Source organism: Molossus molossus, unplaced genomic scaffold (assembly GCF_014108415.1).
Source record: "Molossus molossus isolate mMolMol1 unplaced genomic scaffold, mMolMol1.p scaffold_m16_p_8, whole genome shotgun sequence".
Lineage (NCBI taxonomy): Eukaryota > Metazoa > Chordata > Mammalia > Chiroptera > Molossidae > Molossus > Molossus molossus.
The window spans coordinates 76136712-76425069 of NW_023425402.1; the positions used below are offsets into that span (position 1 = coordinate 76136712).

The 288358-nt window shown below is 36.2% G+C and overlaps 1 protein-coding gene and 1 pseudogene across 12 annotated transcripts; both read right to left on the bottom strand.

Moving 5' to 3' along the window:
* Positions 1-38295: 38295 nt before the first annotated feature.
* TBC1D32 (TBC1 domain family member 32) lies at positions 38296-229520 on the bottom strand. Of its 12 annotated transcripts, none has more exons than XM_036248320.1 (34): positions 213874-214002; positions 201506-201683; positions 200777-200845; positions 198365-198490; positions 190722-190800; positions 190470-190573; positions 190313-190374; positions 189601-189745; positions 187105-187164; positions 176929-177019; positions 173567-173707; positions 170545-170637; positions 168488-168630; positions 153162-153289; positions 144855-145056; positions 144192-144274; positions 140509-140647; positions 136717-136804; positions 134432-134550; positions 132153-132269; positions 122055-122143; positions 114680-114802; positions 112141-112249; positions 110969-111062; positions 100435-100440; positions 92947-93072; positions 89321-89404; positions 75054-75123; positions 73254-73369; positions 72272-72426; positions 59174-59314; positions 49017-49205; positions 38528-38551; positions 38296-38390 (listed from the first exon to the last, which is right to left on the bottom strand). In XM_036248320.1, the coding sequence occupies exons 1-34, from the start codon at positions 213981-213983 to the stop codon at positions 38355-38357; spliced, it is 3639 nt and encodes a 1212-aa protein (XP_036104213.1). In that variant the 5' UTR covers positions 213984-214002; the 3' UTR covers positions 38296-38354. The 12 variants fall into 12 exon arrangements, with proteins under 12 accessions (XP_036104213.1, XP_036104223.1, XP_036104215.1 ...); XM_036248330.1 differs by lacking the exons at positions 38296-38390; positions 100435-100440 and adding exons at positions 229028-229183; positions 229360-229520 and having other exon boundaries at positions 38405-38551; positions 213874-214035; XM_036248322.1 differs by lacking the exon at positions 38296-38390 and having other exon boundaries at positions 38405-38551; positions 213938-214007.
* Positions 100665-100772, bottom strand: LOC118622119 (annotated as a pseudogene).
* Positions 229521-288358: the final 58838 nt, after the last annotated feature.

Sequence of the window (288358 nt, forward strand, 5' to 3'; positions counted from 1 at the left end):
AGACATTTTAAATAAGTATCTTATAAAATAAGATACAATTTATACATTTCTAAGGAAGTTTTAATATTGTAAAAAATCACCTGCATAGTAATGTGCAATTTTGAAGGTACTTTTAAATGATTATCATATTTAATGTATTTTTAAGTAATTGGAAATTTATAATTTTAATTTATTTAAAAAACATATTCAACCTAATGTGCATTTAACTTTTAGAAGCTTAGTAGGAACAAAATAAAGATAAATGCATTTAGTTTTTCAGTTCATATGTAAATGAGAATTATATTTGGTAAATGTGTTTTGCTTTTGATGTATATTAATCATTTTGGCTTCTTTCATTTAAAAATACAGGAACTAGTGGTACTGAAGTAATTGTATTACAATTGAGTCTTTGACTAAAATGTGAAGATATAAAGAAGAGTTAATGTCTTATTTAAATTTGTATCACCAGTGCCTAGCAAAGTGTTTGGCATATACTAGGCATGGAATTGACTGTTGTATGCATGTCTGCCAATAGCAAATAAAGAGAAATACATAATTTTTCCACTACCAATGGAACAGTGAACATGCTAACTTAAGAACAAGGCTTAGTCCAAAATGGATTGGATTTACGAAAAATATGGTGCAAACTTAGTACAAAAAATAATGGTCAGAACGTAAATTAGACCCTAGCTTTTGGTAAAAATTTTAGAGTTTAGCTTAAAAAATGATAACGTACACCCTGGCCGGTTTGGTTCAGCGGTTAGAGCGTCGGCCTGCGGTCCTGAGAGAGCGTCGGCCTGCGGTCCTGAGAGACCTGGGTTCGGCTCCCGCTAAGGGCACGTACTTTGGTTGCAGTTTGTCCCCGGCCCTGGTCGGTTGTGCGGGTGGCAGCTGCTCGATGTGTTCCTTTCACATCGATGTTTCTCTCTCTCTCTCTGTTCCTCTCTCTCCCTCCCACTCTACCTGAACAAAAAAATGGAAAAATGTCCTTGGGCGAGGATAAAAAAAAAATGATAACGTATGAAATTTCTATAGTGTTTTATAATTTAGTAAACAATTTCACATTATCTTATTTACTCCTCTCTCCTGGGATTTGGATATTAATATTTAATTTTACCTACTTTATTTAATTGAAGAATAGCAGAGATACAGAAGAGTGTATAAAGAACTCTTGTCTTAAGTGTACAGCATATTTTTTGCATATATATAGGCCTCTGTAAATCACACTAATATCAAGATCTAAAACATTTCCAGAACCCCATAAGCTTTCCAATATTCTTTCTCTATTATCATAGATTAATTGCACCTGTTTTGTACTTCATACAGGTGGAATCATAGAATAAAAATGACTTGGTGTGTGAGTACGATCTATAACATCTATAAGTTTCATCCATATTGCAGCATGTACCAGAGTTGGCAATTTTTAATGCTTCACAGATTCCATTGTATGAACATACCAATATTTACCCATTCTCCTTCTGATGTTTTTTGCAGTTCTGTGTTATAATTAATAAAACTGTGAACATTTGGTATATATACTTTTGTTGACATATGCACTCATTTGTTTTTTATTGTAACTAGGAGTGAAATTACTTGACAATGGGTTACACATATGCAAAGAAGATGCTGAACAACTTTTCAAAGTAGTTATACGATTTTATATTCCTATCAGCAACAACATATGTTTCATTTCCTCCAGATGCTTGCCACTCTTCATATTGTCAGTCTTTTTTAATTTTAATAATCAGGTGAGTATTTATTAATGTTTTATTGTAGATTATCCTCATATCAAATATAAAAAAAAACTAAATTTAGAGCAATTACATGGCTTTTCTATAATTTCATATATAGTAGAAGTGATGACCCCTTTCTTGCTTTCCTGATTCTATGTTTATTGCTTTGCTTTTTTCATTTCACAATGGCAATGTTTTTTCTTTCGTCTCCCCTTTCCTTCTGTCTTTTCTTTTCTTTGTAATTTTCGTTACAAACATGCACAAAGTAGAGAGCTGTGTAAGAAATACCCACATACCCATAACTTAGATTTAACAATTATTTATACTTTGCCATATTTATGTATATTTTGCTAAAAATTTAAAAGTATATATACCATGACATTTCACTCTTAACTATTTCATTATGCACTTCTAAAATTGATGCCAATTGCATGCCATTATTAAATAAAAGAACCAGGAATGTTTTTTTAAGTCTAAATATTATAGAGCATGGCTTAGCTAGACATTTTCTTATGTATTTAACATTTATTAAAACTCTACAATGTATTTAGACACTGAGTACAATGCAAGACAGTGAATACTACACCAAGATACCAAAAACTTCATCTTAAAAAATACAAATACTCCAGAGAGGAGGAGCTCACCTATATATATTTTTTCCATATATGTAGATTGAGGGGGGAAAAGTAAATTAAAGAACTCATCTTGGTCTTTGTTCTTTGAAAGAATTACTATATACTATACAGTCTTTTTCACATATAATTTCCATTCTCAGTGGGAATTAATTAACCTTTTATTGCTACTATTATTACTAATGGGTGGAACACCAGATGAAAGGAATCTGCGCTCATTCTGAATAGAAAATCAAATGAAGCACACACACTGTTCTCAGTGCAAAACTGCATGAGATTTTTCTTGTTGTTCCAATTAAAATTTGAGTTTGTTTAAATATTCATGGCATAAGTAGAGCAAATATGTGCAATAAAAGTTTACTGTATTTTTTTGGTATCTATTTCCTGTAAAAGTTAGGGCCACTGAGTGTGGATTTCACAGGGCCCAGTATTACCACAATCACACAGAGCTGACAGCTTGTTTGAGATTGATGCCATTTTTCCCCCCTGAGTCTTAAAACTATTAACTACCACATATTACTGCTCAGTGACTTTTGGGTTATTTAGAGTTGCACAGCCATTACTTTCGAAAGGAACCAAACAAACAAAAACAAGGATTCCTTCCGGCTGGATAGGTTTCTTCTGAATAGAAGAGAAAAATGAAAACGATTTCTTCTTCAGAAGGAATTGCTCATGGACATTTGGGCCTCCTCATGATTACACATCTGCCAGCTATTTCTGTAAAGTATCACCACTCTCAGTTTCCTCAACATCTGCTGTTTCGAAAGGCTGTAGCAGGAGCAGAACAGTGTCCACCTTGCCAACCAGAGGAAATGAGCTCAGCGGAAGGTCATGAGGTGAATACACATAATGCCAGTCAGACCCATGCTGGGAATTGTTTCCAGAGCTGAAGACAAGTCCAGAAAGCAATTGTTTTGCTTACTTAAATGAGTCAATGATTCTCTTGGGTCTTCAGCATATGGGTCAGAGTTACGGTTCTTTAGTTGGATTGGTGGGGGGAGGGGGGCCAAGGTGTCAGAACATGATCTTCAATGGAAATAAAGTCTGAACAAAAACAAATGTTTGTAAGGATGACTTCTACATCATAACTAAAATCCAGAGTTAAAATACTTTTTCAATCAAAACATACCACGTCAGAATCAATAGCTACTTTGAAGCCCCAGTAACACAAAATATGTTTGCTTCAAATGCATAAATTTGGTTGGTTGAAAAGCTAATTTCACTTTTAACTTCCTCTAATAGAATTAAAAAACAAAACAAAAAACCCAACAACAAGTCATGCAGTCCACTGAAGAACCTTTGCACAGCCGTTAGAATATTTGGAGACCCAAGGCAACAGGAATCCCGGCATCTTTTGATAGTCTCCTACTTCTTCCCACAGAGTTTTGAGAGTGTGTGAATTATACCCACAGCAACCATTGTTGTCCAGGTGACAGTCCTATTCTTCCTCTCCAGGTGCCGTGAAGTGTGAGGAGGGGCATTGCCTCAAGGGATAGCTTTTAGCGGCTTTCCCTCGGGCGAGCCCCTCCTGGGCTAGGACCCAGGACGCCCACTGGGATGCACTTGGCAGTCGCACCTGCACTGCTGCAGCTGGACCTCCCACATGTGCCGGGTCCTGGAGCGCAGGTCTTCAAAGGACTGTGCGCTGTCTCAGCGAGGAAGCCACGCGGTCTTGGCCTCCAAGAGTCCTTCCCAGTCTCATCGCCCTCATTTCTCCTTCTGCTGAAATTCAGACAAGCTTGGCAGAGAAGTGTTCCTCAAACACAGGACAGATCCCAGTGGCCCCGCTGCTGGGCTATTCACTCCTGCCTGCTTCTCCTTTTCACCAGCACTACGTTTTCTTGGGAGAAAAAGAAGCAGACTCTCCCAAAAAGTTATGAGTAGCTGAATCAGAGATTTGAGTCATTTTTATAGAGGCTCTATTTTTCCTTTCTCCAGTGATAATATTTTTACTTATGAAGTTACTGTTATGTTCCCACAAATTATAGAATGTGTGTCAAATATAAGTGCAAGGCTTTAGTTTTTGCCAAAACGTTTAAAGTAAGCACTGGATGCTGGATCTTTTTGGAAAAATCTGTAGAGAACCCACAGCAGAAAACAAGACATCTAGAAATGGCGGATCGGGGATCCACGAAAAATCTTTAGAGATGAAAGTGGGTTCAACTTCTAGGTGTGCGAGTTTGACTCGTGGCACATGGAGAAAATAGATTAGAGACACGCCTTTAAGCTTAACTTTCGCCTCTTCCTATTAGTTTAGAAGTATGCCTACATTCTCACTCCAGGAGTAAGAGAGAATGATCAAGTGTTGGTGAAGGTGTCCATGACAATATGAGGGCTGTGCAAAAATTCTACTCGGGTGAGACTTTGATTACATCCGTTGGAACTGACAGTCTGGGCACTCAACTTTTCTGTCCCTTTATCTGTAAACTCCTGGGGCTCTTAGGTGACAAACTAGAAGGACAACCTCTTCCCAATGCCATCTAATCCAAAGAAAAGCCCTCACCTAAGGAGATGCTTAGTGGAAAGATAAATGGCAAAGATTACTCATTATCTTGGGGAACCCAGGGCTTTTGTCCGAAGGCTTCTCACCTCCTTTATCCTGGATTTCACAGGGGAAAAGCACTTTCAGAGTCTGGCCTTTGCACTGCCCTACTACATTTCACCATACACGGAAGCCGGGATCTCCACGCAGATATGCGTGCACAGGCCAAAACTGTACCTAGTGCAATTATGTTAAATATTACAATCTGAAAAACACACTATCTGAATAGAACTAGTAGAACAGATGGACTAAGTGACTTAAATCAACTTCCTCAGAAACAGAACCTGAGATGAAGATTCTCACCCAAATTGTTCCTAGAAGAAACTAGTAAAAAAAAGCTGGTAGTTCAGTCCGATCCTTTCAAAGTCACCACCCCTCAGAGCTCTCCTGACTCAAAGCAAAGTCGCAGAAGCTTTAAACTCATCCTTCACGGGGAAGAGGAGAGGGAAGACCGTCTGCAGCTCTCTCGCTCTCCAGGGCCGGAGCCTCTGTATCTGACAGCCGGCCTCTGACAAAGAGCAGTGGGTACTCTACTCACTGTGGGAAATGAAAACCCCCCGAATTCTGGGGAATCTGAGCAGAGCACTGACATTAGTCACTTTAATCCACATCCTATACCATTCAGATACACTTTCATCTTACATTAAATTTACTCCATCCTGTTATGGATTGAATTATTTGGGGTCAACCACTTAGTAATTTGAATAGAGCAATATAAAGAAATGCTTATTATAATAGGGAATTTGGATATCAAAGGAGTGGCTAGTAGGAAGCAAAGAAAACTAATAATACAGGAATGCCAAAAATAAGGAAGAGCCACTACCCCTAAGGCTGAGATAGTGCCCCAAGGGAAATCTTACTTAATATAAATCCCTGAGCATCTGGGAGAATATAAGGAAGTATTAGACACATTTAGAAAATGTTAATGTTATTGCTTTGTTAAAAGAAATATAAGTATTAATTTTTTAAATAGACAGGAAAGTAGAAAAGCAAACATGGGAAGAATGGGACAAATAAAATTATGAGATTAAAAATAGGCAAATATATAATTATTATAAATTTACATTGATTTAAAGTTTAAAAGCTCCAGGTGTCAAACTGTAATTTTTTAAAAATATGGCTATATGCTCTTTACAAAAAATACATCTAAAACATAGAAAATGCAAAACTTGAAATTAAAGAATGGAAAATGTATATCAGGAAAAACCAAGCTGAATGATATCACTCTGCTGGCATCAGACAAATAACTTTAAGTCAAAAACTTCATTAATGTCTCTAAATAACAGTAAAATGTTTAATTCAACAAGAAGATATGAAACTATCCCAAACATGCAAGCATAAAATAAAATAAAATGCCCTCAAGATATACAAAGCAAAATTGAATTATAGGGAGAAATGAACACATCTACCACCATGGCAGGTGATTTCAACACAGGCTTAAATCATAGAAGACATATAAGGAAATTAAAAATACATTTATAAACTACTAACAAGCATTATTTTATACACAAACAGGTGCAGATTACATTTCTTAATGACAACAATTAAAATGGCAGTTAATAAGTTTTCAAAAATCTTTATATATTTTAAAGATCATAAACACTTTTAAAGAACTAAATAATCAAACTACCATAATGTCAATGTAAAGATCCATAAAAGCAAATGGTGGTAAAATGCTAACATACCAAGTCTTTAAAAATGCAGTGAAAGCAGATCTGCATGAAAAATTTTAGCCATTACATTTTAAATAAGATATTCTGAAAAGTAATAAATTAAATGATTCACTTGGAACTTAATACAATAAAAAGAGAAAAAATATCAATAAAAAAGAAGAAAATAAGTAATACAGCTAAGAGAAAAAAATTAATAAAAAATAAAGACAAATAGGGATGATCAACAAAGTCAAAACTTAGTTCTTTGAAAAGAGTAATACGATGAACAACATCTGGTAAAATCTCACAAAAAAAGAGGAGAGAAGGCACAGGGCGATAGTATTTGAATGCAAAATGCTGGTGAGGTTGTCCAGGGGAATGAAGCCTGTGCAAAAATATAGACATAACCATAGAAACAAGAAAAAAAAATACTAACTTTATTCCAATATACTTAATAAAATAGATATATTTCTTTAAAATATAACTTACCAACTTACAAAAGAAATAATAGCCTGAGAAGTTCTGTAAATGTTTTTTTAAATTAAAACAGTTATTTAAAAATTTCCTACAAAGAAAACACCTGACAGTTTTAGAGGCAAATTCCATTAAGTCTTCAGGGAAAAAATCATTTCAATTTTGTACACACTTTTCTGAAAAACAGATAAAAATAAAACGGTTTCATTTATTTGATGAATCTAGAATAATCTTCATACAAAACTGAAAAGGTACATTAAAAGAATGCAAAAGTCCTGACCAAACATTTACTTTATACAATCATTTGCTCATATAAACTAATTCAAAATCATAAAAATATATTGGCAAATATTGAAATAATATGTGTTGGGATTTACTGAATCCTACTGCCATAAAAAGTGGGATTTATTCCAGGAATTTAAGAATTATTTAATATTAAAGATATATCAATGCAATTCACCGGATTTGTAGAATTAGGGGGGAAATTATAACTATATCAATTGATGAGGAAGAATTTGATTAAAATTAAACACACAATCCTGATTTTTTTAAAAATTGCAATCTAGGGGGAAAATAAACTTTAATCTGAAAAAAATTTATTTATAACATTACATTATAAAAATTATACTCAGGAAAATTTAAAAGATTTTCTTTTGTGAATTAAGCAAGACAAGAATCTCCACTGTTGTACGTTTTATTCAACATTATACTGGATATTCTAACACATATTACCAGACAACCTAGCTAAAGTATAAGAAGAAAATAAAAAGTAAGTTTGAAAAGCTAAAACTGAAATTTCAGCTCTAATCATACCAAAGGTGATGTGTATAAAGGAAATCCAAAAGAACACACAGATAAGTTATTAGAATAAATTGCTGGATAATAGATTGATGCACAAATCATTTGCATTTCAACGTACCAGCAGCAAGCAGTAAATTAAACTTAAAAAAAAAAAAAATGTTTTAAGGGAGGTGGAAGAGGTAGGAGGGGGTTAATGGGGCAAAAATGGGGAACATCCATTTTTATCTTTTTTTTTTTTTTTAATCCTTACCATTTTTGCATATATCTTCAGATAGAGCAGGAAGGAGAGAGGAAGGAAGAGAGAGAGAGAAACATCAACGCGAGAGAGACACATCGAGTGGCTGCCACCCACATGACCTCAACCGGGGCAGTGACAAACTACAACCGAGGCACATGTCCTTAGTGAGAACCAAACCAGGACTCTCTGGTCCACGGGCCCATGCTCTAACCGCTGAGCCAAACCAGCCAGGGTGGGACATCCATTATTATACTTTCAACAATAATGATTTAAAAAAATTTTACTGAATTTATTGGGGTGAGATTAATACAATTATATAGGTTTCAGGTATTCAATTCTACAATACATTATCTGTATATTGAATTGTGTGTTTGCCACCCCAAGTAAATTAAAACTTAAAAAATACTTTAGGTAGCATGAAAATATCACATACTTAGGCCCAGTTGGTTGTGGCTCATTGGATTGAGCATTGTTCCATGGACTTCGAGGTCCCAGTTTAATTTCTGGTCAGAACACATGCCCAGGTTGCTGGCTCAATCGCCAATAGGGGGTGTACAGGAGGCAGCAGATCGATGTTTATCTCTCATCCATGTTTCTATCTCTCTCTCTCTAAAAAAATCAATAAAAGATAAAAGATATATATTGTATATAATATTGTTACATTATATATATAACTATAGTCATATATGTATATGTTGTGTGTGTGTGAGTGTGTGTGTGTGTGTGTGTATATAGTGGAGATAAACCATAAAAAACATTCAATTAACCAAAAGGCAGAAAAAGAGATGTTAGAACAAAGAACAGGGAAAAAAAAAAAAACTACCAAGATGGTAGATTTTCATCAAATTATATCAATAATTACATTAAATATGAAAGATATAAAACACCAATGAAAGAAAGATTGGATCAAAAGCAATTGATCTAATGACTAATTGATGGAAAGATTGGCTATAAAGCAAGACTCACCTACAAATTGTCTATAAGAAACCCATATTAAATAAAGAAGTAGATAGATTAAAAATAAAATGATAGTATGAGATATACTATGCAAATACTAATCAGAAGGGAGTTGGTATATCTGTATTAATAATTGAGAACAAAGAATGTTACCAGGGATAGGTAATGTGGACATTACATACACATAATGGGATGAATTCACGAAGGAGACCTGCAAACCTAAATGTGTATGTGTCTAACAACAGAGCTTCAAAATGCATGAAGCAAAACTGATAGAATTAAAGGCAAAAATAGACAATCTATGAATATAATTGTAGATTTTATCACTCTGTCTCAGTAATTTATAGAAAAAGTAGACAGCAAACAGTTAGTATATAGACCTGAACAAGAATATGAACCAACTTGACCTAATTAATATGTATAGGATACTTCACCCAGAAACATCATAATATATACAGTCTTAAATGTACAAAACAATCCAAATAATCTATATATTAGGTCTTAAGAAAGGCTTAACCTATTTTAAATAACTAGTATCATGTCAAAGCTGTTCTCTGATCACAAGGAATTAAACTAGAAATTAATAACTAATATATCTAGAAAATACCCAAATATTTAGAAATTAAATACAATACTTTTACTTAACTCAAGGGTCAAAGAGGAAGTAAAAAAGAAATTAGAATATATTAATTCTATTGCTTGAGCTGGGTATAGTTATATGGAGTTTTACTTTGTGAAAATTCACAAGCTGTGCATTTTGTTTTATGCTCTTTTATCTATGTGTGTTATATTTCTTAACAAAATAAAATAAAGATGGGATGGGCAAATTCCTAGGAATATATAATTGAGCAAAACAGAGCCATGAAGAGAGAAGAAAAGGGAAGTTGAAACAAGACTATAGCTGCAGTGAACAGCCTAGATGGGTCAATTCCACACCCCCCTCCCCCCAAAAATTAAAGTTAGATAGCAAAGGAAAAAATCCAGACAAAAGTACAACTAAATGACATGTTATCACCATAAACTTCAAAATCAAACAAGACATGTGGTATCAGAGTGTCCAACAAGGAGCAAGGGTAAAGCTAAAAACCTTTGAGGATCCCAGAAACTGAAATGTCAGCAGGCATTCACCCTAAAGCAGAGCTCCTACTCAGCAGGCCAGTCTGAGAAGGGTGGAGAAATCTGTGACAGGGCTCACTGTACGAAAGAGCAAGAGGAACACAACTTCAGATGGTACTGGGGCAATGTGGGCTTAGGAACTTTTGAAACTAGCCAACCAAAGCTCTCGTTCAGGACAAAGCCCCATCAAAGAGAAGGATTTACACTGAATCCAAACTGAGCACGACAGGGACAAAGTGACTAAGAAAAGTGATGATACGGATAAAAATGGGAAGGCCATATTTTGAACACTTCAGAACATTCACAGAAGAGGGAGCCCTAGAGCCATGAAACTAGAAGTTGCTACTGAGTTCAGGAAAATCAATCTTTCTTATATTTGAGCAACAGAAAAGGCAGTCCAATCCTGAACAAAGTTCGGTAATAAAGCTATGTTAAAGTCTTCCTTTTTAAGAAGACTAGGAAAATCTTTATTAAACCAGGGCATTTTATATGTAGTAACAATTTATTGTATTATAAAATCATATGACACATAACAAACTAAGATGACATGTGTGGAGCTTATTAGCATCCATTGTTCTGAAGTCTTGACCAAAAAATAGCTGATAGATAGATAGATAGATAGATAGATAGATAGATAGATAGATAGATAGATAGAACTACCATAATATACATAAAACTCAGAGAGGTAGAAATTTTGCTTAGTGTTTTCTCATAATTAAAATAAATTGCTGGGTCAATAAAATATTTTTAAATATTTTTTAAGGAAATTTTTGGTAATAGTAGATAGCAGATGTTGGCATGGTGATGAATGACAACATAAACCGAGCTCTATTAAACTCAGGAGCCTGCATCATTAATGTCAGTAATTATTTCAAGCAATGACTTCCCAGAGGAAAGGTGGTCTGTGCCGCTACAGAAAACAATGTAACAATACCTTCTGGCCATTGTACAGGTTTATAACTCTGCAGAAGCTCATTAGTTTGGACTTTTCTGTTCTTTCTTGAAACACCTGGAGTGAGCACAAGAAACTGGACTAGATAACCAGAAGAAATAGGTGCTTTTACAAGTGTCATTTGTAAGAAGAGTTCAGATTCTGATTGAATATGAAGCCTTGGACTCTGCTTTCAGCTGGGCCCTGATTCAGGGACCATTTTTTCAGGCTCAAGTTATAAAATTTTTCAGCTCACTTTTTGCTTTCCTTTTCAATTTTGTTGGTTTAGAGCATCTTTATTGAAACAAAAATGTATTTCTTTCTGTTAATTGTACAAAGATGACTCTGTCTGGTGTGATTGAAAGCTCTTATGTAACAGCCAAAGAAAATCCTGTCAAAATAGATGTCTGAGATAACTATATAAATTCAGAAATTAAAAATAGATTTAAAATATTTAATATGTTATTAAAAGTATAACATCAGGAGTAATATTTCATTTGAAAAGGACAGATAACACCATTAAAAATGATAAATCCAACAATAAAAATTCTTAATTGAAGACTCCCCTAAGTTTTGGTAAATTATTAAATTACTTTTTTTTAACTGTTTTACTTTTTCTTTTTTTTTTGGTACATGCCCCTAGCGGGAACCAAACCCGGGACTCTCTGGTCCGCAGGCCGATGGCCGATGCTCCAACTTCTGAGCCAAACCGGCCAGGACTACTGTTTTACTTTTTCCATTCTAATTTCCTTTGAGATGTTAAAATTAAAACTCTTATTTCAAAAACAAAAAACATACAAGCAAAAGCTTTGACTTGGACCATTGAAGTACCCTCACCCATCTCCTCACCTCTGCTTCTGCCTCTCTTCTACCCTTGACCACCATCGGTTCAGTTTATTAGTATATCTTCCTGTCACATTTATCATGTCTCCTTCCAAAATCCTATCAAAATAATAGCAAATAGGTAAAAAATATTTAATCCATTACAGCTTTGCAGATTGGAGTTGGGACTAAAAAAACCAAAGACCATGATGATTTCTGCAAGATGGAAAGAAGAGACTATACAGGGTGGGGCAAAAGTAGGCTTACAGTTATTCATATGGAAAATAATACATTAATAAACAATCATACAAAAATAAACTCTGTTTTGCATACTCACAAATGTCAACCTACTTTTGGTCCACCCTGTATTGAAAAATAAGCCCAGCCCTGGCCAGTTTGGCTCAGCAGTTAGAGCGTCCGCCTGTGGTCCGGAGAGGCCCGGGTTCGGTTCCCGCTAAGGGCATGTACCTCTGTTGCAGTTTGTCCCTGGCCCTGGTTGGTCGTGCGGGTGGCAGCCACTTGATGTGTCCCTTTCACATCAATGTTTCCCCCTCTCTCTCTTCCTCTCTCTCCCTCCCACTCTGTCTGTACAAAAAATGGAAAAATGTCCTCGGATGAGGATTAAAAAAAAAAGAAAAATAAGCCCAGGTTGGAGGTAAATCTTAAACAGACATAGAGAAAAATGGATCCAACACAAAAGCTATTCCAGGTTAGGAAACCAAGGCAGAAATCAAAGTTGAGTGCTCTCTTAATACATGAAGCACACTACATAGAAAGAGCTAGGGCTCCTGTTTGGGGATCAACCTGTTTGGTTCATATATGCTCAAAGTAAAATTGACCAGTGGAGGAGCTTAGTGCATACTTGTTGAGCAAGTTAATAAATTAATACAGAAAAATTATACCTCTCATACACCATTCTGAGGAAAATCAGTGGCCTGAATTGTAGTCTTGGAAGACCTCAGTCCAAACCCACAGTTAGAGAAAGTTCAATTCCACCCACTCCTCAAATGAAACTGGAAAAATCAGGTGAAAATTGCCCTGGCTGGTTTAGCTCAGCGGTTAGAGCGTCAGCCTGTGGTCCAGAGAGACCCGGGTTTGGTTCCCGCTAAGGGCATGTACCTCAGTTGCAGTTTGTCCCTGGCCCTGATTGGGTCGTGCAGGTGGCAGCCACTCAATGTGTCCCTTTCACGTCAATGTTTCTCTCTCTCTTTCTTCCTCCCACTCTATCTGAACAAAAAATAAAAAAATGTCCTCGGGAGAGGATAAAATAAATAAATAAATCAGGTGAAAATCCCCAGTGACAACCTATTCCAAGGGGCTCACATTATCTCAATTCCCAGCATCAATTCACTGATGCACCTAACTTTCTCCTCTCCAGCCTCAGCTATTACTGCAATAGTAGTTTATCACTCCTCTCCAGTTACTCCCAATAATTCAGTGTTGTAGAGGTTACTATCCACTATAGCTCCTTCCACCCCAGCAGAATAAATTCTGTGTGACACTGATTTCAGTTACTTAGATAATTGAATTTCTAAGTGTTGAATCTTTTGTTTCATTCAAAGTACCTATATTCTTTTAGGAATTTATGTCCACAATCCTCAAGAACCAGGCTGGGGTATTTGTGTGACACACCCCTGTTTTCCATATTTAGACTTAATAACAATTACCATGTCTTGAGAAACCACAGGTCCTTGGGAGTCTACTGAAAATTGAGCTGCATAGAGTACTCTGCCCTGGTCTTGGCCAAATGTTATTACCCAAGACCTTAATATTTGCACACATGATCCTCAGTTTTAGTATTTTCTTCAATCTGCCCAGGAAATCTTATGGACAAAGAACTCCACTGGCTTGCTAAAATGACCCAGATTTCCTGAAATAAATGGCTTTCTAAGGTCAATAGTCATTATTACCATTGTCTGCTCAAGCTCTTTAAAAGTTTCCCATTTGAGTAGCATTCTAACTATACTATTTTATTAATCATTAGAACTTTTTTGCATCACAGTTTTTTTATTCTTGTAAAACAAGTATGTTATGAGTATAAAGTTATTAGACTGCCTCATTCACATTAACATATCACTCCCCTTTCTTTTCAGTCATCCCATGCTATTTTGACCTCAATCCCCTCATTGCCTTCATTTACCTCACTTATTTCATTTTTTCACCACATTTCAAAGGCTAAGGTTTTTCAAGCCAAGCTGACCTTCTGACAGTTCTTAGTGGTTAAATATTGGTTAGTCAAAACAGGGACTTTCACAGTTTAGGAAGTTGCAAGAATTTCTGTGATAGAGAAATTTGAGCCAAATAATAATAATAATAAGTTGATGCTATGAGTTGTGTTTCTTGCCTTTATCTATTCCACTGCTAAATTTTATTATTTATTTTTCATCATCTATTTTTTATTTTTCATTTATTTTTTTTAAAATATTTCCTTCCATGCGTATCGGAATCCCTGCACTACCCACCACATTCATGCGAACAAACTAGTTTGTGCTTCACCATATTTTCCTTTGTACTCATGTAGCAATGTACTCTCTGTCTCACGCACACATACATATATACACATACGGCCTTTGTTTAACAAAAAATAGGCTCATACACGTTTTTGTGTCTTGATTTTTGTATTCAAGAATATTTCATGGATATCCATCAGGTTAGCTGACGGAGCTCTGGATGGCCCATGATTTAGTCAGCACGTTTCCTGTTAACGGGCATGGGCTTTGTTTCCAGTTTTCATCATTAGGAGCAATGCAGCCATTCGTACCTTTGTACCAAAGTCTTTCACATACGTACCTTTATTTCTGTGGGGATCAACTCCTAGAAGAGGGATTGCCGGGTCAAAAGGCATATGTATTTTTAATTTTAATAGATGTTTCCAGATTGCTTTCCAACACTTTGTCTCCCTGCCAACTATTCATAAAAGTATTGTTCTAGAGGTTTCCCTTTACTTAAGTACAAAACAAGCATGTTATGAGTATAAAGTTATTAGACTGCCTCATTCACATTAACATATCACTCCCCTTTCTTTTCAGACATACCATGCTATTTTAAATTTTAAATTTCTATATCAATATTTTTCAACTATCAATATTTTAAAAGGATGACTTAATACTGATAATATTGCTTTTCATTAAACACTGTTTAATACAAATTTTATGACTCTAAGTATGATAGTTTCTCTTAATTTTCCAGCCTTTCCTGTACTAACAACTTTGTCATCAAAAAGTAAAAAAAAAATAACCTAAACAGAGGGCTTTTCCTACTATATTCCTGGACACTTAATATCCTTAAAACTCAATTTGAAAACTATAATGTTCTCAAATCTCGCCTTACAGCATTCAAGTAAAGCATTAGCTCTCCTATATATCTCTATGCTAAAAATGGTTTTACTGTTGATTAGGGATTTTATCTGAGCTGAAACTAAAGACAATGGGAATAAGATGAATCTACATAATATCTAAGTCATAATAGATTCTCAATACGTATACAGGATTCTAAGAGGCAGCAGTTTTTCACTGTTTTCTATATAAAAAGGAAAATTATTTTAAGATAGCGTTTTCTGATTAATACTTGAGTATCATTTTTGAGGTCTCAAAAAACCATTAAGTACTTGTTAATTATGATTATAAACCAGATTCAAAAAGGGGTCAGGCCTTGGCCGGTTTGGCTCAGCGGTTGGAGCGTCAGCCTGCGGTCCGGAGAGACCCAGGTTCGGTTCCTGCTAGGGGCACGTACCTCGGTTGCAGTTTGTCCCCGGCCCTGGTTGGTCGTGCGGGTGGCAGCCACTCGATGTGTCCCTTCACGTCGATGTTTCTTTCTCTCTCTCTTCCTCTCTCTCCCTCCCACTCTATCTGAACAAAAAATGTCCTCGGGTGAGGATTAAAAAAAAAAAAAAAAAGGGTCAGAATTATTTTACTGATATATCTGTAGAAAAAGAGCATTTCAGGACTACCATATTCTCTCAAATTAACTTAAAATAACATTTTATTTTAGTATATGTGCTCCTGAATCGAGCACAAAAATAATGTTTTATTTAAACAAAAATGTATGTGTGTTTATACAATAGGCTAAGTTTCCCCTGACTACAATAAGTGTAACTTTGTGCAATCTAACTGACTTACAAATGTTACCATGAGTCCTTTTAATGAGAAATATGTATTTTAGTGCCTGGTATACCTACAGCACTTGCTGTTTTATAATCTCGTGTAACAAGTTTGTTTTGAAAATGTCAGTGGAATCTGGGAAGGGGATCACCTAACTCTACCTGCCTTCTGTGCCTCACTGTGAATTAAACGTCAGTAACACGGCACAGAATATCAGAGCCAAACGTCAGTCTAGGATAACCCCAAGGGGTCCTCTCAGTCAGCACTGTTGTTCGACACCAGGAGAAATGAGGCCGGAACCATGCAGGTGCTGAGGTGACGTGGTTGGCTGCTCACAGTACAGAGACTAGAATATATGCTTTTTGACATTCAGCCCTAGTGTTCTTCACTGCACTATGCAATATGATAAAATTTAAAGAGATTAAAGTTAGGTAAAGCTCTAGACTGTGGAATAGAGAACAGGGATGTCTTGGAAAGAGAACAGAATGGATCAAAGCAATTGGTTCCCTAAGGAGAACTAATGCAAATAAAGAGGTGGGCAGATGATGAAGTCCTACTAACAAATTTCCTAAGCAACAGCATTATCCAGGGCCAATGCTGTAGCCATACAGCATTTTATTTTATTTTTGTAAATATGTTTTTGTTGATTTTTTTAGAGAGAGAGGAAGGGAAAGACAGATAGAAACAGTGATGTTAGAGAGAAACATCGATCAGCTGCCTCATGCACAGCCCCTACTGGGGATTGAGACCGCAACCCAGGCATGTGCCCTCACCAGGAATCAAACCTGGACCTCTCAGTCGATGGGAAAACACTCAATTTACTGGGCCACACTGACCAGCATAGCCACACAACATTTTAAAACAGTATTAAACCTATTGTCAAGACCTTCTCACAAAGTAAAAACACTACATAGTGCCCTTTCAAGGTTACATCTTTCACGTACTCTGTATGGTTGTTTTACACAGCCAAGAAGATTCTAAACAGTGCTTTATTTTAGCTTTGCTCTCATTAAGTTCTCTAAACTTAATTACTTAATATTCCTTAAGAAACACAGCTTGAAATAATTACTTCATTAGAAAAAGTTAGCAGTGTTCATTCGCTCTTGAATAGATTCTTGTTCTAAGGTTGCTGAATGTTTTAATTGTCCTTTTATTATGAGAAACATGTTTTATAATGATTTGCACATCAGATGAGATGTGCATACAGGTACTTTGTAAACAACAAATCACTGTACAAAAAAAAAGAGTATTTCTGATCATTTCCCTTGGAGTTATTTTGTTTTCTCAGTGATGATAGTAGGATAGTCTGTGTACTCAGCGAGACCTGTCACTTCTATTTCCTCTCTATTTTTTTGTTTTAGTTGTTTTTTTGCACTTAGCTCTCTAGGGAGAACTGGGCTTTCTGACATCCTGGTGAGCCCAGAGCTGAGATAGTTGTAATGTATGTCTGAGCCCCAATTAAGCTCTCTTCCCCAAGATGGGGATGCAACCCCAATATGAAGTTTGGGTCAAGGACCAGAAGGACCAAAGTTTGTAAACATTTCTTCAACCAGAGGAACATAAATAGTTTGAACCACCTCCTTCTGAATAATGATATAAGCTCAAAACATAAAATAATAGGAACAAAAGAAACAGATTTTTTTCATCTAAACTTCACTTTGCAGATTCCCTGGCAGGGAAGCTTCCCTTATTACTGACTTTTGGGCCAGGAGAACCTACCCTCAATATGCTGCATCTACTCCTGTTCAGTGTGGCCTCCTCACCCCTGACGACTTTCTACATCCTGGGCTAAATCTATCAGGAACATAATCGAGCCTTATCTTACGTGTGTGTGTGTTTGCATTAGTGTAGTCTTCCTGCTAATCCTGAGACCGACTAAATACCCTTCCATTGCATACTCAAGTGCCTTTTTCTGATTCTTGTTAATTTTCCAATCAGTGGTAGTTTTACGTTCATTGTAGACAATAAATCCTGGGAATATGTTCAGTGTACAAATGACTCAAGTGTCAAAATGAGGAAAGTGGAACTAGTTTACCTATGCTAAAAATTATCATACAGGACAATATTCAAAATACATATGAGTGATCAAATTTAAGTTCACTGATAAGATTGATACTCTAATAGCTCTCTTTGGATGTTCTAGCCTTCATTTACGGAAACAAAACTTCCTTATTGGTACACATATCTGCTAGTAAAATGGTATCTATTATGTCTACAAAACTATTTGCTAATTGGTAAAAATATCAGTGAAGAATACAAAGAAACTTTCTTAATTGTGATTATTAAATGATACACTTAGATTCTCAACATGAAATCTAATAAAACACTCTGAAGTTAAGACATGCCCATCTGGATACATTAAAATGTATTCAAAAAGTGAGAGCAGGAATGGGGAGACTCAAAGAAGCTGACAGGTTATTTGGTGCTACATACAACAATAAACCATCAAATGATTTCAGTCACGTAATGCAAGATTGATTTCTTCCTCAGGTCACTGTCCAATGTAGATTGGTAGGAAATTTTGTTCTTTACAAATTCAAGCATCCAGGCTCCAGAGACACCAAGAAAGAGAAGCACAGGCTTGTAGAGAACGCACACCTGCTGTTATGCTTTGGTCTGCTCATTTGGTTGAGCTGGCCAAATGCCCTACAGTATACTTAGCCCAGGAAGAGGAAACTGATGGGTGAGCACCATCAGTCTCTGCCATACCCGTCCTCCATTCTACCGAATACATTTTCAAGTCAAAATAATTTCATGATATTAAGCAAAATATTAATTTGAAAATTTTGCTCTGAGGGAAATTAAAAGTGTAGGCAGTTATGAACATTATATGGAGGTCATTTGATCAAAAAAAGTATTTAGTTTTCCATTATCTGATGATGTCCAATGAAACTATAGTTAATTATATTTGATGTTGTAAAAGTGCTATATTTTAGAGGTGCTCTATTAGAAATAAACTTATTCAGCAAAGAGCAAAATAAAAATGTGCTATTCAATAAACAATAGCAGACACATATTCTGATAGCAACAGTTCAACACTTAAATCCTAGATTAGATTATCAAACTTTAATAGCTAACACTTTAATAACTGTCTTCCCCTATGAATCTCAAATGCACTCTATTAGAAAACAGGACAGTCCAATACTTTCCATGGTGCTTAGCATGTCATGGTGGCCTACTGCCAACAGAAGATGGGAAACATGCCAAAGAAGTTAACTGATTTTAAAAGCTAAAGTATTGCTAGTGCTGAAAATTTAGGGTTTGTATGAAGCTAACTGCCTTGACCCCGTTTAAACTCATCAGATGTAAATTCATTGGCACTGACTTAAGTAATAACTCTTCTATTATCCTGATGAAAAAAAGTAGATGTCCATTTTCCTACAAAGAATATGTTAGTAAAATTTTATGTCACATAAAAGCAAATATTACTTCATCACTTGAAAATGTAAAAAAAATAAAAAATACACCGATAATCCATTATTCATTGATCTGGTCTACATCACTAAATCTAGAATATGGAAAATTGACTTTTTGAAAATAGAAAGAAGATAAAGATAAATTGGATAAACTACAAAAATATGTCTAACATTGGACTGTATGGGACTTTTATTTTTTTTCTGTGATTTTATAACTAGTAAGGAAAACATATGTAGAAAAATATAACTTGTTACATCCAGAAAAATATGAATCTAATTTCTGAGGAAAAAGATTAGAACCATAGGTAACTGAGTGCCTGATCCATGGAAGGAACTTAATAAAGGTACATTGAGTGACTGAATAAATAAATAAACAAACAAACAAATAAAACAGTTGAAAAAGGATTGAACTTGAAGGTTCCAGGCCACCAACAAGCCACACACTGGCAAATAATAATAGATATAATGTATTGAATGGTTACTAAAGAGCTATTATAAATGCATATATTATATCATAACCCTGCAAGGTAGATACTACTGTTATGTTCATTTTACAAACAAGTAAACTGGGCACAGAGCAATTAAAACACTTCATGATGATAGAGATGGGATCTAAATTCATTCTGCCTCCTGAGCTCTCATTTTACCTACTGCATCATATTTCCCCTCTACATGACCTTGGGACACCACTCTTCACTTTCTGAGTCATAGCTTCATCACTGGTGAAATAAAGGTTTTGGATGAGTTGTCCTATAGTGTCCTTCTGTATTTCTAAAAAGCTTATCTTACTAAAGTGAATTTGGATTTATATATGTAATTCATACTCTAAAGCAGAATTGGCAAATGTTTCTTATAAAGGGCAAAATAATAAACATTTTAGGTTTTGAAGGTCACAACTATTTAACTCTGCCATTGTAGCACAAAAGCAATAGACAATATGTAGACAAATGAGAATTGTGTTCCAATAAAACTTCACTTACAAAAAAAGGCTGTAGTTTGTCAGCCCATGTCTAAATTATCATATATAATAAAGTGATGGAAGGCTACATTTAGCAAGAATGAATCTGGAAATACTAAATATCATTTTTCTAGGCGAGATCTTGACACATCAGATGTTCCAAGTTGTCTGCTTTTAAAACTACATTATGTAGGACATATGACTGTCTTCCTGAGTGTTTCTAGGAAGAGAGACTCTGTAGATTCAAACAAGAAATTGATCTATCAGTTTTTAAAAATACAAGACAAGCACACATTTGCACACATGATATATTTTAAAAAGATGTATCTGGTTTTCAAATCATGGTTAGATTTCCAGGCTAGGTCACTCAAGCCTACTAGATGAATGTTATAGTCAAAATAATGTTTATAAGCAATAATACAACCCCATACACCAAGAACATGTGCCCATGGGAAGGAAACTCTTACACATACGTATTTTAGCTACACTATTGCTAAACAGAATTTAGTGAACTCTTACTTCTATTAAAAATACATTCCACAGTAAACAGAAAATATATTTGTACCAAAAAAACATGTTATTTCATCCCTGCTGAGGGGAAAATTTGGTGTAATGTTCCAAACTTTGATCTTTCTGTATCAATGTGATATTTCATTCAGCAAACAGTGTGATACTCTGCTCTGTGCCTAGCAATAGGCTAGAATTTCTGAGAGACAGGAATTAATCAACTTTGCCTCTGTCTTCAAGAAGCTTATATTTAATTTTGGGGAGATAACATTCACAAGAAAATTGTTTACTGATGATGGATTGGTGGAATAATAATAATGGCATTAAATAATAATGAAATTTAAAAAGCAATTCCAAATAGTAATATAAGGGATAGCATGTAAGACTACAGATAGATAAATAGATGATTGATAGATGATAGATAGATAGATAGATGATAGATATAGAGATACAGATATAGATGTACAGACACAGAAATCTTTTATAATTTAAGAGAAAGGAAAGAACCTTTTGGATTAGAGTGATGCAATAAAGTTTTGGGGATTATAGATTATAAGGTTCTTATATAAAACATGAAATAATGTAATATTACTTGATGGAATAATGGGATAACTAAAAATGTATAACATAAAACTGAAAGAAAGAGTAACACAAAAAAGAAAAAAATACATGCAATAAACAAATGAAGGAAATAATATGGAATCAACTAAAACATACAGTAATCCAAAGTAAGGCAAATAAAAACCTTTATAACAAAGAGAAAACAAACACAAATAGTAAATATAAAATGTAAACCCAAACATATCAACAATTCCATAAAATATACATGGTCTAAACACCCTAAATAGAAGGAAGGATTTGCCAAACTGAGAGGATGGGGAGTTAGACAAATTCTATTCTGCTGATAGTAAAATCACTTTAAATATAAAAATACTTAAGGGTAAAAGTAAAATAATGGGAAAAAATTATGCAAATTCTAAACAAAATCCAAAAACCTAGAATGGCCATAATAATATTAAACATAGACTTCAGAAAAAAATATATTACTAGGGATAAACAGTCATTTCATATGGATAAAAGTCAATTCATTGAAAGAATATGACATTCATAAAAATTCATAACCCTAATATAACTAAACTTCAGAATTCATGAAGCAAAGACTGATAGAACAGAAAAGAGAAACAGGTAAATAAAAAATTACAGTTAATTTCAACATTGCTGTCACAATAATTGCTAAAACATGTAGCTAGAAAGATTAGTAAAGATATATAAGACAAACACCAATATCAAACAATTTGATCTAGCTGAGATTAACAGACCACTTCACACAAAAATAGTAAAATATATATTCGTTTTAAGTGTACATGGAATATTTACAAGGTAGATAGTATTCTGGGACATAAACCAAATTTCAATAAAATTAAAAAATGGAAATTATATGAAGGATGTTCAGACCACAATGAGATTACACTAGAAATTTATAAAAGAAGTATACCTGAAAATCTCAAAATATTTGGAAAATAAATTAGACACTTTTAAATAACCCATGGATGAAACAGAAAATACAAAGGTAAATTACAAAGTATTCCTAACTAAAGAAAAATGTATGAACAGGACATCAGAGGAGTGGAGGTGTGAGAGGTCCCCTAGGTCTCTCTTCCCTTGAAGTTTCAGCAATTGAAACAGCTATAATTCAACAAATAATTCCCTGTCAATGCACAAACATGTCTGATCTGTGCATTGAAACATCTAAATGTAAGCAGATAGGAGCAAACCTAAGAAGTGGAAAGGGAGAAGAGCTAAAATGGTGCTAGAGATATGCAACACAGAGCTTGCAGCCTGAAGCTCACTGCTGGTCTTAACCCAGAAAGGGGAGAAATCAGGTTGCTACTGACATTCACTTCATCTGGGAGGAGTAAAGAGACACAGTGAGTATTCCTACAGGAGTGATAAATATGAGCTGTGGCTGAGCACAGAGATGTGGGCAGGGACAAAGCACAGGGGTATGACCAAAGATATCTAGCAATCAGCATTCCAGACAGACACAAAACCACAGAGCCTGACAGCTTGCCCTCATCCCCCCCACCCCCAGAGCTTGCCTACCCTCACCATTCCCAAGCTGGCAATAGGTCCCAGTAGAAGCTGTAGCAGTGAGGGTTGAGGTGCAGAGCACAGTATCTGTGAACGCAAGAACTGCTACTACAAACATATTGTCCCCAAGTGAGAGGCCCACTGCAACTAATCCCAGGGCTGGGTGGAGACACAGAGTAAGCCACAGGGGTCTTCCAGTCACCATTTCTGGGAGAGAAAAGCAATAAAGGCAGCAGCCAGCTACCACCAGCTCATCCTATCCTCAAATATCACAACTGCACTGCCACCGGTGTCTAGCTGCAGAGGACAGCACTGGGATTTCACATATTTGGAATCCAATCACCCACCGCATTCACCCATGGAATAGGTCCTTTGACCAAGGCAATGTGATCATCGAGGAGACACCCACCTTCCCAAGGAACACAGGACATCTCCATCACTCCGCAGAGGTCAGAAAAGACAAAGATGTGAAAGAAAATTAAAAACAAAAACAAAACACTTTGTGATTAAGCACCATCTACTAGAATATGATAGAAAGACTTCTTCTTATCAATCTACTAGAGAAGTACCCAGATTCATAGAGAAAGAAGAAATCCACTAAATACCAAAAATAACCAAGGGAAGAAGGCAGCTCAGGAAAAAAAAAAAAAAGGTCCCCCAAAAAATAAAGTGAGGACATGAAAATATGCAATTTAAATGACAGAGAATTTAAGACTACACTTTTAAAAACTCAGTGAGTTGCCAAAAAACACACATATACAGTCTAATGAGCTCATAAACAAGCAACACAAGTGCTTTATCAAAGACAGTGAAACTTTAAAAAAAGAACCAAGCCCTGGCCAGTTTGGCTCAGCAGTTAGAGCGTCGGCCTGCGGTCCGGAGAGACCCGGGTTCGGTTCCCGCTAAGGGCACGTACTTCGGTTGCAGTTTGTCCCCGGCCCTGGTTGGTCGTGCGGGTGGCAGCCACTCGATGTGTCCCTTCATGTCGATGTTTCTCTCTCTCTCTCCCTTCCTCTCTCTCCCTCCCACTCTATCTGTACAAAAAATGGAAAAATATCCTCGGGTGAGGATAAAAAAAAAAAAAAGAACCAAAAAATTCTGAAAATAAAGAATTCAATAAAAGAGGTAAAGAATTAACTAGTGAGCATAGAAAATAGAGTGGATCAGATGGAGAAAAAAATTCATGTTATCAAAGGTATAAATCTTGAAATGACGCAGAGGGAAGAACAGAGACTTGAGTATAAAAAATATTTGTGAAAGAACTCTACGAGAACTGCATGATTCCATCAGAAAAGTAATATAAGAATAATAGGCTTACCAGCAGAAAAAGAAAGAGAGAAAGGAACAAGGAGCCTATTCAAGCAAATAGTTGATAAGAACTTCTCAAACCTATAAAAAGAGCTAGATCCTGGAATCCAAAAGCAAACAGAACACCTAATTACCTCAATCCAAAAAGCACACTTTATTAAAAGTGTCAAAAAGTAATGACAAAGAAAGAATTCTCAAGGTAGCCAGGGAAAGGAAGGCAGTAACCTATAAAGAAAAGTCCATTAGATTATCATCAGACTTCTCAGCAGAAATCCTACAAGCTAGAAGACAGTAGAATTATATACTCAAATTACTAAAAGAATAAAATTACCAATCAAGAATAATATATCCAGAAAAGCTATCCTTTGGATATGAAAGAGAAAAAAGACTTTCTCAGACATACAGAAGCTGAGGGAATTTACCAACAGAAGACCTCCAATGCAAGAAATACTCAAGGGGTCTACTCTACCTGAAACAAATAACAAAAGGTCACAAAACTACAAGTAAGATCATTAATGAACTCACAGCATGAGTTCAACAAAAACATAAAGAGGGCAAGGGTAAAAGTATAAATTTGCAAAGGAAAATAGAGATCAATGCATTTAAAGAAAAAAAATGAGTACTGTATATAGGAAACCATCTTTTACATATACCTAATGGTAATCACACACAAAAAGAACACAATACTGAGACACATACAATAAAAAAAGGAAACAGAAGGGTATAGCATAAATTACCACCAAACAAAAACAATAGACATAAACACAAAGGAAAAGAATCAATGGGGCACAGAGCTACCAGAAAACAAAAAATAAAATGGCTACAGGAAATCCTCATATATCAATAATTACCCTAAATGTCTATGGATTGTATGTACCAATAAAAAATAAAACCCAACCACATGCTGCTTTCAGGAGACACATCTAAGCTGCAAATACAAAGATAGACTCAAAGTAAAAGAGTGGAAAATGATACTCCAAGCACATAGAATCCACAGAAAAACAGGAGTAGCTATATTCATATCTAATAAAATAGATTTCTAGCTCAGGTGGTAAAGTAGAGAACTGTAGGCTACATCTGTGCAAAATACATTTCAAGATAACAAAGGTAACAAAAGACAAAGATGAACATTTTATAAAGATAAAGGGGACACTACACCAAGAAGACATAACACTTCTCAATATATATGCACCCAATCAGAGAGCACTGACATATATAAAGCAACTACTCACAGAACTAAAGGGAGAAATAGACAAAAATACAATCATAGTAGGGGACATAAATACTGCACTGACAGCTCTGGACAGATCATCAAAACAGAAAATCAATTAAAAAATATAGGCCTTGCCCTGGCCGGTTTGGCTCAGCGGTTAGAGCGTCCGCCTGCGGTCCGGAGAGACCCGGGTTCGGTTCCTGCTAAGGGCATGTACCTCGGTTGCAGTTTGTCCCCGGCCCTGGTTGGTCGTGCGGGTGGCAGCCACTCGATGTGTCCCTTTCACATCGATGTTTCCCTCTCTCTCTCTTCCTCTCTCTCCCTCCCACTCTGTCTGTACAAAAAAATGGAAAAATGTCCTCGGATGAGGATTAAAAAAAAAAAAAAAAAAATATAGGCCTTAAATGACACATTAGATCAATTGGACATAATTGTCATTCCAGAGCCTTCCATCCCAGACCATCAGATTATACATTCTCCTCCAGTACACATAAAACATATTCAAGGATAGTCCATATGTGGTGTCACAAAACGAGCCTCAACATATTTAAAAAGATGAAGCCATACCAAGAATATTCTCTGAGCACAATGGTTTATAATTAGAAATCAACTGCAAAAGAGAAGTAAAAATCCTGACAAATATGTGGAGATTAAACAATATGCTACTAAAAAATGACAGGCTCAAAGAAGAAATAAAAGGTGAGATCAAAAGATATATAGAAATAAACAAGAATGACAATACAATATATCAAAACTTTTGGGATGCAGCAAAAGAGGTAATAAGGAGGTTTATATCACTGTAGGCCTATCTCAAGAAACAAGAAAAATTCCAAGTAAATAACCTAACACTACATCTTAAAGAACTAGAAAAAGAAGGACGAAAGCAGCCCAAAATCAACAGAAGAAAGAAAATAATATAAATTAGTGCAGATTGAATGAAAAAAAGAACAAAAAAACTATACAGAAAATTAATGCAACAAAGAGCTGGTCTAATAAAATTGACAAACCCTTGGCTACACTCACTAAGAAAAAAAAAATAATAACTCAAATAAAACAATATCAGAAACAAAAGAAAAGTTAACCACAGACATCACAGAAACACAAGAAATCACATAAGAATACTATTAAATACTCTATGCAACCAAATTCAATAACTTAGAAGAATGGATAAATTCCTAGAAATATATAACCTTCCAAGATTAAATCACAAAGAACCACAAAATCTAAACAGACTTATTAACCATGAAGAAATTGAAACAACCATCAAAAACCTTCCAAAAGATTCCAAAATGGTGGCAGAGTGAATGGAAGATACACATTATATCTCCCAGGACCAAACTGGAATTACAATGAGAAAAAAGACAAATTGTTGGAAAAAAGCAACAGAAAAGCAGCTGGAGAGGTCACATATAACCATGTACAGGAAAAAGGACACTGAATTGAGCCTGGTAGGAATTGTGGAGGCACAATAGGGGGGGATGGGAGCCCACGGACAGCAGCTATCTTAGCTGTGAGCTGCTCCCTCGGGGTTAAAATCCCGAGCCAGCTCAACAGTGCAGAGGGCCAGGACAGAGCATAAAATTAGCTACAGCCACTCACCTTGGGCTCAGGCAGAGGAAGGGTGGACTGGACTGGAACTGTGTGGAAACTCTGGAGCTGAGAGAGGTGAGAGAGCAATGGGAGTTTTTTGCTTAATCACTCCCTCACAGGACGGTAGAAAAATTACTCTAAGAGCCCCTTCCAAGAGCCCTATGGAGAAGCAACAGCCCCTCCATCAGAAATTTAACACCACCTGGCCAGACCAGAGAAATTCAAGTTGCAGATTATTAACAGCATCTGTCCCACCCTCTGAAAATCCTCTTACCCCAAAAACCTGAGGGAGTTTTTCATTTAGTTGAGGGCTACAACCCAAGGCTCATCAAGTAACTGATACTAACAGCCTCCAGGCAAAAAGCTAAAGGATAACTGAACCTTTCCTGGGCTTGAAATTTTGCCAGAAAAGTAAGACTTGACAGTGGTGTTTAATGTGGGTCCTCCCATACTCATCCAAACCCAGTAGAAGAAACCACAATCAGTGGGACACCAACACCCACAGAAAAAAATCGGCAGTCTCCAAACCCTACTGAGACAGCCAAAATGATGAAACAAAGCAACAAATCCCAAAAAGGAATAAGAAAACTCTACCAAAGAAGAGATAAATGAAAGGCAGTTAAGCAAGTTATCAGAGGTACAGTTTAGAGCAATGATAATAAGGAAGCTCAACAGCAGGAGTAAAGAGCTCTACAACATAAGTAAAGATACAGAAACACCAAAAACCTACCAATTGGAAACGAAGAATGACATAGCTGAAATAAAGAACACATAGGAAGGAATAATAAGCAGAGTAGAGGAAGCCAAGGATCAGATCAGCAAATTAGAAGACAGGGTAGAAGAATCGACAATCAGAAAACCAAAAAGAAAAAACTATTAAAAAACAGAAAGATAGCTTAAGAGAACTGTGGGACATCTTGAAACATAACAGCATCTATATCACAGGAGTTCCAGAAGAAGAAGAAAATGAGCAAGGGTTAGAAAATATATTTGAAGGAATAGTGACAGAAAACTTCCCTAACTTGGTGAAGGAAAAAGGCATTCAAGTTCAAGAAGCACAGAGAGCCCCCATTAAGAAGAACCAAAACAAGCACACATCAAGACACATAATAATTAAAATGCCAGAAATTGAAGACAAAGAGAGAGTTCTAAAGTCAACAAGAGATAAGCAACAAGTTATCTACAAAGGAAACCTCATAAGGCTCTTAGCTGACTTCTCACAGAAATACTACAGGCAGAAGGAAATGGCATAAAGTAATCGAGGTAATGAAAACAAGATTCTGAATCCAAGACTATCTATTCAGAAAGGCTATCATTCAGAATACAAGGTGAAATAAAGAGCTTTCCAGACCAAAAAAGGCTAAGGGAATATATTAGCACCAAACCAGCACTGCAAGAAATGTTAAAAAAGACTGCTGTAATTAGTAGCAGAAATAGAAAGAAAAATATAACCGCAACAAAAAATGGCAATGAATAAGTACATATCAATAATACTTTAAATGTAAATGGATTGAATGCTCTCATCCATAGACACAGAGTAGCCAATTAGATAAGAAAGCATGAGTCATATATGTTGTTTACAAGAGACCCACCTCACAACAAAAGACTCACATAGGTTGAAAGTGAGGGAATAAAAAAAATCTTCAAAGCAAACAAAAAGTAAAAAAAAAGCTGGTATAGCAATACTCACATTCAATAAAATAGACTTCAAAATGAAGGCTATAACTAGAGACAAAGAAGGACACTACATAATATTGAAAGGATCTATCCAATAGGAAGATATAACTTTGATAAATATATATGCACCCAACATAAGAGCACCAAAATATATTTAAAAACTTTTGGAGGACTTTAAAGGAGAAATTGACAGCAAAACAATCATAGCAGGGGACTTCAACACTCCACTGATATCACTGGATAGATCCTCTAGACAAAAAAAAAAAAACTAATAAGGATACAGAGACTCTAAATGATGCACTAGATCAAATAGATTTAATAGTTATCAACAGAGAATTACACCCCAAAACTTCAGAATTCTCATTCTTCTCAAGTGCACATGGGACATTCTCAAAGATAGACCACATGCTAAGGCACAAACTAAGTCTCTACAAGTTCAAGAAGATTTAAATCATATCAAGCATCTTCTCAGATCACAATGGCATGAAACTAGAAATCAATTGCAAGAAGAACATGCAAAGACATTTCAAAACACAGACACTAAATAGCATGTTATTAAACAATGAATGGGTTACCAAAGAGATCAAGTAAAAAATTAAAAAATTCCTGGAAGCCAATGAAAATGAACACACAACAACACAAAATTTATGAGATGCAGAGAAAGCAATCCTGAAAGGGAAGATCATAGCAATACAAACCTACCTCAAAAACAAGAAAAATTTTTGACTATCTAACTTCACAACTTAAGGAACTGGGAAGCAAACAAACAACAACAACAAAAAAACCAAAGCAAGTAGAAGAAATAGTAAAGATCAGAGAGGAAATAAACAACATACAGACCAAAATAAAACAATTCAAAAGATCAATGAAACAAAGAGCTGGTTCTTTGAAAAGATAAACAAGATAGATGTACCCTTAGCTAGACTCACCAAGAAACAAAGAGAGAGGACTCAAATAAACAAAATCAGAAATAAAAGAGAAGTAACAACTGACACCACAGAAATACAAAGGATGGTTAACAAATACTATGAACAATTATATGGCAAAAAATTGGACAATCTAAGCATTTCTGGAAACACATAGTCTCCCAAAATGGAAGCAGGAAGAGATAGAAAACTTGAACAGACCAATAACAGCATAGAAAATTGAAGATGTAATCAGGGATCTCCCAGCAAACAAAAGCCTGGGCCTGGATTTTTATCGATCATTCAAAGAACAACTAACACCCTTTCTCCTCAAACTAATCCAAAAAGTTCAAGACAAAGGAAGCCTTCCAAACTCATTTTATGAGGCCAGCATAATTCTAATTCCAAAACCATATAAAGACACTACAACAAAAGAAGACTACAGGCCATTATCCCTGATGAACATAGATACCAAAATCCTTAACAAAATATTAGCAAAACAGATCCAGCAATACATTAAAAAAAATTATTCATGATGACCAAGTGGTATTCATCCCAAGGATGCAAGGCTGGTACAATATTCACAAATCAATAAATATGATACACCACATAAACAAAATGAAAGATAAAACCACATGATCATATCAATAGATGCTGAAAAAGCATTCAACAAAATCCAGCACCCATTTCTGATAAAAATGGTCAGCAATGTGGGAATAGAGGGATCATTTCTCAACATAATAAAGGCCATATATGAAAATCCTACATCCAACACCATGCTCTATGGGTGAAGACTAAAAGTATTTCCCTTAAGAACAAGAACAAGGCAAGGATGCCCACTTTCGCCACTCTTATTTAACATAGTACTGGAAGTCTTAGCCACAGCAATCAGACAGGAAGAAAAAGTAAAAGGGATCCAAACTGAAAAGGAAGAAGTGAAACTGTCACTACTTGCGGATGACATGATATTGTACATAGAAAACCCTAAAGACTCTATCAAAAATCTACTAGAACTAATAAATGAATTTGGCAAAGTAGCAGGATACAAAATTAACATAAAAAATCAACGGCATTCTTATACACCAATAATGAACTCACAGGAAGAGAAACTAAAAAAAAAAAAAAAACAGTCCCATTTACCATTGTGGCAAAAATATTACAATACCTAGAAATAAACTTAACCAAAGAAGTAAAGGACCTATTTGCAGAAAACTAAAGGACATTGAAAAAAGAAATAGAGGAAGCTATAAAACAGTGGAAGCGCATATCTTTTTTATGGATTAGAATTAACATCATTAAAATGTCCATACTACCCAAAGCAATCTACAGATTAAATGCAATCCCCATCAAAATACCAACCACATATTTCACAGAACTAGAACAAATACTTCAAAACTTTATATGGAACCAAAAAAGACCCTGAGTAGCCACAGCAATCTTGAAAAAGAAGAACAAAGTAGGAGAGATCACAATACTGGATATCAGGTTATACGGTAAAGCCATTGTAATCAAAACAACCTGGAACTAGCACAAGAACAGGCATATAGACCAATGGAACAGAACATAGAAACCAGAAATTGACCCAAAACTTTATGCTCAATTAATATTTGACAAAGGTGACAAGAGCATACAGTGGAGTAAAGACAGACTCTTTAATAAATGGTATCGGGAAAACTGGACAGCTACAGCAAAAAAATGAAACTAGACCACCAACTTACACCATACACAAGAATAATCTCAAAATGGATTAAAGTCTTAAATGTGACTGATGAATCCATAAAAATCCTAGAAGAAAATGTAGGCAACAAATTTCAAACATCATACACAGCAGAATGTTCATGATACAACAGCAAAGGCAATACAAACAAAGGAAAAAATGAACATATACAACTACATCAAAATAAAAAGCTTCTGCACAGCAAAAGAAATAATCATCAAAATGGAAAGGCAACCCACTGTATGGGAGAACATCATTGCCAATGATACATCAGATAAGGGGTTAATTTCCAATATATATAGAGTACTCATACAACTCAACAAAAGTAAGACAATGAACCCAATTTGAAAATGTGCAGAGGAGCTGAATAGACACCTCTCCAAACAGGACATACAAATGGCCAAGAGACATATGAAGAAATGCTCAACATCACTAATCATCAGAGAGATGCAAATTAAAACAACAATGAGGTATCACCTCACACCTGTCAGAATGGCTGCCATCAACAAATCATCAAACAACAAGTGTTGGCGAGGGTGTGGAGAAAAGGGGACTCTAATACACTGCTGGTGGGAATGCAGACTGGTGCAGTCACTATGGAAAACAATATGGTGTTACCTCAAAAAATTAAAAATTGAACTTCCATTTGACCCAGTGATCCCGCTTCTAGGAATGTACCCTAAGAAGCCTGAAACACCAATCAGAAAGAATATTTGTACCCCCATGTTTGTAGCAGCACTATTTACAAAAGCTAAGATCTGGAAACAGCTCAAGTGTCCATCAGTAGACGAATGGATAAAAGAGCAGTGGTACATATACACAATGGAGTACTATGAAGCTGTAAGAAAGAAAGATCTCTCATCCTTTGAGATGACATGGAGGGACCTGGAAAGTATTATCCTAAGTGAAACAAGCCAAGCAGAAAAAGACAAATACCACATGATCTCACTTATATATGGAATATAATGAATATAACAATCTGAGGAATAGGGTAGACCCAGAAACAGGGAAGTAGGGTACAGACTGACAACCCTCAGAAGTGAGGGTGGTGGGGGTGGAAAGATATAAACCACAGGACTTATATGCATGTACGCATAACCAATGGACATGGACAACAAAGCCGGGGACAGGGCGGGGGAGATGGAGAGGAGGGTGCCAATGGGGTAAAAAAGGAGAAAGATCTGTAACAAAAATAAAATAAAATAATTTAAAAAAAAAAGAGTTGTAGTACATATACAGAATGGAAACTATGCAGCTGTAAGAAAGAGAGATCTCTTATCTTTGAGATGACATGGAGGGACCTGGAGAGTATTATGCTAAGTGAAATAAGCCAATCAGAAAAGACAAATACCAAATGGTCTCACTTATTTGTGGAATATATTGAACAAAATAAGCTGATGAACAAAATATATCCAGAGGCATAGAAAGGAGTAAGGTTCAGATTGACAAAACTCAGAGGAGGGGAGTGGGTGGGGAGAGATGAGATAAACCAAAGAACTTATATGCATGTATGTATAACCAATGGATATAGACAACAATGCTGGGGGGTGGGGTTGGGAGGAGGGTGTCTATGGAGGAAAAGGAGAAACATGTGTAACAAAAATAAATTAATAAAAATTGCAAAAAAAAAAACAAAAACCCAAAAGCAAGAATGAATAAAAGCCAGCCTTAGACTCTAAAAAAAAAAAGAGTAGTTACATCACTACAATGTCAATACATATTAAAAAGGGTAATAGAGTACTATTATGAATATCTTGATACTAATACATTTAAAAATTTGATGAAATGGACAAATTACTTGAAAGAAACAAACTACCAAAGCTCACTTAAAAATAAATAGATCATTTGAATAGCCATGTAGTAGAGAAATTAATTTTTTTTGTTACTAATCTTATCACAATGAAAATTCCAGACTTCACTGGAAAATTCTAACAAATATTTAAAGGAAAAATTACCATTTACACAAAAACTTTTTAGAGCATAGAAGATAAACATCTTAACTCATTTTATGAAGCCAGCATTACCCTGGTATCAAAATTAGAAAAAGAAAATTACAGATCAATATTCCTCATGAACATAGATATATATGTATTAAAAAAAAAAAAAAAAAAAAAAAAAAAAAACCTCAAAATTTTAACAAATCAGACAATGTAAAAATAATCAAATATTATGACCAAGTAGAGTTAATCTTAGGACTGCATGGTTGGCTTAACATTTGAAAATGTTGGTAAGTAATCATATAAACAGAGCCGCCCCCCAAAAATAAATAACAAAAAACCTCATATAAAGCATTTGTTAAAAGCAATTTCTAACTGAAATTCTATCCCTGGAACTCTCACTCTAACAGGAATAGAAAGGATCTTTCTCAACCTGATTAAAGTATCAATAAATAACTTACAGCTAACATAATTGCTAATGCTGAAACTTTTCCATTATAATTGATATGTGAATGTCTCTTTGTGATATTTATCCTTTTTTGACAAAGTCAGCTTTATTGAGGTAAAATTTACATACAATAAAATCCACCCATTTAAACCATTCTTTCAAAGTTATTTTCCAAAATATAGTTTTGTATCCACTACATGATGTGCCCTCTGCTTCTGTGCAGAAAATCCCCTTCCTTCACACCCATCTCTTACCCCAGTCCCTGGAAACCACTAATATTCTGTCACTACAGATATGCCTTGTCTAGAATTTCATATAAATACACTCCTACAGCATGAAGTTTTTTGTGACTGTCTCATCTGAATTAGTATAATGCTTTTCAGATTCATCCATGATTTGATGTGTATCAGGAGGTGGCTACTTTTTATGCTGAATTGTTTCATTTTATGGCTAAACCACATTTGTTTATCCATTCATCAGTTGAGGTTTGGGTTGTTTCCAGTATATGGTTATTATGAATAAAGTTATAATCATTATTCATGTGTCTTTGTATGGTCACATATTTTATTTCTTTTGGGGAAATACCTGGGGGGGGGAGGGCATTGCTGAGCCACCAAATTGTGTTTAAAAAAAAAAAGGTTGTTGCATCTTTCATTTCTAAAAAGTGTACAACTCCCAATCACTCTACTTCCTTGCCAACACTTGCAACCAGGTATTTGTTTTGTTTGTGTATGTACTTTAGTTTTAGCCATTTAATTAGTATCTCCTGTGGTTTTAATTTGCATTTTGGGCAAAGTTGTAATTTATATCTTCTTTTTTTTTTGTATGTGGCCCTAGCAGGAACTGAACCTGGGATTCTCTGGTCCGCAGGCCGATGCTCCGACCACTGGACCAAACTGGCCAGGGCAAATACCGTTTTTTTTTTATCCTCACCCAAGGACATTTTTCGATATTTTGCTCAGATAGAGTGGGAGGGAGAGAAAGAAAGAGAAACATCGACGGGAAAGGGACACTTCGAGTGGTTGCCACCCACAAGACCCAACGGGGGCCGGGGACAAACCGCACCCAAGGCATGCACCCTTAGAGGGAACCGAACCCAGGTCTCTCTGGACCGCAGGCCGATGCTCTAACCGCTGAGAGGCTACTATTTTTCTTTTCTTTTTTTTTGTGGTATGTGCCCCTAGCAGGAACAGAATCTGCGACTTTCTGGTTCGCAGGCCAACTCTCAACCGCTGAGCCAAACTGACCAGGGCTGTATCTTCTTTGATGAAGATTTTGTTCAGATATTTTGCCTTATTATTAGGTTATTGTTCTCTTATTATTGAGTGGTTAAACATACATTTTATAATGTGAATACAAGATCTTTTACTAGATGCATGTTTTGAAAATCTATTCACCTAGTCTGTGGCTTATCTTTTCATTTATTTGAATATCTTCTAAAGAGTTTTCCTTTCCTTTTTAAATTTTGAAGAAGTCTATAAAAATTATCATTTTTTTTCTTCTATTATTTGTGCTTTATGTGTGGTAAGAAATGCTTGTCCAATTTATTACCTACTCCTTCCTATGCCTTCACAGTGAAATGTGGCTGGAGAAAAACATAAAACTTTGCTAACTCATCTCAGTTACTAAATCACAATTATATTTTCCTAGTCCATTCAATCTCCCACTTTCCCTGATAATTATTTCACTTATTCTCATCTCTTAAAACGTACCAAAGTTTTTGCCATTCCAAATCTTACCCGATTACCTTCCTATATCACTGAATAAGCAGTAACTTCAGAAATGCCCATCATGTATCTTTGCCCATGTATAGTCTCCTCTTCTGCTATTTGAAGTGTCCCTGCTTCAGGCAAAGGCTAATTCTAAAATTTATATACTAGATCTCTTTCCTCAACCATCTATAACTTACGACATTCACGCCAGCATTTCTCTCTTCAGCATCATCAGTTTTTTCTTCTTTACTGAATCATCTCCACCCACATATACACACATTCAATTCCCATCTTAATAGTCTTGATTCCATGTCTCCTTTAGCTACCATCCACCTATATTCTTTCCCTGTGCAGCAATACTCCTAGAGAGAGCAGTTTCCAAAATCTTTCCTCTCAGCATCTTTAAACCTGCGCCAAACTTTTGCCCTCACTAATCCATCAAAATTGCTCTTATTAAAATCACCAAATCCAAAGGCCAATTCTCATCTGCCATCCTCATAACTAACTGTATTTTCTTTTCTTTTTTTAATCCTCACCCGAGGACATTTTTCCATTTATCTTTAGATAAAGTGGGAGGGGGAGAGAGAGAGAGAGAAACATCTATGTGAAAGAGACACATCGACCAGTTGCCTCCCACACAACTCCGACCAGGGCCGGGGACCAAACTGCAACCAGGGTATGTGCCCTTGACCGGAATTGAACCCATGACTTTTTGGTCTGTGGGCTGATGCTCTAACCGTTGAGCCAAACCAGCCAGGGCTACTAACAGTATTTTTATAGTTTTAAAGTTCACTTCCCCTGAACACTGCAGACTCTTTGAGTGGAGATGTTGTATCTCAATTATCCTATCCTGAATCTTACAAATATTTCATTATATGTGTAACCCTCAAAGCATGCCTGTTTAATGAAATGACCAAATAAATTTATTTAGTATCTTGGAATTGAAAGATCATATTAGATAGAGCACACCATAATTTAATACTCATAAATTTCATCAATTCTTTTGGAAAGTTTACCTGAATTCTGAGACTTACTTTACCACCACATATTCTTTAGATACTTATATAGCATGAGAAGGCATAACTACAATGATTAAATTTTGAAAACAGATACTCAAAGATTTATATATGTGCACATAAATTTTTCACAAATTTGTCTATATTGTATCATAAAATATAGTTTACTATAATAAATCCTGTAAAATGTATGAGGTCCCTTCACAAATTAAATTTGTCCTATGGACTTATACTTTAAATAATTAAAAACAAAACTCAGAGGCAAGACAGGATTGCATTTATTTCTATTCTAAAGAGTTTTCTTAAAATAAAAATAGGTACAAAAATAATTCACAGTGTTAGCAAAACAATAGCTAACATGTTAATACCTATATTTTACATTTTATTTCACCATATTGCTTATTGTTTATGTTACTGTTCATAAGACATTTATCAAATGAAAACCCAAGCCTTCTAGCTCCAGCTGAAGTCACTTTTCCAAAATGTAATTGTTATTATCTAGATCTTACTTCAGTTTCCAGTCAAAATCACCAATGGATATTACAAAATCAAGTTATAGTTTCTTCTCCATTCGTATTTCCAATGACCATGTAAGAGATTTTAAAAGAAAATAAAGCTGTAGGTTTCCTAGGACCAATAATAATAACTTGGGAACAGAATGGAAAGAAATGAATCCATAAACATGCACCACAGGTTCTGTGGAACAGCTTTTTCAAAATTAAGTTTGAAAGTACACTAAGCTTGGTGTTTTGGGTCACCTAGGACTCTCTTACTTAACTCATATCAGCCAGACATAAAAAGTGAGCAACATGTCAAATTAACTTCCTCAATTTTCTTTTTCAATGCCCTTTAGGTACACCATTACTGAGAAGCTATTGTTGGCATTTACAGCATAAAACCTGATTTTGGAAGGTTGACATTGCAATAGCCTAAATACCACAAAATTGAAAACTATACAGTACCAGTGGTTTCATTGTACTAAAAGAAAAAATGAGTTTGTGGATGAGCTACTTTTGGTTGAAAAGGAAAAAAAGCTTCAGAATGGTTTTAATGGTTGACTTAAAATTTGTTGAAATTGCTGATTGAAAATTAACAATTTAATATTTTTATGTATTGTATTTCATATATTATATGTGACAAATATAAGAAAATAGACCCTAACATACTGTATTAATCTCATGGAAGCAATGACTTCTATTTAAATAAAACACAGTGTTAGTAATTTAAAATAATTTAGAAATCTATTCTCCTTAATGTTTTTAATTCAGTACAAATCAAATATATCACCAAGAAAAATGCATGACTAATGAGAGTCAAATGCTTATCAGTATGAAATAGCTAATCTATTTTTTAAATGAACCATGTAGATACTACATTTCATATAGAAGATTATAAACTGATATAGGTATCAAAAGCAATTCCTTGAAAAGCAATTATGTCTGAGGATGACATTTTCCCTACAGCTTGCCATGATAAATATCATTTGTCCCTGCACATGTCAAATAAGCAGTTGTGGTTTTGTCTGGGTCTCCTTGTTTGTGCAGACAAACAAAATAAAGAAAAACAACTGTCGTTTCCTTGTCTCTATGGACTCTTTCTGGTTAGCCAAACAATTATTTTCAATATTGCTGCTTCTTTCCAAACTCATTGGAAAAAAAATATTTTAATCATCTTGTGAAGGAGAAGATCTATATAGGAAATACCTCTTAAATATCAAAAACCATAAGTTAGTTAGATCTGATTGTAAAACAACCATATAAAAAGCAATCTTATAAAAACGAATTCATTTCATATCAAAAATTAAGCTAATACCTACTTGAATATATTATATTATTAAACTCTCAGCATTTATTTATACGTGCATTCACAAAGTACATGTTGTTTATGGACACAGGATACAATCTAGTCCGTTTGTTTCCTTTTAAAATAAATAAAACATTAAATTGTATGTTTCATGATCTGTATGCTTTACACTCTAATGTTCTGCATGTCTCTCAGCAACACTGGTCGGTAGTTTTGTTCCAAAATTTTCATGTACTCAAAGTAATCACTCACTCGAAACCCATGCAGTGCTTCTTCCTGTCAAAATATATAAAGGGAACAGTTCATTCGCTTGGGTAAAGACATATAATTCTAAGTTAAGAAATTTTAAATAGTGGATGTATCACTTTTTTAAGCTATCGACATGGAGTTTCATATTGCTAGTAAATGTGTAGTTATTTTTTATTTAGTAGGCTGTGTATGTATACGATAGTAAGAAATCATGTTCCTATGAAACAAGTTTGTTTTTAAAATCAAAAATGCTTTACAGCTAACAAAAAATAAAACAAATTCTTAGGTAATGAAATCTTCCTAATATTTTAGGTATAATAAAGTTTCAATGATAGAATGATTGTTCACATTTGTAATTAGTACAGACACCAAAACTTTTCCATCGAAGGATACTATAATACTGCAAGATATCTGTTTACAACAATTGTTCATAAAACCTTCAATAGTCTGCAATTCATAATGCTGGTACTATGCATGTCTATACCAATTTTAAATTTAATGGTTAGTGTTCCAAATGAGGCACTCAAAAGTAAAAACACTAGGGACCTCCATTTAGAATCACAGCAACTGTTAGGGAATTTTATGACTATTCCTTTTAACATCCAAATACTAGCTATGCAGTACCTACCATCAAAGTAACAACAACAACAAATTTGCAGAAGGAAGAACAGGCTTGACTCAATGCTAAAAAGCACTATGTTAGAGTTTTGGAGGTTATAAAAAGTTTGAATAATTCATGCCTTTCTGGAGATTATAGTTCAAAGGCAAAAGTCACTAACAAAAAAACAGGAGCAATTCAAAAGAATAAAATATATTATCATAAACCAGACATTATAGTAGAGACAATCAGTTTATAGATGAAAGACATCAATGTAAACAAGAAAATATACAATTCTCAGTAAGAATGGAAGTTTCTGAAGGCCTCAGATGTCACTGGTCACTTATAATTACTAACAGTTCACAGCTTGCAAATAACTTGGGAGAATATTACACTTATTTTACCATGTATCACCTAAAATCTGGGTAATTTGGGGGAAGAGTTAGTTGGTACTTTAAAAAAAAGTATTACTGATCTACAAGGCTGATATGATAACTAATGAAACTAAATGATGTTGAGTTATATGCATAACATTATACCATTAAGACTAGAGCTAATTCTACTCTTAATTTTAAAATAATGTGATGTGTTACCATTCTTCTATTGCTTCATTCATTAACTCATTTTTTTCTCTTATTGTATATTAGGTTCTTGGTTAAAAGCTGAAGTAACAAAGGTGAATGAGACAGGTCCTATCCTAAGACATTAACAGCTGAGGTATCTGTATTGTCTCCAGTTTTACATATAAGTAACTGAATCAAAGGGAAGATAATCATCTCATGAACAACATAAATATTATTGTTGTTTTTTTAATTTCTCTTCTATAAAAAATGTATTGCTTTGTTCTTTGTGGGAAAACAAATCTTCCTGTTCAATAATTCACTTCAAACAGTTACTGTTGTAGGCACGGAACTATTATAAATTTATCCATTCTCTTTATTCAAATTATGTGATTTGACATTGTTCACCTCTTCACTAAAACTATACCTAAGTTGGAGAGGAATTATGTTTTAAAAAATGTGTTATTTTAACCAGATAATAAAAACTCAATGCTGGAAAAAGTATTTTAATACATATTCATGATATTTTTAAAAAAGAATGCTTGTTGTTCATTAAATGTGAATTACAATGAGAGATGACCGCATTTGAATAATAGTTCTAATTCTTTTCTGGGAAGAAATAAGTATAATCTATTTTAATGTATTTTAATTATTGTCCCACTTTAAAAATAAAAACTATCTATGGAGAGCTATAGCTTTATTTGATTTAAATGTATTTTTTCCTTAGAAAGTATTTTTTGAAATTATGGCTTCTACTTTGGACATTAATTTTTAAATAAGAAATGCCCTGACAACTATATTGAAGACACATCCATAAAAATGGCAAATAAATATTAAACATTTGTTTTAAAAGGAACATTTTAAAAATGATATATAGTTAATTATTTAAAATACACAGGCAACTTTAGCTCTAAATAACATTTCAAAATCTCTGAATTCCACTTTCTGTCTTCAAGTAAAAACTTCTCATTTTATCCCAAATATTCTCTACTATCATTTCCATTAGATAACTTTCTTCGTAATTATGACCATTTAGACTGCTCAGCTTCTCATTCAAGTTATTATACACCATTTCTTCTGAATACTGTTTTAATATTATTTCATTTATAGATCTAAGTATATTGGACTCTGTATAAAAGTATGAATTCTCTTATTCTTTAAGTAGGCAGACAGAATTATATAAGGGAACACTATCCCATTTTATACAAACAGTGCACCATTTGTTCAAGAAGTTCCCCTTTAACAAGTTACTACTGGAGTAGTTTGTGTATGGTTAGAATGCTCATTTTCACACTACATTTTTTGGTAACTAGTGTTTCTACAATGAGTGTGCCTTTGGTGATTTGCTATCTTCATTGATTCTGAGTTTCAAATGTTGAATCATCAAAAAGCATTAAAAATGACCATTCTAAAGCACAATGTCATATGTGTATTTAATATTATATAATATGGTACATACACAGCTTCCCTCTCACCTCTGTATACAGAATCCAGTTTCAAATATGCATCCACTGGGTTTTCTATTGCTATTGAGAACATTTCATTAGAGGGCCACTGGATTTAGGATCATATATATTTTTAAAGGTATGTCTGTGACTAGTCAATGAAAGACAATTTGACACACTAGAAGGAGCATCGGATTTGGATTCAGACCAGAAGAGGGTTCAAACTTCCCCATGTTAGTTACTAGATGTGTGAACCTAGGAAAGTTGACTGGCTCCATAAGCCTCCATTTCTCATGAGTAAAATGTGAGCTATAACAGCACAAGGGGTTTCGGTCTGACTCCTTACCATGAACTGTAAAGCCTTAGATGATTTGGCTCCTGCCTTACCTGTTATGGTTCTTACTCCCTCACCTTTCTCTGTTCCCAGTTTTCATCAACACTTTCTAAAAGGGCCAAGCTCATTCCTACCTCTGAATTTTGCACTTGCCTTTCTTCCCATTTAGATATATTTTGCTCAGAAGTCTATGCATTGTTTTTTCCTTTGCTTCAATCAGCTCTCTACTTAACCTCCTGAAAGTGTAGCTTTTACTGAAATCTTCCTATAAATAGCACCTCTGACTCATTCCTTGACTCCCTTACCGTGTTTGAAGTCCTTATAATGAGACCTATCCAAAACGAATATTATATAAGTATTCACATACTATTTATCTATTAGCAGAATGCGAGATCACTGTGGGCAGGCACATGGCCTGTCTTATGACTACAACAGTGCCTGGGAAATAGGTGTTGCACAATAGTTGATGAAGTCGATGAATGAATGCCTAATACCTGTAAACTCCTTTGCCCAGTGCCTGGTATTCATTAAGTACTGAAGGTGTTAATGCTGGTCATAAGAAGAACATATTTTAAATCAACTAATGGTCTCTAAACTGCTAGAGCTAATTTTCTTGATCACACTGCCCATCTATAACATAAGCATGATGAGCTCATCAAAGAGCATTGAGTCCAGGGTCTGTTCTTCGATTCATTATCAAAACTACAAGGAATCCATTCATCTAAAATATTAAGATATTTAGATATATTGGTATTTTCTTACAAATTCTCAGGAATATGCCTGCTTTGGAAATCAAGCTATACCTACACCTTCAAGCATTATTTGTATCAGTTAAGTTTTCAAAAATAATTTCTAGCAGAAATGTTTTAGAGCTATTGCAAGCTCTATAAATTTGGAATTTGAATTGAATAGGTGGCCTTTCAGGGTAGTAAATAAATACAAATAACAAAAAGATCAAGTGTGCTAACATGACATACCTTGGTTTTTATGATTTAAGGATGAAGTTTACATATTTTCTGATAGGCTCTTTTTCCAAATATTTAATTATTAATGCATTTGAAAGGTGATTTAAAAAAAAAAAGATGCAATAGCTCTTTTCTTTAAAAAAAAAAAAGGATGGAGGAGAGTGACATCAGAGGATGGTGGTGTGACAGACACCCTTGGTCTCTTCACCAACTAGAACAGCTATAATCCAACAAAGGATTCCCTGCTCAATGCACAAACACGTCTGAAAGATCCACACCTTGAAACATCTAAAGACGGACAATGGGAGTAAACCAGTAAGGTGAGAAGGGAGAAGAGCTGAGATGAGCCACAAAGACAGCCTTGCAGCTGGGAGCTCATGATGGGACTCAACCTGGAGAGGCAGGGGTCAGGTTGTGGCTGGGACTCCCTTCAGGAGGGGCAAAGATTTTAGTGAGCATTTCTGCAAGAATGGGTAGTACGAGCTGTGGCTGAGCCCAGCTACCTGGGTAGGGACAAAGCACCGGGGTGCAGCCTCAGTTGTCTAACAGTCAACTTTCCAGACAAAGAAACAAAGCCATTGAGCTTTGCTGCCTCTTAACTTCCCCCACAGCTCACCTCCCTCCACCCTTCAAGTCGGATTACAGAGCACATTATCTGCAAACCCAACGCCGGGTACTACAGAATTACTTTTTCCTTGAGTGGAGGGAGCACCCTGTGAAGAAATAGGCCTTGATCCAGTACAATGTAAATGGATGTTTCTGGTGTAGAACTAAAGGTTATGTCAATGCCAGGTATTAATATGATATGATACACTAAGACATCTTGGGGCTGGAGGAAAAAAAAATGGGAGCAAAGATATATAGTGTAGGTATGAACTCAGTAGAAAACCCTGTTTCTTTTCTTAAATAAGAACAAGAGAGAGATGGGAGAGGCATGGAACAGGAATGTAGAAACTCAAGTAAGTTTTTTTAAGAACTTGCAATGTGTCAGATAATGTTTCAGAAGTACTTTACAGATAGCGTATCGTTTCATTTCTCAACAACCTTATGTAATAGGTATTATTTCATGTCCAACTATACAGCTGAAGAAACTGAGCCACAGAGAGGTTAAGCAACATGCCCCAGTTTGCACAGTTGATGACAAAGCCAGAATTTTAATTCAGGTGACTTCAAGTGATATAAGGACAATGCAGAAAACATCTATAAAACACAGTTGACATAATACTAAACGTGTTTTATCTATTCCCTCAGATAGTGAATTGTTTTTCATGTTATGTATACTTTTGTCTTTTAAAGCTTAGCATTCAATTGGTTTTTCTCAGTCTAATCTCTATTTCTTACACAGTCAACATGTTCTGGAGCAACAGCTGCAATAGCAACACACACACAAAAACCCTCTTGACAATTAACTGATTGGGATAAAATTAATCTGATTTTTCATCATTTTAAATTGATTTTTCCGTAATATGCAGGATTTAGTTGAAGCATGTTAATTAAGTATTTTGAGCCTCACAGCCTGATTTTCACTGGAAGACAATCTTTTCTTAGCCTGGCATTTCAACAACGTTTGTCCCCAGGTTGAATTCACAAACTAAAATCAAGATCACTGCCAGCCAATTAGTATGCTAGACAGAAATGCAAAACAGACAGTTGTCTAAAACAGAGTGTCTTCTAAAGTACTATTAAACTAACTCGTAATAAACATGTCCTGTGTGTGTGCATGTGTGTGTGTGTGCGTGTGTGTGTGTGTGTGTGGTTGAGAGAGAGAGAGAGAGAGAGAGAGAGAGGATGACTGCATTACAAAAGAACTTCACACTTTCAAGGCTGCTGAAATATTTGAGACTATTTGGTGGATGATGTTTTTCTCTCTGGAAGTTTGATGTCTCCAGATTTTTAGAACCATCATCTGTCACAGACACAAATGTTCAGAACCCCACATGCAAGGACTAAGCTCCTTAGCATGCCTTCCGAAGTTGCTATCCAGCCCAGCATTCATCTATTAATCACTATAGTGTGGGAATAATGCACTAAGCTGATCTGCTTTCCAACCCACATTTCTGTTGTATTGGCAAGAATATTGTAAAAAGACAATACCTTGCTGTATAAACTTATATTCATAATATTCATCAAATCTAACATTTAGTGGTTTATTCAAAAGAGGAAAAATGAACAAGTTTTTTGTTTCATTGTTTCATTTTTTAGTAAACCTGGGCTGCCTATTAATAGTGTACACCGCCTTCTGGTCTAAGAAATTCCAAGTAGTCTTTGAAATATATTGACTGATCATGAAGAACTATTCAGTAGTCTATTACATATGTAGGCATGGAGTCTAGACTCTTAATTACTGATTTAAAATTGTGAGCTGAAACCAAAATGAATACAAATGAGTTGATATTTTCTTTATTATTCTGTCATGTCACTTTCTATCATTACGTGAAACTTAAACCAGGAAAAGAATTGCATATTTTCAATCTTCTGGAACCATCCCATTATCTGACATTGCTCAGGATAACTAATAGTAGAAAACATGAGACGTTTGTGGTTTTTCAATATTTTGAAAAGTAATCAATTGGGCCTGATTTTTTAAAACATTTTTACAATAGATATTTGTTTTATGTACTTTTATATAACGATTCAATTTCCTTTATTTTTTTAAATTTTTTATTTTATCTTTTTTAATCCTCACCTGAGGACATTTTTCCATTTTTTGTTCAGATAGAGTGGGGGGCGGGGAGAGAGAGAGAAACATCAATGTGAAAGGGACACATCGAGTGGCTGCCACCCTCACGACCCAACCATGGCCGGGGACAAACTGCAACCAAGGTACATGCCCTTAGTGGGAACCGAACCTGGGTCTCCCTGGACCACAGGCCGATGCTCTAACCGCTGAGCCAAACCGGCTAGGGCACCTTTAAAAAAGTAGTTTTATTATAAAAGAGGTAGGAGGCCATTCTTTGAAAATAAAAATGTCCACATATTTACATACAAATATATATAATAAAAAGTAAAAGCCTCCTATTCTACTTCAGCTCCTTTACTCTCAGAAGCAATCATTACTAAATATGTAGAGTCAGAAAATAACATGTATTTTAAAAGAATATTATTATGACTGTGACAAGTACTAACATAGAGAATTGTTAACATTTTTCCCTCCCTTGGTACAGGGCTGAGATTTTAGATCAGAAAGTATAAAGCATGATTTCCAAGGTTTAATCCCTATAAATATAGTTAAATGAGGAATTTTTTAATCATATACTATTCTTGACTTAAGGGATCTGTTGAGGGATATATAAAAATCACTTTATTAGGAGAAACATCTGTAACAAAAATTAATTAATAGCACTATTTACAATCGCTAAGATCTGGAAACAGCCCAAGTGTCCATCAGTAGACGAATGGATCAAAAAGCTGTGGTACATACAGTGATACCTCGGTTCTCGAACATAATTCGTTCCAGGAGGACGGTCGAGAACCGAATTGTTCGAGAACCGAAGCAATGAAACCCAATAGGAAAGCGTGACTCCACAAAGCGTGACTCTCTCTCTGCACTCACACTGAGGACGCAAGCAAGGCGCGCTGGGCCGAATGAACGCCATTCAGCTCAACTCGGCTCATCTCGGAAGTTCGAGTTCCAAATATTTGTTCGGATTCCGAGACAAAAGTTTCTCGAATCTCCATTTGGTCGAAAACCGAGGCGTTCGAGAACCAAGGTATCACTGTATACACAATGGAGTACTACACAGCGGTAAGAAAGAAAGATCTCTTATCCTTTGAGACTACATGGAGGGACCTTAAAAGTATCATCCTAAGTGAAACAAGCCAAACAGAGAAAGACAAGTTTCATATGATCTCATTTATTTGTGGAATATAATGAACATAACAGTTTGAGGAATGGGGTAGTCCCAGAGACGTGGAAGCGGGGTACAGACTGACAATCCCCTAAAGAGGGGGGAGGTGGGGGAGGGATGAACCACAGAACTTATATGCATATATGCATGAACAGTGGACATGGACAACAATCTGGGGAAGGGGCAGGGAGGGAGGGGGAGGGGGGAATCAGTGGGGGAAAAAGGAGAAACATCTGTAACAAAAATTAATCAATAAAAAAATAAAAAATCAATAAAAACATATTTAAAATTAAAAAAAAATCTAGGCCACCTATGAAATTGGAAAAAAATAAAAAATAAAAGTAAAATAAAATAAAAATCACTTTATTAATCAAAATTTCATTATTAGTTAATATGTCAGTAAGTAAAAAACAGTGTACATAAGTTTATGTACTTTGCAAACAAAAGACAAGATTTCATATAGTAGTAAAGGGGTATATAAACTCATATTTAAATAAACTACACTGGAATTTGTCTCACAAGAAAAATAACTGCCCACCAAAAGATCAGTGAAGTTGAGACCTACTTGCTGAAAATAAAACAAAAATTAAAGTAAAATCAGTATTCAATGGGCATTTTTTCTAATCCCTCAGATGACTGCAAATAGCAGGATAAGAAGTAAGGTTCGTTCCAGGACAAGTACTAACAGTTAATTCTTTGCCAGCGTGTCCTTAATTTGGATTTAAACCAATTCAATTAAAATTTTAGTAATTTAAATACGACTTAGCTAGTAAAGATAATGTTTCCCCTCATTTAAAAATTCTTTAGTTTTAAATTGATAGCATTATGCACAGAGCACAACAGAGTCTTGGGACACATTTAAAGAGGTCACCATTTGCAAAACCTATTACAATTTTCCCGGCAGTAGTCAAGAAAGAGATGAAACTGCAATGATCACCACCATTAATCAGGTTTAAAGATGATGAGATATAAAGACACACTTCTGGTAGAAAGATAAGTGACAATCATTTGAAGAATTTAGTAACATTTGTTATTCAATGTGAATAAAACTATGTTCATTCATCCTATTTATCTACAATATTTGTTTATTCTATCAGTGAGTGTTTATTGAGCACCTACTATGTGCTGGGCACTGTCCGAAGCAGCAAAAACATATTAGTAAACAATACAGACAATATAAAAGTTCCTGTGGAGCTTGCCCATTTTACTGGGGAAGACTGACAAAAATATATATAAAATAATTTCAGGTAGTGACAAACACTCTAAGAAAAACTAAAGTATGATAAGAGGATAGAGAATTATAGCTAAGGGATACACAAATACAAGAGTTCTGGAAATTTTCAGACTCTGAAGCCCCTCTAACTGACTATGTAGGTGACAAAAATATCCCTTACCGAAAATAAATTCACATTTTGTCCTCAACATAATTCCCATTTGCTTAACCACCCCTGTACTCCAATTACCTCTTGTAGGTCATCTTATTCTTTTTCTACCTAAGTTTTCTTCCTATATGTACAATCATTGTCTTGATATATTTTTTCATTAAGAATATTTCTAGGGCCCAGCCAGTGTGGCTCAGTGGTTGAGCGTCGACCCATGTACCAAGAGGTCACTGGTTTGATTCCTGGTTAGGGAATATGGCCCAGATCCCCAGTGGGGAGCATGTAGGAAGCGGCCAATCGATGTTCTCTCTCATCAATGTTTCTCTCTCTCTCTCCCTCTCCCTTCTCTCTCTAAAACCAGTAAAGAAAAAAAATAATTTTTAAAAAAAGAATGTTTCTAGGATCATAATTCTAGTAATATATGTAGGAAATCTGAGACCTTTTGAATTCAGTACTTATAAAATAAAAATACCTGACAGTCTGGCAATCTTAAATGATCAATGACATTTATAGAAAATCATCATTAAATGGAAAATTGCTCAGATAAGTATGTAATGATAAAAAATAAAGATAAAATTAATTTACATAGAAATTGGTCATTGACCTAGAGAAAAACTAGCAAATGATAAATATTGGTTTTGGTGTATGTGTGTCTGCATGCCTGTGGGTTGGGGAGGGTAATAGGTGGAGGGAAACATACTTTAAATCCAAGGAAAGATTTTAACTTAAATTATAGAGTTGGACTGCTATCAACAATTGCACACAGGGATATATTTATATATTATGTATTTCCTAAAGTCCAGAGCTACAAAAGTCACATTATTGTGAATGAGAAAGTAAGCAGCTATGTCTTGTTTTAAAGTCTTAACTTATATATGGTATGACTTTTTAAAAAGTGTTATAATAGAATAATCTTTCAAGAAAATCTTTTATTAAAAAATAGTTGGAAGTTTAGAAAAATATATAATATTAAGGCATAAGAAATTATATTAAGTTTTTTAAAGTATCAAACCTCTGTATTAACATAATAACTTAAACTTTAATTGACTAAATAAGATAGATAAATATAAAAACAACATGTCTTTTGGTATGGCACACTAGTTAAAAGCAAAGTTTTAAACCTAAACAGCTTAAATTCACATCCCAGCTCTGTAAGTCTCTACCTGTATAATTCGGGGCAATTTACTTAATTCCATGCCTCGGTTTTCTCATCTCTAAAGTGAGGATGATAATAACACTTACCTATAAAGGTTGTTTTTTGGATTAGATGAAAGACTAGAATAGTATCTGACATTAAGCACCCCATCAAAGTTAGCTATTAAATCTTAACCATTTTCCCTTTAGATATAAAGACACTTACTTTTAGGAAAACCTGCAGATCTTGAGTCTGAGTGTGCTTCAGAATGTCTTGTTGTAGATGTTTGAATATAGCTATACAGATATACACTTGGTAATCAGGACCAAGGAAAATACAAGTAGTGATATAATGACAGACTTCTAACCAATCTAAATAATTCCAAAAACACTGAGTTATCCACTGCAGACAAATCTAGAAAAAGAGAAATCATTTCATTAGAAAGTTTGTAAGATCATACTGACTTTCAAAAAGCAATAACCAATAACTCACATAAAACTAATGAAGAGTTTAGCATTTAACCAAAATAGAAAGACATTCTGCACATAAGCCTAACGACTCTGTTTTACGTATTTGCTAAATGCATGAGAAAACTTTCATGGCCTTTGGGACTCAGGACTTGGGGGGCAACGAATAGTGTCCACACTGCTCAGATGCCTATGCTAAATGCCTCTGTACTCATACTTCCCTCCTCTTATCCATAACACCAGTCTGGGCTCTACAGATCACAAATGCTGAGAGACTACTTTAATTCAAGGATGAAAGTTTTTTCTATCCTACCTCTAATCACAGATGTATAATTATGTAGATAACAGATTGATAAATGTTACATTAATGCAAATGGACTCTTGCTGAACTAGAAAACAATTTAAACCAAACAGAATTATATAACATGAAAACTGAGAGCTAATGCACAGAATAATTTAAAACATCATTTCCCTTACTTTTTGAATAACATTTGTTCAGATTTTCACTATGGAAAAACAGAAGTTTAAGAAAAAATAACAATTACACAGAGATTAATACTGCTAACATTTTGGTACATTAATGTTATGGATAGAATTGTGTATTCCCACAAAAAGCATGTCAGAGTCCAGACCCCAGTGCCCGTGAAGGTGATGTTATTTGGAAACAAGGTCTTCATAGAAGTGATCAAGTTAAAATAAAGTCATAGGGTAAACCCTATTCCAATATGACCGGCATCCATATAAAGAGGGGAACTTTGAACAAAGACACAGAGAGGGAAGAGGTTGGAAGGTCACACAAAGAAAATGTCACACGTGAAGACAGATGATTGATGCATCTACAAGCCAGGAAACATCTGAGGCTACTAGAAGCTGGGAAAGAAGCACCAACAGTTCTTCCCCTACTTATGTTCAGAGGGAACATAGCCTTGCCAACACTTTGATTTCTGGTCTCCTAAATTGTGAGACAATATATTTCTGTTGTTTTAAGTAGCCCAGTTTATAATACTTTGATACTGCAATCTTGGGAAATTAAGACAATGAGTTACTTTTCAATATTTTATTTTTCATTAATGTTCAACAAATTACCACTGAGGAAAGAGTTCCTGTAGAGAACCTATCTTCTCCTCTAGTTTTATGTCTTAGGGGGCACAGGAGGAGGAAATGGGAACAGATATGGTGGCTTATCTCAAGTTATCATAGACACAAAAGATACAGAGACACAAATTTTCTTTTGCTCTATCATTTTGTTCTTTTAAAAATAGTTTCTAAAATTTGTTTTTATACCCCTGATTCAATTTGGGGGGATATTGAGTCCGCTTTTAACCGCCTTTAATGTATTATATTAGTTTACTAGATCTGCCATAATAAAATACAAGAGCCTGGGTGACACACAACAGAAATTTATCTTCTCACAATTTTGGAGAAGTCCAAAACCAAGGTGTTGGCAGAGTTGGTTTCTTCCAAAGCCAATCTCTTTGGCTTGTAGATAGCAGCCTTTTCTCATATTCACATGGTCTTCCCTCTGTACATGTCTATGTCCAAATTTGCTATTCTTATAAGGACACCACTCATACTGAGTGGTTTACCCTAATGACCTCATTTTAATGTAATTACCACCTTTAAAGATCTTATCTCTATATAGTCACGTACTGAGATACTGGTTGTTAGAACTTCAACATATGAATTAGGGGGACACAATTCAGCCCATACCAGATGATATCATTGAAATTTTGTCTTCCATATATTATTATTCATGTCAGCAATTAACCTTTAAATTCCAGCCATTATGGGCATATCTTTTTATCTCATCTTCTAGTCATATTGCCTATTTTGTTATTGATAATGCCAACTGCATGTGACCAAATATTTCCTTCTGGCTTTTTTATTGTAATTCTGTTCTCAGGTATAAATTTTGTCCTTATAAATATTAAGTTCCCTTCTATTATGCTCCAAAATCTTTTCATAGAACTTATGAGTTAACTCAACATTGAATTAGAATATGTCTATAAATATCTAATATTTATCAGTAGGCAGAATATATTTAATTTCCTTTGTACTACATTTACTGTGCACTTGACATTGATAGGATTCTTCTCCGAGACCTTGACCTGCTTCTACCTAACTAGGTAGGCTGAAGCATTCAGTTATTCTCTGACTAGAAGCAATACTTTTAATTCCTTTAAAGCACTGTTGCCAGGGTCCTCTCTCTCTTCTTTGCTACAGATACTAATGCCAATCAATGTATGACCTGGCTGTGTTAATCTGAAGATGAGAATCTCTGGATGAATGAAGAAGAAACAACTGAAGAGTGGAAATTAATACAAATAATTCCTGCAGCCAGAGAAAGCAGCTCCTGTTCAGTTGTAAACAGAGATGACTAGCAAGTTAGACAAAGATGAGACAGGTAACAGATTCTGGCCTTACTTTTCTACAGGTTGAATGGTATGAAACTGCTGATCAATAGCTCATTTTAGTCTTTAAACCTACCAACTTTACATGTTCCAACAAATATATCTGAACTTAAAATGTATATATGTAGAGAGGTATTTATCCATATACCTTTATCCAGATTGTTTAAAAGAAAGTCACCCTAAAATCTGCAATTAGCTTTTATTATATCGCTTCTAATGCCATTACAGTTTTCTGGCATTTACATACATTCAAACACTGTTTTCTGTACACTGTCTATTTTTATTCCATTTACTAGAGATATTAATACCTGTCTTTTTTATGCATGGGAAATTTAGGAGAGGAAAACGAGAGATAACTGAAAGCACTTTGAAAATACATATGCTATGTATATGTTATTTTATAACAACAGTACAGATGTCTAGTATTCATTTAACAAATATTTATCGAATACCTAATATACAAACTTATAATTTTTAAGTGAACAAAAGACATTAAGTTCATGTTTTCATAGACCATACACTTAAAGGGGAGATGTGCACTTTTTAAAATTATGGCCCTGTTGAACTGGCAGAAATTATATTTAGTATTGTTATTATATATACAAGATACTCCAGAATTATTAAATTGTACTATATTTCTGAAACACTTTTTCCCTGGTAGAGTACTGCACTATGAGTCACAGATTTTAATCCTTGAACAAATAATTTCTCCATCTTTATAAAATACAAGGGTCTGCAAACCAGCTGACAGTCTGTGACTCTAATAAGACAAAGGAAGTAGTATGTGTCCAAATAGGCATGATAGACTTTTTGTTTAACATTTTTTAAATTATGTAATTGTATAGGAACCAGATTTAACACAGCTTCAAAATTTTGATTAGTTGACATGTTCTATATCCATTTTCCTCCATAGGTTCCTCTTCTTTAAGATGTTTAGGATAAAATACATCTTAAGTTGCTATAGGTTTTGTCTGTGATTATTTTAAAACACTGAAAATCTCAGTTATCAGTGGCATCAACATAATTTTCATGTCATTTACCACACAAGAAAAAAAAAATCTCTGAATAATAATACCAACACTACCACAAGCAATATAACTACTGAAAACATATTATTTTTGCTGTTCTCTTTATCTTTAGATGACATATCCCTAGACATGTATGTATAGTCAAATGATGGTGTTTTAAAGTGCTTCTCATGAGTTTATACCATCAAGTGGGTATTATTAGGTTCATTTGATTCAGTCTGACTTTATATTCTTAGGCAGAGAATGCATTTATTTATTTAGTTAGTTTGTGATATGTATTTATATTTACTATATGAAGTATTGAAATGATTTGGAAGTAAAAATACAAAGCAAGGTATATTCCCTGGCTCTTCAACTTAGTCCTTCCCTATCATAAAAGCAATTGTTTAAAAATTAAGGAACGTTTTGAGTTTATTCTTGTGTATGGTGTAAGTTGATGGTATAGTTTCATTTTTTTGCATGTAGCTTCCCAATTTTCCCAACACCATTTATTACAGAGGCTGTCTTTACTCCACTGTATGCTCTTGCCACCTTTGTCAAATATTAATTAAGCATATTGCCTTGGGTCCATTTCTGGGTTCTCTGTTCTGTTCCACTAGTCTATATGCCTGTTCTTGTGCTAGTACCAGGCTGTTTTGATTACAGTGGCTTTGTAGTATAATCTGAAATCTGATAATGTGATCCCTCCTACTTTGTTCTTCTTTTTCAAGATTGCTGTGGCTATTCGAGATCTTTTTTGGTTCCATGTGAACTTTTGAAGTATTTGTTCTAGTTCAGTGAAGTATGTCATTGGTATTTTGATGGGTATTGCATTTAATCTGTAGATTTCTTTGGGTAGTATGGACATTTTAATTATGTTAATTCTTCCAATCCATGACAGGGAATGTGCTTCCACTTTTTTATATCTTCCTCTATTTCTTTTTTCAATGTTCTGTAGTTTTCTGCAAATAGGTCCTTTATTTCTTTGGTTAAATTTACAGAAACAAAGGAGAAAATGAACACATGGGACTACATCAAACTAAAAAGCTTCTGCACAGCCAAAGATACAATCATCAAAACAGAAAGGCTACCCACTGTATGGGAGAGCATAATTGTCAATGATATATCAGATATGGGTTTAATCTCCAATATATATAGAGTGCTCATACAAGTCAACAAAAGGAAGACAAAGAACCCAATTAAAAAATGGGCAGAAGAACTAAATAGACACCTCTCCAAACAGGACACAGAAATGGCTAAGAGACATATGAAGAAATGCTCAACATCACTAATCATCAGAGAGATGCAAATTAAAACAACAATGAGATATCACCTCACACCTGTCAGAATGGCCGCCATCAACAAATTATCAAACAACAAGTGTTGGCGAGGGTGTGGAGAAAAGGGGACTCTAGTACACTGCTGATGGGAATGCAGACTGGTGCAGCCACTATGGAAAACACTATGGTGTTACCTCAAAAAATTAAAAATTGAATTTCCATTTGACCCAGTGATCCCACTTGTAGGAATATACCCTAAGAAGCCTGAAACACCAATCAGAAAGAATATATGTACCCCCATGTTTGTAGCTGCAATATTTACAAAAGCTAAGATCTGGAAACAACCCAAGTGTCCATCAGTAGACAAATGGATAAAAAAGCTGTGGTACATATACACCATGGAGTACTATGCAGCTGTAAGAAAGAAAGATCTCTTATCCTTTGAGATGACATGGAGGGACCTGGAAAGTATCATTCTAAATAAAACAAGCCAAACAGAGAAAGACAAGTATCATATGATCTCACTTATTTGTGGAATATAATGAACATAACAGTCTGAGGAATGAAGTAGTCCCAGAGATGTGGGGTACAGACTGACAATCCCCAAAAGAGGGGGTGGTGGGGGAGAGATAAACCACAGAACTTATATGCACGTGTGCATGAACAATGGGCATGGACAACAAAGCTGAGGACAGGGTAGGGGGGGAGGGGGAATCAGTGGGGGTAAAAGGAGAAACATCTGTAACAAAAATAAATTAATTAATTAAACTTAAAAAAATAAAAATTAAGGTAGAGTCATTCATTCTTTTTTTTTAATCCTCATCCGAGGACATTTTTCCATTTTTTGTACAGAGTGGGAGGGAGAGAGAGGAAGAGAGAGAGAGGGAAACATCGATGTGGAAGGGACACATCGAGTGGCTGCCACCCGCATGACCAACCAGGGCCGGGACAAACTGCAACCGAGGTACATGCCCTTAGCGGGAACCGAACCCGGGTCTCTCCAGACCGCAGGCGGACGCTCTAACCACTGAGCCAAACCGGCCAGGGCCATATTTTTAATATAAGCACACCTGTATATGTATTTGTATCCCCACCCTTTCTTATATATAGTAACTTACTAAATACATTTTCTCCACCTTTTTCTCACTTAAAAAAAACGATCCCATATATCATTCCATGGCAATATACAAGTATATTTTTCACTCATTTTTATAACTGCATGGTACTACACTGTGGATAAAGCATTATTTATTCAACCAAATCCCTATAGACATCTGCATTGTTTCTAGTCATTTGTTACTATAAATAGTGCTATAAAAACATATTTGTATACATGTATTTTCAAAATTTTCTCAATGTATCTCTGGGATAGAATTCTATAAACAACACTGCTGGGTTAATGGGTAAATGCACATGTAATTTTACTAGAATATGCCAAGTTCCCTCTTATAAGTCTTATAAATGTACTATATTTTTTTTAAAAAAACCGTTGAGCCCTGGCCAGTTTGGCTCTGCAGTTAAAGCATTGGTCTGTAGACCAAAGTGTCACGGTTCAATTCCCAGTCAAGGGCATATGATCCCTGGCCCTGGTATGGGTCATGTGAGAGGCAAACAATCCATGTGTCTCTCTCACGTCAATGTTTCTCTCTCTCTCTCTCTCCCTCCCTTGCACTCTATCTAAAAAAGTCAATGGGAAAAAAAATCCTTGGGTGAGGATTTTTTTAAAAAGCATTTGAGTCCCGCCAGTGTGGCTCAGTGGTTGGGCATCAACCCATGCACGATGAGATGGCTGGTTTGATTCCCAGTCAGGACACATGCCCAGTATGTGGGACCGATCCCCAGTGGGGAGCATGCAGGAGGCGGCCAATCGATGTTCTCTCTCATCGATGTTTCTATCTCTCTCTGCCTCGCACTTCCTCTTTCTCTAAAGTCAATAAAGAAAAACAAATTTTTTTAAAAAAGCATTTAAGTCCTCATAATCATTTAAAAAAGTATTATTAGTAGTTTATAAAATAGTTTACAAAGAAAGTGAAACAAATGAATTATGTTTGTGTTTATATTAAACCAGTGTTCTTTAGACCTAATTTAACTTTAAAACATTTAAATGGCTTTTTAGGTTTTCTATAATTCTGATTTCATGGTAGTGGTGGTGGTAGAGACCCAACAGAAGAGAATAACAAGAGGGTTTTCTAGAGTATATTCAGAGGATTATCATAAGGAAGAAAAATCACTTGCATAATATGTACCATAGCCTTCCTAGGAAATGTTTCCCTTCAACCATATTTAAGCTTATGCAAAAAGACATTAAGATGCCATATTAAGATAAACATAATTATTTTACCTGAGGTTAATTATTCTCATGTGTATCTAGATTTAACAGTCTTTACAGAATTCCATAAGAATTAAGTTTTAAAAAAAAGTTTAGTTAAGAAAAATTACTTATAAATACCTGATTAAGCCCAAATAAGTATGATCTAAATGATCACATTTTATGATCCCAAGACATTATTTTTAACAACTAGTCGGGCCTTATTTTATTTGCTCTTATTTTTGAAAGAATATTAGCAAAGTAAAAAACTAATACTAATTTCAAAATCAAATTTGTAGTTTTAAGTGAAGTTTGGGGTAACTTAAGCAAGTCGATTCATTTCATTGATCCTGCATTCTCCACCTGTTATATGAAAAAGTTATAATTTTGAAAGAAATAATGTCTGAAAACACACTTCTTATACCGCAGGGTTGCTATAAATAAAAGATAGTGTTTTGTTGCACTTCTAGGCAAAACAACGTGTCAGACACTCAAATGACTTTAAGGTAAGTCAAGCACACATATCTTTAAGAAACTTCAACCAGTAAGAGAGGGGTAAAGGATACAAAGAACTATTCCACAAAGCAAGATATATTTATTTTGACTAGAAAAGAGGTATAGAAGCATTATACAAACTGAAAGCAAAGCATAATCATGTATTTGTAGGTGATCCAAAAGTTCTATCTGGACAGACATTCAAAGATAAATACCTGGCAAGTAAAGATGGTACACAGGAAGGGAGAAGGTATCATTTCAAGTAGCAACATGAGGTACATGAGGAGAGGTAAAGTCTGGGACACATTTGTAAGTATGACTCTGAGCAAGGGGCACTCCCAACATTCTGCTTTGCATTTGTATAATTTTACATTTTCAAAAAGCACTGTCACAAAATATGAAATGATAAAATAGTTTTCTATAATTCTGATTTCATGGTAGTGGTGGTGGTAGAGACCCAACAGAAGAGAATAACAAGAGGGTTTTCTAGAGTATATTCAGAGGATTATCCATGTTAGCCCACCTGCGGAAATAGTACAGCATAATAATGAAGGATATGCCAAGTGATGTGCCAAAGGAATTACAAGAGCTAAAGCATTAAAGATATGTTATACTGAAGCCAGGAAAGTTAATGAAATTCAATGAGGAAAGTTTTTTAACAAAAGTAAAATTGGTCAAAAAGTTAATTAGAACATATGATTTTCTGTTCATTTAAAAGGAAAGAATATATATTTGAATTTCTATTTCCTTTCCAATCTGTTACTCTTAAAAGAAACTCTAATCAATAGTTATACATTTCTAACTATATTTATTTTTTTTGTATTCTAGTTGAGCTTATCACTTTTACTCTAGAGAGCTACATATTTTATTTAGCAACTTTCTCACAAATCTTTCATTAATCAACCAATCCTAATCCCTTAGTGTCTGTAAATTAACAACTTGAAAATCACTGCTTTTAATTAGGTCAAAATAAATAATCTTTTAAATACAAAATTTGTATCCAAATAACTATTTAACCATATATACCCATTTAGTTAAAAGTGGTTTTCATATTTTATATTAGCAATAAAATAAATACTATCAACAAACCAATGATATATATACTTTAGCTCACAAAGGGAGCCATTAGAAAGGATTTTTACATTAGATAATTTAAGAAGCAATATTACTGCTGAGAAATAATGCAGTGATTTTTATTAGATAAATCTTCTTGCTACATGTAAGTACTTTCAAATTGATAAATATATATCAAATTGATAAAGAGATACCAAACTGATAAAGAGATGCCAAAATGATAGATACCAAATGACACAGTCAGGCTCGAGGTACTGCAAGTTTTCCCATAGTCTATCACAGTCTATTTGTATTAAAAGATATATGTTAGGAACTAATAAATGACTAGACGTATTAGACAATACACATTGTATTAATCAAGACTAGAATGGCGCAAAGGAACTCTCAGGAACCTATTGCTCCTTGGCTTGGATTTTCAGAAGAATTGAAAAAAATGGATTATTGAGCTTATAGTAACTATTTCCAGCCAGAATTAAACATTTTGTGACTCAAAATTTCCAGGCTGTTCTAGGTGTACCCACAGTAAGAGCTAGAATCGGCTGAGGAAGAGCATTCCTTTCCACTACATACAATTCCTGGCTATATTTAGACTTCCTATTAATTCCAAGAAATATAAACTCAACAGGTGGAGTAACTTGATGGAAGTAAATGTAATAAATGATATAAGGGCTCTTCAAAATAAGTATAAAAGCACATGCCAAGTTAAGAAAATTATTGTCTAATTAAGAGGAAAGATTTCCAGTAGGACAAATATAAGGAAATGAAGAATAGTTTACTATTAAGATATCTATCAAATATGTTACATAAACAGGTCAAAAAAGCTCCAAGATCAAGATAATCTTAGCCATAAAACACCTGTGGCTACTGTCATGTGAGCACATGCACAATTCCAGGCCCTAGAAAAATCACTAAAACTTCTCTGATCCCAGCAGCAGAAACACAGCTCTAGGCTTTCTTATTAGGTAAGATATAGTATCTCACATCCCAGATACTCAGTGTTAATGAGAGTTATTACCATCAGTTACTTAATTCTTAAACGAGCCTTCTAAAGCGATATTATCTCCATTAAAAAGACCTGATGTCACAGACTTTTAGAATGTCTATACCTTAGAACAGCTGAACTTGAACTCGAATTCTGTGAATGCCAGATATCTACTATAAAGTAAACCTATATATTATAACAGATCCAAGAAGAAGAAGCCAGTTTAGGGATTCAAACACAAAGGTATAAATACTTACAAAAATACTTTTATTAATTTAAGTGTTATTTCCTATACCTTATAATAATGTGATTTTCTCTAAAGGCATTGAAGTCTCAGAGTTGAAGAAATGCAGATTACCTGTGATGGTGCAAAATCAGACATGTGGAAAGCTGAAAACACAAGGGGCAGCTCCGTCTTCAGTAGCATTTCAATATAGTGAGTGCTGCAGAAATATACTGGATGGATTCCAGATTCTATAGTGTCAACAGGTAGGTACCTCTGCATAAAAGAAAGAAATTAAGAATTAATGTATATGCAGCTAATTTAAAAAAATCAAACATCTAATTCTTTTGCTTTGAATTGCTACTTCAGAATTAAGTAGTGGTGGCATAACAAGTTATGCAAATATTATAGTTACATAACTTTAACAGTCAGAATGTTAAACTCTTTAAAATGCATAAATCTCAATAAAGGCAATGTGATATACTTTCCAAGACACAGGGATAAACTTGACACTTTGTAATTTTGGCAACTTCAGTCCTTTGTGGAATGATGAAGGTGAGTGTTGTATGAAAGAATAAATGTAGGGGTAATGAAGGCTTTACTTTTTAATACCAAGGATATTTCAATATACTTACTATCCTTGGTTTTGGCTAATGATTCCGTAATGTTAAAAAGTTTTAGTTTGTTAGCTCTTAGAGATTGCCTAATCCCTTTTTTCTAAGAAGTTAATGTTAACCCAAATACACTGTGTTACTAATAACTGAAATTAGGTAGTTCATAAGAAATTCATCTCTAAAACTGGGAAAAAAACACAAAATGTATTTATATCAAAGTTCTCAGTTCAACTAGTACATATATAATTTATGTTTATTTTTATATTTTACATGTATATCTCCATACACTATATATATATATATATATGTGTGTATATATAAACAAACTTGTAGTTTTCAGCAATATCTTCATAAAGTTGGTTATTTTTTATATTTGGCTTTTAGATATAATTTAGTATCAGCAATGTTCTATAATGTTTTAGTGAGTTTTACTACAAACCCAACATTTAAACACAATAGCTTCTTTTAAGAACAAATAATAAACTTGAAGATAAAAGTTCATGTCAAAAAAAACTCTTAGACTAGCAATTATATCCTATAGACTTACAATAAAAATTGATACTTAAATTAGATCTGACACATAATAAAATGTCAGAAAGGCATTTTATGTCCTTGCTTTTACTGGACAACTTATTTTAAAATCATTTTAAGAACATTAATAATTTTAAAATAAAACAAATCAGTTACATAAAACAATTACATAAGAGTTAATATAAGGAGGATTTCCTTTCAACTTTATTACTAAGCTGCTTTTGAGAATTTAGGTTTGAGTAATACACATATATAAAATTTTTGAAATCAGTGAGTTAATTTATTGGTGGTTATCCTGTTTTATCATTCATCATCATAGATGATGATTTACCATTTCAGATACAGAAATATATATTTGTAGACAAATATATGTTGTAGAAAAATATAGGCTGTAGAAAAACATATTTCATGACAGGTTCTTAGGAAGATACCTCACAGTACACATGAAAGAACATTAATTCTCTATTTTGATAAGACACACAGAGCATTATTAAATGGACATCTTGTAGTTAATTACAGGTAAATGTCTAGGACAAATAAATAACCTTTTTATTGAGTAAATAAAAATAATAATATGAACTGTATGAGAATTAGTATCCTTTATTTTCTTTTGTGAAATACACAATGTATTTCACCATTAAGTACTTGTAGAGTAAAACTAATGAATATAAAACATATATAAAGCAAAAGTCAACTTATACATACAAAATATTTTAATTTTCAATATAAACTTGGGTAACACCTTTCTGAATATATGTATGATAGTGTAAAAATTGTACGTATAAGAAATAATTCTTGCCCAGCCTTTGTGGCTCAGTGGATTGAGTGTCGCCCCACACACTGAGAGGTTGCAGGTTCGATTTCCAGTCAGGGCACATGCCTAGGTTGTGGGCTCAATCCCCAGTGTAGGGCATGCAGGAGGCAGCCAATTGATGTTTCTCTCATCAATGTTTCTATCTCTCCCCTCCTCTCTTCTTCTCTATCTAAAAAAAAAAACCCAAAAAAAAACCGTATTTTTAAAAAAAGGAATAATTCTTATAAAATATATTTATGTTGTATTATAAACAACATATTTAGAGCTGGTGACAATAGACTAATTAACTACATTTGCAAAGAAAATAAGCCATTATTATATAATGGATTCCCAAAGATAATACAAGAGTTTTTCTACTGTTCTGATAGAAGAAATATGCCGTATTTTTTGGTAACCAAAATAAGCTCCTAGCACCAAACCTTGCATAGAACAGCTACTCAACAAATTATTGACTGAATGACAAGAAAATATTCTAATAACTGCACATAATAATGACATTATTATAATTATAATCACAAAATTATAATTTTACTAACTGATCTATTGTCATTTCATAACTCTAATTTATAGTAAATAGTGTTCATAAAGCCAGATCAATGATAGCTCTTAGCCACAAGAATACAACAGAGTATTCTGAATCATCACATTATAAATTATGTTTATTATATGTTTAGTGTTTTAATGTATTTTGCTCAGTCATAATGAAAGGACAGTAACTATTATTAAAGGTAACTCTAAGTAAAATCCAGAATATCAGATTAAGCAGAAGACATGTAGGATTACAATAGCATTTATTATAGCATCTAAGCAACATATAAACTGATATATAAACTAAGCTAAAATCGTGGAAAATACTATCAGTAAAAACTACTGGCTTGGAATATACTAGAACGTGGCATAATATGAAACAAGAACTTTATACAATAATGACCACTGAGTATTTTACCATAGAAATTATAAATAGATTATTCCAAAATGGCGGCGGAGTGAACTGAAGCTACACAGACCGTCTCCCATAACCAAACTGGAATTACAACTATAACACAGACAAATCGACGGGAAAAACAACAGAAAAGCAGCTTGCGAGGACCATATAACGAGGGACACTGACTCCATCCCGGTAGGCTTGCGAAGGCGCGAGACGGGGCTGGGAGCCCACGGTCGGCAGCTCGGCAGCGGCCTCAGCTGGGAGCAGCGCCCTCGGGTTACACTTCCAGGCGGCTCCACAGCGCAGCCGGGACAGAGGCTAAAACAGCCACAGCCACTCACCTTGGGCTCCGGCAGAGGGAGGGCAGACTGGACTGGAACTGTGTGGGGACACTCGGGATTTGGAGGGCGATCAGAGCTTTTGCTGAGTTGCGGCCACGCAGGACGCTGGCCATCTTGCTCCTTCCCAGAGCCTTGGGGGGAGGCAGCAGCCCCTCCCTCGGAGATCCAGCCCCACCCTGTGGGCCATTGAAGTGCTAACTGAAGCTCATTAACAACCAGCATCTGCCCCACCCTCATGAAATCTGCTTATGCTGAGCACCTGAGGGAGTTTTTCAATCAACTGACAACCCAAAACTCTTCAAGTAACTTGAACTGCTAGCCTCCAGGCAAAAAGCTAGAGGATAACAGTACCTTTCCTGGACTAGCAACTTTAACCAGGAAAGTAAAACTTGACAGTGGTGTTTAATGTGGATCCTCCCTCGCTCATCTAAACCCAGGATAGGGAGCCACAAACAACAGAACACCAACACCCACAGGGAAAACTTGACAGGCTCCAAGGCCCACTGTGATAGCCAAAATGGTGAAACACAGAAACAGAAGCCAAATGAAAGAGCAAGACACCTCCACTGAAGATGAGATCAATGTGGAGCAATTAGGCATGTTAAGGGAGCCAGAATTCCGAGCCATGATCTTGAGGAAACTCAACAGCATGAGTAAGGACATAGAGACGCTGAAAATAAGCCAATTGGAAAATAAAAACCATCAAGAAGAGATAAAAAAATGACATACTGGAAATGAAAAACACATTGGAAGGTTTAAAAAGCAGACTAGAGGAAGCGGAGGACGGGATCAGTGAATTGGAAGACAGGGTAGAAAAAAACAACCAATCAAAAAACAAAAAAGGAAAAAACGATTAAAAAACAGGAAGACAGCTTAAGAGAACTGTGGGACAACTGGAAACATAATAATATTCGCATCATAGGAGTCGCCAAAGAACAAGAAAATGAGCAAGGTATAGAGAATATATTCAAAGAAGTAGTGACAGAAAACTTCCCTAATTTGGTGAAGGAAGAAGGCATTCAAGTTCAAGAAGCACAGAGAATCCCAAGTAAGAAGAACCCAAACAGGCCCACACCAAGACACATAGTAATTAAAATGCCAAAAATTAAAGAAAAAGAAAGAATCCTAAAAGCAGCAAGAGATAAACAACAGGTTACCTACAAAGAAAACCCCATAAGGCTCTCAGCTGACTTCTCACAAGAAACACTACAGGCCAGAAGGGAATGGCGTGAAGTAATCAAGGTCATGAAAAGCAAGAATCTAAATCCAAGACTATTCTACCCAGCAAGGCTGTCATTCAAATTAGAAGGTCAAATAAAGAGCTTCCCAGACAAAAAATGGCTAAGGGAATACATTAGCACCAAACCAGCACTGCAAGAAATCTTAAAAGGACTGCTGTAATTAGCAGGAGAAATGGAAGAAAAATAGAACCACACTAACCAAAAATGGCAATAAATAAGTACATATCAATAATCACCTTAAATGTAAATGGACTGAATGCTCCCATAAAAAGACACAGAGTAGCTGATTGGATAAGAAAGCATGACTCATCTATATGTTGTTTACAAGAGCCCACCTCACAACAAAAGACTCACATAGGTTGAAAGTGAAGGGATAGAAAAAAATTTTCCAAGCAAATGGAAAGCAAAAAAAAACTGGGGTAGCAATACTCATATCTGATAAAAGAGATTTCAAAATGAAGGCCATAACTAGAGACAAAGAAGGCCACTACATAATATTGAAAGGATCTATCCAACAGGAAGATATAACCTTGATAAACATATATGCACCCAATATAGGAGCAACAAAATATATTAAAAATCTTACGGAGGACTTCAAAGGAGAAATCAACAGCAATACAGTCATAGCAGGGGACTTCAACACCCCGTTGACAGCACTGGATAGGTCCTCTAGACAAAAAATTAGCAAGGAAACAGAGACTCTAAATGAAGCACTAGGCCAAATGGATTGAATAGATATCTACAGAGAATGGCACCCCAAAACTACAGAATACACATTCTTCTCAAGTGCACATGGGACATTCTCAAAGACAGACCATATGATAGGACACAAAATAAATCTCTACAAGTTCAAGAAGATTGAAATCATATCAAGCATCTTCTAAGATCACAATGGCACGAAACTAGAAATCAATTGCAAAAAGAACATGCAAATAAATTTCAACATCTGGAGGCTAAATAGCATGTTATTAAACAATGAATGGGTTACCGAGAAGATCAAAGAAGAAATTAAAAACTTCCTGGAAACCAATGAAAATGAACACACAACACAAAACATATGGGAAGCAGCAAAAGCAGTTCTGACAGGGAAGTTCATAGCACTACAGGCCTACCTCAAGAAACAAGAAAAATTTCTAATTGACTGTCTAACCTCACAACTTAAAGAATTAGAAAGCAAACAAAAAGAAAACCACAGAGCAAGTAGAAGGAAGGAAATAGTAAAGATCAGAGCAGAAATAAATGACATAGAGACCAAAAAAACAATTCAAAGAACAATGAAACAAAGAGCTGGTTTTTCGAAAAGATAAAATCGAAAGACCCTTGGCTCGACTCACCAAGAAACGAAGAGAGAGAACCCAAATACACAAAATCAGAAATGAAAGACAAGAAGTAACAACGAACACCACAGAAATACAGAAGGTCGTTAACAGCTACTATGAACAACTACAACTATATGGCAACAAATTCGACAACCTAAGCAAAATGGACAAATTTCTAGAAACACACAATCTCCCAACACTGGACCGGGAAGAGATAGAAAACTTGAACAGACCAGTAACAACTAAGAAAATTGAAGAGGTAATCAAGACTCTCCCAGCAAACAAAAGCACAGGCCCAGATGGCTTCACAGGGGAGTTTCACCGAACATTCCAAAAAGAACTAACACCCATTCTCCTCAAACTATTTCAAAAAATTCAAGAAGAAGGAAGACTTCCATACACGTTCTATGAGGCCAGCATAATTCTAACTCCAAAACCAGAAAAAGACACTACAAAGAAAGAAAACTACAGGCCAATATTCCTGATGAACACAGACGCCAAAATCCTGAACAAAATACTAGCAAATTGGATCCAGCAATACATCAAAATATTATCCACCATGACCAAGTGGGATTCATTCCAGGGATGCAAGGCTGGTACAATATTCACAAATCAATAAATGTGATACACCACATAAACAAAATGATGAATAAAAACCACATGATCCTATCAATAGATGCTGAAAAAGCATTCGACAAAATCCAGCATCCATTTCTGCTAAAAACACTCAGCAATGTGGGAATAGAGGGATCATATCTTGACATTATAAAGGCCATATGTGAAAGACCTGCAGCTAACATCATACTCAATGGGCAGAAACTAAAAACATTTCCATTAAGAACAGGAACAAGACAGGGATGTCCACTTTCGCCACTCTTATTTAACATTGTACTGGAAGTCTTAGCCACAGCAATCAGACATGAGGAAAAAATAAAAGGGATCCAAACTAGATAGGAGGAAGTGAAACTGTCATTATTTGCAGATGACATGATACTATACATAGAAAACCCTAAAGACTCCATCAAAAATCTACTAGACTTAATAAATGAATTTGGCAAAGTAGCAGGATACAAAATTAATGTCAAGAAATCAACGGCATTCTTGTACACCAATGATGAACCCACAGAAAGAGAAACTGAAAAAACAATCCCATTTACCATCGCTCCAAAAAAATTACGATACCTAGGAATAAACTTAACCAAAGAAGTAAAGGACCTATTTGCAGAAAACTACAGGACATTGAAAAAAGAAATAGAGGAAGATATAAAAAAGTGGAAGCACATACCCTGTTCATGAATTGGAAGAATTAACATCATTAAAATGTCCATACTACCCAAAGTAATCTATAGATTCAATGCAATCCCCATCAAAATACCAAAACATATTTCACTGAACTAGAACAAATACTTCAAAAGTTCATATGGAACCAAAGAAGTCCCCGAATAGCCACAGCAATTTTGAAAAAGAAGGACAAAGTAGGTGGGATCACAATACCAGATATCAGGTTATACTACAAAGCGACTGTAATCAAAACAGCCTGGTACTGGCACAAGAACAGGCATATAGACCAGTGGAACAGAACAGAGAACCCAGAAATGGACCCAAGGCAATATGCTCAATTAATATTTGACAAAGGTGGCAAGAGCATACAGTGGAGTAAAGACAGCCTCTTTAATAAATGGTGTTGGGAAAATTGGACAGCTACATGTAAAAAAATGAAACTAAACCATCAACTTACACCATACACAAAAATAAACTCAAAATGGATAAAAGACTTAAATGTGACCCGTGAATCCATAAAAATTCTAGAAGAAAATGTAGGCAACAAAATTTCGGACATCATACGCAGCAGAATTTTCACTGATACATCACCTAAGGCAACAGAAACAAAGGAGAAAATGAACACATGGGATTACATCAAACTAAAAACCTTCTGCACAGCAAAAGAAACAATCATCAAAATGGAAAGGCAACCCACTGTGGGAGAACATCATTGCCAATGATATATCAGATAAGGGGTTAATTTCCAATATATATAGAGTGCTCACACAACTCCACAAAAGGAAGACAAAGAACCCAATTAAAAAATGGGCAGAGGAGCTGAATAGACACCTCTCCAAACAGGACATACAAATGGCCAAGAGACATATGAAGAAATGCTTAACATCACTAATCATCAAAGAGATGCAAATTAAAACAACAATGAGGTATCACCTCACACCTGTCAGAATGGCCACCATCAACAAATCATCAAACAACAAGTGTTGGCGCGGGTGTGGAGAAAAGGGGACTCTAATACACTGCTGGTGGGAATGCAGACTGGTGCAGCCACTTTAGAAAACAATATGGTGTTACCTCAAAAAATTAAAAATTGTACTTCCATTTGACACAGTGATCCCGCTTCTAGGAATATACCTAAGAAGCCTGAAACACCAATCAGGAAGAATATATGTACCCCCATGTTCATAGCAGTACTATTTACAATAGCTAAGATCTGGAAACAGCCCAAGTGTCCATCAGTAGACGAATGGATAAAAGAGCAGTGGTACATATACACAATGGAGTACTATGCAGCGGTAAGAAAGATCTCTTATCCTTTGAGATGACATGGAGGAACCTGGAAAGTATTATCCTAAGTGAAATAAGCCAAGCAGAAAAAGACAAATACCACATGATCTCACTTATATACGGAATATAATGAACAGTCTGAGGAATACGGTAGACCCAGAAATATGGAAGTAGGGCACAAAATGACATCCCTCAGAAGAGGGGGTGGGGAGGTTGGAAGAGATAAACCACAGAAATTATATGCATGAATGCATGACCAATGGACATGGACAACTAAGCCAGGAATGGGGCGGGGATGGGGTGGGGAGGGGGGTGCCAATGGGGTAAAAAAAAAAAAAAAGAGAAAAATCTTTAACAACGAAATAAATAAATAAATAAATAAATAGAAATTATAAATAAAAGACAGGTGTTTTTAAAAAATGAAACATAGTAAGCAGTTAGTTTTTTTCTTCCTCTATAAGTAGCTCTGATGGGTCATTTTATTCCTGATACTAAGAAAAATTTAGTTCTATGCAGCCGTGGAAAGACTCAGTTAGAAGACAAGGCTCCAAACCAATCCAAAGGGATCCAACCCAGTCCATCCAGGCCAGCGCCACTTGGGTCTGTGGGCAGAGGAGCAGCCGTGCTTTGCCAGCAACGTCGTCATGCAGAAGCAGAAAGACAAAGCGCTTCAGATATATTATTTTTAAATTTTGAGTCTATAACTCTATAAAACATAAATCTCTCTTCTCAGGGAAAATAAAACACATGAGAAAATAGAATCTTCAAATATAAATGTGATTTAAAGTCACATATAAGAAAGGGAAGGGGTTTTGACTTTGGTCCTCTTTCCTACAAGTGTTTACATGACTTACTATTGCTAACGCCCTGCAAGAGGGTTATAAGTGTGCCATGACATGCTGATTGTTGTAAAATTTAAACCTAAATGTATAGGTGACAACAGCAACACAACTCTGGCAACTGCAGAAAGACTTTGCAGGCCTGAAAAAGCTGAATCTTAAGTTAATAATAGAGAAAGCTGAGAATCAACCAAATTTGCCCTGAAGAATCCTCAAAAGCCTCAGAAATTGATAGCCAGGAATCTCTGGAAGTGGGAATAATGAGGAAGGGGCTAAAATGAGAAGGATTACATGAACTGTTGAGAACCTGACCTTTCCTGTTACCTGGGTAGAAGTCTAAACTTTTATTTTCTGGAGTGGATAAGCCAGAGGATCTTGCTGCCAGGCTAAAAAGGCACCAAGACATCGTTAAGGACAGTGGTACTGTACAAAAAAGTAAAAAAAATCTAAGTGTGTATTTAAATTCTATTAGAATTTTTTACTTAAACTTCCTGTGTTGGATAATTATTATCTTACGAGGATTAAGACAGAACTGTGTGTGTGTGTGTATGTATGTGTGTGTGTATGTACGTGTGTGTGTGTGTGTGTGTAACCATCCTATGACCTTCCTGTTGAACTACACCAGTTCATTTGAGTGTTACTTTAGCCTGATTTTTTCATCAATGAATTTTTGTGTGTATATGAATATAAAATACTTTAGTTTTTAATCTCAATTTAATTTGTTCTCCTTTTCATGTTTTACTAACAGAGAAAGCATATATGATTGTCACTTTTGTTACAATTATTATTTGGGATTAGGTATTTCTATAGAAAAAACTAATTTAATTTTTTGTTTTATTAACAGTTTTGATATTAACAATTAGCCAAAATCTGATTCCTAATGAAATTCCATGAAGAATGATTTTTGAGAACTTCAAATTAATATTTCTTTTTTCCTACACTGCTTATCATTGGCTACAATTTTAAACCGTTTTTAATGCAATTTGTTCACAACATTTTTAAGAATACAAGGATCCAATATCTTTTATATACACTTTATAAAGTAACATCAGCCTATTGTCCCTTACATATGTCTAGTTAAATATTAATTCACACATTCAACACCTGTTTATTAATATGAGCCATAATTTGTGACAGTGGAAATTTTTTCAGTGGAAAAAAACAGAAAACCTTGCCTTCACAGAGCTTAATTTCTGTATTTCTGTATTTCTGTATTTATTTATTTATTTATTATTAATACACTTGAATTTATAATAAGTAAATGCACAAATTAAGCAATACATTAGGAATTCATATAGGTTATGGGACAAAAGGACAAAACACAACAGAATAATGAGGTTGGGGAATACGAGACTCAGGAACAGGTTGAAGCTTTTTTGAGATTGATTACAATAATGTGAGATGGAGCTAAAGAAGGTGGACAAGTCTGTGCTATTAATAGCTGAAGTTAAAGTGCCTCACTACACTGCAGACTTGCTTATTTTATCAACCTGCATAAAAACTGTCAGTATAACGTTTGAAACCAATGGATCAAACAAAATAGAAAACAAACCATTTTTAAATAATATATTAAGACTTACCAAATGCATTAACAAGTCAAGTGGCATAGAAAAAACACCAATCCGAAAGATTAGTACAGTACATCAAAAAATTTATGTGGTGGATTGGTGAGTGTACAGACTAGTAACTACACTTAGCTAACAGTTCTAGACAGAATCCCTGAAGAAGAATCTTAGCAGAATGTTGTTTTATTGATAAGCACTAAAACAAACTACTGATAACAAAATATTCAACTTATTATATTTGTACTTATATGTGGAATCTAATGAACAAAATGAACTGATGAACAAAATAGACATGAATACATGGAACAGACTGACAGTTGTCAGAGAAGAGGGGGCTAGGGGGCTGGATAAAAGAATTAGGTAAAAAAATATATATATATATACATACATACATACATACACACACACACATTTATATAAACACATAGACAAAGACAACAGTGATAGTGATAGAGGGAAAGGGGATGGGGTAGGTGGAGGTGGACAAAGGGGTGATAAATGGGGTTGGAAAGAGACAGCTTTGGGTGGTGGGTGCACGATACAGCGTGCAGATGTTTTGTTGAGTTGTACACTTGAAACCTGTATGGTTTAGTGAACCAATGTCCCCTCCCAATAAATTCAATTGTAAAAAATCCTCAAGATGAAGGACCCAGTGTGGGCTCTCCCTCTTGGGAACACATCGGTGCTTTTCCCTTCCCCCAGTTATGTTACCTTTGCCTTTCTCTCTCTTAAGCTCCAAGGGCCCTTCTGCCTCTGTATCTTGTTTCCTGAACCTATACTGCCCAGCTGGCTCATTTCAATTATGTCTATAACTTTAAAAATAACCTTTCTCTTATAAAAGGAAGGAAGGAAGGAAGGAAGGAAGGAAGGAAGGAAGGAAGGAAGGAAGGAAGGAAGGAAGGAAGGGGAGGGGAGGGGAGGGGAGGGGAGGGGAGGGGAGGGGAGGGGAGGGGAGGAAAGAGGAGAGGAGGGGAGGGGAGGGGAGGGGAGGGGAGGGGAGGGGAGGAGAGGGAGGGGAGAAAGAATGGACGCTAGGAAAGGAACTGCATAAGTTTTCACCACTGTTACAGCTGCACCAGCTGACAGAAGTCAAGGCCTTTACAACAAAAGTTTATTCTAAAACCCTGAGTTATGTGTCACTCTCTTCCATTCACAGGTCTATATTCCATATTAAATGATGGTATCAAAATGATAAATCTAATAAAAATCTGAGCTGCTAGAGTTGTGCCCAGTTTCAGTTTTATAAGAAGAAATGGTATTAGAACACAACATAACTGCTATTATGTTAAAAATAAAATAATGTATCATGAAAAGTTTCTGGATTCAAAGCAGAAATATAAAAAATTACAGTTAAAACAGTTCATTGGTGATGTTTGGCAGTGTCACAATCAGAACATTAAACTGGAATAGTTAAGCCTAGTGGAATGCAGGTATTGTTTAAGAATACCTGATATGAAAAATGTGTGAATGTACTCAAAACCCATACTTATCAAAATCATTTTCAACATTATATTTGTAAATGGAAGAGTGAAAAATCTGTGAGATTTAAAAAGTGTTTATGTATAATTTAAGAAATTGTTCGAATTCTGGTTATCAGTAGGAAAATAGTTTCATTGATTGGGAAGTCTTAGTCGGGAATTGCACATAGCTACTTTAAGAATAAAATCATAAAATTTCAATAATCAATGTATTCCCTGAGGCTTTGCATTTATTTTTCTTATAACTACTATATATTGGCAAAACATATGTTAGATAATTTCATTTAATTTCACATATAGATACTCTCCAGTGCCCTTAACTTATCCTTGAGTGTCACATGATTCCATTGTCCATGTGCAACATGTTATGGAAAAGGTTTGGGAAGAATCAGAATAGTCCATTAGCAGTTTCCCAAGTTGGAGATCTTAAATGGCAGTCAGTATATAAGTAAAAGAAAATACAGAAACATTACTTGAGGGATACATTTACCTCTACACTACCCTCCCTCAGATCTTAGGGGACTAGTAAAATATCTGAAAATATGCTATAATACCTTGATCAAAACTCATAGATTTTGAAAATGTATTTAAAAAGTATGTTTTTTTGCTATAGAATATGGTTACAATTTCAACTTAATAAATGTTTTATTATACTGTAATTTCACCAATAAATTCTTTTTTACAACGTAACAAAAATATTCATTCAATAGTTCTCTTTTTATGTATAAAATTTTATAATTTACCAAATATGTTTAAAATTTAATAATATATCTATTATCATTAATCATTTATTCAGATACCATTAGGTAAGATATCAAATATTTGAGAAAGTGTTATATCTGTATCTTTGAAGAGAATTAGTCAAAAGCATTCATGTAGAAAGTGAACAATAATTAATAGAGCCCTCTACAAATAAAATAAGACCCCAATGAATTTAAATAGGATTTGCCTTAAAATGTAAAATACTCCTTTAAAAACAGGCTAAAAAATCTTACAGAAATATGCAGTCTTGGCAACCAAAGGAAAGCAGAGGTCAGAAGCCTGGAGAACTGCTGAAGAAACTGGAACGTTTTCTCCTTGTCCCCCAACATTATCATGAACAAAGAGGATACAAACCAGTCATAGCCAGTATAACTCCCCTGCAGGCAGACTGAAAAGCAGAGTTAAGGAACTGTTATAATATTTTATCTTATAAAATGAAATATAACAACTCCATAATATTCATTTCCAGGATCTCTATGAGGAAAGATATATTAATGACACTTAGTCCTCATTTTGTCTTTAACCAATTTATAGATATTGTTATAAAATTAAATTTTATTAATAAAAATTTACTCACACAGTAACTATTACAATGTACTAGTCACTTAAACGTCTAGTGGAGGCCAATGGCACAAGCAAGTGGAAGAAAAATTATCTGCTTTGTAGAAACACACTTTTCAAGTCATGAACACAACAGTACCATCCTTTCTTTAGTTTGGGCCATCTGCTAAATTACTAGCATAAGCAGGTATTTGAAAAACCCACACACTTGTAGATTCAGTAATACAAACAATTTGTACATATTATTTTATTCAAGTCAACTCTTATTTCTGAAATAAAGTAATAAATGGATTTTTATTAAATAGGTTCAAATAAAATAATAAATGGATTTATTATTATTATTCTAGATTTACTCAATCTAGAATATTTTTCTAGATTAACTAAATCTATTTTGAAAACTTTTATGTCTGAAAATATATTCTAATAATTTTCACTGGAATAGCTGCAGATTGAATAAGATTGAATTTAAAATCACTACTTAATAAAATGCATGTCTAAAATACAGAATAAAATACTAAAAAACATATCATAACAAATAAATCACTCATATAAGTTAAAGTATTATTTTACTATAAAAGTATTAAGGCACCCCATAAAAAATTATAAAAAAATATATGAAGAAAGTTGAACTGTAAATCCACTCAGAAAGGATATGAAGAGAAGATTTGACACGGGCTTGTTGCTGTTTCAGAAATCTCTCACAGTGCTTTAATACCCAGGTCAGATCATTTTCTGCACCATCTTTTAACAGGTGGAGGAACTTGCCATATCTACATTAAAAACCCACAAAATATACAAAATGATAAAAGTCAGGCCCTGTATTGTAAATTCACTTGTGGAAATCTATCCAAGTGTAGTCCTCTTGAAATCTCAAGGCTTCAAGTTTTCAAATTTCTGCTTTTGCCATAATATGCTATACAAAACACTTAGGAAAGATTAACACATAATATGTTACTGAAAATTATGATGTATTTGTATTATCAGTATTCATCTGGTAAATATTGGTAACTTCTTTAAAAAAAATAAAACAATAATGAGAGATAAAAATGTAGATACAGCAGATTTACAAGTAGAAAATAAGCATTTTTTCCTGAACTTAATCTAACACGAAATATTGACAGATTAGTATGTTAAATCTAAGATGGAATTTTAGAGTTCATCTATTCCAGCGATTCTAAATGGGAGTGGCACTTCCTCCAGCGGCCACTTTGGAAACTTATGGGGGCATTTTTTATTGTCCTAGTGACTGGGGGCACTACTGGTAGTCAGTGAGTGAGGGCTAGCAGGGTAGGCATGGGACAGCATGATAACAACTTGCCAATGCCTTCCTTGCTATTTGCATGAAGCTAATTGTTTTGCATAAAATCATAAAATATTTTTCCTATAGTTTTTACATATTCTTAATGCATGTGTAAATTAGGGAAAGATAGTACTTTATTTTATTTGAAGCCTTACTGAGCCTTGTTCCCCATTTTGGAAAGATACTTTGCCAGTGGCAACTCTCTTGCAGTATTTGAAGCACCAAAATAAAACCAGTCTCTGTAGCTGCCAGCATCACGATGATTTTATGAGTGCCAGCTATGTCTTGCACTGTAGTTCTATGCAAACATTTTGTTATAAATCATTTTCTATTTTTTTCTTATCTAAAACATATTATTGAATTTTTAAAATATGTGACTAGCCTGCTTATATTATCTACGGATTTCATTTTACAGCTTATATTATCTATGGATTTCATTTTATAGCAGAAATAGGGTACTTAAAATAAAAAGCAGGTTGCAAAACATAATCGATGTGTTATATGCCCTATGTAATAAGGGTGAGTGAAGTAGTGTTAGTACCATAGGTTTCATTATAATGCCATTTTTCACATATATCTTTCTAAAACTTGATTCTGATCCTTCAGAATGGGACAATCAAGAACCCCATTTAATAAGCAAGAATGGGGGTGGGGGTGGCCAAGGACTTAGTCCTTAACTCCCATCTGCTGTTTAGCTTGTCCATTTCCTTTGAAAATTACAATTTGAATACTGAAAATTCCGATGACTATAACTGGTTTATTTATTTTAACTTCAGCATCTATCCTCAAGGTACTTTTGTACTCATCACCACAGCTTGATAATTTAAAGTAATCATATTTTAGAAAATGTCATGATTGTACTACCAATGTGCTGATTTTTACGATGTTATTTTTGGAAAAAAAACTGATAGTCATAGAGGAGTTAACACACTGGAGTTAAACTCTTAAATAATAATGAATCATAACATATTTATCTACAGAGGTAATTTAATCATGTGCCAATATCCACGAAATAAAGTTATTTTCTGAATGATAAATTCTGCATTTAAATATACAAGGGTTGGTTGTTAAATTAAATACTATTAAGCAAATATCAGGTAGATAAAAAAAAAAATTCTAGAAATACACAAGGGAGATATTTCCCTGTAATATACCTGACAGTCATTTTAATGCCAAGCTGCTGCACGGATGAAAGACTTTCATTCTTCACATTTGCGTCAGTAGCTAAAAACAATAGAAAACTGGGTTATAAAAATGTATAAAAGTCTGTATAATATTCACATTTTAATTGAAAAATGATAAAAGCAAAATTTTTACATATTTTAATGTGAATTTTAAAAACACTGATGAATTTGTTCTTTCAAGGACTGTCAGTTATAGTTTCAAAGAAATTAACAGAAAACTTTTTACAAATAACTTTTATCCTATAAAAAGCATTGTTGAAAGCATATTAAATACAAAACAACTAATCATAGTTTTAAATCAATCTATTTTTACTTGGTTCTCAGAACACAAAAGCTATTAACCCTCAAACAGTCTAGAATATTGCACTTTCATTAAGCAATGCATATATATATTCAACATTCTGAATTACAAATCATATATATATATATCTGTTTACTGCTTAAAGATTTAAACATGCGTGTCAGGAAGGAATAATCAGTATTGTACTTATAATGTACAACAATGTATGAGGGTGGAATCAACAAGTTTCTTCCTGCAGGAGAATCCTCTGTGAAGTAGGAATTGTGATCCTCTACCAAAAGTGAAGAAGGGGTTCCTTTGTCTCCCTATCCTTACCAACACTTGTTGTTTGTTGAATTATGATGATATAAAAGTGAATAAGCCAGTCAGAGAAAGGCAAATACCATATGATTTCATTTATATGTGGAATCTAATGAACAAAATAAATGAACAAAATAGAAACAGACTCATAGATACAGAGAACAGACTGACAGCTGTCAAAGGGGAGGGAGGCTGGGTGAAAAGGATAAAGGAATTAAGCAAAAAAAAATAAAAGAAGAAGAAGAAGCAACTTCATAGACAACAGTATGATGATTACCAGATTACCACACAGAAAGGGGGGGGCAGGGTAGGAGAGGGTAAAGAGGGGATGAATGGGGATAGAAGGAGACTTGACTTACATTAGTGAACATACAATATACAGGTGATGTATTATAGAACTGTATCCCTGAAACTAATATAATTTTATTGTCACCCCAATAAATTCAATTAAAAAAAGCACCTGAAAAGATTTACCTATTAATAAAAGTATGAAGACATATTTTAAAAAGTGAAGAAGGGGTTGTTCAGTGCAGAAAGGTTGTAGGAAAGGTTGAAAGTTAAGATTAGTCCTTGAGAACACTGGATTACCAAGCTAACAATGAACACTGAAAAACATTATTAGATAGCACTGAAAGTCTAGTTGAAACTTTCAGTTTTGGGCTGAAGAAATGGTAGTGTGCATACACACAAACACATAATATTAAGGAAATTATCCAAGACAACATATTATCTACTGGTAGAGAGGACCAAAGGTTAGGTTTTCTGAAATCTCATATCACAAGTTTTCCTTCCCTCTTATTACATATTGGTGCATGGCATACTATCAATATAATCTCCTTCACTCATGGACTCATTCATTCCTTGTATAAAATTCTGATAAAGTAAGTGTAGCACATGCTAGAAGATATGGGGGAGAAAAGATAAATAATATATCATGTCTTAAAAGATTTTCCATGTAGTGTCAGAGATAATATTTGTATATAGATAGCTCTCATTTTTTAAAGTGCTAAGAGGAATAAGAATGGTACAGATAAAAATGTTATGTGGATTCAGAAGAGGGCAAGGTTAGGAAAACATGGCGTTTAAGCTGAACCTTAAAATATGGGTAGACTTGAGATCTGCAGAGATAGGGAAGAACATATTAAGCATCACTGTTATCAAACATGTACTCTTTGGACCAGCGGTAATTCATCTTTTAGCACTCCTAGAGTTAAGATAACCTACTTATCCTAGTTTACCTAGGATGTTCATGGTTTTAGCACTGAAAGTCTCATGCCCAGGAATTCCTCACAGGAACAGGCAACTAGACTGGTTGGTCACCTACCTAGAGTGATTATTTTCTTAAAGAAAAAATATAGTTAGACAGATAGATATAAATAAATGCCAGTTAATTTCTAGATAAACTACATATTGTTATATTTTGCCTATAATGACAACAGTTAAGCTGTATTGTATTTAGCTTAGAATTCCTTGCTTTTTATGACTTTTACTGTGCTAACAGATATACCTTCTATCCCTAGGGGAGAATAAAACTAGTACTGCACCACTAGCCACAGGTTAAGCAAGGGTGACTCCTCAATGACTTCCCCAGATTTTTCAAACTGAAGTGAAGCAGGAAATTTCCCCCCTATTAATCCCAGGGCTATGAGGTGCCCTAGGTCTCCAGAAGAGAGGAATAAATCCAACATTCAAGGAGAGGCAAAGACAGAGGAAGGAGACAAATTGCTGAGGACAGCTTTATCCCATTTTTATGAACCAATGATTCTGCCTCATTTTCTGCTTAGACAAAAATTAAATAAATAAATAAATAAATAAATAAATAAATAAATAAATAAATAAATAAAAGTTTGATTTGATTTTCCATCGCTTGGTACCAAAAATATGTATGTCACAAATTATTCTCTCTCACAAAATGATGGCCAGTTTCTAAAACTATTCATCAACATTCATATGTTCACCACAATTTCAAGTTCTTAGTCTTATCAACAGCATTTTTTTTTTTTATTCAGCCATAATTTAAACACAGTTTTTGTCAATGACCACTACAATCCAATCAGGTGAAATTCATTTGAGTAATGACCAGGAAGTTCTTTTTGTCTCAGTACCTGTATCTGTTCCTGGTGGCCCTACATTTTATGATTAATTATATTTTAGTATCCCAAGTTTAAATATGTAAAACTTTAGGCTATAATGTTGATGACACTAGCTAATTTTGCAAAATTTAAACAATTCCAATAAGATAAACACTCTGACTTTATATATTCCTATAACGATGGTATAGACCTACCTTTTATCATGTGATATGATGAAAAGATTGATTTTTATAAACCAGAATAATTTTATGTTAAGTTATATAATATTTAGAACTCTAATACATATAAAATGAGATTATTAAGCATGAAAAATATTTATCTTTATTAAGATATAGACCTGTGTACTTGTAATAATACTAATAATACTAAACTTGAGTGAATGAATGAGATGAATAAATGAATAAACAAACATCCACTGAATAACAACAAAATAAAATGTGTTTTATATATCAAACTAGAAGCAAGGTGGAGATGAGAATAGATTTTGACTTAAAATTATTTTCTATATATTAAAATCAACTGACAATTGAATACTATAACTCCCTAATCCCTGGAGACACTATAAAAAGCTTAACAAAATAAGTTGTTGAAAAAAAGTCAAACAACCAATGTAACAGCTGTGGTGTCCTTCTCACCTAGTTACTTAACAAAGTCTATTCAATCTCAGCATTAATATTCAATCAACTACTTCAAATAACCAGTCATTTTAATTATAATTATAATAGTCTCAGAATAAAATGAGTAGAAACCATTTACTCAATATTAACAGAATCATTCCCTCTGGTCATGCATTCTGTTCTGTTTTTTGGTTTGCAGAGCCAGCACATAGAGTGGTGGTAGAAGAAATCAAATCTATTCTGCCTGGCATTTAGCTAATGGTGTGGAAAAAAATAAAATTTCAGAAGAGTAAAGAACGTCTTCACTCATGGTTGAAGAAGCAGTGACTGCTCAACTGTTTACTGACTCTCCTGAAGGCTTGCTATATCTGCTTCAAAGTGAGAGAACTCTCAATCACCCAAAGATATTAACCATTCAGTACACACCCTCCTACATGCTTCCTTCCCCAAAGTCAGTCTGCACATTCTGTTGCTTCTTTTTCAACATGTGGTTGTATCTACCATTTTATTCAATAATTAATGACTTAAAATTCAATTCCTGGTGACAAAGCTACTGTAAGAGTCTGTCTCTTAACTGGCATAGTCAGTGTTATTTGGTAAAAAGCATTTCTCTTTCCATGTCTTTGATCATGCAATTACCCTTGTCTGCAAGAGTCTTCCCCTCTCCTATTCATCCGTAATAGCCCAGAAGGCAGTACCAGTGCCATTCCTTCTGCTTTGTGATCACTTCTTCCTCTTATCTTCCATGATGGCGTGAGTCAATCTTAATCACTCTTTCTAACTAAACACCTGTGGCACTCAATCAAAACCCATCATTTGATAATAACCAAATGCAAACAGGATACTTAAAGGCTCTAAGCAGACTGCTTGAAACAAAGTAACTGGCTAAAAACAATCAGTTTTTCCTCATTTCTTTATTTTCTATATGCTTCAATTTACTTAATTTATCATATTAGGTGAATGCTCTATCTTCCTTTCTTGAAGAGAGGAACATTCATATTATATACCTACTTGCAATTATAGACATACTCAGAAACATGCTCCACAAATGTAAGATAAAAAAGAGCATTATTTGCTGAACACCCAAAGAAAGTATAAAAGGTGTTTAACTGTACATATTAAGTTTAAAAATATTTTAGTAGTTAAATGACAAAACTGCAATTTTTAAAGTATTTTCAGTCTTTTGATTAATAACATAAAGAGAAAAAAAATACAATTAAATATTTACTACCCTGAAAGGACTACTTAATTTATCATTAAAAATCCCCAACTTGTTCCATAGAACGGAGCCAATAAAATGTTAATGTCTATTAAGATTTGGAAGGATACCTGATGGATTTACAAACTGCAAATGTGCAGAACTTTCTGTTTGTTTTTTCCTTTCTTCAAGGGGATAAACAGCCAAACTAATTTGATTTTTTCAGATTTGCAAATTTTATAATAGATTAAAATCCCGAGGGAGCTAACAACAGATGGATGACTGTGCTAGTCTAATTTCAGCTACCTTAGGGTTAGCAAGCTGTCATTTTGAAAAAGACAATCAATTTCTCATTTCCAGAAACATGAAAAAACACTGAATATATCTATGCATTTACTTTGAAACTTCCTTTACATCAAAATAATTTTACAATAGCAAATCATTGTTCCACCAACCAAAAAAATAAATGATAAAAGATGAGGATAGCTAAAACCATGGGAAGAAAACAATACAGTCGGCCCTCGTTTATCATGGTTATCACTTTCAGACTGTATCGCGATAAATGAATTTCCGTGAAGTAGGATTCTGTATTTAGGAATCGAATATTTTCACAGTTAGACCATAGAAAACCTGTTTACGACCTTCTAAATACGTTTTTTAACATTATTTGAGCCCTCTAGACATAATACCTTTTAATCGCCATTACACTTGTATTACCCAATACATTAGACAAAATAAGAGAAAATAAGACATATTTGATGTTACAAATATCATATTATTATTGTACATTGAATTACACACACACAGTTCTTACACACAACCATTAAGCTATGAAAATAGTGCAACTTGTTCAATGATGAAGCGATGAAGATGAAGAGATGTACTGCACAGCAAAGAAAAACAAGGTTACTACTCCTCTGAAGGTATGACCTCAGTAGGAGAGTCTTCAGGTGGTGCAGTATCTTCAGCAAGTGTGTCATCATCTTATTCCCCTGAAGGAGCAGTAGGAGTAGGCAGTGGGTGTCTGGGTGCGCGGCTGAAGAACATCGTGACAGGCAGTTGCTGGCACTGTCTTTTCATATGCATGAGGAGGCTTTTGTAGGGTTCTATCGCTCCATTAAGTGCATTCCAGAACCACAATGCATGCATCATTTGTGGGTCCCACTCACCAATCATGTCCTGTACTACCTTAATAGTTCTCATGACTTGCGAGAGATACTCAAGTATAAGTACAACTTCCTCCTCCTGACCCCTAGGAATCTGGCTGTTCTTCCTCCTCCTCACTTACACACTTAGTCATCTCCACCAGATCCTTGTCAGTTAAGGGATCCGAACGTGTCTCCAGCAGCTCATCCATGTCATCGCAGGTCATATCCGCGAAACCTTCTCCTCCCAGCATCTGGGCTAGCCTAACTGCCTTATCCACTGCCAAGTTGCTTATATCCTCTGGGGTGAATCCTCTGTAGTCGTGGACAACTTCACACCACAACATCTTCCAGCTGGACTTCACGGTCTCCATCTTTATGTACTTCAAAGTGGCCTGGATGTTCTTTTAGATCGTGATGGTATACTGCCACCAGTACTCCTTCAGCAAGAAGTTCTTAAAGTCCATGCCTTCGATGAGGTGCTACAGGGTGTTTTGCATTGGAGGACCTTGAATGCGTGAATAATGCCTTGATCCATGGGCTGGATCAGTGAAGTGGTGTTGGGAGAAAGTGGACGATCTGCTCACCATTGTAGGATAGGTCTTGCACATGAACTCCATGAGGAGAAAGACATTCAACTCAAGTCCCTTCTCCGGGAGATACAGCTTGACTTGGGGGATGAAGCACTTGTGGAACCAGTCCGATGACAGCTGCTTCATGATCCAGCCCTTGTCATTGTGCATCCAATGCACTGGCAGCACATTCTTGTTTTTATTCTTCAGGGCTCTAGGGTTCTTGGCCTTGTAGATTAGGGCAGGCTTGATCAAAAATCCCTCTGCATTTCTGCACATAACAATAGTCACGTGATCCTTACATGCCTTGAAGCCATGAACCTTGGCCTCATTCTTGAAAATGAATGTCTGGGAAGGCATTCTTTTCCAAAACAGTCCTGTTTCGTCCATATTGAACACCTTTTCTGGGTGATACTCGCCCTCCTCAAGGACCTTCTGGAATGTGTTCACGTAGTCGTCTGCTGCAGGTGGGTCAGCACAGGCAGCTTCTCCGTGGAGAATGACACTCTTCAGATGATACCTCTTCTGGAACTTCTGGAACCAACCCTTGCTTGCTGTGAAATCCATGAACATTGCAGAAGGTCCTTGTTGAATTTCGTCGGCCCTAACGCGCTGATAGAGCTGCCTCGTCTTCTCCTGGATGACCAGTGAATCCAGGAATGTTTTTCTTGCGGCTATCACTGATCCGAATGGCTAGGGCAGACTCTGTTTTCACTATGAACTTACTACAACTTGTCCCGACGCGCTTTGCTTCCTTGTTGAAAGAGACAGTAGCCATTGCATGAATGTTCTTTTCATCTTTAAAAAATAGACTCATTCAAGTTATAATGGCAGGCAAATCCCATGATTTTCTTGCCATCTTTGATCATATCCAAGAGTTTCACCTTCTCCTGGATGGTAAGCATCTTCCTCCAGCGCTTAGTTTCATCCTCAGAAGGCTAAAAAGAAGCAGCACATTTAGGAGCCATCGTGGGACTTAGATAAAAGTTCTCAGAAATCACCCTGGCCGGTTTTGCTCAGTGGTTAGAGTATTGGCCTGCAGTCCAGAGAGACCCAGGTTCGGCTCCTGCTAAGGGCATGTACCTCGGTTGCAGTTTGTCCCCGGCCCTGGTTGGGTTGTGTGGGTGGCAACCACTCGATGTCTCTCTCTCACATCAATGTTTCTCTCTCTCTCTCTCTCCCTCCCACACTCTCTGAACAAAAAATGGAAAAATGTCCTCAGGTGAGAATTAAAAAAAAAAAAGTTCTCAGAAATCACAAACACAAGAGCAAAGATGTTTCTGATGTGTAGCCATGAAGAAGCATATATGAGATAAACAAACTTGTATGAGGCTGAGCCAATTAGTGGCCAGGATAAAAAGAGGATAAAATAGCCAATCAGTGAACAGCATGCTCTGATTGGCTTGGTTTCACCACACCCAATATTTTGGAAAAATGTTATTGCCCACACGCAAGGAGTGGTCGAGCAGTTGCACCTGGCATTGAAGAATTTGCGGGGGTGCTCAAATACATAGGCCTGCAGTCCATATATACAGTAATTTTAATTTTAATTATAATACAGGGGTATATAATTGACTCAGACAACCGAGTGTGTTATATCATCAATGTCTCAATCAACGTTTTAATGAATATATTTGAAAAAACCACAATAGAGTGAAGCCGTGAAAGTTGAAGCACAAATTGGCAAGGGATGACCGTACTACCAACAAGCTTATCATATCATAATAATAAATATTCAACAATCAATCAATATGAAGCTATTGTTTTGGGCTGTACTCTAAAATTCCAGTGGATAGTTGTTCATCTGGAGCCTTTAAAGAATTTAAATTCACATGCAGGGTTTATCTGCCTAGATACTACATTAAAAACTATAGCACAAGGGAGAAAAACATGGTGGAGAATGAGTGGAAGCAACACCGACCATCTCCCAGGACCAAACTGGAATTACAACTAAAATAAAGACAAATCATCAGGAAAAACCAACTGAAAAGCAGTGGGAGAGATCCTGTATAACCAAGGACAAAAAGAGGACACTAAATTGAGCCTGGTAGGACTGTGGAGGTGCAAGAGGACGGCCTGGGACCCCACGGACAGCAGCTGAGGGCTGTTTTAGCAGTGAGCAGATCCTGCTGAATAAGTAGCGGGGCTTTTAAAAAGCACCAAATCAGCTACAGCCACTCACCTTGGGCTCTGGCAGAGGGAGTGTAGACTGGACTGGAACTGTGTGGAGAGAGTCCAGGGCTCCTGGCTCAGGAGACAGCTGGAGGGGAGGACACTGGAAGTTTTATACTGAATCACCCCCTCATAGGACAGTAGCCATCTTGCTCAAAGAACCCCAGGGAGAAGAAATAGCCCCTCCCTCAGGAATTCAACACCACCAGGCCAGGGCAGAGAAACTCAAATTGAGGCTCACTGAGAGCTAGAGTCTGACAGTAAGCAAGTGACCCATGAGCTGGAAACCCTCTTACCCTGAACACCTAAGGGATTTGTCATTGAGCTGAAAGCTACAAATTGAGGCTTATCAAGTAATTGAGACTAACAGCCTGCATACAAATGCTAGAGGATAACTGAACCTTGCCTTAGCCTGCAAATCTACCCAGGAAAGTAAGATGTGACAGTGGTGTTTAACATGGGTCCTCCCATAGTCATCCAAACCCAGTAGAGGGAGCAACAACCAGCAGAACACCAACACCCACAGAGAAAATTTGGCAGGCTCCAAACCCATTGAGACAGCCAAAATGGTGAAACAAAGAACAAGAGAATTCTACAGGAAAAGAGATAAATGAAATGGAATTAAGCAAGATATCAGAGGTGTAGTTCAGACTAATAATTATGAGGAAGCTCAACAGCATGAGTAAAGAATTCAAAGCATGAGTAAAGATATAGAAACATTAAAAATCAACCAATTGAAAATGAAACATAGACACCAAAATCCTTAATGAAACACTAGCAAATTGGGTCCAGAAATACATCAAAAAAAGTATTCACCATAACCAAATGGGATTCATCCTAGGGATGCAAGTCCGGTACAATATTCTCAAGTCAATAAATGTGATACACCACATAAACAAAATGAAAGATAAAAATCATATGATCATATCAATAGATGCTGAAAAAACATTTGAGAAAATCCAGCACCCATTTCTGATAACAACGCTCAACAATGTGGAAACAGAGGGACCATTTCTCAACATAATAAAGGTCATATATGAAAAACCTACAGCCACCATCATACTCAATGGGCAAAAACTAAAAGCATTTCCCTTAAGAACGGGAACAACACAGGGATACCCACTTCCACCACTCTTATTTAACATAGTTCCGGAAGTTTTATCCACAGCAATTAGACATGAAAAAAATAAATAAAATAAAAGGATCAAAATGGAAAGGAGGAAGTGAAACTGTCGTTATTTATAGATGATATGATGTTAAGACTCCATCAAAAATCTACTAGATTTAATCAATGAATCTGGAAAAGTAGCAGAATACAAAATTAACATCAAGAAATTGGCAGCATTCTTATATACCAATAATGAACTCACAGAAAGAAAAAAAACTGGAAAAAAAAATCCCATTTACCATTGTAGCAAAACAAATTAAGATACCTAAGAATAAACTTAACCAAAGAGGTAAAGTACCTATTTGCAGAAAACTACAGAACATTGAAAAAAGAAATAAAGGAAGATATAAAAAAGTGGAAGCATATACCTTGTTCATGGATTGGAAGAATTAACATCATTAAAATGTCCATATTACCCAAAGCAATCTATAGATTCAATGCAATCCCCATTAAAATAAAAACGACACATTGCACAGAACTAGAAGAAATATTTCAAAAGTTTATATGGAACCAAAAAAGACCCCAAATAGCCCCAGTAATTTTTTAAAAGAATAACAAAATAGGAGAGATCACAATATCGGATATCAGGTTATACGCTAAAACCACTGTAATCAAAACAACCTGGTGCTGACACAAGAACAGACATATAGATCAATGGAACAGAACAGAGAACCTGGAAATTCACTCAAGACATTATGCTCAATTAACATTTGACAAAGGTGGCAAGAGGATAGAATGGAGTAAAGACAGCCTCTTTAATAAACGGTGTTGGGAAAACTGGACAGCTACATGCAAAATAATGAAGGTAGACCACCAACTCACACCATACACAAGAATAAACTCAAAATAGGCAAAAGACTTAAATGTGACTTGTGAATCCATAGATATCCTAGAAGAAAATGTAGGCAACAAAATTTCAGATATCACACGCAGCAGAATTTTCCTTGATACAATGCTTAAGTAAAGAGAAACAAAGAAAAAAGTTAATACATGGGACTACATAAAAATAAAAGGCTTCTGTACAGCAAAGGAAACAACCATCAAAATGGAAAGGGAACCCAATATATGGGAGAGCATAACTGCCAACCATATATCAGATAAGGGGTTAATCTCCAAAATATATAGAGTGCTCATACAACACAACAAAAGGAATTTAAAGAATCCAATTAAAAAATGGGCAGAGGACCCAAACAGACACCTCTCCAAACAGGACATACAAATGGCCAAGAGACATATGAAGAAATTCTCAACGTCAATAACCATCAGAGAGATATAAATAAAATGATTATGTGGTATCACCTCACACCTGTCAGAATAGCTGCCATCAACAAATCATCACACAACAAGTACTGGCGAGAGTGTGGAGAAAAGTGGGCTATTGTACACTGTTGGTGGGGATGCAGACTGGTGCAGCCACTATGGAAAACAATATGGTTTTTCCTCAAAAAAATTAAAAATTGAACTTCCATTTGTCCCAGTGATCCCACTTCTAAGAATATATCCTAAGAAGCCTGAAACACCAACCAGAAAGAATATATGTACCCCTATGTTCATAGCAGCACTATTTACAATTGTTGAGATCTGGAAACAGCCCAAGTGTCCATCAATAGATGAGATGATAAAAAAGCTGTAGTACATATATACAATGGACTACTATGCAAGTGTAAGGAAGAAAGATCTCTTATCCTTTGAAACGACATGGAGGGACCTGGAGAGTATTGTGCTAAGCGACATAAGCCAATCAAGGAAAGACAAATATCACATGATTTCACTTATTTTTGGAATATAATGAAAAAAATAAGCTGATGAACAAAATAGACCCAGAGACATAGAAGTAGGGTACAGACTGACAAACCTCAGAAGAGGTGGGCTGGGAGGAGGGAAGAGATAAACTAAAGAACTTATATGCATACATGCATAACCAATGGACATAGACAACAATGCCAGGGAGTGGGATCGGGAGGAGGGTGTTAATGGGGAAAAAAGGAGAAACATCTGTAACAAAAATAAATTAATTAAAATAAAATAAAAAACTACAGCACAAGAGATCTCCCTCAGGATAATTTAGAAGTATAACAGAGGGCAGTAAACACATGAACACTGCACAATCAGGTTGTTGAGTATTTGGATAACACATACAACATAACGTGAATTTTAGACTATGTACAGAAAATATAATCCAATAGGACAATGTCTTAGGAAAGCTGTAGAAATTAGAGATCCCCACTCTGACCATGGAAATCTCCATGATTACCCGTGCTTACCAATTTCATCTTTTACTCATAGACTTGTTCATTATTCCCTGTATATTTTTCATGTACATTTTCGGGTTCCTTCATAAAGTTATAATTTTCTTCACAAATGCTTTTCTTCAAAGTTGTCTTCACAATTTCTGTTTTCTTTCCTATTTACCTCAATTTTATTTTAACCATAATGATTATGTCGACTTCAGTGCATCGTTATAGGGTTGAGATATATAATGCACATCGAGTGCCCCTGCACACTATTCAACTCACAAGAAGTGCTCAACAGATATCAATTCCCTTCACTTCCCATTAATGCTACCTTGTATTTTCCTCTCATTTCTTTGTTTTCATTTTCTTATGTTCTCTTTTATTCCTTTCCCAAATCTACATAAGATGTCACTATGTGTAAATAATTAGGTGTATGTTCATGTGCATATTTGTGAATATTAATATATTTAGAACTGTTATACAAATGTATTTGTGTGAATACAGATGTTTATTTAACAGCATAAATATTTAATTCAGTAAATATATATCAAATGCTGCACGAAGGAGGGACTTCTGCTTAGGAATAGTAAGGAAGATGACATTGTGGCTACAACTTTACAGTTGAGTTGGACATTATCATATGGGTGCCATGGGGAGGGAAACGTTTATACAGAAAGAACAGTAGGAGCAAATGTTCAGTGGAATCTTCTCGAAAACCTCCTAACTTGTCTCCAGCTGTAGCCCTTTGTCTTCCTTGATTCTTTTCTCAATACAACAACCATAGTGATCTTTTAAAAATGTAAATCAGCCTGACCAGTGTGGCTAAGAAGTTAGAGCATTGGCCTGCACACCAAAGGGTTGTCCAGGTCTGGGGCACATGAGGGAAGCAGCTTATTGATGTGTCTTTCTCCCTCTCTTTCTATCTCCCACCCCACCCTGCCTTCTGCTCTCTCTAAAAGTCAACAACAACAACAAAAAATCTTCGGGTGAGAATTAACAAAAACAAAAATGTTAATCAGAGCATATCAATCCAATGTTCAAGATCCTGCAATAACTTTCAAGATCCTCTCCTCTATGACTTCCACACAAACAATTCTTCTCCCTTATTTCTTTCCAGCCATACTAGTCCTCTTCTATGTCACCTGCTGAAATTCTCTTTCCCTAAAAATATCCTTATATCTTGCACCCACATCTGCTGGATCCTATTTAATATTGCCACCCCAATTAGCACTCCCTAGCTCCCTTCTCTGTTTTATAATTCTTATCTACCACCATATCATTTGACATACTGAACTGTTTACTTATTGTCTGTCTTCCTACCAGAGGGAAATTCTGTTAGGGCAGATTTGTTTCTCTCCTTTGTTCAATGTTTTGTCTGAATGCTTAGCAAAGTTCTATTACATAGCAGAGGATAATATCTATTTGCCGAATAAATGAATGTGTGTGTGGTGAGGGAGAGGGAGGAAGCTGGCAGTGCTGCTGACAGTTTAGTGTTCCTGAAAAATAAATACAAGGCATGGAGAGAAAGGGATAATACTACAGAGGAACAAAGGGCAAGACTAATTTGAGGCCCCAGGTATCATGGTTAAGAGGCTTATACTTTATGCAGTGGTCAACTGTGAGCTTCTGTGGGGTAGAGGAATGAGGGGATCAGATTGGGGCTTCAAAGGTCACTCTGGAAGCAGCATAAAGAATACCTTTGAAAAGAAATCAGACTCCAATTAGAGACTCAGGTAAAGAGGCTGTTGTACTATCCTAGGCAAAAAGTAATGGTGGCCTAAACTAACATAAAAAAGAGTAGAAATCAATATAAGCATATAAATTTAAGATATATTAGAAACACAGAATTAACATGGTTTGGCGATTGGGAGGGACATGTGAACTTAGGAGAGCTCATCATTTCTGGATTTTGGCTTAGATAGACAGTAGATTATTAAAATGCCCACCAAAATACACAAGTAGGAAGAAGATATATATCAATAAGGTATGATGAGGTGAAGTCCCTGTTGGACTTTTAGAATTTGAAGGTCTCTGTAGCACATCCAGGTGATATTTACCTATTAAACAGTTGGCAATATGAAAATAAAGCTATAGTAGATCTATGAGTAGAAAATGTAAATTTAGAAATCAGCACTATATGAGGTATGTAAAACAGTACAAGCAGATGAGATCACTAGGGGATAGTAGATTAAATGAGAATAGTGGAAGACATTGACTTAAGGAAAAACAATTTGTAAGGGGTAGAGAGAAATAAAGCAGTTAGAAAGTCACAAGGAAACCCAGACATTTACACAGAAGAGAGTGAAAGATATCAGGAATGTATATGAGAGATTTTTAGGATGAGAAACCTTGTGCATATATATAATCTAATTACACATCTCTATGAAGTATCTATTGGTACAAATACTTTTCAAAATGCGACATGTTTAAAATGTACCTTTATATTCTACTGAGGGGAAGTAGCATTCTGATGGGCTTTCAGAGAGATGAAGCACAAATTTTTCAAGTAATTCTACTAAAGCTGCAATAAACAAGAGAATAATTAGAATATTAAAGGACAAAATGATACATGTTAATGCATTTCCAAATCACAAACTAGTACATAAACATCATCTGAACGTCTTTAGTTACGCCCTTAAGGGGGTCCAATTCAAAACACATATCATTTTAATATTCTTACCAATGCTTCTGACATAAATTCAATTTTAATAGCTTCACTGAGAACCTATGAATATAAAACTGGAAATGAATCATCTGTTATCTTTAGATCCTCTAAGGATTACTTCAGAATTTGCTAAATGATTTCAATTGAAAAAGAAAATTATCACTAATTAGATTACAATATCTTATCATAATTATTCACACATACAGAAAAAAAAATTATGTGAACTCCAAGACCAAGATCAATGAAGAGCTGACATCCCTTTCAAAACCAGTACATATTATGTGTTTGTACACGTTGCAACGTATGGTGTCTGTTGTATGGTATCTGTTCGAGGAAACCAGATAAAAAGTAAACTTGGCAGGGTAGGAAGAGCACAGGGTTTTTAGGTCAGTGAAACTCTTCAATTCACTAAAAATAGCATTGTCTATAACTCAAGAAAATTAATTCATGTCATAAAACACTTCTTACCTTTAGGAACAAATTACTCTAGGATATTACTATCTGAAGAGTAAACTATAGAATGTTGTTTTGTCTTACATATCTCTTAAATGACAGACCTGGAATTTCTATAAAGGATTTTAAATTATACGCCTTTTCTTTTTTATTATATTTACCCTCTGTGGTTGGACTATGATATAAATAGCCTATAAACCCACAAGTTATAATATTTATATACAAAAAATGAGGCATGGTTTTCTTTTGTTCGGGACACTTGGGTCTTGACACTGCTTTCTTTCTCCCTTGCTTGGCATTAACATCACAATAGCTGGTTCCAAAAGTAGGGCAGCTCAACAAAACAGGCAAAACTTCTGGATTCTCTCTTCTAAAATTATTTTTTTAAATCTTTCATCATTGCCAGCATAGCATCAGATCACAAAAAAATCCCAATTATTCGTCCTTCACGTAACCATCAGATGTCTGCTCCTTGAAAACGTGCTCATTTAAGAACTTACCATGGCTCTCTCCACGTCCATTCAGTTAGAACTCTACCCATGGGTTTCAAGCATTTTACAATCTTACAGCATCCAACCATATCCACTTGTCATACAAAATGTTATAAGCACAGTCAATTTTTCTCAATATTTTGATGTAGTTTATACTCATTATTTCCTCTGTATTTATTTAAAGCTTATTTTGTATAATTATAGATTCACAGGAAGTTGCAGAGATAGTGCAGTGGTAGAAAACTTCTTTATCCTTCCCTTTAGAGAAGGTCTAATCACGAATTCATCTGAGAATTTCTTGATTTTCTCAGCATTCCTGAAAACTATTTTCCATGGGCACAAAATTCAGGTTGCCAGTTCTTTGCTTTCAGCATGTGAATAACACCCTTGCTCTGTCCTCCATCTTTTCTGGTGAGAAATCCACTGTCATTTGCATTGATTATCCCCTGTAGGTAAGGTGTTGTTCCTCTCTCTGCTTTCAAGATTTTTATCTTTGTCTTCAGTTCTCAGCAATTTGAACATATTATGTCTTGGTGTGAATCTCTTTACCCTCTTCAGGTTTCCTGAATCCACAGGCTTCGGTCTTTGGCAAATCTGGAAAGTTTTCAGTCTTCAATGCTTCAAATTTGTAGTCCCAACCTCTTCCCAGGACTCTAATGACACAAATGTTACTTTTTTTTTTTAATTATTTTTATTAATTTGTTTTTGTTACAGATGTTTTTCCTTTGGTTCCATAAGTCTCTGGGCTCTGTTGACTTTTCAGTCTATTTCTTCTCTGCTGATATCTTCAGGTTATCTGATTCTTCCCTCTGTTGCCACCATTTTATTGTTGAACCCATCCATTGAGCTTCTAATGCTGATTATAGTACTTTTCAGTTCTAATATTTTCTTTACTAATTCTTTGCTGACACTTTCTATTTTTAAATTTATTTCATGTGTTAAACAAATACATGTGAGGAGGAGAAGAAGAGGTTGTGTTCTCGTTACCACTGGAAGGCGATGAAAGTACTTACTCTATACCTAAGTCTCCTCTGATACCACTGGAGCAGGAGGATGGCAGAGGTGCCTTAACACTTCCAGGTGAGGATGGATGTCCAGGCTGCATCCCAGATTTAGCTGCCAGGATTTTCTGTGGTATTTGTCAGGTTTAACGTGGTCATTTTCTACGAGTTTTCTGCCTTGGTACACTAATCTTTTCCTGGTCCTCTGGCTAGACAGAGCTGGCTTTTATCACCCACTCCCTTTTTTGTTTCCTGCACCTGTTTTCATTCTTATAACTCAGTGTAGGATATAGGAGACAAAAAGAAAACCCAGGGAACTCACCTCTGAGATGTCCCTTGAGTCCTAGGGTCCCTAGCCAGTCTGCCTTATTCTCTTCATATGCCAGACACATCTTATGTTTGTTTTATATACAATATCCAGAGATTTTCATTGTATATAGTAAGAGGGAGAAGGAAAAGAACATCTACTCCACCTTTCAAAAGTATAAGTCACCCTATATGTTTTCTATGATGACTATTTAGACTACTTAAAGACTAAATGTAAGTTCCATCATATAAATTAGACTACCACACACAAAATTTACCTTTTTTTAAATTCTTAGCCTCTTTGAAATAATTCCTTATACTGTTTACCATGTAATTTATATTGAGTGTTCAATAATTATCTGATTGTGTTAATTACATTGCTTTATAGCCACATGTAGATAGATGACAGGACAATTTAGTGTCTCTGAAAATGCAACAACTTTAAGAGTACTTTCTGGGTATACTAGTAAGGCTGAAGTACAAAAGAAGAATGCAGAAGGTGACAGAATAATTAGGAGATGTGCTGAATTCCTCCTTCCCCTGGTTTGCTATGCCAAGGAGAGGGGCTATGAGAAAAGTATCTTTAGTAACACATTCACATGATGGGCAGGTGCCACTGGGATAATGTTGCTGAGGATAGACCAATAACCATATGCAATGGTAATCACAAGCGTCAAACGAATGGGAGAACAAAAGAAATGAATGCTTTTGCCCATTTAGCACCACCACTGAGGATCCTCCTTTTATAAGTCAGGCTTTTGTTCTCGTCATCATAGCCCATCTTTTGCTGGATGTGGCAGAATTTCCAAATATCAGTCAACAAAAAAATTCAATAAACTTTCACAAATATAGCACTATGACATATGCTGGTGAAAGCTGGTAAAATCAAGCAAACTGTTGCCTGGGCACAGATAAATCAGTGTTTCAGATTTGCTTACCAAGACCTCGTAGTTTTCTAAAAAACTCAGTAATCTCAGATTTTAATTTTAGTTCTCCAGCGTCATAAGTTTCTCAGAAGTCAATGGACTTCTGGAATTAGCATTATGTATTCTAGACATGCCGGTACTAAATCTTCAGGAAACACAGCTTCAATTAATATAATTTTAATGCAAAAATAAAAACAGAAAAATTTAAACAGCACACTTACCACCTCCACTGATTATATCAGGTCTGGCCTTCATCATTTTGCAAAATTGTCTTCGACAGTTTTCTATCCATTCAGTTTGTTTATCAGACATCTTGAAGTGCAATAAAATTTTGCCAAGATCACTGTCTATTAAGAAAGATAGCATGCATTATTATTATAAGACATGTTGGATACATTGAAAAATTGTGTTAATGTTATGCATGTAAAGCTACAAATTCTAGAAAAAAATACAGAATATATATGGCGTTCAAAGGAAAACATTTTTCTGGAATTACATCTTATACCATCAACTGCTATTTACCACTTTTATTAAAACCTCATAAAAATGGATTATTGATTTACTCAAAGCTCATAAAATGGATTGATTTATAACCATAATTCTTGAATATTCTTATTGTTATACAACATAACTCATTATTGAGAATTTGATTTAGTAAACAGTATGGACATTAAGATTCGCTAGACTGACATGAACATTATATTAATTCTTCATGTACATTCAGGTGCAGTTTTAATCATTTCTTTAAAAGCAACAACAAAGCATGAGTGTAGAAATTCTCTAGTAAATCATTTATTTCCTCTTCTTGAAAAAAATTATACTGAAAACAATAATTGGTGCTGAAAGAGTATGGCTAAAATATAACTTTTTCTTCTAAGCAATTTCATGACTACATGGCAGTTTTTATCCAATTTTTTAAAATTTATTTTAGAATGGGAGGAAGGAAGGAGGAGGGGAAGAAACACCAATGTGAGAGAGACACATTGACTGGGTGCTTCCCACAGTCCCTGACCGGGATCGAACCAAAAACCTAGGTATGTGTCCTGACCAGAACCGAACCCACAACTTTCTAGTGCATGGATGACACTTCAACCAAGTGAGCCACACTGGCCAGGGTGCTTTCAGCTCATTTTAATTTTATTTTCCCACTTTAATTTTAATTTTATTCCTGTGAGATTTTTCTACCTGCTATTTTAATGTTATTCCCATAAGATTTTATATTAGAAATCATCTATAAATAATATAGTAAAAGAGGACTTAGGTGTTATTAAAAATGGTTATGTACATATGCATATAGACATATATATATATAGTATCCTACACACATGTAGGTAAAAATTCGAGGAGGAGAAAAAGAAGCAAAGATGCTCTCTTATTTTCTACTAGAGCATGAGGGCATAGGTAGTCATATGAATTCATACCACTTTCCTTGAAGGAGATTTGAGGGGGGAAAAGGGGAACAAGAACCTTTTAAAAATATAGGGTCAAAGGACCTAAGATTTGCTTCTGCCCAAAGATGTGGTCTGGGAACACCAACACTACAAAATACATCTACTAACCTATATTTTGAGCTGATGAGTCTACAACAAAATTACCAGCGGGCAACTTGATACTGGAAAGAATTTCAACCAACTCTACTTTGTTCTTAAAATGAATAAAATTATAATAAAAAACAAGTCCTTATTCTTATAAGTTTTAAAAATTAATCTACTACAATAAAAAACTATTTTGATTTTAGTTTTCTATTCAGTCTTTGTACAACTACATTCCATAAATACATACAGAGTTCCTCCTATGTGGCTATAAGAATCAAGACAGACAAGGTTACTTGCCCTCATGAAAATTACATGACATGAGCATATATGTGTATGTGTGTATACATGCCTGTGTACATTACACATATACACACAAAAATTGTAACAGTGTAATCAAGATATACATATCATTCCAGTGATCTAAATTGGTTTTACTTAACCCTAAAAAAGCAGCTCTGTATCCTCACACAGTCCTCATGGTTATCATATACAAAATTATGATTAAATATATAAATCACTATTTATGAACTATTTTCATATTTCACATTTAGGTCACAAAAAACATCTTCTTGTATCAAAGCTCTTTTGTAAAACCACATGAGCATAAAAATAAATATTACAAACAAATACTTGCTTACACAAAAATACACATAAAGTATTGTTTTGTTGAAAGAATACATAATTCTGATATTTAGTACTAATCTATTCTCTTTTAATATCAAGACCAGAATGATCTTGTAATATTCCATAAATAGCTTTAATCAGAAGCAACAACTACAAAAAGAATAAATTGATTAAATCAGAGGAGAAAATTATTCTTTGAATAAAAATTCTCAAAACATTTCATCTAAATTCGAGAAATATCAAAACTTATAACTTTGTTGAAAATTATGAAAATTCTTAATAACCAAGTTTTATCTTCATATGAATTAGGTAAAAGACTTGATTGAACTGGTTAAAATGGACTTTTTATAGTTTCCATTTACAATATGTACATTACTTATTTCCCAAGAACAAACTACCTAGAGCTGAGTTAGGAACACTACTGGCACATGATTGCAAAGACAAATGCAGTTTGTTTGTTTTTCATCTTTATTGCGTTCTCTATATCATCTTTTCTACCCTTGTGTAACCCTGCCTTTTATAACCACTATATCGCCTTCAAATAGAGGATGTCCACATAGGTCTTTCATAAATTACCTGCTATTTAAAAATCCCAGGTTATCCTTTCCCTCTTCCCTCCTTCTCTATGCCCTCCTCTTGCTCTCTTCTCTCCTTCCACCTTTGCTATTTTGTTTTGCTTTTTCATCACCTGATCCTAAGGAAAAGAGCACAAGGCACTATGATTATGAACAGTACTGATGCAGCAGTACCAGTTGGTGGAGGGGCTGAAGGGCCTAGTTTAGATACCAAGAAATTGGATTTGAGGCCGTAAAAAACTGCTGAGCTAGAGGCAAAATGACTAAGACTTCTAGAGAGACAGCTGTATCATTTATATACTTCTGGCTATAGCTTCCCCCCAACTATCCATCAGTAGAAGTATGAGCTTTTCAATTTGCATTCCTCACAGTTAAAAATACTCAGTGATTCGATAAAATGTTAATTGAAAAACATGTATATCTGTGATATTATTATGTTTGAGGGGAACAATAATTCCCTATTTCCCTCTCCAAATATGGGCCAACTGAGAAGTAGATAGGAGTAGATACACAGTTCAAAATAACAGGGTTAGTAACAGAGACAGCCAAATCAGCAGCATCACTGGATCTGCTGCCAACAATGTCTCCTCTGAACTGAACAAACTTCCTTAATCAAATGACAGACAACCAAAGGACCCCACCTGACTGTTCTTGTAAAAAAAAAAAAAAAAAAAAAAAGGTGTGAATATAACCTAAAGATAGGCCAATGTGAAAGTATAACCCACAACTAGGTTAATTCAAGATTTTTCCATTCCTTCTCCCAAATTCACCTTCCAAACATTTTTTCTACCTAACTTTGTGTAGAATATGTGAGAAAGTCCAGAGAGAGGCCAATGGTGTCACCTCCAGCAAAGGCCCTTGGATACAGAAAATAAAGCACGAAGAAATAGAATCACAGAAATGTTATCTTTGAATACGATAACTCGAAATTAGTGACTGAGTAGAACTAATATGAATGACACAGAATTTGATGTTTTCCCAAATTTCTATGTTTAGAATTACACAAAAAATTAAAAACTAGAGTTCTGCTTCTGGTCATGAGGGGGGAACTGAGAATAGACTTGACCTCCTGCTGTAAACAACTCAAAAACTGGATAAAATATGACTTTGTTATATTTTCAGACATTGGTCAATAGGCAGTACAAGACTGCCATGTGTGAGAAAAGAAAAACTAATGAAGTAAGCTTCACAATTAGCCCTGTTTCTTTTCTTGAAGACACTCTTAAGATTAATACGCAGAAAGAGAGATCCTATAAGATCTCGCTCAATTAAAGAGACAAAAGTTAAATTGCAGAGAGACTGAGGAGGCTAAAATTTGTGAATCATTGTACTGGAGAGGAAGAGCAAAGAAAGTACTTCAGAAACCTGTATAAGTTTTTATCAAGTTGATCACAAAATAACCAGCTGTGCAGGTAAGGAGTGAACTCCACAAGGCTGGGCAAAGGACAGCTGGGAATTGTAAAATGAACATTCCCAGAGTATACACAGAGGCTTAAGACATGTCCAAGTTCCAGTCAGAGTGAGAAGTCCTCCTTAACTACCAGGGTATTCCACAGAAGTGCCAGGAAAACCACACCTTAGTAAAAGAGCTAAGTTAGACATAAATAAAGGCAACTCTACATCCACACCAACCAAAAGAAAAGTCTTGAAAGATCAAACTGATCCATGAGTAATTAAACTGCATATCAAAAAACGCCCATTACTCTTTAAAGACAACAAAATCCAGCACTCAGCTATGTAAAATTAATGATGTTCAATATTTAATTAAAAAATCACTAACATGAGAAAAGAAAATGTGACTCATTATCAGTAGATAAATGAATTAATAGAAATACTCGGAAAGGACTAAAGTAATACAATTAATTAGCAGTCAGATATTTTTAGCAGCAATTTTAAGAATTTAAAGAAAAAAAAACATAAAATATTTAATCAAATTGTATTTTATCAATACTGTAATCCTATTCAGTAAAAAGAAACAAGCAATGGTACATATAACAGGATGAAGCTCAAAACCATTATACTAAAGTTAACCAGAAACAAAGTAAGCATCCTATATCATTCTATTTGTATGAAATGCAAAATATGAAAAAGTAATCTACAGCAGTGGTTCTCAAACAGATTAGGTCTTGCTCTGCAGGGGAAACATCAACAATTTCTAGAGACATTTCTGGTTATCACAATTGGGAATGGAAAGTATAGAGAGAATTCTACTGGCATCCAGTGGGCAGAGGGGCCAGGAATGCTGCTAAAATCCTGCAATGCACAGGAAGGACAGCGCACTCTGGCAAAAGCATTTACCTGGCCTAAAGTAGTGCTGAGGTTGAAAAATCCTAATCTACAGTAATGAAAAAATAAATAAATCAGTGACTGCCTACATCTAAGATAAAGATAAGTTGACTGCAAATGACAAAGGGAACTTTTGTGGGGTCATAAAAATGTTCTATATTTTTATTATGGTGGTGGTTATATGGGCAGAGATGTCTGTCAAATTCAAACTATATTCTTTAAATGAGTGCATTCTGTTGAATATAAAAATTTATTACATATACATGCATGTACATTAAATATATGTGGTATAATTGAAAGTAACCGAAGTAACTAAAACCTTCTAAGGTTAGTAGTGTCATTTAAATATGAGCAGTTAGCCCTGGCCAGCTTGGCTCAGCGGTTAGAGCGTCGGCCTGCGGTCTGGAGAGACCCAGGTTCGGTTCCCGCTAGGGGCACGTGCCTCGGTTGCAGTTTGTCCCCGGCCCTGGTTGGTCGTGCGGGTGGCAGCCACTCGATGTGTCCTTTCACGTCGATGTTTCTCTCTCTCTCCCTTCCTCTCTCTCCCTCCCACTCTATCTGTACAAAAAATGGAAAAAAAATATCCTCAGGTGAGGATAAAAAAAAATAAAATAAAATAAAATAAAAAATAAATTAAAAATAAATAAATAAATATGAGCAGTTATAGTTCATAATTTGGTATAAAGTCTATATTAGAACTCACTAAACTTTAATTAAAAGTATGTGCATATAAAAAGAGAAGACTCATAGACACAGACAGCAGAACAGCGATTGCCAGAGGGAGAGAGGGGTGAGAGGAGGTAGAAGAGGGCCTGGGAGGATAAAAGGTGATGTACACCTGAGACCTATACAATTTTATTAACCAATGTCACCCCAATAAATTCAATAAAAAAGAAAAAACATATGTGCATATATAAAATGATTCACTTGCAAGAATTCTAATCACTATATTATAGTAAAGTGTTTTAAAGTATAAATTTTCAAATTCTCATTAATATCACATTAATGACTGCTGTCTGGGTACAATCCATTCTCCTGTAACAAAACAAATATTCACTTTTTAGAATTAAATGAAAAAACAATGTATATATTTCACCAGGAAGAACCTAGGTTGATATTCTATATATTGGCTGAATAATCCCTTCCTTGACTCACACTTTATTTTTTATAGAAACCATTTTTGCATACTTCTAACTATGCAGTATTACTTTTAGAGACAATATAGTGTAATATTGTAGGTTTCAATATATAAGTTACATATCTAGCTATGATGAAGTCACCATGAAAACTACATTTTGTTTTTCCAAGAAAGGTTTGGTATATGTAGGAAGATAGAAGATATGTACTTCTTCTCTGTGTTCCTTCAGACCACTATGATTTAGCAACTATGAAAAATTGGAAGATAAACTAAAAAATATATTTTAAACTCATTCTTTGCTACCACTGTGGAAAATGGGATGGAGGACAGGATATCAAGTTTTATGTTTATAAAATTAGCCAATCATAGCTAATTTCATACCTTAACTCTGAAATTCTTTGTTATGGTTAGTACTATAATCTTATCAGACTTGAGGATATTATATTATTTGTTTTTCAAAAGATTATTATATAGAAAATTATATTGATTATAAAGTTATTATAGGTAATGTAAAAATAACCTCAATTTCAAGGGGAGGGAAATGTAATTTCAATATAAATTCAAAGAAAATCTGCTATTTACTCAGAAACGTATAGTACTTCGTTCCCAGGATGGCAGTCAATAATTTTCAATGCTCGCTTTATATATAATACAAAGACAATTGCTGAAAATAAATAAATAAAATAGTTCATAAACTAACCAGCAGCTGATTCCAAAGCTTCATTTAGATGATCACCCTCTATTATCATTTTTTCCTTTTTTTAAAATTGAACTTATTGGAGTGACATAGGTTTTTAAAAGTTATATGTTCTTCATGTATACAATTCCACAATACATCATCTCGATATTGTATTGTATATGTGTCTACCACCCCAAGTCAAGTCTCCTTCATCTAAAGCTTATTTGTGGAATATTTGCTTCCCACTTGTGTTTCTGCTTATCTTATCTTCTCCCATGTAAGTTAACACAGTCATTTCAGTTACTCTTATTATAATAAAGAATGTTAGACTTTTGCAGTGGTTGATAGTTTACACATTCAAGAAGCAATTGGAAAGATACCTAAGCTCTCTGTATTACAAAAGTTCTCTGTACCTCTCTAAATTTGGGAATATCTACTATTTTACACATCTTTATTTTGTTTGAAGAGTTGTGGGTTCTTAACACATGAAATCTCTGTTTTATATAGCTTATTCCTCATTTTGAAATTATCATATTACTTTTATTTTTCTTTAATAAGTGATAATTAAACTTCTAGTATAGGAGAAATCCGTGAAGAATCTTCAAAAATGAAGAATTCGTTTTCCCTTATCACCTGCACCTAAACTAGCAGGTGATCTATTTCCCCTGATTGACATAGATATGTTTGTTTCAAACATGAAAGTAAAAATTACATAAAAATAAGTTCTGTTCAGAAAAAAAATACTGATTTTGATTTTTAAACTAAGTATTTCAACAGCTGCAGCTCAAGATTTACTACATTGGAAAGATACCACAATTTCATATTCCCAGTCTCTTTAATTAATAGAATGATGTCAAATAAAAGTCACTTACCTTTATCTGCAAATAATAGATCTTAATTCCAAGGTTAAGAATAATAAAGAAAGAAAGGAGAATAAGAAAATGTCTGACGACATAGGGCCTAGAAAATATTTGAAAAAAGGGAGAATTCATCACTAAAAATATTTATAGACTGACTATATGTGCAAGACATAATGCAAAAAAGGCTTTTAAAATCAGAACAATATCATCATCATGTTGTATTCCTTTTTTTTATATATATATATTATAGGAAAGGCGAGTGGCAGCTGCAGGTATTAGGCTGACCTGAGCTGTCAAAGTCTTTCCAGGTTGTTCTGGCATGCAGTTGGAGATCCCATGGCTACAACCTGTATTCCTTTTTGTATAGTATATATAGTTCTATATTTTTCAGAGCACTTTCACGATTTATCCTCTGGAATTCATTTTTATTTGACTGCAGAAGGTGTGGTAATCTTAATTCTTATATAATTTATCAGATTAGCAATGAAGGCAGTCCAGTCTATTCACTTGCTAGTTTGGCAATTTTCATTCTTTTATTAAAATATAGTTGCCATTGTATATCATTTCATTATCACCTTTCTTTTCTTAAAAGGTTTATTTCTATATACTATGTAGATAGTATTCCAATTTTGAATCTATACTATTAGGATTGTATAATGGGATGTCATCCCATTTGTAAATTAAAATGGCATAAAGCTAACTCATCAGGACATGGACAGGGATTTAATATCAGAAAAGACAGAAAGTGTCAAAGTTTCAGCAAGAAGCAGTATTAGGGAATAAAGAATTAAACCCAGTAAGGACATAAAAATTTATTAAACAAAATCAAAATAAATGAAAGTTGTCTTGTTAGAATAAGGATACTGTTCAAGGGTGGGGGGTTAGAAGAAGGTAAAGGAGAATAAATGGTGATGGAAGGAGACTTGACTTTGTTGACTTTGGGTGGAAAATACACAATAAAACATACGAATGATGTATTAGAGAATTGTACACCTAAAACTTATATAACTTTTTTGTTAATTCTCACCCAAGGATGTTTTTCCTATTGATTTTTAGAGAGAGTGGAAGGGAAGGAGGGAGGGGGTAGAGAGAGAGTGAGAGAGAAACACTGATGTGTACGGGACCTACTGGGGCCAGGGATCAAACCTGCAATTTAGGTAGGTGCCCTTGACCAGGAATTGTGCCCTTGACTAGAAATCATACCCTTCAGTGTGCAGACTGACACTCTAATCACAGAGCCACACCACCCAGGGCTGAAATCTATATAATTTTATTAACCAATGTCACCCCTAATGAAAAGTTTTTTAAAAAGAAGGATACTGTTCCAGTAACAAAATAACAGTATATGTAGTTTAAAAAACTAAATTTCAACATTTTTAATGCATCCAATTTAAAGTAATATCAGCATGTTTTAAGAACTAAGATAAATATGTTGGCATCATAAGAATGTAATTATAAACCACATGAACTATATTGCTCATTCACTGAATGCTGCATAACTCCAGAGACAGGGAATATGATACTCTTTTTCTTCAGCTTCATCTCTAATTTTGAAACTTTATCTATTAATATCTGTTTCCTTATTGACAAAAATGCATTTCAATGATTAACTCTTTTATAAACAGTAGTTTGTAACTGTAAAATGTGTACAATAAGATTATATATAATACCTAAAAAAAAAAACTGGTTCCATTCCCCACATATTAATACCTAAATAGTGCCAATTTGCACTTGTGCTTTTATAAAACACCAAGTTTACGCAAATAATACGGATTTAATATAGTGGCTTAGATTCATGATCTTCTCCTAAGAACATAATATGGTACTCGCAGACATTTGATCAACACAAAGAAACAAATGATTAAACACATACTTAATACTAAATTCATTTGGAACTGAAAATTTACAAACTGTGAAAAGTAAATTCTAACTGGAATTTGCTTCGATTTTATATGACATCCTCCCTCCTTTTTCATTTAATTTGTATTCAGAAAAACTACATGTTAAGGTCAAAACAAACAAACAAAAAAGAACTATATCAAGATATTTCTATTTCACATATTATGAACTTTAAAATGATGTTTTCTCCTACAGGAATAATGTCACATAAAAATATCCAATTAAATATATTTAAACACTCTGACTGTAAAGATTTAATATTACTTGGTGCATCCCATTAAAGGGAGTGATTATTACCATGGAACTTATTATTTTATATAGCATTTAGAAGAGTACGTTTGCCAGGCTAAATTTCTATCAGATAAGTATAAATGCAGTAGAGGAATTAGTGAAGTTAAGATACTAAACCTATAAAAGATTAAATTTAAAGTATTCACAGAATAAAGGCTATGCATTTTTAGGGTTATTTTTTTCAACTGTAAAAAGATGAGATCTAATGCCAACAATGCACATCTTTTATGTGCCAGAAAAATATAAAGTACCACTTTGCAAATGACAAAATAACTATAATAAAGGTGTCTATTTCATGAAAGAGAGCTCCGTGAAGTCAAGCTCAAGGAGCTTTCTTACTGCAAAGCTAAGCAAGCTCTAAAGAAAGAGTCAGATCAGAATTTTTTTCCAGATATGAGTAGAAATTTCTAAACTTATATCAAATTAGCCAAGAAGAAATCTCCAGTGTTCCTTGACAAAGATCTGGAAGATAGAATTTGATGATGGAAAATAAAGTAGAAGAAATCCAATATTAATTCATCTGTTCATTCAATAAATATTTATTATTACCTACTATCTAAGGCAGACATCATCTGTGTCTCATGGAGGTTTCATACTAGGTCAACAGGCAATGAACAAATAAATATATAAGCTCAGAGTAAGGTATAAGTGTGCCCTGGCTGGTTTGGCTCAGCAGTTAGAGCATTGGCCTGTGGTTCAGAGTAAGGTGTAATGCTATTATAGAAATAAATAGGAAGCCAGAAAGCAATAAGCAAGAGAGGAAGTATATTTTAGATAAGGTGGAGATAACTTCTCTGAAGAAGTAAATATTCAGACTAAGCTCAAAAGGTTTAGAAAAAACTATCCAGGTTAAGAGTAAAAATCAGTAGTATTGAAATAGGGAACATTAAGAGCAAAGGCCCAGAGGCATAAATTTAATACATTTTAAGTTGTGGAAGAAGTTTCCAAAGCATATATCTGATAAGAGACATATCTAGATTATATAAAGAACTCATAGAACTCAATAATAAAGAAACAAATAACCCAATTAAAAAATGGGCAAGAAATCCAAGTTTATATATACAAATGACCAATAAGAACATGAAGAGATGCTCAACATCATTAGTGATCAAGAAAATGCAAATCAAAACCACAATAAGACAACACTTCACATCCAGTAGGATGGTTAAGATCAAAGGTCAGATCGCAACAAATGATGGTGATGCAGAAAATCCGAACTCTGATAGCCTGCTGGTGGGAATGCAGAATGGTGGTACACGTGTTTTAGAAAACAGTGAAGCAGTTCCTCAAACTATTAAACATAGAATTACCATATAATTCATTTATTCCACTTCTAGGCATACACTCGAGATAAAAGAAAACATATGTTCATGCAGAAACTTGTACAGGACTGTTTATAGCAACACTGTCACAGAACTTATATGCATGTATGCATGAACAATGGACAGGGACAACAAAGCTGGGGAGAGGGCGGAAAGGGAAGGGGAGAGGGGAATCAGTGGGGAGAAAAGGAGAAACATCTGTAACAAAAATAAATTAATTAATTAAGAAAAAAATAAATAAACAATCCAAGTGTCCATCAGCAGACCAATGTATAAACAAATTACGTTATAGCTGTACAATGGAATAGCATTTGACCATAAAAAGGCAAGAAGTACTTACACATACTACAACATAGATGAACCTTGAAAACCTCATGCCAAGGAAGATACTCCACTCACAGTGCCACATATTATATTATTCCATTCACATGAAAGTCTAGACTAGAAAATCTCTCAAGACAAAGAAAGTAGATTAGTGGTTCCTTAGGGCTGGGTGAGGGAAGGAGGGAAAAGAGGGTACTGGGTTTCTTTTTGAGGTGATAAAATGTTCTGATATTGTCTGTGATGATGGCTGCACATATCTGTGAATACACTAAAAACCATAAAATTGCACACTTTAAATGGGTGAAATGTATGGTTTATGAATTTCATCTCAATACGGCTGTTTTTAAAAAGTAAAAATTAAGACCCACATGGTTGACACAGAATACGTAGGACAATTACTACAGAAAGAGCAAGGACGAGATGAAGTAAATGGCAAGGTAAATGAAATAATGGGGAAGTAGTAAATGTGTTTATATGGGTGGCTCACATTAGCTGTCGCTCTGCTTACTTCCTAGAAATCCCTAAGGAGGTAAACTTTCAAGAAGGGCCTCTAAAGGGATATGTGGGTAAAGAGTGACTTTAGGAGTTCCTGGGAACATTGTGGAGTTCAATTGCACTAGGAGTTACTAACATGTTTGAGGCTTTCAATGAGCAACCTTTTGAATTTTGAAGACCAAAGAAAGGCAGTCAATACCAAGTGGGTGGGCCACCAGTGACCCTGAGTCAGTGCTATGCTTCTGCTATTCTGTTGGCTCTGTTAGGAGTAGTAGAAACAAACAGGCAATAACAAAAAGAAAATTACTCTCTACTACTGTCCACTTTGAAGATAACAACTACAGCTGAGTAAATATATATATCCAAATGGTTTCCTGATAAAGACAGATATTCTACAGTACAGTTGGTCCTCCGTATCTACATATGTGAAACTCACAGATATGAAGGGCTGACTAACAGACTTCAGCATCTGCAGATTTTGGTATCTCTGGGGGTCCTGGAACTACTCCAGGGGTATATGCAGTAAGATATATAGGATATAGGCATAATCTAAATTGCAGACTATTTTACAATTCAACCTGCGTAAATATTATAAAAGTAATAAATAAAATGAATGTAGGATGGCAGAAAAGTTAAAAGAGCAAATGTCTCATATTATTGAGGTATGTCACCAATAACCAGAGTATGGTATCCAATCCCTCGAGCCATTTTTATTTCTCAGTACGGAAGTACTAGAGTTCCCTTCCTCCTTAGAGAAAGAAATCCCCATCCAGAACACACCAACATGGAATGCAGTGGAGCAGACTGGCCAGTTAGGTATAACAACGCTAAGAGATCTAATTTTAGCTTAAGAACAGAAAACCAAAACAAAACAGACTGATATATGTCTCACTGTCTTTCTGTTTCATATAGGAAAGACATTAAGAGGAGATCTCCAGTAGTTCACGTTAACACGCCCTGACATGCCACCAGTACTTGCTTTAACCATTGTACAGCCCTCCTTTCTCCATTCCCCGCACCTCTCTCTGATCTTCTGCACAGGTAACAAGTTACTTGTCTTTTTTCCCCTTACTTGTCTTTCATGTGCGTAGGATGATTTACACATAATTATATATGTATATGTGACTTTATAGGTTCACATATGTAACGTATACACACAGGCACATATATGTACATACACTTATGCATACACATACATATACATTTATATACATATATGTACAAATATACATAGAAAATACTAATCAGTAGTTTTTAAATAATTTTTACATTTTAATATGGTGACCCTAAACTGTACACCAAGAAAAATAACTGAACCAGATGATATCTCAAGATTTTTATTTAGAGATGAAGAAAAATAATCTAATATCTAACACTGATGCCAATGAACAAATGAGAGGCAATTTAACAGCTGAGAAGATGCTAACCATAGGAAGGAGGATAAATCTAGAAACTGGGAGACAAATGAGAAAGATGTCACTATGCACACAACTGAAGTGATTTTTTTCCCCACAACAATGAAATGATATAACAAGATGTTGCAGTAAAAATGACACTAAAATAACACCTAACAGAATCAGTGCATCATTATTTCCAAATCAAAAAAGCAACATGAGCCCTGGCAGTGGTTAGAGTAGCGGCCCACAGACCAAAGAGTCACAGGATTGATTCTGGTCAAGGGCACGTCCTCAGTTGCGGTTTGGTCACCAGTCCTACTTGGGATGTGCAGGAGGCAACCTGTGTCTCTCTCACAATAGTGTTTCTCCCTCTCTCTCTCTCTCCCTCCCACCCTCCCACTCTATCTGAAGATAAACAGAAAAGTATCCTTGGATGAGGATTGAAAATAAATAAAAGAGGAATGGATTGCCCAGCAAGTGTGGCTCAGTGGACTGAGTGTCATCCCATGGACCAAGAGATCCCAGTTGGATTCCTGGTCAGGGCACATGCCCGGATTGCAGACTCAACCCCTGTAGGGGGTGTGCAGAAGGCGCCGATAGATGTTTCTCTCTCTTTCGTCGATATTTCTCTCTCTCTCTCCCTTCCTCTCTCTCTAAAAAGTAAATAAAAACATATTTAAAGAATAAAAATAAATAAAAGAGCGATGGATCAAAAATGTTCAATGCTAATGTTAGGTCTAGTGGAACGATGGTGTAAGAGCCTGACTAGCTTTCAAGTGCCTTCAAGACGGAATGGGAAGATTAATTGGAATACCAAGATTAGACAATTCCTTCAAGGAATTTTTCAGTAAAGGGACAGAAATGGTATTACAGTGAGGGGGAAAGGGTTCAAAATAAGATATTTTAAATATGGCAGAATTAACCCCAATTTTGTTTTAAATATAGTAGAATTAGCCCCAATCTTGTTGGCGGATGGAAAGGCTACAATAGAGATTCTCCCTGGCTCTCTAAATAATAATAATAAAGAAAAAAGGAGAGCTGGTAGAAGCAATATCTTTGAGAAGATAGAGGAAGGAATGTAGTGCACAAATGGAGAAGCTGGCTTTTGTAAGTCACACAGGCAGTTTAAGGATAATAATATAAATAAAAATGGCACAGATGCAGTGAGTTCATATGTATCATGAGCACATGGAAACTTTTCTGACTGTCTCTTTTTCATCAGTAAAATAGCAAAGCTATCATCGGACAGGGCAGATGGGGAAGAGAGGAGGAAGGTTTGACGAAAGATGTGAAAACAGTCCTCTAGGAGACTAGGAGAGTAAAGGGACTGAGGCGCATCATATGACTGCCTGGTGGCATTATGGGCCCGCTGAGGTTAATAACCATTCTGCGGTTATATTCTACACTAGACAGAGAAGCTATTATTACTCCTTTTTCTAAATCACTTATAAGAATAGAGCAGGGAGTAAAATTATACTCCTCTGAGCACAGATTTCCAGAAATTGATGACATAATTTTTTCTGCTCTGGGAAGTGTCTATTTACTCTTACTTTTTGATTTCTGTCTGGCTTGTTCAATTTAAAATAAGGCAAATTTTTATCAAACTATTTTGAAAAAACAAATTATCAAATATGGCAGTTACGTAATAAAACTGGTCATGAATTTGTTGTTAAAACAACGGATAAAAAAGTAGATATTTGTTTCCAAGAGAAACTTAGCAAAGATCACAGTGCTCTATCATGATGAGGAACGAGATCAGGAAAGAAGCTGAGGCCCTGAGAATGGGTCCCGTCTTATTTGTCTCTTGTCTCCAGTGCCCAGCGAAGCACCTGATAATCAGCACTCGAGAAACAGAGCAAATAAAGAAACGAGGGTGGGAATAAATGATGAAACCTAAAACAAGAATGACAAAATGTAAGAACTGATTAAAAAGACTAAAAGTAAACCGTGGCCGGTATGCTCAGTGGTTAGAGTGTCAGCCTGCAGACAGAAGGGTCAAAGGTTCAATTCCCAGTCAAGGGCAGGTATGTGGGTTGCAGGTTCCACTCTTGGCCCTGGTTGAGGTCATGCAGGAGGAAAACAATCAATGTGTCTCTCTCACATCGATGTTTCTCTTTCCCTCCCTAGCTCCGTTCCACCCTCTCTAAAAATCAATATAAAAATGTCATCAGGTAAAGAGTACAAAAAAAATTTTTTTAATAAAATAAAAAGACTAAAAGTAAGACTGGAAAACATAAGAGTAACAGATTGAAAACAGTTTGGGTTCACTGAAAGATATGAGTAGGTGGGAAAGGAGTCCAAATGATACTCTCTCAAGAGTGTCTTCCTCAAAAATACTTACCACTCCCACATCTCTGAAAACAATAGATTAGGTCACACAAGAGGAAAACACAAAGGCAAAATTTGTAAAGTGAGCTATAAAGACAAATATTAAAAGCTCCCGCATGCTCTTCTCTTTCCCTAATCTCTAAGTAGATAGAAAAAAAATAGATTTTGTTTCTGTGCAATTGTGAGATATATATCTCAAACACTGGAAAGAAACAAAAATAAGATATATCAATTTATGGCCTAAATTGTTTTAAAGCAAATATACCTGGGGAAAAATAAATGGCATATAAAGCTTCACTCCATACTCACTCCATAGAATCTAACCTATGTGAAATCAACTAATGTTATTTCTTTCCAATGAAAGTTTGATGGCATTATTAAAGAATTCATGTTGATATAAGATTAAACTTCTCAAATTAATATGAGTAGTTTGTTCATGTATGTTCATATTTAATCTTGGATTCTCTAGTACAAAAATGCTTGAAGAACTCCAAACACCTGAACTTGAGCTACACTAGCCTTACGTCTGAACTTAGCCTACGCGTCTAGACTTATCTCTGGTGACTTTTACCCTCACATTACAAAACTCAGTCATCCTTGAACTACTAATAGTTCTTTGAATTTGCTCTTTCTAACCTCTTTGTCCTTTCTTCTGTCAAAAATTATCTTCTATTATAACCAGAAAAACACATATCTACACTTCATGCCTTGCTTTAAACATAATTTTTTTATTATCTATTTAGCTTCTAACACACTGTATTACTATCCAATTATCTGATTACTTGAATAATATTCTCTAAAAAGTCATGAACTTGCTATGGCCGGTTTGGCTCAGCATTTAGAGCATTGGCCTGTGGACCAAAGAGTCTCAGGTTTGATTCCAGTCAAGGGCGCGTACCTTGGTTGCGGTTCATTCTCAGCCCTGGTTGGGTCATGTGGGAGGCAACCAATCAATGTGTCTCTCTCATGGGCGATGTTTCTTTCTCTCTCCCTCTCCCTCCCTCCCTCCCTCCTACTCTATCTAAAAATAAATGAAAAATATATATATATCCTTGGGTGAGGATTTTAAAAAAATAAATAAAAAGTCATGAACTTCTCTAAAGTGGTTACTTAAACTTTTATTTTTTTTATTACATTTATATCATTTACACGCTTATATTTCAAGCCTTGAGCACACAGGACATATAAGGCACACAGATATTTTTTAAAAAGGCCTGGCAGGTTTGGCTCAGTGGTTGGAGTGTTGGTCTGTGGTCCAGAGAGACCCGGGATTGGTTCCTACTAAGGGCATGTACCTTGGTTGCAGTTTGTCTCCGGCCCTGGTTGGGTCGTGCAGGTGGCAACCACTCGATGTTTCCCTTTCACATCAATGTTTGTTTGTTTTTTGTTTTTTTATCCTCACCCGAGGATATTTTTCCATTTTTTGTACAGATAGAGTGGGAGGGAGAGAGAGGAAGGGAGGGAGAGAGAGAAACATCGACGTGAAGGGACACATCGAGTGGCTGCCACCCGCAAGACCAACCAGGGCCAGGGACAAACTGCAACCGAAGTACGTGCCCTTAGCGGGAACCGAACCCGGGTCTCTCTGGACCGCAGGCCGACGCTTTAACCACTGAGCCAAACTGGCCTGGGCGCACATCAATGTTTTTCTCTCTCTCTCCCTTTTCCCTCCCACTTTATCTGAACAAAATATCGAAAAATGTCCTTGAATGAGGATGAAAAATATATATATATATTACTCTGTTGAATAAAATTCTATATACCTAGAATTAATTAATCAAAAATCATTAATTACTTTTCTAAATAAAAAAAATATATATATATTCTGATAAAAATTATTTGGCATCCTGGACAGTTTTTCTCAGTGGTTAGAGTGTTGGCCCATGGACAAAGAGTTGTGGGTTTCATTCCCAGTCAAGAGCACAAACCTCAGATGCAGGTTTGATCCCCATCCTGGTCAGAGTTATGCAGGAAGCAACCAGTTGATGTGTCTCTCTCACACTGATGTTTCTCTCTCTCTCCCTCCTACTCTATGTAAAAAAAATCAATGGAAAAATACTCTCCAGTGAGGATTAAAAAAAAAAGTTAGCCCACCCTGTGTGGCTCAGAGGACTGAGTGTCATCCCATGGGCTGAGAGGTCCCAGTTTAATTCCCAGTCAGGGCACATGCCAGGCTTGCAGGCCCGACACCTAGTAGGGGGTGTGCAGAAGGCAGCCAATCCATGTTTCTCGCTCACATCGATGTTTCTATCTCTCTCTCCCCCCAAAAAATCAATAAAAACACATTTTAAAAAAATTTATTTGGCATCATACAAATATTAATTTCACAAGAAACTTTAACAAAATGAAAACATACAAAGAAATAGGCATAAATGTATCGACATTCACAAGCAGAATGAAAATAGTGTTAATCACCCTTCTCCATATTTAAATTTTTAAATTATAACAAAAGCACTAAAATAACATGATATTTAATAGCAAATATTTTACCTTGTTTTCGATCAGCATTTCTTGTACCTTCTGACAGATAGCAGTCTGGTAAAGGATATGATGAAAACATTGGCCAAGGATATGGATCATCACCCTAAAAATAAATTAAGATAGATGACTTTAGAAAACAGTTTAAAATAATATTGAATTTTAAGGATTTCTGAAATATCATTCATTGAAATTGGCTTTGTTTTATAAAAATTCTAGAATTGTAGTCTAACTAACCAAAAGCTAATTGACATTACAATTCAATGCTCTAATGAATAATAACTAAAATAAAATATAACAGAAACATTAAGTAAGCAATAAAGACAAATATATAGTAGCTTGCTTGTTCTAGCAAGTAGGAGTGAGAATGATGGCTTTAGTATTTTGTTTTTCATGAAAGGAAAATTATGGTCTTCAAGAGAAACCTGTATTTCCTATGTTGCTCACAAAACTGTTTCTCTTGTACTGTCAATCATTTCTAGCTCATGTGTTTCAGAATGACAGCTAAAACAAAATGCACTTAATAACAATAACAATAAAAACCCAAACCCTTCAAGAGAAAACCAAACTATTAATATTGAAGGAAGGAGAGGTACACAATATTGCCAATTAAATACAAAAAAATATAGACATCTAATAAAAATTAAGTATCCTAAAGATATCACAATAAAAAATTCAGACACACAAGGAAGATGACAACTTTTTAATAAAATAATACCCTACTCTGCAACACAAACTAGTACTAATGACCCCTTGCCATGAATAATAGTATTTTTATTTGAAAGTGTTTGCTTTCATCCTAAAGTTTTTTGTTTTAGGTTTTTGTTGTTGTTTTTAATCCTCACCTGAGGAGATACTTAACGAGCAAAAGGGTGAAAGAGACAGAAACATCAATGAGAGAGAAACATCAACTGGTTGCACAGATCCCAAATGGGGATCAACCAGAATTGAACTCAAAACCCAGGTATGTGTCCTGATCAGGAATCGAACTGACAACTTTTCAGTACATAGGACCATGGCTCAACCAACTGAGCCACTCTAGCCCGGCGTAAAGTTTTTCTAGTAATAAAAGCTTACCTCTGTGATGTAGACATTTCATAGTTGTTGCTCATTGTGACCAGAGTTAGCTACCTTGCTTCAAAGTATGTCAGAAAAACATTTCACCCTTCTCTGACTTCACTCACCTTCTCTAGTATCCTGGGAGGCAAAGTTCGTTCCATTGGACCACCAATAAGATTTATTCTAACAAGAACATGATTTCTTTCTACTGATAAGCCATCAATTATAAAATCACTGAAAAATAAACATATCAATTTTGTTATCTAATTAAATATAATTTACTTTTAAAATCAAGCAACTGGAATGCAAAGAAAAAATGCAGACAAATTTCTGGAAAATAGATTATTTGTTGTTTTTCCCTTAGAAATACAGGTGGGGGGAAAGTAGGTTTATAGTTGTGAGTACATAAAACAGTTTATTCCTGTATTATTTATTAATTATTTTATTACTTTCCATACAAACAACCGTCTACCGTAAACCTACTTTTGCCTACCTTGTATATTCATTTCCTTTTTTCTTTTTGCTTTTTGTATTTTTTTGAGAACCATATTTTGCTGTTTTTCATATTAATGGCTGACATGACACCCTTTCTCACGATTTTACCCTATTTTGCCCCATTTTGTCTGTCTTAGATAGCCCTTCAACTCATTTGCGGCTTAAATTTTTGATGTTATGCTACGCTGTCATCCTCACTCAATCCTTGGTGTTATTTCTAGGATGAGAAAGGAAAAATACCAACTTATACTACCATATTTAAACTACGAGTCTAAGTACTGTTTTGTTTTGGTTCCATTTCACTGTTTCTAGCAAAAGGTTTCTACTTTTATAAACCAAGTCTGGAACATTTCTCTAAATTGATGATAGTAAATTTTCCCTTAGTTTTATATTAATTTGGTTATTTTTGTCAGGTTCCAGAGAATGATATTGAATTGCCATTTCTGACTCTTAAAGGGATCCAGCAAATATTTTTCTCTCTATTTATGAATGCTATTAAGTATCTAAAACATCCAATTGTACCCAAATCCAAAAGCTATAAAAGATACATAATGAGAGGTATGTTTCCTTCCAGTCTCTCAGATTCCCCTCTATATCCTAACAATTCTTACAAGTTTCCTTTTCATCCTTGGAGAGAGATTTTGTGTAAAAACAGTATGTGTTTATGTACATATTCAAATGTTTCTCCATTTTTATTCAAATGATACCACTGCACATAATGTTTGTGCCCCTCCCTTTTCACTTAACTTTACCTTGAAAATAATTCTTTATCAAAACATAGATAGCTGTTCTATTCTAGGATCTGCCTAGTATACCACTATACAAATATATCCCAAACATTTAAACTTCCTGCTATGGATTAACATTAATAAAAAACTTTTTTTGTGCTTTTATGACCATTCCACATAAGTATCCTTATATGTAGGCCATTGTGCTTGTTTGAATATATCTCTAAGAGTATCAGTGCATCACTTAAAAAGAGCTAAATTCACTCTTTATCTTATAGCTTTCTTTGCTAGAGAGCAAAGAATTATGATGATGATATAATTGATATAATAAAAGAAATGAGATTAATCAAAGAATATTTCCTTGAGAAATATTATTACATTTAAATAAATGGGATTAACTCATGCATTTGTTTCACAATGACTTTAACACATTTTTAGTCAAGGTTCCCTTAGGTTCTAGACTCAGTGCCTTAATTAAATTCAAAATCTGAACATGCTCTGAAGGAGCCTCCATACTTCTGGCAGCTGTTAGTATAATCCTTCTATACCAAACCTCGAGCACCCAGCAATATGCCTGGTCTGTAATTTTCTAAGACCTAGCTAGAATGGAGGCATATTTTTTTGAAAATCACAGACAGGAAAACAATGTCAGCTACTGAATATGCATTCAATAAATGTCAGCCAAATTGAGGTAACAGCAAGTGTGATATATTAATAGAAAAAATATATCAAGATATGTTAACCTCATTTTGCAATAATTAGAATTTATGATTATGAACTAACATAATTAGGCGAATAGAGAAAAGTTTTCCTCTACAAGGGGAAAAAAAATCAAGCATTTTATTTGCTGGGTCATTTTACACATGCAGACTGAATTTAAAGGTGATACAACTTCATGGAACCATTTAAATATTGGCACTCAACTAATTTACAAAAACAAAACAGAAAACAACTAAGTTAAAGAAAGCTTAGAACGTAATACTCTGAAAGCCACTTATAAGAACATCTAGCCCTGGCCGGTTTGGCTCAGCGGTTAGAGTGTCGGCCTGCGGTCCTGAGAGACCCGGGTTCGGTTCCCACTAAGGGCACGTACCTCGGTTGCAGTTTGTCCCCGGCCCTGGTCGGTTGTGCGGGTGGCAACCACTCGATGTGTCCCTTCACATCGATGTTTCTCTCTCTCTCTCCCACTCTACCTGAACAAAAAATGGAAAAATGTCCTCGGGTGAGGATAAAAAAAAAAAAAAGAACATCTATCACAATCTTTCTGTGACATTTACTATTTAATTTAATTGCTTTTTTATTGTTATTTAAATCTGTAGAATTCAGGTAGTGGAGAAACATTAAACAAACTATACAGAAAATTGCTATCTTAACAGAGCATCTGTAAAGAAAATTGTTGTTATTATTATGTCTTAATAGACTTTTTTCCCTTATATTTTACCTATGGCTCTCAGAGGTCTCTAAGATGTTTTCTTCTTGAGCATTTAGCAATATTGCAGATACCTGATACTGAGCCTCTAACAGAAGAAGAGTGTCTAGATCACAGCATATCACACTTAATAACCTATGAAAAGAGAAACAGCAAAAAGTAGATTATATGAAATATATCCTAAAGTTTAGAGACTTTCTTGGTGTCTTGAATATCTACACATAAAATTACACATTTTAAGAAAGGTCAGTTATTTCAGATACATTTTAATAAATTTGAATAGTAATCAACTTCAAATGTTTTCCTAATGAAAATATTATTTAAAGACCATAGATAACTTCTGATCAAGTTTTTAAAAAAAATTAAATCTAGAAATAATAAATTTTTTCTCAACTGCTAGTTAATTTAAACATTATTTAGGGAACATCGGCAAATTCATAAAAACTACAAATTGCTACCACTTTTGTTTCGCAATTGATTGTTAAAAAAAAAAATGACAGAATTATTTTGTTCCCAATCCAAGAAATGTTTATGAGGTAAAATGTCAAATGCTAACCTTATAGCTTTCAGGTAAATCTGAGCATACCTACATACAGTGATCTATCTGAACATTACTACAAGAGAGAAGAGGAGAATCATGTGGCTCCCTCTGCAAGGCAAGAGGAAGTGCATTGTACTGTCACATTCTCTTGCCAGGGAGAGGGAACCTGAAACAGACCAATCCTAGGAAGATACTCAGATGAAAAACCTACCCCTCTTTTGCACCAGTGGAACTACAGCCCAGCAGCAGGAGGATCCCTGATCCTACTAGAGTTCTTAGAAGTAGAAAGAACAGGGAGGAACAAGGGGTCATGGACACACCAATTACTAATCACTGGTTTCAGGCTATATGGAGACAATTACTAAAATATAAAACTGACTACCTCCACAGTAAGGTCAGCAGGGACAGCTCAAAAAGGGAACAGAACATATACACAAAACTTAGGCTGACTACCTCCACAGTAAGGTCAGCAGGGACAGCTCAAAAAGGGAACAGAACATATACACAAAACTTAGGCCTATGGAACAATTCCAGCTAACCACAAACATAACACTCTAACTTCTCTTCAACATGAAGGTTTAGGGAGAACCTAGTGACCTTTCTCCTTTCTTTAGGCTACTAGTTCAGTGGACATGCAATGAAAATGACCCTCAATGTCCTCATTTATGATTTGAAAGAAAGTTAGATAGGATCTAAATGGACAATGAGATGATACAAGATGAACTGGAGAAACTCAGAGAGCTAATAAATGCCTGAGCTGAATTTTCCTCATTATAGATAAGTAAATAGAAACTTTAACAAATGATGTAAGACTTTTAAGATCTTACAAGTACTAGGAATAATGTAAACCTTAGCAAATTTGACCCAGCAGTACAGTTCATTCCAGGAAGAAAGGGATAGTTTAATATGAAAACATCTCCTAATGTAATTCATGACATCAATATGTAATATAAAAGAACCATATAATCATCTGACCAGATGCTTAAAAGCTACTTGATTTAAGATTCAGCATCCACTCTCTATTCCCTGTCCTCCAAAAATATTCTAAGCAAATTAAAGAAGGGTTACTTCTTTAATCTGATTTACAAAACAAATTTAACTCAAGGCAAGAGCCAAAAGCATAAACAGGAAAAGCATTCCCATTAAGGTCACAAGGAAGGCAAAATCGTCCGTTATTATTTAACCATGTTCTAAAAGTTTAAGCCAATGCAAAGAAGATGAAAAACAAACAAACAAACAAAAAAAAAACAGAGAGGCATACTTTCTGAAAGGAGATAATGATAGTCATTACTAGAAGATGGTAAAACTGTTTATTTGGAAACTACTCCATCCATGACATAAAATCCAATTTACTTAATTTTAAGAAATATTGGTTGAATACTTTCTAAGTATCTACCACTGTTTTAACATCCCTGAACACACATGCACAAAAATTCCAGTCTGTATGGAATGCAAAACACTAGAGCAGGGGAACAAACAATGAATAAAATAAAAATTTAAAAACAAAAACAAAAATACTGCACAGATACAACAAAACCAGAGAAGTAAATATCAAGTTCTAACAAGGGGGCAGAGTGGATACCTGCATACAATTTTAAATATGATGGTTAGGAACGTCACCAAGCTGACACTTCAATAAAGACCTAAAAGAAATGAGGAAGCAAGCCACAAAGTAATCTGGGAAAAAAGTGTTTCAGACACAACCTGAGCAAAGGACCCAAGGTGAGAGTATGTGCAGCATGTTTTAGGAACAGTAAGAAGGCCCACGGAGCTGAAGTGGAATAAATAACGAAGATGTATTAGGAGATGAGGCCAAAGTAATATAAGGGGTCCAGCTCACATAGGACTCTGTAAGGCCATTGTCAAGTTTTTCTTTGATGACATGAGAAACCAGTGGAGTACGGTTTTATCCTAATGAAATGGAAAGCCTTGTGAGTATAGGACTGAGTTTATCTGATTTGTGTCTTAATAGATTCACTCTGGCTGCTGTGTACAGAATAGCCTATTCTATTGCTATCAGCTACAGTAATCATTTAGATGAGAGAATGGCTTAAAACCAGATGGGCTCTGTGATGGAATCTTAGGGTGGTCCCCATTTCCCCATACTCCCGGTGAAGATATATTATGCAGCTCTTTAAAAGCCCAAAAAAGGATTCTGGAATTGACAGTTATTTAAAATGAGAAAGTGGAGAAATTTATAAGGATGTGTTTCTTTTCAGCATTAATTACATCACTTTTTTTTTTCATTTTCCTAATATCTGATTCTTCTCTAGGTAGTGAGGTTAAGGAGAATGAGCACCACATCTTACTTGTCATTACATCCCCCACATCTAACACAGGGCAGAATAAGTGCTCAATTAATATTAGCTGAGTAAATAAAGTAGGTAAGAGTAAACTAAAAAATTATAAATCTCATTCTGCACTCATATATAATAAGCTCTGCATATCTTATGTCACTACACCGAGAAACCCAGTTCAGCCTAACGTGCCTCCTGGGTAGAGGAAAATAATAGGATCTCTGACTCACGAAGGCAGATCAAGAAATGGCAGAGCGTCTTCTAACACAGGGAGAGACAGGGAAGGTGGGAGTCCAACGACAGCATTAATGTCTTCATCTTTCACAGCAGAAAGTCAGTCCTTATTGTCTAAAAGTGAACTACAATGCTCAAACCACTTGAAATGTTTTACATAATATTTTCTTAACTTTAGGTAAATCATTGGGAAACATCCATCTCTGGAGTGAAAGAACAGTCATTTGAACTTCAGCAATGTCTTCTGTGTCACTGGGGTTTCTTTTCTTTTTCAGACAATTCAGCTAGAATTTAAAATTGTGATTCCACTTTCACTTAAAAAATCTATTTTTTAGCTCTATTCTGTCTGTATATATATATATATATAAAGATGTCTACAGCCCTGGCCAGTGTGGCTCAGTTGGCTGGAGCGTTGTTCTGTACACTGAAAGGTGGTGGGTTCGATTCCAGTCAGGGCACATACCCAGGTTGTGGGTTCAATCGCCGGTTGGAGTGCACACAGGAGGCAATCAATCAATGTTTTTCTTTCACATCGATGTTTCTTTCTCTCTCTCCCTTCCTCTAAAATCAATTAAAAATATATATATATATTCCTGAGTAAAGATTGAAAAAAAAGATGCCTACAGTGATTTTTCCCTATGTTAATAATGTCACTTCCAGAATTAAGAAGAATTTCACTTAATTATAATTGGTTTCCTACATTAGTTAATTTCTTTATAATAAAGATAAACTGTTTAAAAAGCAAAGGAAAAAAATTAAGATGACTCTTAGGATTAAACAACTGAATACATGGTTGGGCCACTTTGTTTGTTTTTGTCGGAGGTGTTTGAAGAGTTTAGTTTTAGACATGTTAAGTTTGTGATGCCTGAGAAATGTATGAATTGAGATGCCTGAAGGGAGTTGTACATATGAGTCTGGTAGCTCAGAATGATAGTTTAGGGTAGGGCTATAAATTGGGTTGTCCACTGACATATAAATACTTAAAGGCAAATCTGTAAGTGGATGAGCTAGAGGCAGAGTATACACAGTAGACTCCCCTTATCTGTGGTTTCACTTTCCATGATTTCAGTACCTGTGGTCAACTGTGATCTGAAAATATTAAATAGAAAATTGCAGGAATAAATAATTCATAAGTTTCAAATTGTACACTGTTCTGAGTAGCGTGATAAAGTCTCTCTCCATACCACCCAGGCCCTCAATCATTCCCTTGTCCAGCATAACCATGCTGTATTTGCTACTCAGTAGCTACCATGTTATCAGAACCACTGTTGTGATATTGTAGCGCTTTGTTCAAATAACCCTTATTTTCCTTAATAATGGACCCAAAGTGCATGAACAGTGATGCTTGCAAATGTGGACATGCCAAAGAGTTTGCGTGTGTATAGGGAAAAAACACAGTATATATAGAGTTCAGTACTATGTGCAGTTTCAGACACCCATTGGGGTCTGTTGTAGATAAGAGGGGATTACTATATGGACAAAAAGTGGGCCTGGAACCAGTCCTAAGTAGTCCAACTTCCGAGCTTGCTCCGAGAAAGCAAAGGACAAGAAACAGCAGCCACACAGGAGTATGTGATGTCTCAGAAGAAAAGAGATGAGAAGTTTCACACAAAAGAAATGGTCCACTATATCAAATGCTACTGACAGTTACAGTAAAATGAGAATTAATGAGAGAAGAACCCACTAGATTCATCATTATAAAAGTTACATGTAATCTTCAAATGAGCAGGATGTGCAGTTCTGAGAGTTACGAGTCGATGTCAAATTGATGTGGACTGAGACATACACAGAGCTGAGCAAGGAGGACAGTTTGCACAGACTATGCTTTGTTATGGTGAGAGGCAGAGGCATAGGACAGTGGCTGGAGAAACATGTGAGGGCAAAGGAAGGTGCTTTTTGTATGTGTTCTGATCTGTTTCATTATAAGATGGAGCATGTGAAGACATGTCTGCACACAGACACCAACAGTGGAAAAGGATTTGTAAGAAGATATTGGCAAATAATAAATTCAGAAGTTTAGCTAGGATGTAGTGGTGCTGAAAGGTGAAAATCCACTTTTTTTCCTAAGTCCCATATAACCTCATCTCAGTGCTGGGTAAACCTAAAGGACTTGTATCAAACTTACCCTTATGTTATTTCTAAATTTTTGAAGCAGAGAGAAAAATTAAGTAAATGGAACAAGGAATGCTAAATGCAGGAGTCAAACACATTAATGAGATGATGTACTGAAGGGAATGGTGTCATGAATGTATAATTCGAAACAAATAAAAATACTATGGGAGTGAAAGACAGACAAGAATCCGAAACTCATAGAAACATAGGATTTGTATAATACAAAGCTATGATTAAATTATCACTCCACTGGACCTCAGTCACCAATACTAGACTAAAATTAATCAAAAACAGAAAGTAAATAACTTTAAGGTATAACTTAAATATGCAACTGAATGAAATATTATAAGAATGAACTTTAAAATACAGTGAAATAAATTTCATCACTGAAAAACTTGTTAAAAGGCACATAAAATACAAATGTCTTCAGAAAGTGATTTGTCATTTTCTTTTTCTTTTTTTTTTTTTTTATCCTCACCCGAGGATATTTTTCCATTTTTTGTACAGATAGAGTGGGAGGGAGAGAGAGGGAGGGAGAGAGAGAGACAAACATCGATGTGAAGGGACACATCGAGTAGCTGCCACCCGCACGACCAACCAGGGCCGGGGACAAGGTATGGGCCCTTAGCGGGAACCGAACCCGGGTCTCTCCGGACCGCAGGCCGACGCTCTAACCGCTGAGCCAAAGTGGCCAGGGCTGTCATTTCCTTTGAATACTGATGTTATGAACCTAGCAAACTATGTGGCAACATGTAAAAGACTACTGAGAGACTGAAAAAATGAAGACAAAATTTCAATAAAAATCAACACTTAAAGTACTGCTACTATTACATTTATTACTAACATTTTCATAATACTTGCTACAACACAGACACTGTTATAAATAAGTCCTTTGAAAAAATATATACAATTACCCTCCATTTTACAGGTGGGTAACAGCTCTCACGTCACACAGCTAGTAAACAACAGGTAGTCTGACTGCAGAGTTTCCAAGTTGCTAACTACCATACTGACTCAATGATATGTATCAACAATGGACTGGCAAATTTTCTAGGGCAAGATAGACTGACTCCATTTGGATATTATGAGAAAGCACACACTATGAAAATTAATGTACTTTATTCCCAGGAGTACTCTACTTCTTGGATTGCTTTGTACATGACTTAAAATCCTATTGTTAATTTTTTTTTCCCATAAGAATAAAGAAAATACTATTCTATCCACACAAAAAATACAGAAAAAGGGAAGAAATTCATACAATATTATCAATAACAAGAGGTGAACATCTATGTTCTATAATTACAGAACTCTGCAACATAATTGCTATGAAAAAGGAGTTTCTACTGAATATATTTCTCCTAATATTCTTCATCATTGCTTGCTATATGATGTAACAGAAAGTTGAAATTTAATGTGAAATTTATTTAGAGATAAAGAGCACATCATCCAATGAACTATAACAGTTGCAGCTTTTTTCTATCTTCTTTGAACTATTAATGAGTGGTTTAATGAAGCTCATCCATTAATGAATGGTTTATAAAGTTTGAGTACAAGAATTACAATATATACTACAATCAGAAAATTCTAATTTTAGTACAGTAATTGCTTTTATTTCTTAGGTAAAGCATTCTCCCTGATCCCCTCCCCGTGCCTGAAAATGTTATTTTGCTAATAGAAAGAAAAAAAAATTAACAAACCTAGGAAAATTTCTCTATAGCCCAAATACCTCTACTCCCATCCCAGCCATCTGAACATGCTAAATGAAATATACACTCAACCAGTAAGATTTAACTTGGGAAACTGAAGTTAAATGTGATTAACATAAAGGAGCAAAATTCAAGCTTCAAGATAAATCAGTTATTTCTAGGCCTCTTCCAAGCCTATATAATGGCAAGAGTCCAATCTAACACTAACCCAAGGAGCCCCAGTGGACTCCTGAGTAAACTGTATAGTCTATGAAAAGCTTCTAGTAAATCTAACAAAAGTGGAAGATACTGTAATAATATAGAACTTCAATGTAGACAAAGGCCATAAAAATCTAATGACTAAAATTTACTTTGTTATGTTACAGGAAAATAAATTACCTTTAAATATGTTTTAAAATTTAGTTTATTTTGAATACGTTTTAAAGTATATAGAATGTATTTTTTTGCATGTTTTTGCAACATCCAAAATATAACTGAAGTAAAATTTAGTACCTTACCTTAGACCAAAGATGTGTGATTGCTCATAGTTGAATAAAGAACAAATCTTAGCTTCAGAATTCAAAATTATAAGTCTGTCAATAATATCCTGAAAAAGAAAGACTGAGACTGAGACTGTGCTTAACTGCAACCATTTAAAGAAAATCAAATCAACAAATATTTATTTAGATTTGTGGTTCTCAAACTTGGCTTTGTATTTGAATCACCTAGGGAGCTGTTCAAAAAATATTAATGCCTGAGTCTCATCCCTAAACACTCTGAATTAACTCTTTTGGATATGACCTGGGCATTAAGATTTGTGAAAGTTCCTGAAATAAATTATCTAATGTTTAGTCAAAGTGGAGAATTACTATTTATATCCCCTTCTGGTACTGTGTGAGCAGCTTATGCAGCCAGTTAAATACTGATTAAACAGCTAAAAATGTAAATGACATTGAAAAACAAATATGAAATATACAAATGTAAAGCATAAACAGGTCTGAATAGTTTTATCTAGTAACTATTTGGGGATTTTGTACATATATATTCTCTGTTCATGTAAATCAGTGGTTTCCAATCCTAGTTGAACATTGGAATTAATTAGGAAATTACACAGATATATAGATAGACAGACAGACAGACAGATGCCCAGGCTCTATCCTGGAACAACTAAGTTACTATCAGTGGGCATATAATTCTGGCACTAAAATCCTTTTAAAAGCACCCCAAGGTGTTGCAATGGGCAGCCAGGCATAAACATCACTGATGCAAGTGAAAAGAAAACCTGATGACCAAAAGGGCCACCCAGCTGTCCCAAACACTGACAATTTCAGCCTACCTCACAATTTGAGCACTCTACAAAAGCCTTCCTTTCTCTAACGCCCTGCTTTTGTGTATATCTTTGGGTTCAGGACTAAGAAATTTATTCACAGGCAGATTCTTATCTCTCACAGCTCATTTTCCTGACCAAGAAACTTGCTTCCCTCCAATGAGTTTAAATTCAAGACAATTTTGTAGCCAGCAGGGCCAAAGAAGGAAGATTTTGCTGAGGAGTAAAGTCACATAATATTTTCTGATATCTAAGTGCGTGACAGAATAAACGTCATATCATCAAATAAACAAGAGGCCAGGGAATAAATTTGTAAAGAGGAGAACGTAATGGATCTCTTAAAATCGCATTTAAAAAATACTGATCAAAACATAGTAAAAACCAGATTGTATGTAAATTTACCTAGTAAAAGTTTATACCCAACACTTAGAAATGCATTTAACCATTCTACAGATATCTTGTAAAAATGTGTAAATAATATTAGCACAAGAATTTTATAATCAGCCAATAAATTAAATAAACTGCCTAAAGATCAAGAATAAAAAAACTGAGATCTTAAAATAATCTGTCATTGTTGTCTCCTGCTTAGCTGGGCACTCCTTATTTCAAACACTGTGCATAATACAACTCATTCATATTCCCAGCTTCATATTTCTAGTCTCATTAACTGCCCCACTGCTTCTCTCCACTGTGACAGTCCTGATTTGGCTCTGGTGACAGAGCCACAGGGCTCTCCTTGACTCTGCCCAGGCACTGGATACTATTAAGTAAGTAGTTTTTGCAATAGACATATGGAGAAACATGTTTGCCATGTACTTCTTCAAACACGTATTTGTTCAAATAGTACATATTTTTAGTGATTAATATTATACTATTTAAGAAATGATCTATTATCACTTTTTACCAGACTAAATCTTCACAGACTGATCTAGAAGTCATCATGTATCACTAACTTCCCCTTACCTGAGAGGAGGGAGACTGCCAAATAGTTCTGTGCATAGCAGTTTCTGAAGGATTATTATAGATTTCTCTTCATTCATAGGGTCCTAGCATAAGTGACTGAAACTGGAACAGTTCTCTGATGACTAAGTTCAGACTATGTGATAGCCAATGATACCTTGTGACTCTAAAGTTCTAGCTCTGAACCTAAGTACTAGGTACTGTAAGAATGAAATAAAGATAGAATGTGTTACCAACAAGCTAATTTCCATTTGCTTGGAGTAGATTACAGCCATCTATCAATGATAATACATTTTCATAGAACAAATGTTACAGTAAATAATTCCTTCTTCAAAGGGGATTACATTGATGAATCACCACTTAGGGAACAAAACAAAACTCCTGGGAAGCCTGCCTCATGGAGAACTTCAGTTGCAAGCACTGTGACGCGTGTCAGTAAGGCAGTTTCCTTAATCAGCAGGTTCCCAGCAACAAGCTAGTGCAAGAAAGGCTTGAGACTCACAGAAAGTAGTCTGAAACTCTGTCTTTTTTAAAGGATATTATCCAGCTTGAGCATATGTTCAATAATCCAGTAGGCCAGAATGAGACCAAGATTGGAAAAACGAAGAGGAATATCTGTTCCATATAAATATACATTTGAGTGCCTACTCTGTTTATACTTATTTCTATGACCATATCTGTGCTATCTGATCCCTTTCACTTACGAAAGGGCCAAGTGAAGGGTGAGAGACTGGAGAATCATAACGCCAATATTCCTGCGTGTGCACTACAAGAGTGGCTGTGACTGGTTAGCCCATGAACATCAATACACAAAACTCAGTCTGTTAAGGAAGGAATTAGGTTTCAACCGAAGATTTCAATATTCCATCTATAGTAGAGCAGTAGAGGGACCACTCTCCTGTTTGGTGGTATAGTGAGTTAAATGGTGTCATTCCCACCCCCCGAAAATATGACAATGTCCTAATTCCCAGAACCCGTGCTTATTAACCTATTTGGAAAAGGGTCTTTGCAGAGGTTATTGAATTAAATTAAAACAAGATATCCTGGGTTATAAGAGAAAGACAAAGAGAGATTCAAGGCAGAGGAGAAGAAGGCAGAAAGGAGAGTTATGCAGCAACAAGCCATGAAATGACTACAACATCTAAAAGCTGGAAGAGGCAAGGAAGGCTTCTCCCCTGGAGCCTTTGGAGGGAATGCGTCCCTGGTGACATCTTGATTTCAGACTTCTGGCATCCAGAACTGTGAGAGAATACATTTCTGTTGTTTTAAGCCACTTGGTTTGCGGTAATTTGTTATGGAATCCCTAGGAAACTAATACAAGGGGGACGGTGAAGATGTCAATACGGAGTAACAGGTCCCATGTCTTCTCCTAGAGAGAATGCCATCTGGAGAAGAAGACATACTAATGATAATCATAGCAAACAATTATATAGCACTTATCTGCCAGGCAGTGATTTAATCTTTTTTGTTTCATTTAATTCACTTCATTTAATTGTCACAACAACCCTGAGATTGGAATGTTATTGCCCTCTTTTAACAGAAGAGAAAACTAAAGTCTAACTTGTCCAAGGTCACACAGCTTATAAGAGGGAGAACCAGAAATCTAATCCAAGCAATCTGGCTTCAGAAAACAAACTCATAACAAGTACACTGTATATATGCCTTCCAATAAAGCCAAGATGGAGCGTTGTAACAGGAAAGAGTGCCGGTTGGGTGGAGCTGGGGGACCAACAGAGGGACAGACAGATATTAATCTGACTGCAAAGTTCTATTTCCATTTGTCCCTGATTTTCTTGCAAGTTGTTATGAAAGTCAATAGATTACTTCTTTTGCCTAAACTAACTCAACCTGTTTCTCCAATAACCAAAGGGGTCCTGGGTCCTACTTAATACACCATTTATATGACTGAAAAGCAATACAAAATTGTACCTGTTATAGAGAAAAAAATATTTGTATCATTCACCTTTAATATACTAAAGTACAACTAGAGAGTTGTTCCCAAGGTCTAGAGTTTTGGTAGATACCCAACACAAAACCATGAAAAGTTAAGGCCAAATATCACTAAACTATAAAGAATTCCCTAAAATTGAGAAGAAAAAGAGTGACACAAATAGAAAAATAGCAAAATTCAACTGAAAAACCATAAAGAAAGGAAGAAATGTCAATGGCCATTAAACATATGAAAAGATGTTCAGTTCTCAGTGAGAAAAAATATAAATGAACATTTCTCTCCTGTCAGATAGACAAATATCTCAGTCTCTGAATACATGTAATCTTAATGAGCCTGCCTGGAAACAAGCACTGTAATATCTTATTCATTGGAATACAGAAAGATTATTCCCTGTGGATAAAAATCTAGCATTATATACCAAAATTACATGTGAATTTACTTTCAACCCAGTTATTCCACTTCTAGAAATCTAGCCCAAAGATACTATGGTAGGCAGAAGTCTAAGATGGCCCCAAGATTCTCAGGTCTTAAACACTAATATAGATATTGTATTGGTGAAAGATTTTTGCAGATGGAATTAGTCCCTAATCAGTTATATTTAAAATAGAGGAGATTATCAGGATGGCCCTGAGCTCATCACATGAATCACTTAAAAGCAAAGAGTGCTCTCAGGCAGATCACAGACAAAGGAAGTCAGAGACATTCAAAGCATGTCTCTGGGAGAGTAGGTTTTTCATTGCTGATTTGGAGGGGGCACAGGATACAGCCCTGAAGGCAGCCCCTGGTTACCAGCCAGCAGGAAGCCATGTACTTCAATCTTGCAACTGTAAGAAACTAAACAACAGGAATTTGGAAGTGGAGTTTTCCCTGGGGCCTCCAGACAAGCACGCAGCCTGGCCCACACCTTGATTTCAGCCTTGTAAACCTCTGAGCAGAAAACACAGGCACTCATTGCTGGACTTCTGACCTACAAAAGTGTAAGCTAATAAATGGGTGTTGTTTTAATTTGCTAATGTGGTAGCAATCTGTTTTACAGCAATAGGAAAAAAATGTACACACACTGGTAAATACAAGATAGTACAAGCCAAAGCTTTTAATTTTGGCACAATTTATAATAGCAAAAGATTTTGAAAAAGTAAGTTTCCATCAACAGACAATTGGATAATTAACTATAGCATATCCACACAATAGAGTACTATGCAAAAGGATGTACTATAGTACTAAGCACTATAAAAAAGAATGAAGAGCTCTATATAATGCTATGAAGTAATCTCAAAGAAAATATAATTTTAAAAATGCAAAGGGCAGGACAGTGTTTATAGCATACTCTCTTTTGCTTAAGAAATCTAGAAGGAAAGAAGAAGAAAAAAAATATATATATATGTATATTTTCAAAGGGATAAAGGACAAATCAACACTAATAAAAACTATTAGCTATAGAGCAGTACTGTAGTAAAAACTTGGAACTGTTCTCTCTCTGTATTGTCCAAGGTGGTAGCCATTAGCCACATACGGCTTAGTGAGCACTTGAAAACTTGAAATGTGGATAGTAATGAAAGAAATTCATTTCTAACTGTATTTTTTTGTAATTAATCTAAAGTTAACTATCTGCTTGTGGCTAGTATCTATTATATTGAAAATCAAATTCTATGGGAAGAAAAAAAATGGAATGAATATGTAAGAATATGGAAATCATAAATTTTTCTATAATTTTTAAAAATGTTTTATTGCTCTGGATGATTTTGTTCAGTGGTTAGAGCGTCGGCCCATGGACCAAGGAGTCACGGGTTTGATTCCAGTCAAGGGTACATACCTCAGTTGCAGTTCGTACCCAGCCCTGGTTGGGGTCGTGCAGGAGGCAACCAGTCAATGCGTCCCTCTCACGCTAATGTTTCTCGATCCCTCCCTCTCTCTTCCTCCCTCCCACTCTATCTGAAGATAAATAGAAATATCCTCAGGTGAAGATTTAAAAAAAAATAATAATAATAATATATACACACACACACATATATACACACACATATATATATATATATATATATATATATATATATATATATTTGTTTTTATTGATTTTTTTTAGAGAGAGATAGAAACATCAATGTAAGAGAGAAACATTGATGAGCTGTCTCCTGCAAACCCCCTACTGGAGACTGAGCCTGAAACCCAGGCATGTATCCCAGTAATCAAACTGGGACCTCTCAGTCAATGGGACGAAGCTTAATCCACTGAGCCACACCAGGCAAGCAAGTTTTTCTGTAATTTAAAGATAAAATTAAGACCAAAAAAAAAAAAAGGAAACCACCTCTCTAAATTTAAAACATTCTGAAACAACCCTATCAAGTTAGTGGCATAACCAGGTCAAGTAAAGGACTTATTTCAAATGACTTTAAATCACAATATTTTTATTTTAAATCCCCACTAACATGTAATCTAAGGACAAAACTAACTGGAAAAAAAATGTCAGTATGTATTCAATAATCTTACTTTGAAATTATTATATGCACATTATACAGTAAAACAGATAAATCATTTTGTTCATGCATTAGGAACCAAGTTTTTCAGTGAAAGAGGAAAAACATAAATATATAGACAAGTAAGAAGAAATATCAATATGGGCTAATGATTAATTTTTCTCTTTAAAAAGAAAAGAAAAATTACTACCCCCCCCCCAGCTATACACTGAAAAGACTAGTAATAATGATAACCCTAAACAATGAACATTCCTACTACCCAGATTACAGTTTCTAAATACCACTTCCTACTAAAAGGAAAAGGGACTCGAAGATGGCTGACCCAGGCATGAGTCAGAAAATGCATACAATAAGCCTGAAAAATCTTATTTAAGAAACACAAAAGGAAAATATCAAATACTGAAAAATAATGTCAGAAGGACTCAGTAGCCAAAGAAGAAATATCATGAGCATCAAAAACAATAATGATGGCATTGATAGAAACACATACATGGAAAAACTAGAAGTTCATAATGATAATAATACAACCTCCCTTTTGGAGATACTAAAGTACCAATTCATTACTCTGAAAGTATATTTAAAAAGAAGAAAAATCAAGCATTTTTTCCACCATTCCTGAAATTGTATTTCAAGGTTTCCTTTATTAAATAATTCCAGTTAAATACAAAAAGAATGACAGAATCACCACTTCACACCTCCTACTGAAACAATGAATCAGTAACCCAGGACAAATAAGTTTCTCCAATAAATGACATGAAAATAAAAAAGGAGCAAGAATTGTTTTAGAATAAAAGAGACTTAAACGAATGACTGAATGCAACAAGTAGACCTTGTTGGATCATGACTTGAGCAACTGTAAAAAAGTACATCTTTGAGACAACAACATGTTAAATAATATTTAGGAGTTACAGCTAATCTTTTCAATATGATAAAGGTTTACAGGGTGATGATTCACACTAAAATAAAACCCAAAGAAGTCCTTATCAGTTAGAGATAAATATTTACAGCAGATATATTGACATTATGTGCAAAACATGCTTTACAATTCTCCAGTAAAATAAAAACAAAACAGGAGTAAAGATTAGAAAAATTGAATATTATGGAAGAATACTGACAGAATACTGATAAAAGCTGAAGTTTAATGGTTGGTATCTGGGAGTTCATTACACTTTTTTTAATGTTAAGTTTGAAAATATCCACAAAATAAAGGAAGCCCACAAGTGTGTGAATATGTGCACGCAAACACACACACACACACACACACCTCTTTAATATCATTTCCTAGTGTTCCTGCCATCATGGAACTTCCAAAGAAAATAGAAAGTTATTGAATTAAATCCTTCTGAATAAAGCCTAAGAAGACTCAAGTCATTAAGATTCCAGGTCAGGGGCACATTCTGGGGTTGTGGACTCGATCCCTGGCGGGGGCATGCAGGAGGCAACAGATCAATGTTGCACTCTCACATGAATGTTTCTCTCTCTCTCCCTTCCTCTTTCTCTGAAAATCAATAAACTACTCTTAAAAAAATAAACAATAAATAATAAAACAATGATATTACTGAAAACCTACCATGTACATAGTAGCAAAAAAAAACCAAAACACAAAATAACCCACACTTGCTACACATTCAGGACAAAAGACAAATAAGACACAGTTCCTCACCTCATGGATCTTCCTGTCTTTTATAAGAGAGAAAGACAACACAAAAATAATATAAAATAATGTGACATATGGTTTATTCATGTGTAAGGTGCTAGGTGAGTACACTAAGAGGAACCCACTAGAAAAGTGGCTAAAGAGGAAGGACAGAGAAGACTCCACAGAAGGAGTAAAGCACGAACAAGTCCTGAAGAATGAGGATGTGCTATTTAGCCAAAAAGCAAGGTTATATGCCTTCCAGACTCCAGAAAAAGAAATTTATCCAAAAACTATGGAGGTTAGAGAATGGAAGGTAAGGGGTGGGGGGTGGGGGGTCACTTTAAGAAATAAGAAGCCCTGGCTCGTTTTGCTCAGTGGTTATAGCATCAGCCTATGGACCAAAGAGTCACCGGTTTGATTCTGGTCAAGGGCATGTACCTCTGTTGCAGTTCGATCCCCGGCTCTGGTCAGGGTCATGTGGAAGGGAACCAATTGATGTGTCTCCCACATCAATGTTTCTTTCTCTCTCTCTCTCTCTCTCTCTCTCTCTCTCTCTCTCTCTCCCACCCTATCTGAAGATAAATAAAAAAATATCCTCAAGTTAGAATTTTAAAAAAAAAGAAATAAGGAGAAGCTGAATGCCATGCAAAGGAATATGGACTATGCGCAGAAGCAAAGGGAGATCAGCAGATTTTAAACAACAGGATTACTGCAGCTGGTTCTCATTGTTAAAGGAACACTTTGATGATAAATTAATGTGAGGATAAGTTACAAGTAGAGACTGGAAGAAAACAGCACTTAGGATCTCTCGGAAGTAATCTAGCAAGAAATGAGGATCTGAGCTAAGGTGGTCTTTATAGGAATAAAAAAGTAAATAGAATAAAGTTATTTGGGAGGGAAAATCTATAAATGATCATTCATTGCATCTATAGAAAGAGGAATAAACAATAAATTTCAGATTTCTGGCTTATTCAACTTTGTGAATGATGGTATCATAGGCTGAGATAGGAAAATAGAAAGTGGAATTGATTTAGGAAAGAGAAAACATTATATTTAGTTGTAGACATAGTAAAACTAAGATGCCTATGAGTTTCCCAAATGTCCATCATCTGGTAGGAATCTAGGTACAGACCTAGCAGACAGGTGAGTTACACATGTCAAGAGTTTTCAGTAGACGGGTAAAACCAAGAAATTGGATGAGATCAACCTGGAGGACATAAGACAGAAGGGAAGAGAAGTCCACAAAGGAGACCATGCAGGAGAGACCAGAGAAGCTGGAAGAGAACCAGAAATAGTACCACAATCTCAGAAGAGAGTGGTAGTGAGGAGGATTGGATCAACTATGCCAAATGCCACAAGATGGTACATTAGGTTAAAGGAAAGACAGGCACATAAATGGCTAATTATAAAACCACTTTAGAAGTGCAATGATACAAGTAAGCACAAGATAAAATTGAAACACTTCAAGAAATAGAGAATATAAAATAAAAGTTGAATGACAGAAGTATCTATTTTTATATTTTATTCATGTAAATTATCAAAAATTTCCCAAAGTAGAGAAAGTTTACAAAAGAAATTTTCAGAGTTAATAAGTATTAATATTCAAAAGAGCAAAACTGTGTTAAAAGAAAAACCCACCATACTAAACAAGTGATCAGAAAAATAAAAAGGATTAATAATGAAATTTCAATATTAATCAAATAATTATTTACTAACGCATATATACATATTTATGTGTGTTAATTCATAAACTTACCCAAGGATGAGGAACAAAATATCTCTGGATGATTAAAACAAGCCTATCTGGGAGTATGATTGTGAAATAAATCTCAAATTAAATAAATATGTATATACTGCCCTCATGGGGCAGTTAATATGTAATTCATGATAATATAAGCAGAAAATACACTGCACTCCTTGAATATAGTTTATTCCTAATTATCCTTGCCAATAAAGGAGCAGCACTGGTGTGACTTTAACATAATAAGTCATCTAAAAACCATTCATACATATATTTTATTTGTGCCAAATCTGTTTCCTTGTTGGGGAGTGTTAACCTTGTATTCACTCCAATAGATGAAACAACTGTTAGGGGGCCTAAAGATTCCATTCACAGATAATTCAGAAGCTGATATTCCACGGGTAAATAAATCAGTCTTTAAATGCCATTAAATAGTGTTCCTTTTTTTCTGTCAAATTTCATTTTACTATAAATCTCGAAAGGTATAATTTATAAAAGGGAAATATTAAAAGAAAATCACTTACAATAATACATGTGGGAACTTCACGAAGAGAATATTCTGCTTTATTAGGAAGATCTTGATTGCCTACCAGCTCATAAATAGCAGGATAAGATAACAAGGTCACCAGCGCTAGAAAAGACTAGGGAGGGGAGAAGAAAAAGTCATTTAAATGGCTCATTTTTTCAACCACATCCACATTAATGAAAAGTTGTATAGCAGTATGACTGCAAGGGTTAAGTTTTTAAATAAGCCCAATTAATCGACATAAATGTGAAATACATACATATATGACAAGTACAAAATAGTTAACATTAATAATCTGTGTTGACAATTCATAATAACAATTGTAATTGAACAACCTTGAGAGTTGGAAAATAATTTAAAATATCCCGTATCTCTTTAAAAGTTTGTTTCTGAGAAAAAAATGAAATGATCCATCCTTGTCATTCTTTGCATTTGTTTTATCTGATGTGAAAGAGAATATTGTTTATGGTCTCTGGAGCAACATAATAACTTCTACATATTCTTCACTTAGGTCACAAAGTCATCTTTATCCTTTAACTACATTCACTGGAAATCCAACTAACCTAATTATAATTAATTTTTTTAAACCATGACTTTTCCTATCAAAACCAGCTCATTTTCTGGTGCAATCTTCGCAAGTTAATCTCTCTATGAAGTTTTTAGTTTCCCAATCTCATTCTGTCTTGTTAACGACACTCTGAATATTTTTCTGAAGCACATACCATTCTTGGATCCCCTGTGCAAAAGCATGCGGCGGTTGCCCATCACTACACATCAAATCAAAGCTCCTTACCATGACTTTCAAGGCACTTGACTAAAGGACCCTTTCTGCTCTCACAATCTCAGAAGCCTCACTTCCCATTATTCCTCAGCATGAAGTCATCACTTTAGTCAATCAAATCTGCCTCTGGTCTTTTTCAAGTGACTGCCGCATAAACAAATTTTTCTTATCTAAGAACATGCTCCTCCTCCCCTTCCACATACTTACTCATTATCCCACTTCATAAGCTTTCATGACATTTGTTTCCGAGGTTTTCAATTAATTCTATCCACCTCTAGAAGCCCTATATTATGCCAATACCTACACATTAGTTTGTGTTGTATTAATTGCACTTATTTGTAACTATTAAATTTCTGCTTCTCATTTTTAAAAATGTTTACTAGACTCAGAAAATTTAAGAATCATACTAACTGAGAATTTTCACTAAAGTCAGAAGATGAGAAAACTTGAGGGCCAGAAAAGTGAAGTGACTTGGCCAAAGACACACAATCAGAAAGCTGGTCGTAAAACGAATCTGTATTTTCTTATTTGCAGATTCAGGTTACTCATTACAAATCACTACACAATCTTCAGACACTTCAACAGTAACACCCTTGCTCATAGGCCTTGTCTGAGGACCTGGAAGGTTAAGTCCATTTTAAACCCCTTCCCTTTCCATACCAAATGCAATGTTACTTAACAGTGGCTATTTACTACAAAGCGCTGTTTAACAAGTGCTGCTGTAGGATAAAAAATAAATTCACATCAAATTTTTTTAAAAGCTTTACTCATAAATTTTCCATAAAATGAAGATGAAATTTCTAACCAATTCTAAGACAAAAATAATGTATTTATGGTTTAAAATTAGTATCTATTTGGATAGCAATAACATTAGCATAAAGTAGAATACATAAATTAAATAGCCTAGTTGCCATGTACTGAATGCCTATTCAAGATAAGACTAGGCTGCCCTGGCCGGTTTGGCTCAGTGGTTAGAGTGTTGCCTGAGGTCCATAGAGACCTGGGTTCGCTTCCCACTAAGAGCACGTACCTTGGTTGGGGTTTGTCCCCAGCCCTGGAAAAATGTCCTCAGGTGAGGTGAGGATTAAAAAAAAAAAAGATATGATTAGGCTAAAAACATGCACTATAGAGGAGGAAGAAAAAAACTGATGTCAAGAAAAGGATGTTTGAGTGACAAGTCTTTAAATTACATATAAAATGAACTGTAAGTAACATGTCCTGGTGTATATTATTATTTATTAAGGAAAAAAATTTATAGTAAAAATATTACGAAAAACAAAATCCTTCCAAACAAGTGCCAGAGAACACTAGTAATTCTACCTTTCACAAAATTTATTGCAATTTCTTTTTTAATTTAGAAAATTTTTAAAAAGAAAGGAAAAGAAAAATTAGGAGAGGCTGCTGGTTGTACTGAATAAGATAAAGTCTGGATAAACTAATTTCTGGAGATACACTTAAAGTCTGTATATTATTAGATAAATCAAATAATTTCTTACCTTTTGACAGCTTTGGTCAATAGGGTCCACTGGAGTTGCTCTGGGATTGGTTACTCTAACATCATCTTTTCCACATTCCAGATTGGCCCATAATTCAGTTATAAGTGCATTAATAAACCCTAAAAAATAATTGCTTTACATCATATTTATAGTATACTATTTCTTTAGATATGGATGAAAGACACCCCTCTGACAAGCTTGGTCTACACTGACAAAAGACACATAATAACCTCTAACTTTGGTAGAAATTATATTTCTATTGTTAATATACCTTTATACCTCATTATCATAAAACTGTAATGTTGAAATTCTGAAAGATTATTTTCTTGTAGAACTGAATTCCAAGTCCCAGCTCTTATCCCATGGACAGTAACTTCTCTGAGTACGTGTTTTAAAAAAATAATAAGGTTTATCCTTCATACTGCAGATGAACCAACAGCGGAAGGCAGACTGAAAGCGGGTGTGTGTGTGCTTCAGCAGGAGGTTTCAGGAAGGCAGGGTAGGCATCTAAAGAGTGTACATTTCCTTATTCTAATGTTTTAGTATTTCCAAATTTTAGACCATTTCTCCATTTCACACAACTTTTGGCTTAGTACAGTCTTTAAATTTTCATGAATCAGATGCTTTATCTAAATAAAATTGATTATTAAGTGTGATTATTACATTTCTTTATGAAGAATCATATCATATGGAAATGTGTAAAATAGATCATCTAATCATCAAACCAGTAATTTTATATTACCAACATTCATGGAGAAAGTGTCCCCTAGATATAAAAGGAAAAATATAGTCTGTAAAATTGAGAACATCGGTGTTAAACTATAAACCTGCCAGTTCACTGGTGCATGTCGTTAGAGAATTCCCCTAACTTCTCAGAGCATCAGTTCCCCCATCTGAAAACTGAAACAATGCTACGTTCAAGGGTTGCCATGAAGTATAAATGGGAGCATACTGGTTCAGTTCCTAATATAGTGCCTAAGACACCAAAGGAACTCAAATGATGTTAGTCTTCCTTCCTTTGTCCTGTGAAAAAGTGAATTTAACTCTCTCATGAAAAGATTAATATTATGAGGCTCAGACGTTTAATGACTTGATCAACAGGGAAATTTGAGATAAATTTAGTCTTCAAATGCTTTCATTAATGTGCCCTGAGTTCTTAATAAATTGGATTTTATTCCTAAGCAGAAAAAAATAACAATAAGTGCTTCAGTTTAGAACAACTTCTGCCAGGACATGTTTCATAATACAAGTAGTCCAAATTAGTTCAGCCAAATAATATTTAAAATGTGCTACAGAAAGGTATCTTTATTTACTCTTTTTTTTTTATTTTTTATCCTCACCCAAGGACATTTTCCCATTTTTTGTTCAGAAAAAGTGGGAGGGGGAGAGAGAGAGAGAGAAACATCGACGTGAAAGGGACACATCGAGTGGCTGCCACCTGCACGACTCAACCAGGGCCGGGGACAAACTGCATCCAAGGTACATGCCCTTAGCGGGAACCAAACCTGGGTCTCTCCAGACCGCAGGCCAATGCTCCAACCGCTGAGCCAAACCGGCCAGGGCAAGTATCTTTATTTAAAAAGAGAATCCATACTAATCACTGATGTTATGATTCATCAACTCTAAGCCTTGAAAAATATAATCATAGCATCCCTATTAGAGATTATACCTTGTCTCCAGTTCAGGGTTCAGATAATCTTAAAATGTGATATCTTAAATTCCCAATACTTGAACTTCTTAGAAATCCAATCCACAATGGATAATACATGCTGACTACAAACTACAAAGAGAGTGATGAAAGTTAAGTGGTGAAAGGGAAGTTTTTAAGAAGGGAAGAGGGAGAAGAGGAGCAAGGAAATAATATGTTTGTGTAAAAACTATTATGATGGCAAATTCTAATGCATACAGAAGCCACTGAAACTGAGCGTTAAGAAATCCTATCACATGCAATTGTACCAAGAGAGAGAATAACATCCTTTGATTTCTAAGATGAGAGCAACTTCTAAAAACATTAAGTGTTTTTCAGTTTAGTTCATTATGTGCCATTGTTCTAAGGAAAGAGAACAAGTTTGTATATATGTCCCAGGAAAAGAAAATTCCCGGTGGGAATTCATGGACAAGAAGAGATAAAAAGGAAACCCTGTAAGTTTCTTTTACCTAAGGCCTAACATGGGAAAAATAACTTTAGAGTAATATTCTGATACTTGACAATACCAGTTTAATTTTCCATAGGCGTGCTCATTTTATTTAAATAATTATAATTCTAAATAAAAGAAAAAACTTGCCTGAACTTTGTAGTGCTGCTGTCCCTGCTGCTGTCGATGCCACTTGTGTAACCAAACCTCCATAGTCAAACTTTTTATGCCTGCTGATCTAAACAACATAAACAAGGAACAGTGGGATGCAGGAAAACATAGCATGCTAATATTTCATTTACATGTTACATGTAGAATTACTGATTTTTTAATTAGAACACTACACATGATTACAAGTAAAGATAACAAGAGAGGTAAACACACACAGAAACTATAATAATTAATGAGTTAATACTACTAATGTAATATTTCTAATTTTATTTCAGATCTAGGTGGTCCCAGCCAGGAAGCTAAATAGCTTTTCGACCTTAAACAAGTCACTTCTTTCTCTAGGTCTAAGTCTCAATACATAAAATAAGGGAATTTGACCAGATGTAACATAAGATTCCTTCCAACTCTAATTCTGTTATCTTACTATTTAATTCTTTAGATTGGTTCTTCAATGATAAATTTCCTCATTAATAAATCTGTATTGACTGCCAGGTTTTTAACTGGGCTTTTAAGTAATCAAACAACTTTAAAAAGTATAATGGTATCTTCTTTAAAATGACAATTATTTTTAGAGGCAATGTAATTTTTTCCCCCTTAGGAAGGGAATTTTATGTATAAAATACCAACAAAGAATGTTCATCATTAATATACAAGTTTCTAAATAGTGTTGTAAAAAACCTTAAATACGTTATTTCACAAAGAGAATATTATACATGTACTCATGGTAAAGTACAGAAGTATCTCTTTTAGCAGAAATCAGACTAAGAAAATAACAAAGACATTATAAATGTTCTTCCTTCTCAGACTTTGTCTAGGATCAGAATGGCTTATAAAATGTTTGACTTCTGCCCTGGCCGGTTTGGCTCAGCGGTTAGAGCATCGGCCTGTGGTCCGGAGAGACCTGGATTCAGTTTCTGCTAAGGGAAGATACCTTGGTTGCAGTTTGTCCCAGGCCCTGGTTGGGTGGTGTGGGTGGCAACCACTCGATGTGTCCCTTTCACATCAATGTTTCTCTCTCTCTCTCTCTCTCTCCTTCCCACTCTATCTGAACAAAATACCGAAAAATGTCCTCGGGTTAGGATAGAAAATAAATAAATAAATAAATAAATAAATAAATAACATGTTTGACTTCTAAACTGGGATAACTATTTTAGAATTTATATTTTTTCAACATTTCATTAAAATAATCTGTTTTAATCAAAATTTTTAAATATAAACTGTACAGTCAGTTTTAAGAGTAAAAACAAACTGGAGAGAAACTGAAGGACCATGGGAAAGAATTAGGTTAATTTCTTCATTTTTCTGCTGTTCATGTCTTTATCATTTGCCTTTTTTTCCATTTTTATTACTCATGTTTCTATTTTCCTTAATTTATCATCCATTAGTTCTGCAATTACATGACACAGAAGTAAACCAGATAAATGTCTATCCTTTTCCTACTTGCCTTTCTCCATAACAACTGCAAAAACACCTTAATCAATCACCCATTGACCCTGGTGATCCGGACATTAAGAGCCTTGGGGCTTCCCAGATTCACACTAAGTACTGAAAAGGAAGAGGGAGAGGGGAGGCAGAGAAGTTAGGATGCTTTGTTAGACAAGACTCAGATTTCATGGACACTGTTCAGCACAAATCCGAGTTCTAGTCTTCTTCCGTCAGTTACTAAAGCATAAGCAGATCATTTAATCAGCCTGGGTCTCCACTTTCTCTTCAGGAAAAAGAAAGGAAATGGCCTAATGGGTTTCTTACAAAGTAACTGAGGATATATATTTTCAAAAAATATTGTGAATAGAATAAAGCACCATTAAAGTACTGTAATAACTTACAAGGTTATAAGTTTCTGAGGTCTCGGAAACATCTTCTATTATAACCACTAGTGTGGTACAAAGGAAGGCAAGATTGTCTTAAAATTTATGAATACAAAAAAAAGACATATAGTCTTAAGTGCATTATCACAAGAGTAAAAGCTGTCTGCATGGTTTCATGTATCTGAATGATAAAGCAAAATGTCTTTGAATTGCTTGAATATTTTCAAAAATAGGAAAACAAAAACAAAAACCCCAATGGTTAACTAGTTCACAGAGAGATCCAAACTCACCAGCAGAGAAATTCAAATTAAAATAACACAATTTCATTTATGTAAACTTAAAAAGGCTGAAAAACTTCTGTAGTTGATATACTCAGAATGCATGTCTCTCCAAATTCATGTTAAAATCCTAACCCCCAAAGGTAATAGTAACTGGGGCCTTTAGAAGCTGATTATTTCACAAAGGTGGAGTTTCCTCATGAACAGATGAGTGCTCTTATAAAACAGAGCCCAGAGGGCTCCCTAGCTCCTGCCACATAAGACACCATGAAAAGTCTGGAACCAGAGAGGGCCTCCACCTGACCATGCTGGCTTCCAGCTCTCGGACTTCTTGCTTCGGGAACTGTGAGCAATAAATTTCTGATATTTATAAGCCACCCAGACTGTGGTATTTTATAATAGCAGCCTGAATGGACTAAGACAAAATTATACAAGAAGTATACACATTCAAAAATATTACACATAACACATTGGTATGAAAGCCGGGGGTAGGGGATGCATGCAGAGTAAATCAGGAATGATAGGAGAATAAAATTAATCAAGAGAGAAATCTTGCATAGACAGATGGGGATATTATGCCATAAAATGAGACATGTAAATAACTAAATTCTCCATACTTGAGGTCCATTTAAACAAATAAAAACACATCTGCACATACAAACCTAGTGTCATAAACAAATGTTCATGTTTTATTTATAAAGAGATGGTCAGGCTCCTCCCTCAGGAACTGCTTATTCTTCATTGAAAAAAGCAACCCTAAAAAGTTAATTATTTGTTTTTTATAGTCTTAAACAAAAGTAGAAAATTAGAATTGACATCTAAGGAAGAAAAATACAGTGATATTTATAATCATGTAACCTAATAACATCTAAAACAATAGCTGTCAAGCCCTGGCCAGTTTGGCTCAGCGGTTAGAGCGTCGGCCTGCAGTCTGGAGAGACCTGGGTTCGGTTCCCGCTAAGGGCACATACCTCGGTTGCAGTTTGTTCCCGGCCCTGGTTGGGTCGTGTGGGTGGCAACCACTCAATGTGTCCCTTTCACATTGATGTTTCTCTCTCCCTCTCTACCCCTCCCACTCTATCTGAACAAAAAATATCGAAAAATGTCCTCCAGTAAGGATAAAAAATAAAATAAAAAAATAAAAAATAAAACAATAGCTGTCAGAGACAGAAAATAAAAGTATACCTATGATCCTAAAAAGCTCAAACATCTAGGGATATTCACTTTGATAGCAAAAAGCTGATTATACCTCTATGACCTCTATCTGAGACAAGGCTATATTATATTGTAAATTTTATTTAACAGTAGCAATAATAAAATCACTCTACAAATATTTGTTTCTGTTTCTCATTGACATGTACATTTAAACCAATAGGTTTTTCTCCTGAAGTTCCATTCAATTTAGTATATCCAGATGTTTGATATCACATTTCTAAAACATCTGGATAATTAACTGAATTTTTCAATTGCATCTGCTTGTTTGCCATCCTGTAAATACAGCCATAGATACCAACATCAACTCACTAATGCTTTCCTAAAAAAATATCAAGTTAAACATTACAATGCTGTATGGCTTTTTAACTCAGGCTTAATAACCTCATCAAGCACAAAAAACAGGATAATGTTCTTAATGGCTTTTAAAGCAACAAAAATTCCTTCAGCCTGTGGCAGATGGTAATTCGTACCTGTAATTTTTGTACATATCGGTTGAACATAAATGTCACACATTCACTGATGGCACCTGTTCTTTGAAGAAGTAGTAGTCCTTTAGGGGTGGCAGCAAAGTTTAGTAAACCATCTAACAAATTCTCTTCCCAAGCTGTACTGAAACAAGTAAAGAAAAGATTTGAGTTTATTATACTCAAATAGAAAAGAAAATGTTTTAGCTTAATACTGCTGATAATTAAATTTATAGAGCACACGTTGGTTTCAAAGTACTCAATAAATGTTTTAAAATATGATAAAAAGCATAGCTTCCTTAATAGTGAATTATTTTATTCTTATATCTTCTATCCCAATAATTGTCCTTAATGGAATCAAATATTCAACTGCACGTATTAGTATTTTTATTGTATCTAGGTTCTCTTACCCATGCTTAAATTCATTCTGTCTTCCTATTATAAACTCTGCTGTACCCAGATTCTCCAAGACCAAACTCTTCATTATTTTGAAATTTACTTCCCTTTCATTATAGAGTATCTGTCTTCTGACCTTCTAAAACATATCAGGCATACTATCTTTATTATAATAGGTTTATAATTACACTTTAAAGAATGACTTTTTTCTCTCAGAACATTTTTTTTTCTAAAAGGAAGGCTAGTAACATTCTCCAGAGAAAATAACCCAAAACAGTCACAAGACACACAGTTAATAGGAGAGTCAAAGCTAGAAATTTGGAAATACAGGAGGGGATATGAGAATATCACTCTGAAATACCAGAATTAAGAGACATTACTATCTACTAGATATTCCTAGTTGTCTGAAAAGAAACGATGGAGATTAAAATAGATCAAAATTAAATATTTATATGCACAGTGAAACTGAATATGTAAAAAGGGTGTCTTTCCCCCCACCTCCCAGAAGTTTCAGAAGTCTATTTTGGAAATGATTTTAAGAGAGATTTGAAAACCAGGACTTTTCTGATTTAAAAGACGAAGAAGAATTAGTATGTGTTTTGATACACATCCCTCTGTGCTAATCACACAGCAATGGTCAAAGACGAAACCATGATCAAGTACAAAATAATTATCACCATGGACAAAGAACATAGAGAAGACTAGTTTTGAGGTGAAACTATACATATATACATATACAGAAGCCTAGGGAAACACAAGAATACAGATAAGCCCCATTTCTAAAAATGAGCAGATGCTCTTCCATTTCTTTAATTGTATCTACGATATTTCCATCATCACTGACAGGAGCCTCAATACCAATAAACTATTTATTTAAAACATGGGGTAAAAGAGAAAAACAATTAAATTGCTGAACAGGGAAGAATGAACACAGAAATAGAAACTGGGAGAAATAAGGAAGGAGTAAGGAAAGGAAAAAAAAAACTCTCACTTAAAAATTGAATTGCAATCAAATTTCAAGAGATACCTAAAGCTAAGAGCCATAAGAATCAACATGCATCAAATGAATTTATTCCAGCTAAAATAATTTTTAGAAATAATGACTTTAAATAATTTTATTTATGATATGGCCAAAGTAAATTTTAAAATTTCCATTAAAACTCTGAAACTAAACAAAGAAATGAAATATAAAGGTAGATTTTTTTTTTTAAAGTGGAAATAAACAAAAAACACAGCCAAGTGAAAAGCAGATAGGATAAACTCTAGGCTATGGTCAAGGAAAGAATTACTGAATTGAATTGTAAGTGGATAAGAAATGTTTTAGAAAAAAGATGAAACAGAACATAGATGTGTGCTATGTGTTGACATAAGACTAGTCTAGTTAACTGGCCCAGATTGTTTTACCAAACTACAAAGAAACAAGTAATGCCTATCTCATACCAACTTTTCAATTAACACAAAAGAACAAAGATACTCAATTCTTTCTATGAGGTAATTTAATTTCGATGAAAAAAATTAAGTCAACAGTTTTGACTATTATCAAAAACACTATTCAATCTTTTGTTTCAAAAACATTAATATCAGATACTGGGGAAACTCCCTTTTCCCGGCACCAAGTTTTCACATGTAGCATGGTCGCGTTTACCACTGCTTGCCTTTCCATGGAAGAAGAAGGGACTTGAGATTCGGAGGATGACCTAAGCAAGCATGCTTGGCTCAGCAATGCCTCTCCTCCAGTCCACTTCCTCTTTGTGATCAGCTACCTGTAGGAAACACACAGTCCGCTCTGTTCTATGTACTCAAGTTTGATCTTTGTAAGCATGGCCTTAGAGGAAATCCTATGGCTGTCCAGTATCGATTATAGCAGAGGGTAAATTTGTCTTGAGATCAATTTTTAGGAAGTCTATGTTATTCAGTGTTTTGATTTGCTTGACATTTTTATCTCTATTAATTGGTTCACAATTCAGGAGCAAAAGAGGGGTGTAAGATTTATTAGCTCCCTAGGACTCTGACATCAAAAATATAAACACATTACCGACAGTAAAATATGTTAAGTACATTAATTATGTTCCCTCTTACTTCTAGCCTATTGACCACAGCATTTATTCCACAAGGAATATGTTCTCTCCTTTTTAGACAGTTATTATCCATGTATTCTTTCTTTCTTACTTTAATAGCAACTTCTTCTGGCAAGATTTACCCCACAAGTTCACTCCCAATGGACCTTGCATAGCCCCTATCACATAAATTTAACATACTATATTGTTACATTGTATTTATTTATTTGCATTCTACGCTACACAATAAGCTCTCTAAAGTATATAGGTATACTCATAATTTAGCAAAAAATTTGATTTAACAAATAGCTGAATGAATGAGTACGAAATTAATGCATAGATAAAAATGAAAATACAGCCTTCTAAAAAAACAGATCTAAAATTTACCTCAAAAATGAATTGCAAAAATGTTTATTTCTCACTCTCTCATCAAAGAAAAAATGCCAGTTAGTATAAATTTATGACAACTATATCAGAAAAAAATAAATTCCCTAAAAATTAGCTATAATCATTTGTTGAACTATTATACTGTTTAAAAAAAATGCAAAAGGCTTTTTGTTTGGTTGCTTTTCTTTTAGTTAAATTATACCAACTTAAAAAGAAATGTTAGATTTTGGATTTCTCCTAAGAGTCTCTCTAATTATGACTTTTTTAGACAATGTCAGCACTCAAGAAGATAATTCAGGAACATATGTCACCACGACTTAATTTTAAATATGTATATTTTTCCCCATTAATCTGACTCCATATCCTATTGATATTTGTGAAGAAACATGGAGACTTCTAAATTTAAAACATACGTAAATATTGATGCAAATGATTTCCCCTTCCAAAGTCTTACTAAAATGCAATCTCACATAGTTTGAAAAATCATTAATTTAAATATAAATAGACTTCACTGGCATTTGAAAACACTTTTCTTCTACTGAACTCCCTTGTTAGGTTTCCAATTTTAGTATTTGGTAATTTTCCAAATTTACTGCAAACAACATCTGTCACGTTTACTAACCCAAACATAAATACAGAATGAAGCAAGTATAATAAATTTTGCTAGATTTTTAAAGTTACAACTATTATATGATCTCTAAACTTCTTCCCAGGTACAATTTTCCTTGATCCTATATATACATTTACCTTCTGTAAAATGTTTTTGCTACAGTAGTCTATTACATCTGATTTTAAAATTATTTCAGCAAATATACTCTGTAAAAGCTTAATTTAATCAATTGTACTTACATGTTTTGGGATTCCTGGCTTACCGAAGAAACAGAATCTGAACCCTCTACTGGAGTAGGACTTCTTTCTGACAGCAAATTTGTCTAAAACATAACAGATTAATTTGCACTGTGTTTTTTTTTTTTTAACTGATAGCATTACTCATAGACCTCAAGCTTCATTTTATATTTGGTCCTTAAGGTAATTAAAATTAAATTAAATTACCTTCAGAAGTTAAATTTGGTTCTTAACTAAATATCATGTAAAGTATTTCATAAATAAGGCATATAAATGGGGGGGAAGGCATTGCATTCATGTATACTATATCTCATTATTGTTACATTATAATCTACAGAGTCCATAACAAAAATCCAGCTGTCTGTAAAAACCACACAGAAATAACTTCCAAAGAGAAATGTCAGTCTACACAAAGACAATTTATCTGACCCTCTCCTACCAGAAGACAGGACTTTGCAGTATCTTAGGTCCTAGAACTATGTCCTAGGGAGAAGATATACTAAAGTCATCCTGTATCAAATTAAAAGCATTATGTCCTCTAGAGTACTATAATACTAAAGAAGTCATATTTGCGCTAGTAAAATATTTTATGATGTGACACTACAATAGTGGTTATATTTGAAATAAAGATTTGCAGGGAAAGGGGGTGGGCTTGAAAATACTTACCTTTTTCCATGCCTTTGCTAGAGAGTCATGCAAACTATAAGGAATTAACACTTGCAAGCCTTCACATGTACCATATATTTGGCAACAAGTGGAAATAAAAGCTGCTTTCACCACAGGCAACATTTCCGATCCAGAAAAAAAAGAAATATCTTCATCAAGAAGTTTTTTCAAAAACTGGGCTATTATGTGAGCACCTGTAGAACTAAAAGATGATACCTCAAGGTGATTCCAAGGTTATAAATCATGACTTTACAAAGCACTACCAAAGGCTAGACTTATCATACATTCCTCATTTGGCCCGGTTAGTGTGGCTCAGTGGTTGAGCATCAACTTATACACCAAGAGGTCACCGGTTCAATTTCCCATCAGGGCACATTCCCAGGATGTGGGCTCGATCCCCACGGTGGTGCAGCAGGCACGCATGCAGGAGGTGGCCAATCGATGTGCTCTCTCATCAATGTTTCTATTTCTCTCTCCCTCTCCCTTACTCTCTCTCTAAAACCAGTAAAAGAAAAATGATTAAAAATAAAAATTCTTCATTTACTTGGCTCACTTTTAGTCCTCCTGTAGCTTTTCTCTGACATGTCATATTCTTGTTCCAACCCATTTGCAGATGTCTAATAATGAGAGCATTTTCAGCAGAGGAAAAATTATAAAGATAGAAAAAGCAACAAAACTATACACATAAAGATTATAGAAAGCATGGGTCCAGAGCCATATATAACTTCTCTTGATTCTATAGTGAAAACATAATCCTGAGTTCTCCATTCCTAGTACTTGTTACACATTCCCCAATCTATTAACAGGACTTAGTTCCCCCTATCTGAAAGAATGGGACACTTTAATAGTAATAAGAGTAATAGCTAAGGAAGAACATAGTGAATATTCATAATGTTCCAAGAACCATTCTAAGTATTTTAAATGTATTAACTCAATCCTTACAATAATCCTATGAAGTAGGTTTATTATTCTTCAATTTTTATAGATAATGAAATATAGTTAAGGCTTATAGAAATTAAGCAACATGAACAATTTCACATACTAAAAAGTGGAGCCAGGACTCAACAAACCCAGGCTGTCTAGTCCCAGAGCAGCACAGTTTTAATTAGTTGTTTGGATAAAAAAGCAAACAAACAAAAACAGTAAGCAGTATATAGGATAGGGCATTGATTCTCCATGTACCCCTCATCATCTTCAACAGTTGTAACATTTGCCAGTCTTATTTTACCTATTCCCTGACTCCCTTTACCCCCCCCTCTGCTGGAGATCATATAATAAATCCTAGCTATAATGTTATTTTACCCAGTGTATATCTCTAACTGATAAAGTTTTCTATTTTACATGCTAATACTCCACCTAACAAAATTACAATTTCTTAATATTATCTGATAATAAGCCCATATCAAAATTCTCCTGACTGCCTTAAGATTGTCTTTTTAAAATAGGTTTACTCAAAACAGAATTCAAAGAAGTTCCATAGAATGAATTAGGTTGTTGTGCTTGTATAAGGCCCCTCTTTTTTTCTCCATGCCATTGATTTGTTGGAGAAACAAAGTTACTTTTCCTGCTCATTCTTTAATTAGATAATTGTTTCATCATGATGTCATTTTTTTAAAAATAATTTCTTTCTTTATGGACTTTAGAGAGGGAGGAAGGGAGAGGGAGAAAGAGAGAAACATCAATAAAAGAGAAACATCAATTGGCCGCCTCCTGTAGGCCACCCACTGGGGATCAGGCCCACAACCTAGGCATCTGCCCTGACCAGGAATCGAACCAGTGACCTCTGGTGTATGGGTTGACATTCAACCACTGAGCCACACCAGCCAGGCACCATGATGTCATTTAAAGTGTTCCTCCAGTTCCCCATATTTCCTATAAAGTCAAAGATATCTAGGGGCTTAATTAGATTTAGCTCGATTTCTTTTCTTTTATGTGCCCACATACATCTGCGTCCAAGTGCTCCTAAGAACCCACCAAAATAAAAGTACACTTGTCCAAAAGGGGAAAAAAATTCCTGAACACTGGCAAGAATAAAAAGAGAGTGATTTTGTTTTTTAAATTTTTTCCAATTATAGTTGACATTCAAGAGAGGTTTTAAAGACGTCTGGGAGAAGGGCAGACAGGGAGGGAGCAGCTCCAGATTACAGAGGCAGAGAAGCCCACCATGTGAGTGCCCCGCCTGAGCTGCGGAAGAGTGGAGGCCGTGGCAGGGCTTTGGGCTCAGAATCAGCAAGTGCAGTGGGGCCCAAAGTGAGGAGGGCTCTGTGATCTGCCACTGCTACACACTCTTTTATCCCAGGGCAAAACTCTGAACAAATGTTTAGGACAAGTGAAGGCTTCTACAGAGAGAGAAGTCAGCACCCAAGATAAAAGCCACCTTTGTTATGGCATCTGAAATATCCTTAATAGGATAGAAAACTACTAGCAATTCACTTGTTTTAAGAGAGAAATCTGCCCATCAACTCGCCACACTGGTCCCCACAAAGCTGATAATTAGAATCCTGTTCAGGAAAAAATCTAGCTAGAAACTCTTCACCTTATAAAAAATAAGTGGAGGAGTCCTCACCTACATCTATTTTGTCTTTAATATGGACAGGACCAGCAATGTGAACAGACCAAATAACACAGAAAAGCTGATCCCAGAGGAAAGAAGAGAACTCTGGGAACAGATGACAACAGCTACCTATTGGGATGAGAGAGATTTGAAAAGCTATCACAGACATTAAGCAAAAAAAGACGACCAGGATAGCAGATTACTCATAGCAGATTAAACCACATTCTGATCTCAGCACTCTCCCTGCAAGCTCCAGAAAAGGGAGTGTCAAAAAATAAAGAGATATAAATCCACAATGGAAAGAGAGAGGAAACAGCAATAGCCAAAAGACGTCAGCAGTGACTTAAAGATAGAAGGCAGCAAGGTGAGGTGGTAACTGGGGAGCAGCCCAGGAGAAGCTGAACTGCAGAACTCAGCATGGCCCAGGCCCCAAGCCCAGAGGTCTGAGGCACCAGGGACAGTCAACAGCAGGATACAGGTAGGGCTGAACACAGCAGGAGTGGTCTAAGGTGTCCCAGCCCATAGAGCCTTTCCCATTCTCATAGAAGACTGGAGGTTTATTCTCTAGAGTAGTGAATACTATAGCTACTAGCCACATTTAAAGAACATTTATGACTCAGGTTGGTCACACTAACCACATTTCAAGTGGCCAACAGCCACAGGTGGCTGGTAGCATCCTCACTGGACAATGTAAATCTAGAGCATCTATCACCACTGAACAGTTGACCAAGCTCTACTGGACAGTTATTCTAGAGAGGGTAACCCTGAGAGTTGGAAGCCAGGTGTGGTTGAGGACAGCCTCATGGTACCTGACTACATAGGAAGTCATCATTTTGGACAAGGAGGGCCCCTCCCCCACTGGCCACATGATCTGGCAGCCAAACATGTACTCCCCAGGTAGGAAAATCCAGTCCATCTCATAAACGTAAAAAATACCAAGCAAAGGACAAGAGCTCTTAGAAAGTAAAAATGATTATCTAAATAAATTCAAGAACAACTTCTATGTGAAAGCAAAAAGAATGAAAAGCAGAATAATAAGAAAAAAGCTAAGGGACTGGAAGGATCACTCCTAGAAATTCAACATCCAATTCACAGGTGCACCACCAGAAAGAGAAAGTAGAAGCAGAGGAGTGATCAAACACACAATATTGAAGCAAAGTCCCCTGTGCCAACAGATGCAAATCTTCAGACTTAAATTGTCCAGCAAAAACCTAAGTAAAAAATACCTACAATAAGTCACCCTTATGAAACATCAGGCCTACAGACTTTCAGAGGCAAAAAAAAAAAGGCTCCTGAAAAAAAAGAGAAACTCAGACATAGGACTTGGTAACAGTGGATGCAGGAAGACAGTGTAACAATGTTTTTAGTTTCCACCCAGCCAAGCTATCAATCAAGTATGAAAATGTATTTACTCTGCCTGAGACAGGTGTTCAGAAAGCTTACCTTCTACAACACCTGTTAGGTACTTGAAGAAAACACGACACACAGCACCAGCTCACTCTCTATAAGGCACATGTCGTGTGTGCACACTAAAAGCGAACCCTTACTGCCGCACACATGATAACATGTCTAAAGTTTCAACAGCCCTGTGAGGCAGGTAGTTCTGAGCATTCCTAATTCTTAAGTGAGGAAACTCAGGCACAGAGAAGTGCAATGCCCGAGTGGGATGTTAATCCAAGTGATCTGAATCCGGGCTCATGTGCCTAAACTTCATTCCATGTTGCATCTCAACATAGTTACTATTGCTACCTCTCTCCTTCCCAAGTTCACTGCCAGGAGTATGCGTTACTTTTGTAGACAGAGAAAAGAAAGAAATTAATCAGTGTGAAATAAGTAAAAAATAAACAGTAAGAAAAAAAAGAAAGAAAGAAATACCACTGCCATTACACTAAATTAAAGTTAAGAAAATCAAGGCTTCAGTGTCTCTAGCTATATAATGGAGATGACCACAGAGGCCCCCTCTTTAGCTGCTGTGAGGAGTAAATGGTGACCGATGTAAAGCCTTTGGTCCTGTGTGATTATTACCAGAAAGACAAAATGTTCTCAGTTGTAAACAAATTAACACAAATATATGACAGAAAAAATAAATAAATAACAGAAGGCAAAAAAAGAGAGAGAGAAAGAGAACAACAAAAAAGGGGGTAAAGAATAAGGGCAACAAGTATAAATAACAGATACAGTAGATATTAAACAACTATATCAATAATCACTCTAAATATTAACTATCTACATATATCAATTAAAAGACTGTCAGAATAGATTTATAAGAAGACCCAATTATATCATGTCTATAGAAGCCTACTTTAAATGTTGTCTATAGAAAACCACTTGGAAAGTTGTCTATAAAAGCTCACTTTAAACATAAGGACAAAGACAGACTAAGAGTAAAGAATACCATGATGGCAATCAAAACAAAGCTGGAGTAGCTATATTAATTTCAGAGAAAGCAAACTTCATTGCAAGGAAAATTATCAAAAAGGGGCATTACATAATAACAAAGGGGTCAATTTTCTAAAAAAAAAAAAACATAACAATCCTCAACATATATGCACCTAACGTCATCAAAATACATGAAGCAAAAACTGATAGAACTGCAAGGACAAATAGATACCTCCACTAATGTATCTGGAGATTTCAATACCCTTCTATCAGTAAATGACAAATTCAGCATGAAGACAGTAAGGACACATGAAATTAATACTATCAACTAACAGAATATAATTGACATCTATAGAAAACGTCATCCAACAAAGGCAGAATATAAACTTTCCTCAAGCTCACACAGAACATTCATCAATATACCACGTTCTGAGCCATAAAACACATCTTAATAAATTAAAAATAATACATATCATACAAAATGTGCTATCATACCCACAAATAAAACATAGGTCAAAGAAGTCTCCAGAGAAGTTTAACAATATTTTCAACTAAATTAAAACTACAATTTATCAAAACTTGTGAGAGCTAACAAAAGCAGTGCTTATAGGGAAATGTACAGCATCGAATACATATATTAAAAAGAAGAAAGACCTGCCCTGGCCGGTTTGGTTCAGCGGTTAGAGCGTCAGCCTGTGGTCCTGAGAGACCCGGGTTCGGTTCCTGCTAGGGGCACGTACCTCGGTTGCAGTTTGTCCCCGGCCCTGGTCAGTTGTGTGGGTGGCAGCCACTCGATGTGTCCCTTCACATCGATGTTTCTCTCTCTCTCTCTGTTCCTCTCTCTCCCTCCCACTCTATCTGAACAAAAAATGGAAAAATGTCCTCGGGTGAGGATAAAAAAAAAAAGAAGAAAGACCAAAAAATCAATAATTTAAGCTTCCACCAGAGAAAACTAGAAAAAAAAAATTGAATTGAATGGTAGTAGAAAATAATAAAAACTAAAACAGAAATCGATAACATTAAAAACAGGAAATCAATACAGAAATAAAAGCTGGTCATTTAAAAGATCAATAAAATAACCCTGGCCGGTTTGGCTCAGTGGTTGGAGCGTCGGCCTGTGGTACAGAGAGACCCGGGTTCGGTTCCCGCTAAGGGCACGTACCTCGGTTGCAGTTTGTTCCCGGCCCTGGTTGGTTGTGTGGGTGGCAGCCACTCGATGTGTCCCTTCACATCGATGTTTCTCTCTCTCTCTCTTCCTCTCTCTCCCTCCCACTCTATCTGAACAAAAAATGGAAAAATGTCCTCGGGTGAGGATAAAAAAATAAAATAAAAAAAAATAAAAGATCAATAAAATTGACCATAAGGTTAAAGACAAAAAAGAGAAGATATAAATTACTAATGTCAGGAATGAAAGAGGGGCCATCACTATGAACATTAAAAGGGATGTTATGCCCTGGCCGGTTTGGCTCAGCGGTTAGAGCGTCCACCTGCGGTCCGGAGAGACCCGGGTTCGGTTCCCGCTAAGGGCATGTACCTCGGTTGCAGTTTGTCCCCGGCCCTGGTTGGTCGTGCGGGTGGCAGCCACTCGATGTGTCTCTTTCACATCGATGTTTCCCTCTCTCTCTCTTCCTCTCTCTCCCTCCCACTCTGTCTGTACAAAAAATGGAAAAATGTCCTCGAATGAGGATAAAAAAAAAAAAGGGATGTTATGAACAATCTATACCAACAAATTTGATAATCTTGATAAGTGTACCAATTCACTGAAAGACACAACCTGCCTAAACTCACACAAGAAAAAATAATCTGAATAAACCTACCTTTTAAAGAAATTAAATCAATAATAATCTTCTAAAACAGAAAGTACCAAGCTCAAATAGATCCACTGGTGAATTCTATCAAAAATTTAAGGGAGAAATTAAACCAATTTTCTACAATCTCTTTCAGAAGATAGAAACAAAAAAAGTACTTCCTGACTCATAGTGAGGCTAGCATTACAATAGTAGCAAGACCAAAAATACTATAATTACAGACTAATATCCCTCATGAACACAGACTCAAAAATCCTCAAAAATTAGCAAATCAAATGTATAAAAACAATGATATACCACAACTAAGTGGGTTTTACTCTAGGCATGCAAGGCTGGTTCAATACTCAAAAATCAATTAAAATATCCATCACATCAATATCACAAAGTAAAAGAACACTTATTGTGGCACTATTTATGGAAGCAAAATCCTAGACATAATCTGATACTCATTATTAAGGGGAAAGATTGAATAAATTATAGTAAAGCTATATCAAAAAGTATTGTGGAGCTATTAAAAATAATGTTTCATGCTGTATTCCACAATAAGATGCTCATGGTTACATAGTTTTTAAAAATTCAAAGTGATATATTTGATACCATTTTTATAAAGAGGAAATAAAAATTTTATTAATATGAATATATGTTTGATGCATCATTGTAAGTGCAGAAAAGTCTAGAAGCGTAGCCAAAACGTAGCCAGGAGATGAAACTGAGTGAGGGGACAGAAGGAAGATGGGGAAGTAGTTATCTTTTCCTTTGTGTACTTTGTAAGGTTGGACTTTAATCAGTCATGTGTGGATTCGGAAGTTTAAAAGAGAAAAGTCCAAGGGAACAAAAATATCCCATCTAGAGTGAACCCTCCTCTTCTCATTTTGAAATTAGACATTAAGACCTGCTCTGGCCCTGGACGGTTTGGCTCAGATGTTAGAGCGCTGGCTTGTAGACCAGAGAGTCCTGGGTTCAATTCCCACTAAGGGCATGTACCTCAGTTGTGGTTTGTCCCAACCCCAGTTGGGGTCATATGGGTGACAGCCAGTCGATGTGTCTCTCACACCAATGTTTCTGTCTTCCCCCTTCCCACTATATCTGAAGATAAATTCAAAAATCTCCTCAGGTGAAGATAAAATAAAAAAATCAAAAAAGACCTGCCCTGTCTGCATAGTCCATCATCCTGGTTACAGTCTCCCTCGCCACTTCGGGCTTCGACTTTCCCGGTGTTTTCAAACTGCGATAGAGTGAAGCCGCAAAAGTCGAAGTCCGAAGTGGTGAGAGATGATTGTATATAAATAAAGAACCCTACTTTGCAGAAATTTTATTGCGGTAGAGTCTGGAATTGATTAACCGCGATAAACAAGGGCCAACTGTACTCTTTCAACTTTCTGAAGATGACCTACTATGTTATCAGTGGCTGGTCAGGAAACCTAATTATACCTAGACTAGTTAGTTATCAATACTCCATATTTCCATTATTTCCATTAACATATAGCATGACATTTTGGAAACTTTGAATCAGATTTACAAAATATGCTAAAAATTCCACGAATTATTTAAAACACAGACACATACCTTTTTTCTTCTGAAGAGTTCATATTTTCTCCATAAAGAAGTAAGGAAAGCCCTTCTTCTATAGATGCAATTCTTGCCAAAATATCAGCTATATAAATCAAAGCTGTTTCAGAGCAATTTGGAGCAGCCTGTACATTAAAATAACAAAATCATGTAATTTTATGACATGCTAACATATCACAGACTAAAATTCAAGGGCGGTAGTGTAATCTAATAAGGTTATATTACCACAACAAAAAGAAAGTTATGATTGTTTGGCTGTGAAATATGTCTGAATTAAAAGTGTCTCTTACCAGCATAGCTGATGAGGCAAACATTTACAGACTTTATACACAAATCAGTTATTGTTTATTAAGACAGCTGAGAATTGCTGCTCCTATTGCAATTTTATATATAATTCTTGTGAACAAATGCAGTAGCTTCTCTATTTCCATTTTATCCTTTACTTCCCATTCACTGGGCTCCTGTACAGGCGTACCTTGGAGACATTCAGGTTCAGTTCCAGACCATGGCAATAAAGCAGTGTAATCTTTTGGCCGGTGAAGGGTCTTGCCTCCAATTTGTAAAAAATACAACATCTATGAAGTGCAATAAATCTAAGCATAATAAAATAAGATTTACCTGACTATCCAATCTAATTTTATTATACATAGTATTTAACACACTACCATCCTTGTTAAGGGATACCATCCTTTCCTACAACTGATTGGTCATGAGTTATAGGTCTGACTAAGGACAGCCAATTCATGGGCTAGCCAGTAACCAATGATGTCACCTAATGAGAAAATATAGGCTGAACCAATCATATTTCCTCATTTTTTATATTAAATGAAAATACCAAAAGATATTTGCCAGTGTATAGCAAATTAGTACAAAGCAAATACTAAAAACTAGAGTTCTGTTAATGCTGGAACACATCCAAGAGCCTAAGTCTGCTCAAGTCCCTATTTTTCCGGGACCTACTTATTTGCCTACACCTGCATGGATGCTAATATTCATATTCTCTATATTAAGTCTGAAAATGTATACACTGTGAAAAATATAGTCCAAAAAAAATCAATGGGTTAACTTAACTGATGAGTCAGATTTATTCAATTGAAGAATTCCTAATTATATTAGACATTATACTAGTCTATTTCATACTAAATGTCTTTCTCAAAGCAACTCCTCTGCCTGGAATACTTTCCTTCTCTCATGCAAACACAAAGTTTTTTTTTAATTTTCTTTTCCTCATTTTCAATACTTTTGATTTAATAGTCTGCCTTTCCTATGAGAGTAGGCTCCTTAAAAGTGAAGGAGGGGATTAGAGACTGGGTGAAAAAGGTGAAGAGATTAAGCAAAGAAAAAAGAAAATTCAGAGACACAGATAAGAGTACAGTGATTACCAGAGGGAGATTGTGGGGGGGGGGGGGCAGTAGAGAGGGTAAAGTGGGGAAGAATGTTGATAGAAGGAGACTTGACTTGGGGTGGTGAACACACAGATGGTGAATTATATAATTGTACACCTGAAACCTATATAATTTTATTAATCAATATCATCCCAATAAATAGCATTTTAAAAAGCCAAGAATATGCCTTAGCTATTTCCATATTTCAATAACACAGCAAAGAACCAATGATATAGGAGTGGCTCAATGCATAATATTGAATGTCTTAAGGCAAATAATGGATGTCTATTACGTGCCAGAGGGCTGTTCCTTAATCAAAACAATAATTCCAACTTAAGATAAATACAATTGTAGAAGTACATAACATGAGAATACAGCAGGTCCTAAAAAAACATTGTTTCATTCAACATTGTTTTATTATAATGTTGATGAGATGCCTTAGAAACTCCTGTTTATATCAAATAGCTTACAGAAAAACTGGTTTGGTTTTCTTTTTTATCTTTTAATTGATTTTTTAGAGAAAGGAGATGGGTGAGAGAGATAGAAACATCGATGTGAGAGAGATATATCAATCAGCTGTCTCCTGCATGCCTCCCACCAGGGATCAAGCCCACAACCTGGGCATGTGCCCTGAACCGGGACCTCTCAGTCCATGAAACAACACTCAATGCACTGAGCCACACCAGCCAGGTTGGTTTGGTTTTCTTTAATATTGTTGCTCGTAAAGTCACAGAACATATCAACAAAATTAAGTGAGGATTTACTATATAGAGAAAATCCCTTCAAAGCTAGGATTTTAAAAAATTCCAAAGAAAATTATAACCCAAATATGAAGAGAGAAATTTTTCATGTAAACCAAGTTTATGACTTTCCAGGATGAAGGAAACATATGCAAACACAGGGAAATATCATAACCTTGTTTATAAAATGCAAATAACCTGTTAAACCGAAAGATATAGAAAAAAATAGGCAGGACACAAAACAGTGGAAAGTTTCATAAACGTCTAGTTAAAAAGTTTGAAATTTATCTAGCAAGCAACAAGCAGGAAAAGATTGTGACAACCTTAGTGACAATATAGAGGACAGACTAGAAAAGTGAAAGACTGGAAAAAAGTAAGAAAATCATTTCAGTATTCCAAGCAAGGAATTATCAGGGTTATACAAAAGTAGTAGTACTGGGGATTAAGAGAAATACATAAATTTTAAAGCTATATAGGAAAACAAACCTTGCTTATATCATTTTAAAGGTGAATTTCACCAAACATTTAAAGAAGAACTAATACCTATCCTTCTCAAACTATTCCAAAAAATTCAAGAGGAGAAAAAACTCCCAAGCTCATTTTATGAGGCCAGCATTATTCTAATTCCAAAACCAGGTAAAGACACTGCAAAAAAAGAAAATTATAGGCCAATATCCCTAATAAACATAGATTCTAAAATCTTCAACAAAATATTAGCAAACCAGATCCAACAATACATTAAAAAGATCATATACTTTGATCAAGTGAGATTTATTCCAGGAATACAAGGTTAGTTCAATATTCACAAATCAATAAACATGATACACCACATAAACAAACTGAAGGATAAAAACTACATGATCAAATAAATGGATGCAGAAAAACATCTGACAAAACCCAGCACCCAGCTCTGGCCAGTTTGGTTCAGCGGTTAGAGCATTGGCCTGCAGTCTGGAGAGACCCGGGTTCAGTTCCTGCTAAGGGCATGTACCTCGGTTGCAGTTTGTCCCCAGCCCTGGTTGGGTCATGTGGGTGGCAACCACTCGATGTGTCCCTTTCACATCGATGTTTCTCTTTCTCTCTCCCCCTCCGACTCTATCTGAACAAAAAATGAAAAAATGTCCTCAGGTGAGGATAAAAAAAAAAACACCCAGCACCCATTAACTATAAAATATCTCAGCAAGTGGGAATAGAAGGAACATACCTCAACACAATAAAAGCCATATATGACAAACCCAGAGCCAACATCATTTCAATGGGCAAAAACTAAAAGCATTTCCCTTAAAATCACGAACAAGACAGGGATTTCCATTTCCACCACTCTTGTTCAAATCAACACAGTTCTGGAAGTACTAGGTACAGCAATCAGAAGAGAGGAAGAAATTAAAGGCATCCAAATTTCATAAGAGCAAGTAAAATTGTCATTATTCACAGATGACATGATAATGTACATAGAAACCCTCAAACACTCCACCAAAAAGCTACAAGAATAAATTAAATTCAGCAAAGTGGCAGGATGGAAAATTAATATTCAGAATTCAGTGGCATTTCTATAGATCAACAATGAACTATCAGAGAAACCAAGAAAATAATCCCATTTACTACTACAACAAAAAAATAAGGTACCTAGGAATAAACTTAACTAAGGAGGTTAAAGGCCTATACTCACAAAACTATAGGACACTGAAGAAAGAAACTGAGGCAGATACAAATAAATGGAAGCATATACCATGTTCATGGATTAGAAGAATTAACATTATTAAAATGCCCATACTAACCAAAGCAATCTATAGATTCATGCAATTCTTTTTAAAATAACAATGGCATAGTCCTGGCAGGTTTCACTCAGCAGTTAGAGCATCGGCCTGTGGACCAGAGAGTCCTGGGTTCGGTTCCCACTAGGGGCACGTACTTCGGTTGCAGTTTGTCCCCGGCCCCAGTTGGGGTCCGTGTGGGTGGCGGCCACTCAATGTGTCTCTCTTGCAACGATATTTCTCTCTCTCTCTTCCTCCTTCTCTCCCTCCTGCTCTATCTGAAAATAAATGCAAAAATGTCTTTGGGTGAGGATAAAAATAAATAAATAAAATACCAATGGCATATTTTACAGATTTAGAAAAGTATTCCAAAAATTTATATGGAATAAATTCAGACCCTGAATAGCCTCAGCAATCTTGAGAAAGAAGAACAAAGTTGAAGGTATCAGCATACTTTATATTGAACTACTACAAGGTCATTGTAATAAAAACAGCCTGGTACTGGCAGAAGAACAGAACAGAGACCCCAGAAATCAACTCATACCTATATGGTCAATTAATATTTGACAAAGGAGGCAGGAGCATACAATGTGGTAAAGACAGTCTCTTCAATAAATGATGTTAGAGAAAATTGGACAGGTACATGCAAAAAAAATTAAGCTAGTCCATCAACCTACATCATAAACAAGAATAAACTCAAAATGGATACAAGACTTAAACATAAGTCGCTAAGCCATAAAAGTCCTAGAAGAACACATAGGCAGTAAAATCTCTGACATCTCTCGGAGCGATATTATTGCCAATATGTCTTGTATGGCTAAGAAAATAAAGGAAAAACATAAATAAACAAATGGGACTACATCAAACTAAAAAACTCTTGCACAGCAAAAGAAACCAGCATCAAAATGAAAAGGGAACCCACTGTATAGGAGAACATATTCGCCAATGATTCATCAGATAAGGGGTTAACCTCCAAAATATATAAAGAACTTACACAACTGAACATGGGGAAGACAAACAATCCAATTTAAAAATGAGCAAAGGACCTAAATACACACTTCTCCAAAGAGGAGATGGCCAAAGGGACAATGAAAAGATGCTCAGCATCACTAATCATCAGAGAGATACAGATTAAAACTACAATGAGATATCACTTCACACCTGCCAGAGTGGGTACCATCAATAAATCAACTAGCAAATGCTGGCAAGGATGTGGGGAAAAGGGAACCTTAGTACCCTGTTGGTGGGAATACAGTGTGGTGCAGTCACTATGAAAAACGTTACGGAGTTTCCTCAAAAAATTAAAAATAAAACTGCCTTTTGACCCAGCAATCCCACTTCTGGGAATACATCCTAAGAATCACAAGACACCAACATGAAAGAATATATGCACCCCTCTGTTCATTGCAGCATTATTTACAAGAGCCAAGATCTGGAAACAGCCCAAGTCCCCATGAGTAGATGAGTAAATAAAAAAGCTGTGGTACATTTAAAAACAGAATATTATGCAGGAGTAAAAACCAAGGAAATCTTACCATTTGTGGCAGCATGGACAGACCTGAAGATTATTATGTTAAGTGAAATAAACCAATCAGAAAATGACAAATACATATCATCTCACTTATATGGGTACTAATAAACAAAATAAAATGACAAACATAATAGAAAGAGAGGCACGGAAACACGAACAGTCTGAAAACTGTCAGAGGGGAGACAGGACGGGGGACTGGATGAAAGAAGGTGAAGGTATTAGCCAAAGAGCATGTATGCATAACCCATGGATACAGACAACAGTGTGGTGATAGCCAGAGGGAAGTGAGTGTGAGGGCTGGGTGAAAAGCAGCAAGGGGGTTGGGGAATAGGGACATATGTAATAATGTCAACAACAAAAATAAAGAAAAAAATCAGATATTAAGTGGTAGCTAAAGATGTGCATAATCAGAAGTTTCTCCTATCCCAACTATGAGACAGACTCAAGACATATTTACAGGCAAAGGAATAATGTCAAAGGGAAATAAAAGTTTGCCCAGTCGGTATGGCTCAGTGGATTGAAAGGTCCCAGTTCAATTCCTGGTCAGGGCATGCGCCCAGGTTTGGGACTTGATCCCCAGGAGGTGGCATGCAGGAAGCAGTTGATCAATGTCTCTCTCTCTCACTTCAATGTTTCTATCTCTCTCTCTCTTCCTCTCTAAAAAACCAATAAAAAACATACTTTTTAAAAAGGAAATAAAAGTTAAAGAAATATAAAAGCAAGAGGAAGACAAAGAATCCAATTAAAAAATGGGCAGAGGAACTAAATAGACACCTCTCCAAACAGGACATACAAATGGCTAAGAGACATATGAAGAAATGTTCATCGTCACTAATCATCAGAGAGATGCAAATCAAAACAACAATGAGGTATCACCTCACACCTGTCAGAATGGCCGCCATCAACAAATCATCAAACAACAAGTGTTGGCGAGGGTGTGGAGAAAAGGGGACTCTAGTGCACTGTTGGTGGGAATGCAGACTGCTGCAGCCACTATGGAAAACAATATGGTGTCACCTCAAAAAATTAAAAATTGATCTCCCATTTGACCCAGTGATCCCACTTCTAGGAATATACCCTACGAAGCATAAAACACCAATCAGAAAGAATATATGTACCCCCATCTATGTAGCAGCACTATTTACAATCGCTAAGATCTGGAAACAGCCCAAGTGCCCATCAGTAGACGAATGGATTAAAAAGCTGTGGTACATATACACAATGGAGTACTACGCAGCGGTAAGAAAGAAAGATCTCTTATCCTTTGAGACTACATGGAGGGACCTGGAAAGTATCATCCTAAGTGAAACAAGCCAAACAGAGAAAGACAAATTTCATATGATCTCACTGATTTGTGGAATATAATGAACATAACAGTTTGAGGACAATCCCCTAAGGAGTGGGGAGGTGAGAGAGGGATGAACAACAGAACTTATATGCATGTATGCATGAACAGTGGACATGGACAACAACCTGGGGAAGGGGCAGGGAGGGAAGGGGGAGGGGGGAATCAGTGGGGGAAAAAAGGAGAATCATTTGTAACAAAAATTAATCAATAAAAAAAAAAAAAAAAGAAATATAAAAGCAAAGACACAAACAATATCTATGATATAATATCCAAGAACACATTTCTCAGAAAGATGGCAGTGGGCAGGACCAGAGGGAGGGTGAGCGTGTGAGAGAGTGAACTAGTGTATGAAAGAATGTGAAAGGATGTGAAGGTGGACGACCAAACCCAAGCAGTGCAGAGACATGGAGCAGAAGGTTCCTGTGCTGTGGACAGGTGCAGCTATGTGGTAAGCAGCTCTCCAGGGTGCTTCTCCTTGCGCCTCAGGGAGGTCCCACCATTCTGGAAGATCCCAGGTCTTCCCTGGGAGGAGGCAGTGGGAGCGGCTATGGTCCAGCAACCTGAGACCACCAGTGCACCTGGCACCATCAAACCAGTGGACACCCTGTGACAACACAGACCAGTGCACAGTAGTGGAGCTGTCAAGGTGCCGGTTGTGGAAGCAGCACCATCCCCCACAGTGGCGGCCCAATCAGAGTAGAGATATACCCCAGCAACAGAGGCTGGGGAGCAGACATCCATCCCCAGGCAACAGAAGCACAGACCAGCAGCTGAGACCCATCCCAATAAAATACAGCAAAGGCTGAGCAGGAGCTAAGCTTCACAGCACAACAGAACTCCCCAGCCACCAGCAGCAGGACCTGGGGCTCCAGAGGCCTGTGCAACCCAGCAGCCCACAAGAGCAGTGGGAAGCCGGAGCCTGAGAGGGACTGGTGCGATCCAGCTGCCCGCCCGTGGGACCTATAGGGTACGGGGGTACCAAAGAGGCCTGTGAGACCCAGCAGCCCACAAGATAGGCGTAGAACCAGGTCTCCAAAGGGACTGTGCAATCCAGTTACCTGCGGGGCCTGTGGGGTGCTGAGGCACCAAAGAGGCCTGTGTGACCCAGCAGCCCACAAGATAGGTGTAGAGCAGGGTCTCCACAGGGACTGAGCAATCCAGCTGCCAGTGGGACCTACAGGGTGCTGGGGCACCAGAGAAGCCTATGTGACCCAGATACCCACAAGATAGGTATGGAGTCGTGTCTCCAAAGGGACTGTATGATCCAGCTTCCCACGGTACTGGCAGGGAGTGCAGCTCCAACAGGGCCTGAGCTATAAAGATACAGGTGGCACCAGGTTCCAGCTGGGAACACAGCTCCAGAGGGGCCCAGGTGATTCAGCAGCAGCACCTACCAGGACACACCAATACCAGCCTCAGTAGTCACTCCTCCAGGATCCACAGCAGGCAAGAGGCGACAAACAACACAACAGTCTGGGAGGCACAGTAGCCTTATTTGATATACAGTGAGCTGCGCACACATCCAAACATCCCTCAGCAGGTCTAGAGCTACCAGCGGCTAAAATAGGGAGACAAAGAAACAACACTCAAAGGGAAAAAAAAGAGGAATCACCAGAAAAGGAACTACAGGAAATGGAAGAGAGCAACTTGTCAGATAAAGAATTCAAAGCAATGATTTTAAGGGTGCTCAAACAATTTGGTGGGAACTACAAGCAACTTAATAAGAATTATAAAGAGCTCACTGGGAACTACTTCAGCTTAAAAAAAGAGGTAGAAGCTATGCATAAATATCAAGAGGAAATGAAGAATGACATAGCTGTTATGAAAAATACTTTAGAAGGGTTTAATAGTAGATTAGAAGAAGCTGAAGACCGAATCAGTGACTTAGAAGACAAGGTAGAGAAAAACACTCAAATAGAACAGAAAATGGGAAAAAAAATTTTTAAAGTAGGAGGAAAGTTTAAGGAAGCTGTGGGACAATACAAAACATAACAACATTCGCATTATAGGGATACCGGAAGGAGAAGATTCAGAGAAAGGAATAGAGAACCTGTTTGAAGAAATAATGACAGAAAACTTCCCTAAACTGGTGAAGGAAAAAGTCACATAGTCCAGGAAACACAGTGAGTCCCAAGCAAGATGAACCCCAGAAGACCCACAGCTAGACACATCATAATAAAAATGGCAAACAGCCCTGGCCAGTTTGGCTCAGCGGTTGAGCATCGGCCTGCAGACCAGAGAGTCCCAGGTTTGGTTCCTGCTAGGGTTACACCACACACACACACACACAAAAATAGCAAACATTAAAGACAAAGAAAGAATCTTAAAGAAAGCGAGAGTGAGACAGGAAGTTATCAACAAGGGAGCTCCCATTAGACTTCCAGCTGATTTCTTAATAGAAACGATGTAGGACAGAAGGGAATGGCATGAAGTATACAAAGTAATACAAGGCAAGGGTCTGAATCCAACACTACTCTATCCAGCAAGGCTATCATTCAAAATTGAAGGAGAAATAAAGAGCTCCACGGATTAAAAAAAAAAAAAACTAAAAAAATTTACCACCACCAAACCAGCACTGCAAGAAATGCTGAAGGGACTATTGTAAGAAGATAAAACAAAAGAAAGAGAGAGGGGGAAGAGAAGGGGGGAAACACAGGCACAAAATTAAAATGACAATTAATAACTATCTATCAATAATTACCTTAAATGTAAATGGCTTAAATGCTCCAAACAAAAGACATAGGGTAGCTGATTGGATAAGAAAACACTACCCATATATATGCTGTCTACAAGAGACCCACCTCACAACAAAAGACTCACACAAGATGAAAGTGAAGGGATGAAAAAAAATTTTCCAAGCAAATGGAAATGAAAAAAAAGCTGGTATAGCAATACTCATATCTGACAAGATAGACCTCAAAACAAAGGCCATAATAAGAGACAGATGAGGTCACTACATAATATTAAAAGGAGCAATCCAACAAGAGGGTATAACCCTGTTAAACATATATGCACCAAATATGAAAGCACCAAAATATATTTAAAAACTTCTGGAGGACTTCAAGGGAGAGATCAATAGCAACACGATCATAGTGGGTGACTTTAACATGCCACTGACACCACTGGATAGATCTTCTAGACAAAAAATTAATAAGGACATAGAGTCCTTACAAGACAAACTACGTCAATTGGACTTCATTGATATTTACAGAACATTTCACCCCAAAGCTGCAGAATATACATTCTTCTCAAATGTACATGGGTCATTCTCAAAGACAGACACATAGAAAGTCTCTACAAATTCAAGAAAATTGAAATCATATCAAGCATCTTCTCAGATCACAGTGGCATGAAACTAGAAATAAATAACAATAAATACACACAAAAACATCCAAACACTTGGAGGCTAAATAGCATGTTATTAAACAATGAATGGGTTACTAATGAAATCAAGAAAGAAATTAAAAACTTCCTGGAAACCAATGAAAATGAACACACAACAACACAAAATCTATGGGACACAGCAAAAGCAGTCCTGAGAGGGAAGTTCATAGCACTACAGGCCTTCCTCAAGAAACAAGAAAAATTCCTAATTAACTTTCTAACCATACAACTTAAAGAACTAGAAAGTTAACAAAAAGAAAAACCCAGAGCTAGTAGGAGGAAGGAAACAGTAAAGGTCAGAGCAGAAATAAACGACATAGAGACTAAAAAAAAAAACAATTCAAAAGATCAATGAAACAAAAAGCTGGTTCTTTGACAAGATATACAAGATTGATGGACCTTTAGCCAGACTCACCAAGAAACAAAAAGAGAGAAATTAAATAAAATCAGAAACAAAAGAGAAGAAGTAACAACTGACACCACAAAAATACAAAGGATCATTGAAACATACTCTGAACAATTATATGCCAAAAAATAGGACAATCTAGGAGAAATGGACAAATTTCTAGAACACACAGCCTCCCAAAACTGAACCAGGAAGAGACAGAAAACTTGGACAGACCAATAACAACAAAGAAAACTGAAGATGTAATCAAGAAACTCTCAGCAAACAAAAGCCCAGGCCCAGATGGCTTCATGGGGGAGTTTTATCGAACATTCAAAGAAGATCTAACACCCATTCTCCTCAAACTATTTCAAAAAATCCAAGAAGACAGAATACTTCCAAACTCATTTTATGAGGCCAACATAATCCCAATTCCAAAACCATATAAAGACACTACAAAGAAGGAAAACTACAGGCCAATATCCCTGATGAACACAGATGCCAAAATCCTTAACAATATATTAGCAAATCAGATCCAGTAATACATCAAAAAAAGTATTTATCATGACCAACTGGGTTTCATCCCAGGCATGCAAGGATGGTATAATATTCACAAATCAATAAATGTGATACACCACGTAAACAAAATAAAAAATAAAAACCATATGATCATATTAATAGATGCTGAAAAAGCATTCGACAGAATCCAGCACCCATTTTTTATAAAAATGCTCAGCAATGTGAGAATAGAGGGATCATATTTCAACATAATAAAGGCCATATATGAAAAACCTACAGCCATCATATTCAATGGGTGAAAACTAAAAGCATTCCCCTTAAGAATGAGAACAAGACAGGGATGCCCACTTTCACCACTTGTATTTAACATAGTACTTAAAGTCTTAGCCACAGCAATTAGACATGAAGAAAAAATAAAGGGGGCCCAAATTGGAAAGGAAGAAGTGAAACTGTCATTATTTGAAGATGACATAATATTGTACATAGAAAACCCTAAAGACTCCTCAAAAATCTACTAGACTTAATAAATGAATTTGGCAAAAAAAAATTAAGATACCTAGGAATAAACTTAACCAAAGAAGTAAAAAACTTCTTCACAGAAAATAAAGGTCATTAATAAAAGAAATAGAGGAAAATATAAAAAAAGTTGAAGCATATACCTTGTTCATGGATTGGAAAAATTAACATTATTAAAATGTCCATATTACCCAGAGCAATCTATAGATTCAATGCAATTCCCATCAAAATACCAATGACATACTTCACAGAACTAGAACAAACACTCCAAAGTTTATATGGAACTAAAAAAGACCCCGAATAGCCATAGCAATCTTGAAAAAGAAGAACAAAGTAGGAAGGATCACATTAGTAGATTTCAGGTTATACTACATAGCCACTGTAATCAAAACAGCCTGGTACTGGCACAAGAACAATAGATCAATGGAACAGAATAGAGAACCCAGAAATTGACCCAAGACAATATGCTCAATTAATATTTGACAAAGGTGGCAAGAGCATACAGTGGAGTCAAGACAGTCTCTTCAATAAATGGTGTTGGGAAAATTGGACAACTACTTGCAAAAAAATGAAGCTAGAACACCCACTTACACCATACATGAGAATAAACTCAAAATGGATAAAAGACTTAAATGTAACTCGTGAATCCATAAAAATTCTAGAAAAAAATGTAGGCAACAAAATCTCAGACATCATATGCAGAAGAATTTTCACTGATACTCCTAAGGCAACAGAAACAAAGGAAAAAATGAACACATGAGACTACATCAAACTAAAAAGCTTCTGCACAGCAAAAGACACAACCGTCAAAACGAAAAGGGATCCCACTATATGGGAGACCATAATCGCCAATGATGCATCAGATAAGGGGTAATTTCCAAAATATATAGAGTGCTCATACAACTCAACAAAATGAAGACAAAGAACCCAATTAAAAAATGGGCAGAGGACCTACACACCTCTCCAAAAAGGACACACAAACGGCCAAGAGACATATGAAAAAATGCTCAAAATTACCAATCATCAGAGAGATGCAAATTAAAACAACTATGAGGTATCACCTCACGCCTGTCAGAATGGCCGCCATCAACAAATCATCAAACAACAAGTGTTGGTGAGGGTGTGGAGAAAAGGGGACTCTAGTACACTGCTGGTGGGAATGCAGACTGGTGCAGCCACTGTGGAAAACACTATGGTGTTACCTCAAAAAGTTAAAAATTGAACTTCCATTTAACCCAGTGATCCCACTTCTAGGAATATACCCTAAGAAACCTGAAACACCACACTGGCCAGTTTGGCTCAGTGGTTGAGCGTCGGCCTGCAGACCAGAGTCCTGGGTTCAGTTCCCATTAGGGCCATGTACCACAAAAAAAAAAAAGAAGAAAGAAACCTGAAACACCAATCAGAAAGAATATATGTACCCCTATGTTCATAGCAGCACTATTTATAATAGCTAAGATCTGGAAACAACCCAAGTGTCCATCAGTAGATGAGTGGATTAAAATGTTGTGGTACATGTACACAATGGAATACTATGCAGCTGTAAGAAAGAAAGATCTCTTATCCTTTGACGTGGCATGGAAGGACCTGGAGAGTATTATGCTAAGTGAAACAAGCCAAGCAGAAAAAGACAAGTATCACATGATCTCACTTTTTGTGGAATATAATGAAGTAAACAAACTGCTGAACAAAATTAACCCTGAGACATAGAGGTGGGGTACAGACTGACATGCCTCAGAGGAAGGGGGGTTTATGGGGGAAGAGATAAACCACAGAACTTACATGCATGTATGCATGACCAATGAACATAGACAACAAAGCTCAGGATGGGATGGAGGGGGAGGGGAGGAGGGTGTCAACGGGGGAAAAATGAGAAACATCTGTAACAAAAACAAATTCATAAATAAATAAAAATATGTTATTAGTAAAACAATAAATCAATATATTTACAAATAAAAAAGAACACATATCTCAGCTCTGGTATATAGTTTATATTTCACAACACTATTATATTATGGCATTATATTAAATTAAGCTGTATTAGGTATTCTATTTGTTTCTCTATTTATTTTGTTTTCTCAAGGTTGACTGTAAGATCACCAAAATCATTTACTATTATGTCCTCCTAATTTCCCAGGATTTCATACTTTGTACCACATTCACATAAATGCTTTATGTTTTCTGAATGAGCAATGAATAATGAATACATTGATGGGTGAGTGGTTGCCCAGTCCATTGAGGGGTCAGTGTAGGAGGATGAAACCAATAAAAACAGTACATAACACAGACATGGAAGGGAAAAACTTTTAGCTTATTGATAAGCTTTAAGTCATTCCCCAGAAGCTTAAATCACAGAAGTGGAAGGCTATATTACAGACAACAGTACTAGCAGTGGTACCAATTCTGCCACCTGTTAAATATTTGACTTTTTTTTTTAATCCTCACCTGGGGATATTTTTCCATTTACCTTCAGATAGAGCATGACAGGGGGGAGAGAGACAGATATCGATATGAGAGAGACAAACTGACTGGCCGCCTCCTGCACAACCCCAACCAGGGCCAGGGACGAACCGCAACCAAGGTACGTGTCCTTGACTAGAATTGAACCTGCGATTCCTTGTTTTGTGGGCTGCTGCTCTTAACCACTGAGCCAAACCAGCCAAGGCTTAAATATCTGAATTTTAACAAGTCACTTCTTTGAGCCTCAATTGTGAGGATTAAATTATGTAATGTGAGAAAACATACTGTACAAACTGTAGACAGACATACAAATGTTCCAAACCAGGATGTTTATAAGCTTTTTCCCTCAAGTAATACTAGTTCTTTTTCATATAAAACAGAGCTGGCTCTTCAGAAAAACAATCACATTTACAGACTATAAAATTGCCACTAAAACAAATAACAAAATATTCACAAGAGGTATTAGATTTGCAACACAAATAAGCTTCCTAAGAGAATAACTTCTCTTAATCCTTACAATGAGCAGATCTAAGCCTAAATAGAAAAAAAATTTTAAGATGTTATATGTATTTTTCTCTCATATTGTCATAACTAATAAATCAACTGACTGCATAAATTATAAATTAACAATAAATAAAAATCTATGTTGGCCAATCAGAAAGAATATATGCACCCCTATGTTCATAGCAGCACTATTTACAATTGCTAAGATCTGGAAACAGCCCTAGAGTCCATCAATAGATGAGTGGATAAAAAAGCTGTGGTACATATACACAATGGAACACTCGGCAGCTGTAAGAAAGAAAGACCTCTTATCCTTTGAGATGACATGGGGGACCTGTAGTGTATTATGCTAAGCGAAATAAGCCAGTCAAAGAAAAGACAAGTATCACATAATCTCACTTATTTGTGGAATATAATGAACAAAATAAACTGATGAACAAAACAGACTCAGAGACATAGAAGTAGGGTTCAGACTGACAAACCTCAGAGGCAGGGGACTGGGGGGAAGAGAAGAGATAAACCAAAGAACTTATGCACGTAAGCATAACCAATGGACATAGACAACAATGCTGGGGGATGGGGGCGGGAATTGGAGGAAGATGTCCATGGACGAAAAAAAAGAAACATCTGTAACAAAAATAAATAAATAAAAATCTATGTTGGTATAAAAGACATTCATATATGAAAAATAGTGTAATAAAATAATATTTTAATATATCAAATTTAGAAATAAAGTTCCATTGAATATTCACTAATACCCAATTAAGAGACGTTTTCTCTTTAGTAAATAAACTAACCTTAGCTCCTTTCATTAAACTACGAATAGGCTGCAGAAGTGACTCAACCACAGTGTTATTACATAAGCATTCAATTGCACATTCTTTTTGATCACAGAGTATCTGTAGAACTTCAGTCACCATACTAGCAGGGGAGTAATTCTCTGTAATGCAAGAAATATTTTTAAATTAAACTTAGACATTCGGTACTTAATATATTTTTTAGTTATGAATTAGCTATTTTATTCCAAAAAAGTTCCATATCAACGTTAAATAATTTAAAAATCACACAACTCAATGCCCAAAGGATGATGTATTACCAAATCATACCCTAAAACTTAAGGAGATACCAACTAGTTTACTATATTTTCAAGTTAATAAAAAGTGAATAAATGACAAATATTAATGCCAAAAGACAATATAAGATCATTGACCATCTGACATTAAATCATTGCTTGATAGTGAGGATGGGATTAGAAGAAAATTTAGAGCTTTTCTCCTCCTGGCAAACACTTACTTTCTCTTTTATTACTATATATGATATTAAATGTATTCAGGTGTTGATCCTAGTAAAAAATTAGTAATTAAGAGAAAATAATGGCCAGGAGGGAAGAAATTTTCTTGTAGACTAGTATACTTCTTGTGATATCATAAAACCAGTGAAATGAATGAGCATTTTATAAAATTTCTTTTAAAATACTGTACACATAAATATAACATGACAAATGGTCATTAATATAAATGTGATATTTTTAGTTTCATAAGTTAATGTATTTTCATATTACTTTACCTAACATACTAAGAAAATTGTGTTTTACATGAAGAAACTAAGGAACCAAAAGTTAGCAGTGTAGAGTTGTTTCAGAAAAATACAATATTAAAATAACACCAATGTTCTAAATTTATGTTGTAATATTCAATATTCCATGAACACACTAAGACTTCAAGTCAATACTTAACAAAAAGAAAGTTAAATAGTTTTTTCAACCATCTCCAAATGAAAAACCCTGTTTATAATGAGAGATATTATTGATAAGCATATTGCTATTCATTCATCCATCCAATTATCTACTACTTTTAATTGTCTTCTATATGCTAGACACTGTGCTAAATAAACACTGTAGACAGATAAATAAGACAAAAAACAGTCGAGTAGATGGTAAACCACGACATTAACAACTATATCAAAGAAGAAAAATTTTATCATAAAGGAAGCACAGTATGTTATAGGAGCATAAAGCAGGGGAACCTGACCTACTACCTTATAGATGCAAATGCTATAAAGGCAGAAAGACGTCTAAGAGCCAGTATTAGGACGAATAAACTGCTATAACTACATACATATAATCTACTAATTAATAGATGTATCATTATAGCACTACATGTCTCAAACCATTTTTTCTATTATTCACTTGAGTTCCTCTCAGAATGGGTGCCAGCATTTCTAGAGTAACTTCCAGGTTTAGGGCACTATAAGCCTATAGATTATAAGGGTGTTCAGATAAAGTGGGTCACTTTGAAAACCTTCATTGATATTCAAAGGAAAAATTATATGTTATATTTTAAATGTTAATATTTAACACATCTTTTAAATATTAAACACTAACATGCATTTTATTTAAAAAGATGAAGGTTTGGGGAAGCTCGGGGGGGGGGCTTATTCTTTAGTAGGAAGAGAAGATCATGAAGTTTTGAGTGAGCTGAAATAAGCAAGGTGATCAAAACATCCAAGAAAATACAAAGGATAGAAAATATCAAGAAAAAAATACATCAGCACCTATCAATCAAGCTTCCCTTAATAGCATTTCTTAAGAATATCTTGATCTTAATAAACAGTAAGATTAAAATTCCCAGCAAAATTGATTTGAAATAAAAAGGCAGTAGATTAGAAACATCTTAAACATCACTGAACAAATTTAAATTCCATGTTTTACTTCCAGGACCAATGCAATTTATTATGAATAATACTGCATCTTATGAAACCACTCAACTTAATTTGGTCAGTCACTCAAAACATCTAGACAACAGAATATTTAAATATTTTAGATGTTTTTTATTTAAAATAGAAGCACAATTACCTAAGTGTGCAGCTGACGTCATCTTTGAACAACTTGGTGAGTAATAGATAAGTTGGGTAAACAGAACCAGAAGATCTGTAAGGGATACTGAATCTTCAGAAAGAAAGAGAAAAACAAAATTATTTTCTAACATAGACTTACAACTTAAAAAAATTTAACTGAGCTTCCATCCTCCTATTCTAAGTTTTCACAGAGACTGCGGTATAATCAGGGAGAAGGGAGCTGGAATCAAGAGAGAAGACTCCAGAAGAACAAATTAGACATAATAAATTAAAAGGTGGCAAGTAATGCAGTAGTTGTTTTTGTGACAGGGAAGTTTTGCTATTTATGTTGGACCAATCAGTTAATATAAACCTTCCATAAAAGATCTATGAATCTGATCAGGACTGTTTTTATTTTATTCAATTGAGGTCCCTAAACATTTTCTGAACCAGATAGTAACTAGTTTAGATTTTGTGGCCAAACAGTATCTGTCATAAATATGCTGATGTTGTAGCATTAAATTAGCCACTGACAATAAACAATTGTGTTTTTTTTCCAATAAAACTTCATGTATACCAAATTTGGTATTTACACATTTTTAATGTCACAAAATAATCTTCATTTACTTTTTTGCAATAATTTAAGAATATAAAAACCATTCTTAGCTCACAAGCCATAAAAAACGGAGTACCAGATCTGGCCCAGTGGCTGCAGTTTACCAACCTCTGCTACAGAGTCTTCGCCTAGAAAGATTCTAGTGAAAGCACATGTGAAACCTAAACGTAAACACTGACCTGTGCTAACACAGTGGAATACATTTCTTAAAACTGAGTTTAGAGATGACCTTTGATATCTGATAGGCCAAATGTAGATGTTAAAAGTCAATAAAAGTGCTAAATAAATAACAGATGATAGACATAAACTTCAGATAAATACCTGCAATTAACATCACAAGTATATATTACTCTTTCTATTTTTGTAAAGTTTAACAATATCCTATGAAATGGCAGCTCTTCTCTTGAAAGTTAATTCTCTGCTGAGTGCCCATTATGCTTAGAAGTATACTACCATGGAAAATACAAGAGAAGTATATAAAACAGTTTATCTTATCAACGAACTCGCAGTTATCATAACAAAGGTTTGGTTAAGTAAAACAACAAGGAAACAGTCCCAAAATAAAATTGTTCAAAATGTAGATACTCCAAAAGGATTGGCAAACTACAGCAACTATGGTCAAATTTTGTAAGTCTCACAAGCTAAAAGTTTTTAATTTTTAAAAGAATGTAAAATGTGTCAGATGTCCCAAAAATCATGTCCAGATTAAATAATTTACTAGGAGGACTCACAGGATTTAAAATATAGTTGTAATCCCAGCTGTGAGGTTTACAACAAAAGGATACAGAGCAAAATCAAGAGGGAAAACGCACGTAAGAACTCTGGAGCAACCAGGTGCAAGGGTCCAATGGTCCTCTCCCAGGAAAGTCCACTGAATACACTCAACTCTTCCAGCAATGAGTTGTGACAACACACATAAAATGTTGTCTACCAGGGACACTGTTGTCATTAGAGACTCAGTGCCCAAGATTTTTATTGGGAGTTAATCACAATAAGCACCCTCTGCCTAGCACACACCAGGACTCCAGACTCCCAGAAGAAAGGCAGATATTCAGCATAAACCACATTGTGTACATAGACAGTGTACCAGTTCTGAGAATAGTGAGATATCCAAGTTCCCAGTTGCAAGCCAAGGTCCAACCTTGCAAGACGTCTTTCTAAGGATAACAGTCTTGGGCCTGCTATGGTAACTCTTGTTTGCATGCATGAGTCTGTATGTACAAAGACACACATACACACAAAGAATATGCAACAGAGACAGTATGTGACTCCCAAAACCCAAAATATTTACTATCTGGCACATTACAGAAAAATGTTTTCTGATTTTTATGCTGTATTTCTAGTATAGACTTAAAGTTTTAAGGGAGGTAAAGAAGAAAACTAATAGCATGTGCTGAAATTTGATGGGAAAAACTTTACAAATGGAACTTAGGTTAACAATAACAGAAAAACCACAAAACTTATATGAATGTATGCATAACCAGTGGACATGGACAACAAAGCCGGGGACGGGGCGGGGGGATGGGGAGGAGGGTGTCAATGGGGTAAAAAAGGAGAAACATCTGTAACAAAAATTAAATTAAAAAAATAAATTAAAAAAAAAAAAAAAGAATAGTAAAGGCAAAAAAGAGGGAACGATTCATCATCTGAGTGTGACTAGATCAGAAAAGTTGCCCAGAGAAGGTGACACGGGAACCGGGTCTGGAGTTTGCAAGCAGGAAAGGCGTTCCATGCAAAGAACTAGAAAAGAGGCAGGAGAGAATCGAGGCGCTGGGGAGGCGGAAACAGTGGATACTGAGAATATTCACTGCGTGGAACACTTCACCACCCTCCCCTCTACAGACTTGATTTAGTGATAATCATTAAATTAAATGAATACTAATAAAGGCCAGAGTAGAAATGCAAAAAAAAAAAAAAAAACAGTAACAGAAAATTATCAAATGGCACAGGGCTTTGAAGCTTATAAAACAGTATTCTCAAACCTCGCATATGTGATCACAAAAATTCTGTGAGCCCACCACCACTGATATCATTATTCCATTTTTACAGATAAAGAACATGAAACTATTAAGTGATTAGCCCAAAAATCATGGCCAGTTTTTGGGAACCAGAACTTAAACGATGTCTACTAGTTCCAAATCCAAATCTGTATAATGCGCTCAGGATGTCTAGGATTTTGAAAGGCAGGGAGAAATAAGGTAAACACGAAAGACTGGATAAATAGGAGGAAAACTACACATGAAGGAAAAAGCTCATACTGAAAAAGAACAAAAATGTAACACTTACAGGTATACAAACTATCAAACTTAAAGGCGTGTTGCTAAGTGCCATAGAACAGACCATGCAAAATCTGCGGGTTCTAATAATCCATAGCACATACACCTTACCATATCTGGACATACTCATTTATCCTCATTGTACATACCTTTTCTATTCTTCAGCTTTACAGGAAATAGCTTTCTGCCTTGTGTATAGATCAATATTCTTCCCAAAAGGCACAGTGAGTGGATAAAATAAATATATTGTAATTCTTGCCCTGAGTAGTAGAAAGTTTTCTTTCTGTTCCCTTAAGAGAGAAGCAAACAAGTACATTTATCTTAAATGCCATTCTGTTTTATAATACCTGTCATCATTTCCTTCTAAACATCAGAAAGCTTCCAGTCTATAACGTAGATACTTGATGTAAATTTTTAAAGATTATTTTCCTTACTGTTTCCTAAGATCCTTGACACCTAACTCTCTGGAGAAAAGCATTCATATAAAATTTAACAAACTGAGAAAAGTGTAATATGCATACAGTGTTCATTCTAAAATATATATACACTCTAAGATTGTCAGAGTTATCACCTGTCATCAAGAAACACTTCAGGAGTAAGTTAAAGGAGGGAGGAAACCATGAGAAAACATTGGTTAGTGTTTAATTCTACCAATTAAAAGTTAATTCTACAAAAGATCACATTTATAACCATGTTAGCAAATGAAATTAGAATCTCTAAATATAGAAACCTTTTAATATATTTATCATTTGGTCACTCATTCACCCATAAATTCAAGATCTACGGAGTACCTGTTTTATACAAGATCTTGAACTATTTTCTGGTGTCAAAAACCAGTAAGAAGCATGAAACTTGGCTTCCAATTCAGAGTACAGCAAACAGTCTGGTATAGCCAGAGAATAAGGAGGACAAATGGCAGAGACAAGAGGCTAGCGGGTATCAAGGCACAGCACAGAAGCAACACGCGCCTTATAATAGAGGCAATTGGGACAATGTTAAAGGGTTTTAAGCAGAAAAGTAACAGATCAAAGATACATGTGAGAACTGACTAATGGTAGCATAAAAGGTAAATGGAAGAAGATCAAGGCCTGAAATAAGACTCATCAAAAAAAAGCATCAGCAAAAAGAATGGAGAAGAGCAGGCAGATAAAAATAAATGTTTAAGAAAATAAAATCCATATGCTTTAGAGGGGATCGAATGTGAACTGTGAAAGAATAAGAAAACTCTCAAGTTCCTAACTCAAATATCTGTGTACATAGTGAATCTGTCTTCTATTTAAGTAATTCTAAAGAAAAAAGATCTAAAAAGAGAAAAAAGTGACTTCAGTCCTTAATATATTAATACTGAAATGCCTGCGGAGCACCCACAGAGTTATGCAAAGTAGGATATAAGTATGTGGGTCTAGAATTCAGAAAAAGAGTGCAGACTTACATATTTCAGAGTCACAATATACATACAAACATAGAATATTTGCAACCATGAGAACGAATGGCTCTCCCAAGAGAGAACAGGCAAACTAAAGTGAGAAAAGAACAAAGGGCAAAACTTCTGGGAGTACAAACAAGAAAAAGAAGCACCTCTCAAGTGACTAAGAACTTGCTGGATAAGAATGAGGAAATCCAAGAAAGAATGGTACCAGGAAGAGGAGGAAAAGGGCTGACAGAGGCAAATGCTGTAAAATGAGGATAAGAAAGAGGGAAAGTTGATAATGGGTAGGTCATGGAGCAACAGAAATAGAAGCCTCGTTTCTGTAGCTGAAATGAGAATAAGAAATATCTGGTGAATAAGAGGTAAAGAAATGGGGCCTGGGTACATAAAGAATACTTAGAAGAGTTTTCTCTGAAGAGAAGCAGAGGTAAGGTACGTGTGAACTTGCTCAGTTTTTTATATGAAAGACACAAGAAGGTTTACAGGATGCAGGGGAAGATACCAACAGAAAGGAAGTCACAGTGACAAGGAAAATAATGTTCTAGTTTTAAAACAAAAGCAATGAACACCAAACAGGAACAGAATTAAGAACAGACAGAGATCAATCTGTACATGTAGAAGAAGGATACTTGAGGAATTCTATCTAGAAAGTTCCATTTTTCCTGGTGAAGTAGGATGCAAGGTGGTGTCTTGAGATAAAGTGGGCAGAGGCAAGGCAGGAGGCTTGATGAGACCAGCGAAGGCTTGGAGTAGCTATTATGAAACACTGAAGAAAGAACACCAAGGAGGACCCCAAAGCAATGTAAAGAGTGCAGCGGAGGTTAAAAAAATATATGTGCACTATTATTTACATCATAAATGCTCTCTGCTCAATTTTCTAAGGACCAGAGAAGGCAGAAGATGATACTAATCTAAAGTTGAAAAACCAGAAGCAGGAAACTCTGAAAGAAAATAAAGAGCAAAAATTCTGAAACAAATGGCAGAAGAATGCAGTGAAGCACCCTGAGAAGAAAAGGAAGAAAAGTCATTAAGGACTGGTGGAGTAGTAGGAAGGGGAAAAAAAGGCGAGATAAAAACATTTTAATATCAGGAAATTAGAAAAATCTATAAACTTATAAATGAAATGTTTACATAAATTTATCTACCCTTTTCTCTTTTCTCTTTTTCTTCCTCTTGAAGAATAAATTCTGGCTTCAGCATTTTCTCCTCCACTATGAAACATTTGCTTTAGAAGCCCATCAATTATTGGTGTTTAGGCATTTTTCTTGCTTGAGTTAAATAAAGCACTTACCCAGGGATAAAAAATAATAATAAGGTATCTTCACATTCTCAGAGACCTTACTGTTTACTTAGAGAAGTGATAAAATAAAATAACAGAATGAAAAATGCCTAATTCATACGACAGGTTGTGTGATGTAAGAAAAAGAGCAATAAAAATCCAGAGCCGGCAGATGATCTTTTGTGAAAATTTTAAAATAAAAGTTTAGTCTTTCACAATAAGTAAGATATATATTAGTGTAAGGAATATGGGTGGGGCAATAGGGGTCAGAATAATAGAGGTATACAGGCATTGGTATGCAGAAGAATGTGACTGTAAAAGATTTATTTTAATCAATAATTAGAGATAAGATTTAGATAGAAGTTAGAGCAAGATTATAAAACATGTAGGCTATTTTTGCTCAGACTGAGGATAATCAGAGAAGACTCACGGGGGGGTTGGTTGTCCAATAACAAAACAATATTTTATAGAAATTTTCCTCCTACTAAAATGCATAAGTAACAATTAAATGACTTAAAGACTAGAGGGGAAAATGAGCAGCATATTATTGCAGTATAATAGACTAGGGCATACACTCTAGTATGAACTGAAGAAATGCCTTTGGTAAGAAACACTATGATGATATAATAATTTCAAATGTAGATAGGTTATAAAAAGCCATCATTATGGTATGTATTTTAAATTTGTGAAAATATTTTACATTAGCTACCAACAGCTATTTTTAAAAAGAGTTACTACTAAGCTGTTTATATTAACAAACTGTACCATTTTTTAAAGTCTATAACAGAGAAAACTACACTTACCACAATCCTTTGAATGTCTCACAATCTCATCAGCTTGCATGGTCTCACATAACTCAAAGTACTGAACGCACTGCTGAACTGCGGTAGTTATCTAATAAAATAATAACTTATTAATTATAGAAAGTTGCAGCCTACAAGTCCTGGTATGTGCTAGGCAGAGGGTGCCTATGTAACCAACCCCTACTTTTATTTTATTTTACTTTTTATATGTTTTTATTGATTTTTTTTAGAAAGAGAGAAAGGGGACGAGAAACATCAATGTGAGAGAGAAACATTTATTGGCTGCCTCCTGCACGCCCCCTACTGGGGATCGAGCCCCCAACCTGGGCATGTGCCCTGACTGGGAATCGAACCGGGACCTCTCAGTCTATGGGACAATGCTCAATCCACTGAGCCACTCAGGCCAGGCCCAAGCCCTGATTTTAAAAAAAACTGGGCAGAGTTTTTAATGAGTTTCTTTGGTAGACAACATTTCATATGAGCTGTCATAATTTGATATTAGGAACAGACACAGAAGCTTATGCTTGGAATCCTCTAGACTTCACCAAATGGCCTTTTCCCTATGCCAATTTTGGTTTGTATCATTTTTCTATTATAAATCATAGCAGTTGGGATTATGACTATATACTGAGTCCTCCCAGAAAATCTGAGGATGGTTATGGGCCCCCACTCCCCCTCAAACTTTAGAAATTCAGCTCAATAATATAAAATTGCCTCCTAAACATCTGAATTTCAAATTAAGTATGACCAAATATACCAAATCTAAAGTCATTACCTTTCCCAACTCTCCTATTTTTCTCCTACTTTGTTACTTATCTCAATGAATGATGTTAATCTCTCAATTCTTCACTCACCCCCCCCCCCCCCTTCAAAAAGCCAAGTTCTCTAAATCCTACATTCTAATTATGGTATTCCTGAGTCCATCCGTTTACCCAAATTCACTCTCTCAAGAGCCCTAATTCATGTTTCTATCTTTTTTTGCTTGGATTACTGAGAAGACTCTTTTTAATTTCTTGCTTCAACACTTCTCCACTATCTACACCTAGCACCTTAAACCCATTTTCCAAATGATCCAAAGCCTTAATATGATGTTATTTCAGTACCTGAAAACCTATCAGTGGCTCACCATAACTCCAGAATAAATGCCAATCTCCTAAATTTGACATTACACAAAAACTCTTTACAATCTGACAGTCTTATACCTCTTACCCTCTAGATACCCCCTTGCTCTAACCACACACACATGCACATAGATATACATCTACCTGTGTAAAAAGCAGTCACCAAAATCCAATTCAACATTCAACCAGTCAAATAACTAACTCGTCAAAAGCAAATTCATTAAAAAATTTCACCAATCAGCAAACACCAATTAGATCTGAAACACACCCTAACTTGACATTTACAGCAAATTCAACACTATCATTTGCAAAAAAGAAGGGGCTGGATATTTCCTTTAAAAATGTCTTTTCCATTTCTATGGAATTATACCCTGCCCTATGCATGAGTGAAACAAACTGAAATCAGTTGACACATACCCAATTTAAAGCATTCAAAAATGTTCAAAAACCTTCTCAATATTAGCTTTCAGAGAACTGATTTTCAAGAAATTTCCCTAATACCAATAAACAAGTGTCTTAGCAATCCATGTCCAGTCACATAAAGTGTATTCGGTTTCCATATATACCATGTGTTTTTCAATACCTAAGCTTTTAAACATGCCATTACATTGCCCTGAAATATTTTCCTAACATTATCTAAAGCAACACTCTTGCTTTTCCAGTATAACACCTATTCAGTAAGATTAAAAATTGCGCCCGGCTGGTATGGTTCAGTGGTTGAGCGTCAACCTATGTACCAAGAGGTTGCCAGTTCAATTCCCGGTCAGGGCACATGCCCAGGTTATGGGCCAAATCCCCAGTGGGTGGCATGCAGGGGGCAACCAATCATTCTCTCTCATCAATGTTTTTCTCTTTCTCTCTACCTCTCCCTTCCTCTCTCTGTAAAATCAATAAAGAAAAAAATATATTTTTAAAGAATAAAAAATGCCCCACGAACCTCAGAAAAGTGTAACTTGTATTATAGATGATATTAATTTACTTAATAAATCAATACAAACCGATATAATCATGGTAACAGGTATCCAGCAGAAGTTTAAAATTTAGTAAATCAGAGTCCAAAATAGCGGCAGAGTGAATGGAAGCTACAAAGACCATCTCCCAGGACCAAACTGGAATTACAACTAAAATAAAGACAAATCATTGGGAAAAAGCAACAGAAAAGTAGCTTGTGAAAACCATATGACCAGAGACACTGAATTGATCCTGGTAAAACTATGGAGGCGCGAGATGGGGGCTGGGAGCCCATGGACAGCAGCAGTCTTAGCTGTGAGCAGCGCCCTCAGGGTTAAAATCGAAAGCCCGCTCCACAGCGCAGAGGGCCCAGACAGGGCAATAAAATAGCCACAGCCACTCACCTTGGGCTCCAGATGAGGGAGGGCGGACAGGACTGGAACTGTGTGGGGACACTCGGGATTTGGAGGGCGCTCAGAGCTTTTGCTGAGTTGTGGCCACACAGGACGGTGGCCATCTTACTCCTTCCCAGGGCTCTGGGGAGAAGCGGTGGCCCTTCTCTCAGAGATTCAACCCCACCCAAGTGGGCCATTGAAATGCAAATTGAGGCCCCTTAACAATCAGGATCTACTGTACCCTCAGGAAATCCTCTTATGTGGAACACCTGAGGGAGTTGTTCATTCAACTGAGAACCCAAGGCTCTTCAAGTGACTGAGACTAATAGCCTCCAGGCAAAAAGTCAGAGGATAACTGAACCACTCCTGGGCTTGCAACTCTACCCAGGAAAGTAAGACTTGTCAGTGGTGTTTAACATGGGTCCTCCCACGCTCATCCAAACCCAGTAGAGGGAGCCATAAACAGCAGAACACCAACTCCCACAGGGAAAATTTGGCAGGCTCCAAAACCTACTGAGATAGCCAAAATGGTGAAACAAAGAAACAAATCCAAAATGAAAGAACAAGATAAGATAAATGAAATGCAGTTAAGCAAGTTATCAGAGGTAGAATTCAGAGCCGTAATCTTGAGGAAGCTCAATAGCATGGGAAAGAACATCAACATCATGAGTAAAGACATAGAAACATTGAAAATCAACCAATTGGAAATGAAAAAACACCAAGAAGAAATGAAGAATGACACGGCAAAAATAAAGAACTCATTGGAAGGACTAAACAGCAGACTAGAGGAAGCTGAGGACCAGCAGATCAGTGAATTAGAAGACAGAGTAGAAAAAATCAACCAATCAGCAAACCAAAAGGAAAATCAATTAAAAAGCAAGAAGACAGCTAAGACAACTGTGGGACAACTGGAAACGTAATAATATTCACATCATAGGAGTCCCTAAAGAAGAAGAAAATGAGCAAGGGTTAGAAAATATATTTGAAGAAATAGTGACAGAAAACTTCCCTAATTTGGTGAAGGAAGAAGGGATTCAAGTTCAAGAAGCACAGAGAGCCCCAAGTAAGAAGACCCAAAACAAGCCCACACCAAGACACATAGTAATTCAAATGTCAAAAATTAAAGACAAAGAAAGAATCCTAAAGGCAGTAAGCAGTAAGAACAGGTTACCTACAAAGGAAACCACATAAGGCTCTCAGCTGACTTCTCAACAGAAACACTACAGGCCGGAAGGGAATGGCATGAAGTAATCAAGGTCATGAAAAACAAGGATCTGAATCAAAGATTGCTCTATCCGTCAAGGCTATCATTCAAAATAGAAGGTCAAATAAAGAGCTTCCCAGAAGAAAAAAAGAAAAGAAAAAGAAAAAGGCTAAGGGAATACATTAGCACCAAACCAGCACTGCAAAAAATGTTAAAAGAACTGTTGTAATTAGTAGAAGAAATAGGAGAAAAATATACCCACACTAAACAAAAATGGCAATAAATAAGTATATAGCAATACTCACCTTAAATGTAAATAAACTGAATGCTTCCACAAAAAGACACAGAGTAGCTGATTGGATAAGAAAGCATGACTCATATATATGTTGTTTGCAAGAGACCCACCTCACAACAAAAGACTCACATAGGTTGAAAGTGAAGGGATGGAAAAAAAATCTTCCAAGCAAAAGAAAAGGAAAAAAAAAGCTGGGGTAGCAATACTCATATCTGATAAAACAGATTTCAAAATGAAGGCCATAACTAGAAACAAAGAAGGCCACTACATAATATTGAAAGGATCTATCCAACAGGAATATATAACCTTGATAAACATATATGCACCCAATATAGGAGCACCAAAATATATTTAAAATCTTCTGGAGGACTTCAAAGAAGAAATCGACAGCAATACATTCATAGCAGGGGAATTTCAACACCCCGATGACATCACTAGATAGTTCTTCTAGACAAAAAATTAACAAGGAAACAGAGAATCTAAATGAAGCACTAGACCAAATTGATTTAATAGATATCTACAGAGAATTACACCCCAAAACTACAGAATTCACATTCTTCTCAAGTGCACACGGGACATTCTCAAAGAAAGACCACACGTTAGGATACAAACTAAATCTCTACAAGTTCATGAAGACTGAAATCATATCAAGCGTCTTCTCAGATCACAATGGCATGAAACTACAAATCAACTGCAACAACATGCAAAGACATTTGAACACACGGAAGCTAAATAGCATGTTATTAAACAATGAATGAGTTACCGAGGAGATCAAGGAAGAAATTTAAAACTTCCTGGAAACCAATGAAAATGAACATACAACAACACAAAATCTATGGGACACAGCGAAAGCAGTTCTGAGAGAGAAGTTCATACCACTACAAGGTCTAACTCAAGAAACAAGAAAAATTTCTAATAGACTATCTAACCTCACAACTTAAAGAACTAAAAAGCAAACAAAAAAGAAAAACCCAGAGCAAGTAAAAGGAAGGAACTAGTAAAGATCAGAGCAGAAATAAAGGACATAGAGACCAAAAAAAGCAATTCAAAGAATCAATGAAACAAAGAGCTGGTTTTTCGAAAAGATAAACAAGATTGATGGACCCTTAGCTAGACTCACCAAGAAACAAAGACAGAGAACCCATGGAAGAGAAGACATAACAACTGACACCACAGACATATAAAGGATCGTTAACAAATGCTATGAACAATTATATGGCAACAAATTCGACAATCTATGTGAAATGGACAAATTTCTAGAAACACATAGTCTCCCAAAACTGGACGGGGAAGAGATAGAAAACTTGAACAGACCAGTAACAATTAAGGAAATTGAAGATTTAATCAAGACTCTCCCAGCAAACAAAAACCCAGGCCCAGATTACTTCACAATGAGGTATCACCTCACACCTTTCAGAATGGCCGCCATCAACAAATCATGAAACAACAAGTGTTGTGAGGGTGTGGAGAAAAGGAGACTCTAGTACACTGCTGGGAATGAAGGGTGGGAATGAAGACTGGTGCAGCCACTATGGAAAACACTATGGTGTTACCTCAAAAAATTAAAAATTGAATTGCCATTTGACCCAGTGATCCCACTTCTAGGAATATACCCTAAGAAGCCTGAAACACCAATCAGAAAGAATATATGTACCCCCATGTTCATAGCAGCACTATTTACAATAGCTAAGATCTGGAAACAGCCCAAGTGTCCATCAGTAGACAAATGGATAAAAAAGCAGTGGTACATATACACAATGGAGTACTATGAAGTTGCATGAAAGAAAGACCTCTTATTCTTTGAGATGACATGGACGGACCTGGAGAGTATTATCCTAAGTGATACAAGTCAAGCAGAGAAAGACAAATATCACATGATCTCACTTATTTGTGGAATATAATGAATATAACAGTCTGAGGAACAGGGTAGACCCAGAGACCTGGAAGTAGGATACAGACTGACAACCCTCAGAAGAGGGGGGGGTGGGGGAGATAAACCACAGAACTTATATGCATGTACACATAACCAATGGACATGGACAACAAAGCTGGGGACGGGGTGGGGGGGATGAGAAGGAGGGTGTCAGTGAGGAAAAAAAGGAGAAACATCTGTAACAAAAATAAATTTAAAAAATAATAATTTCGTAAATCAATATATGTCAAAAGATCTCAATGAACATACTTCTGAAAGCTAAGCAATTGGTGTTAGCCCTTTGCTTCAAACACACTCCAGAAAACATATTTGTAATAGCCAGTCAGCAACAATCGCACCTGAGTTGCCACTCTTCTACAATTGGCTGAACTCATTCTCCCCTCTGAAAACCATTACTCCCTGAGTTCCAAGCTTTTCCCCCAAAAATCTGCTTTGCCTCCTAAGCAATAAATTTAGCATTATGTACTGTTTCAGATATTAAACAATGATTTTAATCCTGGAACTTTCATTAAGATTACCTTTTAGACTCTGACTTGACAGCATTCAGTGGGACCCTCAGACAAAGAAGAGTTGTTCATTGGGCCCCCTTAACCCCCGAACTCTGACAGTCTTTGAGATCTGCCACCATATGAGTCTGTGTCAACAATAACCTGAGCTCCAACTTGCTTCATTGAGCTTTCATTGCAAAATTTGTTATCCTAAGATTTGTAATGAAATTTGTACAAAGTAGCCTTTTGTTTTGGAGAGGCACCACTGGGTAAAAATTTGGGCTATTAACCTGTTTATTCTTCGCTTGTTTTGCTTTGCTTCTTGTACAGTCTTAACTCCTGTTTTATTCTGGTTTTTCCTGCTAAGTCTCCTATAGGGAGTATCACACAGGGAACAGATGGAGGCATAGTCCAGTCCAATCAATCAATGCAAGCCAGCTAACAGCAAAATTATCACGCAAAGGCAACTGGTCAAAGTGCCTTGGACTCCTACAAAATTGTGATGAGGACACTCCCTGGCTTATCAACTCATAAAAGAGGGGAGTCAAAGATTGTCATGTCAATGATCATATAGCCCCTTCCTAGCTTCTGCTTAGTCAGGACCTGAGACAACATTTATAAGCATATACACTATTGCTCAAAATGTAATGATCTGTTTCATGTGTGTCTTGAATTTCTCTAAATCAAAGCTGCTACCGCCTCCTGATAGAACTCCCTCTTTCTAAATAAACTTACTCCTGCAATCCTACTTCTTACTCATACCTTGGTAAAAAGTAAAAACAAAAAAAAAATGACTTAGAATAAAAATTGCCACTATGGAAAAATAAATATGCTTAAGAGAAGCTCTAAAGAATAAGGAGACAAAAGAGCAAAAAATAGTCAGTTTCTTTAACTAAGAACTCAAAACACTATCTCTAAAATAATCTCTCTCAGAGAATCTTTAGTTCATTTCATTCAAATCTTCAGAAACCCATCTCCTCACACCCATCTCTACCCCACTCGGCCTTTACAACCCACTTACACACTTCTGTTCCTACTACTCCTTCCCCTCACTTCTTAAATGTGCCACATTTTATTTGAGAAAAGGTAACAATCACAGGAAAAGGTACCATCTCAGTAGAGAAACAATCAAAACATATAATATCCCCTTTAAATTACAGGAGCAGAAAGCAGATCTAGAGATGGTAGATTTAAAACTAGTTCAAAGAGTCCAGTTGAAGGTATAAAGAATGATTTTCCTAAACCTCAGGAAGATAGATAGAAATTTTGCTATAAAATACAGGATCTGATTTGATACTTATTCTCCTACACTATCAATATATACCAAGATGAGAAGGGGGGGTGTTAAAAATTTACTATGTTAGGAAAAACCCATAATTGGAAAAAACAGAAAATTTAAATAACCTAGCTATTAATAGTTATTAAAAATGTCTTTGAGAAGGCAATTTATATATGAAATGCACTAAACAAAGCCATTTCAGAAGTTATTTCCTTAAGGATAGGTAGGCAAAGATTCAAGTGATCAAAACAAAAGATTGAATATTTATACTAATAGCCAAAATGCTTTTCAGCTAGTCCATGACTTTGCAATACTATGGAAATAAAGCTCTCAATTCCCTCAGATATCTCTTTTAAAAATGACAGCACATACACATAAATTATTTTTTGCCTAATGCTACCTACTGGAAATGTCATTAATGTCATAACTGTAACAAATAGAAACGTACAGAGTAGCCACAAGCCAGATATTAGTTATAAATTGAAATTAATTAAAAACTCAGTTTCTCAGTTTCCCTAATCACATTTCAAGGTTTCAGAGATACATATAACTAGTAGCTCCCCTATTACATGAGGCAGACATTCCATTATTGCAGAAAATGTTATTGGACAGCACCGAAGAGAAGCTAAAAGAAATGCTGTCTCAGGTTACCATGCTATGACTAAACTCCTTATGAGAGAGTCTCATAGAACAAAAGACAAATCCATGGAGTGGTCCAAAGTTTCCACTTTAGATACAAAATCTGATCAATCTGAAAAGCAAATGGGAACAAATAGGTCTTGCATCCATTTTTCCCAATGTTTCTTTACCAAAGTTGTGCCAAGTTCTTTTTAAAATACACACACACACACACACACACACACACACGTACACACACAAAAATCTTTTGATAATTTTATAAATTTAGGAAAGCTTTTTAAGAGAAATTGGGTTTAAGTTGAAATCTCATGCAAGTTTGACCCATTATGTACATGAAATAAAATATTTGACCAAGTTGGTAAGAAATAAAATATTTGACCAAATACTTACTTTATTTGACAAGTTGCTTATAAATAAAGTAACTATTTTCAGGCTAAAAATTGGTGATGGCATAATTAACCTTTTCAGCAACAAACAGATTTAAAAAGTTGATCTATAAAAAACATATTTGATGCCCTGGCCGGTCTGGCTCAGTAGTTGGAGCATCGGCCTATGGAATGGAGAGTTGCGGGTTCAGTTCCCGCTAGGGGCACATACCAAAAAATATATATATTTGAAATACTTCCATCATGGCCTCTGTGATAGCAACCGTGAGTTATTTGTATGCCAAACCATAGGGGAAAATAACCATTCCATTCTTTGTTTTCTCTCCTTTTTCTATTCTAACAAGATCAGTCTATGATCATATGGCAACAACAAATTTTCACTTAAAATGGGAATTGGAGAGAAATGAGGTGTAGAAATCCTTTATTTCAATTCAGTTTGTCTAAAGATTCTGAAGCACCTATTACCTCCACAAATAAATTCCATTTATTTTATTCAATATCCCTCTTCTCATTTCTGAAGCTCAATTCTTTTGTCTCAAACACAAAACAATTACTGTTCTCTTTCTTTCATTTTATGCTCTACTACATTCACCAAAAAATTCACAATTCTATGAATCTTTCCCTTCACCTGACTTCTAAACTCAAGATTCTAACTATGCAAACCATATATATCATCTCAAAGTCACATTAGCATAATCTGTTAAATATTTTAATAAATTTCACAGTTTTCATGTTTGTCACAATTATTTGAATTGCTGATTTCTTTTTAATTTCTTTCACTGCCCTTACATATTGTTTTACTAAATAGCAATAAATGTAAAAAATTTTGCTAATATACTTTACAGTATCAGTTTCTATTTGGTGTAACTTTAATCAACATTTACAAATGCAAAAGCATGCATCATTCTGAGTTTTTCATTCCACTTTTAGCCACAAGCAAGTGTATATTTTATAGAACTCACTGCCTTACAAATACCTGATATAAATTAAATTACATAATAGTACTTAAAAATGGTTTATATCTCAAACTAGCTTGTTAGCAATCAAATTACTATGCAGGTATGTATTTCATAATTGTTATCTTGAATATATTCTTTTAAATTTTTTTTCTTTATTGATTTTAGAAAGAGAGGAAGTGAGAGGAAGAGAGAGATAGAAACATCAATGAGAGAGAACATCGATTGGCCACCTCCTGCATGCCCCTCCCTGGGGATCAGGCCCACAACCTGGGCATCAGGCCCACAACCTGGGCATGTGCCCTGACTGGGAATCAACCACCAAGCCACACCAGCTAGGCATCTTGACTGTATTTTAAGTCTCTACTTTTATCCTTTTATGTTTCACAGAATAATTGTTTTAAAATCACAGAAAAGGGGGACTCCTTCATTATCCAATATTATCACTCAACTTCCCACATTCCAATTTCTACATCATTATCTCTTTGTGATATTATGTCTCAAAATAAGAACAGAAATATAGACATACCAGAGATTTATATTTCTTTTCAAGAAGTCTTAGTACGACGGTTCTGCTATAGTATCCATGCTAAAATTAAGAGTAAAACAAAAATGGTATTTAATATTCGAGCTATACCATTCAAAATCTGTTTTTTTTCTATAATTTCCAATAATATCATAAATTATATACTAACTTAGTTTTAAATTATTGTACTCAGTGCCAAACAGGTTCTTCTATGTGTAACAGATTATGAGCATAGCAATCACAAGAATCCAAATTATATCAAAAACTGTAGATTTACTGACAGACCAGTAGAAAAACACTCAGTCCCTCAACTGTAACCACTCTCCATATTAAGCTATTTTAAAGCCACCACCAAAAACCAAATCTGACTACCGGTGTATGACAGAGTCTAAAGCAAAGATATAAAATTAGGTATGGGGGTAAAAATCACAACCTTCACACTGTAGAGGACACTGTACTATCTACATCTGCACAAAGTTGACAATGTTAAAATGCTCTGAAGGGACATGCTCTGCCAATCATATTTTTTAAAAGATGAAAGTGCCAAAAGATCTGTAATTCTCTCCTTAGAGCTAAATATAGATGTGATTAAAACATGCTTGTTATGCATTACACAAAGCAAGGGGAAAATACACAAAAATATTATTTACCTAACTTATAGTAGAAACTACATTGGTGTTCAATGTAGTTTCTTCATTTTACTTGAGAATAAAAATTAGTAAACAGAATACTATTCAGTAAAACCTATCAGAATTCTGGAGAATAGAGTTTAATTGAATGGGGTTTTAGTAACTGAGGGTTAATCAAATCCTATGTGTTTTAACTGTCAGAGCTTTAAACGTTTTCAAAACCATTAACCCTTTTCAGATTTAATAAGGGAAATATGTTGGCCTACAATTAGACTATTGACCATGTTCTGGAAAAAAAAATCTTCATAGTACTTCACTCAGACAGACCACAGTAACCAAGCTATAGTTCTCAGGCCAAATTCAGCTGCACCAACTTGGTAATTAAGTTTTAATGGCACACAGTCATGTCTATTCATTTATATATTATCTACAGATACTTGGGGCCAAAACAGAGTTGAGCGGTTGCAACAGAGACAGTGCAGCTCACAGAGCCAAAAATATTTACTGTCTGGCCCTTTATATGAACATTTTCTAACCTCTGTCTTAGAGGTTATAGAAGAATTTGATGAATTTTTATCAATACAAGAACAAAGAGAGCTGATTTTTAGTAATTTTAGTAACTTTCCATTGGTTAGTTCCTGTGATCTTCCCTATTCTCTTAAGAATCGAGTACTGACAATAAAAATGTTAAGTTAAAAATAATTATAAAGTTAGTAGAACTTGATTTTTGTTAAAAAAAAAAGACCTAAACACATAAATTTAAAAGTATGTATAACAACCATATATACATATATATACACACACACATATGTATATATATGTATATATATCTTAATAGTTGTTATTCTTATTATAGATTATTTAGAGAAATTTAATATTATTTGTGCTTTCATATATTTTGCATATTTTCTACAATAATGCTGTAATTTGATAATCACAGAATTTAAGGAAAGGTCAGACTTGTGAAAAACAAAGGGTTAAGTTAATTAGATTGAGCAAACATTTAACACACACTAGATTGGCCAGTTAAGGGCTAAACACCGGACAGAACTGTGTTTTGGTTAATCGGATATTATTATACAGTTTAGATAACACAAAGGGGAGAAAAGCCATCAGCTAGATAATGTCCAAATTGTTCTGAGCAATAAATGAACATGTTGCTGTTTTGCATGGCAAGTCCTGGGCCCAGCCTCCTCCTTCCCCACAAATATATAATACTCAGTAGACAGGTGGAAAGGGACAATGATATGAGAACATAGGCCAACACTGCTGCTGCTATGCCAGACACAGACCACTCTTAATCAACAGCAGATGAGGGAGGTAACAGTATAAGGATTTATTTACTCTTAACATTAGTTTGTTTGAGGACAGTGGTGAGCTCCATAGGAAATCATCAGCATTCAGGCTTTAAACACATTTCCCAAACTGCTGGTTCAGGAAGAGACAAATCAAGGAATAATTTCAGACATATTACCTAAATCAGAGAAAAATGAGCATTCAACCCCTATCTTCTACCACACCTGCTTTAAAATTTTGAAGCTATTAAATTAAAAATGACCAGATTTGGGGTAGGTCTGTCAGATTAATAAATTCAAATAAATTACCATTTAAAACCCTATTCTGGCTTTGATGCTTACTAGATAAATGATCTTTACTAGATAAACAATCTTGAACAAGTCATTTAACTTCTCTATTCCTCAGTTGCTGCATGAGTAAGATGGAATAATACCTATGTCATACATTGTTATAAAAATTAAATAAATTAACACTTATAAAAGTGATAACTCAGTACACAGCAAACACTCAAACATTAGCTATTCTTTAAAATATAGCTATGCACTGAAAGGTATAAAAACTTATTTCATCTTACCATCCACTTTTTAAACCACACAGCCTTGGTATCAACCAATACAAGAAAGTAGATGGGATGCAAAACCTTTTGTGAGACAAGATGACTTTGATCATGTTTAACTGATAATAAGGACAAAGTACTCTCCACAATTTCTTCCATATACCTTAAAGTTTAGAAAATAAAACAATATGTTATTTTGTGTGTGTGTGTGTGTATATATATATATATATATAACTGGTGATACTGGTGATACATTTTATATTTATGAAATGATAGTGTTAAGTAACCTTTCAAAACAACTTTTTTCATATTTCAGTAAATAGCTTTTTTCTTTATAAACTTACATTCTTTCTATTTCAACACTCTCTCTCTAAATGTAACTTTTCAAGACTCACAGTTGCTCTTACAGCCTTACAAAAAATTGAGAACGAAATGGAAAAATTTAAAGAACACTTAAGGAACTTATCCAAAGTAGTAGAGACCAATAATGAAAGAACCAGAAGCTACAACAACCTCTTTTTACCTCGTGGTAGTAAACGATATAAAATAATACCTGCATAGAGCCATTCACAAAGCTGAGTACAAAACATAAAAAGCTAAAAAATAAAATTGTATTAATCCCTTCCCAATCATGTAGATCAATTAAGACACTCTCTACTCTTTCTCTTTGAAATATATGTTAGACAGTAACACTCCTATATTTTATGTTGACATAAATTAGAGGACTTACTTCTCAGGGTGACGAATCCAGAAAGATGGAGCCTCTTTCTGATACTCATTTAGAAGGCAAACCTATAAAGCAGTGTATGACAGTTCTCAAAAAATTAGAATTCTTAAATATAAAACTATTTCAATAAAAATGAAAACATATTATAACAAATGAATACCTTTTTAAGTAAGCGGATCACATTAGGATTAGTTACATCTATTCCAGTTGAAACTGTAGGAATATGATTTTCTCTGGAAAGAAAGTATAACTCCAAATATTTAGCTGAAAAGAAAAAGTAAAAATATATATATGACTAGTATAACACTGAATTATAGTGCTTTCTGGGGAAAAAAGAAAATGTTATTCTGATCCATTTTTATTAAATGAAAATAAAAGAAAAAACATTTTTAAAATGATGTAACAAACATACCTAAGCTTGTATAAATTTCCTTGGTCATATGTAACGGTGAAAGTGTAAATGTCTGTGCATAGAATTTCAAAATCCGGTCCTATGGAAATAAAGCAAAAGATTTGCATGCAAAATTCTTACAAAAATAGAATAGAGATGAATCATTTTCCACACAGTAAAAAACTTAGAAAGTAAATCATTCAGAAGCTTGTGTAGGAATATGCCTATTAAAAAGGACACATTCTTGTGTTACTCAGCAAAAATGTAAAACTAATAGTAAATCTAAGACGCAGCATATTGTTGTAAAATCTGGTAGTGGTAATACAGACATGGGGTAGGTGATGAGGTTTGATATAGGAAGGTACAATGTAATGGTGTTAAAGAAACAGTACGATTACTAAACATACACACACACACACAAAACCCCACTCCTTTCTGAGTCCAACATTTGTTGCCTTTTATTTAATTGCGTACATGGGTAGTCTCAGTAATTAGATATGTAGGATTCCAATTATCTTGCCTATTTCCAATAAAACTTATTATGTATTAATATATTTTCAGAACTTTATATTACTGAAACTTAAAATAAAAACTATCACAAGGTAAATTAATTAAATGAGATAATAGGTATATTTAGAACAGTACCTGGCACTAGTAGGTACTTAAAAATGATAGCTTTTACCATCATTTCAATTATACTAACTTTAATACTGAGATGAGATTAATAGTGAAATTCAACTTCCCACTAAATAAAAATACAAAATTGCTCAGATGTTCTACTCAGGGGAAAAACTAATAACCTTGCCTATATCAAATATTAGAATAAAACACTTACAAAAATGGTAACCCAAATGACTAAAATATTTTCTAATAATTCCAAAAGATTCCTGCTGAACACAGGATATTAAATTCTTTGGGATGTATATTTTTATAGTTGCAATATATGTCATTGTTTTCAAACACTATAGGCTTCAGTCAGTTATACCTGTATCAATTTTAAAGCTGACTTTTTCTTCACTGACATCTCAATTATGAAGAAAAAGACTCTCTAAAAGAAAGACCTAATTTGTATTTAAATGTAACGCTAGGATATAGGCAGGATTGCTTTTTTTAATTCAAATCATAAATATTACCAAGAATTACTGTTCTTTTTAATATCATCTTACTTTTAATCATACACTAAGTGTTCTTTAGAACTTAAATACAAATCATTTTTTTACAATCATCTCTCTGCACTTCATAATTTTAGAATTTGGGGAATTTTCTATATTTACATTGTAATTCACTTCAATTATATTCTAACTCTTAGCTTTATACTTTACTAGCTTCTCTTTTCAATCAGTTAAGCAATCTCTAAATAAACACTTAAATGCATAAGGGTAATTCTTGTGAATCCTTTGGAATAAATTCCAATTAATCATTTTAGTTCAAATTTTCATACATCATGAATTCTTTCAAAAACACTTTTGAAATAGTTTTCTTAATTCAAACATAATGACACGTATTTAGATATCCCTTTACAAGATAAAACAAAATGCACAAGGTAACACAGCATACTATAATTTGTCAATGAAATGTGATATTGACCATACTTTGATTCTAATCATGAAATAGTTAATTCCTTTCAAAAACTCTTGACAATTCAAAAGCTAGAACTGAAATTTCATGAACATTTGAGCTATTGTTAAAAAAAAATAATCAGAGACCGAAAAATGGCGGCGGAGTGAATGGAGCTACACAGACCGTCTCCCAGAACCAAACTGGAATTACAACTATAACACAGACAAATCGACGGGAAAAACCAACAGAAAAGCAGCTTGCGAGGACCATACAACGAGGGACACTGACTCCATCCCGGTAGGCTTGCGAAGGCGCGAGACGGGGCTGGGAGCCCAAGGTCGGCAGCTCGGCAGCGGCCTTAGCTATAAGCGGCGCCCGCGGGTTACACTCCCAGGCGGCCCCACAGCGCAGCCGGGACTGAGGCTAAAACAGCCACAGCCACTCACCTTGGGCTCCGGCAGAGGGAGGGCAGACTGGACTGGAACTGTGTCGGGACACTCGGGGTTTGGAGGGCTCTCGGAGCTTTGGCTGAGTGCAGCCACTCAGGACGGTGGCCACATTGCTTCTTCCCAGGGCTCTGAGAGAGGCAGCAGCCCCTCCCTCGGAGATCCAACCCCACCCTGTGGGCCATTGAAGTGTTAATTGAGGCTCACTAACAACCAGCATCTGCCCCACCCTCCTGAAAGCCCCTTGGGTGAGCACCAGAGGGAGTTTTTCAATCAACTGACAACCCAAAACTCATCAATTAACCTAGACTGCTAGCTTCCAGGCAAAAAGCTAGAGGATAACAGTACGTTTCCCGGGCTGGCAGCTTTAACCAGGAAAGTAAGACTTGACAGTGGTGTTCAACGCGGGTCCTCCCTCGCTCATCTAAACACAGGAGAGGGAGCCACAAACAGCAGAACACCAACACCCACAGGGAGAACTTGACAGGCTCCAAAGCCCAGAGTGATAGCTAAAATGGTGAAACACAGAAACAGAAGCCAAATGAAAGAGCAAACCACCTCCACCGAAGATGAGATCAATGTGGAGCAATTAGGCATGTTAACAGAGCTAGAATTCAGAGCCATGATCTTGAGGAAGCTGAACAGCATGAGTAAGGACATAGAGACACTGAAAATAAGCCAAATGGAAATTAAAAACCAACAAGAAGAGATAAAAAATGACATATCCGAAATGAAAAACACATTGGAAGGTTTAAAAAGCAGAGTAGGGGAAGCTGAGGACCGGATCAGCGAATTAGAAGACAGGGTAGAAAAAATCAACCAATCAGAAAAACAAAAGGAAAAAACTATTAAAAAACAGGAAGACAGCTTAAGAGAACTATGGGACAACTGGAAACGTAATAATATTCGCATCATAGGAGTCCCCGAAGAAGAAGAAAAGGAGCAAGGGATAGAGAATATATTCAAAAAAATAGTGAGAGAAAACTTCCCTAATTTGGTGAAGGAAGAAGGCATTCAAGTTCAAGAAGCACAGAGAGTCCCAAGTAAGAAGAACCCAAACAGGCCCACACCAAGACACATAGTAATTAAAATGCCACAAATTAAAGACAAAGAGAGAATCCTAAAAGCAGCAAGAGATAAGCAACAGGTTACCTACAAAGGGAACCCCATAAGGCTCTCAGCTGACTTCTCACAAGAAACACTACAGGCCAGAAGGGAATGGCATGAAGTAATCAAAGTCATGAAAAACAAGAATCTGAATCCAAGACTACTCTACCCAGCAAGGCTATCATTCAAAATAGAAGATCAAATAAAGAGCTTCCCAGACAAAAAAAAGCTAAGGGAATACATTAGCACCAAACCAGCACTGCAAGAAATGTTAAAAGGACTGCTGTAATTAGCAGTAGAAATGGGAACAAAAATAGAACCACACTAAACAAAAATGGCAATAAATAAGTACATATCAATAATCACCTTAAACGTAAATGGACTGAATGCTCCCATAAAGAGACACAGAGTAGCTGATTGGATAAGAAAGCATGACTCATCTATATGTTGTTTACAAGAGACCCATCTCTCAACAAAAGACTCACATAGGTTGAAAGTGAAGGGATGGAAAAAAATTTTCCAAGCAAATGGAAAGCAAAAAAAAGCTGGGGTAGCAATTCTCATATCTGATAAAATAGATTTCAAAATGAAGACCATAACTAGAGACAAAGACGGCCACTACATAATATTGAAAGGATCTATCCAACAGGAAGATATAACCTTGATAAACATATATGCACCCAATATAGGAGCACCAAAATATATTAAAAATCTTCTGGAGGACTTCCAAGGAGAAATCGACAACAATACAATCATAGCTGGGGACTTCAACACCCCGTTGACAGCACTGGATAGATCCTCTAGGCAAAAAATTAGCAAGGAAACAGAGACTCTAAATGAAGCACTAGACCAAATGGATTTAATAGATATCTACAGAGAATTACACCCCAAAACTACAGAATACACATTCTTCTCAAGTGCACATGGGACATTCTCAAAGATAGACCACATGATAGGACACAAACTAAATCTCTACAAGTTCAAGAAGATTGAAATCATATCAAGCATCTTCTCAGATCACAATAGCATGAAACTAGAAATCAACTGCAACAAGAACATGCAAAGACATTTCAACACATGGAGGCTAAATAGCATGTTATTAAACAATGAATGGGTCACCGAGGAGATCAAGGAAGAAATCAAAAACTTCCTGGAAACCAATGAAAATGAACACACAACAACACAAAATCTATGGGATGCAGCGAAAGCAGTTCTGAGAGGGAAGTTCATAGCACTACAGGCCTACCTCAAAAAACAAGAAAAATTTCTAATTGACTGTCTAACCTCACAACTTAAAGAATTAGAAAGCAAACAAAAAGAAAACCCCAGAGCAAGTAGAAGGAAGGAAATAGTAAAGATCAGAGCAGAAATAAATGACATAGAGACCAAAAAAACAATTCAAAGGATCAATGAAACAAAGAGCTGGTTTTTCGAAAAGATAAACAAGATTGATGGACCCTTAGCTAGACTCACCAAGAAACAAAGAGAGAGAACCCAAATACACAAAATCAGAAATGAAAGAGGAGAAGTAACAACCAACACCACGGAAATACAAAAGATCGTTAACAACTACTATGAACAACTATATGGCAACAAATTCGACAATCTCAGCGAAATGGACAAATTTCTAGAAACACACAGTCTCCCAAAACTATTCCCGGAAGAGATAGAAAACTTGAACAGACCAATAACAACTAAGGAAATTGAAGAGGTAATCAAGACTCTCCCAGCAAACAAAAGCCCAGGCCCAAATGGTTTCACGGGGGAGTTTTACCGAACATTCAAAAAAGAACTAACACCCATTCTCCTCAAACTATTTCAAAAAATTCAAGAAGAAGGAAGACTTCCAAACACGTTCTATGAGGCCAGCATAATTCTAATTCCAAAACCAGAAAAAGACACTACGAAGAAAGAAAACTACAGGCCAATATCCCTGATGAACATAGATGCCAAAATCCTGAACAAAATACTAGCAAATCGGATCCAGAAATACATCAAAAAAATTATTCACCATGACCAAGTGGGATTCATTCCAGGGATGCAAGGCTGGTACAATATTCGCAAATCAATAAACGTGATACACCACATAAACAAAATGAAGAATAAAAACCACATGATCATATCAATAGATGCTGAAAAAGCATTCGACAAAATCCAGCATCCATTTCTGATAAAAACGCTCAGCAATGTAGGAATAGAGGGATCATATCTCGACATAATAAAGGCCATATATGAAAGACCTACAGCCAACATCATACTCAATGGACAGAAACTAAAAACATTTCCATTAAGAACAGGAACAAGACAGGGATGTCCACTTTCGCCACTCTTGTTTAACATTGTACTGGAAGTCTTAGCCACAGCAATCAGACATGAAGAAAAAATAAAAGGGATCCAAATTGGAAAGGAGGAAGTGAAACTGTCATTATTTGCAGATGACATGATATTGTACATAGAAAACCCTAAAGACTCCATCAAAAATCTATTAGACTTAATAAATGAATTTGGCAAAGTAGCAGGATACAAAATTAACGTCAAGAAATCGACGGCATTCTTGTACATCAATGATGAACTCACAGAAAGAGAAACTGAAAAAACAATCCCATTTACCATCGCTCCAAAAAAATTACGATACCTAGGAATAAACTTAACCAAAGAAGTAAAGGACCTATTTGCAGAAAACTACAGGTCATTGAAAAAAGAAATAGAGGAAGATATAAAAAAGTGGAAGAACATACCCTGTTCATGGATTGGAAGAATTAACATAATTAAAATGTCCATACTACCCAAAGCAATCTATAGATTCAATGCAATCCCCATCAAAATACCAACGACATATTTCATAGAACTAGAACAAATACTTCAAAAGTTCATATGGAACCAAAAAAGACCCCGAATAGCCACAGCAATCTTGAAAAAGAAGAACAAAGTTGGAGGGATCACATTACCAGATATCAGGTTATACTACAAAGCGACTGTAACCAAAACAGCCTGGTACTGGCACAAGAACAGGCATATAGACCAGTGGAACAGAACTGAAAACCCAGAAATGGACCCAAGGCAATACGCTCAATTAATATTTGACAAAGGTGGCAAGAGCATACAGTGGAGTAAAGACAGCCTCTTTAATAAATGGTGTTGGGAAAATTGGACAGCTACATGCAAAAAAATGAAACTCGACCATCAACTTACACCATACACAAAAATAAACTCAAAATGGATAAAAGACTTAAATGTGACCCGTGAATCCATAAAAATTCTAGAAGAAAATGTAGGCAACAAAATTTCGGACATCATACGGAGCAGAATTTTCACTGATACATCACCTAAGGCAACAGAAATAAAGGAGAAAATGAACACATGGGACTACATCAAACTAAAAAGCTTCTGCACAGCAAAAGAAACGATCATCAAAATGGAAAGGCAACCCACTGTATGGGAGAACATCATTGCCAATGATGTATCAGATAAGGGGTTAATTTCCAATATATACAGAGAGCTCACACAACTCCACAAAAGGAAGACAAAGAACCCAATTAAAAAATGGGCAGAGGAGCTGAATAGACACCTCTCCAAACAGGACATACAAATGGCCAAGAGACATATGAAGAAATGCTCAACATCACTAATCATCCGAGAGATGCAAATTAAAACAACAATGAGGTATCACCTCACACCTGTCAGAATGGCCGCCATCAACAAATCATCAAACAACAAGTGTTGGCGAGGGTGTGGAGAAAAGGGAACTCTAATACACTGCTGGTGGGAATGCAGACTGGTGCAGCCGCTATGGAAAACAATATGGTGCTACCTCAAAAAATTAAAAATTGAACTTCCATTTGACCCAGTGATCCCACTGCTGGGAATATACCCTAAGAAGCCTGAAACACCAATCAGGAAGAATATATGTACCCCCATGTTCATAGCAGCACTATTTACAATAGCTAAGATCTGGAAACAGCCCAAGTGTCCACCAGTAGACGAATGGATCAAAAAGCTGTGGTACATATACACAATGGAGTACTATGCAGCGGTAAGAAAGAAAGATCTCTTATCCTTTGAGACGACATGGAGGGACCTGGAAAGTATTATCCTAAGTGAAAGAAGCCAAGCAGAAAAAGACAAATACCACATGATCTCACTTATATACGGAATATAATGAACATAACAGTCTGAGGAATATAGTAGACCCAGACACATGGAAGTAGGGCACAGACTGACATCCCTCAGAAGAGGGGATGGGGGGTGGGGGGGTGGGAAGAGATAAACCACAGAACTTATATGCATGTATGCATGACCAATGGACATGGACAACTAAGCCGGGGACAGGGTGGAGGGGGTGGGGTGGGGGGTGCCAATGGGGTAAAAAGGTAAAATATCTGTAACAAAAAAATAAATAAAAATTCATAATAAAAAAAAAAATAAAAATAAAAAAATAAAAATAAAAATAAAAGAATAAAATCATCAAAAAAAAATAATAATAATCATATTCCACTTGCTTCTGGTAGGGAAAACAAATTATTTTTAACATTTCTATAAGCATTTCCTTACACTAAACACAGGATCAGGATCTGAAAGAGACACTGTCAGTTTTTCACACAGAGTGGTCCAATTTTCACAGTTCAGTACATCAGATGGCGGAGCTGAACATAACATGTGCAAGGCTTCATATCTCACCTATAATTTTTGAAAAAAATTTTATTAATATTCAGCTGCTAGAATAAGACCAATTCTCCAAATATTCAACGAACATTGAAAGAAAAAATCTGGATAATTGTTTTATAGATGCTGTTGAAGAGAATCTGATGTCCTATTATAAAACAATTCTTAAGAACTCATTTTTAAAACTAGGTGCTTTTAAACAGAGAGTAAAATAGGTTATTTTATGCAAAGCAAAATAAAAATACTAAGTGTGTTAGACATGTGACCTGGAACCTCCTAGGTGGAGGAGGAGGAAGGATGGTGGCTGAACGGAATCACCAGGGCTAGGTTTTCCAATGTCCTGGTGCCACAGGCTTTCCCCAGGTGAGCAGGTGGCCCAACGGTTTGAGGGCTTTAATGGTGAAGTGTGCCCATTCCAGGATTTTTGAAATTCTCCCAAAACAATCTATACTTATTTTTGTTGCTACACCAGATTTTATGACCTTCTAACCACTGAGGTAGGAAAAGTCATTCAGCAGCATGATACAAAATTGAATTTCTATATTTTTACAGAAAGCTTACTTCTTAATCATTTTTCTCAAAATTCAATCAGAATTCACTCAAAAGAGTGTGACCCAAGGGACAGCAGAGGAGCATAATAGCTCTACTCCAATTATGAATGGCACAAAGCATCTCCCCTGCTCACTCTTCATCTAGCAAGTTATAATAACATACTGATTCCAACCTGTCCCTCAAAACCTGGGTGTTTCCCAGCTAAAATAACTAATGCCTGGAGATTTTTAAAAAAAAAAAAAAGGTGAGGAGTCAGAGACTAGAGTTGAGACTTCAGGAAACCAGATTATCTGAATCAGGGTGTCAAGTTTTAGATGAAAAAGACAGAATACACATGTATTTTTTAAATGTCTATGTATTCATATGAAATAACACCTCAATACAACTTTATCTGTGATAAGGTTTAGGGGGACTATGAATAGTTTTTTAAAACATTTCTCCTTTTCAGTTAAATTTTAGGACAAATCCCATTAAGAATTTCTTCCTTAGTGGGGTACAGACTGACAATCCCCTAAAGAGGGGGTGAAGGGGGAAGAGATAAATCACAGAACTTATATGCATGTATGTATGAATAATGGACATGGACAACAAAGGTGGGGACAGGGTGGGGAGGGAGGGGAAGAGAGGAATCAGTGGGTGAAAAGGAGGAAACGTGTAACAAAAATAAATTAATTAGTTAAAAAAATAAATAAAATCAGTCCAAGCTCAAAAAAGAAAACAGAATTTCTTCCTTGTGCCCTGCCTGGTGTGGCTCAGTTGGTTGGAGCATCGTCCCATGCACTGAAGGGTCAATGATTTCCGTCAGGGCACATAGCCAGGTTGCAGGTTCCATCCCCAGTCAGGGCCCATACGGGAGGAAGCCCATCAATGTTTCTCTCTCACATAAATTTTTTTCTCTCTCTCTTCCCTGTCCCTTCCTCTCTCTATAAAATCAATAAAAATTCAAAAACAGAATTTCCTACCTGCAAAACTACAATAAGATTTCTGAACAAGTATAGATTTTTCAAATAATCACTTAAACTAAACACAATGAGATTGTTATCATATAAAATTCAAATCCCATTTTAATATCTTTTGAAATATAGTATTTACTGAGAACCTAAAAATATAAATTAGAATGCGAAATGCTGAGAGAGAATAAAATTATTCTTCTGTGATTTTTTAGAAAGTCAGTGGGAGTAAATCATAACTATTCATTCATGGAGACCAATGGCAAGGTATACACAAGAGTCTTGGGTACTTCAAAATCCTATCATATTTTCTATTTCAGCCTGACTTTCAAATGAAATAATACTTCATAAACAATAATTTATATAAACTTTTAAAATATAAACAGATACAATCAATAGAATTGCTTCTTCAAAATCCTTTTTCTAATAAATGAGTAGTTGTCAAAGTTGCTCACATTTTCTACAAGTAGCAAGAACATGAAATGAATTTTTTTCTTCAAAGAAATCACTATAATATCACATACAAAGCAAAAGTAAAGAAACAGTTTGAGAGAAAACTGCTCATAACTTCATCCATTCAAAATTGAAGCTAGAAATAAAAATTTCCTCTTACAAACTATGACTATTCTCTATGGACAGCCTCCCTTACTCTGATCTTTCATTTAAAGACTGAGAAGTCTAGCAGGCCTATCAGTCTAGCATTGCCATATAATAATAAAGACTGTCTTCAAAATAAACAGCCCAGCTGCTTCTAATTATAATCATATATATGAACTTGACAACTATCCTTTAAACTTACCTCTTTAGGTTGCCCTGGATCCAACTGGTCTAAAATCGATTGTAATTTCCCTTGACAAAATTTGTAACTCTGTAACACAGTTGACAGAACATTCATTTACTTAGTAGACTTTCAGAAGTACTGCTATAAATAATTTTTAAATATAATTCCAAGCAAAATATTTTTTTCAAAAAAGCATTCGAAACGAGAAGGGGATGATCTATTTTGATTTGGCAGCAAACACAGAATTTTTGGTTCCCAAGGCATTTAAATGAGAGCTGAATATCCCAGAACAATGTACCTTCGTGTACATGAATACTATTATTATTTGCTGAGCAACTGCAATATGTAGAACATTATAAGATTCAAAAGACATAAAGCCAAAATGTTCTGTACCCAGAAATGTAAGATGAATAACGCTGAGAGACAGAACAACATAAACAAGAAGGCACTAATAGTACCCTTGGCATAACTATGATGCTGCTTGGGCTTTTGTTCCTTTTCTTTCCTGTACTCTCCTTAGCCTTTTCCCATGCCTCAGATATAATGTAATCACTCACTGAACATATAATTTTAGAAGATGTTATTTCATGGACTAAATCTTTAATATTAGGTTATTTTATTTTTCTTCTGAATCTTAAAACTTAAATCTTAAAAAGCAGAAAAATAATCAGACTGATAAAGAATGCATTGATGCTAGTGTTTATTAAACACTATTTCAAGACATAAATACAAAAGTAAACAGCACACCTGATTGAATGACGAATCACTATCAGAGCAATTGTCTGTGCAGTAACTACTGCTTTTCTCCTTTTGGATTTTTTTCTGCCTCTCTTGACTTCGCGTCTCATCTTCTTCAAACTTGTTAATCATAGATTCCACCACTACCATCATGATGTTCTTCAGGGAGTGCATCATATCTTTGTATCTTTAAATTCAAAGCAGTCTCAGTAAGAGAAAGACTAATAGCACAAATTAAAACATTCAAGTAAAACTACCCGACTATTATTCTGTAAAATCCCTTTAAGAATATAATTCTAAAGAGAAAAAAAAAAATCTGAGTCCTTTTTTCTTAAAGAACAAATGACACAACAGAATTCACATGACAGCAATAAAAATTAATAAGGATTCCAGGACATGAGTGGAATGGCAACATGAGGGATCCCAGTGGCCTCTCCTCCTGAAACTTGAACTATGATATCAACTATAACTCAACAAAGGATTCCCTGCTCAATACAGAGACACGTCTTAGAGACCTTCACACTGAAGCATCTAAAGGTTGGCAATTGGGAATAAACAGGGAGAGCTCGGTCCGCCATGGCTGCAACCCTGCAGCTGGGAACTGACAGCAGGCTAGGCCCACAGACCAAAGGAAGCGGCTGGTAGTAGGCGCCTCCTTCAGATGGGAGGAAAAGAGAATCTTGGTGGGCGTTCCAGCAGGGCGACTGGCACAAATTGCGGCTGAGCCAGCGAGAGGCTGGGGCAAGGACACAGTGCAGGGGCTCTGTTGCAGCTGTCTGACATTGGTCAGTCAGTGCTCCAAACAAAGAAATGAGCCACAAAGTCCCACCACCCCTTGGACTCCCAAAATTCGTCTCCTGATGTAGGGTCAAGGAGCCCCGACATTATCTGTAAGCCAAGATATATTGCAGCAGAATTGCTGTATCCTCTGTGATTGATCCAGCTGGGGCGAGTAGGGTGGAAACCCCACAGAGGTCTGGAGTCACCATTATGGTGCGGGCAAAACAAACCACCCCACCCCAAAGCAGCATAGCTGTACTGTCTAACAAAGCCATGGAGGTCATCTCTGGAGTCACAGAGGTAAAAACCTTGTAATTCAGCACCACCTATTAGAAAATAGTAGAAACACCTCTTCAGAGAAAACTGCTAGAGAATGGCCAATTTAATACATACATGATTAGACAGAGGAGACCAGCCAATACCAAAAATTAAAAGCTCAGGACTAGATGACTTCATCAGTGAATTCTACCAAACATTTAAAGAAGATTTAAAACCTACCTTTCTCAAACTCTTCTTAAAAATTGAAGAAGAAATACCTCCTAACACATTTTATGAGGACAACATAATCCCAGTACCAAAACCTGGCAAGGATAACACAAAAGAAAAGAAAACTACAGACAAATATTTCTGGAACACAGATGCAAAAATCCTATACAAAATACTAGCAAAACGAATACAACAATGCATCAAAAAAAAAAAAAAATCATACATCACAATCAAGTGGGGTTCATTTCAGAGGCACAAGGATGGTTCAACATATGATATCAATCAATGTAATAAACCATATTAATAAAAGAAAGGATAAAAATCATATTATCTTAACAATAGATGCAGAAAAAGCATTTGATAAGATACAACACCCATTTATGATTAAAACAGGAATACAAGAAAGGACCTCAACATAAAAAAGGCCATATATGAAAAACCCTCAGCCAATATTATCCTCAAAGGTGAAAAACTGAAAGCTTTTCCTCTAAATCAGGAACAAGAAAAGGATGCCCACTCTCACCACTCTTATTCAACATAGCTCTGGAAGTCCTAGCCAGAACAATAAGGCAAGAGAAAGAAATAAAACGCACCCAAATTGGGAAGGAAGACGTATAAGTGTCACTTTTTTGCAGATGACATGATTCTGTACATAGAAAACCCTAAAGACTCCACCAAAAAAACTATTAGAAATAATAACCGAATACAGTAAAGTTGCAAAATACAAAATCAATGTACAAAAATCCACTGCCTATATACTAACAACAAAACTACAGAAAATGAAATAAAAAAAAAAAATTCCTTTTGCAATTGCAACCAAAAGAATAAATAAAATACCTTGTAATAAACTTAACAAAGGACATGAAACACCTATATACTGAAAACTACAAAGTACTCTTAAAAGAGATTAAAAATAACACAACAAAATGGAAAAATATCCTGTGTTCATGGACTGGAAGAATCAACATAATTAAAATGTCCATATTACCCAAAGCAATATACAGATTCAATGCAATCCCCATCAATGTCATTTTTGTAAAAAATAGAACAAAAAAATCATCAGATTTGTGTGGAACCACAAAAGACCCAGAAGAGCAAAAGCAATCCTGAGAAAAGTGAATGAAGGTAGAGATATTACACTACCTGACTTCACATTATACTACAGAGCTATGATAATCAAAAAAGCATGGCATTGGCAGAAAAACAGAGACACAGGTCAATGGAACAGAATTGAGAGCCCAGATATAAAACCACAGGTATATAGGCAGATAATTTTCTTTTTTTTATTTTTTTTTATTTTTTATTTATTTATTTTTTTTTTCATTCTTTTTTTTTTTTTTATTGATTAATTTTTGTTACAAATGATTCTCCTTTTTTCCCCCAGTGGTTCCCCCCTCCCCCTTCCCTCCCCGCCCCTTCCCCCGATTGTTGTCCATGTCCACTGTTCATGCCTATATGCATATAAATTCTGTTGTTCATCCCTCTCTCAGCTCCCCACTCCTTAGGGGATTGTCCTCAAACTGTTATGTTCATTATATTCCAGAAATCAGTGAGATCATATGAAATTTGTCTTTCTCTGCTTGGCTTGTTTCACTCAGGATGATACTTTCCAGGTCCCTCCATGTAGTCTCAAAGGACAAGAGATCTTTCTTTCTTACCGCTGCGTAGTACTCCATTGTGTATATGTACCACAGCTTTTTAATCCATTCGTCTACTGATGGGCACTTGGGCTGTTTCCAGATCTTAGCGATTGTAAATAGTGCTGCTACAAAGATGGGAGTACATATATTCTTTCTGATTGGTGTTTCAGGCTTCTTAGGGTATATTCCTAGAAGTGGGATCACTGGGTCAAATGGGAGTTCAATTTTTAATTTTTTGAGGTGACACCATATTGTTTTCCATAGTGGCTGCACCAGTCTGCATTCCCACCAACAGTGTACTAGAGTCCCCTTTTCTCCACACCCTCGCCAACACTTGTTGTTTGATGATTTGTTGGCAGATAATTTTCAACAAAGGAGCCAGAAACACACAATGGAGGAAAGAAAGCCTCTTCAATACATGGTGCTGGGAAAATTGGAGAGCCACATACAAAAGAATGAAACTAGACTACAGTTTGTCCCCATGCGCAAAAATTAATTCTAAATGGATCAAAGACATAAATATAAGATCTGAAACAATAAATTATATAGAAGGAAACATAGGTGCTAAACTTATGGACCTTAATCACAGAGAACATTTTATTAACTTGACCCCAAAGGCAAGGGAAGTAAAGGCAAAAATAAGTGAATGGGCAGAGAACCCAAGGAGACACCTCTCCCAAGAAGACATACGAATAACCAACAGATGTATGAAAAGATGTCCAACTTCACTAGCAATTAGGGAAATGCAAATAAAAACTACAATGAGATACTACCTCACACCTATCAGAATGGCTATTATCAATAAGACAAGTAATAACAAGTGTTGGAGAGGTTGTGGAGAAAAGGGAACCAACCCTCATTCATTGCTGGCAGGAATGTAGACTGGTACAGCCACTGTGGAAAACAGTCTGGTGATTATTCAAAAATTAAGAATAGCCCTGGCTGGTTTTGCTCAGCAGTTAGAGCATTGGCCCAAGGACCAGGGGTCTCAGGTTCGACTGCCAGTCAAGGTCATGTACCTGGGTTGGGGTTGTATGGGAGGCAACCAATGGATGTATTTCTCTCATATTGATGTTTTTCTGTCTCTCTCTGTCTCTCTCTCTCTCACCCTTCCTCCCTCCCTTCCACTCTATTTAAAAATCAATGGAAAAAATATCCTCTGGTGAGGATTAAAAAAAGAAGAAATCCCTCTCCCAGATATATAAACAAAAAACTCTAAAACATGTATTCACAAAGACATATGCACCCCTATGTTCCCTGCAGCATTATTCATGGTGGCCAAGATATGGAGACAACCAGTGTCCTGCAATAGAAGACTGGATAAAGAAGATGTGGTATATATATACTATGAAATACTACTCAGCCATAAGAAAAGCTGAAATACTGCCATTTGCGACAACATGAATGGACCTTGAAAATATTATGTTAAAGTGAAATAAGTCAGGAGAAAAAGCTAAGAGCCATATGATTTCACTCACAAGTGGAATATAAAACTGAAACTACTGAACACAAACAGCAGTGTGGTGGTTGCTAGAAGGAAGAGGGTAGGGAGGGTGGGAAGTAAAGGGGACCTAATATATGGTGATGAAAGATGATTTGACTTGGGGTGATGGGTACACAGTGCAACATACAGATCTTGTAACATAGAAATCTACACCTGAAACCTATGTGATCCTCTAAATCAATGTCACCCCAATACATTTAACTAAAAAAAAAAAAAAAAAAATAGGGAATCCACCCAGCCAGAGTGAGTCAGTGGATTGAGCCTCGTCCCATGGACTTAGAGGTCCCGTTTTGATTCCCAGTCAGGGCACATGCCAGGGTTGTGGGTTCAATCCCCAGTCGGGGGTATACAGGAGGCAGCTGATAAATGTTTATCTCTCACATGGATGTTTCTCTCTTTCCCTTCCTCTCTCTAAAAAATCTTCAAAAACCTTTTTTAAAAAAAAAACAGGAAATCCCAAAAGCATGTTTTTTAAAGATTTTTTTTCATCTGGTTACCTGGACCAAGGTAGTAAATTAAAATTAACAGAATCTAAGGCAAGATGTTCCAGTAACATGGATTCCAATAATCAGCAATAAAGTAAACTGTTAATATCATATTACCAAAACACAGCCCATTTTATACTTTCATATTTTTTGTTTGTTTGTTTTGTTGTTTTTTTTAATCCTCATCCGAGGACATTTTTCCATTTTTTGTACAGACAGAGTAGGAGGGAGAGAGAGGAAGAGAGAGAGAGGGAAACATCGATGTGAAAGGGACACATCGAGTGGCTGCCACCCGCACGACCAACCAGGGCCGGGGACAAACTGCAACTGAGGTACATGCCCCTAGCGGGAACCGAACCCGGGTCTCTACGGACCGCAGGCGGACGCTCTAACCGCTGAGCCAAACCGCCAGGGCTCATGTTTTATTTCTCTCTTTTTCTACCTCCTTCTATTTTTTTCCTTCCCTTATCCCCTGCCTATTGATGTTCCAGTAACATGGATTCCAATAATCAGCAATAAAATAAACTGTTAATATCATATTACCAAAACACAGCCCATTTTATACTTTCATGTTTTATTTCTCTCTTTTTCTACCTCCTTCTATTTCTTTCCTTCCCTTATGCCCTGCCTATTCTTTATATCTATAGACACCTATAATCACAATTTAGACCTAAATACAAGTTAAGCTACCAGAGGGTCTTTTCAATAGAAGTTAGAGAACCCCCTGTCAGGGATGTTAGAGAAGAAATTCCTGAAATTAGTAGGAGTTTGAACTGGATAACTTCTAAGATCCCCAGCAATATGGATCTAAAACTAAAAAAAAAAAAAAACTTATAATAAAATTCCCCATTTATTAAGTGCAAAATCTCAAGCATCCATATTTACATCAGACTGTGATCTATAATACCCTAGAAATAGGGCCAAATGGTAGTCCAGCCCTTTATTTTACAAATGAGGAATATGTGACCTGAATCATTTAAATTTCTAAAATTCACACACATTTAAATAAAGATTTTTAAAAACATAGTGAGTAAAGTACTAAATTTTGAGTCAGAAAACCTAAATTAGAATCCTGACTACTTTACCTACAAGCTCTGTCATCATAAATAAGTCTCATTTTCCTAAACTACAAATGAGATTAAAAGAATACAGTCACGCTGACCTATTTCACATGTCTATAGCAAGATATAATTCAAAATATATATCTCAAAGTTCTTTATAAATATAAAGCAAAATACAAAAATCATTATTTATCACTATAGTAGTGGCAATAAATTAGGAAAATAAGCACAGAAACATTCCTTTTTATATTTCTGGTTTATGGATCATTGTAACTGCACAAATCAAAGAAAGGATAGATAAGGTACTCTCTTTCATAAAAGCAATTAAACCATCCTGGGAGATTTGGATAGAAACAGTAGACTGAGATTTTAAAGTTTAAAGGTTTTAAAGTATATTTTAAATGATATAAAGTATATATTATCAAATATATATAATTTCTATATATAATTTAAAATATAGTCTTACATATTTAGTCATAATATGTGACTATAAATAAATTAGGAACAAAACAGGGTGGACACAAACACAAGAGAACTGCTACAGAGGTGAGAGAGTCCAGGGAAAATCCAAGTTTAAAATAAAGGGATATAGAAACCAGGAAGGAATCTTAGGACACTCACTAGACTAATTGGTGAAGTGCATACAGGATAACTGGGCCAGGAGGCCCCAGCTTCCTCCTCTACAAATTCTGAGCAGAGAGAAATAGGAAAGCATAACAATGCTCTGGAAGCAATTAACAGCCATGTACCAAAAGCTGCTCTCTCCTTCCACAGGAACTGAATTATAGCTCGGCATAGCACTACACTACACTGCCCAGACTCCTTTGCAGTTAGCTATACCACATAAATAACATAAAGTCCTTTCCCCTTAAAACTTACAATATGATTATTTAATGAAGAAATGTAAAAAGTAAATCTCAATGATTTTCAGAGAAAAAGTAATTAAAATCCATAAAAAACTTATAAATTTCATTTTAGACATGTTTAGTCCAGACCTTTTTGAAACCACCAACATGAATTCTTTGTCAGAAGTATCAGCAAACTGGCCACAGAATGAGATAAAAATAATAATTTTAAAAAAGAAATTAGAGAGCCATACCCTCAATCAAAAGTTCAATGAACTAGCCCTAGCTGGTTTGGCTCAGCGGTTAGAGCGTCGGCCTACGGTCCAGAGAGACCCGGGTTCGGTTCCTGCTAAGGGCACGTGCCTCGGTTGCGGTTTGTCCCTGGCTCTGGTTGGTTGTGCGGGTGGCAACCACTCGATGTGTCCCTTTGACATCGATGTTTCTCTCTCTCTCTCTGTTCCTCTCCCTCTCTCTCTCTCTCTCTCTCTCTCTCTCTCTCTCTGTCTTCCTCTCTCTCCCTCCTACTCTACCTGAGCAAAAGATGGAAAAATGTCCAAATGTCCTCAGGTGAGGATAAATAAAAAAATTTAAAAAAGTTCAATGAACTAGAGCTCAACTGTAGCCATTGCAGTTTTTAAAAAGCCAAAGAAAAAGAGATATAGGATACTATGTGGACACCACTGAAAAGATTCCTTTATACTGCAAGAAGTCAAAATTTGAAAAAGCTCTAAGAAGTAGTAAATAAAAAACACCTCAATTAACAATAAAAACCTATATAGTGAGTATTTTTACTTATATACATGAGCAATGTATGACAGATCCTACAAATAATTCATCCAAGTGCAAATCTCTATTTAAAAAAAGAAATATAAAAATATTTAGGAAAGTAATTTGTAATTATTATAGTGAAAATGTTAATAGATGCACTGTTACCAAATTAGCCCTAAGTAATTTCTGAAGAACCACACACAAAAATATTGAAAGAAAATAACATTCTCCATTTTTCTTTCATCCATGTTCACAAAGCAGAAGACAGACATTCATTAGATATTTAAAGTGTTTGTGAGGTAATTATTATTGTATTAATTTTTACACAAGAATGAACTAAAACACAAGAAAATTAAGTGGCTTACCAAGAAATAAAAAGTAATTTCCAGATAATTGCATGTAAAACTTTGTTCTTAGCATTAAAATGCTTTCAGTTCCTGACTAATAAAGAATTTTAGTACTCTATTTAGAATAAATTTAATAATACTGCCAGAGTCTAGCCGGTGTAGCTCAGCAGTTGAGTATTGACCCATGCATCAAGAGGTCGTCGGTTCAATTCCCATTCAGGGCACATACCCAGGTTGTAGACCCGATCCCCAGTGCGAGGCATGCAGCAGGCAGCCAATTGATGTTTCTACCTCTCCCTCTCACTTCCTCTCTCTCTAAAGTCAACAAAGGAAAAAAAAAACACTTTTTTTAATAATAATAATAATACTGCCAGAAATAGGCTACCAGGAATTACTATATCACCCAAAAATGGAGATAACTCCAGTTCCTGTTTTCTCTACAAGTCAAGATATAAGAAATCTTAATTTCTATGACTTTTACTTAATATATATCAGTGGTTTAAACTTGCTAAATGGATTAGTAACTGTACACTGTCACTTTGTTCAATAACGTATTTATTAAAATAATCAGTTGTACAAAGAGGAAGAGGTCCTGTCCAAAGTAATAAAAGTTTTAAAAATAAATCAGATTGAATGTTTTAAAATACAGCAGGCAATAAAAGACTCGGGTATATATTCCAAGTTTTCTAATACTGGAAAAGTGAGCTATATTCAAAGCTTCAACACCTGCCTTCAAATTACATTGGAGGCAATCATGATGGCCCAGCATGGGGAGAAACCAGATGCAAAAGACACCTAGAGATATCACATACATCCAAGTCCAAAGACTAGAATTAACAAAGCAAATATCAGTGTCCAAATCATCACCAAAAATAAATTCGTGGGATCTAAATTTAAAAGGTATTTACTGCCCATAAAAGTTGTGTAAAATTTCTATTAGAATTAAAATTCATTGTCATCTAGCTTCAAAAGGCAATTTTTAACATTAGATATCACTAGTATGCTAGCTCCCCTAAGAATTAGAAGCTAAGGAACAGAGCCACACTAATAAGCATGAATTAAAAGGAAACTAGAAAGCTACTCTATTTGCCCATCCTGTCCTTTATAGCTCCAAAGACATCTGCTGTGTCACATTTCATGATGGGGGAAAAACAGACCTTCAATCATCAATCATATGCCAAGGGTTGAAAGATAATTAAAATGAGGAATATCCAAGTAGCTGAGCTAAAATATGAGAAGGAAACCTGAAACCTTCTTTCACCTCTGCCACGGCTATGTATGAAGTTGCACTTTGTGAGAACTGGGCACTTTATCATGCTGTCCCATGGCTCAAGAACCAAGAGTGGCTCAGTAAGGTCTGTAGAATCCACTCAGCTTCCATTCAAGGCTTTCTTTCCATCTCATGATATCTTTAGTCAAAAGCTGTAGTTTTTAACTACCAGAAAAAAGCAAAAACTATATTGTTTCCCATCTTCTGTTAGGCCAGAAAGCCAGGCAAGCAATGAATAATACACAGGGATGAACAAAAGTAGGTTTACAGTTGTGAGTACTCGAAACACAGAGTTTATTATTGTGTTACTTATTTATTAGTTATTGTATTATTTATTTGTATTATTTGTAAACCTAGTTTTGCCCACCCCTGTACATAAACGTTAGAACGTTTATACAGGGCTGAAGGTCAGACATGCATCCACCACACAGTTCTTGCACTTGGGAATCTATAGTGGGTTAAGGAGTCCGGAACACAGGTTAACTGTAAAAAGAAAAATCTTCTTTCAGGGCATCACACACTGAAAAGTGCCCCCCAAGGGTAACTAAAAGAAAGACAGGCTTCACGTGGACTCTAATATCAACTAGCTGTACCACTCTGGATAGGTCACTTAATTTGCCTACTTGGGCCCATAAAATGAGGGACTTAGAGCAAATGATTTCTGAGGTATCTTACAGCACTGATATCTAAATGATCTATGGAATTAAAATTAAATAAAAAGTTAGCTCATAAATGGCTAATTTACCTTTTTTAGTCCTCCACAACTACTGCCAGACTAGACTGCATGACCCTTTTGAGAGGGGTTGTTTATTGTCCCCTGTATCCATCCGCCTCCTCTCTCAAGTATTATTAGGTTAGAAACCCCATGGCACATGGTCATCACCCATGTATTAAACATCCCAGTCTCCACTGTAGATAAGTATGACCAGAAGACCAGTTTCTAGCCAATGGGAAGTAAGTGAATAAAGACTCTTACCCTCCACTCTCTCTTCCCTTGGCCGGTTGAAAGACAGCTGTGTGGCTATTTCAACCATTCATATGAAGGCAATGCATAAGGACAGGTGTTGGCAAAACATGTCTTCTGGACGCAAAGTAACCTACCTGTCTTTGTAAAGTTTTATTGAAACACATGTATATTCTTTCATTTATATATTGTTTGTGTCATTTTTCCTACTACAACAACTTAACCTAAAATATTTATGTATGACCCTTTACAGAAAGTATTCCAGCCCCTGCCCTAGGATATGATAAAATAAAAGAAAAGAAACCTGGGGTCTCTGTATAAACTCATCAAGCTGATCCACCTATCCTTACCTTGCACTCGTGTACTTTTGAACCGTCAGACAAGAGAGAAAAAAATGCCTCCTTTGAACCACTATATTTTGGTGTCAACTGGTTGTAGCTGTTTATATATTCTAACTAATATATTCTTCCTCTTTTTTTCCATGCATTATCTTTTGCACATATCATTACACTTACCACACTGTATTGAAACTACATCTCTTTCAAGTTTCTATCTGAGTGTAAAGTCAAATTCCCAAATTCACTATGACTTATTAGAGGGTAAGAGGCATCTTATTTATGCTTATACTCCCAAGATCTAACACCTAACATATAGTTGTTAGTTATTAATATGTGATGAGTATATAAGTGATGAGAGAGGATAAAAGAGAAAATGATTTATTGCTAAAGTCAGAATTATGACAAATGGCCAAAATCTAGAACAATGACATCAAATGTTAGTGAGAAAGGGAATAACAAGAACTTTCAAAAAGTGCTGGTGAGCCCTGGCCAGTTTGGCTCAGCGGTTAGAGCGTCGGCCTGCGGTCCGGAGAGACCCGGGTTCGGTTCCCGCTAAGGGCACGTACTTCGGTTGCAGTTTGTCCCCGGCCCTGGTTGGTCGAGCGGGTGGCAGCCACTCGATGTGTCCCTTCACGTCGATGTTTCTCTCTCTCTCTCTCTCCCTTCCTCTCTCTCTCTCCCACTCTATCTCTACAAAAAATGGAAAAATATCCTCGGGTGAGGATAAAAAAAAAAAAAAAAGTGCTGGTGAAAATGAAAAATGGTATGGACACTTTGGAAGACAATTTGGCAATTTCTTACAAAATTTAACATACTCCTACCATATGATTTAGCAATTACTCTTCTTGATATTTACCTGAGGAGTTGAAAACATACATGCACACAAAAATCTGTATACAATGTGTACAGCAGTTTTATTCATAATTGCCAAAGCTTGAAAGATACCAAGAAGCCTAGTACATCCAGACAATGGAATATTACTCAGTGCTAAAAAGAAATGAGCTACCAAGCCATGAAACGACATGGAGGAACTTAAATGCATGTTATTAAGTGAAAGAAGCCAAACTGACAGGCTATATACTATATGGTTTCAACTCTATGACATTCTGGAAAACGCAAAAAAGTATGGAGACAGTAAAAGGATCAGTGGTTGCCAGAGTCTGGGAGGAGGAGGGAGTGAATAGGCAGAGCACAGAGGATTTTTAGGGCAGTGACACTACCCTGTAAGATACTATAATGGTAGATATATATCATTTTAAATTTGTCCAAACCCCACAGAATACACACCACCAAGAGAAAATGCTAATGTAAACTACAAACTCTGGGTAATAATGATACCTCAGCGTAGGTTACTGTTGAAACAAATGTACCACTCCGGTGGGGAATATTGATAGTGGGGAAGTCTATGCATGTACAGAAACAGGGGGTACAGGAGAAAGAAATGTGTGTCTTCTGTTCAATTTTTCTACGAACCTAAAGCTGCTCTAAAAAATAAAGTCTATTAAAGAAAAGTGAATGAGTAAGTCACGCAAATAACTAGGAAAAAAGTACCCGAAGCAACATTAGTACAAAAGCCTTGGCTTATTGGAGAAAGAACAAGGCCAGTGTGGCTAAGGCAATGTCAGAGGGAATATAAGAAAAGAGGGAGTAGGGAGCAGAGGTTCATGGTGGCCCTTGAAGGCTACAGAAGAAACCGAAGTTTACTATGAAGGAGGTAAGAACACTTTGGAAAGTGTTATGTGGAAGAGTGGCACAATTTGATCCACTGTTTCAAGGAATCATTCTAGCTGCTATGAGGGAAACAAACTGTGGGAGCATGAGTTAGGGGTGCTTAAAAGAGCCCTGTTGAGAGAAAAATTACTTTAAAATATAATTGTGGGCATACTTACTCTTTAGATTCCTGAGTTCTTTTAGTAACATGCTGTACAACTGTGTCATAGCCAGATTCCTCACCCTGATTCTGATCGGATGTCCATTTCTCCATCTCTTCTTCAATCATAGACCCCAAAGTGTTGCATATATGCTGTCTAAGGTATTTCACAAATTCATAGCTGAAACAAATATTTCAAAAATAAATGCAGTAAATATCATGAACTCATTAGCCACATCCAGAAAAAGTGTTAGCACAGACATATTAGTAACATACTTAGGTTTCTTACCTTAAAATAGAATTAAATTAGTTATTCATCCCAAATCACTTAACAATACATAGGCGGGAGTAGGGGGGACAACACTTCAGGACCAAGCCAACCCTTAGTGTGATAGGAGTCTTTTCATACCTTTTTAATGCTCCAATCTTTACATGCACATTAAAGGAAAGGGAAAGCAGTTGTTGAAGATTGTTAAAAGTATTCAAGCTGACAAGGAAAACCAGGCTACAATGACAGTAATTGTGAAAGAACAACTAAGAAAAGGTTGAGCTCCAATCATTAGAAGAGGTTTGTGTACATTTTGAAAGTGGTAAATGACCTATATTCCACCTAATCAGTTCTTTTCTATGTTTACAAAGAGAAGTATCTCAGACCATCTAATACATTGTACATTTTCCTTCATTAGGATTGTGCTAACGTTAAAATTAGTTTGCAAACTCAGACAATACAGCAACTATGAGAGGTTAAGAGTTCCAAAAGTGGATAATTATTTCATGAAACGTTTACTGAAAATAAAGAGCAGTGATTATAATTAATATCATGATTTAGAAAGGTTAGTGTTTTTGTGGTCTCTCAAATGACAAAGATAATTTAGGATGGTCCATTTTGTAAATGCCACTGTGTTCAAGACTTTCAGTTTGAATATATTACTGCGTAAGAGTCTTGCATATATGCAGTACAGGAGATCAAGAAGAGCCTGAAATAATTTTCGTCCCATAATTATGAGTCTATTATGGTATCCAGTACATAGTCTTCAGTCTTAATTTATTTAATAAATTCAGTATTTATTAAATTACTGAATGTGCTCTAAAGAACAGCCACCTTATCCAGGTAGCCAAAAGATTTCATTTTCAATTTTAACTGCTTTTGATTGAGATGTCCTGCCCTGCCCATTTCTCCTTGGCTCTGAACACAGAGCTGCTTCCTGGAATCCCCATGGCTGCTTCAGTAGTTTTTCAGGCCTGCCACAGACACTGCAGACCTCAAAAGTCAAGTAGAAATATTGGACATGAAGCCATGTGGTACTATAGCAAAAGTACAAGCTCAGAGTCGGAAAGGACTGCGGCCAGCTCCAGCTCTACCATTCTAGCTATGTGACCCTGGGGAAGTCTCCGTTTTCTCATCTGTGATTTGGCAGGGATCCAAACAACTTCATCCCACTCTTCTATTTTTTTAATTTAATTTAATGTTTTCCATCACCTTTTATTTCCTCTATGCCCTCTACCACCTTTTAAATTAAGGAGGTAGTAGACAAAAAACTTAGACTTTGTCATTATAAATGACCAAAGACTTTTTTTTAATCCTCACCCGAGGATAGTTTTCCATTTATCTTCAGATAGAGTGGGAGGAAGAGAGAGAGAGAGAAACAGCAATGTGAGAGAGACACATCGATTGGCTGCCTCCCACACGACCCCACCTGGGCCGGAGACCAAACCAATAGAGGTACGTGCCCTTGACTGGAATCAAACCCGGGACTCTTCCATCCATGGACCGATGCTCTAACCACTGAGCTAAATTTGCCACAGCTAAGCTACAAAAATTTTTTAAAGGAGTTTATCAAATGTACTCTCCATTCCCATAGCATTGAGTTCATATTCAATATAAACAGGTGACTTCTTTAACTCTTTCTTCAGCCAAAATGTCCCTCCAGAATGCCAGATCTGTATCTACTAGACATGTATCTTTGTTAATGGTACCATCCTTCAACCAGATACCTGTGTATAGCCTCAAACAGTTTTAATAACAATCTTCTCCATTATATCTCATATCTAATTAGCTAGCTATAATTCTAAAAACTCGACAGCTTCTCTTTCCCTTCCCACTGCCACCAGATTAATGTTCACATCTTACAATTTTTAGCTAGACAGTTGCAAGAGCCCTCTTAGGTCATCCTATAAGTCAGTGGTTCTCAAGCTATAACACAGGTTAAAATTACCTAAAGGACTCATTAAAACAGATTGCTGGGTTCCACTCTCAGAGCTTGATTCCATAGGCATACAGTGGGGCCCCAGTATTTACATTCCTAACAAGTTCCAGGTAGGTGATGCTGATGCTCGTAGTCCCAGAACCATAACTGGAGAAGCAATGATCTAGACAAATTCCTATCCAAAGAAGCAGTATTCACCCAAAATACTAATGAATAAATGGACATTTAGTTGCTTTATATTAAAAATAGTTAACATAAGTAGGTATCATATTATGATCCTCTGCATTAACTAAATTCCTTGACTAAGAGAACAGGCATCAATCCCAATAACAAAATGAGCAGGTCCTGTCATCATTTTAAGAATCATGTAGAATCTCCCCCATCTAAGAGCTGTATGAAGCTACCCAGATTAAATATCCTCCCTAGGCTTCAGTTTTTTTCCATCTATAAAATAGGGAAAGCGTCTGTCGTAGAAATCATTATGAAGATTCTAGATGATATATGCCCTGTACCTAACACAGAGCCTGACATAAATTTAACAGTAAGTGCTAGCTATTATTACTATCAATATTATAAAATGTAAGGCACATTTTGTCATTGACATTTAAAGCCCTCTTAGACTCTAACTTATCTTTCAAATACAACTTCCTCGGCCTGAAATTTAAATACCTAATCAATCAAGCCCCTTTATCAGGACATCTCCACTTAAATGAGGCCATACTCAATGTTCTCAACAAACCACCAACCATGTTGATTTGCATATAAGCAAGGAGGTATTTTTAAGTGACTAACATGCTAGACTCTGTGCTAAGTACTTATTAATATTATTTTATTTACCATATGAGACAGGTAAAATAGATAAGTGCATCAATTGAAAAGTTAAAGGGCCTTGTCAAATTGACAAGCTACTAATTCAGGCCCGCCTTAGTCCAAAGCCTATGTCATTCCCAGCACCCCACTCTCTCCCAAAGATGTAAAAATTCCAAAAATATTTAAGTAATAAGATTTTCTATGATGGTAAATTAAGATTGGGAAATAAATATAATACTTATTTTTACCATTTATATAGTAAATTTCATTTAGAGAGCTAAATCTATTACCCTTTCTTTTCTCAAATTATAATTAGCAAATTACATTTAAAAATATAATTTACTAAAATTTTATTTTATTCATTGAATTTACTTTTAAATGTTTAATATTTGTATTCGATGTTTAGCTAGTAATTTCAAAGCTTCAAGAATATAGATATTTATTAAGAACACCAGAAAAAAGACAAAGACATTTTGTAAACTTAATGTCCTGCAATATTAGATCAAAATAAACACTAATTTTCAGAAATACTCCAAGAAAAACAAAACCCAAAACTACTGAATCATGTAGCTGAGGAAAGAGCCTCTAATTATCGTGCAAGCAGTTTTGCTTCTTCCACTGATTCATCATTGCCTTATACTACTTGAAAGTCTTCCCTTATACAAGCAAACTTCCCATATATTTTAAATGTTAACTTATTTCAGCCCTGACTGGTTTTGCTCAGTGGTTAGAGCATCGGTCTGTGGTCCCGAGAGACCTGGGTTCAGTTCCCACTAAGGGCGCGTACTTCGGTTGCAGTTTGTCCCCGGCCCTGGTTGGTCGTGCGGGTGGCAGCCACTCGATGTGTCCCTTTCATGTCGATGTTTCTCTCTTTCTCTCTCTGTTCCTCTCTCCCTCCCACTTTACCTGAACAAAGAATGAAAAAATGTCCTCGGGTAAGGATAAAAAAAAAAAAAGAATAAATGTTAACTTATTTCGGGGTTGTATGCTTCTAATTATAAATCACATCTTGCATAGTTTATACAAAATGGTGAAAACTTAAGGCAAGAAAAAAAACTGCAAGATTACGTTTCCAAGAATCCTTTAAAGATGTTCTTAATTATTTAATATTTGACAGTCCCTGTACGCCTCCACACACGCAGCTGGCTCTGCGACAGAGTGGGCAGATGTGTGTGAAGAGATCCAAAGAGCCCAGAAAGATTTATGCTCTCCACCACAACCATCCCACCACAACCAAGAACCCTCTGAATAAAGAATGAGAAAATCTGAAATATCAATACCATAAGCCTATCACTGCTTTCTTTGAAATGTCTTTGAAAATTAAAAAGGATTCAGGAATAGATAATCCTTTCATCCAATCAGTATGACCTCACCAGCCTCTTACTATTGGGAAAGGTAATAGTGAATGCAGGAGGAAGTAGAGAGAGAAAGGTCCCTAAAAACAATCTTGATCCTCGTCACAATCCTGCCCAAGCATAGGCAATCCAACACACCAGTTTTCCTCCACATCTCTGAGATATTCAGTGAGAAATGGGAGGTGCGGCAAGCCTGTTATTTCTCTGAAACTAACAAGACAGCCTCTCTGAAGATAAATTCTACATCATCCACCATCAAACCTACTATGGAAAGGCAGAATCATCCTTATTTCCTAGTTTTATCAGCCCCATCTCTGTGCCACAAATCATGTAATTAAGAGAAATGAATATTTAACTGAAAAATATAACTTTTTTTTTTTTTTTTTATCCTCACCCGAGGACATTTTTCCATTTTTTGTTCAGATAGAGCGGGAGGGAGAGAGAGAGAGAAACATCGATGTGAAGGGACACATCGAGTGGCTGCCACCCGCACGACCAACCAGGGCCGGGGACAAACTGCAACGGAGGTACGTGCCCTTAGCGGGGTTCGGGAACCGAACCCGGGTCTCTCTATACCGCAGGCTGACGCTCCAACCGCTGAGCCAAACCGGCCAGGGCTGAAAAATATAACTTTTGTGTTCACTTTGTTTAAAGCCAACCTGTAAGCAACAAAAATGTTTTCATAAGTAAGACAGTAGGGAAATATAACATAAGCCCATTAAGAAAACATAGTCAAGAAAATTAAGAGAAGACCATTATAAAATAAAACACATTTAAAAATTCCGCACTATTTAGGATCAGCTGTGAATAGCAAATAAGCTGAAAAAAATTTAAATCTGTTCTTTGGTAACTTGAATAACCACACACTTTTTCCTAATGACATCATTTTGAGACCACAGTAATACCTATAACCACAGTAATAACTCTCAGAAGACCCCTTTCAAAGTATTTCATCTTCCAAATTAAATGAACCCAAGGACCCCAGATTCAATCCTGTCTTAAGAGGTTACTGTTGTTTTTGAATAAATGCTTTTCTTTATTGTTGACAGTATTACAGATGTCCCCTTCTCCCCCACTCCTTTGCCTCCATCCACCCAGCCCCAGCCCACCCCAGGCCTTCCTCATACTATTGTCTGTGTCCATGGGCTATGCACATATGCATATATGTTATTTGGTTAATCTTTTAAGAAAAAAGATCTACGGGGAGGGCAAAACCCTCTGTTATGCAAGGACTACCAGGCTTCAATATACCCATATACCCTTAGGATGCTCTACTGACTCACTGATCATTGGAAAACTCTGAGAGCCTCCAACCCCAAATTAGTGAACAGAGGCATTTCTTCAGGTGGGTCACTCTACTCTTTGAGTAAGAGTAATTCAAGTCTTCAAATTATCACACAATTCATTTTGTGTTGGTTCTCCTACCATCTGAATTCATGGTAATATCCAATAAAATCCTAGAAATTATGTTGTTCTTCTATGACAGTGCTCCAAGATAGAAAATTGTGGGAAAACTAATAATAGTTTTAAATACAACAAATATTTACTGTTGCTATAGGCTGGAAAAAATACTACAAAATTAAGTACTGTGTTGTCTTCATTATACTCCTGATAGTATTGATGCCATCCACTTGCTCTTATGAAGTCCATATCTAATTCAAAAGATCATTGATAGCAACAGGTTTTTAATCAGCCCATTGCATCATTTTTGGAAATTATTTTGGAGGCATAGCTATATTTTACTTATGATAGCAAAAGCCGCCCTGGCTGGTTTGGCTCAGCGGTTAGAGCATCGGCCTGCGATCCAGAGAAAGTAAAAGCCTTGGATGCATAAAGGAGACTTTCAAAAGGTCCTATACTAATTGGAAAGGCTATAAACGCAAATGTTACAGAGGGCAGGTAGGTAAAGAAGTAAAGCAAGCCATTAGTGAGAGAAAAGGATGCAGGCAGTGGTGAACTAAAAGGACATTCTTCAGCTCAAAGGAAGAACTTCTACATGGCTCCAGCCGCTTGTTGGCATTTAGAAACATGAGCCTGGTATTAATCTTTCAATGTTTTAAGAAAAGCCAGAAAACTAATTTTTTTTTTTATGTGCTATCTCCCTATTTTTAAATAGTGCTTTAAACCAAGCCAAAGAAACATCTCCACAGACCAACTGTGACCTGTAGAATGCTAGTTGGACTGTTCAACACCTTTTCACTCCAAGCATTATAAAACTCTGAACACTAACAATACTGGTAAATCTCCTCTATGCTTAATTTTCTACTTAAGAAATACAAAACTTGCCTCAAGAATATACATTTTCAATATTTATTTTAGAGGACCCTTACTAGGATTAATTTAAGTCAATTCTGCTACTATATAGGTCCTTTCCTTTCAGAATTACTTACAGCAGACTCGTCTATATTAACATTTCAGACTTAAATATTCGAGTTGTGCTGGAAAGACCAAGATTATAATATTACAGCTTTGCATCAGGTTTAAGTTTTATATCTCACAATGATCAACCTTGCAAACTTAAAATATGTGACCTTGCTAAATTTCAGTTTCTCACTAGTACTGAATGGTGATGTTAATCTTAATGCAAAAACTATTACACATAGCATTTTCTTATACTTTGACACTTTTCTCACCAAATAATACTATACATATATTTGACTAACCTTGTTACCTTAAAAATAATTTAATAAGCTGATGATCAAAACAGATCCAGAGACATAGAAGTAGGAAATAGAATGTCAAACCTCAGAGGGAAGGGGGATTGAGGGGAGGGGATAAACCAAAGAATTTATATGCATATATGCATTACCAATGGGCACAGACAACACTGTGGGGAAGAGAGGGATGGTGGGAGTGGGGAGGGGGGTTAACGGGGAGAAAAGGGGGAATATCTATAATACTTTCAATAAAGATAAAAAAATAAAATAAATAATAAATAAAAATTTGGTTTCAATGACACTATTACCAATTAAATGCAAAAGCTTTCTCCAAATATTCTTTTTTTTTTTTTAATCTTCACCCGAGGACATTTTTCCATTCTTTGTTCAGATAGAGTGGGAGGGAGAGAGAGGAAGAGACAGAGAGAGAAACATCAACGTGAAAGGGACACACCGAGAGGCTGCCTCCCGCACTACCCAACCAGGGCCAGGGACAAACTGCAACCAAGGTACGTGCTTTTAGCGGGAACCGAACCCAGGTCTCTCTGGACTACAGGCCGATGCTCTAACCTCTGAGCCAAACTGGCCAGGGCTCTCCAAATATTCTTAAAGGAGGGACATTAAACCCTAAAAGGACAGTTGTTTAATATAAGGAAAAAAGTGTTGACCTTAGCACATTTCAGAGGCAGCTCAACTAAAATACACAGAAATGTGCCTATTTATTTTGCTTTACTACTGATGAATATAAATTTTTTCACATTTACACAGGAAAATTTTACAAAGTTGACTGAAAGAACATTCACTTTGTCCTGGCTGGTCTGGCTCAGCAGTTAGAGCATCAGCCCACGGACCAGAGAGTCCTGGGTTCAGTTCTTGCTAAGGGCACACATCTCCGTTGCAGTTTGTCCTAGGCCCCAGTTGGGGTCGCCCAGTCGATGTGTCTCTCTCACATTAATGTTTCTCTCTCCCTCCCCTTCCCTCATACTCTATCTGAAAATAAATGCAAAAATAAAAATTAAAAAAATGTCCTTGGGTGAGGATAAAAAAAGAAGAACATTTACTTTTTCTATCCTTTTTTTACAACTTTATTACCTAGATTTTCCAAGAAAACTTAGTGATTTTGTTCAATGATGAATTTCTGACATTTTCGAAATGTTTATTTCAAAATATGCTGATATAGAGATTACTATTACAACATAACATTTAAAAAATCTAGTATCAGTTTGTTTCAGGAAATTATCCTCTTACCTATTTAAATGAACAAGAACTTTTTCTATCATATACAGAAAAAAACCTATCAGTAATGGTATGTTTTTAAAAGATATTTTATTAGTGTAAGTTATGAATTATAATGCTGATATTTAGAATTCTTGAAACAAATTATATTTCAGAATCATAGGATTTATTATATGATAAACTTAACCATGTATCATATTAGTATATAAAAGGCTATGTAAAAAACAAAGAATGAATATTTTACATCACTTATAACCTTCTGGTCAAAGGTAAAACTTCTGAGTCATGGTAAACACTAAAAATGCATTCATTAATTATGGAAGTGCACATGTTTGTTAGCAATTTCTCTATAAAGGGGATAACACTTTACATGATGAATGTTCTCTTAAAGTTAACACTTAAACGCTCTAGAGTTGACTCACTTAAAATCACTGGTAGATTCTTCAGTAAAACAAAGAATAAATCCAATTCAAAAAAATATCACTGTGTTCCTTCCATATCAAAGCAAAAATATCAAATACAGGGTTACAAACATTAAGGTTAAGTTTTGTTTTTTTTTAAATAAAACTAGCCCTGCCAGTGTGGCTCACTGGTTAAGCATCGACCCATGCACCAAGAGATCGCCAGACTCAGGACTTCTGGTCAAGATGGCGGGTAGGTAAATGCGGTATCGCGTCCTCCCACAACCACATCAAAGTTACAAGTAAACTACAGAACAACCACCATTCAAAACCGCCTGAAATCAAGCTGAATGGAAGTCCTACATCTGCGAAATTAAAGCAGCAGCCACATCGAGACTGGTAGGAGGGGCGGAGGCGTGAGGGGCAGCAATGGCGGTGCGACGGGCTGGTCCCACACCCAAGTGTGGCGGATAAAAATCAGGAGGATACCTCAGCTGGGAAGGTCCCTCCTGAGGACTGAGGGGTCCCCGTCCCACACCAGGTGCCCCGCTCAGGGTTCCAGTGCCAGGAAGAGAAGTCCCCATAACTTCTGGCTGGAAAAACCAGCGGGAACTGAGGCTCAAGGAGGCTGAGGTGGCTGGAGCCCCAGGCAGCTCCTTAAAGGGCCGGCGCGGACTTATCGGACTCTCTCCCTCTGAGCTTGGAGGGGAGGCAGCTCGAGGGGCGCCAGAGACATACAGGGAAGAACTGAGCTGTTTGGCACTGGAGCGAGGGCTGGAGAGGGGGCTTTCTCCGAGACAAACGTGCTGTAAGAGGCCTTTGTTCCTTTCGTGAGCCCTGCCCTGGGGCGGCAGACAGAAGCCATATCTGGGACTCCAGCAACCTGGCTCACACTGGTAGCCCCGCCCTGCTGACTCCCTGAGGCCCCGCCCCGCCCCACACAACTTTCAGGCCCACCCAAGCTGTTGCCACTTGCTTTACCATAGGATTGGCCTGTCTTGGATCCTGCTTCAGGTTTTCCTAAATTCTTTCAAACAAGCAGCATCTGGTCTCAGCTAGCCCCATACCTCTCGTTAAGTAATACACTGAAACAAACACAGGGAGGCAGCCAAAATGAGGAGACAAAGAAACAGGCCCCAAATGAAAGAACAGAACAAAACCCTAGGAAAAGAACTAAGCGAAATGGAGATAAGCAACCTAACAGATGCTGAGTTCAAAATACTGCTTATAAGGATGCTCAATGAACTTAGTGAGAACCTCAGTGAACTTAGGGAGGGCCTCAAGAGCATAAAAAAGGACCAGTCAGAAATCATGGATACACAGTTAGAATTGAAGGAGGCATTAACTGAAATAAAGAATAATTTACACAGATTCAATAATAGAGTACATAAATCCAAGGAGCAAACCATCGATTTGGAATATAAGGAAGCAAAAAATGCCCAATCAGAACAGCAAAAAGAAAAAAGAATCCAAAAAAATGAGGATAGTGTAAGGAGCCTCTGGGACAACTTCAAGTGTGCCAACATTCGCATCTTGGGGGAGCCAGAAGGAGAAGAGAGGGAACAAGAAATCAAAAACTTGTTTGAAACAATAATGGCAGAAAACTTTCCTAACTTGGTAAAGGAAACAGACATACAAGTCCAGGAAGCACAGAGAGTCCCAAACAAGATGAACCCCAAGAGGCCCACACCAAGACATATCATCATCAAAATGCAAAAGGTTCAAGACAAAGAATCTTAAAAGCAGCAAGAGAAAAGCAGATAATTACCTACAAGAGAGTTCCCATTAGGCTGTCAACTGATTTCTCAAAAGAAACTTTGCAGGCCAGAAGGGAGTGGCAAGAAATATTCAGAATGATGAAAACCAAGAACCTACAACCAAGATTACTCTATCCTGCAAAGCTGTCATTTACAATAGATGGACATATAAAAACTTTCCCAGACAAGAAAAATCTAAAGGAGTTCATCACCACCAAACCATTATTATATGAAATGATGAAGGGTCTTTTTGAAGAAAAAAATAAAATATATGAACAAACAAGATGGCAATGAATACATATCTATCAACAATGGAATCTACAAACAAAATGAACAGGTAGAACAGAAACATTCTCATAGATACAGAGAACATTTTGTTGGTTGCCAGTTGGGAGGGGAGTTGGGGGAATGGGTGAAAAAGGTGAAGGGATTAAGAAGTACAAATTCATTGCTAGACTGACAAACCTCAAAGGGAAAGGGGTTGGGAAGAAATAAACCAAAGAATTTATATGCATAACCAATGGACACAGACAATAGTGTGGGAAAAGGTGGGAGGGGGTGGGAGTGGGGAGGAGGGGGTCAATGGGGGAAAAATGTGGAACATCTGTAATACATTTTACATCCAACAATAAAGATTTAAAAAATTAAAAAATAAAAATCTAAAAAAAAAAAAAGAGCCAGACTGTTTCGATTCCCGGTCAAGGCACATGCCCAGGTTATGGGCCTGAACCCCAATGGGAGACATGCAGGAGGTGGCCAATCAGTGTTCTCTCTCATCAATGTTTCTATCTCTCCCTCTCCCTTCCTCTCTCTCTAAAAGTCAATAAAGAAAAGATATTTTGTTTTAAAAAGTGTAAAACTATACAGTAACTCTCCCTTATCTGTAGTTTCTCTTTCCTCCATTTCAGTTACCCACAGACAACTGTTGTTCAAAAGTATTAAATGAGAAATTCCAGAAATAAACAATAACCAATAAGCTTTAAATTAAATCACGATAAAATCTCATTTTCCTGCTCTGTCCCTCTCTAGATATTTATCATCCCTTTGTCCAGCATATCCACAGTGCATATGCTCCCTACTCATTAATCATTTAGCCATCTCAGTTATCAGATTAGCTGTAGAGGTATCAAAGGATCAGGTTCGAGGAAACCTTATTTTATTTTACTCCATAATGATCCAAAAGCACGAGAGTAGTGGCGCTAGCAATTCGGATATGCCAAAGAGAAGCCGTAAAGTGCTTCCTTTAAGTAAAATGGGTTGTATGAACCGGAAAAAAAAAAAAAAAAGTATGTTTGGTACTATCCTAGGTTTCAGGAACCCACTACCGGTCTTGAAATGTATCCTCCTGGGATAAGAGGGGACTACTGTCACACAATAAACATGGAAATGCAAGTAAATCAATCCTGGCTGCATATCAGAATCACTTAGAGAGTTTTTTCAAAAACACCACTTCTCCTCTGCCAGGCCCCAGGAAATTTTGATTTGTCAGTATTTTTTTTAATGGCCTTCAACTGAATAAAACCAGGGCTGTTTGTTTTATAGGGGGCCAGTCCAAGTAAAAAAATTTACACAACACATGCACACATAATGAAAGCAATGTCTCCTTTCCTACTTCTCTCCCCTCCCACAGGCCGGCCTCAAATCCTTGCTGCCACTTTTAGAGAAAAGGGTTTTGAAAAACTAGGACCTTTTAGAGAATGTGAACAGTTTACAGTAGAAAAATAGAACAGGCTATGGAAAGCAGAGATAGTTTAGGGCAGCTGCCCTATTTGGCAAACCACCAGATAGTGCTCCTGCTTACTCTGTGTTTTCTCCCCCAAATGACTACATTGTCCCCCACTTTATTACACTACCTGAAATTCCATTAATTATGGACTCAATTATATTAACAATCAGTTTCTTACAAAAATACAATGACCTAGAGACACCAGCTTCCCCTGTAAGCCTGTTTAATAAGATTATTTTTCTTGCTAATACCATAACAAGAGCAGCTGGATTTAAGAAAGCCATGTTCTGATAGTGGAGATGGGAGGACAGATATTCTGAAGTATGAAACACTTTGGGAAGCAACACATACCTAAGTGATTCAAGAAATTTCATGTTCAAAGAGAGTTAAGTCAGTGAAAATAAAAGACAAATGAAAATATGAGCACCTGAACTAATTGACCTTTAAGATCTCTTCCACGCCCTGGCCAGTTTGGCTCAGCGGTTAGAGCGTCGGCCTGCGGTCCGGAGAGACCCGGGTTCGGTTCCCGCTAAGGGCATGTACCTCGGTTGCAGTTTGTCCCCAGCCCTGGTTGGTCGTGCGGGTGGCAGCCACTCGATGTGTCCCTTTCTTTTTTTTTTTATCCTCACCTGAGGATATTTTTCCATTTTTTGTACAGATAGAGTGGGAGGGAGAGAGAGAGAGAAACATCGATGTGAAGGGACACATCGAGTGGCTGCCACCCGCACGACCAACCAGGGCTGGGGACAAACTGCAACCGAGGTACATGCCCTTAGCGGGAACCGAACCCGGGTCTCTCCGGACCGCAGGCCGACGCTCTAACCGCTGAGCCAAACTGGCCAGGGCTCGATGTGTCCCTTTCACGTCCATGTTTCTCTCTCTCTCTCTCTCTCTCTTTCTCTCTCTCCCTCCCACTCTATCTGTGCAAAAAATGGAAAAATGTCCTCGGGTGAGGATTAAAAAAAAAGATCTCTTCCAACTCAGATTATAAACTTCTGCAAAAATGTCCAAGACAAGAATCTCCTCTCCCTTTCCTCTCCTACATAAAGATCCCTTCCTCCTAAGACACAGATCTCAGGCTAGTGCAGCTAACACATGAATTTTACTATCTATACTTTTAACACTACAAACTACTCAACCACTGTTAGGATTATAAAACTTACTTTTAAGACTACACATTAGTTAAAATTTGAGTGTCTGGATTAATTTAGATAGGCCACAAGTAAATCTCTTAAGTAAGTAGTAACTATTATGCAAGTTAATTAGCAGACATTTAATCTATCTAATGAACTGCTGAAGGAGAGTAAATTATATTATTATAACAGTTGTTAGATTGCTGAGAAGAACCACAATGATCCATCTTTAACTTGAAAAAAAGCATTTTAAAACTGACACAGCTAAAGCAATACTTACAGGCAATTGTGTAGCCTTAAATGCTTACATTTAAAGAGAGAAGAAAAGCTGCAAATTAATAAGCTAAGCATTCATTACAAAAGTGTTTTAAGTTTCCCGCAAAGAAAAAAGAATAAAAAGCAGAAATTAACACCCAAAAACAGCTATTAATAGTGGATTTAATGACAAAATAAACAAGAAAATCATAGAAATAGATAAGAAACTATATGTATAATCAGAAACACTAATGAAATTAGAAACTCCACATTAACAAAAATTCCTCCCACATTTTAAAAAATTTCCTTGAGAATTTGGTGTAAAACTATATGCTTCTCCCATAAAACTGCAAGCAAACACAAACTGTTGCATAAAATATTAAAGGGCTCAAGGATCCCTGATGCCTATATATGAAATGACTGGGAGTTTCAGATAAGGATAACTTTAGGGCACTAAAAAGTCAGTAGAGGTTAACATAAAAAGAAAAAATTAAGCCCTGGCCGGCTAAGCTCAGCGGTTAGAGCGTCGGCCTGCGGACCAGAGAGACCTGGGTTCGGTTCTTGCTAAGGGGGCGCGTACCTTGGTTGCAGTTTGTCCCCGGCCCTGGATGGGTTGTACGGGTGACAACCACTTGATGTGTCCCTTTCATGTCAATGTTTCTCTCTCGCTCTCTCTCTCTCTTTCTCTCTCTCTCTCTTCCTCTCTCTCCCTCCCACTCTATCTGAACAAAAAATGGAAAAGTGTCCTCGGGTGAGGATAAAAAAAAAAAAATTAAAATGTTATCTCTGTAAAATCAAAATAAAATGCAAACACTAAATTAACAATGCCATTACCACTAATAAACTAAGACACCTGGCAGTAAGCTTTTCAATGGCTCAAATTATATGAATCAAATCAAAGGAAAAACATAGGTCAAGATTTACCTGAAATGGCACCTCTCTCATTAAACTTCTATTCCTACTGATTCCCAAGCCAAAGCACTCTGTACTTCTTCTACAACACTTATATTCTGGTTTTTTTGTTTTTTGTTTTTTTTGGTGGTACGTGCCCCTAGCAGGACCAAACCCAGGACTCTATGGTCCGCAGGCCAATACTCAACCACTGAGCCAAACTGACCAGGGCAACACTTATTTTCTTGACATGCAAAACAGACATCTGAGTATATGCCTTATCCCTTTATAGAAAAGTAAGCTATTCCATAGGAAGTTAATAACCTCACTTCAGTATTCCTGCAGACCTCAGAATGAACAATTGGTGCAGCCAATGAGATATCAGATCAGTAAAGGAACAAGAATCTTTGGAACTCAATGATCTCTGGTATATTAACAGGAATACCTTGAAATAATAGAATTTCTCCTAAAAGAATATGAATAATTTCTAATTAATTAGTATGTCGCCCAGGAGAAAAATAATGAAGAATTAGAATATGTTGTGTGGCAGTAAAAACAAAGCAGGCAGATGCTTTGGAAAATAAGAATAAATAAATAAATTCGGTATTTGGACAAATGAAATAACGAGCCTCCAAAGTGGGTGCTATTTTAACAATAATCAAATGCACATTTTTCTCATCCAACTACATTTTTACTTTTCTGGGTCAGCTGGTTTGTTTGCTTAAGACATCAAATGCAATTTTACTTGTGAAAATTTTCATCAGTTTCCTCCAGATGTAAGAGGATCTCCTCGGCGCACTCTAGGGAGGGAGCGCCAGTGATTTTCTCCTTCACGCTCTGGAACAGCTGCCTCAGCATCGCCTGGAGCATAGCCTGGTCCTCTCCGGAGAAATGGGCCATCCTGTCAGAATTAAATGCCCACGCCCATTACTCCGGGTCCGAGCAAAAGCTACGCACTACGCACGCGCGCCTCCACCCAGCCCCGGCCTGCGCGCTGCGCCGTTCCCCGGGAGACCGCGGCCAGCACTGCGGGGCGGACCCTTGGCTGCCCACGCGTCGCTCAGGAAAACAAGTCACCTTACTCTGGGGAAGCTGGGGTCCCCGAGGCCCCGCCTTGATACTTGTAGCTGCTTGGTCCTCAGTACCCACAGAGCTCAAGGTACCCCGCACATAACCACAAAAAACAGATCTCGGAAGGCTCTGATCGGTGGGCCGGACGGCGGGACGTCAGCGCTACGCGTGACGTCAGCACGTCGGCGCGGCTTCCTAGGTGGGAGGGGTTGCTGAAGAGTTGGAAGTGTCTGCTCTCTTTACCCTCGGGGTTGTAGGTGGGAGAGCAAAGAGTGCGAAGGAAAGCGGTCAATAAAAGAAAGATAATAGAAATGAAACTGAAAGTTTCAATGAAAGAGTTAATGGTATTGAAATGTTGCAACGCTGTTTTCATTTAAAAGCTAATCCTACCCCTTAGCAAGCACATGCCCAGAACCATGAAGAGGACATCCTCATAATCTAACAAACAAAAAGAAATGAAAGATTACAGCTCAATGCAATTAAGTATTATACTAGAAAAATGAGCCAGTGCCATGGAAACTCAGAATCACCTTTTAATCCAATAGAGGAGTTGAGAACAAACTGGACATGTGAAGGATAGAAACGTGAAAGAGAGTAGCATATTCTGGTACTTGACTTAGTACTGAGTTAAAAAGAGGAAGTCAGGAGGCTAGAGAAGTAAATGGGGCCATACCTGAAAGGATCATATTTGTCACCTTTAGGAGATTAGAGATTTATCTTGCATGTACTAAGGCACAATTGGATTTTAGAGAGACACTATAAGATGTCGCATATAAAGCTCACTCTGCAGGAAACTGCAATGTCTTCTCATCCAGTTTCCAATCTAGATAAATCCCCAGATCATGGTCATGTCCACGCTACAACGAGCCAACCCAATTCCAAACTACTGAAAAGTGGCTCAGTGTCAGTACATTATCTTATCCAGTCTTATATTTTACTCCCTCGTCCAACAACATCTCACAGACTCCACATGTTACCCAGAATCAATGGACTCTGATATTTATGCTATTACTCACAGAGGCAAAAAGATATGTCTTTGCCAGCCCTAGCAGCATGTTTCTTGGTTGTTGTAGACCAACGAGACAGACCAGACTCAGACTCCAAACTGGGTTCAAATTAAAAGAGCCTTATTAGCCGCGCAGTGACTGTTCCATCCTACACAGAGGAGAGAGCAGCCTGAGCCCAGGGGGAGGGCTGCTTATATAGTTGTCTTAGCTCTAGTTAAGAAATTGGGCTACAGGTTTGCAAGCAAGCAAGCAGGTGCAGAAGCAGATATCTGTGGTTAGTCGTTACGCCTGATGGATGAATTAACTATACAATGGGGGAGCTCTGGCTGATGTATATCTCCTTCCTTTCTTAATGGAAAAATTTTTACTGTATGTTCACATAGCATGTGTTTGTCCTTCACATGGTAAAATGTATGCTTAAACTTGATTGCCTCACTACTACATTAAGAAAAAAAAACATATTAGCAGAGTATGCACACTTGTAATTTTATGTGTGGGCGAAGCTATAAAACTCAATGCATATATGTGCAGATGTGAGTGAGTGCACATGCATAGAATCACCAGCAATTTTACAGCTGCATAGTCAGACTAATACAATTGAGTTGTTTTGGCAACTCAAACCCAGGATTAATATAGCCATTAGTGATGTGATTTTTCTGAAATAGTAAACTATTATTGGTAAAATTTAGAACAAAATTAAAAATGCTTTTTCCTTGATTTACATAGTTTATACATTCATGATAAATTCAGTGTATTAAAACTGACAAATATTTTTATATAATGGAATGAGTTCCTAGATCAGATACTTATCAAGAGTTCTTTCATCTACATAAATGTCCAGCAAGACCATTGAAATTTATAAAGGAACCAAAACAATTCTTTTGTGTGGGAAATTGTCCTGTATGTATTTCAAGATGTTTGCCATCACTAGCTCACACTACAAATGCCAGTAAGTGCCACGGAATCACTGTGACAACAAAATGTCCCTATGTATTTCCAAATGCCTGGCAGGTTTGGGGGGAAAATGTTGAACTGCACTGATTGAGACTTCCTATTCTAAAGGATATAAGAAAAATAAGAAATAAGAAAAATAAACTTAGCCCTGGCTGGTTTGGCTCAGCAGTTAGAGCGTCCGCCTACGGTCCTGAGAGACCCGGGTTCGGTTCCCGCTAAGGGCATGTACCTCGGTTGCAGTTTGTCCCCGGCCCTGGTTGGTCGTGCGGGTGGCAGCCACTCGATGTGTCCCTTTCACATCGATGTTTCCCTCTCTCTCTCTTCATCTCTCTCCCTCCCACTCTGTCTGTACAAAAAATGGAAAAATATCCTCGGGTGAGGATAAAAAAAAAAAAAAAAGAAAGAAAAATAAACTTAAAAGAATACCTGAGATGCAAGAAGAAAAGATAACCAAAAAGAAGATATGGAGGGTAATGCATTTAAGTAAATCTTAATAAATATTGTCTGTATAAAATAATAATCTATAATATTCTAATTCATTAAAATAAAAATATATAGCACTAAAATGCTGTAAACAACTCTGTGTAAGTAAGAAATGTAATCATAAGATGAATTATTCTGAAATCCTTGTATTTTTCTAAAGGGAGTTTAAGATATTAAAGTTGGTTAAGTAGGCATGGTAAAATTTCAAATGTAATCACTAAAAAATTAGAATTTAAAGTAAAAATAATAGAGGGAAAAATAAATGAGAGGGAAAAGCCCCAATTAATTAGAAAAAAAGTCAAGAAAGAAAACAAAGGCATAAGAAAACTTAAAATGTGCAAAGATTCGATACATGATAGAAAAAGTCCAAAATGCTGATAGGTTTAAATGACCTTATCCCTCCACTTAAAAGAAGTCAGATTAAATTTTAAATTAGCTAACTTTTTGGTATTTATCAAAGCCCTAAAAACATAAAAAAAATAGAACTAAATGGGTGGAGAAAGATACACCTTGTGAATATTATTCAAAAGACAGCTATTAAAATGATATTTATGTCAAAAAAATGAAAATTTAAGAAAAAAAGATGTTAAGGATATAGCATGTCACTTCATAATTTTTAAAAAATTATTTAATTCAACAGGCAGATATAACAGTTTTTAATTTAAAGGAAGTAAGCAAAATTGTTAATCTCTTCAAAAGTCTATAATAAGTTCCCAGAGAAGGTTTCTGAACATGTTCTTCAAAAATACCCTTCAATAAGCCCAACTGGTATGGCTCAGTGGATTGAGCATTGGTCCATGGTTTCAGGCTCAATCCTCAGTGAGGGGGCTGGTAGGAGACAGCCAATTGATGTTTCTCTCTCACACAGATGTTTCTATTACTCTTTCTCTCTAAAAAATAAACTTAAAACACTTTAAAAAATACTCTTAAATAAGATGCACTTCAAATTTAAATACCTAAGATCTATGTTTTTTTAATTTTTTTTCCAGATTGCAAGAAACAGGCAGGGAAAATGTAATTGCCTCAGCAATTACATGGTTAGTATTTATGAAGACCTGAACCATCATTTAAGATGTTAGAGATACAAAAGCCTACCAAGATATCTAAAAACTGTTCTAGCAACCTAGTTACCTTATCTTTTATATTGTAATATCCCTATCATTTTAATGACGCAGTTTTTCTCTTTACCTAACTGCTTCTACTGCTGCTGACTGTATTTTCTCAGTGTTTCCTCCAGTCAAAAGACCTAAAATCTCTACTGGATGTCATGATTTCCAGCCCAGATCTCCATTCAAAACCAAGCACTCATCCCCAGCTCCTTGGAGTGTTGGCTGCTGACATTTCACAGCCAAGTCTCTCTTTGTAACTGGAAGAAGGAAGTGGCAATGCACAAGGCTGTGCTCTCTACCTGAGAAAGGCCCATCCATGTCTGATGACTGGTCAATGTGGGCCATCTCTCTTGTCTCAAATGAGACAACTTTGAAACATCATCCCAGCTTCAAAACTCATGTGATTTGCTGAAGTCTCTGTTACAAGGACATTACAGTTGAATTTCTCTGTATTCCTAATTTTGCTTCCTAAACTCCTACCAGATATTGTTCCTAAGAACACATTAATAAATATACTGCTTATAATCAGATTCTTAGAGTCCGTTTCCAATGAAATGCTATCTGCAACAGAATCTGATTGGGTCAATTATGATATTACCCCATTATCCAATACTTGATATTCCTAATAGAATATGTTTGTGATGATGGCATCACAAACTGCTGGTTTTCTTTATGTCTGTTCTGTACATGACAGAGTTGCTAATTTTTTTAAAACATATATGGGCACAATGGAAGTGTTAGTTCCTTAAAACATGTTTTTTATGTGTTTGCTTTAATTATAAACAAAAACTAGACTATGGGCAAATATGCTTAAAATTCACAGACTTGCAATGAGATAGCACACTTAAAAGGTTAACAAAGGCCTTGCCCTAACGAGTTTTGTTCAGTGGTTAGAGCATTGGCCTGAGGACCCAAGAGTCTCAGGTTCTATTCTAGTCAAGGGCACTACCTCAGTTGCAATCTGGTTCCCGGCTCTGGTCAGGGTCGTGTGGGAGGCAACCAATCGATGTGTCTCTCTCACATCTCTCTCTCTCTCTCTCTCTCTCTCTCTCTCTCTCTCTCTCTCCTCCGTCTCCCACTCTATCTGATGGTTTTAAAAAATTAAAAAACAAATTAAAAAAATAAAAGGTTAACAAAGGCCTTGAATTTGGGGAAAATGTTCAATAATTATTGAATATGATTATCATGTTTGCCCATTTCTACAATTTTGAATTGAATATTTTCATAGAACTTGCCCAGGTCTGACTTATATAATCTAATAAGGGAGTAAAGCATTTTATATTTTCAAAGTTTTACAATTAGCTCTTTTTTTTTTTTTCTAGGCAATAAATCAGAGTGACATTACAGTATAAACCTCCAACATCCCTAATTAAAGCTTTTTTTTTTGTCTTTGGCATCCCCCAGTTTAGAATAAACGTTGCTTTTTCCCTGAGTGATATTGATTTTTTGAAAACCAAAGACTTACTCATGAAAAATTCCTCCAAAAATCTGACATAGAATTTGAACATTTATCCAAAATATAGGTAGGTGGTTGGCATTAAGGATGTTCTCCAAAGTCCAGAAAAAATAATTTAAATTAGTATAGATATCTATCTATTTCTTATCTATAGAATTTACTTACTGGTCCCACCTAATGTGGCCTAAGGAATTTTCCAAATTAGCCCCTGAGCTAATCCTGTATAGCAGTCCTTTAAAAAAAAAAAAGATGTTTTTGTTTGTTTTTGTTAAGCCTCACCCAAGGATATTTTTCCATTGTGTTTTTTGTTGTTGTTTTTTTTCCAGAGAGAGAGAAGCACATTGATGTAAGAGAGACTCATCAATTGGTTGCCTCCTGCACAACCCTGAGTGGGGCAGGGGAGTGAAACTGCAATCCAGGTACATGCCAATGCTCTAACCACTGAGCAAAATCGGCCTGGGGAAAAAATGATTTGTTTAGAGAGAGAGGAAGGGGGAAGGAAACAGAGAAACATGACCAGGAATCAAACAGGCAACATTTCAGTGCACAGGACAATGCCCAACCAACTGAGCCACACCAGCCAAGACTATTAATCCTTCTTTTAACACGATGCCAGCAAGACAAGAATCTCACTCTTCTTCATTTTTTTTTCTTCTTTTTTTTTTTATCTTTATTGTTGAATGTATTACAGATGTTCCTCATTTTCCCCACATTGACCCCCTCCTCCCCACTCCCGTCCCCCTCCTGCCTTTTCCCACTGTTGTCTGTGTCCATTGGTTATGCACATAAGTTCTTTGGTTTATTTCCTCCCACCTCCCAACCCCCTTCTCTTTGAGGTTTGTCAGTCTAGCAACCAATTTGTTCTTCTTAATCCCTTCACCTTTTTCACCCATACCCCCAACCCCCTCCCATCTGGAAACCAACAAAATGTTCTCTGTGTCTATGAGATTGTTTCTGTTCTGCATGTTCATTTTGTTTGTAGATTCAATTGTCGATAAATACATATTCATTGCCATTTTTTTTTTGTTCATATATTTTATCTTTTTCTTCAAGAAGACCCTTCAACATTTCATATAGTAACGGTTTGGTGGTGATGAACTGCTTTAGATTTTTCTTGTCTGGGAAACTCTTTATATGGCCATTGATCCTAAATGACAGCTTTGCAGGATAGAGTAATCTTGGTTGTAGGTTCTTGCTTTTCATCATTCTGAATATTTCTTGCCACTCCCTTCTGGCCTACAAAGTTTCTTTTGAGAAATCAGCTGACAGTCGTATGGGAACTCTCTTGTAGGTGATTATCTGCTTTTCTCTTGTAGGTGATTATCTGCTTTTAAGATTCTCTCTTTGTCTTGAACCTTTTGCATTTTGATGATGATGTGTCTTGGTGTGGGCCTCTTGGGGTTCATCTTGTTTGGGACTCTCTGTGCTTCCTGGACGTGTATGTCTGTTTCTTTCACCAAGTTAGGGAAGTTTTCTGCCATTATTGTTTCAAAGAGGTTTTCAATTTCTTGTTCCCTCTCTTCTCCTTCTGGCACCCCCAAGATGCGAATGTTGGCACACTTGAAGTTGTCCCAGCGGCTCCTTACACTATCCTCTTTTTTTTGGATTCTTTTCTCTTTTTGCTATTCTGATTGGGTGTTTTTTGCTTCCTTAGATTCCAAATCAATGGTTCGCTTCTTGGCTTTACCTAATCTACTATTGAATCTCTGTAAATTATTCTTTATTTCAGTTAGTGCCTCCTTCATTTCTGACTGTGCATCCTTCATTTCTGACTGGTCCTTTTTTATGCTCTTGAGGCCCTCACTAAGTTCATTGAGCATTCTTATAAGCAATATTTTGAACTCAGTATCTGTTAGGTTGCTTATCTCTATTTCACTTAGTTCTTTTCCTGGAGATTTGTTCTGTTCTTTCATTTGGGGCCTGTTTCTTTGTCTCCTCATTTTGGCTGTCTCCCTGTGTTTGTTTCTATGTATTACTTAACGAGAGGTATGGGGCTAGCTGAGACCAGATGCTGCTTGTTTGAAAGAATTTAGGAAAACCTGAAGCAGGATCCAAGACAGGCCAATCCTATGGTAAAGCAACTGGCAACAGCTTGGGTGGGCCTGAAAGTTGGGTGGGGCAGGGCCTCAGGGAATCACTAGGGTGGGGCAAATAGTGTGAGCCTGGTTGCTGGAGTACCAGATAAGGCGACTGTCTGCTGCCCCAGGGAAGGGCTCACCAAAGGAACAAAGGCCTCTGACAGCATATCTGTCCAGGAGAAAGCCCCCTCTCCAGCCCTGGCTTCAGTGCCAAACAGATCCATTCTTCCCTGTATGTTTCTGGCGCCCCTTGAGCTGCCTCCCCTCCAAGCTTAGAGGGAGAGAGTCTGATAAGTTCGTGCGCGGGCCTTTAAGGAGCTGCCTGGGGCTCCAGCGCCTCAGCCTCCCTGAGCCTCAGTTTCCCCTGGTTTTTCCAGGCAGAAGTTATGGGGACTTCTCTTCCCAGCACTGGAACCCTGAGCTGGGCACCTGGTGTGGGATGGGGACCCCTCAGTCCTCAGGGAGGACCTTCCCAACCGAGGTGTCCTCCTGATTTTTATCCACCACACGTGGGTGTGGGACCAGCCTGTCGCGCTTTCGCCCCTCCGCACCTCCCACCAGTCTGGATGTGGCTGCTGCTTTAGTTCCGTAGTTGTTGGACTTCCATTCAGCTTGATTTCAGGTGGTTTTGAATGATGGTTGTTCTGTAGTTTAGTTGTAACTTTGATGTGGTTGTGGGAGGGCGCGATACCTCGTTTACCTACGCCGCCATCTTGACCGGAAGTTTCTTCTTCATTTTTATCTTTATTTTTAATTTATCTTTATGTAAAAAGTATTACAGATGTCACCACTTTTATCCTCCATTGTCCAGCTCTACCCTACTTCCCCCCACCCTAGGCCTTCACCACACTATTGTCTGTGTCCATGGGTTATGCATATATGCATACAAATTCTTTGGTTAATCTCTTCCCACCCCTACCTTTCCTCTGAAAAAATCTCACTGTTCTGAAAGCAAGGTTATACTACATTCAATATCAAGTGTAACTGAATCTTGCTTTTGAAGACCTGACTTAACCGAGTTTTTAATTATTTACCCAAATCTATGTTTTGAGGGCTCAAACAGAAATCTATTATATAGAAGTTGTAGATGAGCTATTATTCCAAGTTATTCCTATAAATATATGGTATATGCTTTATCATTAAACTAGATAATTCCTGTTAATAAAGCAGCATGCAGTCATTTTTAGACTTGGACTCAACCTTCAGAGTTCACTTATATCTTGTATTAGTTTAGGTTACAATATAAGCCGCTATAAGAAAGACAGGGGACAAAATATAGCAGTTTAAGCAAAAAACAATTTTATAGTCAGCCCCAGGCTGGTAGAGCAGCTTTGAATCAACAAGGACTTTTCATCTTTGTAACCAGATAGCTCCTCCAGCTTATATGACAACAGCTGATTCTCTGCCAGTGGAAAAGACAAACAAGCAAGGGCATCACCAGAAAGTGACATATATCATTTTTGTTTATATTTCATTAGTAAGAATATAGTTAATGAACACAGGTAGCTGCAGCAGAGGCTAGGAAATGAAGCCTGCTTGGATAATAAAACCTAACATCATCAGTGACTGAGAGAAGAAAGGAACAATGGATATTGGTGGATAGCTAGCAGTCTCTTCCACATATCCCTGTGGTAATACCATCTTAAGTTTCCAAGTTGTACACATTATGCGTAAATGGCTAAGTCAGTCATGATTCAGGTCAGGGTACAGAAAGCAGTCTAGATGTTCTAAAAAGGACAGGTATTAAAAATTTACAAAATTGCTAGAAAGGCAAGAGAAGACGTGCTAACCTGAGCCTCCAGAAATTATACCTGGAATGCTCCAGAATTGACCCTCCCGTAGAAATACTACTTCTAAGCTACCATAGAACTATAGCATTTGTGAACACAGGGCAATAGCCAAATTCAGGGATAAGAGGCCTAAATTGGAAGCCTCTGATCACAAGTGCCCTTCAAATTCCACAGAGCCATTTAGTGGACACTGAAATATGACCACCATCTTCAAAGAAATTGCTTCAAACACAGAAGCTGGAGACAAGAGTATAGAATGTTGCTCCAGAAAATGTCACATTTCCTTTTTAATATATTTTTTTCTTTGTTGATTTTAGAGAGAGAGGAAAGGAGAGGGAGAGAGAGATAGAAACATTGATGATAGAGAGCATTGATTGGTTGCCTCCTGCATGTCCCCCACTGGGAATTTGGCCCACAACCTGGGCATGTGCCCTGACTGGGAATCGAACCAATTGAACCAATGACCTCTTGGTGCATGTGTTGAAAGCTCAACCACTGAACCACTCCGGCCAGGCGAAAATGTCACATATCAATGACCATGTTTACCAGCTCATACACAACCAAGAAAAGGCATAAAACATGTACCTTCCAAAGTTTGCAAGTGTACTTCATTTGCAAACCTAACTCACATCTAAAATGCTAGATGCAAGGGAGTCTGAAAATGTTGTTGATAGTGCTTTAACCTTTGCAGAACAGAAGGGCACAGTAGAAAGAGTGTGGATTTAGAGGTGAAAGAGTCAATCTGTAGTAACCACCACTGAGGCAAATAGCACCATAAAATCTAGGGGAAAAAATATCCATGGACACAGCTGAGCAAGAATTCAGTTTAAACTCCCACAGCTAACCGACTGGCTGAATATTTTTGTGTTCACTCAACTAGTCATATTCTATATATAAGTTATAACCTTTCACTTCTGACATTTGTTTCTCATCTCATGTATGTACCTATAACTATTTTTTTAAATTATTTTAGGGTATGGTAAACCATACAGTAAATTATATAATTCATAGATTATTCATAATATTTATTTGATGTTATTTAGTTTTGGGGGTCACCATATAATTTCATATTTATAGCATATTCAAAACCAAGAAATATGGAGTTAATGAAATGAAAATAAGGTGAGCCAGTTCTGCTGTAAAGATACTGTTCTGGCAATAAAAGCATTTCTTTGAGATAAACATACAATCCTATGAGAAAGAAATAATGAAATTCAAAACTGAACAAAATGCAACTTATTACTTCACAGCACTATTTACCGTTTTATATCCAGTGATAATGAAGTGCTAAAGTGCTTTTCAATATACCAAACATAATTTGAAATAATTTCAACATTTAGTTGGTGCACTTATGTAGTATAACTGAAACTCAAACCAGAATAGTTATGAAATCATACCAGTTGATGCCCAGCTTGACACTAGTACTAAATTTCAAAGCTCACGCATTCCCTAATTAGCCCAAGTATATTCGTGTTCCGTTGGGAAACAGGTTTAAAAAGTCTTTGCATAGTTGATTCTCAGAAACATATGGTCATCTAGATTACTAGAAACCATTAAACATTATATAAGAAGAATAAAACTTTATCCTGCAGACAGTGGCTCCATTATTTAGCAAAGATAATGCAATTGATATTCTACACCAGATTCAAGCCCGTTGCAAGCTTTGGGAAAATATTGGATTGTGCCTTTTATTTCTGAAACCACATTAGGAAGATTCTCCCTGTTTCAACCCCCGGCCAGTAGGGATAGCAAATGACATAACTTGCGTCTATCAGCAGCTACCACATGTAACTTTATTGGTAATCCAATGAAAAGTCTTGCTATTTTTTCTGCTCACTTCTCCTAATCATAGGCCACAATAGGGATTTTGTTTTTTTCTTTTAATCACACAAAACACGGCACAACAGTCAAATGGCAAAAAGTAAATGGGATGAACCACAGGGAAGAAGAACAAGATTAAAACAGGATCATAAAGCATCAAATATATAAGTATAATGAACATTGCTACTGGCCTTCTATGAAAACCATCTCACCTCAATATGGCAGCAATATGCAATGACTCTTACACATATTTCAATGACAAAAGGTTTTACTGAAATTCCATAACCCACTGTTATAGTGAAAGGCAAAATAAATATAAATAGACACGTTGTTAATTTTTACTTATTGTGAACTTTCACTAAGACTGCTAATCCTCAAAATTGCTTTCCTTTGAGTTTTTTTAAACATGTAAAGAATAGGCAATAATGGTAAAACAAAGAGGTAAACTAATTTATAAAAATTTCTCTAAAATATTAAAAAGTTCAAATTATTGATATAGCCAAACATTAAACTGGAGAAATTGAAATGTTATATAATGAAGAATACTAGACATGAAAATATCTTCGGCCACACTTGTAATATTAAAATTTTTAAAAATGTAATCTAAAACAAGGTGACTATTTTAAATTTACCAAATTAGTCAAGTTTTAGAGCATAAATATATTTAGGGTTGAATAAATTTAATGAAATAATTACTCTTTTGCAGTGTTATTAGAAGTGCAAATATGCAAGATCTTCCTAGAAAGGAAACTGGCGAAATGTTATCAAGAACTTTTGACTCAGTAATTCCATTTCTAGAAATCTACTCTAAGGTTCAGAGATGCAGTTGATGGATTTATTATAAGGGTGTTTACAGACAAGTTATTAGTAACTTTAAAAAATTGAAACCTTCCTAAATATTTTATAATATGTTGAAGGTTAAATAAATTATAGTGCAGCCATATGCTATTAATGTCAGGCATTTTAAAAAATGTTTTTTTATGAATGTTTAATTACATTCATAGGGGAAATATTCATATTTTAAATAGAAAAGTTTGAACATAGCTTGTGCACATTCACTCAATGTATATTTATTAAGTGCCTATAATATGCAATGCATGATCATGTACTAGGCAATACACACACACACACACCACAAGGATTGTACACTAAGTACACTAAGCTCTCACTCAGTATAAAAGAAAGCCAATGGATTACATCTAAAGGTAATAAGTTGGTAAATAATAGCCTACTTGTAATATATTGAATTAATAAGAAAACTATCAAGAAAAATAAAACAAACATTTGAATATGGTTTCTTCTGAGAAGTTGAACTGCGATTGGGTTGGGCATTAATGAGGTAGAAGCTCTTGCTTTTTGTTATAAGCCCTACTACATTATTGGATTTTCATGAACATATATTTATACTTTCATTTTGTAAACAAAATGCCCTTTGAAAAGCTGGTAGTACATGGGAGACCAATAAATAGCACTCCTCTTTCTCACTCAAGGTCAGGACTAACCGAGAGATAAACAAAGAAGTCAGACAACTGGAGATAAAACATCAACTTCATTAAAAGTTTAATTGAAGAATGTGACTTATGTATCGAGCACAACAGGCTTGCTAATATTTCATCACTAAATTAGCCTTTATCCACCCTATAGCATAGCTGTAAAACAGCAGGCTACCCCCACAGTGGCAGGAAGAGAACAGAATAGATAGAATGTGTGCATGCTATACCACTAGGCTGAAGCTAAAAATCAGGAGAAAAGGAGTTAAAGCATATGTATTCTGTCTCTTTTTCTAGAGTCACTGATCATCTCTATAAAATTGCTCACTGGCCATCTACTAATCAAATGTATATAAAACATATGTTACCTGCTAGGTACTTTGCTACATGCCATGCTAGGCCCAGCGAACAAGATAATAAAGACAAGAGTGCTGTCCTCAGTAGCTCACAGTCTGGAGAGAGAAACAGGTCACATGTAAAGGAGAGATGTATACACATAATTAGACAGGATGCTAATATCATTTTGAATGATTCTCTCCAGTTCTAAGAGCCTGTGCTGGGGAGATCTTTCAGTTCACCAATTATTTGTCCATGTAAAGATAATAGCTTTTTTTAACTTCCTCTTAATCTTGGCATATAATATTTGTATTATCTAAGCAAAGCTGTAATTTTCTAACTTAGATTCTTCAGATGCCTGTATCCCTTTTTTTACTTTTGAAATCATTTTACAGGACAGTATTTTCATATATAGTTTTTTTGTTGTTATTGTTTTTTTATCCTCACCCAAGGACATTTTTTGCATTTGTCTTCAGATAAAGTGGGGGAAAGAGAAGGAGGAAGAGCGAAAGAGAAACATTGATGTGAGAGAGACACACCAAGTGGCTGCCACCCACACGACCCATCCGACCCAACTGGGGCTGGGGACAAACTGCAACCGAGGTATGTGCCCCAGCGGGAACCGAACCCGGGATTCTCTGGTCCGCAGGTCGACACTCTAACTGCTGAGCCAAACTGGCCAGGGCCATATATAGTTTTAAAATATACTTTTTCCATAATGTTTAATATTTTTAGAGACAGTTTCCAAATTTATTGATATTAAGTCTCTCAAAAATAAAATTAATAATATTTTTATTTTCCAGGTACTTTTCCTGTTGAAACTAACCATTAACAGTAGGATAATGCATTTTGAAAACAGCAAGGCACTAAAATAAACTTTGAATTGGAAAAAGCAATCTATTTAATAGAATTTAATGATGAGTTTTTTCTGTATAGATTTTTTTAGCACAGATACAAAAAATATTACTAACATAACCCACTAATACACATGATATTCTAGTAAACTACAAAATTATAGTAAAATGTTAAAAGTACTGTTAGACTACCAACAGTAAGCACTGCATAATTTTTAAAACCTTTTTTATCAATTCAAGAAACTTACTTTGCTACTAAGCAAGGTCACCTGCACAATATATCTTTGTTATAACCAGAAACACACTATAAGAGACATTTTGCTAGATTTTTTCACCCCTTTATTTTATTTTATTTTATTTTTCTCCATCACCACTTATCCTCCTGTACCCTCCTCCTCCACCTCCACTCACCCCCTCTGTGTCCCTGAGTTCCTTGTCTCTCTCTTTCTCTCTCTCTCTCTTGTTTTTGCTCAATCCCTCTATTCCCCCAGCCCCCATTCTCACCCCCCTCCCCTTGAGCTGTCAGCCTGCTCTCTATCTATGAGTCTGTCTCTGTTACTGGATTTTTATGATGTAAAATTTATTTGGCCTGTTAGATATGGCAACTTGAACATATGCATTTATTTCTACTCTGTACGGGAGTTCCATTAAAATGATGATAAAGAAATACAGAAGATATAAACCCACAAGGACAAAGAAAATGTAGAGAGGAAATAACAGAATTTGGTTTATTCAACTACGGAGGTAAGGGTTTACCTACTCAGAGACAGGCTAACAGTTCTGGGAAGAATCTTTACAAGTTGCGGGTGATTATTTAACTTAACTTCTCCCTTTATTTTATACAAAAAAGCATATTTTGGAAAGAATGCTTATGGTTCATGTAGATATGAATTTTCACAAGTCAAGCTGTAAAATAAAAAAATACAGAGTTGGGTGGAGGTCTTATCTGCATTCTGAGTGGCAAAGATTTATTGATAAGTAAAGCTTTATTGTACACCAAGAGATTGTCAAGGGAGAAGTTTATGTGTCCTCTGGCAGTGCAGATTTATCCTGACTAAGGAAGAGAAAGAGAAGCAGGACTTACCAGTAGCAGCTATGCACTGAGAGCGATCACAGTTCCCAGTGACCTGCTCTATAGAAGAACACAGCAGACTTCACTACTGGAGAAACCGATAGGCAGCACAGCTGCCATGGACCCCCTGTGCTTTTCACCATAGCTATTTACAATCACTGATACCAGCCAACTGAGTTCCTTCTTGCTTCATAACCTAGCCTCCTCCTCCCACCTCACCCCAGAGCCCAGAAACTACACTGACAGCCAGCTCAGGCTTCTATAGTTGTCCACTGCAAGATGATAGACTAGACTCCTGCAGCTGACTCATACTGCCATATACACATTTGAGATTAGCACCTCCAGCTGTGCACTTGCACACTGACAGCCTAACACCTGTAATTAGCATCCACTGCAGTGTGCATGCTCAAGGAAGAATATGCAGACATGGGAGACCAGGCTGACAGCCTGGGCCCTCAAAGCTGTTTGTGGGCCCCAATCAGGCCCTGTCTTCTGTCACTGCCTTATACTATTGTGCTCAGTACCTACTTTCACCACTCCTATTCAACATAGCACTGGAAATCCTGGCCAGAACAGTCAGGGTCGGGGGTTAAAAAAAGGCATTCAAATTCAAAAGAAGTAAATTTTGTTTGCAGATTATATGACCTTATAAAGATAAAATCCTAGACTTTGTTTTGTTATAGAAAACAAAATCAACATACAGAAATGTATTTCTGTACACTAAGAATGAAATATATGAAGACAAGTAAAGAAAACAACCCCATTCACAATAATATCAAAGAAAATAAAATAGTTAGGAATAAAGTTAGCCAAAGAGATTAAAAATCTGTACACTGAAAAATTCAAGACTTTGATGAAAGAAATTAAAAAAGACACAAGCAAGTGGAAAGATATCTCATGTTCATGGATCAGAAAAAATAATATTGTTAAAGTTTCCTCACTACAAAAAGCCATCTATAGATTCAATGCAATTTCTGTCAAAATTCCAATGGCATTTTTCACAGAAACAGAAAAAAAAAAAATCCACCAAAAACCCTGAATAGCCAAAGCAGTTTTGAGAAAGAAGAACAAACCTGGAGGCATCATGTTTCTTATTTTTAAACTATGCTACAAAGCTCTAGTACTCAAAAAAATGTGGTACATTCAAATAGAAAAGATAGACCAGTGCAACAGAATCAAGAGCAATGAAGTAAGCCTCACAATATGGCCAACTCAGTGGGAAAGGATAGTCTCATAAATAAATGGTGTTGGACAAACTAGATATCAAATGCAAAAAATTGAAATTGGGCCCCTATTTTACACCACTTATAAAAGTTCATTCAAAATTGTTTAAAAATTAAAATCTAAGAACTGAAACCATAAAACCCCTGGAAGAAAACATTGGTGAAAAGTTCCTTGACAAGGTCTTCATAAAGATGGTTTGGATATAACACTGACTTCACAAGAATCCAGTATGCAAAATTTTCAAACTGACTTCATGTCGGTCTCCTTTGGATCAAATTCTAAACACTGAGACTCTGAATGATTAAGTCTATGCACAGAATGTTTACCCCTCATGGGATCACACAGTACAAACATAACCACCCAAGCCCATTGTTTCAACAATAGCTCTGAGAGGGGCAGAATTTCAAAGAAGTGGCTGCTGGTGGAAAGTTATATAGACATACCTTCACCTGATCTAAGTCCATGCTCACCAAATTATCCTTTAATAATTTGGTTTACCTTGAAGCTTGCCCACTAGAGGAAAAGGCACTGGCTGTTGGGAATTATATTTCTATTTCTAAATGAATAAATTGACTTCAAAAATATAAGCAAGAGGAGAGAAAATAAACAGAGAAGAAAATAGAAAAATACCCAAATGAAAGTACAAAGAGAGAGAACTAGAAAATTACTTGACTTGTCAGTTCTTGAGATTCAGCTTCACTTCCTGAACTTCTTTCCGTGAGATTCCCCTGTAGCCTGAAGATACGTCACATTACATTTGATCTACTGGAGTGAATTTCTGGTTTTTTAACCATGGCTCATTGACAAAAATTTTTTAAATTTAAAAACCTGAAACACTATCAGACCCTAGTGTCTGATTATAACAATTCTCCAAGGTAATGCTGTGCTGTGAAGTTTCTTGGCAGTCAGTCAACTTTAGTTAACCTTCCTTGACTCAGTAGTGTTTATGGATTTGCTTATTCAAACAAAATATCAATAATAAAGAGCCTACAGTAATATTTTTACTTGTGGGGAAAAAAATACATACACCCTAAAGATTTTAATTAGCAGTAAAATATGAAATGTTGTCATTAAGCTTTGTTCCTTCAAACTTTTTTTTTAAGTTCAAGAAGTAGTAGGAAGGACATGGAAGTGGTATGAATAAAATTAGGATAAACCTATCACTTTTCCATTTTGCAGAAAACAAAGAGGTGATAGAATCCAAAATCTCAGTATCTTGAATATGTCATAGGTGTCACACTGGCTTCTGGTGTAATATCTAGGCTTTTCTTCACATGTCAAGACATATAATACAACAACAATGGTCATTTATACTCATAACAACTTCATTTGCCTGAAGTAGATGTAAGAGGAAGAATTACAGTATGCTAGAAGATATGGCACATGGATAGAAAAAAGTGCTTTCAAGATATCGAATGTACAATGTTAACTACTTACTAACTGAAGAATCAAGAACCCCAGAAAAGCAGTTTGGAAAAAAAAATACTGAATTCACTGTAGTCAAATGCGAAGGAAGGAAGGAAGGAAGGAAGGAAGGAAGGAAGGAAGGAAGGAAGGAAGGAAGGAAGGAAGGAAGGAAGGACTTGTGCCCTCAAATTTAATCACAGTAAATGCAAACTTACACTGTTTTAAATAATGTCAAAAAATTAGTTCATTCTATCAAATATTTTTCTTGGCTCGACACGTTGGGTAAAGATGTTAATAATTCATAATATCTTTGATAATTTCTTTAAATGCTCTACCTGTCCAATAACCACTGATCTGGAAATATATTACTTTCCAAGTTAGTAAACCAGTGAAAAAAGCATATTTTATATGTTTAATAGAACAAATAATATCAGGAATTTATGGGTAAACAGTAAATGACAACTAGGATTCTGCCCCTTTCAGTTCAATATCATGCTGTTTGGTTTTCTGAAAAAACACATACCATAATTAATCTTGGCAGTTGGGAACTTATAATTGCCTCTTTACACATTAGGTTGAACTCTTTGCTTCCCTTTGCTTTAAATATTAAAAAATAATAATATCATATGAGTGCAAAAAGCAACCAATAGAAGAGAAGCAAAAATATTACAGTATTAACATGCATCCTATGTATTATCATTTCTGCGATAATGACTATAGGTTATGATTCAACATTATATTTTGCATATGTCTTCAGAAGTTACTAAATGTCACTAACAGGAATTAAAGATGACCCTGTGAAATGACTCAGCTTTACCTGAAAACTAGGTTAAGAAAGACAGAATTTTCTCTAAATAACTCAGATTTTATAACAGTGCTTAAGAATTTATCCTCCAATGCAATAACATGAGGCTTCTTCCGGGCCAAACTCTTTCACAGGTAAACATAAAGCACACTTTCATTCACTACAAAAAATTGTTAACATGCAGTTGTGATGAAAATAATAAGCTATACAGGGAAAAATGAATTATTTATATTTTTCCTATAGGTCTAATACTTAGATTTACTTTAAACTGTTTTCTAAGGTAAACAATTCTTTTTGGTACCTACCTGTTAAGGCTTTGAATAAAAATGTGATAAGCTGCAGCAAATACTCAGATACTATGCTAAAGTTAAAAAAACTCTTGATATTTATCGATTGTGTGAGTTTTTATTTCAGATGACCAACATATTTCAGAAAAATGCCTCCCTGTGGTAGAGAATAACAAAAACATAGCTCATAACTTTCTTCTAACTGTCCAAATGAATGCTCAGAAAATCCTGTAGTTGGCCCTTCAGTAAGTTATTTGTAATAAGAACCAAAAGAAGTCAGATTCATCCCTAGTATTAAATCTCTAGATTTTTCACGTGGAGAACACTTTCAGCTATTGATTTATCTTCATTCAAACCTCAAACATTTTTCAAATAATTATAGCATCTGTAAAATAATATAATATTTCAAAAATTGCCCTGGCCGGTATGTTCCGCGGTTAGAGCGTCAGCCTGCGGACCAGAGGGTCCCGGGTTTGGTTCCTGCTAAGGGCACATACCTCGGTTGCAGTTTGTCCCCGGTCCCGGTTGGGGTCATGTGGGTGGCAACCACTTGATGAGTCTCTCTGACATCGATGTTTCTTTCTCTTCCCTTCTCTCTCCCTCCTGCTCTATCTGAAGATAAATGCAAAAAAGTGTCCTTGGGTGAGGATAAAAAAAAAAAAAGAATTGTCCAGCCAGTGTGGTTTAGTGATTGAGCATTGACCCATGCATCAAAAGGTCTCTGGTTCGATTCCCAGTCCGAGTACATGCCCAGGTTGTGGGTCAAATCCCCATGCAGGAAGCGGCCAGTCAATGTTCTCTGTCATCGATGTTTCTCTCTCTCTCCCTCTCCCTTCCTCTCTCTAAAATCAATAAAGAAAAAAAAAATTTTAAATTATTCTTAATCTAAAATCTCTTTTTTGGGGTGTGTTTAGGCAGTAGTATAAAGCAATTCAACATTTTATCACTTGGTAATAACAATATTGATCAAATTAACCATTCCTGATTCTGCTTTCTCATGATGAAAGGAATATATCAGCAATAAGCTATATCAGAGATATTGGAAAGTAAATAAGATTTACTAAACTGGGTGCTATTTAGTATAGCTATAATGAATTTCCCTTTCTCTTTTATGTTCCAATAGAATGTTTCAAATTAGCAGAAATTCTTCCCTACTGAATTTTTAAAATAATTTGTCTGATAAGGCAAGTTCTCTTATTTTTGTTTAAACAAAATGAGAAATGAAAAGGGATTCAAATAATAATTCAAAGAGTCAAAAAGTATAGCTCAACCATGTATTCTGATAAAACAGAATTTTGACATTATTTTTGTCAACTTTGGAAACAAATCACTGCAGCCAAAAAGTGCTGGGTCCATAAAACCTAAAACCTTTTTAATTTGTAGATGAGTTTATCCACAAAGTTGTTGAGGTGACTCGGAAACTGTTTTGTGTTGTTTTTGTGAGTGATCATTATATTGCAGAGAAATGAATGTCTTAAGAAAGACCATTAGGGAAATCTCATTTGGGAAACTTGAAATACCTGCCACACCATGTAATATATTTTTTTTCCTTATGGGAATTAGGTGAGATTAACTATGATTTTGGTCTGCAGTTCTTATTCAAAGATCTGTCAGGATCCATGGCTCTTTCCTAGAAAATAGGCTGATAACTCTGCTAGAGAAGAGAGTTTCTTGTAGTGCGTAAATCCTCAGCTCAGAACAATTTTATTTAGGTATCAGCCCTGGTTTTTATTGTTTTTTTGTTTCTATGAAGGATAAGGAGAAACTGGCCCTCAGTGCCCCAGATGAGGTATGAGGATTATGAGTGGGTCTCAACATTGGCCCACAATTTCTTCCCTGAAGAGAGTAATAAAAGGGGTTGGAACACTTTCATCCCTCCTGACATTAACCCAGTCCTGCTAATAGAAGCTCCACTGTAGGTGTTGAACAAGCTCTCTGTCACCCACTCCCATCTCTGTAATCCCAAACCATTTGGAAAATTAAAGAATCCCACCTTCTAGCAGAGGGCAGGAACAATGCCGTTCCTACGTGAATGTTGTTTGTCCCTGTGGTTGGGACAGACTACAGGGACAATGAAGCTTCTTTGTCTGATGTCTCTGTCCTGAAGACTTATTATTTTTCTCTCTGTGATCTAACAATTTCAGCAAGTAGACTAACTCAAAATTGAAAAATATCTCTATATTTGAAAACCACTAGAACTGTACAGAAACTACCTAACTTTTGACTGAAATTCTCCAAACACTGACCCCTTGTAAGTACAGATCTAAAATAATGTAACAAACAAAGAAGCAAAATTAACAAATTAAAGATTAAGTGCAGAGGATATGGGGAAACTGTGCTGACCTAATAGTAACTTAGGAAATATGTGCTGTCTGTAAGGCTGAAAGCAAATGAAACTATACACAAGCACTATAGTGGATAAAGTTTTTGTTCCACAGTAGTACAGGTCAACAGTTTTAGTACTCTATCTAGTTATGTTGGAATGGAAAAACCAAGTAAGTAGATTGTGGGAGCCAGGTGTGCCACTGCAAAAGTGAGAGTTTACAGATAAATAAGTAGAGAAAGCTAGAATAATTCATGTGGTTGTAGATTAAATTTGAAGACATCAGCCCAGCCGGTGTGGCTCAGTGGTTGAGCGTCAACCCATATACCCAGAGGTCGCTGGATCAATTCCCGGTCAGGGCACATGCCCAGGTTGTGGGCCCTATCCCCAACGGAGGGCATGTGGAAAGCGGCCAATCGATGTTCTCTCTCATTGATGTTCTCTCTCTCTCCCTCTCCCTTCTCTCTTTCTAAAAATCAATAAAGAAAAAAAAAACATTTTTTTTAATGTTTAAAAAGTTGAAGACATCAGTATGCATTCAGGTTTAGCTTAATATAGATAAAGACAGTTACATATAGATATATTTATTGATATGTATATATACATGAGTTAGTATACACATATGTATCTCCTTGTCTTATCCGTTGAGAGGGTCTAAAAACAATGAAATCCCCAAAGTAAAGAACATACCTAATATTCACATCTGGATTCTACATCATCCTCCAGTAAAAGGAACAAAGAATCCTTGGATAATGGCTAATTCTAGGGCTGGCATAGGCAACATAGGACATGCCTGGATCGTCAAGTAGCGTCAGAAAGTAAGGACAGGCTCACAATAAAACAAACCTCACAGTGATGAGGGTATGTCAAAGGGACGAGGGAGCCAAATGAAATGGCTTCCAATGACCGAAACTGGCACAATTTGAGCAATACAATAAAGTAATATTGAACTATAACCCAGTATAAAATTAATCCCCATGAGTTCATACTAATATAAATTAATGATTGAATAAATAAATGAGGGAGAAGAGACAAATCTCTCCTACAGAAGAATTCCAAATACAGGAGGTCCTTGATTTACAACGGTTCCATATAAAATTTTTCACCTTTAAGATGATGAGAAAGCAATACACAGTCAGTAGAAACCATATTTAAAATTTTGAATTTTTATCTTTTCCCGAGCTAGGGATATTATGGCAGGATACTGTCTAGTGATTCTGGGCTGGGGCAGCAAGGCTCAGCTCCCAGTCAGCCACATCATCACAAGACTAAATAACCAACACTCTACAGCATATTGTTACTTACAATATTTTCAACTCGCAATGGGTTTATCAGGACTTAATGCCAATCATAAATTGAGAAACATCTGTAATTTATGTAGACGCTCTGCCCTCCAGTTGGAGCATAACTCCCACTCCTTATAGGTGGGCTGAGCACAATGACTTCCTTCCAAAATTACCAAATGGAAAGAGAGAAAGAAAAGAGTAACTTTACAGTGGAGAAACCTGGCAAACACTGCTTTGGCCAGGTAATCATGGTCAACATCAATAGTGTGTCATGTTGACCGCATGTACCTTTGATATAATGCAATGAAACAGCACTTTACCTCTGTAGTCTTCCTCTCAGAACGCACAAAGCAGTCTAATAGTTAGAAAATATCAGGAAAACTATAACTGAAGGACATTGTACAAAACATCTAACCAATACCCCTAAAATTGTCAAGGTCATCAAAAACAAGTCTGAGACTGTCATATTTCCTTAAGAAAATTTTAAAGAAATGTGACAACTAAATATACTGGGGTATCCCAAATGAAACCCTGGAACGATAAAGGGACATTTGGTAAAAATAAAGAAAATCTAATTGTTAAAATCTAATGGTTAATAGTGATGTATCAATATTGGTTCATTAATTGTAATGAATGTACCATACTTATGTAAAATGTTAATAATAGAGGAAACTGGAGAGTAGATGGTAATTCTCAATACTATCAGTCTAATAATTCTAATCTTCTAATAATTCTAAAACTTTTCTAAAAATTAAAGTTTATTAGAAAAAAGTACACATTTCACCGTGTGTCTAGTCGAATGCATGGTCCTTTTACAGGTAGCCTTCTCTGATTTCACTTATTTTTAAAATGTTCTTCCAAAATATTAATTTATAATCTTAAGTAATGTTTAATATAATATATGAATCTTTAATGACAAAAGAATTATATGCTCTAGGTGATTGGTACTAGAGATATATAGAGATACAGAGATATATAAACTAATACAGAGATATATAAAGATAAATATAAAGATAAAGTTAATTGCAATCCCGCTCCTCTGTACTGCATTATTAAAAGTCAGATGTGTGTCCTTCAGACCATTCGTCATGTCTATTACATACACATAAATAAGGTTTTCTAATGAATCATAGTATATACATTACTGTGGAATTTGAAATTGTCACTTCATGCTACACCACTCATGAACATCCTTCTAGAAAAAATATATAGTGTCAACTCTGAAATTCTCATAAAATTCCCTATTATGGGAATACTAGAGTTTAGCTAACCATAATTTTATGGATCCTATTAAGGTTTTCAGAATTTATCCTCTCTGTAATTTAATAAATATTATCTCTTACCGATATCCTGTTGCACTCATGTTTTTTATTTCTATAAAGTAGATACTTTATAGTGTGTGGGCATTCTAATTTTTAAAATTTTCCAAATTTGTTTTCCAAAAAGTAGAAAATCAGCATTTGAACTAAAAAGGTATGGCAGTAATTCTTTTCTTATTTCCTCACAAAGCTAGATGTCTCTCTTTTACCAACTTGATAAATAAAAACATCTCATTTTTGTTTTTATTTTCATTTCCTTGACTGATAGTGAGAATGAACATCTTTTCTATATTTATCATTTGGATGTTCTTTCATTGGTTTTCCTATTCAGTCTGTGTTCATTGTTTTCTTTTTTTTATACTGAAAAGCATTTAATAAAATTCAATATCTATTCTTATTTTTATTTTATTTTTTAATTAATTAATTTATTTTTGTTACAGATGTTTCTCCTTTTCCCCCCACTGATTTCCCCCTACCCCCCTCCCCGCCCTGCCCCCAGCTTTGTTGTCCATGTCCATTGTTCATGCATACATGCATATAAGTTCTGTGGTTTATCTCTCGCCCCCACCCCCTCTTCTGGGGATTGTCAGTCTGTACCCCACTTCCACGTCTCTGGGTGTGTTCATTGTTTTCTTTTTGTAGTGGACTATCTGTTTTTATTCTTAACAAGTTTGGAGATATTCTTAATCAGAAATATTACCCCACTATGCCATAAATAGCATGGAGTTAATAACATGTCTATGGTAAATAGGTATTGCGACAATTACATTATTTGATATATGTAAAGCACTTAGAAATGTTGTGCCTGGTTCATGGCAAGAGCTCGTTAAATGTTAGTTGCTGTTTTAATTATTTCTACTATTTTTCCCCAAAATATATTTATCTCTGGAACTCATTTGGAATATAAGTTGCTATAAAACATGTTTTTAATAATGAGTAGAAAAATGTCTACTTTTCCTTTGTATATTATTTATAAAGGTCCTACTGGCCATTTTATATAAAATTTCTCCTACAATTTAGTCTAATATTTTTATTGTCCTCGTTTTAAAATTTAGACCTTTAATCAATCTTGGGTTTGGTTTGATATATGGGATGAGAGGCCGATCCTGCCTTTTGTTTTTGTTTTGTTTTTCAAATGAATAACCCATTATGTTAACGTGATTTATTATGTACTAGATAATCTTTATCCATTAGTTGATATACCGCTGTTATATTAATTTTCTGTATATCTTTGTATCTGTTCCTGAATGTTTTATATGTTATACTTACTAGTTATTTTTTCTCATGCCAATACTCTCCTAAATTGGTTACAGTGGCTTTATAGCAAGATTTAATATCTAGTAAAGCAATTTCTCCATCATTGTTCTTTTTCATGTTTTTATTGTTTACCCCTGGTTATTTATTCTTCCATTTGAGTTTTAAATAAAACTATTCTTTTCATGTGGAGAATTGCAGGGAAGGAAAGAGTGCTTTGTGTGCGCCTTTCGGGAGACCATGGCGGACTTGTGTGCCATCACTCACGACAGCAGCCACGACCGCACGCCTCACCTGTCTGAATCATCTCTTCCTCTTTCCTCCCCTCACTTTCCATGCTGCCACATCCTACTTTCTGCCAAATAAACGTTTTGCCATCAAAACTTGGTCTTAAGTTCTGTTTTAGGGGGAACAAAACTAATACACTTTTCTTTGTGTGAAAATAAGAATAAAACTGTTTTACAACTAATTTATGCCGTGAGAAGTGCTTTAGCTGATCCCATGGGGTTGGTATGAAGTATATTCCCTTTTAATAATTTCTGTGTAATTGGTGATTGGTAATTTAAGTTCCTTTATTATTAAATGGATATTTGGGGGAGTTTTGTTGACTTAAAAGAAGCTAAGCTTTGGCACCCTCCTCTCAGGAGCATCCCATGCCTCTCTTCCTTCTCAGGTGCGCATCTTTACTTCTCTCTCCTAAACTCCAAGGGCCCCCAAGAGACTAGCAACCAGGGAAACAGTGGGCAGCTCAGCTCATCCCAGGCTAACCCCCTGAACCTGTCGCCAAGGCCCCTTTGCTCTGACTTTTCAGTAGGCCAACAGCAGCCCTGCCTTGGCTCACTTCTCTCCTATGTCTCTGGAGAGACAAAGCAGACCCTGCCTGGGCTCTCTCCCATTGCTTCCTCTATCCTAAGCCTTTCCTTGTTTCACTGTCCACAGCTTTAATAAATATACTCTCAAAATAAATTTTAAAAAATAAAGTAGCCCTGGCCGGTTTGGTTCAGCCATAGAGCGTCGGCCCATGGACCAAAGAGTCACAGGTTCGATTCCGGTCAAGGGCATGTACCTTGGTTGCGGTTGTCCCCTGCCTGGTTGGGGTCTTGTGGGAGGCAGCCAGTCGATGTGTCCCTCTCACTTCGATGTTTCTCTCTCACTTCCTTTGTATCCCTCTCTCTCCCTCTCACTCTATCTAAAGATAAATTAAAAAATAAATAAATAACCTCAGGTGAGGATTAAAAAAAAAAAGTACTGCCGGTATGGCTCAGTGTTTGAGCATGACTCATGCGCCAAGAGGTCGCCAGTTCGATTTCCGGTTACAACACATGCCCAGGTTGTGGGCCTGATCCCCAGCTGGGGCATGCAGGAGGCGGCCAATTGATGTTCTCGCTCAAGGATGTTTCTAACTCTCTCTCTTCCTCCCTCTCTCTCTGAAATCAATAAAGAAAAATAAATAAATAAATAAATAAATAAGTAGCTAAACTTTGTACAATTGTAATTAGAGAATGTGGTCTATAAAATTTCTATTATTAAAATATATTTTGTTTTCTTTTGTGATAAAGTATATTATCAATTTTTACAAATATTCCATGTATATAAGAAAAGAACGTGCAGTCTCTGTTAAGTGTAGGATCTATGTATAAATCTATTGAAGTGAGTCAAGTTCCCACTAATATTGTCTATGTCCATCTTGTTCAATCAAATAAATCAATTTTAGAAATTATATTCTGGTTATTTCTAGTTTTTTCTTTGAATATTTCACTGATAATATTATTTAGTGCGTGCATTTTTATTTACTTATCATTACATAGTTTAATGCTTTGCCCAGAATTTTCACTTCGTCCTGTTTTAATATTGCCACATCTGCTTTCTTTGGTTTTTTATTTGCCTGATATAATTTTGCCTCATTCTTTATTTTTTTTAAAGAAGCATTTTATTTATTTATTTTTTAAATCCTCAATCGAGGATATTTTTCTATTTATCTTCTGATAGAGTGGGAGGGAGGGAGAGAAAGAGAAACATCAACGTGAGAGGGACACATCGACTGGTTGCCTCCCACATGACCCTGACCAGGGCTAGGGACAAACTACAACTGAGGCACATGCCCTTGACTGGAATTGAACCCACGACTCATTGGTCCATGGGCCCATGCTCTAACCACTGAGGAAAACCAGCCAGGACCCTCGTTCTTTATTTTTAATTTTCTCCCTCCACTTTCTTTGAAATATGTTTGGCTAGCCCTGGCCAGTTTGGCTCAGCGCTTAGAGCGTAGGCCTGTAGACCTGAGAGTCCTGGTTCAGTTCCCCCTAAGGGCACATACCTCGGTTGCAGTTTGTCCCCGGCCCCAGTTGGGGTCATGTGGGTGGCAACCACTTGATGTATCTCTCTCACATCAATGTTTTTTTCTCTCTCTCTGCCTCCCTCTCTCTCTCTTACTCTATCTGAAGATAAATGCAAAAATATCCTCCGGTGAGGATAAAAAAAAAAAAAAAGAAGTATATTTAGCTAGATTTTTTTCTTCACTCAAACTGACAAGTCCCTTGTCTTGTAATAGTGAGATCCAATCATTCACATAAGTTTTAACTGGTCCCTTTTTACTACTTTGCCTTATTTTATGTTTACTATTTAACTGTTTTCCTCTGGTTTTCTTCACTTTAATTGACACAGGCAATTATCTTTTCATTCCCTTTTTTCTTCTTTTTTAATAAATTCTATTATATATACCAGTTTTACTTTTTTACCTTCCTATTCCTAACTTATTATTTTTATTTTATTTATTTATTTTTTTAATCCTCACCCGAGGACATTTTTCCATTTTTTGTACAGATAGAGTGGGAGGGAGAGAGAGGAAGAGAGAGAGAGAGAAACATCGATGTGAAAGGGGCACATCGAGTGGCTGCCACCCGCACGACCAACCAGGGCCGGGGACAAACTGCAACCGAAGTACATGCCCTTAGCGGGAACCGAACCCAGGTCTCTCCAGACCGCAGGCCGACGCTCTAACCGCTGAGCCAAACCGGCCAGGGCCTAACTTATTATTTTTAAATATCAATGATCTCTTCCACAGTTTCCTCATTGGTCTACTTCCTCCATGACAAGATGAAAATTTTAGAACTATATTATATTCGCACAGTTCAATTATCCCTCTGAATAAAACCTTTAATCATATTATACCCCTCAACTCAGCATCCCACTCCATCAACTTTATTTTCCTCTAACATAATTTAATCTTTTGGGTTCCAGGCTACCATTGGAGTGTCTCTTACAATTTGTCTCCTCTATTTCAAAAATCCTTATTTCATAATTCTATGACAAATTTCTAAGCAATAATATACTAATTTCTTAAGATCGGTAACTCTGTAAGATTCACTGCTCTCCATTCTTTTCTCCCCCCCCCCCCCCAAGTTTTAAAGCTCTCTTATAATTCAATTATTGTTTGCTGGAATATTTCCTAAAGTATTTGTGTTAGACAGGATATGTAATTGTTATCCTTTGTAAATCCTCACAAGCTCAGAATGCCCTTCATTTGCTCCATGGGTGACTGGCTATACTGAAGAATAATCTCTTCTATGGCAATGTTTTCCTCTCAGTAGACTCTTGTCATTATTTTGCTGCATGCTAGTTTCTGATATTACAGATGAGAAGTCTGATACTAGTTGTTAATCCCTTTTTTCTTTCTGGAAAGAGTTTCCTTTATCCTTGTATTGCAGAAATATTACCATGTCATCTTCTTTCAAATGAATCCTAAGACACAGTGAGCCTTGTAAATCTGCAGTCTGTCAGCAGAGGAAATTTTATTGTGTTTGTTACTTCTCTGTTTATTTTTTTTTCTCTTTCTGAAACTCCAATTTTATTAAGTTCTGACTCCTGACACTATCCTCCAAGTCTCTTCTCTTTTCCTCATAAGTTCCATCTCTCTTTGTGTTCTGTTTCTGTTTTGACTTACTTTCTTCACTTAATCCTCCAAACTATTAATTTATTTCTCAGAAGGTGATTCTTTTTTCAATTAATCTAATGAAAATTTTTTTTCAAGTCATAATTCTGGAAAGTTTTTTTGTGCTAAAGTTTTATCCCTGGAAGCCTTCATTGCTTCCTTTTTAAAGGTTCATCCTGCTGTTCCACCACTTTTAGTCCATTGAGCCATCAGGTTTTAGCTTGGTCTTCTCCTTTCTGGTTCCTGAATCTTCTCAAGTGATTAGCGCTTCCTCTTTGCTCCTGTTCGATCTCCCTCCTCTGTTCAGTCGGTCTGTTAGGCGCCTTCAGACAGGGACAAAACAGAAAGGGATAGAAATTACAACAGTTGGTTGGTTGGTTTATTTTATTTTGTTTTATTTTTTGATGAGCCAGAGTTTTGTTTTGACATTACCTTTCTTTTGAGGCAGAAGAATGAACATCTTTGCTCTCTATTCTCGCCAAATGCAAACAATACCCCTCTTCCAACTACAGAGACAATGAAAACAAAATCAGCCCAATAGTTCTTTTGCTGGTTTCAGATTGTTTCCTTCTAAGTCTATAGGCCCTTGAAAAATGCAGCCTGCCTCAAGAAGGAACTGACCAGACTGCCAGTAATTCTGTTAAGAAACCTCCCCACTGAAACCCACCAACAGTCACAGCCCAGCCTCACCAATGTAATTTACCTGAAAGACTCTCTGGACTCATTTAACCTCCTCATGTCCTACAGCCCTGATTTGTCTCCCTGGAACTCTCTTCCCCACTTCTATTTTTCTCGGGTTTCTGATCACATGTGACCTCCTAGAGAGGCCTTCTCTAGTCATTCTTTATAAAATAGTAAAACCCATTCCTCTGTCCTTTTAACTGCCTTTACTTTTCATCATAGCAATCACCTTATTTTTCTTATTACCTGTCTCTTTCTACTAGAATATAAGCTTTATAAAAGCAGGGATTTTTCTGTTTGTAATTGCTGTGTCCTCATTGCCTAAAACAGTTCCTGAAATGCTATAGTTGCTCAAAATATATTTGTTGAATGAAGAAATAAATGAGATTCTCATACTGTGGCCTCATATGAATCTTCTTGACCTTGTCAACTTGCAGATTTGGCTATTTTATTATTCCATAAACAGGCAGGGAGAGAAAAAAAACAAAACAGGATATGCACTCAAGCCACTTTCTATTTGAATACTCCCACCATGGGCCTTGTGGATTTTTCAATCCAATTACTTTTATTTTCAAATAGATAAATTTGTGTGAATTCCCTGTCAAAGATGGCACATTGAACACATGCATCTATTTTAGTTCCCTCTTGAAACCATACTAAATTGATAATAAAGGATTTTTAAGAACATCAACTCACAAAAGGGAGAATAGATGCAAAGATAACAGCTATTAAATTTTATAAGCTAGAAAGCAAATAGATAGGCAGGAAATGTCTCAGCAGACCCGAGTAAAATTAATCTTAAACTAGCAGAGGGGAAAGCTAAGAGTCAAGTGGAAGAACTTGGTTTAAATGACAGAATTGCTTAAATGCTCAGAAATTGGCAATCACAGATAGCATTAGAAATGGAAATGATCCCCAAGTACACTTTGGGGATAAATTACCTGAAGAAATAAACAGATAATTCTAGACTTGGAAACCAGTGTTGAGGCAGGAAAAGCTTACTCAAAACAAACATATCACATGAATAATGCATGCTCATGACTGAGGCCGCCTCTTTCCTCCTCCCATCACAACCAGTCACAGACAGCTAGGCCACCCTTTGTGCTATAAATGGGTAGACTCTTCTCTAGGAACTGAACCAGCCCAAAAAGAGAGATCAAACTTCTCAAACAGATCACCCTACAATTATATTCATAGTCTTGATGTGTTATTGGCCTACTGCCAATTTGGCTAAATTGGGAGCTACATATACCCTTCTCTTATGGTTATGAGTTAAAACTGCCAACAGAAAAAAACTTGCATGGAATTTGGAGATAAAAGTTAAGCAGTGGTTATTACTCTCTAAACAATCTCATAGTTAAATATCATGCCAGAAAGTGCTCAGTTCATGGTAGGTAGCAGTTTATCTCTCTCTCTCCTTAACCTCATGCCCAATACTTCTTTCCAGTTGTAGGCCTTGGTAACAAGCAGCAGCATTCTCAGATGCACCATAAAACACCTGGTGGCAAACCTGCAAAGACCACACAGAGGTAACAGTTTCCACGGCCTCTCCTTGAGCTCATGTTTGTAATCCCACTTGGGTGGCTGGACATACTTGGTTTCTCAGATTCCCTAAGAATCACAATTTGTCCACCCACTTCAGTGCATAAACTAGAACTTGCTAGTAGCTATTCCTTTGATCTGCCAGTCTTTCACTTCCGGGACCCTCTTCCAGTTCCCTTCTGTAACTCTTTGCACAATGATTTAGGTCTAATCCCTAGGACATATTTCTTAACATATATAGACAAATAGAGTCCATAAGCCCCATTCCTGTGCTCAGAGTTCGAATCAGCTTTTAAATCCTCCACTCTTTATTTGCTCTGACCAAAAATTTTGGGAAAACCTCTAAAGAAGGCCTCTAAGAGGAAAGACCTAAAACAAATAAAGAGGGGGAAAATAGCTTATATAAAGCAAAGAAATCAAAAACATCCTCCCCAAAAATACTATCATAAATTTCCTTTGAAAGAAAAGGGACAATATTGCAGACACAAAACAAGACAGAATATTATTATAAACAAATATTCAGACAACAAAAAGAACTCTAGGAATTAGAAATATAATGGTAAATTTTTTAAGACTCATCAGAAAAACTGAAATATTAAATTGAAGCTATCCTCAGAAAGTAGAACAACAAAAAAGTATAGATGAGAAAAGATATTTTTTAAATAGAAGGCTAATTCAGAGGAACCAATACCTGAAAATAGAGAAGTTCAAGAAATAGAAAGGAATAAATCAACAATTAAACAGTTCAAGCAAAGTATCCAAAACTGGAGAGTTTCTAGATTAAAAGGACTCATGCACTGTCCAACAAAATGGATGAAACCAGACCTGTATCAAGGTACATTATTTGAAACTTTCTAACACTGGAGAAGTGAGAATATCCTAACAGTTTCTCAAAAAAAATAATTGGTCACATAAAAAGGACTAACGTAAGGATGAGTTTGGGATTCTAAACATCAATAATAGAGCAATGTCTTTAACTTTTGAAGGAAAATCCTTTTCTATATAAAATTCTATACTTATTCAAGTCAGATGGGAAACTTGAATACCTGGTTAAGTAAGAATTTAATTCACTCATCCTTTCAGGAAGCTACTGAAACCAAATCCAAGGTGGCTGCCTACCACAACAAAAGCCAAACTAATGAGATAGGTGCTGGTGTAAAGAAAAGTGGTATATTTAAGTGCTGGTGTCCCAAGAAGATAGGGGGACTCCAAAAACCTATCTTATCTCTGGTCAAGCCAGAGGTTCTTATAAGGAGTTGGTGGGAATTCAGGAGGGAAAAATTCCCAGGGTGTGTGCTGATGTGCCTTTTCTCTTGAGAAAGGGAAATAGGAATAAGGAGAGGGGGCTGAAGGCAAGTTGAACAGTTTCTGCTCAGGCTCACTCCCATCATTTTGATGTTATCTTTCAATTTGCTTCAACTGGACATCTGTGGCTTTATCATGGACACCTGTGATTTTATCACCAACATCAACATTCTTTACTCCTGGAACAGTCTGCTCAACTGTAACAAGAACTTGGCTAACCTGGCTGGTGTGGCTCATTGACCCATGCACCAAGAAGTTGCTGGTTTGATTCCTGGTCAGGGCACATGCTTAGGTTGTGGGCCAAATTCCCAGTTGGCAGGTGTGCAGGAGGCAGTTGGTCAATGTTCTCTCATCCATGTTTCTATGTCTCTCCCTCTCCCTTCCTCTCTCTCTAAAAAAATAATCAATAAAAAAAAAAAATGTTAAAAAAAACCCCAACTTGGCCACAGGTAAAAATAAATGATTGATTTACACACTTTAAGAAAACACAGGGTTGATTATATAATTTGAGGAAACAAAGAATACATAACTTTGATCACTAAATTAGTAATGTTAAATCATGGTTACACTACTAGGGAGATGGCCAACCCAAGTAAAAGTTCTGACAATTTCAACTTTTGGATTTTTTCTTCATACCACCAACAATTCTCAACACTACCTGGCTATCTTATAATTCAAGTCAGTTCTGACACTATCCAGCTGGAGATAGTATCATATCCCACAGGTTGAGGTCACAGTCCTACAAGACTGCCTCCCTTACCAACTTCAAGTGTCAATTGTAAGACCTGTACTTCTGACCAACTGTAGATTGGAGGTTCCAATGACCCACCCCCAACCCTTGGTTTGATTAATTTGATACAGCAGCTCACAGAACTCAGAGAAATATTGTACTTGCTAGAAGACCTGTTTATTTTACAAGGATATAACTCAGGAACAGTCAGATGGAAGACATGCCTAGGGCAAGGTATGGGGAAAGTGCACCAAGCTTCCATGTCCTTCCCAGGCACACCACTCTCCACTCTTCTTGAATATCCATGTGTCACCAAACCTGAAGCTCTCCAAATCCTGTTCTTTTGGATTTGGGGAGAGAGTATTTTCTAGGTATGATTGATTAAATTATTGGCATTGGCAATTGATTCCCCTCTACTCACCCTGGAGGTCATGGGGGTGGGACTAAAGTTTCCAACCATCTAAACACATAACTGGCTTTAAGAGCAACCAACCCTCATCCTTAAGTGCTTTCCAAAAGCCACCTCATTAACATAACAAAATATGCCTTGATGGCTCCCTTACCAGGAAATTCCAAGGATTTTAGAAAATCTGTGACAGAAGCAGGGAGGAAGATGGAATACATATTTTAAACCATGAGATGAATTAAATGAACCAAGGAGAGAATACATGGAACAGAACAGATAAAGAAAAGTGAGAAGAATTCCTAGATGATGCTGAAGGAAGTAAAGGTGTACCAGAAAGGGATGGCACCCAGCAGCTTCAAATGTATGAAACCAAGAATATGCGAAGGGCTGTGTATCCATAGATGCTCTTTACTCCACAATGAACAGATAACATTTTTTAAATAATGGAACTATTGCTTTTGTTGATAACATCTACAGTGGTGATGATATATGTCAGAGACTGATGATATATCAATGAATACATGATATAAATGGTTACTATAAATGGTTGTATTAAAGGCTAGTGCCTCTCTTTTAACCAATATCTTAGCAAAAGACTTCTGATTCCTGCACAGTGCAATGCCTATGATACACACATGCAATCTGTGCAAATGAGAGAATTTATGTTGATATGATAATTGATATGTAGGTATAGATGTACATATAATATCTTCAGAAGTTGGATATTATTGGTCCCAGTGCCCTGAATTCTTGCTGTCTTCCAGGATAGAAATCAAAACAGTTTGCCAGAAATTGATACAGATAACCAAGGTTTATTCAGCTTGTACACAAGGGAGACAGAAGCACAAAGGGTTGGAGAAGGGGCTACTTCCTAAGTGACTTGAAGGAAAGGCTACTATTGGTGAGGGAGAGGAGGGCTCCCATAAACTTTCTTTCTTCTGTTGGGTTGCTTGGCAACAATCCCTGCACTGTTGTTCAACTGAGCATGCACAGAAGTGGTTTTAATATCTGTCAGGAAGCAAGCTGTTAGAAGGAAGTTAAAATTATGCAAATTTTTCCTTCTAAGCAGGGAGTGGACATATGGTAACATTTTTGTGAATGGACTTATCTGATATTTCTGATGCTATCTGGCATCCTTGAAATCTCCATGAAGGATGGCTGGGTGGTACCTACTGTGGTTTTCTTATCTGGTGTTCTTGGGATACCAGACCCAGGTTCCCAGGCTGCCTCATTATAAGAAGCTAGTAATAGTGCTTGCAACTCTGAGGACTGAAAAACAGTTTGGGGGAGAGGGTGGAAGGAGAGGAATATGAAGAAGACTTTTTTCAGCATTTGATTGCTTCTAAATTTTTGTACCACATATGTATTACCTATTTCACAAAACAAAACACACACACACACACACACACACACACACACACACACACACACACCCTTCTGGGAAAAAGAATGGCTTTCAACTTCCTGATAGCCAGTGGAAATAGAGGCAATGGATTAATGCCTTCAAAACTGAGAAAACCTCTTACTTATAATGTAATGTGGTACGTATGAAATGATTACTTAGAATTCCATGCACAGTCAAATTATCAATCAGGCATGAGAATAGAATAGAGATGTTTAGATATGTTCCACTATAAAAGGTTTTCTAGGGGCCATTTCTTAGGAAACTACTGAAAAATATATTTCAACAATAACAAACAAAATTAGAAAGACAGAGAGGTCAGTTAAGGGAAATAAAAAAATCCAGCCCAGGAGAGAAAGACAAAGGGAATCCTCAGGCGAAGGGTGACCCCAGGATCACCAAGCCAGTGGGTATTCAATCTAGTTAGAGCTGGTCAGAGACCTCAGAAACCTCCAGGAGAGGGCTTCCAAGAGACGAAACAGCTAGAGCCCGAGTGCACAGAAAACCCGGAGAGGAATTTTAGAAAACGGGTGTCTGTGATTCCTGGCCCGGCTTGCTCTCCCAGCCTCCTGCTCTACTGTGTGTTTCAGGAAGGGTGGACCCTAAAAACTGACTTTCCCAGGCTTCTCTGTTAACATGTGTCTTAGTTTATTCCAGCTGCTGTAGCAAGATACCACAGACTGGGTGGCTTATAAACAACAAAAATTTATTTCTCACAGTTCTAGAGCCTGAAAGTCTGAGATCAGTGTGCCAGCATAGTCAGGGTGTTGGCCTTCTTCTGGGTAACAGACTTTTTGCCATCCTCACAATCAGAAGTTGACAAGGGACCTCTCTCTGACTTCTTTTGTAAGGGCATTAATCTCATCCATGAAGGCTTTACTCTCCTGACCTAATAACCTCCCAGAGACCCCCACCTTCAAATCCCATCACATAGGGCATTCAGATTTCAATACATGATTATTGGGGGGACAGAACTATTTGGACGATAGCAGCAAATTTATGATTGCAGCCACTGGTGACGGTTTAGAGGAGAGAAAGGGAAGGGAAATCAGATTATTTATTTTCTTCCTTCTCTATCTTGAGCAGCTTCTTTAGCAATATTGGTGTTTTCTTTTTGGTTCCATTTATCCCTGGACATAGGAACCATGACCTCAGACCCTGGACTACAGCAAAACCACCTTCCTTTTTTTTCTCTCTTTACCCTAGAAGTGCTGGTAACTTTCTGCTATTGCTAAATTTTTGTTACTTTACCACCCTTTTTCAGCTTCTCAACTTCTGCCTGCACTCCAATTCCATGTATTGGATTTCCCTTGTTATAAAACTGGAAGCGGTTTCTTTTCTTCTGACGAGGCTCAGACTGGTAAAGGGTTGAATGACAAAGAAATAAAATCTAAGAAAACAATAAAGCAAAATAATTCATAGCAGGGAACAAAATTTGTGTAGGAAAAAGAAGGTGCTCATATTTTACTATATGATTCAGCTCCTTTTTATTTAAATGGTAAAAATAATGCAAGTAATGAATATTGATCTAACAAATATTATGTGCACATTTAATAACCCAAACCCTCCATGCTGATACACCAGATCATAGGATTTCTCCAACAGAGTAGAAAAATATTCCTTCCACTTACAATGACTAGGATATCTTAAAGTCCTATTATAGAATAATATAATACAGAGGAAGTTAAAAAAAAGTCTTCCCTTTCTAGTGTAGGTGAAGGGGAGAAGAAAGAAGAGGGAGAAAGGGAGTGTGAGAAACAAAACATGTGGATCCTGATCTATCTTCTCCAATCTCCTTTTCAGAGAGGACAAGTAACTCGTGTAAAGTCCAAATGGAGTATATCTGGCCCTTTTCTGTTTTGGGAACTTTCAAAGAAGAGCCACCTCACAGAACCAGAAGCAGAACCGTGCCAAGTAAATTTGGCAGCAACTCAGAATTCTAGCTGGAATTCTAGACGGGGGTGGCTACTGCAGTAAGGATGTGGCTTTTCAGAGCCGAGACTGAAGAACAGAACACTCTGACTGGGGTTTAGGAGTTTAAACAACACTAAGAAGTGTTGGTGGCGAAATGGCACCAGTTGTTACCAGGAATTGGGCCTGGGTTCAGCAACCTTGGTACTTGAGTTCTGGCTAAGAAAGAATTCAGAACTAAGACTCAAAATGTAAGAGAAAGTTTGTTTAGAAAGTCATAGAGGTAGAAGAAGTGAGCTCAGGAAATAAGTTACAGAGGCAAAAGCTCCTTGGAGCTTCGGAGAAAGAGAGAGACAAGGAAAACATGCTTGGGGCAGGGGGTGGGGAGAGGCGTGGTTGTGCTCCATAGAGAGACCCACACTGGGTCCTTCATCCTGAGGGTATTTTCCTGCAGGTCTCAGAGAAGAATCCCAATATTTATCAGTTTACCAGGTGTGTCCTTTGAGGGTTGTAGTCTCTACTGACTGGTCAATACCAGGGCAGGGGTCATCCGTCAATGCAGTTGATCCTGATGTCAGCCATGCCATAGCTGCCTGGTTTTGCTGTTTGTTTGGGCCTGGAGCTGAAACACAGCTGAGGCCTAGATGTATTTGATGAGGGTCAGAACCTCATTGTTCTGGGTGCTTAATGCTTAAGGGCTATTCTCTGGCCCCCTCTTCAGTTCTCCCTCTGAGGGGGTCTAACCCACATGACTAGCAACATGGAAGGGAGGAAAGGTCAGGGAAGGAACTGCAAGACCAACAATGTGAAAGTTCAGGTGGTCTAAATCTCACGATCAGCAATATGCTAGAAAAGAAAGGTTACCCTGGGGGCAAAGTCCTTACAGTATTTTCCCTGTTTTGCCCTTTGTTAGACACCTGGGGCTTTCTGCCCTGGTGATCTGTACCTGCCCTTTGCTCTGCTCATGTCAATGCACTCCTACAGGCCTGGTTGAAGCCAAGGACATCCTGTTTCCCTCAATTCTCTCAATGTCTTGTGATCCCCATAACCAATCCCCTTCCCAACAGATGCCATCTTGCAAGGCACGCAAGAGGGAAACGGAATCTTGAAAGAACTTGAGAAGTGCAACCTAAATTTAGTTACCTAAAGAGAAAAATGATATTATTGAACTTACTGCTTCAAGCTGACTTAGGTTAAAATTAATTTTTCTTTCACTACCTAGGAGACTTAAAGCTACTTTTTCTTTGCACATTTGAGTTGTAGTGGAGTCAATCTGCTACCTCACAACACAGAAGTTTAGCTACAGAGGTGAAGATTTTATCGATGAGAAGACTTCAAAGCCCAGAGAGCTTAAATGTCCTTGCCAGGGTTAAAGCTGTAAAAAAAAAATGTGGGGGCTGTGGGGGGCAGTTTTAACTACACTTGACATTAGTAGAAAACAGGCCTTTTTTGCCAAATAGAACTGTCTTAAATTCTTGGCAAGGGCTCTTATCCTTACATTTGACTCTCCAGCCTCTATCTTTCTTTTCCTACCCAGCTTCTAGTTAGTGTTGTAGCTTGTTGTAGCTCTGTTCTGTCTGATGTTTATTACAGATGCAGTTAGGTTTTAAAAATTACAGTCACAGATAGCTAAAAAAATAAAAGGTATGTTACAGCAAACTGACCACGAAAACAGGTTAAGAAAGAACCTGAAGCACTGATAGACTCTGAACACGTGTCTTTGGCAAGAAGGGGATGAAAGAGGGAGAAATTTCCAACCACAGTCTTACTGCGAGAGCTCTATTAGTCTTGATACAGCTTTTACAATTTAAGGTTTATAATGACAATAAAACTCTGGTGAAAATACAAACGGAGGATATATCAGCTGACAGGAGAATATTTTCAACAAGAATGACCACTCAGTCTTTTGACAACTGCTTAAATGTATGGATAGTCAGAACATAAAAAAAGTAGCTGTTAGGGGTACGAGGATTCTGGACAGGAGGTGCTCTACCCCACCTACCGCTTCACTTCCTTTTATAATTCGAGGTGCTCTGAGGCATCAAAGAACTAATTATTTAACCATTACTCCTTCTGTGTCTTTTAAAGTGATTTGACTTCTCAATGCAGGCCCTCAACAAAACTGTGGGGTCTTGCTAAAATACTTTGAAATGAATAAACCTCTGTTAGATACATATTTTTTCCTCTCATTCTCACAATACTCTGTGCGATAGATGATGCAGATGAGAAACTGTGGTTCAAAGAATTGAAGTGATTCTCCAAGGTCCTGTAACTGGAACGTAAGGAGATGGTATTCAAAACCGAGTCTTCCAATTGTGAACCCCTTTCCACGTGGATTCCTTTGTAAATTTATCTGATTTCCAACAGGGCAATGACTCCCTGACCTTAAGTCTGCCCTAGCAAATTACTCATACTTTTTCTTTATCTTCAAAAAGTAGTTTGTCAAAAATCACTGTCAAATATTCTTAATCTGGTGAACTGTATTGCCCTCCTAAATGTAACTCTATACCAAATTATACATAGACAGAGATTCCTTGGCCTGCAGGTCCAAGATTTTGAAATGTTCTATAGTGCCTGACAGAACTTTCTGATCCATCACATTTAGTCACATCAATCATATCACCTCGAAGAACACATTGTAAAGGAAATAATATAACATGATTGATGTGAACAGATGTGACACGGGACAATTAAGTTTCAGTTTAAGGACCCAAGAAGAAAAACACCTGATGCTCTATAAGGTTCAGTAAACAAAGACTCCATTGCTAACAGTATAAATATAATTTACAGGCTTTGTTTTCCCAAGTGGGAGAGAGAAGAAATATAATATGTGTAAATAGTATAATGTGTGTTTATCCACTATGCATGGGCAGAAAATTTCCTCTGAGTTTCTGAAATCTAATATTTCCCATTGCATTTCAGAGCCAAGTCTAATTTAGCAATGCTAATCCACAGTAAAAAATGTGTTTTAGGAAATAAATTATTTATCATTAGTATACATATGGATGAGAGCATTCAAAATAACTCAATACATATACAACTTTAAGAACAAAGGATTTTAATAGATTTGAAATGTAAATATTTTATTGGGAATATTTTTAAAGCATTTTAGATGGTAAATTTTTAAAAGGCATTTACATTATTATGAAATGTTATGACCATTCCTTTTGAGGTCTTCTTTTTGTTGAGTTTAACTTCGTAATTTAAGCCTATGTAAAACAAAGATCTACACACACACACACACACACACACACACACACGTATTAAAACCAATATAAATGGAGCCACTTAGAAATAAAGTTGAAACTGCCATCCCAGAGGAACTGCCTTGCAAGTTTTACTCCTCAAACCTTTGGAATATTAAAACTGAGCAAAATAACTGTTGGACTGAGCCTAAAGTAACACCGTATTTCAAAAACTGTTTGCAACGCTAACAGGAAAGCAGACATTATGACTACCTGACTGAAAATTAAAGGCATTCTCTAGATTCAGCATCATTATATTAGCTTATCTGCACCTACAGAAATTTCTTCCTTACCTTATTAATACCCATAGAAATTCCCTCCTCTTATTCATGTAATCATTTCCCTTTCCCTTTCTTATAAATTCCCCTTGTCTTCACCTCCTAATCTGGATACTATTTTGGTCTCTGCTTACATCAGTGCTTTCTGAATAGCTTTTTGGGGGGAATCTTAAATAAATACTGTTGCCTCTCACTTTGACTTTTTTATTTTTAGGTTAACAGTGTGTATATATAAAAAATTTTAAACTTCGAATGTAGTCAGTGAGTCATTGGGCAAGGTGAGAGGTGGGCTATAACCTTTAAGGTATGTGAGGTGGCTTCTGACTGCCCTTGACCCAAGGCAATTAAAGGGGATGCTTTGAATTGTTAGTAATTAGCACTCAGAGCCCATGTAGGATGGATGCATTCGATGGTAAAAGGGATCTAGGCGGGTACCCACACCATCCTCTTATTAAAGTTCTTTTGCCTCTCCAAGCAGAAGCAAGTGTTCAAAATGTAGAAGTGTTTTCTTATTGAGAAAAAAAAAAGTCTTAATAATACAATATTCTAAGTTCCAAGTGTAGCCATGCAGTTACGTATTCACTTGTTCATATATTCAGTTAATAACCATTTATTGAGTCCTGCTTAATGTGACCTACTGTGTTTAAATCTGATGTCCTTAAAAGTGATATTCTAACATATTCTAGCAATTTAGTATAAGAAACCATACTTTAACAAAAGAGTTCATCCCTGGGTGAGAGGGTTTCATGCACCATTTTTTCTTAAAAGGGTCTCTGAAGAGGTCACTAGATGGCTTACACTGAGCCCCAACTATACCAGAGGGTAGACCTGACCCTTCTAGGAGCACCAACCAATGATCTGTTGGTATCAAGACCCAGGACTCAAAGATATTACCTTTGCCAAAACCAGAACTCTTGGCAGTATAAGAGCCTCTATATGGTGTTACAGAACATGTGGGGCTTTGACTTTATATGCTGTACAATTTCATATTATTAGTTTGAATTTACCCCTTGTATAATATGTGTTTAGTTCTTTCCTCTTGAGTAAACTTCTATTGGGTTGCTTGTGGCCAGCATGCTTGCAAGTATGGAAGTTGTTGTCAACATTTCTGGAATGTCTAACAGACATAAAAATTCATATTTAAATCACGTCCTTCCTGAAGAGAATGATTGCAAAGAATGACTCCAAGGTTTTTAGCATAATTGAATAAAGGCAGTACAAGTGAAACAGAAAATACTGAAAGAAGAGGTTTGGAAGTCAAGCGTTTGAATTGGTTCAAAGAACTTAACAGCTCCTCTCCAGCTATGCACATAGCTCACAGAGGTTTCCCCTTGTGGGGGGCTCTGCTTCTTGAGCCTGATAACCCCTTCTTGCTGAACATCATCTCTAGCTCATCCCTTTGGACCAGAGTTTACTCTTTCTCCCTAATTGCAACCTTTCTTGCATCCTCACCCACTTTGCTTGGTGCCTGATGTGTCTTGTGCTCTGACCATACTTTATTTATGTGGTGGGACTGACCTCGTCCTTTCCATGCAGAGCCTTAACTTGTGGCATCCAGACCAAGAAGAGCCACAGATTCCTTGTCAGTGGGAAAGGAGATCTTTTCTTTATCCTTGAGACCTCAAGTCTTCGGGAGATTTTGGATCTCTAAGACAGTGGTTCTCAGTCAGGGGCAATTTCGCCCCCGGGAACATTTGGCAATGTCTGGAGACTTTCTTGATTGTCAGAGTTGTGGGGAGAGTGCTACTGGTGTCTACTAGGTCACTCTGCTAGGCCAGGCATGCTGCTAAATATGTTACAACGCACGGGACAACACACAGGAACAAAGATTTATATAGTCTAGAATGTCAACAGTGCTGCCCGGCTGGAGTGGCTCAGTAATTAAGTATAGTTCCACACACCAAGAGGTTGCCAGTTCGATTCCCAGTCAGAACACATGCCTCGGTTGCAGCTTGCTCCCCAGTGGGGAACATGCAGGAAGTAGCCAATAGATTCTTCTCTCTCTCTCTGCCTTCCTCTCTCTCTAAAAATTCAATAAAACATATTTCAAACAAAAAGGTAGAATCTTTAAAATAATAATAATAGTAATAATAATAATAATAATAAAATGTCAATAGTGCTGAAGTTCAAATTTAGGATACTATAAAAATGTTAGCCTTCCTCACTTTAGGGCTCCACAACTTGGCCCTTCTCTTTACTGAGGTTGTGAAATAATCTCTTCCAGATAACAAGAAGACATCTGTTTTTATTAACAAAGGGCTCCCCAGTTTCTTGCTCAGTGTATTTCCAGCGCCGATGAAGAGCATGAAGTGGCTAGAGTTCCTTAGCTGACTTGCTGCTGCTCTCCATGGTCTGATCTCTCCCTCTAGTGGTAAGCATTGCAAACGCATCTGGAAGGTCAGCATGCCCAGTTCCGGGGCCTCAGTACTAGGAGGGTGGTATTGAGAGTTGGAATACTATACTTAACCCGTCCTCTCAACTTCCAGTAACAAACATATTTTTGAAACATAATAGAACTTTAATGATGTTTAGCATTCAATCAATGGCAGATATAGTCCTGGCCCATTTGGCTCAGCAGCTGGAGTGCTGGCCCTCTGACTGAAGGGTCGAGGGTTTGATTCCCGGTAAAGGGCATGTAGCTGGGTGGCAGGTTCGATCCTGGGCCTGGTCATGATCGTGCGACAGGCAATCGATGTGTCTCTCTCACATCAATGTCTCTCTCTCTCTCCCCCTCCCTACCTCCCTTCCACTCAATCTAAAATCAACGGAAAAATATCCTCCAGTGAGGATTAACAAAAAAATAAAAATAAAAAATGAGAATAAATGGCAGATATAATACTTATTAAGTTTTCTGGGTTTGGTCAGCCGTCTGTCACCTTCTTGCTTTGCATTAGGTGGGGGAAAGTAAGAAGTGTGCGGTGCCTCTCCGCTGGCCTGCTCAAAGCTCCCCAAGGTGGTGCAGCACAAAGCTGCCCGCCTTGGGACCCTTCATAGAAACAGTCTTTCACAATTACTATTGACAACCCCATCAGAAGCCCAATTAGTGGCCCACTCCACTATGCAGTTCTGACTTCTAACCAGGAGTTGACTGATGAGCTCTTGATCACAAGTCCAGGAAGAGCCCATAACATAAATCAATGACCTGGAAGGAAGTATATATCCCCCAGCAACAATAAATGTGTTTGATTTCACTGCGACCATAGTCAACACAGTCTACCTGTTATTGTCCCTCCTCTTCCTTTATCACTCAAGGGAATGGGCCCAGACACCTGTGGTCTAATTCAGAGACCACTCTGATACAAAAAGGGGTGGGGGAGGTGTGGATCTTTGTGTTCGTAGATGCAAATGTAGTTGGTAAAACTATAAAGTAAAGCAAGAAAATGAGTATCATAGAAACAGATTACAGTTGCCTTGCCGGTGTGGCTAAGTTGTTGAGCATCAACCCCTGCACCAAGAGGTCACTGGTTTGATTCCTGGTCAGGGCACATGCCCAGGTTGTGGGCCAAATCCCCAGTGGGGGGGCATGCAGGAGGTGGCCAATCGATGTCTTCTCTCATCAATGTTTCTATCTGTCTCTCCTTCTCCCTCTCTCTCTAAAATCAATCAATAAAAAAATAAAACAGATTGTAGTTATTGTAAAGAGAAAAAGAGAGCATTTGACGGGCTTCTGGGAGCTCATAATATTCTCTTAATAGGGAATCATCAGAGTGATATATGATAAAAATATGTATCTAATTCCAAAACAATAACTTCAAAAAATATAAAACAAAAATTCTAAGTCATAATAAAAAGAGAGTTATAATAAAAATGAGAGAAATTTTCTCATGTGTCTGTTGGCTCTTTTTACCATCACCCACTCCATACTTGTGCATATTGGCTCAGTCAGCCTTATGTAGTCAAGATTACTGTCTCCAGCTAGTCTTGAAGGCCATTCTTCCAACTCTTCCAGCAGAATTTGACCTTCCTAGATCTCTTTCTTGTGGAAGGTGACCACAGCTGTCTCCTCCGAGACTTGGAGGCACGGCTTCCCCAAACCATGCCCTCTGGGAGCTGAGAAGACCCTTTGGCCAGAAAACTGTAATCTTTCACTCCACCCGATCAGCAGATCGTTGGAATGAAAATTATTCATAAATGAAAGTGTAGAAAATAAATTAACTCTGAATATATTTAATGTTTAGATAGTATATTTAACATTCTTAATATATTTAAACATTAATAACAACATACAATAATTGTAAAACTTCACAGAAAGACCATTTATGTAAATTACTTTTCATGATTGCAACTGAATGCTACTATACATGAGCAGAACCTCTTGATACACAATGGTTTTGACAGAATTACTGACATTCATTTAGCTCTTCGTTTATTTAAAGCAAAGAATAATTGACATATTCTAATTACTACAAAAACTAGTTTACTGACCCATGATAATTTAAAATCTTTCTTACCTGCCCTGGCTGGTCTGGCTCAGCGGTTGGAGCGTCGGCCTGCGGACCAGAGAGTCCTGGTTCTGTTTCTGCTAAGGGCACGTACCTCGGTTGCAGTTTGTCCCCAGCCCCATTTGGGTTGTGTGGGGGGCAACCAGTCGATGTGTCTCTCTCACATCGATGTTTCTCTCTCTTCCTCCCTCTCTCCCTCCCACTGTATCTGAAGACAAATGCAAGAATGTCCTTAGGTGAAGATGAAAAATAAATAAATAAATAAACAAATAAATTTAAAAAATCTTTCTTACCTTTCCAATTTTAGAAAATTTTCTTAGGGGTTATTTTTTTATTTTTTAATCCTTTCAACAATTTATGTTTGGATGAATGAACAAAGGAATCACTCTGTCAATCAGCAGATTTTATTTCTGGCTCCTATAGAAAAACAATATTCTCATGGAGCAAGTAGAACTAACAACTGATTTCATAAGAAACACAATGAATGAGACAGTGTGACTAAAAATACCATAGAATGAAGTTAGGAACATGGTAAGGATTGAAGTGAGGTTATTAATGTCTCAGTCTAAATACATTGTACTTCTCAGTTGCTTATTGTAACATATGCAAAAATATAAAATTTATAGAGACAATAATATTCAGAATAAAAAAATCTTACCATAGTCCTGGCCTTACCATAGTTTGGCTCAGCAGTTAGAGCTTCAGCCTGCGGTCCAGAGAGACCCGGGTTCGGTTCCTGGTAAGGGCATGCACCTGGTTGGTTGTGCGGGTGGCAGCCACTCAATGTGTCCCTTTCACGTCGATGTTTCTCTCTCTCTCCACCTCTCTCTCCCTCCCTCTCTATCTGAACACAAAATGGAAAAATGTCCTCAAGTGAGGATTAAAAAAAATAAAATAAAAATAATAATAAAAATCTTACCATAAAATAAGCATTCCAAAAATATTTCTTTTATGAATAAATTAATTCCAACAGTTCTCAGAGCTAATTATGATTTAACAGATTTTTCTGTTTCTTTCCCTGTGCATTTTTTTTTATTATTTTTATTTATTTTTTCCTCACCCGAGGACATTTTTCCATTTTTTTTGTTCAGATAGAGTGGGAGGGAGAGAGAGGAAGAGAGAGAGAGAGAGAAACATCGACGTGAAAGGTACACATTGAGTGGCTGCCACCCACACGACCAACCAGGGCCGGGGACAAACTGCAACCGAGGTACATGCCCTTAGCGGGAACCGAACCCGGGTCTCTCTGGACCGCAGGCCGATGCTCCAACCGCTGAGCCAAACCGGCCAGGGCCCCTGTGCATTTTTTAGAGGTGAGATCACACTATATACATTACCTTATACTCTGCCTTTATGGCTTTATATTATAAAGTGTTCTTTCCTCATATGTACTAAAAACCATTTGAAAATATAATTTAATGGATCCCTAAAACATTTTCTATTCCTTAATTCACAATTCTCCTGCTGTTAGCAACAGCATGGTTCAAGGTTTTTTGTTTTCTGTGTTTTAGCATTATAACTACAGCTATGACAAACATTGATGTATATGTGCATCTATTATTTCTTAACATTGATTCACAGGCATGTTATTAGAGGGTGAAATTATTTAGTAAATATTTATTCATTGTGCCTGTCTTTCATTTCACCTTTTTTTGGTGACAGTATGTCACTTTGGAGGATCACTTTGCATCTCATGAGGTTTGGGTATATGTAGGACTTATGTCCAGAGATTTAGGGCATTCCAGCCTCCTGGCCACAGTTACTGCTTCAGGACTGAATGTGAGACCCAACTCAGGCGAGTAGATTCAGTTCTGGGTTTTTTCAGAAACTACAGTGGAAAAGTCATTCCCTTTCATTAAGGATTGCTAACCTGGTAAGAAAATATAAGCCAATTTTCTGGTGACAACTGGAGAAAACCTACCTTCATATGAAGCTAACACAGAGGAAAGACAGAAGCTAGAAATTAAAAAGAAAAAGAAGTGGATTTCTAATAACATAATTTCATTAGCAGATTCCATCCGAAAGTGGGATATAATAATAATTTCTTTTCTGACCTATACAAGTTGAGAGGAAGCAGAGTTTGCCATGCTAATATATGACTTTAAGGATATTGATTATTTTAAGCTGATTATTTTTAAGAACCAAAAGACTCAGAGAGAACCTTTGGCCTTTTCCCTAACTGCCTAAACAAATTTAGATAGAGGACCTGCTCCAAAGGGACCTATCATCATAGATAACTGTAGTTTAGTATGAACTAGGTGTGATAGACAGGGAGGGACTTAGCAAGGCCCTTTGATCCAAGTCCACTCTGTATCCTATTGTTGAAGACGGCCCAACAAATATTTATTTACAAAACATTTGCTCTTCTAGCTCCTTGTGAATTACCTTCCTCCCCTTTGAAGTCCCAAACCACACACACCCCCTTCTCCTGACCTGAAGATGGCTTACAAACCTTAACTACCTGATCTGTTGATCTGTCTTTGGGACCCCCATATTCTTAAGGAACTCCATATGTATATATCTATTAATTTGATTATTTTTTCCTGTTAATTGTCTCATGTTATTTCTTGACTGGCTTTTTTAAAAAAACAGTCTTAGCACTATTTCTAATAAAATAAACTTTGCTATTGTCTCTGTTCATGATCATCTAACCATTTCCCATCTTCCTGCCCAATTTCACATACACCTTTACAAGAAATTTATCAGAAACAATAATGGAAGTCTCAAGGAAAGACAGTTTAAAAGCTGAAAAGGCTATTAACACCAATTATATTAAGTCTTTAAATTATAGCAACTGAGATTATAAAACCTCTTCTACAAGTCAGACAGCGAATGCCGTCAGACTGGGGAACTTAAATGAACTCTTAGCTCGTTTTATCTAAAATACTCTTACAGCAACAAGTTTTCATTAAACGAAAATTTGTTTAATATGTATGTCACACAACTCAAAAAGAGAGCTAAAACTATCAAATGGAAATTATTATCGTCTTTCTGGAAGTTGATAAAATGGCTTTTCACCAAACGCTTGTGGCCTTTAGAAAAGCAGCAGGTTGAAGCTTGACTGTAATGTCTTTTGAAAGGTGGATATAAATTCTGCGATGATGCCAATATGACACTGCCAGTGGTTTAAGGGAGCCATTATTTCTCTCCCTTGCTGAGTATTTCCGTGTGAACAACGCACTGTGTGTTTCATTATGGAAGAACAAGATCCCAGAAGCGCCCAATAACATTGTCAGTTTATTTTCTTAGTGAAGTGATCGTGTTTCAAAGGAAAAACTGTATGAACATTGAGTTCATTTTTTTGTCTTTAGCTTTCAATGGGACTTAAGTCTCTTGAGCTCAGCAACCCACAGCATTCAACACTGTCTCCTCAATTCAGCCCAGTGCCCAGAACCTGGCAGGACACAACGATTACCTAGTACAATAAATGGGTGAATAAGTGAGCAAATGAATAAAGCCAGCTCTTTCTTGATTTTGTAGGGGAGAATGGTATGTATATTATACTGAATTATAGTTCTATGTCATTTTGGTATCAATACTACTAATAATTATAATGATACAATATAATAAATTAACCTTCACTGAGTTTTTCTTATGTGCTTGTCCCTGTATGAAACACGTTATCTGTATGATCTTAATTCTCACAATAATTCTAAGGTGGATACTATTACTCTCATTTTACAGATGAGAAAGCTTAAGAAATAGAGCAACTGTGGAGAAAAGCATAACTCTTAATAGGAGCCTCCCTCCCTGTTTTATCTTTTGGTATGTGCTTGTTTGTTTTGTTTTGCTACTTAAGTGACTTGCCTAAGGCCACATTGCAATGTAACAAGGTAGCCAGTATTAGACCACATTGTTCCAGCCGGTCTGGTGGTGAAAACAATTTCCTCATTACCAGGGGGCCTTTGGTGTGTTTCAGAATCACCCAGGGATCTTTTTAAAAATATAGATCCCTAACTACTTCTACTCCAAGAATCAGGTTTAGTATACTTATGGTGAATCTCAGACATCAATATTTAAAATAAGTTCACCAGCCTGGCCAGTGTGGCTCAGTGGTTGAGCATGGACACATGCACCAAGAGGCTGCTGGTTCGATTCCTGGTCAAGGCACATGCCCAGGTTTTGGGCCCAATCCCCAGTGGGAGGGGGGCATGCAGGAGGCCATGTTCTCTCTCATCGTTGTTTCTATCTCTCTCTTCCTTTCACTTCTTCTCGCTCTAAAAATCAATAAAGAAAAAAATCTTTTTTAATAAAATAAGTTCACCAATAAATATCATATTCTGCAAACTTGGCACCACTGTCCCACAGCCTACTAAAATATTAGAGGGATTACAAAAATATAAGTAAAGGCTTTTGTGAATAATGTTTAGACAACATTTCAGTGGTAAAAAAAAAAAAAAAATGCTTTTCATTGTGTAGCACGGTCTATCACCCGACTCATCGTGATCTGTTCCTGTAGATGGAAGATTTAGCATATATATACACAAATAAAAGTGAAGGCTTGAAGTCTTCTGTCCATATTGGGATTTGATTTTTAGAAAGAATCAATGTTAAGATTAGACCTTATACTTTAGAAACATAAAAGGCAAATTTATGCACATAATACATTAGAATGATACTAGCTGTAGCAGTATTTTTTTTTAAATACATGACTGTTAACTTTCTGAAATGTTTTACTAGTAATCTTAAAGCTTTGAAAATTAGAATGATAACCAGCAACTGCCTTTATTCATTTATTTATTTTAAAATATTTATTGTTGAATGTATTACAGATGTTCCTCATTTTTCCCGCATTGACTCCCTCAGCCCGACTCCATCCCCCCCACCCCCCGGCTTTCCCCATACTGTTGTCTGTATCTACTGATTATGCATATAAATTCTTTGGTTTATTTCTTCCTGCCCCCCAAATCCCTTCCCTTTGAGGTTTGTCAGTCTAGCAACCAATTTGTCTTAATCCCTTCACATTTTTCATCCATTCCCCCAACCCCCCTCCCATCTGGCAACCAACAAAATGATCTCTGTATCTATGAGAACGTTTCTGTTCTTCCTGTTCATTTTGATTGTAGATTCAATTGTCGATAGATATGTATTCATTGCCATTTTGTTTGTTTATACATTTTATCTTTTTCTTCAAAAAGACCCTTTATCATTTCACCGTTCATATAACAGTTTAGTGGTGATGAATTCCTTTAACTTTTCCTTGTCTGGGAAACTCTTTATATGGCCATTGATTCTAAATGACAGCTTTGCAGGATAGAGTAATCTTGGTTGTAGATTCTTGCTTTTCATCATTCTGAATATTTCTTGCCGCTTCCTTCTGGCCTACAAAGTTTCTTTTGAGAAATCAGCTGACAGCCTTATGGGAACTCCCTTGTAGGTAACTAACTGCTTTTCTCTTGCTGCTTTTAAGATTCTCTCTTAGTCTTGAACCTTTTGCGTTTTGATGATGATGTGTCTTGGTGTGGGCCTCTTGGAGTTCATCTTGTTTGGGACTCTCTGTGCTTCCTGGACTTGTATGTCTGTTTCCTTCACCAAGTTAGGACATTTTTTGCCATTATTGTTTCAAATAGGTTTTCCATTTCTTGTTCTCTCTCTTCTCCTTCTGGCACCCCCAAGATGCAAATGTTGGCACACTTGAAGTTGTTCCAGAGGCTCCTTACACCATCCTCATTGTTTTGGATTCTTTTTTCTTTTTGCTGTTCTGATTGGGTGTTTTTTGCTTCCTTAGATCCCAAATCAATGGGTCGCTTCTTGGCTTTACCTACTCTACTATTGAATCTGTGTAAATTATTCTTTATTTCAGTTAGTGCCTCCTTCAATTCTGACTGTGCATCCCTCATTTCTGACTGGTCCTTTTTCATGCTCTTGAGGCCCTCACTAAGTTCGCTGAGGTTGCCCTGGCCAGTTTGGCTCAGCGGTTGGAGCGTCGGCCTACGGTCCGGAGAGACCCGGGTTTGGTTCCCGCTAAGGGCACGTACTTCGGTTGCAGTTTGTCCCCGGCCCTGGTTGGTCGTGTGGGTGGCAGCCACTCGATGTGTCCCTTCACGTCGATGTTTCTCTCTCTCTCTCTGTTCCTCTCTCTCCCTCTCACTCTATCTGTACAAAAAATGGAAAAATATCCTCGGGTGAGGATAAAAAAATAAATAAAATAAGTTCGCTGAGGTTCTCACTAAGTTCATTGAGCATTGTTATAAGCAGTGTTTTGAACTCAGCATCTGTTAGGTTTCTTATCTCCATTTTGCTTAGTTCTTTTCCTAGAGTTTTGTTCTGTTCTTTCATTTGGAACCTGTTTCTTTGTCTCCTCATTTTGGCTGCCTCCCTGTGTTTATTTCTGTGTATTACTTAACAAGAGGTATGGGGTTATCTGAGACCAGATGCTGCTTGTTTGAAAGAATTTAGGAAAACCTGATGCAGGATCCAAGACAGGCCAATCCTATGGTTAAGCAACTGGCAACAGCTTGGGTGGGCCTGAAAGTTGGGTAGGGCGGGGCCTCAGGGAGTCACCAGGGCGGGGCTACCTGTGTGAACCAGGTTGCTGGAGTCCAAGATGTGGCAGCTGTCTGCTGCCCCAGGAAAGGGCTCACCGAAGGAACAAAGGCCTCTGACAGCATATTTGTCCTGGAGAAAGCCCCTCTCTAGCCCTCGCTCCAATGCCAAACAGCTCATTTCTTCCCTGTATGTCCCTGGTGCCCCTTGAGCTGCCTCCCCTACAAGCTTAGTGGGAGAGAGTCCGATAAGTTCATGTGCGGGCCCTTTAAGAGAAGCTGCCTGGGGTTCCAGCCATGTCAGCCTCCCTGAGCCTCAGTTCTCGCTGGTTTTTCCAGCCAGAAGTCATGGGGACTTCTCTTCCTGGCACTGGAATCCTGAGCAGGGTGCCTGGTATAGGACAGGGACCCCTCAGTCCTCAGGTAGGACCTTCCCAGCCGAGGTGTCCTCCTGATTTTTATCCGCTACAGGTGGGTGTGGGACCAGCCCGTCAGTGCCTCCGCTCCTCCTACCAGTCTCGATGTGGCTGCTTCTTTAATTCCGTAGTTGTAGGACTTCCATTCAGCTTGATTTCAGGTGGTTTTGAATGATGGTTGTTCTGTAGTTTAGTTGTAACTTTGATGTGGTTGTGGGAGGACGTGATACCGCGTGTACCTACACCACCGTCTTGATTGGAAGTCTAGCAACTGCCTTTAGACAGGTCAACTACACACCTGCAAATTTTAGTAAATATGAAGGCTAAGTAACTTAGGAAAAGCAGGTGTTAAGTGAACAAACTATTTCCACCCACTGACATTGGTTTTCTAAATGATAGCCTGGCAAATTGTGTTATTTGGGCAAAAATTTAGCCTTTTAAAATAGGTTGTTCTACCCTGGTCAATTTTCTCAGTGGTTAGAGAATCGGCCCTCAGACCAAAAAGTTGTGGGTTTGATTCTAGCCAAGGGCATGTACTTCAGTTGTGGTTTGATCCCCAGCCCTGGCCCTGATTAGGGTGTTGCGGGAGGCAACCAATTGATGTGTCTCTCTCACGTCAATATTTCTCTCTCCCTTCCACCCATTCTATCTGAAAATCAATGGAAGAATATCCTTTGGCGAGAATTGATAAAACAATGATAATAAAATAAAATAAAACAGGTTGTTCTGTGATTTGATTTCATGTTTGTGAACTTAGAGGAAATAATTTTCTATCTTATAAACCTAATCCATCATGTGGAAAATAATTTAGAGGAAGACTGGAACAATATCCACTCAGAGGCCCATGTCTTTCTTAAACATGAGCTTTATATAAATAAAACATACTTCAAAATGATAAATTGAGAAGTAAGAAACCTGAGCTCATCATAGATATATTTACAAGGCCTCTCCAGATCTCCAGTGCCTTATTAATAAAATAGGACGGTGGAAAGGAGGAGAGAATCTTGAGGATCTTTTAAGAGTAGGGGTTGGTAGAATTTTTTTTGTAAAAGTTAGAAAGTAAATATTTTACATTTGGGAGCCATACTGTATTGATTGTAACTACTGACCTCTGCCATTATTGCACAAAAGGAGTCATTGACATACATACACAAATAGTCATGACTTTGTTCTAAGATAAAATAAACCTTTATTTACAGGTGTAATTCAGTCAATAAACAAGCTAGTCTTTGGTCCCTCCAGGGGAGAGTTAAAGTTAAAACAGCATATTGTAAATCATTAGTTTTTACGCCAATGATTTGACTGGCCTTTCCTTGGCTGAGATTAGGTGCCAGACCTCCAGAGGTCCCTGGAGATCATCACAGAGCTATCTTCATCCAAAATAATGTTACCCTACACAAATTTCAACAATTGGCTGCTGACACCAAAGAAATGGCACACATCAGGGGAAAATAACAGAATGCAAAATCTCAAGGACTTACCACTTATAATTTCAAGTGGTATACAATTGAAAATGGTCATGCATATGAAAAACCAAAAAAAAAAAATGGAATCCATTGTCAGTGGAAGAGAAAAACAACTAAGAGGAAGCCTGGTATGACCCAAGCCTGGGCACTAGAAGTGAAGAGGTTTAAAGTAGCTATTTTGACCTCAATGAAGTAAAACAAAATATGCTCACGATCAGAAAAAAAGATAGAAACTCTCAGTAGAAAAATAAAAATAATAAAAAGAAAACCAAGTAGAAATTCCTGAACCAAAAAATGTGTAATATGCTTAAAAAAAAAAAAAGAAAAGAAAATCGACTGGGGTGGATGGAGGTAGGAGAGGTAAGTGGGGGATACATGGTGACAGAAAGAGAGCTGACTTGGTGTGATGCACACACAACACTATATACAGATGATGTTTTATAGAATTGTACCCCTGAAACCTATATTTTATTAACCGATGTCACCCCAATAAAGTCAATAATAATAATTTCTTAAAATAACCAGGGATGGTCTGAATTTACATGTCATATCTAGGTGTTATATTAATAGTGTCCTCTCTAACTCTCAAAACTGTCCCACCTTGAGGATAAATTACCTGGTCGCCCAAATTATAATGTGGGTCACACTGGGTTCTGGTGTTTCCCTATGGTGACTTTGGGTTCCTTGGGAAGAGGAGCCCGTTTTTTGCTTTTGTGTGTGTGTGTTGTTTTTTCCCTTTTAACCTTGTCCTCGGTGCTTAGAACAGAATCTGGCACATGATAGCTATTCAGGAAGTGTTAGTGGAAGATTAACAGCCAGTCACCAAAGAGCTGATATTTCCTATTGAGATATACTGATTAATAATTTCATTCTGTTTACTAAATTGGGCTTTAGCCTACTAGCAAATCAGCAATTGTCTATTAGCATGGTAGAAAAATGAAAAGTGAAAGATAGTTACAAGATATCAGGCAGAGGAAAACAGAGAGGGAGGTGAATATGACCAAAAACCAGAGAGTGTTCCAAATTCAGAAATGATCACAGATATTCTTTGTTTAACAAGATCTGCTACTGCAAAACCAAAGTGTGTAAAAATGCAATCTACCCTGTGGTCAAAAATTATAAAGATCTTTCAATATTTACAGTAATATAATATACTGAAAATTTATAGTATATGACTTACCTGTAGCTGTAGGACAATATATTTTGATCTTGAAAACATAAAAATGATACTTTATAATCGTTTTTATAATAGCTGTCTGATCCCTTATGAAAATATCCAGAACCCTTGGGGAAATGAATTCTAAGATTGAGTTTTAATATTGTGTAGTTCACTTTTATTTAACAGAATAGTAGAAGTAGTAATTTCGATGTAAAAATTTATTCTTGTGTTGAAATTATTTCTTATATGAGAGTATTTGGTGGTAGGTAAAGTCATCAGGGTTCTACCATCATTAATAGGATTAGTGTCCTTGTTAAAAAAAAAAAAGGTCAGAGAGCTAGCTTTCTTTCTTTCTGCCATGTGACGATACAACCCAGAGCATGGTTCTCATCAAAACCCGATACTGGCACCCTGATCTCAGATTTCCAGCTTCCAGAATTGTGAGAAATACATTTCTGTTGTCTATAAGCCACCTAGTCAATGGTATTTGGTCATAGCAGCCTAAACTAAGATAAGTCTAAATGAAGTTGAAAAATAGTAGAGAGGGGATTCCAGGTGCCCTTCACCCAACTTTCCCTATTGGTTACATCTGGATGCTATACTATTCAAATCAGGAAAATGACAAAATCATTTCTTTTTGAAATATCAAGCATTTGGGGAATATCCTGATATAAATATGACAAGAGGGTGGTGAGTACACAATACAATATACAGAAGATCTGTTATAGAATTGTGTACTGAAACCTATATAATTTCATTAACCAATGTCACCCCAATAAATTCAATAAAAAACATAAAATAAAATAAAAATAAATTAATGGATGGACTTGGCAGAATAGAGATGACAAGAGAAAAAGCAAATGAATTTGAAGATAAGTCAAAAGAAATTACCCAATATGAAAATAGAGAAAAAGAATGAGTATAGCTGCAGGGACCGGTTAGGTAAAAGCAAATGGTTCTATGTGTATGATGGTCCAAAATGAAGACAAGGATGAGAATGTAGCAGGCAGAATTCTTTTAATTGAAGATACAATGACCAAAATTTCCCGAATTTGATGAAAAACAAATTTTTAATTACAAAATTGAAAACCAAAGATAAAGAGCAAATCTTAAGTGCAGCAAGAGAAAAATGACACCTAACATACACGAGAATATCATTCAATGAACAGCTCACTTCTCAGAAATTATGATGCCAGAAAAGAGTAAAGCATTAAGCAAGAAAGTGCTTACAGAAATCAAATTGTCAACCCCAAATTCTATACCCAGTGAAAATATTCTTCAAAACAAAGTGAAATAAAAAGTCAAAATCTGTAGAATCACCCTAATGGCCATCCTAATAAAAATCTCAAGAGGTTTTATTTATTTTCTATTTTGTGTGTATGTGAAAATCAAGATGATTTATTTTTAAATATATTTTTATTGATTTTTTAGAGAGAGAGGAAGGGAAAGAGATAGAAACATTGATGTGAGAGAGAAACATAGATCAGCTGACTCCTGTATTTTCTCCACTGGGGATCAAGCCCACAACATGGGCATGTGCCCTGACTGTGATTGAACCAGGACCTCTCAGTCCATGGGATGATGCTCAATCCACTGAGCCACACCGGCCAGGAAAGAAAATGACTTTCTTAAATTATAGAAATGCGCCCTGGCCGGTTTGGCTCAGCGGTTAGAGCGTCGGCCTGCGGTCCGGAGAGACCCGGGTTCGGTTCCCGCTAAGGGCACGTACTTCGGTTGCAGTTTGTCCCCGGCCCTGGTTGGTCGTGCGGGTGGCAGCCACTCGATGTGTCCCTTCACGTCGATGTTTCTCTCTCTCTCTCCCTTCCTCTCTCTCCCTCCCACTCTATCTGTACAAAAAATGGAAAAATATCCTCGGGTGAGGATAAAAAATTAAAAATAAATAAATAAATAAATTATAGAAATGCATGGCCAAGTGCAGCCAATACAATCTGATGAAAAACAAAACTGGGGTACTGATACTATCCTATATCAAGAAGTATTCACCTCCAGTCAAGATGGCAGCTGTATCGTGTCCTCCCACAACCACATCAAAGTTACAACTAAACTACAGAACAACCATCATTTAAAACCGCCTGAAATCAAGCTGAATGGAAGTCCTAGAACTACAGAATTAAAGAAGCAGCCACATCAAGACGGGTAGGAGGAGCGGAGGCACTGACGGGCTGGTCCCACACCCACATGTGGTGCATAAAATTCAGGAGGACACCTCGGCTGGGAATGTCCTCCCTGAGGACTGAGGGGTCCTCATCCTACACCAGGCGCCCAGCTCAGGGTTCCAGTGCCAGGAAGAGAATCCCCATCATTTCTGGCTGGAAAAATCAGCAGGAACTGAAGCTGAGGGAGGCTGAGGCGCTGGAGCCCCAGGTAGCTACTCTTAAAGGGCCTCACATGAACTTACTTGGATTCACACCCTCGGGGCTCCAGCATGGGGGAGGCAGCTTGAAAGGCATCAGAGACATTGGGGAAGAGCTGAGTTGTTTGGCATTGGAGCGAGGGCTGGAGAGGCAGCTCTCTCCTGGACATACATGCTATCAGAGGCCTTTGTTCCTTTGGTGAACCCTTCCTTGGGGCAGCAGACAGCTGCCATATCTGAGATATCAGCAACCTGGCTCACATTGTTTGCCCCACCCTGGTGATTCCCTGAGGCCCTGCCCCACCCAAATTTCAGGTCCACCCAAGCTGTTGCCAGTTGCTTAACCATAGGATTGGCCTGTCTTGAATCCTGCTTCAGGTTTTCCTAAATCCTTTCAAACAAATAGTGTCTGGTCTCAGCTAGCCCCATACCTTTTGTTAAGTAATACATAGAAACAAACACAGAGAGGCAGCCAAAATGAGAAGTCAAAGAAACAGGTTCCAAATGAAAGAACAGAACAAAACTCCAGGAAAAGAACTAAGTGAAATGGAGATAAGCAACCTAGCAGATGCTGAGTTCAAAACACTGCTTATAAGAATGTTCAGTGAACTTAGTGAGAACCTCAGTGAACTTAGTGAGGGCCTCAAGAGCATAAGAAAGGACCAGTCAGAAATGAGGGATGCACAGTCAGAAATGAAGGAGGCACTAACTGAAATATAGAATAATTTAATTCAATAGTAGAGTAGGTAAAGCCAAGAAGCAAACCATCTATTTGGAATCTAAGGAAGCAAAAAACACCCAATCAGAACAGCAAAAAAAAAGAAAAAAAGAATCCAAAACAATGAGGATGGTGTAAGGAGCCTCTGGAACAACTTCAAGTGTGCCAACATTCGCATCTTGGGGGTGCCAGAAGGAGAAGAGAGAGAACAAGAAATGGAAAACCTATTTGAAACAATAATGGCAGAAAACATCCCTAACTTGGTGAAGGAACATACCAGTCCAGGAAGCACAGAGAGTCCCAAACAGGCCCACACCAAGACACATCATCATCAAAATGCAAAAAGTTCAAGACAGAGAGAATCTTAAAAGCAGCAAGAGAAAAGCAGTTAGTTACCTACAAGGGAGTTCCCATAAGACTGTCAGCTGATTTCTCAAAAGAAACTTTGTAGGCCAGAAGGGAGCGGCAAGAAATATTCAGAGTGATGAAAAGCAAGAACCTACAACCAAGATTACTTTATCTTGCAAAGCTGTCACTTAGAATCAATGGCCATACAAAGAGTTTCCCAGACAAGAAAAATCTAAAAGAGTTCATCACCACCAAACCATGGGTCTTCTTGAAGAAAAAGATAAAATATATGAACAAACAAAATGGCAATGAATACATATCTATCAACAATTGAATCTACAAACAAAATGAACAGGCAGAACAGAAACTTTCTCATAGATACAGAGATCATTTTGTTGGTTGCCAGATGGGAGGGGGCTGGGAAAATGGGCGAAGGGGTTAAGAGGTACAAATTGATTGTTAGACTGACTGACCTCAGAGGGAAGGGGGATGGGGGATGGGAAGAGAGAAACCAAAGAACTTATATGTATATATGCATAACCAATGCACACAGACAACAATGTGGGGAAAGGCAGGAGTGGGGCGGGATTGGGGAGAGGAGGTCAATAAGGGAAAAATGAGAAACATTTGTAATGCATTCAACAATAAAGATAAATTTAAAAAAAAAGAAAAATAAATACTTTTTAAAAGCTGTATCCCCAACGGAACTTTTAGTCATGCAAAAGAGATCCAGTGCCTTTTCTCGTTGGAAGTCCTCGTCGTCAAAGCTCCCAGTTCTGTAGCTATGTACTTAATTTTCTAAAAAAAAAAAAGTTGTGTCATAAAAGTATCATAATTAAGAGAGTATGTTATTGGTGCAAAGACAGACAAACTTGACCCACGGCACAGAATGGAAAGTGCAGAAAAATAGATCCAGACAGATGTGGTCACAATTAACAACCAAGATAATACTACAGTGCAATGGGAAAAGGGTGGTCTTTTTAATAAATGATATTGAATCAACTGAATCTTTATATTGACAAAATGTATTTTGACCTCTACTTTATACCATACACAAAGTCAATTTTGCACTTCTAAATGTGAAAGGTAAAACAATAAAACCTTTAGACATAAACATGGGAGAATATCTTCTTGATTTTGGTTGAAATAAGCAAATATTTCTTTAAAAGATAATAAAAAGTGCTAATTATAAAGGAAAAAATGATAACAGATTGTTTAATCTACCAATTTTTCTATCAAAAGAAATGATAAGGTAAAAATGAACCCAGAGGAAAAAAGGTATTCCCAATATACTTATTGGACAAAGGATTCATAGACGGAATAAAGAAGTCCTACAAATCAAAGAAAGAAAAGAAAACTCAAAAGTCCTGTATTAGAATGTTCAGAGAATTTTTATTTGTAAAATGCCCCAAATGAAAATTACCCACAAACCCATTAATAGTAGAAGAGATAAATTGTGGTATATTCTTTGAAAGATATATTACAGATCCATAATAATGAGTGGTCTATGACTGCCTGCAACAAATGATATGGATGAAAGTGAAGAAAGCCAGACACAAAAAAGTATGTTTCTTGAGATTCACTTTAATTAAAGAGAAGGAGAGAAGAGTAAAGACTAGATAGTGATTACCCTTACGGGAGAAGTAATGAAAGAAAGGGATTTCAAGAAAGCTACAGGGATGCCATTGATGTAATTTTCCATTTCTTGATAAGTTACACGTTAAAATGGTATATTTGATTTGCAAAAGTTCTTCAAACTACACATTGAGGAAACGTTCTCTCTCTGCAGAGACATTACACACTAAAAGTTG

Excerpts from the sequence above, each read along its gene's own strand:
- TBC1D32 (XM_036248330.1), bottom strand. The coding sequence starts at position 229,182 with ATGGCCCATTTCTCCGGAGAGGACCAGGCTATGCTCCAGGCGATGCTG. Across the intron at positions 144,275-144,854 it reads TAGCAAAGGCATGGAAAAAG|ACAAATTTGCTGTCAGAAAG; the intron begins GTAAGTATTTTC and ends GTTATGTTTTAG. Across the intron at positions 140,648-144,191 it reads AGCCAGGAATCCCAAAACAT|TACAGCTTGGGAAGAGAATT; the intron begins GTAAGTACAATT and ends TACTTGTTTCAG.